This window comes from Phaethon aethereus (genome assembly GCF_964289735.1).
Source record: "Phaethon aethereus genome assembly, chromosome: W".
NCBI lineage: Eukaryota > Metazoa > Chordata > Aves > Phaethontiformes > Phaethontidae > Phaethon > Phaethon aethereus.
The window spans coordinates 36,205,808-36,457,511 of record NC_138581.1 but is presented as its reverse complement, the minus strand read 5'-3'; the positions used below and the strand labels follow the sequence as shown (position 1 = coordinate 36,457,511).

General features: G+C 44.3%; 1 protein-coding gene across 3 annotated transcripts; it reads left to right on the top strand.

Moving 5' to 3' along the window:
* Nucleotides 1-123,533: 123,533 nt before the first annotated feature.
* LOC309415089 (chromodomain-helicase-DNA-binding protein 1-like) lies at nt 123,534-243,589 on the top strand (the record flags this gene model as incomplete). 3 transcript variants are annotated; one of them, XM_082012504.1, is made up of 36 exons in its annotated part: nt 123,534-123,586; nt 164,452-164,659; nt 166,768-166,833; nt 168,210-168,277; nt 173,137-173,286; nt 173,586-173,839; nt 186,968-187,193; nt 188,134-188,234; nt 188,455-188,633; nt 189,114-189,241; nt 189,327-189,543; nt 190,144-190,233; nt 191,075-191,265; nt 192,349-192,537; nt 192,709-192,871; nt 194,582-194,734; nt 195,027-195,098; nt 208,057-208,206; nt 208,875-209,023; nt 209,298-209,394; nt 209,485-209,580; nt 210,606-210,782; nt 210,977-211,137; nt 215,083-215,124; nt 215,868-215,998; nt 216,438-216,576; nt 217,289-217,439; nt 218,420-218,542; nt 218,905-219,039; nt 224,712-224,969; nt 225,404-225,544; nt 235,499-235,677; nt 241,566-241,662; nt 241,871-241,928; nt 242,848-243,058; nt 243,244-243,589. In XM_082012504.1, the coding sequence occupies 36 exons, from the start codon at nt 123,534-123,536 to the stop codon at nt 243,587-243,589; spliced, it is 5,349 nt and encodes a 1,782-aa protein (XP_081868630.1). The 3 variants fall into 3 exon arrangements, with proteins under 3 accessions (XP_081868630.1, XP_081868629.1, XP_081868631.1); XM_082012503.1 differs by having other exon boundaries at nt 166,732-166,833; XM_082012505.1 differs by lacking the exon at nt 224,712-224,969 and having other exon boundaries at nt 166,732-166,833.
* Between the last annotated feature and the right edge of the window lie 8,115 nt (nt 243,590-251,704).

The window sequence follows — 251,704 nt, the reverse complement described above, 5'->3', positions numbered from 1 at the left end:
GTAGTATGGCACAAGAAAAATTACTTAACTCGGGGCATTTGAAACACTGAGCTTTCAAAATAGTCTAGAGCATGTGGGTTTGTCTATCAAACTGATTAGATTATCACAGTTTGAAAGAACATGGTTGACAAACAATTGAAATATGTTTTTTAAATGTATTGTCTGGTGTATTATTACAGTAGCTGCAAACAGCCAGTAGAGAAATTTCATGAACAATTTTTGAAGACTCTTGATTCTTTTCCTAGTGTGTCTGAAAAGACATGAATAGTCCCAACAGTGGTCCCAGCTGGTAAATAATTGAGACCAGTCAGAGGCAATCTGTCCTGAATGGGGCGGAGTTTCCACTTCAGTATTGCAAAGTACATAAACTTTGGACACCTTGTACACACGTTACGGAGGGTGTTTATCCTCTTATTTTATTTTAGCTTGTAACTCCTTGGGCAGCTGAGCTTGCACTGGATTGGACCTATGGGTCAGCAATGATGCTAAAACATTTTTTGATGTTGATTGCGGATAAACCAAGTGCCCATCTCCTGTGATTCAGTAACGCCTGCTCCATGTCAGTTGAATCTGCTTGCTTTTTAATCTCTAAAATGTGAAGGCAGTGTCTGGCTCCCACACTTTCAAAGAGCATTTTAGAGATGAATTAGGTGGGACTTTGCAAGAAACTTAAATTGGGCGCATGTACAACCTGGAAATGTAGTAGCCTTATCTTTTGTTTGATAAGTTTGAGTTATGCAAATACCATTACTTACATAAGCACTAAGGCAGTTGGTATCATGGCAAGCAATAAGAAAGGCAGGGTGGAGGCATTATCTTAGGTGCTCAGTTCTCTGCAGTAATTCTGGTGTATTTACAAGCTGTTTACAGTCTGTCAGATAAGTGTTCATACTCAGTGCTATTCAATACTTGAACTAGAAAAGGGTGAGCTTTGAAGGATTTTGTTATATAGTGGTTGGTTTTTCCCCTCAAGTAAGTACCAAGTAACGCATAATTACTTTCATTCCTACATTAATCAATTGGCCTGATACTCAAGTGTAGAAGGCAAAAATTAATTGTTTGAGCATAAATATAAAGCTTTTGTGTGGTCTGCAGCAACTGGGAACATCTTCAGAATCTTGAATCTGCTACTTTTTTCTTTACCTGTTCTGTGTGATTCGACTAATTCCTCTACTCTTCTGGAGTCAACCTTAATCTGTTTGTAAATTTGTTTTACACAAGATGTTTGTCAGTCATGCACAGGCACTTGCTTCAGTCAATGTCACAGATGCCCCCACTCTGACTGAGTGAACAGTACTTTGGTTCAGGCATCACCGACATGTAGGCCTGACTGAAATCAGCCCTGTTGTGCAAACCTTGAAAATTGTGTTAGGCCATATCTTTTCAGGAACTAAGGAATCTAGGCCACATGTTATCAGGAGCTAACAGTACCAGCTTGAGCTGGGACTAGACAAAACTACAACTGCTACAGCTGTGCCCCTGCACATACACCAAAGGGGGGGTTGACTACAAGTCTATCAACTTACGCTATAAATATCTGTAGCCCCCTCGAGCCCATTGAGCAGCAGCAGGCTACATGGCGATGATCTCCCTCTCGAGCAGGGACGCCTCTCAAGGTTACTCCTCGAGGCTGAGAGACCCCTTACCCGGCATCTGATATCTATAACGAGGTAAGCGACATTTTACATTAGGCTTAAAGGTATATTGTATGCTAGCGACATTTATATATCCAGCTATAGCTTAATTATTAGAAGTGTAGTAAGTAATAGTGTGTTTGATGGCTGTCTAATCACCGTCTAAATTATTGTTTAGATCGTAATTTAAATCATTGTCAGTTTAATTACCATTCAATTATTGCTTAATCACCATTTTATTACAATTTAATTTTCATTCAATCATCGATTAATTATCATTTGACCATTGTTTAATCATTAATAAAACCCTGTTAGTTAACCCCACAATGATGACTTCTCTCAATAATTCACCTGCGACAAAAATTGGCGTAGTCGACAGGATGGAGGATTCAATCACAGAATCACTAAGGTTGGAAAGGACCTTCAAGATCATCAAGTCCAACCAATCACTGACTATTTATGGAGGCACGGAGTTAACCCTTCACTGAAAGTTTCGGATGATTGGGCGCATGAAAAGCGGGATAATTGAAATAAGATAAAAGAACAGTTAAACCTTGTAAGAAGGAAACTGAGAGAGAAGAGAATAACAATATACAAGATGATGAAAAAGTATTTAGAAGTAACATGTCAGTATAAGAAATGTAAAGAAAAGGAAATGCGAATGTTAAAAGATGAGGTTGAACAAAGAAAGCGACAAGAAATGCTGTTATCGCTGCAAATAGAACAATTGCAGAAAAAACTGGGGGAGGAAAAAGAAAAATGCAGGAAAGTGGAGGATAAACTAGAACTCATGATAAATTGGGCCCCCAACCCCCCAGATCCTCTAAAAAATCATAAGCTAATCATTTCCCTGGAAGATTGGGATGGAGATATTTGGGAGGACCCCAACCAAAAACTTAGTGACGACATTGAATTAGATTAATCCGAATTTGAGGTAGCCCCTATTATTAAAACTGAGGTATCTGCCAGACCTCAAGGGGGCAACCAGATAAATACCATAAAGACGATTCCATGGGGCCCTCTTCAACCGGCCAATCTGCATGAAAAATATGGGTGGAAGCCTGGTGAAAACAAGACTGAATATCTGTGGCGTGTCTCCTTAACTGGAGGAGATCGTATTATGTTAGATCAAGGTGAAGCAGATGGCTTTTGGGGACCAGGAGTGTTCTTGAATGAGGGACCAGCCCCTAACACTGAACCACGCTCTATTACGTGCCGAGTAGCATATTGGGCAGGGGGCATAGACCCTCGGGATAGAGGGGAGCCTACTGCTATACCAATAAGATCATTAAGCGTACTTTCTACTGATGTTACAAAACCAGCCTGCCTTCAGGCTATGAACGACAGGGGTGCACATGGTGATCACCTTATCTCTGCCCCTGTCATGAGACCACTGATAAGGGGAGCCCCTGCTGTTTTAAAATCATACCTCATTGCAAAAAGGGATGAAATAAGACAGAACATAGAACATAATGCTCAGGAGGGTCAGAATGGCCAATCCCGCCTCCAACCCATCCCAACCTGGGCAGACTTGATGCATAACATCGTAAATCATAGTCGAGAAATGGGGTGGGACAAACTGACACCAGCAGGGTGATCCCGAGCTGATGCAGACAGCAGACAGATCTGTCAAGTAAGACAGACTCCCCAGAAGCCCTTGACACTTTTCCCGATCTCATAAACCCCCTGATGGAAGCTTATCAATGGGATAACCCAGACAGCCCTCACATTTATGTTCCAATCGGCCCCCAAAGAAAACTAATAAATTTTTTAATTGACAAAGGAGCTCAAATTTCAATAATTTAAAATTTGGATGCCTAAAGAATTAATGTTAAACTCGGCTGACAAAGGGTTAAAAGAACTGGATTTACCGGCAAAAGTGAAATATGCCCCATAGCTAAAGTAAACTTGTTATTGCCAGGGGAGACGAGGATATCAAGGCACCAATTGACAGTAGTTTCGGTGAAGGAAAATGTTTTGGGCTTTGATGTATTACAAGGACGAGTTTAGAAATTGCTGGACAGTAACGTTTGGTCTTTTGGCCACCCTTGGTTAGCTGAGAGAAAATTAGCAGCTACCCCTGGGCATCAGTTAACTGGTGTAGTTCGCTTGCTGTGAGCTGCACCCACACCGCCTGACTCAAAAATAACTAATGTCCCTCAGTATCCTATCTCTGTCACTGACCAGGTGGGTATTGTGGAAGTTATAGCTGGATGACTTAGAAAAAAGACACATTATCTCCCGAACACACTCCCCTTACAACTCTCCGGTGTGGCTAGTTAAAAACCCAGACGGGAGATGGCGCCTAATCATAGACTATAGAATGTTAAATGCAAACACCGCTCCTCTTACTGCTGTCGTCCCCTTCAAGCTGCCACTCACCCCTGGATGGCGGTACTGGATGTAAAAGATATATTCTTTATGGTGCCGCTGCAGGAGGAGGATAAAAGAAAATTTGCTTTTGCCTGGGATGGGATGCAATTTACTTTTAACAGATTTCCTCAAGGCTATAAGCATTCACTCGCTATAGCTCAGTGGAGCTAAACATCACATTAGTGCTAGATGGATATATCCTAGCTATTAACTAAAAGAGGTAACCAGTCCGGAGTCACCCTGTCGAGACTTGTGTTGTTTTCTCTCTTTCCAGGAATGGTACGGGGAATGATATTGGAATGCCTCCCTTGGAGATTGGATTGATCATCGGAAGAATATTCATCCTTCTTGCAGGAGCAACCATTGCCAACATAAACCAGATCTGGTTTATACCTTGACGAGCCCAATGAACAGGGTGGAGGCCCTCACTTCTTTTATTTGTGTTAATCAATATGCTAACTGTAGTACATTCTGCACCTGTGGTGGGTTGACCTTGGCTGGATGCCAGGTGCCCACCAAGCTCTTCTATCACTCCCCTCCTCAGCAGGACGGGGAGCAAGAAAATAAGATGGAAAAAAAAACTTGTGGGTCAAGATAAAGGCAGTTTAATAAAGCAAAAGCAAAGGCCACGTATGGAAGCAAAGGAAAACAAAAGATCTATTTTCTACTTTGCATCAGCAGGCCTGCATCAGAAATAGTGTGACCAGCAGGAGAAGGGAAGTGATCGTGCCCCTGTGCTTGGCACTGGTGAGGCCGCACCTCGAATCCTGTGTTCAGTTTTGGGCCCCTCACTACAAGAAGGACGTTGAGGTGCTGCAGTGTGTCCAGAGAAGGGCAACGAAGCTGGTGAGGGGCCTGGAGCACAAGTCTTATGAGGAGCGGCTGAGGGAACTGGGGTTGTTCAGCCTGGAGAAGAGGCTGAGGGGAGACTGTCACTCTCTACAACTACCTGAAAGGGGGTTGTGGTGAGGTGGGTGATGGTCTCTTCCCCCAAGTAACTAGCAACAGAACGAGTGGAAATGGCCTCAGGCTGCACCAGGGGAGTTTTAGACTAGATATTAGGAAAAACTTCTTTACTGAGAGAGTGGTCAAGCATTGGAACAGGCTGCCCAGGGAGGTGGTGGAGTCACCATCAGTGGAAGTATTCAAAAAACATGTAGACGTGGCACTTTAGGACATGGTTTAGTGGGCATGGTGGTGTTGGGTTGATGGTTGGACTTGATGATCTTGAAGGTCCTTTCCAACCTTCTGTGATTCTGTGATTCTGTGATGTCCGTCCACTTCCCAGGAAGTAGGGCTTCAGTACGCGTAGCGGTTGCCACAGTATTGACTTGTAACAATATGATTGGTGCTGCTGCAAGTGTATATAAGGAATCGGCTGGTGTCACATCTTTGCAGACTCCTTGTAGAACCACTTATGGCATTAGGGCTCTATCCAATGCATTGTTCATTAAATTGCTTTATACTTAAGTACAAACTTGTGTTTCATTTGCCTCAAGGGATACAATAAATATTCCCCAGCACATGGGTTCCTCCACCAGCTACAATCCCTTCAGAGTTATACCTCCTCCTCTCTGTTCCTGCCTGGGCAGCTCTTTTCCTTTGCTGTTTTTCCTGCTATACTGCCCTACCTGCCCTGGCACCTCACTTGTGTCTCCTGTCTAGCAGCTACCACCCTTTCTTAGATATGTTTTTGCAGAGGCGCCATAAACTCATCTGATTGGTTCTGTTTCGGCGAACAGTGGGCCTGTTTTGTCCATTGCCAAGCCATCTGGAACTGGCTGTGACTGACACAGGACAGTCCATGATCTCCTCCTACATAGATCACCCCTGCAGCCACACAAACACCCCCAAAACTGCCTGCCAATTATGCCCAATACACATATGAAAGGCCCTTTTGTCTGTTTTCCCCTGTTTAAAAAATTATTCAAGTGTATTTAAGTGGGTTGTTTGGAGGTACAAGGAGAAAGTGTCTAAAGGAATTTTGCAAAATACTTTACTGCAAGCCAGGCACACCTGAAGTCTCTGAAGTAAACATGGCAAAAGAAACCCAACATACCATTCTAGTATAGTAAAGGCTCTCATTTCTTCCATTAAGCTCTCATCACCTTCATGAATTCATTAAAAATATTTCTAACTTTTAAAGAATAATCCAAATACTTAAAATATGGAGAGCTCATATTTTGACTATGATGCAACTATTTCCATTTACCTCAACCCTTCCATGTAACACAGTGGTCAGAGGCAGGAATGGGAACCATCCATTTCAACATTCAGCTCTTAATTTTGCGTTGTATCTCATCTGCACTGTAAGTCTCTGAGTCCCTGCAGCCTTCCGACCAGAATTATTTTCCACTGACCAAGAGGAACTACTTCTCATTCACTTCTGAGTATTCATTCCAAATGGTTCAAAGCCCTTTGTGAATTTTAGGCCAAATCTTGTGAGTTCCTACCCCAGCAGTACCAGTGAAATATCAGTAGGTTCTCAACCAAGCATAGACAAGAGGGTGAGATAAACACATTAACAGTATCTTCCACACAGGCAGCAAATAAATTATACTTTAACAAAATTTTAATTACATCACAGGTTGTATTGGGTTTGCGTGGACAGGTTTAGGTAGCAGGGGGGCTACAGGGGTGGCTTCTGTGAGAAGCTGCTAGAAGCTTCCCCTATGTCCGATAGAGCCAGTGCCAGCTGGCTCCAAGATGGAACCACCGCTGGCCAAGGCCAAGCCAATCAGCAACAGTGGTAGCGCTTCTGGGATAACATATTTAAGAAGGGGAAAAGGAAAAACTGCGCAATTGCAGCTGGAGAGAGGAGTGAGAATATGTGAGTGCAACAACTCTGCAGACACTATGGTCAGTGAAGAAGGAGGGGAGGACGTGCTCCAAGCACCGGAGCAGAGATTCCCCTGCAGCCCGTGGTAAAGACCATGGTGAGGCAGGCTGTCCCCCTGCAGCCCATGGAGGTTAACGGTGGAGCAGATATCCACCTGCAGCCTGTGGAGGAACCCATGCCAGAGCAGGTGGATGTGACCAAAGGAGGCTGTGACCCCGTGGGAAGCCCGCACTGGAGCAGATTTCTGGCAGGACCTGTGGACCCATGGAGAGAGGAGCCCACGCTGGAGCAGGTTTGCTGGCAGGACTTGTGACCCCATGGGGGACCCATGCTGGAGCAGTCTGTTCCTGAAGGACTGCACCCCACAGGAGGGAACCACGCTGGAGCAGTTCGTGAAGAATTGCAGTCCGTGAGAAGGACTCATGTCGGAGAAGTTTACGGAGAACTGTCTCCTGTGGGAGGCACCCCACGCTGGAGCAGGGGAGGAGTGTGAGTCCTTCCCTTGAGGAAGAAGGAGCGTCAGAAAGCAACGTGTGATGAACTGACCGCAACCCCCATTCCCTGTCCCCCTGCACCACTCGGGGGGAGGAGGGAGAGAAATCAGAAGCAAAGTTGAGCCCGGGAAGAAAAGAGGGGTGGGGGGAAGGTGTTTTTTAAGATTTGGTCTTATTTCTCATTATCCTACTCTGATTTTGATTGTCAATAAATTAAACTAACTTCCCCAAATTGAGTCTGTATTGCCCGTGATGATAACCACTGACTGATCTCTCCCTGTCCTTATCTCAACCCATAAGCTTCTCACTATATTTTCTCTCCCCTTGTCCAGCTGCGGAAGGCAGTCATAGAGGGGCTTTAGTGGGCACCTGGCGTCCAACCAGGGTCAACCCGCCACAGAGGTCAAGGGTACCTATGTGGTTGTCCTGGTTTCAGGACAGTGGTTTAAACCCAGCCAGCAACTAAGCACCATGCAGCCGCTCGCTCACTCCCCCCACGGTGGGACGGGGGAGAGAATTGGAAGGGTAAAACTGAGAAAACGCATGGGTTGAGATAAAGACAGTTTAATAGGGAAAGCAAAAGCCACGCACGCAAGCAGGGCAAAACAAGGAATCCATTCACTACTTCCCATCGGCAGGCAGGTGTTCATCCATCTCCAGGAAAGCAGGGCTCCATCACACATGACGGTTACTTGGTGTCCTGGTTTCAGCCAGGATAGAGCTGGTTTTCTTCACAGAAGCTAGTGTGAGACTGTGTTTTGGATTTGGGATGAGGAACTGTTGATAACGTGCTGATGTTTTGGGTTGTTGCTAAGCAGTCAAGGACAGCCCAGCTTCTTGTGCTGGCCTGTTAGCAAGGAGGCTGGGGGTGCACGGGGAGCTGGGAGGGGACACAGCCGGGACAGCTGACCTGGACTGGCCAAAGAGATATTCCCTACCATATGACGTCATGCCCAATACATAAAATGGAGTTGGCCGGGGGGCGGAAATCGCTGCTCGGGGACAGGCTGTCGATCGCCAGGTGGTGAGCAATTGCTGTATTGGGCATCACTTGTTCTTGTACATTCCTTTGTTGGTATTATCATTGTTGTTTCCTTCTCTCTTTCTGTCCTATTAAACCGTGTTTATCTCAACCCACGAGGTTTTTTTCCTAATTCTCTCCCCCGTCCCACTGTGGGAGGGGGAGTGAGTGAGCGGCTGCGTGGTGCTTTGTTGCCGGCTGGGGCTAAACCATGACACTTGGGAAGACAAACATTCATCACTCTGAACATCCCCCCTGTTGGGATCACCCTGCAAGGGCTCAACCTTAAGGAGAAGGAGCTGTGGCATTGAGAAGCTGGGAAACAGCTGGATATCTGCACGGCTCGGCCTTGAGGAGAAGGAGCTGTGGTAAACAACTAAGAAGAAGCAAAGGAGTACAGGAACATCTGCAAGCAGCGAATCCTGACTGTGTGAGAGGCGCGTGGACAGCGCGTGATATTTTGTATATAGCCAATTGCAATAATGTGTGTAACAAACTGTAACCAATCATGAGTGTGTGTGCAGTGACTAAGCGAAAATTATGATATATATTGGAGTCAGGCAAGACAATAAACGGCTTCGCAATATAACTCTCATAGAGTTGTGAAGTCCATCCTTCTCCCGCACCCTCCACCCCTTCCTTCTTCTTCCCCCTGTTGAAGGCATGCAAGGAATTAAGATGGGGGTATTGTTTAGTCTCTGTGAGCAGTTAACAAGGTGCAACCTTGAGGGAAGGGACAAGATAATCACAAAAGAAACACAGCTACTCAACCTTGAGTGAACTAACCATATTCACATCTAATTAACATATAATATGCATAATAGAAACCTGCCCCTGGGCAGGGAAAGTCCCCTCCTCACAAAAGCCCCCTCCTCACAAAAGCCCCTTCCTCACTGAGCATGCCTAGGAAAAAAGAAGGATGCTGTGACTTTAAGTGGAGACGAGGCTTGCAAGAACCAATGGGAACAAGGGTAACGGAGCCAACTTTTAAAAAATACTGATAACTGTTGCTCGAAGCATATAAATTTTTTCTGTGTGTTAACTGAGACGTGCTAGCTTTGTGGGCCTACCACCTAGCACCCAATTCTGCGCAGATTTGGAATAAAAGCAAATACCTCGGCTCTGTGTGTTTTTTGGCTCTCTGCACACCGGGTGGAAGAACCCATATTTGGGACAACAGAAGTAGTTTTGAAATTTTCTTTTTCTAGACTCCAAATTTTGATTGAATAGCTATATACTAAGCTATATTTAGGGAGTTTGCACACTCGCAAGTTCAGCAGCTACAGATTTAAACGTCCAAGTCATCCAGGAAACATTTGACAAATAAATGTTTTGCAAGATCTTTATATAGACATTTGCCTGAACAATTTAACTAATATCACATACATACTTCAGAGCATTAGATCGTGTGCTGTTGCTACCTCTTGCATGACAAAAATCTTACTCCCCTGAAAAACATGTAGACTCTAATTTATAAATAAGAACCACCTCCTAAGAACTGTTCTTCATTCCTTAAATCTATTTTTCTTTAAGCATGTGGTCAAAAGAAAAGCTAGCTCTAACTGTTGGAATTCTATCTTTTGTAGAAAGTACTGTTTTGCATGTGGAAGTCTCTGAAGCACAATATAGACTAGTTTTGTGTAACCAAGACAGCTATCGCATCTACTGTATAGATACTTATTAAAACAAGACTACAATGGCATTTTCAATTAGTTTAATACATATAAATATATAAAAAAATCTCTAGGAAAAAACCTAACTCATTTCCCTTAGCTTAAACCTGAATTTGAACAAGAAACAAGAGTCCAAGAACAAGGCCAGTCCCTGCCTTATTAGGGATTTTTAAATTCAGAGTACACCTGTGACTGATTTAAATTACTATACTACTACACTGCATACTGGGATTTCTTCTAAACTGCCATCTTGTACTTGAAGCTGAAATCTCACTTTCCACTGTCAAAAAAATAAAAGCTTCTAGCTGTTAAAATTATGAAGTAAATGTCAAAAGTGTAGAGGCTAAGGAGTATCAGGGAGTGTGAGAGGGAGATAGATTGGTGGAGCCACACCCTGCCATCCCTGAGGCAAAGGCAGCAGATGGAGGCTCTGCAAGCAGCAGAGGATCCCCTACCCTCTTGCCACCAGGCAGAAGGAGGGGTCCTAAGAGACGAGGGGGAATGGAAATGGATCCCTGCTCGAGGCGGCAGGCGAGTCCTCTCCTGGCATCCCTCACGGTCCCAGCTGCCCTTACACAACAGGTATGGGACTCTGGAACTTGAGGGCCAGGCAGTTGAGGATGTAGATGAAGGTCCAGGGGGTTGCCTAGGGTGAGTCAGTCAGCCCCACGCATTACAACTACCTCTGTTAAGAAAAAAGGAGGGTAATTGTTGTAGGCGATACCCTTCTGAAGGGAACAGAGGGCCCAATACGCTGACCAGACCCAACCCACAGGGAAGTCTGCTGCCTCCCTGGGGCCCGGGTGAGAGATGTTACTAGGAAACTCCCTGGTCTTGTATGGCCCGCTGATTATTACCCACTGTTGGTTAATGAGTTTGGCAGTGATGAGGTTGCGCTAAGAAGTCTAAAAGCGATTAAAAGGGTCTTCCGAGTGCTGGGGTGACTGGTTGAAGGATCAGGAAGGAGCACAGGTAGTGTTTTCGTCAATCACTTCAGTGGCAGGGAAGAACGCTGAAAGGAATAGGAAAGCACACCTGGTTAACATGTGTCTCAGAGGCTGGTGCCATCAGCAAAATTTTGTGGTTTTTGACCATGGGGCAGTTTACACGGCACCAGGCCTGCTGGCAGCAGATGGAATTCAACTGTCTCCAAGGGGGAAAAGGATTCTCGCTTATGAGTTGGCAGGACTCATCGAGAGGGCTTTAAACTAGGTTCGAAGGGGGAAGGGGATAAAACCAGGCTCACTAGAGATGAGCCTAGGGGTGGCATGCTGATGCTTGGGGCGAAATCGATAGCCCAGCTCAAGTGCATCTACACCAATGCACGCAGCATGGGCAGCAAACAGGAGCTGGAAGCCATTGTGCAGCGGGACAGCTATGACCTAGTTGCCATCACAGAAACATGGTGGCATGACTCACATGACTGGAGTGCTGCAATGGATGGCTATAAGCTCTTCCAAAGGGATAGGCAAGGAAGGAGAGGCAGTGGGGTGGCTCTGTATGTTAGGGAATGTTTTCATTGTATAGAAATCAACGACTGTGATGACAAAGTCGATTGCTTATGGGTAAGGATGAGGGGGAAGGCCAACAAGGCAGATATCCTGCTGGGAGTCTGTTATAGACCACCCAACCAGAATGGAGAGGCAGATGAAGCATTCTACAAGCGACTGGCAGAAGTCTTACAGTCACTGGGCCTTGTTCTTGTGGGGGACTTCAACCTACCGGACATCTGCTGGAAGTATAACACGGCAGAGAGGAAACAGTCTAGGAGGTTCCTGGAGTGTGTGGAAGATAGATAACTTCCTGACACAGCCGGTAAGTGACCCTACCAGGGGAGGTGCCCCACTTGACCTGCTGTTTACAAACAGAGAAGGGCTGGTGGGAGATGTGGTGGTCGGAGGCCATCTTGGGCCTAGTGACCATGAAATGATAGAATTCTTGATTCTTGGTGAAGTAAGGAGGGGGGTCAGCAAAACCACTACCACGGACTTCCGGAGGGCAGACTTTGGCCTGTTCAGGACAGTGGTTGAGAGAGTCCCTTGGGAGACAGTCCTGAAGGGCAAAAGGGTCCAAGACGGCTGGATGTTCTTCAAGAAGGAAATCTTAAAGGCGCAGGAGCAGGCCGTCCCCATGTGCCGTAAGACGATCTGGCAGGGAAGACGACTGGCCTGGCTGAACAGGGAGATTTTGCTGGGACTCAGGGAGAAAAGGAGAGTTTATCACCTTTGGAAGAAGGGGCGGGCAACTCAAGAAGAGCATGAGGATCTCGTTAGGTCAAGTGGAGACAAAATTAGAAAGGCAAAAGCCCAGCTAGAGCTCAATCTGGCCACGGTCGTAAGGGATAACAAAATATGTTTTTACAAATATATTAACAACAAAAAGAGAGGCAAGGAGAATCTCCATCCCTTATTGGATGTGGGGGGGAACATTGTCTCCAAGGACAAGGACAAGGCTGAGGTACTTAATGCCTTCTTTGCCTCAGTCTTTAACAGCCAGACCAGATATCCGCAGGGTATTCAGCCCCCTGAGCTGGAAGAGGGGGATGGAGAGCAGAATAAACTCCCCATAATCCAGGAGGAAGCAGTTAACAACCTGCTAGGCCACCAGGATACCCACAAGTCTATGGGGCCTGATGGGATCCACCTAAGAGTACTGAGGGAGCTGGTGGAAGAGCTTGCCAAGCCCCTCTCCATCATTTATCAGCAGTCGAGGTTAACAGGGGAGGTCCCAGAAGACTGGAGGCTTGCCAATGTGACGCCCAGCTACAAGAAGGGCCCAAAGGAGGATCCTGGGAACTACAGGCCTGTCAGCCTGACGTCTGTACCGGGGAAGATAATGGAGGGGTTCATCTTGAGGGCGCTCACAGGGCATGTGCAGAACAACCAAGGGATCAGGCCCAGCTAGCATGGGTTCATGAAAGGCAGGTCCTGCTTGACCAACCTGATCTCCTTCTATGACCAGGTGACCCACCTAGTGGATGAGGGAAAGGCTGTGGATGTTGTCTACCTGGACTTTAGTAAAGCCTTTGACAGCGTCTCCCACAGCATTCTCCTGGAGAAACTGGCGGCTCGTGGCTTTGACAGGTATATTCACTGGGTAAAAAACTGTCTGGACAGCTGAGCCCAGAGAGTTGTGGTGAACAGAGTTAAATCCAGTTGGCAGCCCAGGGCTCGGTTCTGGGGCCGGTCTTGTTGAATATCTTTATCGATGATCTGGATGAGGGAATTGAGTGCTCCCTCAGTAAGTTTGCAGATGACACCAAGTTGGGCGGGAGTGTAGATGTGTTTGAGGGTAGGAAGACTCTGCAGAGGGATCTGGACAGGCTGGATCGATGGGCAGAGGTCAGCTGTATGAGGTTTAATAAGGCCAAGTGCCGGGTCTTGCACTTGGGTCACAACAACCGCATGCAATGCTACAGGCTTGGGGAGGAGTGGCTGGAGAGCTGCCCGGCAGAAAAGGACCTGGGGGTGCTGGTTGACAGCCAGCTGAACATGAGCCGGCAGTGTGCCCAGGTGGCCAAGAAGGCCAACAGCATCCTGGCCTGTATCAGGAATAGTGTGGCCAGCAGGAGTAGGGAAGTGATCGTGCCCCTGTACTCGGCCCTGGTGAGGCTGCAACTTGAATACTGTGTTCCGTTTTGGGCCCCTCACTACAAGAAGGACGTTGAGGTGTTTGAGCATGTCCAGAGAAGGGCAACGAACCTGGTGAGGGGTCTGGAGAACAAGTCTTATGAGGTGTGGCTGAGGGAACTGGGGCTGTTTAGTCTAGAGAAGAGGAGGCTGAGGGGAGGCCTTATTGCTCTCTACAACTACCTGAAAGGGGGTTGTGGCGACGAGGGTGTTGGTCTCTTCTCCCAAGTGACTAGCAATAGGACGAGAGGAAATGGCCTCAAGTTGCTGCAGGGGAGTTTTAGACTAGATATTAGGAAAAATTTCTATACTGAGAGAGTGGTCAAGCATTGGAACAGGCTGCCCAGGGTGGTGGTGGAGTCACCATCACTGGAGGTGTTCAAAAAATGTATCGATGTGGCACTGCAGGACATGTTTTAGTGGGCATGGTGGTGTTGGGTTAACGGTTGGACTTGATGATCTTAAAGGTCTTTTCCAACCTTAATGATTCTGTGATTCTGTGAAAAGAATTCTATGTATTTTAGTTGAGGCAAAAGTATTTGCTTAACTCTCAAAAAAAGCCTAAAATAAACAAGAACTGCTTAATTCATCTTAATTTGTCTCTATTCATACTATTTCAATGACTACTTCACAGTAGTTCAGACATTAATCTCACTGATTGGCTATGTTATCCCTTGCTTTGTAAGCTATTGAACAATTCCAAATACTATAGCAAAAACTATGGCTTCTGAAGATCTCTTGAATTGACTGATGCAACACTTGAGAGTATACCGCTAGATAATCCTTCCCTTACTCCTAAATCAAGTAGTGATCCAGTAAAATATCTGAGATGCAGAGAACTAAGCAAGTTGCTGAATACTTTTCAATATCAATTATAAAGAACAAAGTTTAAAAAACCCAAATCCAACACCTAAGAAACAAACAAACAAAAAACCCAAACCCATCCAACATTCCTATTTTGGATGCATACACAATCCTTCCTTAGTAACAACCTTGTTATAGGAGTCGCTTCCTAGTTCAAATGGAATCCATCGTATAGCATTAGTAAAAATCCTTAAGCCACAAGCTGTTAACTTTCACCTAGATACTGATGAACTTATACTGAACTCTGACTTCGTTACATGAGGTAAGGCCCCGAAACCGGTGTAAATTAGAAAGATAAGATAGCCACATCCATCAGCAGAAGTTGCCTCCTCGAGAAAAGAAAAAGAACGGCCCGCCTGGAGACAGTGAAAGGATCCAATGAGGAACAAGGAGACCCCAGACCCAAATACTACTATTGGACTGAGCCGTCTCGTGAGGGGAGGGGAACGTAGATTGTAAGGGTATAATTGCCCAGAGATTCTTTTATTCAGGGTCCCTCTCCGGAGGCACCCAGCTTGAGCTGTTCTTCACCGCTGTACCACTTAATAAATTCCTCTGGGATATGTTGTGTCAGAGATTCTGCTTTGGGAAACCTAGGGTCAAGCCTGAGGGAAGAGGAAGCGCCCGAGAGTGAGTGAGTGTATGTGTATGTGTATGTGTATGTGAGAGGAGTTGAAAGGGCTACCCATCAGCTCACTGGAGTCTCCTGCTGCGAAGGGACTCCGGTCCTAGCAGTTAAAGTCTTGGGTGGTGGGTGTGTGTGTGACTCCTTGATTGATGTGTGAATGCTTGGGCAGTGGCTTCTCCCTTAACAGTTTGTCAACCCAGATGGGACCCTAGGCTATCACCTTCAGATCCTCTTGCCTCCAAACATCCAACTGCCAGCAGCGGGTGAATTCACCTGGGACCTTTGGAGCAGGAGGCTCTGAAAGGTGAGTGTTAAAAATTCCCTGAGCAGACTACAGACTAGGGGCTTAGGTAGTGCGTGGCCTGATCAGCATAAACCGCACGTAAATGAGATTCTGATACGAAGAAAAAGAAAATGGGAAATGTACTCAGCATAGAAAAGGGGATGCCCTTGGCCGAGGTCTTACAGAATTGGGAGAAAATTTATGGTACAGCGGAATTATCTAAAAAGCGCACAGTTAAATTATGCCAAGATGAATGGCCATTTATTACAAGAATGGCAGGAGGGAGCCCTCTAGAGTTATGGCCAACCTGGGGAACCTTCAATCCACATAAATTAATTCAAAAAACATGTAGACGTGGCACTTCAGGACATGGTTTAGTGGGCATGGTGGTTTTGGGTTGACGGTTGGACTTGATCTTAAAGATCTTTTCCAACCTTAATGATTCTATGATAAACTGGTGCTTCCATTAAAAGGTATGATCCCTCTCAGTTCTGGCACTGCCCATTCCTACTTTCTCCTTTGTCTAGAACAAGAGTTCATCCAGCTCATCATGAACTACATGAATGAACTAATGCAGTTAGCAACATCAGCTATAGCATACCACTTGGCTGCCTTTGACTCCAGTTCATATTGGAGTTCTAGCATGTCTGATACGTCAGCACTCAACAGCACTGTGACTTCATACTGGCCATATGGGACTGTTAAAGGGTGAGCGAGTCTTGCTGATCATTCCTTGGCTCTCGAGTAGACAAACCAGCTCATGGATGGGAACCAGGGAGTCTCGGTTGGTGTGATATTACCACCAGCACACCATCATGGTTAGCAATCGGCCAGCACCTGCTGTTCTTTGACACACAGCAACTTCACAAAAGAAGGATCCTCTGAGAGGCTGGGCAAGGTAGACAGCTGTTCAGTATTCTCTGTATCCACAGTGGCTACACCAAATGCTCACCACTACCATTCTGGGTCCTTGAAGTACCCTCTCCTGAGGTAGTCTATGCCAAGGATACACAGGGCCAGGTAGGTTAGCAGATCCTCTAGTGTTAACCAGCCAAGGGGCTTCTGCTAAATTTGCATCCCGATGCTTGAATGACCCAGCGCCAGGGATTCTCAGTGTAGTCTTTAACAGTCCATTGTATCCTCAGTCTTCCCTGAGGCTGGTGCATGATAGGGGATGTGATACACCTGGTCAATGCCATGCTCCTTGGCCCAGGTGTCTATGAGGTTGTTTCAGAAATGAGTCCCATTGTCCGACTCAATTCTTTCTGGGGTGCTGCATTGCCATAAGACTTGCTTTTCAAGGCCAACGATAGTATTTTGGGCAGTGATATGGGTCACGGGGTATGTTTCTGTGCAGGTACACTTGCCCTAGGCTAAGCAATGGCTGTTGCCACCCAGAAAATAGGGTCTCCAACCAATGAGAACTAACATGACCGTATATGACCACAGGTCAGATTTGACTAGGGTATAAATGTAGCCCTGCTGGAGGGGGAGGAACCTATTCAGTCAGTCCTCCTCAGAGCAGCAGGTCTGCAGTCAGGGACTCTCCCCTTGGGTCGGGATGCCGCCCAAGGTAACTCCTCAAGGTTGAGAGCCCTCACCTTGTTAGGTGAGTGATCGTGCATTTTGGATCACCATCCAAAAACTCAAGAATTCTTAAGTCGGTTGTGTAGGAGTAGTTCCTGCCTGGCATCTTGAACCTGTGATTAACTAATGTTTGTCAGAGTGTTGAATTGTGGTTACTTGAAATAAATCCCATTGAAACATAACATCTGATTGATTTGTATTGATGAGCCTCTGCAACATTAAAGTGGCATAGTTGGCAGAATGTCAGTAGAGGTATTATTATGGAGGCACAGCTGCACCCCTTCTCCCCCAGGGATAAAATGGGCAAAAGAGAAATGGTTTGACCCGGTAGCAGTCATAGTGATACCAAAAAAGTCGGCAAGAAAACCTTCTAACACTTAGTTTGAAGTTTTAGAAGGCAGACATTCTTTATTGCAATACTGGAGACACAGGGGATAACTCCACCCAGTGTGTCTGTCTTGAGTTTCATAAGCACTTCTTTTATTGTAACAAGCTATACGTATTCATTACATTTTCTGAGAAATCTCCGCCTCCCTGCCTATCTATCTACTACATTTACATAATGCTGGCGTTGCAAAACTATACTACGCATGCACGGGGGTCTCGGGTGGTCGTCGGTGGTCGTTTGGGGAGTTAGCCCCCTACTCCTTTTTCCCTTTTATAGTCACAGGTCTCCTGAGGATAGTTTCTTCTCCTTGGATGTTTGTCCCTTCTGCTGTTCAGCCAAGCGGTTCTTTCTTAGCATCCTTCTTTGAGCACTCCTGCTAGGATGTTTCTATTCTCAAGGTTAAGATACCTTCTCTGTTCTCTTTAATCTCTCAGTCCTTGCTCTTAACTCTTCTTCATTTTGACTTCATGAGACCTCTTGGCTCTACATGCACGCATTTCCTTGTGATTAACTATTTACACGTAGCTGAAATGTTAGCCTTGAGGCAAATATAGCCTAAGGACTATGAGAGTAGGCCATTAAACATAATCACACAGTTATTAGGCTAAAGAAATCTTTAAAAGTTAAACTAATCATGCAGTCAATAACCTTCCAGAAAGTACATAAGTGTATCAATAGAGAGAATAGAGCAATTCCGCAGAAGTAGCTGGGACGGTAGAGGTAAAGGAACTATGTGTGCCATCCTGGGTGCATGCCTAATTCAGGCAGAAGATTATTATGATTCTTCTGGAAGATTAGAAAAGGGTAACTTAAAGAAACAATTAGAAATGGACTGTCTAAAGGAGGAATTGCAGAGAGAAAGAGAGCGGATGTGTCTGTTAGAGCAAAAAATCGAAATTTTGCTAGCACAAGCAAAACCCCCCCCAGTATTGTCCAAATCCAACAGTTAATCGTGGGCACAGACCCTGAGGATTGAAATGGGGACATCTGGGGAGAACCTGATGAGAATAGCTCCGAAGGAGAGGAACTGGGGGAAAGAGACGTGTGACCCCTCATTAAGACAGAAAGGTCAACGGGTCCCCAAGGTGGTAACCCCCAAACCACTGTCCGTACAATCCCATGGACAGGACCTGAACTCAGTGAGCTGCAAGCCAAGATTTCACTCAGACCAGGAGAAACAGAAACGGAATATCTGTGTAGAGTCTCCCTAAGGGGGTGGGTGTCGAATACTGTTAAGCGATAATGAGGCAGGGGGATTTGGGGGCCTAGGGGTGTTTCTGAGCAACAGGCTGGTGGGCAACCAGTCAATAACATCCCAAGTAGCCTACTGGGCTGGGGGCGCAGACCCCAAGGAGAGAGGAGAGACAGTTACTATCAAGGTTAGGGGATTGTTGGAGCTAGCAGGAGTACAAAAGGTTGCTTGTGTCCAGGCAATGAATCAAAGGGAACAGCAAGGGATACCAATGGTCACACTGATGGACCTCAGACCTCTTATCAGAGGGTTGCCAGATGCCTTAAAGATATATGTTCGATCTCTAAGGGAAAGTATTCAAAGGGCCATAGAGTGTAACCAGCAGAACCTGCAGAACCCGCAGAACCCGCAGAACTCGCCTGTGCGTGTACTAACCTGGGTGGAGATGCTGCACAACATAGTCATGTTGTGATGGGATGGACTGATCTGGGCGGTGGTGCAAATGGGAGTAGGAGGGTCTGACAAGCCAGTCAAAATCCTCACCCCAGACGGCCCCCCCAATGAGAGTCTCAACCCTCCTGCAGTAAATCAAATCGAACCTATGACCTAGGGAGGAATGACCTTTGGCAAAAAGTGTTATCATTAGGAATATCCCGAGCGATATTACATGGGCAAGCCACGGATCATATTTGGAAATTGGTGGAACTGCTGGAAGGGAAGATTAGGGGCCAGGAAGATACAAAAGCAACTGCCTCTCCTCTTAACGTCACCACCAACCTGCAAGAGGAAATTAATAGGCAAAGAAACCAGAGGCTGCAGTTTGGGGCTCAGGTGGCCCAATCCGCATGGTGACTTCCTGTCAATGGTCTGCTGATAAGGAACCTTACATACATATTCCTGTGGGTCCATGGCAGATAAATTTAGAATTTTTGACTGACACAGGGGCCCAGATTAGTGTTTTAAATGTGGCAGGCTGATGAGTTAGGAATTAAACCATCAAGGAAAAGTATAAATATAGTGGGAGTAAAAGGTGTGGCAATGTCCCTTAGCCCAAACCCAACTTTGGCTACCTGGGGAAAAGAGGATGACAGCCAGGAAATATATTAGGATTTGACATACTAGCAGGCAGACAATGGTATCTACCCAATAGCAGGATGTGGAGTTTTGGAAGCAGAGGAGCAGGTGCTGTCTATGTGAGGACTCTGCCCATTGCTCCCATGCAACCACAGTCTAAAGTAACCCATGTTTCTCAATATCCACTACCAACCGCTGCCAAACAGGGCATTTCTGAAGTGATTAATGACCTCGAGAAGAGACAGATTATGTCATACAATTCCCCAGTTTGGCCAATCCGTAAGCCTGATGGGCAATGGCGTTTGACAATTGACTATAGGGAATTAAATAGCAGTGCTCCACTCCTGACTGCTGCCATTCTGAGTATAACCTCCATAGTGACAGCAATGCAGGCTGCTGCCCACCCCTGGATGGCCACCCTAGATGTTAAGGATATGTTTTTTACGGTTCCCCTGAGCGAAGAGGACAAACTCCAGTTTGCCTTTACTTGGTAAGGGACGCAATACACCTTTAATCAACTCCCGTAAGGGTACAAACACTCCTCCACCGTTACCCACAATGCCTTAGCCAAGCTCCTTGATACTGTGGAGATGCCATCGGGCATCCATATCTACCAATATATAGATGATATCTTGGTTAGCGGAGATAACAAAGACCTGGTGGGGCAAGTATCTGGAGCCACCTGGGACCTGTTAACTAAGAATGGGCTAGATATTCCATCCTCCAAATGTCAGGGTCCCAGACAAGAAATTAAATTCCTCGGAGCCTGGTGGATAGCAGGAGCTGTTGCGGTACCTCACTATATCCTATCAGCCATTGAGAAGGACAAATTCCAGGTGACAAGGTAGAACTACAACAGTTGCTAGGTACATTGGGTTATTGGAGGAAGCATATACCAGGGTTTTCAGTGATTGTCCACCCTCTATATGACTTGCTTCGAAAGAACAGGGAATGGGATTGGACTCAGCACCATACGGAAGCCCTTAACATACTGAAGAATGAACTCGAGGCCTATCAGAGACTAGGCCCACTACATCCACAGGCTCTGTTAAGGGTGGAATGGGGATTTGCCGCCCATGCTTTGTACTGTGGTGTGTTTCAAAAGGCACCGCAGGGACCAGCTAGGCCTTTATTATTTGACATACTAGCAGACAGACAATGGTATCTACCTGTCCTGGAAGTTGGGAGGGGACACAACCAGGACAGCTGACCCAGACTGGCCAAAGAGATATTCCCTACCATACAATGTCATGCCCAATACATAAACTGGAGTTAGCCGGGGGGGTGGAAATCGCTGCTGAGGGACGGGCTGTCGATCACTGGGTGGTGAGCAATTGCTGTATTGGGCATCACTTGTTCTTGTACATTCCTTTGTCGGTATTATCATTGTTGTTTCCTTCTCTCTTTCTGTCCTATTAAACTGTGTTTATTTCAACCCACAAGTTTTTTTCCCAATTCTCTCCCCCGTCCCACTGTGGGAGGGGGGAGTGAGTGAGCGGCTGTGTGGTGCTTATTTGCCGGTTGGGGCTAAACCACGACACTACCCAATAGCAGAATGTGGAGTTTTGGAAGCAGAGGGGCAGGTGCTGTCTGTGTCAGGACTCTGCAGGCTGCTACGCATTACCACAATCTAAAGTAACCCTACAAAGGTGCGACAGAAAGGATATGTCAGTGGGAATCTACTAACTGGGAAGTAGGTTTCACAAAGGCATGGAGAACAGAGGACTGGCAACACCTCCTGACAATAGGAAGGTCCTGACCTTTAAGAGTAGGATGGGTAAAGGGTCACATGCAGGACAGAACCCCCACCACAAAATGGAACCAACAAGTAGACCACTTAGCCCACATCAGGATGGTCGCTAGTGAAAAGGAAGATTGGGATTGATTAGCTGAATGGTTGCACATTAAGCGAGGCCACTCAGGGAAAGCAGATCTCTACTAAGAAAGTCAATCTAGAGGCTGGCCAGTGCCTATGAAAACCTGTGAGACAATTCTCACAGCTTGCCCACATTGTCAGATAAGGCTTAAAGCCAACCATCCGAATCAAGCACCTGCACAGCACATAAAACTAGGCAAGGTTCTCTGGAGCACCTGGCAAATTAATTACGTCAGGCCCTTAAGGCCATCCCATTGGAAGAGATATATTCTGATAGGAGTAGAAGCAGTATCAGGACTGTCGATGGCCATGGCTGTTAGTGCCACAACCAGAGATCACAGAATCACAGAATCACAGAATCACTGGGTTGGAAAGGACCTTCAAGATCATCAAGTCCAACCATTAATCCAGCGCCACCATGTTCCCTAAACCATGTCCTGAAGCGCCACATCCACACGTTTTTTGAACACTTCCAGAGATGGTGACTCCACCACCTCCCTGGGCAGCCTGTTCCAATGCCTGACCACCCTCTCAGTGAAGAAATTTTTCCTAATATCCAATCTAAACCTCCCCTGGCGCAACTTGAGGCCATTTCCTCTCGTCCTATCGCTGGTTACTTGGGAGAAGAGGCCAACACCCACCTCACCACAACCCCCTTTCAGGTAGTTGTAGAGAGCGATAAGGCCTCCCCTCAGCCTCCTCTTCTCCAGACAAAACAACCCCAGTTCCCTCAGCCACTCCTCATAAGACTTGTGCTCCAGCCCCCTCACCAGCTTTGTTGCCCTTCTCTGGACACGCTCCAGCACCTCAGTATCCTCCTTGTAGTGAGGGGCCCAAAACGGAACACAGGATTCAAGCTGTGGCCTCACCAGTGCTGAGTACAGGGGCACAATCACTTCCCTACTCCTGCTGGCCACACTATTCCTGATACAGGCCAGGACGCTGTTGGCCTTCTTGGCCACCTGGGCACACTGCTGGCTCATGTTCAGCCGGCTGTCAACCAGCACCCCCAGGTCCTTTTCTGCTGGGCAGCTCTCCAGCGACTCCTCCCCAAGCCTGTAGCGTTGCATGGGCTTGTTGTGACCCAAGTGCAGGACCCAGCACTTGGCCTTATTAAACCTCATACAGTTGACCTCTGCCCATCGATCCAGCCTGTCCAGATCCCTCTGCAGAGCCCTCCTACCCTCCAGCAGACCAACACTCCCACCCAACTTGGTGTCATCTGCAAACTTACTGAGGGAGCACTCGATCCCCTCATCCAGATCATCTATAAAGATATTGAACAAGACCGGCCCCAGAACTGAGCCCTGGGGAACATCGCTTGTGACCGGCCGCCAGCCGGATTTAACGCCATTCACCACAACTCTCTGGGCTTCACCATCCAGCCAGTTCCTCACCCAGCGAAGAAAAAACCTATCTAATCTAAGCCACGAGCCGCCAGTTTCTCCAGGAGAATGCTGTGGGAGACGCTGTCAAAGGCTTTACTAAAGTCCAGGTAGACAACATGCACAGCCTTTCCCTCATCCACTAGGCGGGTCACCTGGTCATAGAAGGAGATCAGGTTGGTCAAGCAGGACCTGCCTTTCATGAACCCATGCTGGCTGGGCCTGATCCCTTGGTTGTCCTGCAGATGCCCTGTGAGCACTCTCAAGACGAACCGCTCCATGATCTTTCCCGGTACAGAGGTCAGGCTGACAGGCCTGTAGTTCCCAGGATCCTCCTTCCGGCCTTTCTTGTAGATGGGTGTCACATTGGCAAGCCTCCAGTCTTCTGGGACCTCCCCTGTTAACCACGACTGCTGATAAATGATGGAGAGCGGCTTGGCAAGCTGCTTCGCCAGCTCTCTCAGTACTCTCGGGTGGATTCCATCAGGCCCCATAGACTTGTGGGTGTCCAGGTGGTTTAACAGGTCCTTAACTGCTTCCTCCTGGATTATGGGCGGGTTATTGTGCTCTCCATCCCCATCTTCCAGCTCAGGGGGCTGAATACCCTGTGGATACCTGGACTGGCTATTAAAGACTGAGGCAAAGAAGGCATTAAGTACCTCAGCCTTGTCCTCGTCCTTGGAGACAATGTTCCCCGCCATATCCAGTAGGGGATGGTGATTCTCCTTGCCTCTCTTTTTGTTGTTAATATATATGTAGAAGCATTTTTTGTTATCCTTTACGACTGTGGCCAGACTGAGCTCTAGCTGGGCTTTTGCCTTTCTAATTTTGTCCCTGCTTGACCTAACGAGATCCTTGTACTCTTCGTGAGTTGCCTGCCCCTTCTTCCAGAGGTGATAAATTCTCCTCTTTTCCCTGAGTCCCAGCAAAATCTCCCTGTTCAGCCAGGCCGGTTGTCTTCTGTGGGAGAAGGATGGACTTCACAACTCTATGAGAGTTATATTCTGAAGCCCTTTATTGTCTTGTCTGGCTCCAATATATATCATAATTTTCGCTTAGTCACTGCGCACACACTCATGATTGGTTACAACTTGTTCCACACATTATTGCAATTGGCTATATACAAAATATCACGCGCTGTCCATGCGCCTCTCACACAGTCAGGATTCGCTGCCTGCAGGTGTTCCTGTTTTCCTCGCTTCTTCTTATTTGTTTACCACAGCTCCTTCTCCTCAAGGCCGAGCCGTGCAGATATCCAGCTGTTTACCAGCTTCTCAATGCCACAGCTCCTTCTCCTTAAGGTCGAGCCATGCAGGGTGATCCCAACATCTCCCCCTTTTTGTTTATCTATAAACAAAACCTGATAGATCATTTGCAACTCAAGGACTGTGAGGAAGATGGACCATCTGTACATTCTTGTATCATCCTGTGCCGTGAACTCAGCCCAGCAGTCGGTAGGTGCCAGCTTTACGTGGGCGTACCCACGGAGGCAACGGTGGCCTTGCTGTACACCAGCCCACTGCCCATTGATCTCCACACAGCCACCACAGCCCTTCTGGTAGATTGAAAAGGGATTGCCCGGGGAGGAAAGAGACAGACAGAAGGTGTCCTGTCCTGTTTGATTTGATAATGTTACCCATATATTTTCTTTTGGCTGAGGTGGCATCCAGATTGCGATGACACCTGATGGTGTCAAGATGTGTCTGACGATGACGATGGTGACTGTTCCACCCATGGTTTTATCCATTTTGCGGGTACCCAACGAGTTCCAGAATCTGTAATGACACAAGCATAACCTCGTCCCCAGGTTAGCAGTTGAAAAGGTCCTTCCCACATATTCTTTTCCAAATTTTTAACTTTCACTTGCACATTTTGTGTTAACTCACATAGGCTTCCTGTCATTCCTTTTACATGTTTTATTATGGGAGGTACTGTTTTTCCTTCTGCTAGACGCAAATAATTTAACACATATAAGGCTTTATTCAAACGTTCTTGGGGTGGTGTGGTAGCCTGTCCCCCTTTTTGTTTTTGCAATAAACACTTCAGGGAATGATTCATTCGTTCAACAATAGCTTGTCCAGTTGGGGAATGCGCTATTCCAGTAACATGCGTCACTCCCCATTGAGCAAAAAATCGTTGGGTTGACTGGGCTACATAACAAGGACCATTATCGGTTTTAATTTGTAGGGGTATACCATGGGCTGCGAACGCAGCTCGCAAATGCTTTTGTACATGCCTACTAGTTTCTCCTGTTTGTGCAGTGGCCCAAACTACTGCAGAATAGCAATCAATTGAAACATGAACATATTTAAATCTTCCAAAGTCAGCGACATGTGTCACATCCATCTGCCATAGTTGTAGCGAATGCAGTCCTCGGGGATTTACTGTAATCGCGATTCCTGGGCCTATTTGTTGACAATCAGCACAAGTCTGTATAATAGCTCTAGCGTCACCTGCACTTAGATTAAATTGTCTCGCTAAAACTTTGGCAGATTGATGGAAAAAGGCATGAGAGGCTTGTGCTTGACCTAAACGGTCCGGAGCAGGTCCAGCCCATACTGCGGCAGTCAGCCGATCGGCTCTTGCATTTCCTTCCACCAATTCCCCTGGAAGGTTGGTATGGCTGCGTATATGCATAACGTAATAAGGATGTCGTCTTTTCTGCAATAAAAACCAAAGCGTTCTAAATTGTTGATATAGCTGTTCCTGCTGTACCTGTCTGAGGATTGAACCTTCCAATCTTTGGAGTACTCCAGCTACATATAAAGAATTAGTAATTATATTCACAGGTTCTTCAGACCATAATTTAAAGGCTTCAATTACTGCCTGTAGTTCTACCTTTTGAACTGATCCTGGCACGACAAGTACCCGTTCTTTCCATTCTCCGTGCTCTCGCCATCCTATTGCTGCCTTGCCTGTTTTCCCACCACCATCCGTAAACACTGTAGCACCTTGAACAGGATATTGACTACACTTTGATTTTTCTTCTGCTTCATGGTTTTTTGTTTTTTTTTTTTTAAAAAGGTAAACATTTTGTGTGATGGATAATGAATCTGAATGTCACCCTCAAATCCTGCTAATGCAGTTTGCAAGGGAACAGAGTGCTGCAAAGCCCAAGTCAAATATTCTTGTTCTAATGGTATTAAAATCGTTTTCGGGTCCTTTGCCAATATATCAATAATTCTGTTGCGCCCTTTCATAATCAAATTTGCAGAACACTCTGCTTTCGTGGTGATGGTTTTTCTCTGCTGCTGAGGAAAAAAGACCCACTCTAAAATTCTCAATGGGTCCACTTTTGATTCTAGCTTTGTTATCCACTGTATTATAAGCGCATAGGGATGTCGCTCATGATTGATTACTGCCAAAGTGATCCCTATCGAGGGGTCTACCCTAGAACTAAATCCTTGAGTCACCTTTTCAGAAATGTTTGCTACTGCTTCCCGGGCTTCCTTGGTCAATTGCTGAGGAGAGTTTAACCTGCTATCCCCTCGCAAGAGCTGAACCAAGGGCTCCATATCTTGGTTTGTGATACCACAAATAGGTCGAATCCAATTAACGTCTCCTACCAATTTTTGTACATCATTTAATGTTTTAATCTGAATTCTGAATTCAACCCTTTGGGGGGTCACCGACATTTCAGTGATCATCCACCCCAAGTACCTCCAAGGCGCTTCAGCTTGTATCTTTTCTGGCGCCACTTGCAGCCCACTTTGTCTTAAAAGCTCAACAAGCTCCCCGATCATTTCTTCCGGTTTTAATTGATCACTGGCCAACAATATGTCATCCATATAATGATAGATGAGATATTGAGGCCACCTTTTTCTGATTGGCTGTAAAGCCCAATTTACATAACTTTGACACATCGTGGGCGAATTTTTCATGCCTTGTGGCAATACTGTCCAATGATATCATTGCATGGGTTGCGCCTTGTTTGTACTTGGGACTGAGAATGCAAAATGTTTGGCATCATCTTCATGCAGAGGGATTGTAAAAAAGCAATCTTTGAGATCTATAATCAAAAGCTTCCAATACTTCAGTATCATACAGAGAGATGGTAGCCCTGGTTGCAAGGCTCCCATGTCCACTATAACCTTATTGACTTCTCGCAAGTCATGTAATAGTCTCCATTTTCCACTTTTCTTTGGAATCACAAAAACAGGTGTGTTCCAAGGACCAGTGGTTGGCACAATATGGCCTTTTTCGTCAATGACTCCAGGGAGAACAAAAAGTCCCTGCTTTGTTGCTGAAGATCGTCCTAATAACAAAGCACTCAATCCATATCCTAATGGTCCATTCGCGTTAGTCGGGACATCATAAACCGACATGTCCCATAAGGTAACTTCTGCTGTTGGTTCCACATCCATTCCGGCGCTCCCTCTGGTTTGGGCGCTGAGGCTTGCCAAGCAGCCTGGTGGTGCTTCCCCGTTTGTGTCGTGGTGCGGGGTGCCTTCGCGCTCGGTCGCCCGTTTCCCAATTTCATACCATCCCGATGATACTTTGAACAACATTCTGAGGCTTGATGACCAAATTTTTGACATCGACCACATGGTGCTCCTGCTGGGCCTATTCCTTGCTGAAAGGGTCCTTGTTGGAAGGATTTATGACCTGTCTCAATCTGCCTAAGTCCTTTCCTTGTGGCCTTGCGCTGAGCTCTAAAATGGCCTCTTTTCCCACAATTAAAACATTTTTTCTCCCCTTTTCCATTTATAAATGGCTTAATTGCTGCTGCAAAGGCACTTGCGAGTGTCTCTGCCTGATGTGTGGCAGAGCCTACTCTGTTGCAGGCTTCTACCATTTGTACTAACGTTGCTTCTTTCGGCAAAGCTAACAAAATTCTTTTACAATCTACATTGGCATTTTCTACCGCCAAATTCAACAACACTGCTAGTTTTGCGTCTTCATTGGTATACACCTTATTCAAAGCGTCTCTCAGACGATCAACAAAAGACATATATGGTTCATCTCTCCCTTGTCTAATTTGAGTATAAGATGGTTGCCTCTTTCCCTCCTCAGGGACTGTTCGCAATGCATTCAATGCTAGTCGCCCAACTAATTGCAAGGCTTCTAAGGGAAGCCGAGCTTGCAATCTATCATCCACAAACGGTCCCTGGACTGTCATTTGTTCCATAGGAATGTTCTGAAGCGAATCGCCATCTTGACGCTCCAGGTTTCTCAGGGCTTCTTGCATACAGAGTTTATACCATCTGTCTGCCCACAATAACCTTTGGGTTGGTGTCAACAACATATCTATCATCTGCCGACAATCCCATGGTGTAAGAACCATCCCCGTGAATATGTTATCTAATAGAGCTTGCGTGAAATGTGATTGCAAGCCATAATTTTGCACTGCCTTCCGCACTTTCTTAATCAAGTCCCAATGAAATGGGTCCCAGCGATTGGGCCCGTGAGGCTGTACACTAACGGGAAATGCCATTGGTAACTCCGTTTCCTCATCTTTCATTGCTCCTAAAAAAACGTCTTTCCACTGCTCCCTAGGGTCACCTTTCATTCTAGGCTCTTGCCTCCTTATAGTCTCTACAACAGGCTCTTCTTCTTCGTTGCTGCTATCAGGCAACGGGGGTCGTAAAGGTGGCAGGGGCTCGGCTGAGGGCTTCAAAACTACGGCTTTCGATCAGTTAAGTCTGGGTGGTTTTGGGGGTGGTGAAGCCCGCCCCATCAATCTTTCACATGGGCACACAGGGGAACATTGAGTCCATTGTTCTGGGCAACTTTGTCCCGTCTTGCCCTCACATATATCATTGTAGACCTGTTTCTCTGGCTTATCTGATGCAGCCGGTTCACCCTCAGGAGGTGCAGTCGGAGTAGCTGAAGGTCCTGGACCCTCTGACTCGGTTAAGAAGGGTTTGGTTGAAGGCAGTTTAACAGCCTCCTCCATATCAGCTGCAGCTTTTCTCTCTGCCTTTAAGGCTTTTAAGGTGGTTGAAATCAACTTCCACGCCTTCACTAACTCTGCGGCGGTTTTCTCAATATGTTCCCATAACATTTTTCCTATCTCCTCCCATGTCTCTGCCTTAAACGCCACAGATGGATCGGGGGGTACCCTTTCTTTCGGCTCCAAATTAGAAGCCTTCTAAGTGTATATTCATCATATTTCAGTCCTCTCTTAGAGAGCATGTGCAGCAGGAGTCTGACTATCGCCCCTTCTTCATGCGATATGTTCTGCCCCATGCCGCCCCGGTTGCTCACCTCACCTCGCTGGGTGCTTCTCCGTTGCAACGTATTCCTTTTTCTTTTTCCTTGCGTCAGTCCCACTGACTGCAATTCTTCCAACTGGGCTTCTCCCGCAGCATCCTCTGCGCTTGACCGGTGTTCAACGATGAGATCCCAGAGATCATATCACGTCGGGGTCACCAGTTGCGGGAGAAGGATGGACTTCACAACTCTATGAGAGTTATATTCCGAAGCCCTTTATTGTCTTGTCTGACTCCAATATATATCATAATTTTCACTTAGCCACTGCACACACACACTCATGATTGGTTACAGCTTGTTACACACATTATTGCAGTTGGCTATATAGAAAATATCACGCGCTGTCCATGCGCCTCTCACACAGTCAGGATTTGCTGCTTGCAGGTGTTCCTGAGCTCCTTTGCTGCTTCTTAGTTGTTTACCACAGCTCCTTCTCCTCAAGGCTGAGCCCTGCAGGTGTCCAGCTGTTTACCAGCTTCTCAATGCCACAGCTCCTTCTCCTTAAGGTCGAGCCATGCAGGGTGATCCCAACAGCCTTCCCCGCCAGCTCTTCTTATGGCACATGGGGACTGCCTGCTCCTGCGCCTTTAAGATTTCCTTCATGAAGATTGTCCAGCCTTCCTGGACCCCTTTGTCCTTCAGGACTGTCTCCCAAGGGGCTCTCTCAACCAGTGACCTGAACAGGCCAAAGTCTGCCCTCCAGAAGTCCATGGTAGCAGTTTTGCTGACCCCTCTCCTTACTTCACTCACAACTGAGAATTCTATCATGTTGTGGTCGCTAAGCCCAAGATGGCCTCCGACCACCACATCTCTCACCAGTCCTTCTCTGTTTGTAAACAGCAGGTCCAGTAAGGCACCTCCCCTGGTGGGCTCACTCACCAGCTGCGTCAGGAAGTTATCCTCCACACACTCCAGAAACCTCCTAGACTGTTTCCTCTCTGCCATGTTATACTTCCAACAGATGTCTGGTAGATTGAAGTCCCCCATAAGAACAAGATCAAATAGTCAAGGCTTTGCAAGAATGATTCAGTGTTCTACCTATGCCCAAATGTATACAGAGTGATAACAGGTCACACTTCACAGCTACAGTAGTGCAAGATTTGGCATGAGAAGGTATTAAATGGGTGTTTCATACACCATATTATCCTCAGGCCAATGGTATTGTGGAACAGACTAATGGTCTAATTAAAAGACATGCTGATGTCTCATGCCGCAATTGGGACATAGATGACCATAAGCTGTCTTAACCATTAACAGCCACTGGGGAAGTTACGGGAATCCAAGGATCCAAGCATTTTGTCCTACAGGGCCATTAATGGGCGAAATCCCCATACCTGAAGATCAAAAGGACCAGTTCCCATTGAGAACATACATGGGCCAAGCCCATCATAGTAAAAATACCTTCTATTGGTACTGTGCCCATGACCCTGGCAAAACCTAGACACATATATGCCTGGGAAGCCCTAGACAGGAGCAGGAAAACCCACAACATTAGTGCCTGGTGGATAATCCCCGACTTACAAGGGCTAGTACCAAAGCCCAAGGCCCAGTTCTGTGTTCTCTTATAGGACAACGAAGAGGTAAATCATCTTGATACTCTTAGAATCATAGAATAGTTTGGGTTGGAAGGGACCTTTAAAGGTCATCTAGCCCAACCCCCATGCAATGATCAGGGACATCTTCAACTAGACCAGGTTGCTCAGAGCCCCGTCCAACCTGACCCTGAATGTTTCCAAGGATGGGTCATCTACCACCTCTCTGGGCAACCTGTGCCACTGTTTTACCACCCTCACTGTGAAAAATTTCTTCCTCATAGCTAGGTCTAAATCTACCCTCTTGTAGTTTACAGTCATCACCCCTTGTCCTATCGCTAGAATCCGTGCTAAAAAGTCTGTCCCCATCTTTCTTAGAAGCCCCCTTTAAGTACTGGAAGGCTGCAATAAGGTCTCCCTGGAGCCTTCTCTTCTCCAGGCTGAACAACCCCAACGTGCTCAGCCTTTCTTCATAGGAGAGGTGTTCCATCCCACTGATCATTTTTGTGGCTCTCCTGGACCCCCTCCAACAGGTCCATGTCTTTCTTGTGCTGAGGGCTCCAGAGCTGGACGCAGGACTCCAGGTGGGGACTCACCGGAGTGGAGTAGAGGGGCAGAATCACCTCCCTCAACCTCCTGGCCGTGCTGCTTTGGATGCAGCCCAGGATACGGTTGGCCTTCTGGGCTGTGAGCGCACATTGCCGGCTCATGTCCAGTTTTTCATCCACCAGTACCCCCAACTACTTCTCAGCAGGGCTATTCTCAATCCCTCCATCCCCCAGCCTGTATTGGTACTGGGGGGTTGCCTCGACCCAGGTGCAGGACCCTGCACTTGGCCTTGTTGAACCTCATATGGTTCACACAGGCCTACTCCTTGAGCTTGTTCAGGTCCCTCTGGATGGCATCCCGTCCCTCAGGCGTGTCAATTGCACCACTCAGCTTAGTGTCATCTGCAAACTTGCTGAGGGTACACTCAATCCCACTATGTCATTGATGAAGATATTAAAGAGTACTGGTCCCAGTATGGACCCCTGAGGGATACCACGGGTCACTGATCTCCATCTGGACATTGAGCCATTGACAACTACCCTCTGGATGCGACCATCTAACCAATTCCTCATCAACCCAACAGTCGACCCATTAATTCCATATCTCTCCAATTTAGAGATAGTTTAAAGCCCTGTCAATAAGTCCCACTAGATTGTGAGCAAAGACCCTCTTCCCCCTTTGCGGTTAATCCCATCTGATGCCAGCAAGCCAGGTGCTGTGCAGGCCATCCCATTATCAAAAAAACCTCAAAATTGTGGCAGTAACACCAGTCACAGAGCCGTGTATTAATAGACTGGCAGCTTCATCTCCATCCGCATAGAAGAGCAGTAGTGGGTAACAGTCTGAGGGCCATACCAGGTTAAGAAGTTTCCTAGTGATGTCATTAACCCGGGCCCCAGGGAGGCAGCAGACTTCCCTGAGAAGGGTCTGTCCAGCATATTGGACCCTCTGTTCCCCTCAGAAGGGAGTTGTCTACAACTATAACCTGTCTTTTCTTCCTCGTGGGGGTGGTCATGATACAGGGGTAGGCCTTTCTGACCTTGGCAATACCTCTGATGTAGCTGGACCATCATCCATGGACTGTCCTTCCACATCCAGAGCCTCATACCTGTCATACAGAGGTACCTGAGGAGGTGAGGTGGGCAAGGACAGGGTTCACCTGCTGCCCCAAGCATAGACTTACCTCCATTCACTCCTTTCCTTTAAGCTACTGCCTTCAGCCTGGCAGGGGGAGGGTACAGAACCCCCTTGATCCTGGTTTTTTTTTTCTGGTGGCTGTTCCTGCTTCTGTCTCAAGGAGGGTAGGGCATGGTTCCACGAGTCCATCTCTTTCTCAGACTCCCTGATGCTCCTTAACCTTTCTACTTCCTCCCATTGCTCTGCCACCAGGCTGAGCAGATCATCCTCCAGGTCACACCTCACACAACTGTTCTTGCTATTTTTATCAGTTACCAGTGAGAGGCTCTGTCACTCTCTGCAGCCTGAGACCTGGATGGCTGCATGTTTCCATGGGAGCTCTGCCTATGTTGCCACGTCCACTCTAGCAAGTGCAGAGGACAAGGCTTTCCACCGGGTAGATACAATAGCTAAGCTCCTCCTGAGAGGGTGATGACCACCAATTAAACTCACCTCTTGAGCTGGTAGGGTGACTACACCCTTCCTGCACCCTGTCGTGCAAAGTTACGTGCCACGCTCTGTTTGCTCACTCTAGATGCGGCGCTTCCCAGGCTGCTTTTTTTATAAGTGTGGGGGTGGGCAGCCGTTGCTCTGGCAATGCCCAGGCCTCACCAGTGTCTCCCACGAGAGCTGCTGGTTCCTGGTGGGTCTCTCCGCTGCCCTGGCATTTCCCTGCCTCAGGAAACCCCCTGTGCACCAAGATCTGCCACGGATCAGGCCAGCTCCGGAGCAGCTCTCCTCTTGCTGGCAGCAGCGATAGCAACCAACGTGGATGACAGAGACACAGACCAAGAGAGAAACGTAGTGGAGAAAATGATAACAGCATTCACCCAAATGGTAAACCTAACCTCGATAACGGCTTGCCTACCCATCCCTAAGTCAGCAGAAGACCCCTTTGGCAATCTTTGTACAGGATGTTAATATATCACTAGCCCTCGAGCTCATGTGGGAGCAATTATAGCTGGACCTGGGAGGGGACTGGAGAGGACGGTGATTACCTCCATGTTATCTATAGTTGGCCACCTGGCATGGTAAATGCTAGCTCAGTGTGGAGAGCAAAGTGTAATTATACTTACCTACCCATCGATGAAACCACGAGGTAGAGCCAAAATGGTACTGTACCATGCTTTAGTGTTCTGTGGGGAACTACCAAATATAGTGCTCTTCACACTGTATCGTTTTCTTGATGTAGAGGGCAACACCTCCGCCCTTCCTTCCTTGCCTGTCCCTTCTGAACAGCCTGTATCCATTGATAGTTGATGGAAATAAATCCCATTGAAACATAACGTCTGACTAATTTGTATTGATAAGCCTCTGCAACAGTTTCCCACCATCCAGTAGTCACCTCCACCACTGTAAACATGTGGTACTTGCCTTGGTGTGTTCACAGTAATGTGGTATTGAAACAAGGACCTAAAACAATTATAAGGTTTTAGCATGTGTCACTAATCAAGTGTAAGTTTTGTAAATTTTTTAATGTATGTACTTTCTGGCCTGTATCAGAAATAGTGTGGCCAGCAGGAGTAGGGAAGTGATCGTGCCCCTGTACTCAGCACTGGTGAGGCCGCAGCTTGAATACTGTGTTCAGTTTTGGGCCCCTCACTGCAAGAAGGATGCTGAGGTGCTGGAGCGTGTCCAGAGAAGGGCAACGAAGCTGGTGAGGGGGCTGGAGAACAAGTCTTATGAGGAGCGGCTGAGGGAACTGGGGTTGTTTAGTCTGGAGAAGAGGAGGCTGAGGGGAGACCTTATCGCTCTCTACAACTACCTGAAAGGGGGTTGTGGTGAGGTGGGTGTTGGCCTCTTCTCCCAAGTAACTAGTGATAGGATGAGAGGAAATGGCCTCAAGTTGCGCCAGGGGAGGTTTAGATTGGATATTAGGAAAAATTTCTTCACTGAGAGGGTGGTCAGGCATTGGAACAGACTGCCCAGGGAGGTGGTGGAGTCGCCATCTCTGGAAGTGTTCAAAAAACGTGTGGATGTGGCGCGTCAAGACATGGTTTAGGGAACATGGTGGCGCTGGATTAATGGTTGGACTTGATGATCTTGAAGGTCCTTTCCAACCCAGTGATTCTGTGATTCTGTGATTCTGGAAGGTTATTGATTACATGATTAGTTTGACTTCAGTATAGATTTCTTTAGCCTAATAACTGTGATTATGTTTAACGGCCTACTCTCATAGTCCTTAGGCTATACTTGCCTCAAGGCTAACATTTCAGCTACGTGTAAATAGTTAATCACAAGGAAAGCATGCGTGTAGAACCAAAGCATGTGTGTAGAAGTCAAAACAAAGAAGGGTTAAGAGCAAGGACAGGGAGATTAAGGGGAACAGAGAAGGTATCTTAACCTTGAGAATAGAAACATCCTAACAGGAGTGCTCAAAGAAGGATGATAAGAAAGAACCGCTTGGCTGAACAGCAGAAGGGACAAACATCCAAGGAGAAGAAACTATCCTCAGGAGACCCGTGACCATAAAAGGGAAAAAGGAGTAGGGGGCTAACTCCCCAAACGACCACCGACAACCACCCAAGACCCCCGCGCATGCATAGTGTAGTTTTGCAACGCCAGCATTACGTAAATGTAGTAGATAGGCAGGGAGGCGGAGATTTCTTGGAAAATGTGTGAATATTCATGTCTTTAAGGTATATAAAGGATGAACTTTTGTTTCAAGGCACGCATGCTAGGAGGAGATATCCCCCATGTGTCCGGTGCTGCAATAAAGATGTCTGCTTAATAACACTTTGATGTTACTGAGTTTATATTTTTTTGAATCAATATAATTGATTTAACAGGCCTCCCCCATTGATATCACAGCCACTGTCCTCCATGCCAGGGAGGCTTTACCCATTTGGCTTGCTTGCTTATGGCATGTTTCACATTCAGGGGTGACCTGAGTGATGGCCACAATAGTCAGGTTCACCCCTTGATCACGAGCCCATCTATACATTGTATCTCTTCCTAGATGTCCTGATGTGCCCTGGGCCCACCAAGCTATGAATAGCTCACCCTTACATTCCCAGTCCCAGTCCACCTGAGCCATGTCGATTCTAGCAGCCTTATCTACCTGCTCAATTGTTTCAATGTTCTTTGATGGTGTGGCTCTTGGAGATGTGAGCATCTACATGATGTACCTCTACAACAAGATTCTCTGCCTGATGTTCTGCACTGGGGGGGTGAGGTGAGAGAGAGGATACAGGGTTCTTTCTGAATCTCAATAAGAAAGGCCCAACAACAAATGGCCTAATAAGATAACTGCTTTAATAAGGTAGAATAATAAGAAGAATATAGATAGCCAGTAAATCATACATCCCTTCAGATGCTGGGCACTCTGCATTTTTGTGGCATAGGGCAGATGGATTTTTCCATGGTATGCTGCACAGAGCAGATCCTGTCCGTGGAGAGAAGCTCTCCGTTTTGGTGGTTTGAGCTAATATATATTTTTCTTACAAGAAAACAACTTTATTCCTAAATGATATTCTCATGAGAACTTCTTGCTACACTTTCAGATAAAGGCAAGACCAGGCACGTGGCGTAATCGCCAGTACCAAATTGGAACTCCCTAAACGCTCCTCTGTTACAATGAGCTGATTGAGCTCATCCTGCGGCCAAGGGATTTGTGCACCACAGAACAGGCCTGTGCCTGCTCAGGTTAACTATGTGGATCACTAGCTCCTAAACGTGCAACAATCTCCTGATCGGGATCAATACACCCAGGCAGCGATTCCTTGCCACAATTCAGCAGCCTAGATGGGTTTATCTCTGCTCTGCCAGTTGGTCTATTTCCATTCCTGTAGCCATTCCCACAGGGCATTTGCCACCATCCATGAGTCAGTATAGAGTACTGGCCTCTTTTCTTGTTTGTCAATATCTAAAGCCAGCTGGATGGCTTTGATAAATATGTAAATATGTGCTTAGGAGGGGGACATGCTAACTACATGCTAACTGCTGCAATCAAGGTTGCTGATGCAATCAAAGTTGCTGATACCTCAACAAGAGATAGAGAACAATTCCTTTGGGGCCCACAACCACCAGAGACCACCCGAGGGACCCCCCCAGGACAGCGTGGAGTATGTGGGAAAGAGAGGGAAATTATGTAAATGACTTCTGGGAACTGATTTAAAGAAATCCAAACTTAAGAAATTCAAACTTAATAACATCAAAGTGTTATTAAGCCGACATCTTTATTACAGCGCCGGACACATGGGGGATATCTCCACCTAACATGCGTGTCTTATGTTACCAGCATCCGAATTATATAGAGTATATACATTCATATTCATTATGATTGTTTGCATAGTCATAAGATTTCCGGGGAATGATCAACATATTCAAATGTCCTTAACACATGCGCTGTTAAATGAGTCGGTGGTCTCCTGGTGGTCATTTACGGCACTTAGCCCCCTTAACCCGTCTGTCCTTCAGATGAACTCTTTTCTCATTGGTCCATTCCACCTGTCTTTTGCTTATCTCAACCTTGCGCTGGTTCTTGTCAGTTGTGTGGTGAAGATTAACCACAGGATAAAAGAAGTCTTCCACGGTACAGTTATCTTACACAATCCTTATAGAAGAAAATTCTATGAAAATTCACATTTGATTAATTATGCATGTTAAAAACCTTTTCCTTGTCTCATACCTTTGTTTCAGAACTAATCAACATAAGACCACTTTTTCCAGGAAATATAATGAATATGTGAATCATGACATGTATAAAAATGCCTGCCTCTTATGAACTGGTGTGCATTTTAGGCAGAAGGATCCTCCATGCACCCAGCATCAAATAAAGAATGCCTGCTCTTTAATATTACATTGGTGTTAAGGAGTTCTTTCCCTGACTTTTCAGTAACATGACTGTCGTGGTTTAGCCCCAGCACCACACAGCCGCTCACTCACTCCCCCCTCCCACAGTGGGACGGGGGAGAGAATTAGGAAAAAAACTCGTGGGTTGAAATAAACACAGTTTAATAGGACAGAAAGAGAGAAGGAAACAACAATGATAATACCGACAAAGGAATGTACAAGAACAAGTGATGCCCAATACAGCAATTGCTCACCACCCAGCGATCGATAGCCCGTCCCCGAGCAGCGATTCCCGTCCCCCGGCCAACTCCAGTTTATGTACTGGGCATGACGTTATACAGTAGGGAATATCTCTTTGGCCAGCCTGGGTCAGCTGTCCTGGCCATGTCCCCTCCCAACTTCCTGTGCACCCCCAGCCTTCTTGCCAGCAGGCCAGCACGAGAAGCTGGACTGTCCTTGACTACTTAGCAACAACCCAAAACATCAGCACATTATCAAGAGTTTCTCATCCCAAATCCAAAACATAGTCTCACGCTAGCTTCTGTGAAGAAAACCAGCTCTATCCTGGCTGAAAACAGGACAATGACTCTGCCCAATGAATTGTTCTTTTTTTAAATATATATATATATTCAGGTATGAAGATGTGTTTAATTTGCCTCAAGGGGTGCAATAAAAATTCCCCCAAAGCTTTCACTTTTGCAAATTAACTTGATTCGCCTTTTCTTTTGATGGTTTCTGCGACTTGTCACATGGGACTCAGTACAGCAGGTTTCCACTTCCAATGGCTTCTCACAATGTGACAGGACCCATTGGTAAACAGAATATATTGCTTCTCATTTTCTGGTAATTTATTATAGAATGGAGCCTCTTGGGTGTGAGTCACCTCCTCAGGTGATGCTCTGAAATTTCTGCCTTCCGGCCATTCCATAATCTCTTCCAGGATTCCTGGGCGCTGGGGTTCCCCATTGAAGTCTATTGTGTGATCAGCGCTATCCACTTACTCCATGTAGCGTCAGTTACATGATGAGTAGTGGGGCCACTCCCTTTGAACATCCAGTACAGCACAGGCAATCACTGTGCCAAGAGGAGCTGTGACTTACTTCTGAAGCAGCTTGAATCCCTTCATATGCTGCTAGTGTCTCCTTTTCAGTCAGGGTGTAGCGGGCCTTGTATCCTCTATAACCCTGGCTCCAAAACCCTAGAGGTCAACTTTGAGTCTCTGCAGGTGCTTTCTGCCCAAGGCCTAGTGCACAAACTATCTCCTGTTTGGTCTGTTCAAAAGCTTCTCACTGCTTAGGGCTCCACTCAAAATAGTTCTTTTTCAGATCACTCGATAGAGAGTGTTTGGATCACCCTGCAAGGGCTTGACCTTGAGGAGAAGGAGCTGTGGCATTGAGAAGATGGTAAACAACTAAGAGGACACCTGCAGGGCTCAACCTTGAGGAGAAGGAGCTGTGGCATTGAAAAGATGGTAAACAACTAAGAGGAAGTAAAGGAGAGCGTGGACACCTGGAGGCAACCAATCCTGACTGTGTGAGAAGCGCATGGACTGTGTGTAGTAACCAATCAGGACGCATTTTGTGGCTCGTGAGAGAGCTGTAACAGTATAAAAAGCAAGTGCCTGTAGCAATAAACGTCTTTGGCTTGAATCCCCGCCAGAGTCCGTGCCTTAATACTCCACAAATGGCGCCCAAACAGGGACTTGAATCGTGGTAAGAGAACGACCAGTGGAGTAGCCCAGCTGAATGAAGATAGAAGCAGCAGGACAGAGAGCTGCAGTCCGGACACATAATCACCAAAGAGGTGAGCAGCTGGAGACGTGAAGTAATGGGGTCGCAAATATCCTCGGAAGAAAAAGCAATCCTTTGTATTATAGTAAAGATTTTGAAGAAGAGGGGGATTACTTATGATGAAACAACGTTACGATTATTGTTAGCATTTTTGAAGAGCCAGGGGCTAGCAGCAGACTCTGCAACAGCTTTTGAGTTATCTACTTGGGAGAAAGCAGGGGACTTGGTGTTTGACGCAGCCTCCAAAGGGGATCATATGGCTGCAAAAGTATTAACAACCTGGCGATTAGTTAACGACTCTATAAAGGCGATAAAATCAGAGTGGACAGCGGTGGCAGCAGTTGCCACTGCCACAGCCCCGGGAGAGAAGGGAGGCCGAGCTGGGGACGATGAGAACGAGCGACCCGAGCCCAGTGCCCCCCCGCTAACACAACCAATGGAGGTGGCAAGTCCTCCTTGGCCCCCGCCTCCTGACCCGGAACATGAGCGCTGGTTGCCCGTACCCCGACAGGAGGGGGCTGCCTGGGGCGATCCTTCCCCAAATCAAGATACAACCCTGCCCAACATTGGCAAAGGGATGGAGCGAAGTGGGTACCGGCCAGGTTGGTACGGCCGGTGGTAAGACCAGAAGATCCTGTCACACGTCCCATGGGCGCGGAGTCCAACTCCGATGTATCTCCAGCTGATGCTTTCGCTCTTCTGTATGGGAAATGATGGCTCGTTGACTGTCTCAGCGGCACTCCCTGGACATTCAAGAGCAGGAACTTCAATATGCCATATTTGTAAAACGGTGTTGTGGGTTTGTTCTATGTCGTTGTAATTATTGTCATAAATATATCATTTATTTTACAGGAAATCAAAGAGTATACCTGAACCAGACACTCTCCCCACGGTGTATACGGTGTAACAGAGTTGAGGGGATAGAGAATTTGGGGTATATTCGATATTTTTGTTGTAACACAGAATGATATATCAGGCAAAGATAATGGGGAGGGGTAGTAAAACCATGGTGGCGGTGTTGCTTGGACTGATAGCTGTGAGCAGTGTCCATGCGGTCTTTACAGCAAATATGTTTGTGTCACTTCTACAAAGCGCGGTTAATCACACTAATGTCACCAACTGTTGGGTTTGTGGAACCGTGGAACAAATCCAGGGCCCGTTGTTGGGCATTCCTCTGAGCAATTGGATGGAGAAGAATCCCTGTGAGCTATTTAATACAAGTTAACAGTGCAAACACCACTTTGTACCATATCAAGATCAACACTATGCTCTGATGTTAATCAATATAACAGTAGCGTATGTTAATTATACGTCTGAAAATGGTATGAGCCTGGGAAAGTTTAATCAGACTGAGGGAAACTGGACAGCCATTGCGCTGAAGGTATCTCACAGCAGCAACAGCGCTTCGAATTATTCACAGGGACGTAAGGCGCAGCAATGGGCAGACTATTTTTGGGGAAGGAGCACCACCAATAGCGGTCTTGCAATAAATGCCACCTGTAACTTACCAGAGGGGTTATGGTGGTTGTGTGGAAATCAATTGGCCAGGAAACAGCTGCCCAGAAACTCGACAGGGGAATGCACCATGGGCCTCCTGTTTCCTAATTTGCAGCTGATTAGTCATACTGAAATTAGCAGTATCATTAGGGGCACATGAAAAACCTTTAGAGCTAAGTGAAGTGCAAATCCTTTGGTAAGATATAATACTGGTTTTCATAGCTTTGTGTGGGTGCTTTTTCCATCATTAGGAACAGTACAGTTAGAAAAGGTGATAGTTAATCTGCCAGCAAAAATGGAAATTATTGCTAATCGCACTGTAGATGCAATTTTAGGCTTGCAGCAAGAGATTCAATCTCTTAGAACTATAGTATGGCAAAACCGTAAAACATTAGACATCCTCACTGCTCAAGCAGGTGGAGTCTGTACTCTGATAAACAAGACCTGTTGTGCTTATGAGGATAACGCTGGAAAAATACTCACAGACGTTAATGATATTTGGCGGCATGCCAAGGTAGTACATGCCGTGGCGTGTGACGACACCTCTTGGGTCGACAAGTTTTTGAATGGCTGGGGCATAACAGGATGGCTAGTCTTTGTGTAAAACGGCATTATTAGCATTGGCCATTTTTTGCTGTATTTTGTTAATTGTTCCATGTTTGCTTTCATGTCAGCGAATGATCCATTAGGTTTTGTTTATAGACAAACAAAAACGCGGAGATGTTGGGATCACCCTGCAAGGGCTCGACCTTGAGGAGAAGGAGCTGTGGCATTGAGAAGCTGGTAAACAAGTAAGAGGACACCTGGAAGGCTCAACGTTGAGGAGAAGGAGTGTTGGGATCACTCTGCATGGCTCGACCTTAAGGAGAAGGAGCTGTGGCATTGAGAAGCTGGTAAACAGCTGGACACCTGCAGGGCTCAGCCTTGAGGAGAAGGAGCTGTGGTAAACAACTAAGAAGCAGCAAAGGAGTGCAGGAACACCTGCAGGCAGTGAATCCTGACTGTGTGAGAGGTGCATGGACAGCGCGTGATATTTTCTATATAGCCAATTACAATAATGTGTGTAACAAGCTGTAACCAATCATGAGTGTGTGCGCAGTGACTAAGCGAAAATTATGATATATATTGGAGTCAGACAAGACAATAAACGGCTTCGGAATATAACTCTCATAGAGTTGTGAAGTCCATCCTTCTCCCGCAAGTGGTGACCCCAACGTGATATGATCTATGGGATCTCATCGTTGAACACCGGTCGAGCGCAGAGGACGCCGCGGGAGAAGCCCGGTTGGAAGAATTGCAGTCAGCGGGACTGACGCAAGGAAAAAGAAAAAGGAATACGTTGCAACGGAGAAGCAGCCAACGAGGTGAGGTGAGCAACCGGGGCGGCATGGGGCAGAACATATCGCGTGAAGAAGGGGTGATAGTCAGACTCCTGCTGCACATGCTCTCTAAGAGAGGACTGAAATATGATGAATATACACTTAGAAGGCTCCTAATTTGGAGCCGAAAGAAAGGGTACCCCCCCGATCCGTCTGTGGCGTTTAAGGCAGAGACATGGGAGGAGATAGGAAAAATGTTATGGGAACATATTGAGAAAACCGCCGCAGAGTTAGTGAAGGCGTGGAAGTTGATTTTAACCACCTTAAAAGCCTTAAAGGCAGAGAGAAAAGCTGCAGCTGATATGGAGGAGGCTGTTAAACCGCCTTCAACCAATCCCTTTTTAACCGAGTCAGAGGGTCCAGGACCTTCAGCTACTCTGACTGCACCTCCTGAGGTGCCAGATGCACCGGGTGAACCGGCCGCATTAGATAAGTCAGAGAAACAGATCTATGATGATGTATGTGAGGGCAAGACAGGACAAAGTTGCCCAGAACAATGTACTCAAATGTTCCCCTGTGTGCCCGTGTGAAAGATTGATGGGGCAGGTTTCACCACCCCCGAAAACACCCAGACTTAACCGATTGAAAGCTGTAGTTTTGAAGCCCTCAGCCGAGCCCCTGCCACCTTTACGGCCCCCGTTGCCTGATAGCAGCGATGAAGAAGAAGAGCCTGTTGTAGAGACTATAGGGAGGCAAGAGCCTAGAATGAAAGGCGACCCTAGGGAGCGGTGGAAAGACGTTTTTTTAGGATCAATGAAAGACGAGGAAACAGAGTTACCAATGGCATTTCCCATTAGTGTACAGCCTCACGGGCCCAATTGTTGGGACCCATTTCATTGGGACTTGATTAAGGAAGTGCAGAAGGCAGTGCAAAATTATGGCTTGCAATCACATTTCACGCAAGCTCTATTAGATAACATATTCATGGGAATGGTTCTTACACCATGGGATTGTCGGCAGATGATAGATATGTTGTTGACACCAACCCAAAGGTTATTGTGGGCAGACAGATGGTATAAACTCTGTATGCAAGAAGCCCTGAGAAACCTGGAGCGTCAAGATGGCGATCCGCTTCAGAACATTCCTATGGAACAAATGACAGGCCAGGGACCGTTTGTGGATGTTAGATTGCAAGCTCGGCTGCCTTTAGAAGCCTTGCAATTAGTTGGGTGACTAGCGTTGAATGCGTTGCGAACAGTCCCTGAGGAGGGAAAGAGGCAACCATCTTACACTCAAATTAGACAAGGGAGAGATGAACCATATATGTCTTTTGTTGATCGTCTGAGAGACGCTTTGAATAAGGTGTATACCAATGAAGATGCAAAACTAGCAGTGTTGTTGAATTTGGCAGTAGAAAATGCCAATGTAGATTGTAAAAGAATTTTGTTAGCCTTGCCAAAAGAAGCAACGTTAGTACAAATGGTAGAAGCCTGCAACAGAGTAGGCTCTGCCACACATCAGGCAGAGACACTCGCAAGTGCCTTTGCAGCAGCAATTAAGCCATTTATAAATGGAAAAGGGGAGAAAAAATGTTTTAATTGTGGAGAAACAGGCCATTTTAGAGCTCAGTGCAAGGCCACAAGGAAAGGACCTATGCAGATTGAGACAGGTCATAAATCCTTCCAACAAGGACCCTTTCAGCAAGGAATAGGCCCAGCAGGAGCACCATGTGGTCGATGTCAAAAATTTGGTCATCAAGCCTCAGAATGTTGTTCAAAGTATCATCGGGATGGTATGAAATTGGGAAACGGGCGACCGAGCACGAAGGCACCCCGCGCAATGACACAAATGGGGAAGCACCACCAGGCTGCTTGGCAAGCAAGCCTCAGCACCCGAACCAGAGGGAGCACCGGAGTGGACATGGAAACAACAGTAGATGTTACATTATGGGACACATCGGTTTATGCTGTCCCGACTAACGCGAATGGACCATTAGGATATGGATTGAGTGCTTTGTTATTAGGACGATCTTCAGCAACAAAGCAGGGACTTTTTGTTCTCCCTGGAGTCATCGACGCTGATTATACAGGAAGCATCAAAGTGATGTTGTCGACTCCATCTCCTCCTGTTGCGGTTCCTGCAGGCACACGTATTGCACAACTGGTGCCTTTTACTGCTTCTGTACCTCAGGCAATGCAATCAGTGAGGGGGAATGGAGGGTTTGGCTCAACAAGAAGACCACAAATCTTTCTAGCACTAGATATCAGCAGAAGAAAACCGACTTTGAAAATGAAGTTTAGGCATCCTGACCCCGCCGTGCGACCGCGACAATGGACCATCGATATGTTAGTGGATACAGGAGCTGATGTGACCATAATCAGTCAGCGAGAGTGGCCGCCAGGCTGGCTGGCTCAGTCTCCAGCTCACGGACTTGTAGGGGTTGGTGGGTTTTCTGCAACACAACAGAGCGTAACAACTCTAACCTGTGAAAATCCAGAAGGGCTAGTGTGTTCATTACGACCCTATGTAGCCGTCTTACCATTAAGTCTGCTTGGGTGGGATGTACTGAGTCAAATGAATGCATCACACTCTAGCGATCCGCAGGGTTTTCGGTAGCGGCCATTGAAACGCGACCTGTGCTCAAAATGGAGTGGAAAACCGATGATCCAGTGTGGGTAAATCAATGGCCGCTGACCGCAGAAAAGGTCGCCCACCTGGAAGATTTGGCAAAAGAACAGCTAGAAAAAGGCCATAGTGTGCCAACCACTAGTCCTTGGAACACACCTGTTTTTGTGATTCCAAAGAAAAGTGGAAAATGGAGACTATTACATGACTTGCGAGAAGTCAATAAGGTTATAGTGGACATGGGAGCCTTGCAACCAGGGCTACCATCTCCCTGTATGATACTGAAGTATTGGAAGCTTTTGATTATAGATCTCAAAGATTGCTTTTTTGCAATCCCTCTGCATGAAGACAATGCCAAACATTTTGCATTCTCAGTCCCAAGTACAAACAAGGCGCAACCCATGCAAAGATATCATTGGACAGTATTGCCACAAGGCATGAAAAATTCGCCCACGATGTGTCAAAGTTATGTAAATTGGGCTTTACAGCCAATCAGAAAAAGGTGGCCTCAATATCTCATCTATCATTATATGGATGACATACTGTTGGCCGGTGATCAATTAAATCCGGAAGAAATGATCGGGGAGCTCGTTGAGCTTTTGAGGCAAAGTGGGCTGCAAGTGGCGCCAGAAAAGATACAAGCTGAAGCGCCTTGGAGGTACTTGGGGTGGATGATCACTGAAACGTCAGTGACCCCCCAAAGGGTTGAATTCAGAATCCAGATTAAAACATAAAATGATGTACAAAAATTGGTAGGAGACGTTAATTGGATTCGACCTATTTGTGGTATCACAAACCAAGATATGGAGCCCTTGGTTCAGCTGTTGCGAGGGGATAGCAGGTTAAACTCTCCTCGGCAATTGACCAAGGAAGCCCGGGAAGCAGTAGCAAACATTTCTGAAAAGGTGACTCAAGGATTTAGTTCTAGGATAGACCCCTCGATAGGGATCCCTTTGGCAGTAATCTGTTGGGATCACTCTGCACGGCTTGACCTTAAGGAGAAGGAGCTGTGGCATTGAGATGCACGGCTCGACCTTAAGGAGAAGGAGCTGTGGCATTGAGAAGCTGGTAAACAGCTGGATATCTGCACGGCTCGGCCTTGAGGAGAAGGAGCTGTGGTAAATAACTAAGAAGAAGCAAGAAAAACAGGGACACCTGCAAGCAGCAATCCTGACTGTGTGAGGGGTGTGTGGGCAGCGCGTGATATCTTGTATATAGCCAATTGCAATAATGTGTGTAACAAGCTGTAACCAATCATGAGTGTGTGCGCAGTGACTAAGCAAAAATTATGATATATATTGGAGTCAGACAAGACAATAAACGGCACTGACCTGATCATATTGGTCGTATGCGTCGTGTCCGAGACTTCCGCGTCAGGTGGCGCCCGAACAGGGCCCCTCTCGTCGATGCTTCCCAGAGCAGAAGAGACAGCAAAGGGGGTGCGGAAGCCAGCCGTAGCAGGCACTGCCCCGGTGCCTGGAAGTCGCTAGCGCAACCGAGGAAACTGTTGGAATCTCACCCTGATCAGGTGAGCGGCTGGGGAGGAGATGGGGTCCACGCTAACAAAAGAGGAAGAAGCAGTGGTTAAGCTCCTCCAACTAATCCTCTCTAAGAAAGGTGTACAGTATGAGGAAGCCGGCCTAAAAAAATTATTGGTATGGGCGTGGCAAAAAGGACTAATCCCCTCAGTAAATGAGGCTTTTGAGATCCCTATTTGGGAAGGAATTGGTGCAGCACTGAGGAATGAAGTCAGCACAGGCAACAAAGACAGTATAAAGTTTCCGACGCTCTGGCGGTTGATCCTAGAGACATTAAAAGAACTAAAGGCAGAACGCATCGCATGAAGAAGGGGCGATGGTCAGACTCCTGCTGCATATGCTCTCTAAGAGAGGACTGAAATATGATGAATATACACTTAGAAGGCTTCTAATTTGGTGCCGAAAAGGGCACCCCCCCCGATCCGTCTGTGGCGTTTAAGGCAGAGACGTGGGAGGAGATAGGAAAAATGTTATAGGAACATATTGGGAATGGAGATAAAACTGCCACAGAGTTAGTGACGGCGTGGAAGTTGATATTAACCACATTAAAAGCCTTAAAGGCAGAGAGAAAAGCTGCAGCTGATATGGAGGAGGCTGTTAAACCGCCTTCAACCAATCCCTTTTTAACCGAGTCAGAGGGTCCAGGACCTTCAGTGACTCCAACTGCACCTCCTGAGGTGCCAGATGCACCGGGTGAACCGGCCACATTAGATAAGTCAGAGAAACAGATCTACGATGATGTATGTGAGGGCAAGACGGGACAACGTTGCCCAGAACAATGTACTCAATGTTCCTCTGTGTGCCCGTGTGAAAGATCAATGGGGCGAGTCTCGAAAGGAGATAGCAAGCAGTGGAGCTAGCAACAACGTGGCGATTGCTATTGGAGACTGTTTTGAAGAGCCAGGGGCTAGCAGCAGACTCTGCAACAGCTTTTGAGTTACCTACCTGGGAGAAAGCAGGGAAATTGGTGTTTGAGGCAGCCTCTAAAGGGGATCATACGGCTGTGAAAGTGTTAACAACCTGGCAATTAGTCAGAGACTCTATAAAGGTGATAAAATCAGAGCGGACAGCGGAGGCAGCAGCTGCCACTGCCACAGCCCCGGGAGAGAAGGGAGGCCGAGCTGGGGATGATGAGAATGAGCGACCCCCGCCCGCCCCCCCCCCATCCCTGCCCCCCGCTAACGCAACCAATGGAGATGGCGAGTCCTCCTTGGCCCCTGCCTCCTGACCCGGAACATGAGCGCTGGTCGCCTGTGCTGCAACAGGAGGGGGCTGCCTGGGATGATCCTTCACCCAAGTCAAGATATGACCCTGCCCAACATTGACGAGGCATGAGACAAGAGGTCTTGGCAGAGGGGGAGGGGACGGAGCGAAGTGGGTACCGGCCAGGTCGGTACGGCCGGCAGTAAGACCAGAAGATCCTGTCACACGTCCCACGGACGCAGTCAAGTCCGACATAACGCCAGCTGATGTTTTCACTCTTTTGTATGGGGAATGATGGCTCATTGACTGTTTCAGCGGCACTCCCTGGACGTTCAAGAGCAGGAACTTCAATATGCCCTATTTGTAAAACGGTGTTGTGGGTTTGTTCTATGTCATTGTAATTATTGTCACAAATGTATAATTTCTTTTGCAGGGAATTAAACAATATATTTCAATTGCTTTTTTACCATTCCCTTAGCAGCTGAGGATGCAGAGAAGTTTGCCTTTACGGTACCATCGGTAAATAAAGGAGAGCCAGCAAAGAGGTATCATTGGGTAGTATTACCACAAGGAATGAAAAATTCACCTTCGATGTGTCAGACACTTGTGGCATGGGCTCTAGAGCCGGTGCGGAGAAAGTATCCAGATTTAATAATGTATCATTATATGGATGATATATTAATAGCAGGGACACAATTGAATGCAGACCACATTTTACAGCACTTAGGGCATGAGTTAGAAAAACGGGGTTTAAAAATAGCGCCAGAAAAAATTCAAAAGAAGGGACCATGGCAATATTTGGGCTGGATTATTACCAGTGGAGCGGTCCGCCCACAAAAAATAAAGATTAATTCGAAAATAGAAAATCTTTCTGATGTCCAAAAATTAATGGGGGATATACAGTGGGTTCGAAATATTTGCGGAGTTACTAATGATGATCTGAGGCCGTTGATGCCGCTCCTGGGGTCTTTGGTGGAGCCTCCAGAGCGCCGTCAACTGACGAGGATCAACAGCAAGCATTGCAGAAAATTACTGAGAAGATAGCAACAGCCTATGCTCACAGATGTTCACCTACTGACAGTATCTCACTTATGATAGTTAATTCAGGAGGGGAATGGAAACATCCACTAGAACTGATTGTGCAGTTAGGAAATATGGCGGACAGTTTGAAAGTGTTGGAATGGGTTTTCCTCTTGTTTTATTACTTGTTATCTTAATAATAATGCTTATTGTACCGTGTTTATTACACTGTCTACAAGGAATGGTTCAAAAGGTAGTAAGGAATGCCTGGCTAGCTAATAATTCAAACGAGTGTCTTACACACCCAATGAATGAGCTTTGTTAGATAAACACGCTCAAAACAAAAAGGGGGAGAGGCTACCACATTACCCTAAGAACGTTTGAATAAAGCCTTATATGTGTTAAATTATTTGCGGAAGGAGAAAGGACCTTTTCAACTGCTAACCTGGGGATGAGGTTATGCTTGTGTCATTACAGATTCTGGAACTCAATAGGTACCCGCAAAATGGGTAAAACCATGGGTGAAACAGTCACCATTGTCGTCATCGGACACATCCTGACACTATCAGGTGTCATCGCAATCTGGATGCCACCTCAGCCAAAAGAAAATGTATGGGCAACATTATCAAATCAAACAGGACAGGACACCTTCTGTCTGTCTCTTTCCTCCCTGGGCAATCCCTTTTCAATCTACCAGAAGGGTTATGGTGGCTGTGTGGAGATCAATGGGCTGGGAAACAGCTGCCCGGGAACTGGTCAGGGGACTGTACCGTGGGCGTCCTAGTTCCTAATTTGCAAATAATTAATCAGACTGAAATTAGCGGTATCATTAGAGGAACATGGAAAGCTTTTAGGGCAAAGTGCTCTATAACTACAAATCCTTTGGTAAGATATAATATTGGTTTTCATAGCTTTATACAAGCACTTTTTCCATCACTAGGAGTAGTACAGCTCGAATTGTTTGCCTTGTAACATTCTGCTATTGGCTTAAGCATAGTTGATATGTGACTGCTGGATTATGGTAATATGCCACGTGAAACAAAGCCTACGAACCAATAGACGGGATGGCTGTGGCGCGTGAAGCACGTCTGGACAGCGGGCGCATACGCCATAGGCTTCCTGTGTTGAAAGGTGACAACCGAGGCATGTTCCGACACTCGCTGGCCATGTGTGTCGAAACTTGTTCCTCTGCAAATGTATAAATACCGGGATTTCCCGAAGGGCAGTGGGCCGGTGTACGGCCACCGTTGCCTCCGTGGGGACGCCCACGTAAAGCTGGCACCTACCGACTGCTGGGCTGAGTTCGCGGCACAGGACGATACAAGAATGTACAGATGGTCCATCTTCCTCACAGTCCTCAGGTTGCGAATGATCCATCAGGTTTTGTTTATACAAAAACAAAAAGGGGGAGATGTTGGGATCACCCTGCATGGCTCGACCTTAAGGAGAAGGAGCTGTGGCATTGAGAAGCTGGGAAACAGCTGGATATCTGCAGGGCTCGGCCTTGAGGAGAAGGAGCTGTGGTAAACAACTAAGAAGCAGCAAAGGAGTACAGGAACACCTGCAAGCAGCGAATCCTGACTGTGTGAGAGGCGCGTGGACAGCGCGTGATATTTTCTATATAGCCAATTACAATAATGTGTGTAACAAGCTGTAACCAATCATGAGTGTGTGCGCAGTGACTAAGCAAAAATTATGATATATATTGGAGTCAGACAAGACAATAAACGGCTTCGGAATATAACTCTCATAGAGTTGTGAAGTCCATCCTTCTCCCGCAAAGGAGCTGTGGCATTGAGAAGATGGTAAACAACTAAGAGGAAGTAAAGGAGAGTGTGGACACCTGGAGGCAACCAATCCTGACTGTGTGAGAAGCGCATGGACTGTGTGTAGGAACCAATCAGGACACATTTTGTGGCTCGTGAGGGAGCTGTAACAGTATAAAAAGCAAGTGCCTGTAGCAATAAACGTCTTTGGCTTGAATCCCCGCCAGAGTCCGTGCCTTAATACTCCACAAGAGAGGATTCACAAGCTGACTGTAACCATGAATATGCATCCTCCAGAAACCTCCAGTGCCTAAGAAAGCTTGGTTTTCTTTTTGTTAATTGGTGGGTACATAGCTGTTATTTTACTAATCACATCCATAGGGATGTGATTACAACCATCTTGTCATTTTATTTCCAAAACCTGGATCTCCTATGCAGGTCCTTTGACCTTGCTTCATTTTACGGTAAAGCCAACTTTCAGAAGAATCTAGATTATTCTTTTCCCGTTCTCAAGCACTTCCTCTACAGAGTTGCCCCACACAGTAATGTCATCAATATATTGCAGATGTTCTGGGGTTTCATGCTGTTCCAGTGCCCTCTGGATGTATATGAAAATGATAGGGCTGCGCTTCCACCCCTGGGGCAGTGGATTCCAGGTGCGTTGGACATCCCTCCACATGAAAGCAAACTGTGGCCTGCACTCTGCTGCCAAAGGGGTCGAGAAGAATGCATTGTCAATACCCCTGTAGCATACCACTTGGCAGCCTTTGGCTCCAGTTCATGTTTGAGTTCTAGAATGTCTGGTATGGCAGCACTCAATGGCAGCGTGACTTTGTTCAGGTCATGATAGTCTACTGTTAGTGTTCTTTGACAAACAGCAACCGCACAAGTAGTAGACAAATCAGCTCGTGGATGGGAACCAGGGAGTCTCAGTTGGTGCGATATTGCCGCCAGTGCACCATCACGGTAGCAGTCAGCACCTGCTGTTCTTTGACACACAGCAACTGCACAACAGAAGGATCCTCTGAGAGACTCTGTGTGTGTTGGGTTTGCATGGCAAAGTTTTGGTAGCGGTGGGGGTTGCAGGGTTGGCTCTTGCGAGAAGTTGCTAGAAGCTTCCCCTGTGTCCAATAGAGCCAGTGCCAGCCGGCTCCCAGACTGACCCACCATTTGGCCAAGGCCAAGCCAATCAGTGACAGTGGTTAATGCCTCTGTGATAACATATTTAAGAAGGGGAAAAAAACTGGCGCGTGGCATTTGCAGCCGGAGAGAGGAGTGAGAATATGTGAGAAACAACTCTGCAGACACCAAGGTCAGTGAAGAAGGAGGGGGAGAACGTGCTCCAGGCACCGGAGCAGAGATTCCCCTGCAGCCTGTGTTGAAGACCATGGTGAGGCCAGCTGTCCCTCTGCAGCCCATGGAGCTCCACGGTGGAGCAGATATCCATCTGCAGCCCGTGGAGGACCCCATGCCAGAACAGGTAGATGCCCGAAGGAGGCTGTGACCCTGTGGGAGGCCCATGCTGGAGCAAGCTCCTGGCAGGACCTGTGGAGAGAGGAGTCCACGTTGGAGCAGGTTTGCTGGCAGGACTTGTGACCCCATGCGGGACCCACACTGGAGCAGCCTGTTCCTGAAGGATTGCACCCTGTGGAAGGGACCCACACTGGTCCAGTTCTTGAAGAACTGTAGCCCCTGGGAAGGACTCACATTGGAGAAGTTCATGGAGGACTGTCTCCCATGGGAGGGACCCCACGCTGGAGCAGGGGAAGAGTGTGTGGAGTCCTCCCCCTAAGGAGGAAGGAGCAGCAGAAACAACGTGTGATGAACTGACCGCAATCCCCATTCCCTGTCCCCCTGCACCACTTGGGGGGAGGTGGTAGAGAAATCGGGAGTGAAGTTGAGCCTGGGAAGAAGGGAGAGCTGGGGGAAGGTGTTTTAAGATTTGGTTTCATTTCTCATTACCCTACTCTGATTTTGATTGTCAATAAATTAAACTAATTTCCCCAAGTTGAGTCTGTTTTGCCCATGATGGTACTTGGTGAATGATCTCTCCCTGTCCTTATCTTGACCCCCAAGCTTGTCGTTATACTTTCTCTCCCCTGTCCAGCTGAGGAGGGGGAGTGATAGAGCAGCTTGGTAGGCACCTGGCATCTAGCCAAGGTCAACCCACCACACTGGGTAAGGTTGACAGCTGTTCAGTCTTCTTTGTATCCATGACAGCTATACCAAAAGGCCACCACTACCATTCTGGGTCTTTGAAATAACCTCTCCTGAGGTAGTCTATGCCAAGGATGCATGGAGCCTCTGGGCCAGTCACAATAGGATGTTTCTGCCACTTGTCCCCTGTGAGGCTCACCTCAGCCTTCAACACAGACAGCTCTTGGGATCCCCCATCACTCCAGAAATCCAGATGGGTTCCACCCTCTTGTACTCTGATGGCATTAGGGCACACTGTGTACACCAGTGTCCACCAGAGCCTTTTACTCCCATGGGTCTAACATGCCAGGCCATTGAATGCACACAGTCCAGTAAACCTGGTTGTCCCTTTCCTCCACCTGGCCAGAGTCTGGGACCCTATATTCCGGGTCACAGCATTCATTATCTGACTCCTGTAACTGCAAACCAGAAAAGCATTCATCAGGGTCAGAAGGAGGATCGATCCTTCTGCTGTGTTTGGGGAATTGCTCAACAGCACCCAGAGCAGTAATCTTACTGAATAGACTCTTTTTGGACACTGTTTTTTCTCTCAGTACAGGTAGACAACCTTCTAGGTTTGAGGTAGGTGCATCATCATGCAGGTAGAACCACAGGGTGGCATTCATCATGTGCCCACAGTACCCTTTCCCTTGAGCAGAGAAAGGCTGACTCTTGATAGCCGAGATGCTCTCTACAGCTGAGATAGCTGAGACGCAAGCCCTGAGGCTCAGGGAGGAAGAGAGATTCTCTTCTGTGGGATCTCATCCCAGATCCAAAACATAGCCTCACACTAGCTTCTATGAAGAAAATTACCTCTATCCTGGCTGAAACCAGGACAAAGGGCAATGTAAAGCAAGAGCATGAGAGTGAGCAAGGAAGGGCTAGATTTCAAGGCAAGACAAGAGCATCAGATGGACCACAAGGAAGGGCAAGCGGTCTAAAGCAAGCACCAAGCAAGGGGAGAGAGAGGTGGGGGATTGAGTTCAGGGCAAGTCAAGTGCATGAGACAGAGCACAAGGCAAGACAAGAGCACAAGAGCATGCAAAGATAGCTAAAATATCAGGCAAGACAAGAGCATGAGAGGGAGCACAAGGAAAGAAGAGCACAAGACCAGGCAAGAAAGGACTTAATTGCAAGTCAAGATGAGAGCACAAGAGGCAAAGTGGGCTAGAGTGCAAGGCAAGGCGAGCGCACTAGAGTGAGAGAGGGCTAGAGTGCAAATCACAATGACAGCAGGAGAGCGAGTGACAGAGGGTTAGAGGACAAAGCAAGGTGAGAACACGGGAGCAAGCAAGATGACTAAATTACAAGGCAAGTCAAGAGCATGAGAGCAAGCACAAGGCAAGGCAAGAGTGTGAAAGTGAGTACAAAGTTTAGAGCATGAGAGTGAGTGAGAGAAAGTGTTAGAGCACAAGGCAAGATCACAAGAGTGAGCAAAATAGGGCTAGAGCACAAGGCAAGGAGACAACACAATAGGGAGGTGCAAGCCAAGGTAAAAGCACAAGAGCGAGTGAAAGGCAAGGCAAGAGTACTAGAGGGAGCAAATGACAGAGCAAGTGCAAGGCAAGGCATGAGTATGAGAGTGATCAGGAGAGGACAAAAGCAAGGCAAGAGCACAACAGGGAGGCAAAATGATAACATGAGAGCGAGCAAGAGAGGGCTAAAGACAGTGGATAGGAGAAAGTATGGTTCTTATGCCTTTCAAGTGTTCGGATACAACATGATTTAACCAATCACTACTTAACACACCCATACTGTTGTTTTGCAAAGCAACTATAATTCTATGGCATTATCATCCATCTGCTGCTTTCTTGATCTAGACATCCCTGGCATCGGTCTTGTTGAGGTTATTTATCTATGATGCCAGATAATGGGAGGGTTTCACAGAAGTGTTAGAGGGACTAGGATGCTGGCATTATGTCGGTAGTCCAAGGGTATCCTTTTCTTCAGGGTGGGGCTGTCCTCCTCTTCCTTGCAATGAGCTGGGGTCCTTTAGTCATGCTGGTTTAAGCATATGTATATATCTCTCTCTCTTAAGAAAGTTCATACAATTTCGTATCATAAAGACTAATTGGTACAATAGTTAGGGAACTATATTTTCCTAACAATCTATATAGTACAGTGTATTATTATTACTATTATTATTATTAGAGTTTGACTGGTGTCACTATCAGAATTTTGGGACTTTTGATCACAGGTCGGTCTACATGACACCAGGCCTGCTAGCAACAGATGGGGTACACCTGTTTCAAAGAGGAAAAGGATCTTTGCACAGAAGTTAGCAGGGCTCGTTGAAAGAGCTTTAAACTAGATTTGAAGGGGGAAAGGGATAAAACCAGGCTCACTAGAAATAAGCCTCGGAGTAGTACACCAATGTTTGAGGGATGGTGTGCTAGTGAGGTCCTTCAGTCTGCTCCACAATGTGCTGAGTACACTGGAGCACATTTGAAATGTCCCTGTACGAATGCACACAGCACCTTAGCCCGGAGATCCATGGAGATCCATGCAGTAGCAAAGACTCAAGGGTTGTAGATGTGTTAGAAACTATGGAAGCACCTGAGAACAATCACATAGGAAGTAATGCTTCTCCCCAAAAAAGGTGGCAGGATCAATAGCCCAACTGAAGTGCATCTACACCAATGCATACAGCATGGGCAACAAACAGGAGTTGGAAGCCACTGTGCAGCTGGAAAACTATGATATAGTTGCAATCATGGAAACATGATGGGATAACTCACACAACTGGAGTGCTGCAATGGATATCTATAAACTCTTCAGAAGAGATATGCAAAGGAGAGGTGGTGGGTAGCCCTGTATGTTAGGGAGTGTTTTGATTGTCTAGAGCTTAATGATGGTGATAAAAGGGACAACTGTCTATGGGTACGAATCAGGGGAAAGGCCAACAAGGCAGATATCATGGTGGGAGCCTGTTATAGACCACCCAACCAGGATGAAGAGGTAGATGAAATATTCTGTAAGTGGCTGGGAGAAGTCTCACAATCGCTAGCCCTTGTTCTCATGGGGGACTTCAACTTACCAGATGTCTGCTGGAAATACAATACAGGGGAGAGGAAGCAGTCTAGGAGGTTCCTGGAGTGTGTGGAAGATAACTTCCTGACACAGCTGGTGAGTGAGCCAACTAGGGAAGGCACCACGCTGGACCTGTTGTTTGTGAACAGAGAAGGACTTGTGGGTGATGTGATGACTGGAGGCTGTCTTGGGCACAGCAATCATGAAATGATAGAGTTTTCGATTCTTGGAGAAGTAAAGAATGTGCTGGGCAGAACTGCTACCTTGGACTTCTGGAGGGCAGACTTTGGCCTATTTAGGGGCCTGGTTGACAGAGTCCCTTGAGAGGCAGTCCTGAAGGGCAAAGGAGTCCAGGAAGGCTGGACAATCTTCAAGAAAGAAATTTAAAGGCGCAGGAGCAGACAGTCCCCATGTGCCGAAAGACGAGCCGGTGGGGAAGACGACCGGCCTGGCTGAACAGAGAGCTTTGGCTGGAATTCAGGCAAAAAAGGAGAGTTTATGACCTTTGGAAGAAGGGTCAGGCAACTCAGGAGGACTACAAGGATGTTGTGAGGTTATGCAGTGAGAAAATTAGAAGGGCCAAAGCCCAACTAGAACTTAATCTGGCTACTATCATAAAAGACAATTAAAAATGTTTCTATAAATACATTAGCAACAAAAGGAGGGCGAAGGAGAATCTCAGTCCTTTATTGGATGCGGGGGGGAAACATAGTGACAAAGGATGAGGAAAAGGCTGAGGTACTTAATGCCTTCTTTGTCTCTGTCTTTAATAGGAAGACCAGTTGTTCCTGGGGTAACCAGCCCCCTTAGTTGAATGACAGGGACAGGGAGCAGAATGAAGCCCCCATAATCCAAGGGGAAATGGTTAGCAACCTGCTACACCACTGAGACACACACAAGTCTATGGGGCCAGATGGGATCCACCCAAGAGTACTGAGGGAGCTGGCAGAAGTGGTCACCAAGTCACTTTCCATCATTTATCAGCAGTCCTGGCTAACCGGGGAGGTCCCAGTTGACTGGAGGTTAGCAAATGTGATGCCCATCTACAAGAAGGGCCGGAAGGAGGATTTGGGGTACTACAGGCCTGTCAGTCTGACCTTGGTGCCGGGGAAGATTATGGAGTAGATCATCTTGAGTGCCATCACACGGCACATACGGGACAACCAGGTGATCAGGCCCAGCCAGCATGGGTTGATGAAAGGCAGGTCCTGCTTGACCAACCTGATCTCCTTCTATGACCAGGTGACCCGCCTAGTGGATGAGGGAAAGGCAGTGGATGTTGTCTACCTGGACTTTAGTAAAGCCTTTGACACTTTCTCCCTGTCGTGGTTTAGCCTCAGCTGGCAACTAAGCACCACGCAGCCACTCGCTCACTCCCCCACAGTGGGACGGGGGAGAGAATCCAAAGAGTAAAAGTGAGGAAACTCATGGTTTGAGATAAAGACAGTTTAATACGTAAAGCAAAAGCTGTGCACGCAAGCAAAACAAGGAATTCATTCACCACTCCCCATGGGCAGGCAGGTGTTCAGCCATCTCCAGGGAAGCAAGGCTGCATCACGCGTAATGGTTTCTTGGGAAGACAGACGCCATAACTCCGAACGTCCCTCCACCCCTTCCTTCTTCTTCGTCCCAGCTTTATGTAACTGAGCATGACGTTAAATGGTATGTGACGTGCGGAAAACAGACTCCACAATCTGTAAGATTGTAAAATAGGTATGTTTATTCAGCGCTGGGCAGCACGGGGGGGTAGTCCCACCAAAAACTGTGCGCACCCCAACGCGGCACTTACTTCAAATATATACAGCAAAGTGTTGCATATACATAAAGTTTCGCAATATGCCTATACATATGCATGATCTGTCCTCGCTTTGTATTGAAATGAGTTTCAAGGCGTTATTTCCATGAACTCCTCCCATCTGCGCTTGCGCAGTGCCTTCTGGTGGTGGTCGCTGAGGGTCGTGAGGATGAAGGCCGGTGGCTCCTCTTCGTCACCACTAGTAACCCCTTGTTCTTGCGCAGACTCAGTTGCTCTTTGGTTTTCGTCCAAACCACAAGGTCAGTTTCAGCCGGTTCTTGAGGCACTCTCCTGGTTCTTATCAGGGACCGTCCTTGTGAGGAGCCACAAGTCTTCTCACTCCTGTCAGTTTATCAGGAACTGTCTTTGTAAGGAACTACAGATCTCCTGCTTTAGTTACTTTACGCAATAGCTAACAAGATTTCAAACCTTATCTATTAATTAACTGCTAAGATTCCCTTAACCCCTTCTCTCAGTATGGAATATATCTTTGGCCAGCCTGGGTCAGCTGTCCTGGCTGTGTCCCCTCCCAACTTCCTGTGCACCCCCAGCCTTCTTGCTGGCAGGCCAGCATGAGAAGCTGGACTGTCCTTGACTGCTTAGCAACAACTCAAAACCTCAGCACGTTATCAACATTTTCTCATCCCAAATCCAAAACACAGCCTCACACTAGCTTCTATGAAGAAAATCAACTCTACCCTGGCTGAAACCAAGACACTCCCAGAGCATTCTCCTGTAAAAACTGGCGGCTCATGGCTTAGACAGGTGTACTCTTCGCTGGGTAAAGAACTGGCTGGATTGCCAAACACAAAGAGTGGTGCTGAATGGAGTTAAAGCCAGTTGGCAGCCAGTCACAAGTGGTATTTCCCAGGACTCAGTATTGGGGAATACTGTTTAATATCTTTATCAATGATCTTGATGAGGGGATCGAGTGCTCCCTCAGTAAGTTTGCAGACGACACCAAGTTGGGAGGGAGTGTTGATGTGCTTGAGGGTAGGAAGGCTCTGCAGAGGGATCTGGACAGGCTGGATCGATGGGCTGAGGCCAATTGTATGAGATTCAGTAAGACGAAGTGCTGGGTCCTGCAACGCTACAGGCTTGGGGAGGAGCGATTGGAAAGCTTCCTGGCAGAAAAGGACCTGGGGGTGCTGGTTGACAGCCAGCTGAACATGAGCCAGCAGTGTGTCCAGGTGGCCAAGAAGGCCAACAGCGTCCTGGCCTGTATCAGAAATAGTGTGGCCAGCAGGAGTAGGGAAGTGATCATCTCTTTGTACTCAGCACTAGCGAGACTGCGCCTTGAATATTGTGTTTGGTTTTGGGCCCCTCACTACAGGAAAGATATTGAGTTGTTGGAGCATGTCCAAAGAAGGGCAACGAAGCTGCTGAGGGGTCTGGAGCACAAGTCTTATGAGGAGCGGCTGAGGGAACTGGGGTTGTTCAGTCTGGAGAAAAGGAGGCTGAGGGGAGACCTTATCGTTCTCTACAACTACCTGAAAGGGGGTTGTGGTGAGGTGGGTGTTGGTCTCTTCTCCCAAGTAACTAGTGATAGGATGAGAGGAAATGGCCTCAAGTTGCACCAGGGGAGGTTTAGATTGGATATTGGGAAAAATTTCTTCACTGAGAGAGTGGTCAAGCATTGGAACAGGCTGCCCAGGGAGGTGGTGGAGTCACCATCACTGGAAGTGTTCAAAAAATGTGTAGACATGGCACTTTGGGACATGGTTTAGTGGGCATGGTGGTGTTGGGTTGATGGTTGGACTTGATGATCTTAAAGGTCTTTTCCAACCTTAATGATTCTGTGATCCTGTGTGGCCTCACCAGTGCCGAGTACAGGGGCACAATTACTTCCCTACTCCTGCTGGCTACACTATTTCTGATACAGGCCCAGATGCTGTTGGCCTTCTTGGCCACCTGGGCACACTGCCGGCTCATATTCAGCCGGCTGTCAACCAGCACGACCGGTCTCTTTTCCCAAGTAACAAGTGATAGGACAAGAGGAAACGGCCTCAAGTTGCACCGGGGAGGTTTAGATTGGCTATTAGGAAAAATTTCTACACCGAAAGGGTTGTCAAGCTTTGTAACAGACTGCCCAGGGAAGTGCTTGAGTCAGTATCTCTGGAGGTGTTTAAGAAACATGTAGATGTGATGCAGTGCTTAGGGGTGTGGTTTAGTGGTGGACTTGGCAGTGTTAGGTTAATGGTTGGACTAGATGATCCTAAAGGTGTTTTCCAACCTAAAAGATGCTATGAATCTGTAGTCATATTGGAAAATAAACATTCTCACTTTCCACATATCCTTACCAATTAGTTCGACTGACCAGGTTTGTTCTTATCACTACCGGCCTTATCATTTGTCTGTCAGGTTTGTCTCTGTATGTTCTTGTTTATGGCTTCCTCCTCTACTTCTTATCCCTTTTTGCAATGAAACGGCCCTTTACAAGACACTCTTAAAGGAGCAGACACTCTCTTTCCACATGCCGTTACATCTTCCATAGGCCGCAGAGGAATCTCTGCTCTGGCACCTGGAGCACCTCCTCCCCCTCCTTCTCTGTCCTTGGTGTTCACACTGCTGTTTCTCACACTTTTTCCCCTCCCTCCTTTCCTATCCAGCATTCGTGCCCTTTCTTAAATGTCTTCACAGAGGTGCCACCAGCTTCACTGATTGGCTCCCCTTTGGCCTGAGGTGCATCTGTTTCCATCTAACACACAGCATCCCTGACCTCTTCTCACAGAGGCCACCCCTGCAGCCCCCCTCACTACCAAAACCATGACATATACACCTGTCCTGGTTTCGACTGGGATGGAGTTGGTTTTTCTCTTCCTGATAGCTGGTATCGTGCTGTGCTTTGGAGTTGGTATGAGAATAATGTTGATAACACACTGAAGTTTTAGTTGTGGCTAAGTAGTTGTAGTGCTTATACTAAGTCAAGGACTTTTCAGATTCTCATGCTCTGCCAACGAGGAGGTGCCCAAGAAGCTGGGAGAGGGCACGGCTGGGACAGCTGACCCAGACTGGCCAGAGATATTCCCTACCATACAATGTCATGCCCAGTACATAAACTGGAGTTAGCCAGGGGGCGGGAATCGCTGCTCGGGGACGGGCTATCAATCACTGGGTGGTGAGCAATTGCTGTATTGGGCATCACTTGTTCTTGTACATTCCTTTGTCGGTATTATTACTGTTGTTATCGTTGTTTCCTTCTCTCTTGCTGTTCTATTAAACTGTTTTTATCTCAACCCACAAGTTTTTCCCGATTCTCTCCCCCATCCCACTGGGGGAGGGGGAGTGAGCGAGCGGCTGTGTGGTGCTTATTTGCTGGTTGGGGCTAAACCATGACAACACCCATTACAAAATGTCAAGAAAAACTAGGGACAAAACACGTGCTATGATGGATAGGGAAGAAAATCTAATTATGGCTGTCTATACTTCATCTGAGATGGCAGTATTAACAAAGATGACAATTTTGAGTAGATAATAAAACCAAAGTATATATAATAAAGCTCATGATAGTTAACGATTTACAGGGTCCTGAGTGAGTAGGGGCACAGCTGCCAGCAGGAGTGTCTCAACCATCAGTAGCAGAGAAGACAGCTGACAGAATCTATCAAGTTGTAGCACAGTTGCAGAAGCAGATGTAACGTCCTCCTGCTATCAACGAGGCAGCACAACTTTTTAAAAACATGACAGTGAAAGCAGTAATTTTTGTCACATTTATTTTGAAACAAGGATCTAAAACAATTAGAAGGTTTTAGCATGTGTCACTAATCAACTGTAAGTTTTGCAAATTCCTTAATATATGGAAGGTTATTGATTACATGATTAGTTTGACTTTAGTATAGAATTCTTTAGCCTAATAACTATGTGATTATGTTTAACGGCCTACTCTCATAGTCCTTAGGCTGTATTTGCCTCAATGCTAACATTGTAACCAGGTGTAAATGGTTAATCAGGAGGAAAGCAGGCCTCATGAAAATTAAAACAAAGAAGAGTTAAGAGCAAGGACTGAGAGATTAAAGAGAACAGAGAAGATATCTTAACCTTGAGCATAGGGACAGACTGGCAGGAATGCTCTAACAAGGATGATAAGAAGGAACCGCTTGGCTAGACAACAGAAGGGGCAAACATCCAAGGAGAAGAAATTATCCTCAGGAGACCCGTGACCATAAAAGGGAAAAAGGAGTAGGGGCTAACTCCCCAAATGACCACCGATGACCGCCCAAGACCCCTGCGCATGCGTAGTGTAGTTTTGCAATGCCAGCATTATGTAAATGTAATAGGTAAGCAAGGAGGCGGAGATTTCTTGGAAGATGTGTGAATATTCATGTCTTTAAGGTATATAAAGGATTAACTTTTGTTTCAGCGCATGCATGTTAGGAGGAGATATCCCCCATGCATCCAGTGCTGCAATAAATATACCTGCTTTATAACTCTTTTGAGTTGTGAAGTTTGTTTCCGCACGTCAATTTCACTTTGAGACAAAATAAATCTCTGCCTATGGCCCAGAACAGTACCTATTGTCAAAAAGTCAGGGATATCCCAAACTAAACTGGTACACCAGCAACATGCAGTTAAAATCAAAGTAAATCAGCAACCCAAAATTCAATGAAACCGACCTCCAGGCTAACCAGAGAAGATCTGCACGGGAGTTTGAGTACAGTCAAGGCAGTCAAATGGGAAACAAATCTCATCAATATAGACAGGATATAGGCTATAAAGACAAATGTTTTTTAATTTCGATATGCCATAAGGGAGTCTAATAGCTAAATATACTAGCATCATCACCAGGGAATCATCCTTGCACTTAGAATGCTCCATGAATAGAAGTACAGCTAGAAGTAGAGGGAAAGAGACACATTGCAATTGAGAAGACGTGGTTAACCCCAACTTTAGATCATCTTTAAGGAAAGATACCCTTATTATTAAAAACACAAAAAAGGAGTACTATTTGAAAGATCAAGGTTCTAACCCTGTTTCCACCGTGGACTCCGTTACTTTTTAGAACCATTTTATCTATATGTTTTAATCTGTTTTCCCTTTCATAGTCAAACACTAATACTTAGCTATAGATCCTGATGAGCAGGATGAAAGGTTAAAGAATGTTATTAAAACACTTTAAGACCTTTCCAAACAAAAAGAAAGGGGGGGAGGGGTAAAGAAAGGGGCAAAACTCTTTCATTCCAGCTATTTAACAAGTGTACCACCTAGTTTGTTCATCTCCACAGGCATATTCACCTGTCATTTCAATTTCAAAATAAGTAGATACATAGGGAGGTTGACAAAAATCAAGTGAAAGGCTGCACAAGACTGTAGAGGGGTTTGAGGACCTGTTTTTTCTTTTCTTTTAAATTGAAATAGCATCTAGCATATCAGCTCAACCTTTAGAAAGCATCAGGACACTCAGTGAATAATCCAGTCGGGACCATGCACCTAAGTTAATCCATTTCTTCCAGGTACAGTTTAAAAATAATTTTGAATTATAATTTTAATGTTTTAGAATGCAGTTTCCAAACTGAATCACCTGGAAGGACCTTGCAACATCTTATTCATATATTTATTAATGTTTAAAAGCTTAGGAGCAAATGTTAGACTAAAGTTTTTAAAATATATGTATCTTAGCATACTACAACAGGCTATTAGAGTGAGTACACAATTTCTTTTTAAATACCAGTTTTACTCAACTGTGTAAAAAGGTTATTAAGCAAATGTGTATTAAAAGTTATGGTTTATACTTTTGTTTTATGTATTTTATAGTCCTAAGGAAGTTAAACCTAGAGTTATAGAATCGATGTGTATAAGTTATAATACCTGTCTCCAAACAGATTATTAGTGTTCTTCAGAAATATGAGCTACACCTGAAAGGGGTAAGTTGGTATGCCCTGCGAGCCTATTAGATTTACTTAATGAATTAATATGCAACATTAATAAAATTTTTATAACTAACAGGCTCACAGAGTGCAATAGAAATATATTTAAAAGTAGTTTCCCAAAGCTTTATGAGCTCTATACGTGAACTCAAATGCCACCTACTGATCAAACTGACAGGGAGTTATTTTTATTTTTTTAAATTAAGGGTATCATTGTTCTTTTGTATCACACACAGGAACTCAGAAAAACTTCACAAATTCTTCAGGCAATATTCCCCAAGGTGAAAAGTACTAGATTTCACTTTCAGTCATTTTGTTGTCCCGAAAGTAGGATCGTATACCCAGTGTGCAACATGCCAATATACACACAGAGTAGAAGCTTTTTATTGACAGCATATTTGCACAGATATGGGTGCTAGGTGGTATTACACAAAGCTAGCACACCACACAAAGGAATCACCACATATTTATCTTGTTACATGGTTAGCAAAAACGATAGAGAACCCACCCAAATTTACATTCATTGGCTAGTAATTACCACATTGCTTATCATTGGTCACACATATTTAAATTGTTGCACATGCCCCTAGAAAGAGTGGGGGGTAATTTGCATAGTCCCTCAATTGAGTCGGTGGTCACGATCTTCCGCTGCCACCTTTATCCTAGTTACTGTGGATTCTGCTGATCTCATGACAATTACATTTTTCAAGAGTGCAGGAACATCTCAGCCTTCATGGTTTACTGCTAAGTACAACTACTTCTCGCACAGGGCGAGAGAGGGTGCCCCAGCTTCCCCCCCCAGGCCGGCGGAGCGGGCTCCTGATGAGCGGCAGCTCTGAGCCAGCGTGAGCGGGGCCCAGAGCGGCGGCAGCCAAAGCCCCTCGCCTACAAGAGCAGCCCCGGGAGCGCGAATGACCCGGAACGCGGCGAACAGGGCGGGCAAACAGGACATGGCGCGTCAGAGAGGACGTGGCGCAGCAGTTTGCACAGGGAAGGCGTGTGGGCAGGGCACAGTCCCCCCCTCCCCGGCACTAGAGGTTCTCTGACAAGTGGCCATCGTCCTCCCAGAGGAGGCTCAGCCATGGTCGCCACTCGGCTGAAAACCGTGGCCAGAAGGAATGTGGCGACCCAGACCGAGCTCCGGCTCAAGCATGCAGCTGTCCAAGTGTCCGGCTGCAAAGAGTGCCTGAGCCTGTCGGTTGTTCCAGAGACCAACGGGTACACCACCTGCGTGCGGTGTGACCAGGTGAGCGACCTGCTCAGCCTGGTAGCAGAGCTGAAAGAGGAAGTGGAGAGGCCGAGGAGCATTAGGGAGTGTGAGAGAGAGAGAGAGATTGGTGGAGCCACACCCTGCTGTGATAAATGATTTAGTCCCAAACAGGATTCCAATTTAAGTTTACAATTTATTAAATGAATAGAGGCAAGCAAACAGCGCTGGGTGCGCCAGGAGTCTCCGCTCCACCAAGACGCACACCTTCACTTCTTACAATTCCTTCCTTTATACTTTTCTAGGCTTCGTTTCTCGCCTTTCTCCGCCTTTTTCTTGGAAGATGACTCTTTCTTTAAGTACGTCACCACTTCCCCGGTCTGCGCATGCTTCATCTTTTTCTAGGTGGTCGTCCGGTGGTCGTTGGGAGGAAGATGCTCCTCTTCGTCAGTAGAGGTAACAGGTAGTGTTTTCATCAATCCCTTCAGTGACAGGGAGGAACGCTGAAAGGAACAGGAAAGCACACCTGATCAACACATGGCTCAGGGGCTGGTGCCATCATCAGAATTTTGGGTTTTTTGACCATGGGGCGGTTTACATGGCACCGGGCCTCCTTGCAGCAGATGGAGTGCAACTGTCTCCAAGGGGCAAAAGGATTCTTGCTTATGAGCTGGCAGGCCTCACTGAGAGGGCTTTAAACTAGATTTGAAGGGGGAAGGGGATAAAACCAGGCTCACTAGAGTTGAGCCTGGGGGTGGCGTGCCAGAGTTGAAATCGATAGCCCAGCTCAGGTGCATCTACACCAATGCACGCAGCATGGGCACCAAACAGGAGGAGCTGGAAGCCATTGTGCAGCGGGACAGCTATGATGTAGTTGCCATCACAGAAACATGTGGGATGCTTCTCATGACTGGAGTGCTGCAACGGATGGCTATAAGCTCTTCCGAAGGGATAGGCAGGGAAGGAGAGGTGGTGGGGTGGCTCTGTATGTTAGGGAGTGTTTTGATTGCATAGAAATCAATGATTGTGAAGACCAAGTAGAGTGCTTATGGGTAAGGATGAGGGGAAAGGCCAATGAGGCAGATATCCTGCTGGGAGTCTGTTACAGACCACCCAACCAGGATGAAGAGACAGATGAGACATTCTATAAGCGACTGGCAGAAGTCTCGCATTCGCTGGCCCTTGTTCTTGTGGGGGACTTCAACCTACTGGACATCTGTTGGAAGTATAACATGGCAGAGAGGAAACAATCTGGGAGGTTCCTGGAGTGTGTGGAGGATAACTTCCTGACGCAGCTGGTGAGTGAGCCCACCAGGGGAGGTGCCTTGCTGGACCTGCTGTTTACAAACAGAGAAGGACTGGTGAGAGATGTGGTGGTTGGAGGCTGTCTTGGGCTTAGCGACCACGACATGATAGAATTCTCAGTTGTGAGCGGAGTAAGGAGAGGGGTCAGCAAAACTGCTACCATGGACTTCCGGAGGGCAGACTTTGGCCTGTTCAGGTCACTGGTTGAGAGAGTCCCTTGGGAGACAGCCCTGAAGGACAAAGGGGTCCAGGAAGGCTGGACAGTCTTCAAGAAGGAAATCTTAAAGGCACAGGAGCAAATGGTCCCCATGTGCTGTAAGAAGAGCTGGCGGGGAAGGTGACCGGCCTGGCTGAACAGGGAGATTTTGCTGGGACTCAGGGAAAAGAGGAGAATTTATAACCTCTGGAAGAAGGGGCAGGCAACTCGCGAAGAGTACAAGGATCTCATTAGGTCAAGCAGGGTCAAAATTAGAAAGGCAAAAGCCCAGCTAGAGCTCAGTCTGGCCACAGTCATAAAGGATAACAAAAAATGTTTTTACAAATACATTAACAACAAAAAGAGGCAAGGAGAATCTCCATCCCCTACTGGATATGGCGGGGAACATTGTCTCCAAGGACGAGGACAAGGCTGAGGTACTTAATGCCTTCTTTGCCTCAGTCTTTAATAGCCAGTCCAGGCATCCGCAGGGTATTCAGCCCCCTGAGCTGGAAGATGGGGATGGAGAGCACAATAACCAGCCCATAATCCAGGAAGAAGCAGTTAAGGACATGTTAAACCACCTGGACACCCACAAGTCTATGGGGCCTGATGGAATCCACCCGAGAGTACTGAGAGAGCTGGCAAAGGAGCTTGCCAAGCCCCTCTCCATCATTTATCAGCAGTCGTGGTTAACAGGGGAGGTCCCAGAAGACTGGAGGCTTGCTAATGTGACACCCATCTACAAGAAAGGCCAGAAGGAGGATCCTGGGAACTACAGGCCTGTCAGCCTGACCTCTGTACCGGGGAAGATTATGGAGCGGTTGGTCTTGAGAGTGCTCACAGGGCATGTGCAGGACAACCAAGGGATCAGGCCCAGCTAGCATGGGTTCATGAAAGGCAGGTCCTGCTTGACCAACCTGATCTCCTTCTATGACCAGGTGACCCGCCTAGTGGATGAGGGAAAGACTGTGGATGTTGTCTACCTGGACTTTAGTAAAGCCTTTGACAGCGTCTCCCACAGCATTCTCCTGGAGAAACTGGCGGCTCGTGGCTTTGACAGGTTTACTCTTCGCTGGGTGAGGAACTGACTGGATGGCCGAGCCTAGAGAGTTGTGGTGAATGGAGTTAAATCCGGCTGGTGGCCGGTCACAAGCAGTGTTCCCCAGGGCTCGGTTCTGGGGCCGGTCTTGTTCAATATCTTTATAGATGATCTGGATGAGGGGATCGAGTGCTCCCTCAGTAAGTTTGCAGATGACACCAAGTTGGGTGGGAGTGTTGGTCTGCTGGAGGGTAGGAGGGCTCTGCAGAGGGATCTGGACAGGCTGGATCGATGGGCAGAGGTCCACTGTATGAGGTTTAATAAGGCCAAGTGCCGGGTCCTGCACTTCGGCCACAACAACCCCATGCAACGCTACAGACTTGGGGAGGAGTGGCTGGAGAGCTGCCCGGCAGAAAGGGACCTGGGGGTGCTGGTTGTCAGGTGTCTGAACATGAGCCGGCAGTGTGCCCAGGTGGCCAAGAAGGCCAACAGCATCCTGGCCTGTATCAGGAATAGTGTGGCCAGCAGGAGTAGGGAAGCGATTGTGCCCCTGTACTCGGCACTGGTGAGGCCGCAGCTTGAATCCTGTGTTCAGTGTTGGGCCCCTCACTACAAGAAGGATGCTGAGGTGCTGGAGCGTGTCCAGAGAAGGGCAATGAAGCTGGTGAGGGGTCTGGAGCACAAGTCTTATGGGGAGCAGCTGAGGGAACTGGGATTGTTTAGTCTGGAGAAGAGGAGGCTGAGGGGAGACCTTATCGCTCTCTACAACTACCTGAAAGGGGGTTGTGGCGTCGAGGGCGCTGGTCTCTTCTCCCAAGTAACCAGCGATAGGACGAGAGGAAATGGCCTCAAGTTGCGCCAGGGGAGGTTTAGATTGGATATTAGAAAAAATTTCTTCACTGAGAGGGTGGTCAGGCATTGGAACAGGCTGCCCAGGGAGGTGGTGGAGTCACCATCTCTGGAAGTGTTCAAAAAACGTGTGGATGTGGCGCTTCAAGACATGGTTTAGGGAACATGGTGGTGCTGGATTAATGGTTGGACTTGATGATCTTGAAGGTCCTTTCCAACCTTTGTGATTCTGTGATTCTTCATCTTCTTGACCATTAAATCGAGGTTCATTAATCTTTTTTTAATTGTGTTGTCTCCTACTGACCTGCCACCTAGAATCTTTCATTTGTCTCAGACATCAATTTCACGATTAACCAAACTCCAAAGTTGGGGGGGTGTGGTATGAAGGAGAGCAGGAAACAAACCTATTTCACAGTCTTAATACCAGTTCTGAAGATATAATAAACTAATTGTACTGAACTCTAATGTTTAAGTATGATGAAATTAAACCACTATGGAAAGTCTCTAAATGAAAGCACTGAGGAAATGGTCTCACAAGCTTATCCACTCAAATTACTTATGTATTTTAGGTAATACCTACTGATCTGAAGGGTTTCTGTCTTTTTACAGGCTCTTAAGATGCTAATAGGAAGCTCTTGTGAATCTTGCTGCAGTGATTTAAAACAGTAGCTATTAATTCCTGAGATACTTAAACTATCTTTCTGCCAGGCCTTACACTTTTGTAACAGAGAAGATACAAATGTCTGTCTGCACTTCAACCATTCTAATTCACAGTTCAGGAATTTCACTAAAACATGTCAATGCTGTCCTCAAATGAATGTATGATACACACTGGGGAACATTAGCTATATATAGTCCAGAAGCTCAGCCCACTGTAGTCAGGTGTCATTTTTATGGAAATAATTGTGTTCATGCCATGTTGCATTCAGAATTGTGAAGGACCACAAAGAGTTAAATGAACACTTCTCACTGGATTTTAACATGTTTTGCCATCTAGCTCCCTTTAAATTCTCAGCCTTAACCTATTTTAGTCTCCTGGAAAAAGAAAACACACACATTACAGGCAATTTATCACAGTCTAGATGAAGGTGAAGGCATTAAATTTATTTGTGAGGGAAGGGAAATAACTTTCACTAACTGTACATGAAGACAAATCCTTACTCCCTCTGTTACTTGAGAAATTTAAGCTACACAAAATTTACTTAATGAACACATTTTACTCTTGCAACAGAGGAAAGAGAAACTTGAGTAACTGAAGAAGTCCATGATGTTATTGTTTTCTGTCCAGGATTTGAAGAAAAGAATGCAACCCAGCCTCCGAAGAGTTAGAAACAGGCTTGAAGAAGCCTATATTGGTTTTCTGGAATCATTTCAGACTTGATTTGCTGCTGGTGTTCATTTCAGATAAAAAGACTATGACTGCTCTGAGTAAGAGTGAACAAGAGATGGTTTGTGAAGACCCACAAATAAGAAGATATATTAATAACCAGGCATACTGGATCTGGCTGGGATGGAGTTAACTTTCTTCAGAGCAGCCCATATTGTGCTGTGTTTTGGATTTGTGGCTAAAACATTTTCTTGACTATATCTACACAATCAGAATATTCATACTGATGTGTGCTATGAGACTGATTTTAATTTTGACTATCACAGAATCATTAAGGTTGGAGAAGACCTTTAAGATCATCAAGTCCAACCATCAACCCAACACCACTGTGCCCACTAAACCATGTCCTGAAGTGCCACGTCTACATGTTTTTTGAATACTTCCAGTAATGGTGACTCCACCACCTCCCTGGGCAGCCTGTTCCAATGTTTGACCACTTTCTCAGTAAAGAAATTTTTCCTAATACCTAGTCGAAACCTCCCCTGGCACAACTTGAGGCCATTTCCTCTCATCCTATTGCTAGTTACTTGGGAGAAGAGACCAACACCCACCTCACCACAACCCCCTTTCAGGTAGTTGTAGAGAGCGATAAGGTCTCCCCTCAGCCTCCTCTTCTCCAGACTAAACAACCCCAGTTCCCTCAGCCACTCCTCATAAGACTTGTTCTCTAGACCCCTCACCAAACCTCATCAAATTGACCTTAGCCCATTGATCCAGCCTGTCCACATCCCTCTGCAGAGCCTTCCTGCCCTCGAGTAGATCAAAACTCCCGCCCAACTTCGTGTCAATTGCAAACTTACTGAGGGAGCACTCAATCCCCTCATCCAGATCATCAATAAAGATATTAAGCAAGACCGGCCCCAAAACTGAGACCTGGGGAACACCACTTGTGACCAGCCGCCAACTGGATTTAACTCCGTTAACCGCACCTCTCTGAGCTCGGCCGTCCAGCCAGTGTTTTACCCAGCGAAGAGTAGACCTGTCTAAGCCACGAGCTGCCAGTTTCTCCAGGAGAATGCTGTGGGAGATGCTGTCAAAGGCTTTACTAAAGTCCAGGGAGACAACATCCACAATCTTTCCCTCATCCACTAGGGGAATACTCCCGATTTTCTCTATCTCCTCCCCCTGAGTGGCACAGGGGATGGGGAATGGGGATTGTGGTCAGTTCATCACACGTTGTTTCTGCTGCTCCTTCCTCCTTAGGGGGAGGACTCCACACACTCTTCCCCTGCTCCAGCGTGGGGTCCCTCCCATGGGAGACAGTCCTCCATGAACTTCTCCAATGTGAGTCCTTCCCAGGGGCTACAGTTCTTCAAGAACTGGACCAGTGTGGGTCCCTTCCACAGGGTGCAATCCTTCAGGAACAGGCTGCTCCAGTGTGGGTCCCGCATGGGGTCACAAGTCCTGCCAGCAAACCTGCTGCAACGTGGGCTCCTCTCTCCACAGGTCCTGCCAGGAGCTTGCTCCAGCATGGGCCTCCCACAGGGTCACAGCCTCCTTCGGGCATCTACCTGTTCTGGCATGGGGTCCTCCACGGGCTGCAGATGGATATCTGCTCCACCGTGGAGCTCCATGGGCTGCAGAGGGACAGCTGGCCTCACCATGGTCTTCAACACAGGCTGCAGGGGAATCTCTGCTCCGGTGCCTGGAGCACGTTCTCCCCCTCCTTCTTCACTGACCTTGGTGTCTGCAGAGTTGTTTCTCACATATTCTCACTCCTCTCTCCCACTGCATGTTCCTGCACAGTGTTTTTTTCCCCTTCTTAAATATGTTATCACAGAGGCGTTAACCACTGTCACTGATTGGCTCAGCCTTGTCCAGCAGTAGGTCCATCTTGGAGCCATCTGGCACTGGCTCTATTGCACACAGGGGAAGCTTCTAGCAGCTTCTCACAGAAGCCACCCCTGTAGCTCCCTGCTATCAAAACCTTGCCATGCAAACCCAATACACCCTGGCAATGATGGACTGGCCAGACATTGAAGCATCAACTGTGGAGAAACTGTCCCACCAGCTCAGGCATTTCAAAGAGAATCTCCATTCCTCTATGCCCCTACAGGCCTGTGTCTCAGCTATCAAGGGTGCCGCACAGAGTCGCCACAGAGTCTGTTCAAGGGAAGGGGAACCAAGGACACATGATGCATGTGTAGTGGTGCGTTTCCACACACCCCCCCTTGCCTTGCTCCTGGGCCGCTCCACAACCTGAGGAATTCAGTTACCTGGCAAGCCTTGGACTTTGAACAAAGAGTTTGGCGGTTGAGAGCACCCCGACCGTACCAAGCACTCTTGCATAGCTGAGGTGGGGAATGGTACTGATTGTATCAGGAATGCAGTTGTCTGGCCAGGGTGAGGAATGAGAACAGGACTAACTAATTATCTCCTGACAACCCTGGAATGACCAGTACCAGTGCTACTGGAGACTTGAGAAATTACCTGTCTGGATTGTGGCCAGGATGGAAGTTCACTGATGCCTAAAGTCAATCATCTCCTGACCTTATAAACAGCGATCCCAAGTGAGGCCCTTTGAGCTCTCCTGGACCGCAGTGGGCTGCAATCAGCATCTCCCTCTGAGTGGGACGCCTCTCAGAGCTTGTGAAGTCCCAACTTCACAGTAAGTTTGGAGGACCAGCATGAACCTGAGCTGAAACCCCTGTTTGAAGCTCAACTCTTCGCCCATTGAGAAATGCAAAAGCATTAGACGTATTTCACGGAATTCTAGGGGAAACTTTTAACAGGTACCTTTGGGTGTGTATATATCTCTTTATGTATCTCCACTTACATATATATGTCTCTTACATGTTGTCCTGGTTTCAGCCAGGGTAGAGTTGATTTTCTTCATGGAAGCTAGCGTGAGGCTATGTTTTGGATTTGGGATGAGAAAATGTTGATAAGGTGCTGATGTTTTGAGTTGTTGCTAAGTACTCAAGGACAGTCCAGCTTCTCATGCTGGCCTGCAGCGAGCAGGCTGGGGGTGCACGGGAAGCTGGGAGGGGACACAGCTGGGACAGCTGACCCAGGCTGGCCAGAGAGATATTCCATACCATATGACGTCATGCTCAGTATATAAAGCTGGGACAAAGAAGAAGGAAGGGGTGGAGGGACGTTCGGAGTTATGGCGTCTGTCTTCCCAAGAAACCATTACGCGTGACGGAGCCCTGCTTCCCTGGAGATGGCTGAACACCTGCCTGCCCATGGGGAGTGGTGAACAAATTCCTTGTTTTGCTTTGCTTGCGTGTGCAGCTTTTGCTTTACTTATTAAACTGTCTTTATCTCAAACCATGAGTTTCCTCACTTTTACTCTTCCAATTCTCTCCCCCGTGCCACCATGGGGGAGTGAGCGAGCGGCTGCGTGGTGCGTAGTTGCTGGCTGGGGCTAAACCATGACACATGTATCTTTTTATATGTCTCTATCTCTATATCTACATCTGTGTGTGTGTGCAATTAGAAAATCTTATTAAGTTTTTAAGTTGTGGTGTTAAGATTTATTAGGAAATTATATAGTCTAACATTGTGATTTGCCTTAATAGTGTTAGTGAATTTTAAATTGCTGCTATTTTATATTAGTTTGTTGCCATCCCAAAGTTACACAAAGCACAAAATCATAGGCTACATCACCACACCAAGATCCCTTGCACTTAATTCCTTTAGTCATAAACCATTGACCAAGTCTGGGACTAGGAGTGGATTTAGCCGCACCTAGACTCCTCTCTGAGAAGGAGTTTAGAAAGCAAGGGTGTCCACTCTGAACCTCGTGACTCAACAGGAGAGCATCCCTCTCTTTCCCTAATCCACATATAAGTCACACCAACCCGATTTGATTTCCCTGACTCCATAAAAATAATTTTCCCCAATCCATGTGTAAATCATCCTAACACAATTCTAATTTGATTTCTCTTTGTATGCTTTTTCCATGTTTAATAAGTAATAGAGTGGACCTTGCCAATGAATTCTGTTAAGTCGTGCTTTTCACAAATTTATATTCAAATCATTTGCTTTCTAATATCTTTGGCGGTGATTCTTTAAGCAGCCTAAAACATTCATTCGCGACAGCATGACACCCTGTGGTTCCATCTGCACAAGCACCAGGACATGAAGAAGTGGGACAGTGCACCTTCCTCCAACCTGGAAGCCTGTGGGCTAACAGGGAACTTTTGGCGAAAGCATCCTGTTGTGAACAGCCTGGAGGCTCTGTGTATCCTTGGCATAAACTACCTCAGAAGGTACTTTAATGACCCAAGGGGGTACCAGTGGGGCTTTGGTGAAATCACCATGGATACAGAGAAAATTAAACAGCTGCCTACCTTGCCCAGCCTCTTAGACAATCCACCTGTTGTGGAGTGGCTAAGCATCAAACAGCAGGTGTCAATGGCTACTATGTCCTGGTTTAACCCAACCAGCAACTAAGCACCATGCAGCCGCTCACTCACTCCTGCTCTGGTGGGATGGGGGAGAGGATCAGAAGAGTAAAAGTGAGAAAACTCATGGGTTGAGATAAAGACAGTTTAATAGGTAAAGCAAAAGACATGCATGCAAGCAGAGCAAAACAAGGAATTCATTCACTATTTCCCATCAGCAGGCAGTTGTTCAGCCATCTCCAGGAAAGCAGGGCTCCATCACACCTAATGGTTATGACGTGCGGAAACAAACTTCACAACTCAAAATGAGTTATAAAGCAGACATCTTTATTACAGCGCTGGACGCATGGGGGATATCTCCTCCTAACATGCGTGCGCTGAAACAAAAGTTAATCCTTTATATACCTTAAAGACATGAATATTCACACATCTTCCAAGAAATCTCCGCCTCCTTGCTTACCTATTACATTTACATAATGCTGGCATTGCAAAACTACACTACGCATGCACGGGGGTCTCGGGCGGTCGTCGGTGGTCGTTTGGGGAGTTAGCCCCCTACTCCTTTTTCCCTTTTATGGTCATGGGTCTCCTGAGGATAGTTTCTTCTCCTTGGATGTTTGCCCCTTCTGTTGTCCAGCCAAGCGGTTCCTTCTTATCATCCTTGTTAGAGCATTCCTGCCAGTCTGTCTCTATGCTCAAGGTTAAGATATCTTCTCTGTTCTCTTTAATCTCTCAGTCCTTGCTCTTAACTCCTCTTTGTTTTAATTTTCATGAGGTCTGCTTTCCTCGTGATTAACCGTTTACACCTGGTTACAATGTTAGCATTGAGGCAAATACAGCCTAAGGACTATGAGAGTAGGCCGTTAAACATAATCACATAGTTATTAGGCTAAAGAATTCTATACTGAAGTCAAACTAATCATGTAATCAGTAACCTTCCATATATTAAGGAATTTGCAAAACTTACAGTTGATTAGTGACACATGCTAAAACCTTCTAATTGTTTTAGATCCTTGTTTCAGTTACTTTGGAAGACAGACGCCATAATTCTGAATGTGTCCCCTCCCCTTCCTTCTTCTTCCCCCATGTCCTGGTTTCAGCCAGGATAGAGTTAATTTTCTTCATAGAAGCTAGAGTGAGGCTATGTTTTGGATTTGGGATGAGAAAATGTCGATAATGTGCTGATGTTTTCAGTTGTTGCTAAGTAGTCAAAGACTGTCCAGCTTCTCATGCTGGCCTGCTAACAAGAAGGCTGGGGGTGCACGGAAAGCTGGGAGGGAGCACAGCTGGGACAGCTGACCCAGGCTGACCAAAGAGATATTCCATACCATATGACATTATGCTCAGTATATAAAGCTAGGACGAAGAAGAAGGAAGGGGTGGAGGGACATTCAGAGTTATGGCGTCTGTCTTCCCAAGAAACCGTTATGTGTGATGGAGCCCTGCTTTCCTGGAGATGGCTGAACACTTGCCTGCTGATGGGGAGTGGTGAATGAATTCCTTGTTTTGCTTTGCTTCCATGCGCAGCTTTTGCTTTACCTATTAAACTGTCTTTATCTCAAACCATGAATTTCCTCACTTTTACTGTTCTGATTCTCTCCCCCGTCCCACCGTGAGGGAGTGAGCAAGCGGCTGCGTGGTGCTTAGTTGCCGGCTGGGGCTAAACCACAACACCCCAGCTTTATGTACTGGGCATGACGTTGTATGGTAGGGAATATCTCTTTGGCCAGTCCGGGTCAGCTGTCCTGGCTGTGTCCCCTCCCAGCTTCCCGTGCACCCCTAGCCTTCTCGCTGGCAGGCCAGCATGAGAAGCTGGACAGTCCTTGACTGCTTAGCAACAACTGAAAACATCAGCACGTTATCAACATTTTCTCATCCCAAATCCAAAACATAGCCTCACACTAGCTTCTATGAAGAAAATTAACTCTATCCTGGCTGAAACCAGGACATATGACAGTGCACCGGCAGCAATATTACACCAACCAAAACTCCCTGGTTCCGATCCATAAGTTGTATTATCAATTTCAAGAGACAAAGAGTGATCAGCAAGACTCGCTCATCTTTTAATACTCCCATATGGCCAGTGTGAAAGTCTGATGCCTTTTTCTGCATTCCAGTAGATGAACGAAGCCAAACACTCTTCGCCTTTGAATGGGAGAATCCAACTACTGGAAAGAAAGGACAATTATATTGGACTGTTCTTCCCCAGGGATTTAAAAATAGTCCCACTTTGTTTGGTGAAATATTGGCTAGAGAATTAGAACAATGGCAAACTAATAATGATTATGTTACTCTTTTACAGTATGTGGACGATATCTTGGTTGGAGCTGACACTGAACAAGTTTGTACAGAAGCTACAGTAAGCCTGCTAAAGTTTCTAGGAATGGCTGGATATCGGGTCTTGAAGAAAAAGGCCCAAATTGTGAGGAAGGAAGTCCGATACCTTGGTTTTAATATATCAAAAGGATAACAAGCACTGGGGGAAGAAAGGAAGGAGGCTATATGCCGAATAGCAGTACCTAAAACAAAAAAGCAGTTACGGGGATTTCTGGGAATGGCCGGATTCTGCTGAATATGGATCCTCAATTTTGTACTCATAGCCAAACCCTTATATGCAGCCACAAAAGGCCCAGGGGAGTTGTTAGAATGGACTCCAGAGTGTCGGTGTAGTTTTGATGAAATTAAAAGGAAATTAATGGAAGTCTTAGCCTTGGGCCTCCCTGACCTGAAAAAAACTTTTCAGTTGTATGTACATGAGAGACAACAAGTGGCTTCGGGGGATGATGACTCAGATGCTTGGAAGCTGGAAAAGGCCGGTAGCCTATTTTTCAAAACAATTCAATGAAGTGAGTAAAGGATGGCCAGCTTGTCTTCGGGCTGTAGCCACCACTGCTCTGTTAATTCAAGAAGCCCGTGTCATGGTTTAGCTCCAGCCAGCAACTAAGCACCACGCAGCCACTCGCTCACTCCCCCTCCCCCAGTGGGATGGGGGAGAGAATTGGGAAAAAAACCTCGTGGGTTGAAGTAAAAACAGTTTAATAGGACAGCAAGAGAGAAAGAAACAACAATGATAACAACAATAATAATACCGACAAAGGAATGTACAAGAACAAGTGATGCCCAATACAGAAATTGCTCACCACCAGGTGATCGATAGCCCATCCCCGAGCAGCGATTTCCACTCCCCAGCTAACTCCGGTTTATGTACTGGGCATGACATTGTATGGTAGGGAATATCTCTTTGGCCAGCCTGGGTCAGCTGTCCTGGCTGTGTCCCCTCCCAGCTTCCCGTGCACCCCCAGCCTTCTTGCTTGCAGGCCAGCACGTGAAGCTGGACTGTCCTTGACTACTTAGCAACAACTCAAAACATCAGCACCTTATCAACATTTTCTCATCCCAAATCCAAAACACAGTCTCACACTAGCTTCTGTGAAGAAAACCAGCTCTATCCTGGCTGAAACCAGGATAGCCCGGAAGCTCACCTTGGGACAGCCAATAACAGTACTAGTCCTGTGGGAGAAGGATGGACTTCACAACTCTATGAGAGTTATATTCCAAAGCCGTTTATTGTCTTGTCTGACTCCAATATATATCATAATTTTTGCTTTGTCACTGCACACACACTCATGATTGGTTACAGCTTGTTACACACATTATTGCAGTTGGCTATATAGAAAATATCACACGCTGTCCATGCGCCTCTCACACAGTCAGGATTCGCTGCCTGCAGGTGTTCCTGCACTCCTTTGCTTCTTCTTAGTTGTTTACCACAGCTCCTTCTCCTCAAGGCTGAGCTGTGCAGATATCCAGCTGTTTACCAGCTTCTTAATGCCACAGCTCCTTCTCCTTAAGGTCGAGCCATGCAGGGTGATCCCAACATCATCCCACATGCGGTGGTGGCTATTTTAAAACAAAAAGGACACCACTGGATTTCTCCAAACTGACTGGACAAATTCCAAGCCGCATTAATAGATCAAGAAGATGTCACCCTAAGTGTAGTATCAACTCTAAACCCTGCCACTTTGTTGTCGATGGCAGAACAGGAACCTTTACAACATGAGCATTTAGCAACTATCGAACGTGTTTATGCCAGCAGGACAGATCTGAGAGATGAGTCATTGAAAATTGCAGATTTAGAACTATTTACAGATGGCAGCATCTTTATATGGAATGGAGAAAGAAAAGCTGGATATGCAGTGGTTACCTTATGGGAGGAAATAGAGGCTGAAGCCTTACCGCCGAATACCTTGGCACAAGAAGCTGAAATAGTTGCTCTTACAAGGGCACTAGAAATTGGAAAAAATCAAAGAATCTATATATATACAGACTGCAGGTACGCCTTTGGAGTTGTACATGCTCATGGAGCTATTTGGAAGGAATGCAGGCTATTAAATGCCCAAGGGAGTGGTATAAAATATGGACAAGAGATCTTAAATTTGGTTCAGGCCATACTAAAGACAAAAGAAGTGGCAATAGTTCACTGCAGAGCTCATCAAAAAGGACAAGGAGAAATAATTCAAGGAAACAAAAGAGCAGACTTAGCTGCAAAAAGGGCTGCCTTACATAAGCAAATAATTGGAGCTTTGATACCCAGCAGAAAGATTGATATAAAACCCCCTCAGTATTCCAAGAAAGAAGATCAACTGGCAGAAGAAAACTCCCCTGGGGAGTACTGGCAAAAAGATTTCTCTGAATTAACAAAGGAAAGGGAAAGCAACTTTTCACGCCCTTACTGTAACATTATCTTCTTCTTCAATGACACAGCTCTGGCAGTAGTATGCTTATGGGTAGATACAGGGAAAGATAATGGAAATGGACTACCCTTAAAGATCGTGCTAACACCTACTCCTAAACCTCATACTACTCCAACAGTTACCCTGACTGCCTATCAGTCTCTATCCCACCCGATTACTTATACAACCACCCAAACTATATACCCATTGAGCTCTGAAATTGGACCATATGCAATCAGATATGTAGGACAACAGCAAATGATGTTTAACCCATCATGGCCACTCAAACCAGTAGAACTATCAATGCAGATTAATATCTCTGCAGTTAAATCAACCTGTTCAGCATACGTAAGTACGTCTTATGCAGGGTGGCTAGCATGGTTACGTGAGCCTTACCCTTCAAAACAAGCAGAGAGAGATGTAACTGGTACCCTAGGGACAGGATTGGGAGTCTTAAATGCATAAATGCTGAAATACTTGCAAACAAACTTAGTACAGCCATACATGATCTAAACAAACTAGAACATCCATTACAGTCCTCCCTATCAGCTTTAGGAACTCATCAGTGGCTTTTATCTAAAGTATTACCTCAGTGGGAAAGAGTTACTGAAAAGGATTGCCAATTAACCCTGGATGCACTTGGTGTAGCTTAAAGTAATATTTCTCTAGCTCTTAGTGGCATCCAAGCTCAGCTGTGGGTGCAATCCACAATAGCAGCAATTGTAAGAAAAGGTGAAGACGGCACATTACCCACTGAAATTCAAAAATCAGTCTGGAAAAATGCAACTGAATTTGAGAAAAAATTCCAGTCGTGGTGGTATCTAGTTAATTTCACTCATGATCCTATTAATAATAAAGCCACGGCTTTTGTTTTAACCATACAGAATGCATCAGTAAAAACCATTCACCCAATCATTGTGTTAGGATTAAATCACAACAGTACTATACTCTATCCATTAGAGCATAGAGTATAGGCCCAAAGAGCTAATAACAAATGGCATAGTGTTGCCATTTGATGCATGTGTGGTATGGGAACAACAAGGATTTATTTGCAAAAATAACACCATTAAAGCTCAGGACATTTGCCTTGACATGGAGCAAAATGTTTGTCACTTTGAGATACATCCAGAAGAGATCCCTGGAACTGTACTTATATATATTCAGAAGGGGTGTGTATGTATAAGAACTCTGTAATTTTTTAGTTGTAGATAATATCACTGTTGGTATAAGTAATCACTCAAATACTTGTGTTTGTAACTTTATTAACATTATAGGATGTGATTTTAACTATTCCGCTCCTATTATGTCTTATCAACTGTTACAATACAATTATACTTTAGTTAAAAATCTATTGCCTACTCCCATTGGGATGAATCTCACACTGGTAAAAAAACTTTTACAACATAAGGATCTACACCAGTTGCTGGGATGTGCCTGAGATGATGGACAAAGGACTTGAATCACAGTTCACCATGATGCAGAAGAGATGCTTCATGTTTCGGACCAAATGAAGAAAGATGGAGAACATAGATGTTGGGAAGCCCTCCTCGGATGGGCACCCACAGCAACCCGCATTCTTAATCTCATGTTACATCCCGTTGTGACCTTGTTGTCACTAATGTGTTTATGTTTATTGCTTATAATCATATTGTACTTTAAGGTTTGGCTCATAATGAAGCAAATAGCTCTAATGCAATCACCCAGCGTATGCATGCTCACGACAGAGGAAAATAAACTCCTCAGACCTGAAAGCCTGCCTATAGAAATAGAAAATTTCCAACAAGACATATGGCAATGGGAAGAGAAGTTTTGGAAAATTCTGAAGCCTCCCAAGGATGGGGATTTTGGAATGAAAAGATCTAAGTGAGACTTATTTGAAATATTAATTATTTATCTAAGTCTCAAAGGGGGGATCTGTTGAAGGTATGCAAGGAATGAAGCTGGGGTTATTGTTTAGTCTCTGTGAGCAGTTAACAAGGTGCAACCTTGAGGGAAGGAACAAGATAATCACAAAAGAAACACAGCTACTGAACCTTGAGTGAATTATCCTAATTAACATCTAATTAACATATAATATGCATAGTAGAAACCAGCCCCTGGGCGGGGAAAGCCCCCTCCTCACAAAAGCCCCTTCCTCACTGAGCATGCCTAGGAAAAAAGAAGAAAGCTGTGACTTTAAGTGGAGACGAGGCTTGCGAGAATCAATAGGAACAAGGGTGACTGAGCCAATTTTTAAAAAATACTGATAACTGTTGCTCAAAATGTATAAATATTTTCTGTTACTAACCAAGGTGTGCTAGCTTTGTGGACCTAAAATCTAGCACCCAGCTCTGCGCAGATTTGGAATAAAAGCAAATATCTCAGCTCTGTGTGTTTTTCGGCTCTCTGTACACCGGGTGGAAGAACCCATATTTGGGACAACAATGGAGGAGGAAGGATGAGCACTCTCATCATCAGCTAGGTAACTAACTTCTTGGTTTTGCTCATAGGTGCACGATATTAAAAGTTACGGGTTATACATTATGAAACCTTATGACTTGAATGGTGAATAAATGAATTCACATGATAGACTAGTCTGGCAAAAGAGGATTGAGCTCCTGTTTGTCATGTTTGTTTATTGTGTTTCTTAATGAGCTCATGAAATAAAGTTTAAATCACAGAGTACGTTGTCCTGTAAATTGGAGAGATCAGAACAGACCGTGACAGTCTGGACAGGACAAGATGTGGGAAAGAAAAGAAAGACCCGAGTTCAACTTCTAGGGTTTTGGAGTCAGGGGTATTGAGGATCTGAGGCCCACTATACCCTGACTGAAAAGGCGATACTAGCAGTGTATGAAGGAGTTTGAGCCGCTTAAGAACTAGTCGGTACAGAAGCACAGCTTCTCTTGGCACCGTGATCTCCTGTGCTTCACTGGATGTCCAAAGGAAGGGTCCCCTCTACACATTATGCAACTGACACTATATGGAGTAAGTGGGTAGCACTAATCTTGTAATGGGCTCCCAACCACCCAGGAATCCTGGAAGAGATCATGGACTGGCCAGAAGGTGGAGATTTTGAAGCATCACTGAAGGTTTTGACTCATGCCCAAGAAGCACCACTGTATAATAAATTTCCAGAAAATGAGAAGCAATACAACCTGTTTACTGATGGGTCCTGTTGTATTGTGGGAAAACATTGGAGATGGAAAGCTGCTGTAGAGTCCCACATGGTAAGTTGCAGAAACTATCAAAGGAAAAGGAGAATCAAGTCTGTTTGCAGAAGTGAAAGCCATCTAGTTGGCCCTAGATATTGCTGAACAAGAAAAGAGGCCAGTACTCTATATTGACTCATAGATGGTGGCAAATGATCTGTGGGAGTGGCTACAACGATGGAAGCAGACCAACTGGCAGTGCAGAGGTAAACCCATCCAGGCTGCTGCACTGTGGCAAGACATCGCTGCCTGGGTAGAAAACATTGCTGTAAAGGTACGTCATGTAGATGCTCACATGCCCAAGAGCTGTGCCACCAAAGAACATTGAAACAACGAGCAGGTCAACCAGGCTGCTAGAATTGAAATGGCTCAGGTGGATCTGAACTCAGAATGTAAGTGTGAACTATTCATAGCTCGGTGGGCCCACGCAACATTGGGACATCTAGGGAGAGATACAACGTACATATGGGCTTGAGATTGAGAGGTGGATCTGACTACTGAATAGACCTGGCCTACCTACTGCATAGGTAATTCATGAATGCAAAACATGCACCATAATCAGGAGAGCCAAGTGAGTAAAGACTCTCTGGCATACAGGGTGGTAGCTGGGATATCAATATGGCAAGGCCTGGCAGATCGACAATATTTGGACCACAGCTATGAACCTGCCAAGGGAAGTGTCATGTGGTTACCATGGTGGAAGTGAATACTGGGTGTCTGGAAACATAACCTGTAAACCATGCCACCACCCAGAATACCATCCTGGGCCTTGAAAAAGTAGTTCTGTGGCAACACAGGACCCCGGAAAGAATTGAGTCAGATGACAGGACTCATTTCCAAAACAATCTCTTAGACACCGGGGGCAAGAAACATGGCACTGATTGGGTATACCACATTTCCCATCACCCACAAGCCTCTGGGAAGACTGAATGATACAATGGACTGTTAAAGACTACACCGAGAGCAATGGGTGCTGGCACATTCAAGCATTGGGATGCAAATTTAGTAGAAGCCACACGGCTGGTTAACACTAGAGGATCTGCTAACCTGGCCCTGCCCAAACGAAACCCCCACATACTCTGCAAGGAGATAAGGTCCCCATAGGAACTGGCTTGGAAAAACAGCATAGGCTACTCCTTCCTCAGGAAAAAGCAAACCTTTTTGCATGGGATTGCTTTCACTCAAGGACCTGGGTACACTTAGTGGGTAATGCAAGGGAATGGAGAAATCCCATGTGCACCTCAAGGAGTTTTAGCCTTGGGGGAAAATAACCCATGATTTGAGTTGTATGATGCCATAATTGTATATCAAAAGTACCACAGTGGAAGTCACCTGAACTGGTGGAGAATGAGCCTCATAAAGAACCAGGCAAGTGCAGCAGTGATCCAACCTGAGCTGGTTTCGGTGCCCAACAATCCAATACAACATGTTGTAACCAAGGTGATGGGGGAAATCAAACGATAATTCGAAAATAAGTTAGTAATAAGTTGTAAAAAACATAACTATAGGAACAGGTTACGCACCAGTGTTATGCACCAGCAATGCTGCTCGAGAACCCACTCAACCCTTCCCATTTTGATTTAATTATCAGGGAATTAAGTGCAACATTGTGATCATGGTACTATGTTTTGTTTTAATAGTGAGCAGTCAGAAAGAAGGAACACCTTGGTCAGTTCTACGGTTCAGTGGGTAATTATTCATTCCAAAGTCTTGTCTTAAAACAAAGGACTGTGGGGTGAATGATTGCATATTGGACCGATAGCCCGTGAAGATCTATTGAGTGTTGCCAAGCTTAAGTGAACTTTGTAGGAAAGGTAATTCCGGCAGGGGGAGATCGCGACCACCGACTCAGAGACCACCCACTCAAGAAACCCTCTGACTCAAAAGATTAAGGAAGTAAAATCCCAAGAAATTATAGTGAGCATGCGTGGTCATTTACATGGTAGGTGAGGAATACTTAACCAATCATTGTATGGATACATGATGAATATGTATTAGTCTTGTAAGCATATGCCTATAAATGTTTGATTTTTGAACTGATCGACGAACACGATTTGGGAAAACTATTCCCCGTGTTCCCGGCGTCATGAATAAAGAATGTCTGCCTTTTAACACTACATTGGTGTTACGAGGTTTATTCCCGATTTCAGTGACAATGTCATCTCTCCTGTCCTGAATGACTATCACAATAGATGAAGCCCATGTTATGAACTAAATTAACTGAATGGACCTTTGAATGAGGATGGCCCATAGACTAAGGGAATGATATCTGTATGTATGTCAAAGGATGGGGAAGAGGGTGGTAATGGTTGGTGACAATGTATTGAATACTGTAGGACCTGAGCATGACAAATGCTATTGAAAGAGGATGGAGACTGGGTGGGGGCTTAGCTGCCAGATGGGGTCAACACACCACAGTGGGTAATGCAGGAGGATGGGGAAACCCAGTGGGTACTTCAAGGAGATCACAGAATCACAGAATCACAGAATCACTAGGTTGGAAAGGACCTTCCAGATCATCAAGTCCAACCATTAATCCAGCACCACCATGTTCCCTAAACCATGTCTTGAAGCACCACATCCACACGTTTTTTGAACACTTCCAGAGATGGCGACTCCACCACCTCCCTGGGCAGCCTGTTCCAATGCCTGACCACCCTCTCAGTGAAGAAATTTTTCCTAATATCCAATCTAAACCTCCCCTGGTGCAACTTGAGGCCATTTCCTCTCGTCCTATCACTAGTTACTTGGGAGAAGAGACCAGCGCCCTCGTGGCCACAACCCCCTTTCAGGTAGTTGTAGAGAGCGATAAGGTCTCCCCTCAGCCTCCTCTTCTCCAGACTAAACAATCCCAGTTCCCTCAGCCGCTCCACATAAGACTTGTGCTCCAGCCCCCTCACCAGCTTCGTTGCCCTTCTCTGGACATTGTGCTCTCCATCCCCATCTTCCAGCTCAGGGGGGCTGAATACCCTGTGGATACCTTGGGGGAAAATAACCCATGATTTGAGTTGCATGAAAATCCTGATCTGGAGTTATTTACAGATGGAAGCAGCTTTGTGTATATACGAGGTTTATTCCCGATGTCGGTGACAGACCTGATCCCTTGGTTGTCCTGCACATGCCCTGTGAGCGCCGTCAAGATGAACCTCTCCATAATCTTCCCCGGTACCGAGGTCAGGCTGACAGGCCTGTAGTTCCCAGGATCCTCCTTCCGGCCCTTCTTGTAGATGGGCATCACATTGGCAAGCCTCCAGTCTTCTGGGACCTCCCCTGTTAACCAGGACTGCTGATAAATGATGGAGAGTGTCTTGGCAAGTTGCTCTGCCAGCTTCCTCAGTACTCTTGGGTGGATCCCATCTGGCCCCATAGACTTGTGTGCGTCTCAGTGGTGTAGCAGGTTGCTAACCATTTCCCCTTGGATTATGGGGGCTTCATTCTGCTCCCTGTCCCTGTCATTCAACTAAGGGGGCTGGGTACCCCGTGAACAATCGGTCTTACTATTAAAGACAGAGGCAAAGAAGGCATTAATTACCTCAGCCTTTTCCTCATCCTTTGTCACTATGTTTCCCCCCGCATCCAATAAAGTATTGAGAGTCTCCTTCGCCCTCCTTTTGTTGCTAATGTATTTATAGAAACATTTTTAATTGTCTTTTATGGCAGTAGCCAGATTAAGTTCTAGCTGGGCTTTGGCCCTTCTAATTTTCTCACTGCATAACCTCACGACATCCTTGTAGTCCTCCTGAGTTGCCTGACCCTTCTTCCAAAGGTCATAAACTCTCCTTTTTTGCCTGAATTCCAGCCAAAGCTCTCTGTTCAGCCAGGCCGGTCGTCTTCCCCACCGGCTCGTCTTTCGGCACATGGGGACTGTCTGCTCCTGCGCCTTTAAATTTCTTTCTTGAAGAATGTCCAGCCTTCCTGGACTCCTTTGCTCTAAATACTCACCAGAACAGCAGAAGCAAGAAAACTCTGGGTCAAGATAAATATAGTTTAAGAAGTAAAGTAAAGAAGAAAATGAAAGAAAAGAAAAAGATAAAACAAGTGATGCAAAGACAATCACTCACCACCCCTCACAAATAGATTGATGCCCAGCCAGTCTCTGAGCAATGGCTACCTCCCCCAAAACCCCCTCCCCTCAGCTGTTATTGCTGAGCATGACATCATATGGTATGGAATATCCCTTTGCTCAATTTGAGCCAGCTGTTCTGGCTGTGTCCCTTCCCAGCCTTCATGCCCACCGCCAGCCTACTTGCTGTTGGGGCCGAGTGGGAGAAAGAGAGAGACTTGATGCTGTGCAAGCATTGTTCAGCATACCCAAAATACTGGTGTGTTATCAACAGTGTTTTAGCCAGAAATCCAAAACACAGTGCCACGTGGGCTGCTACAAAGAAAATTAACTCTATCCCAGACACACCCAGTATACCTTGGTAAAGTGTTTCAGTGTTAATTACCTTAAAGTAAAATTTTCAATTTTAATTTAATTTAAAGCAGTTATTTTCATTCTGACATTCGTGAGTTTAAAGTCCATTGATCCTGTGGCATCTTTGTCTATCACAATGAAATAGCCTTCCTTAAGCTGACAGGCAAACTTAAGTGTTTCAGGAAGGAACATAGTCTAATACAGCTTTTTTGTAGGGTTTGAAGCTGTTTTCTTGTCTGAACACCTTCTTATGCATTTTTTTTTTATTCTAAGGGGGAAAAAGACATTTAGTCTTTCTGTCTTTAACTCCTGAGATTTTGAGGTGTTTTCCTATGGTGCTTGAAAGATGGGCTAGTGGAAGTGCCTCATCTAGCCTCTGCTGCTTCTGTCTGGTTCCAAAATGGAGATGGAGTTGCTGTGTGTAACACCTGATCCCAACACTTGGTGGGCTGAAGGAGCAGCCACAGGAAACCCCTGCAGCCCTGCTGAGGAGGTGGCAGGTGCCTTGGCTGCCCAGCTTTGCTCACCCTGGGGGGGCAACCATGAGATAAACCCTAGGCCAACATCTCTAGTTGACTGACTGTGGCTCAGATGATGGCTCCTGGCCATCAAGTATGAACTGATTTGACAGCTACTGTAGCCACCTTGCTCTGGTATACCCATGCAATGACTCTTCTTTCAAGCCTTTCCTTCCTTCATGAGTAAACTGTGTTTTCATGTCAATCTCAACCTTGGTTAACTCTTGCAGGGTGCTGAAGAAAATTCCAAGTGTGGTACCACATCCTGGTCAGTAATGACCCCACAATCCTCCCTAGCATGATGGAATGTAATTGCATATGTGGGAATCCAAAGGGGAGAAAGCAGGTAAATCACTTCCTCTTTTCAACACATTTGGCTGTGGGATTGTGTTATTCAGAGAGCAGTCTTTCACTCAGCAGCCACTACTTTCTTTTGCCACTCCGGGAACGTGTAGACTCCAGCAGTAGGACGATTAACATGATTATTTTTTTCTGAACATGAGCCACCTTAAACAAAGAGCTTTCTCATTATTCACTTTGAAACAACTCAAGAGTTAGATATCAAGAGGAAGAAAGGAGTGCTCTCCCTCCAGCTGGGGGATATGCCTTCATCATGGAGGCAAGTGTCCTCTGTGCAGCTGCATGCCAAGAATTCCTAAATATGCCCTAATGCCACTTGTAACAGCATAGTAATACTAAGAAATGCATATGTGTTTGTTAGGGGGCTCTGGTTTTAGACAGAAAAAAACCTGAAACAAAAAACCCCCATACTACACTTGTCACAATCGAAGTTGTTGATGTGTAAATATGTGCTTAGGATGGGGACATGCTAACTACATGCTAACTGCTGCAATCAAAGTTGCTGATACCTGAACAAGAGATAAAGAGAACAATTCCTTTGAGGCCCACAGCCACCAGAGAACACCCGAGGGACCCCCCCCAAGACAGCGTGGAGTATGTGGGAAAAGGAGGGAAATTATGTAAATGACTTCTGGGAACTAATCAACAACTAATCAAACATTCCTTTTTCCAGGAAATATAATGAATATGTGAATCATGACGTGTATAAAAATGCCTGCCTCTTATGAATTGGTGTGCATGTTAGGCGGAAGGATCCCCCATGCACCTGGCGCCAAATAAAGAATGTCTGCTCTTTAATACTATATTGGCGTTAAGGAGTTCTTTCTCTGACTTTTTGGTAACAGTTTCTGGCACCCCAGATGGGACACTGCTTCTAAATCTCAATGGATCTGTGGGATTGCAGGACCTCCAGCCGGCTCTGAGGGATTCTCGGGGAGAACCTCCGATCCCCAGAATGAAGAGCTCTGAGCAAGACCCCTGGGAAGGAAAAGGCATTCTTTTCTTTAAGGGATATTAAAGGTTAAAGGTTGCCTGCCTGTAAGGCGCGGTGGCAAAAGCCTCACAGGTTTGGGCCATAAAGGTACCTGAGAGAAGGATTTGATCCTATCGGACGAAAGTCTGTAGGATACCCGGGTTTGGAATTTGGTAGGGAGTGGGTTAGAGTCCCACTGAAAATGGTACAGGGATTCGAATCCCCAACGTCTTGTTGTCTTGTGTTTAGTCATTGCTTTTGTATTTTTGTGCTGCTTTTTGCGCTATTTTCTAATGGGTAATAAACCCTCGGTGGAAGGGAGTATTCTGAAAAAATCTCCTCTAGGATGTATATTGAAACATTAGAAAAAGGCATGGGGAAATTGATACATTTATGTACTTTCTGGAAGGTTATTGACCGCATGATTAGTTTAACTTTTAAAGATTTCTTTAGCCTAACTGTGTGATTATGTTTAATGGCCTACTCTCATAGTCCTTATGTAACCAAGGTGATGGGGAAATCAAACGATAATTAGAAAATAGGATAGTAATAAAAACGTAACTATAGGAATAGGTTACGCATTATTGTTATGCACCAGCAATGCTGCTCAAGAGTCCATTTAACCCTTTCCATCTTGATTTAATTATCAAGGAATTAAGTGTAACGTTGTGATCATGGTATTATGTTTTGTTTTAATAATGAGTAGATAGGAAGAAGGAACAACTTGGTCAGCTCTGCCTAGTTAATGGTTCGATGAAATGTAATTTTGCTGTGCTTATATCTATCCATATTTTAAAGAAAGATACAACACTGAAGAAGCATCCAGAGTGTAGTGCGGCTGGTATGCAAGGAATCCAGTCCACGGGAGTTCCCTAGGCCTCTAACTTTAGATGTTGCCACACCAGGAGAGCTTGGTGTGCTGATTCTAGGAGAAACTGTACGGAGGGGGGGGAGCGGAGTGGAGACACCGCGGCCAGGCTCTGTGAGATATAGAGAACTCGAAGGTACAATGAAACTGATAAGCTGCAGATTCACTGCTCTGAGCCAAAAGTCTGTCATGTTTTTGACAAAGCGCTGTACTTGGAGTGAACGTTGTAGGAAAGGTAATTCCGGCAGGGGGAGATCGTGACCACCGACTCAGAGACCACCCACTCAAGAAACCCTCCGACTCGAAAGATTAAGGAAGTAAAGTCCCAAGAAATTATAGTGAGCATGCGTGGTCATTTACATGGTAGGCGAGGAATACTTAACCAATCATTGTATGGATACTTGATGAATATGTATTAATTTTGTAATCATATGCCTATAAATGTTTAACTTTTGAACTGATCGGGGAACACGATTTAGGAGGAGCTATCCCCCATGTTCCCGGCGCCGTGAATAAAGAATGCCTGCCTTTTAACACTACATTGGTGTTACGAGGTTTATTCCCGATTTCAGTGACAGTTTTGGCGACCCAGATGGGACCCTGCTTGTGAATCTCGACGGATCCGTGGGATCACAGGACCTCCAGCCAGCACCGAGGGATTCTCGGGGAGAACCTCTGATCCCCGGACCGAAGAATTCTGAGCAAGTCCCCTGGAAAGGTAATAAGGCATTCTTTAAAGGATTGAAGTAACGTGGGTTCGAGTCCCACTAGCTCGCTCGTAAGGCGCGGCGAAAGCTACGCAGAGTAGGGCTGAAAGGTACCTCTGGAAAGGGTGAGGGTACGAGACCCTCACGAGGAATGCCTGCCTATAAGACGCGGTGAAAGCCTCGCAAGGTTGGGCTAGGGACCCAGGTAAGGAGGTTGGGGGATTTCTAGCAGGGGGCTAGAAGACCCAGAGGGACCCTCGAGGAGAGTAGGGGTCCCTCCGACTAGTGCCTGTGATAGTGCACAATCACACCCACTAGTCTTGGGAAAATGGGAACGTTTCCGAGTAAGAAAGCTATTCCGCAAAAGACACCTTTGGGATGTATTTTACGGCATTGGAAAGATTTGGGGGGTGATCCTATGACTCGGAAACAATTAATTGAGTACTGTAATCATTGGTGGCCAATGTATAAACTGGAAAGTGGAGAGAAATGGCCAGAAAATGGGACATTGCAATATAACACCATCTTGCAATTAATGTTGTTTTGTAAAAAGGAGGGTAAATGGGAAGAAATGGCTTATGTTGATTTGTTCTTTATGCTACGAAATCATCCAGAGTGGCAGAAACATTGTGGAATACATCCATATGATCCCATGGTAATTGTTGTACAAAAAGGGAAATGTGATGGGAATTCGGGGAAATGTTGTTCTTCTTGTAAGACCGAAAAGAATGATTGGAGGAAGGGAGGTGAGGAGGAAGATATTGAATTGATGATTGCCCCTCACCGAAAGAGGGAGAGAGAAGGAGGGGAATCTAGTCCAATTTCAAGAAGGACGAGAGGAAGGAAAGGAGAAATTGGAGCAGTTTCCCTCTAAGCCCCTCTCCGAGAAGCAGTGGGAAATGATGGTACAATATTAGTGAGAGTTCCCTTTTCAATTACTGATTTAAGATCCTGGAAAGAAACAGCAGGTGTTTATCAGGAGGATCCCGAAAAAGTAGCTAGGGTAGTTGAAACAATAATTAGAACACAGGATCCTGATTGGAATGATTTGCAAGTAATATTAGATACTTTACTTGATGAAACTGATAAAAGAATGGTATTAACTACTGCTAGGAAGCAAGCAGAAGGGGCACACGCTAATGGGGATTTACAAGGAACAGTAGATCAAAATTTCCCATCTGTAAATCCTGAATGGGACCCTAATCAGCCGGGACCCAGAGCAATGCTAAGTAGATATCAGAGATGGATTTTATATGGTGTTAGGAATGCGATGCCGAAAGCAATAAATTGGTCAAAAATTTATGAGGCGAAACAAGAATTGAATGAGTCTCCTTCAGCCTTTATGGAAAGACTGAAGACAACCGCCAGAAAATATACTAATTTAGACTTAGAAAGACCAGAAGAAGTAGTACAATTGGCCTCTATATTTATGGGACAATCGGCTCTGGATATTAGAAAAAAGCTTCAAATATTGGAAGGGCCCGAATCTAGGGATTTGGGTAAAATGCTCGAGATTGCCTGGGCTGTATATAATAATAGAGAAAAGGAAAAAGAGGTGAGACAAGCACAAAGGGACGGAAAGCTATTAGCAGTTTTGGCTGGGAATAACAGGATAAGCAGAGGGAGAGGACGAGGAATGAATATCGGAGAAAGAAAGAAGATAAGACTCCGATTGGCAGAGGATCAGTGCGCTGTTTGTAAGGAACACGGGCACTGGAAAAAAGAGTGTCCCAAGGCAGGAGAATTAGATCCGACCCTCCGAGCAATTAAATTAATGACTTTAGAAGAAGAATCATGAAGGGGACCGGGGGAATCAACCCTAGCTGAACCTCTGGTTACATTGAAGCTAGGGGATGAAGAAATAAAATTTTTGGTAGATACGGGAGCTACTTATTCGGTATTAAATTTGTGTAAAGGGAAATTTAGTCATAAATCAGTAGATGTTGTTGGTGCGACAGGGCAAAAGGAAAATTGGCCATTCTTAGAACCATTAAAGTTTAAATTGGGAAAACAATGGGTAACTCATCAATTTCTGTATATGCCTGAGTGTCTGCTGCCTTTGCTGGAACGAGATTTGCTGAGTAAATTGGAGGCACAAATAACCTTCAAAGATGGAGAAATTAAATTGTTAATACCAGAATCAAAAGCCATAGAGGCAAGGGTGTTTATATTACAGGATTCCTACAGGGAAGAACAAATCCCAGAAGAAGTGGAAAATGCAATAATTCCTTTGGTTTGGGCAAGTGGAATTCCGGGACGATCTAAATTGGCAGAGCCGGTAAAAGTGATTTTAAAACCTGGAGCCAAGCCGGTAAGACAAAAACAATATCCTATTAAGTGGGAGGCTCGAAAAGGATTAGAGGGGTTGATTATAAAATTTTTAGAATACAGACTATTGACAGAGTGTGAATCAGAATATAATACTCCCATTTTACCAGTGAAGAAATCTGGAGGCCAGGAGTATCGATTAGTCCAGGATTTAAGGGCTATAAATCAGATAGTCCAAGACATACAACCAGTAGTGGCTAACCCCTATACTTTACCGACTTCTTTGAAAGAGGAACATAAGTGGTTTACTGCACTAGATTTAAAGGATGCCTTCTTCTGCATACCTCTAGATATAGGCAGCCAAAACATATTTGCTTTTGAATGGGAAAGTCCGGCCACAGGGCGAAAGACCCAATTGACATGGACTGTACTTCCACAAGGATTTAAAAATAGCCCTACGATATTTGGGAATCAATTGGCCAAGGAATTAGAGATATGGAAGAGACAGGACCAAAGGGGAAGTGTTCTGCTACAATATGTGGATGATATCTTGATTGCAGCGGAAAGCAAAGAAAAATGTCTCGAAGTTACTATCAGTCTACTAAATTTCCTAGGCCAAGGAGGATATAGAGTCTCCAGAAATAAGGCCCAAATAGGAAAAGAAACAGCAATTAATTTGGGATTTGAAATATCCCAAGGACAGAGACAATTGGGAAATGAAAGAAAAGAAGCTATCTGTCAAATTCCTGAACCAAGTAGCCCAAAAGAATTAAGAACTTTCCTGGGGATGGTTGGGTGGTGTCGACTTTGGATTTTGAATTACGGACTTTATGTAAAACCATTATACGAAGCTTTAAAGGAATCCAAGGATCGATTTTTGACTTGGACACCTGAATGTCAGAAACGGTTTAGAGAACTGAAAAAGGCGTTAATGATGGCACCTGCTCTGGGACTACCTGAAGTGACCAAACCTTTCGAGCTGTTTGCACATGAGAGACAACATCTGACCCTTGGAGTGCTGACACAGCATTTGGGACCCTGGAAATGACCAGTGGGGTACTTCTCAAAACAACTTGACAACGTGAGTAAGGGATGGCCAGGATATTTACGTGCTGTGGCAGCAACAGTATTGCTGATCCAAGAAGCTCGAAAACTGACCATGGGTCAGAAGATGGTGGTGCATGTACCACATATGGTAATAACTGTTCTAGAGCAAAAGGGGGGTCACTGGCTATCCCCCAGCAGAATGCTGAAGTATCAGGTTGTCGTATTGGAACAAGATGATGTGGAATTGAAAACCACACCGATTGTTAATCCAGCAATATTTTTGTCAACAGAGAATCCAACAGGAAATTTAGAACATGATTGTTTGTTAACCATTGAACAAGTTTATTCCAGCAGACCAGACCTGAGAGATGAACCCCTGGAAAACCCTGATCTAGAGCTATATACAGATGGAAGCAGCTTTGTGTAAGAAGGATAACGAATGGCTGGATATGCTGTCATCACCACCTCTGAGGTATTGGAATCAAGGACACTACCTGTAAGTACCTCAGCACAGAAAGCAGAATTAGTGGCATTAAGGCGGGCTCTACAAATAGCAGAAGGAAAAAGGGTGAATATTTGGACTGATTCTAAATATGCGTTTGGTGTGATCCATGCTCATGGAGCCATCTGGAAAGAAAGAGGACTGCTGTCAGCCCAAGGAACATCAATAAAGTATAAAGAAGAAATTCTCCAACTCCTGGAAGATGTGCAGAAACCGAAAGAAGTGGCGGTAATGCATTGTAAAGCTCATCAATTTGGTCAGACGGCTGTAAATATAGGTAATCGATTGGCAGACAAAGCTGCAAGAGAGGCCGCAGAACGAGGTATCCTTGCACTAGTACCAGTAAAACAAACAAAATTATTAGATTTGAAACCGAAGTACAAAAAATTGGATGAGCAATTAACAAAACAATTAGAAGCATCAAAAAATGCAGAGGGATGGTGGGTGACATCAGAAAAACAGGTGATAGTAACCCCGCAAATTATGACAGAACTCGCAGAGGAAAAGCATGAACAAACACATTGGGGAGTAGATGCAATGGTTTCAAGTTTAAAAACATCTGTAGTATGTGTAGGAATGACAGGAATAGTTAAATCAATAATAGCTAAATGTCCAATCTGCCTTAAAAATAACCCCATGAACCAAAAGAGGCCACCTCTAGGAATGATAAAACAAGGAAATTCTCCAGGAGATTATTGGCAAATTGACTTTTCTGAGTTACCCAGACAAAATGGATACAGGTATTTATTAGTACTAATTGATACATTTTCTGGATAGCCAGAAGCTTTCCCTTGCCGCACCAACAAAGCTAGGGAGGTAGTTAAAGTGTTGCTGAAAGAAATAATACCAAGATTTGGAGTGCCAATAGGAATATCCCCTGATAGAGGACCACATTTTGTGGCAGAGGTAGTTCAACAAATTAATAAAATTTTGGGTATAACATGGGACTTACATACCCCTTGGAGGCCACAGTCGAGTGGAAAAATTGAGAGAATGAATCAAACATTAAAAAGACAAATAAGTAAGATTTGCCAGGAAACATCTTTAAAATGGCCACAGGCTTTACCACTAGCTCTCTTGAGAATCAGGATCCAACCAAGATCAAGAGATGGTATAAGTCCATATGAAGTCCTGTATGGTAAACTGTACCAGACTCCTCTAATCCCAGAGGATATGAAGGTAGCTGGGGAAACTGATTTGAAAGTGTATCTAATTTCTTTAGGAAAAGTCCTTGGAGCACTTTGGAGATACATTGTGCTGACTAGGTCACTTGCCTTGGATACGCCTGTACATCAGTATCAGCCAGGCGATCTTGTATATATCAAGACTTGGAACTCTGAACCACTGCAAGAAAAGTGGAAGGGACCATTCCAGGTACTGTTGACAACTTATACTGCAATCAAGGTTGGAGGAGTGGAACCGTGGATACACTACACCCGAGTGAAGAAAGCCCCGTCATGGAAGATCATTAGCAGGGATTCAGAGACTGCAAAGCTGACTTTAAAACGTGTTTAAGAAATTATCATTGTAAATATGGAAAAACAGGTTTTGATTTGGAAATTGATGATGTTGGGAGCATTGTTTGTGATGATAATAGACCAATTGGAAGGGAAAGTTGGAGACGAAGTAGGACAATTTATACACGTCCCAAAAAGAACCCCAGAGGAGAACTTAATGATAGGACTGATAAAGGAATTTGCTAATCTGCAAAATGTGACCCAAATAACCGCATGTCTTCCAATTCCAAGAACAGTAGGTGAATCAATTCCATGGGGAATCTTAACAACAAATTTGAGCGCAGTAAGTACAAGGGATGAACAATTATGCAAAGAAATAAGTAGAGGCCTCCCTGTACATGATCCTGAGGAAGCTGGACGTGTAGTCCATAACTGTGAAAATCAAACTAAGCGAGAGGCAGAGGTTGCATGGGATTCAGTGTGGTCTATGGCTATTTTATCTCAATTTCAATATATGGCTAATACTTCATGGTGTTTTGCCTGGGACGGAACAGTCTTTACAGTTTTTCCATCAGTTAATGACAGGGGAACCACATCCAGGGAAAAGGAGGATATAGTACCCTGGTGGAATTATAAAAAGATATATAATTGCAACACAGTTGATAGAGCAGTTCAAGAAATCCCTCCCTTGGCAGCTGCATTGAAATATGGGTGTTGGTGTAGAGGACTCAAGAACGATTTAGATTTGACTGATACATATAAAATTAGAAGGGGATCAATATTTAGTTGTAGATGGTCTACAGTTCAGAGTCCAGGACATTTAGTTTGGGCAATGAGTGATTCAACTTGGACTACCCATTTACCGGCGGATGGAAAAGTGAAACAAATTACTTTAGGAATGCCGACATTATGTCCAATCTGGAAGAAAGCTCCCTTTAGGGGAGATTCTGAAAATTTAAAGTTAATACGGACAAAAAGATCACAAATTGATGATGATGATTGGAATGAACCTTTGGCAGGAGTGAAACTTGGATGGACCTTAGAATCCTTATTGACTCCTTTGTCAAGCTATAGGAATAGAGCTTGGCTGTATAAGTTGCCAGGACAGGTGGAGAAATTGACTAATGTGACAAAAAAGGGTTCAAACAGTTAAATTTACAACTACAAGCGACTTCAAAAATGGTTTTACAGAACAGGATGGCCTTGGATATGCTCCTATTAAAAGAACATGGAGTTTGCGGATACCTGAGAGATAGGATAGATCATTGTTGCATACATATCCCAAATGTTACCCAGGATGTTGAACATGACCTGGATCTACTGGAACAGATAGAAAAAGATACCCAGAGAATACAACAGAATATGCAGGTAGATTGGTTTGATAAAATTTTCAGTGGATTAGGATGGAATCTGAGTACTTGGGTGAAGTCCTTGATTAGCACTATGTTATTGTTACTATTAATATTCTTAGGAGTGTTATTCATCTATCATTGTTTAAAAAGAGAATTCTATAGAAGAACAGCAATTGACCGTAAAATTATGCTTGCCATGACTACAGGGGGACACCAAAATTGAAATGGACTAACTGATAATGCTCCTACCATCATACAATAAATTGATTGAATGTTAATAAGGAAATTAATTTGTAATGGAAGTATTGAAAAGAGATTATTTCAAAACTTCCAAAGGGGGGAAATGTAACCAAGGTGATGGGGAAATCAAACGATAATTAGAAAATAGGATAGTAATAAAAACGTAACTATAGGAATAGGTTACGCATTATTGTTATGCACCAGCAATGCTGCTCAAGAGTCCATTTAACCCTTTCCATCTTGATTTAATTATCAAGGAATTAAGTGTAACGTTGTGATCATGGTATTATGTTTTGTTTTAATAATGAGTAGATAGGAAGAAGGAACAACTTGGTCAGCTCTGCCTAGTTAATGGTTCGATGAAATGTAATTTTGCTGTGCTTATATCTATCCATATTTTAAAGAAAGATACAACACTGAAGAAGCATCCAGAGGTGTAGTGCGGCTGGTATGCAAGGAATCCAGTCCACGGGAGTTCCCTAGGCCTCTAACTTTAGATGTTGCCACACCAGGAGAGCTTGGTGTGCTGATTCTAGGAGAAACTGTACGGAGGGGGGGGAGCGGAGTGGAGACACCGCGGCCAGGCTCTGTGAGATATAGAGAACTCGAAGGTACAATGAAACTGATAAGCTGCAGATTCACTGCTCTGAGCCAAAAGTCTGTCATGTTTTTGACAAAGCGCTGTACTTGGAGTGAACTTTGTAGGAAAGGTAATTCCGGCAGGGGGAGATCGCGACCACCGACTCAGAGACCACCCACTCAAGAAACCCTCCGACTCAAAAGATTAAGGAAGAAAAATCCCAAGAAATTATAGTGAGCATGCGTGGTCATTTATATGGTAGGCGAGGAATACTTAACCAATCATTGTATGGATACTTGATGAATATGTATTAATTTTGTAATCATAGGCCTATAAATGTTTAACTTTTGAACTGATCGACGAACACGATTTAGGAGGAGCTATCCCCCGTGTTCCCGGCACCGTGAATAAAGAATGCTTGCCTTTTAACACTACGTTGGTGTTACGAGGTTTATTCCCGATTTCGGTGACACTTAGGCTATACTTGTCTCAAGGCTAACATTTCAGCTACGTGTAAATAGTTAATCACAAGGAAATGCGTGCGTGTAGAGCCAAGAGGCCTCATGAAATTAAAAAAAAGAGTTAAAGAGTTAAGGACTGAGAGATTAATGAGTACAGAGAAGATATCTTAACCTTGAAAATAGAAACATCCTAGCAGGAGTGCTCAAACAAGGATAAGAAAGAATCACTTGGCTGTACAACAGAAGGGGCAAACATCCAAGGAGAAGAAACTATCCTCAGGAGACCCATGGCCATAAAGAGGAAAAGGAGTAGGGGGCTAACTCCCCAAATGACCACCGATGACCACCCGAGACCCCCGCATGTGTAGTGTAGTTTTGCAACGCCAGCATTATGTAAATGCAGTAGATAGGCAGGGAGGCGGAGATTTCTCAGAAAATGAATGAATATGTATAGCTTGTTACAATAAAAGAAGTGCTTATGAAACTCAAGACAGACACACTGGGCGGAGTTATCCCCTGTGTCTCCAGTACTGCAATAAAGAATGCCTGCCTTCTAAAACTTCAAACTAAGTGTTAGAGGGTTTTCTTGCTGACTTTTTCAGTAACAATATAGAGGGAAAACCAGCTTTAAAGTTATATCTGATTTCTCTAGGGAAAATTATTGCAGCTCTCCGACACATCGTTTTGACAGGACCACTCACATTAGACACTCCTGTCCACCAGTATCAACCAGGAGACTTTGTATACATAAAAACATGGAACTCTGAACCTCTGCAAGAAAAGTGAAAAGGACTCTTTGAGGTACTCCTAACAACCTACTGAAACAAAGGTCTGAGACAAGGAAGAAGGTTTTAACATGTAAAATCAATCAAATGTGAGTTTTGTAAATTTCCTTTTGTATGCGAGGATTATGTAAGATAAAATACTGTGGACAACTTCTGGACAACAACTAACCAAGCAACTGGCAGGAACCGATAAAAAACAGTACAATGTTAAAATACAAGCTAAGCAAGTGGAAAGAGCCAATAAGAAAAGAGTTCCTCTGGAGGACAGGTAAGTTAAGGGGACCAAGTACTGCAAAAAACCACCAGAGACCACCAGAGGACCACCGACTCATTTAACAGCGCATGCGTCAGGGACATTTGAGTATGTTAAACATTTCTCGGAAATGTCATGAATATGCTAACAATTGCAATGAATATGAATGTATGTCCTCTATATAATTCAGATGCTGGTAACACGAGGCATGCATGTTAGGAGGAGATATCCCCCATGCGTCCGGCGCTGTAATAAAGATGTCTGCTTAATAACTCTTTGATGTTATTAAGTTTGAATTTCTTACGTTTGGATTTCTTTGAATCATTTGGCACCCCAGATGGGACCTCCTCTGTTCGGCTGCGGGACCGGATGAGTCTGGGACTGTCTTGGGTACCCCCGGAGATCTTTTCTGGAGAGACTCCCATTCTCAGTCGGATTGTCACCAAAATCGGGAATAAACCTCGTAACACCAATGTAGTGTTAAAAGGCAGGCATTCTTTATTCACGGCGCCGGGAACATGGGGGATAGCTCCTCCTAAATCGTGTTCATCGATCAGTTCAAAAATCAAACATTTATAGGCCTATGATTACAAGATTGATACATATTCATCAAGTGTCCATACAATGATTGGTTAAGTATTCCTCGCCTACCATGTAAATGACCACGCATGCTCACTATAATTTCTTGGGATTTTACTTCCTTAATCTTTTGAGTCGGAGGGTTTTTTGAGTGGGTGGTCTCTGAGTCGGTGGTCGCGATCTCCCCCTGCCGGAATTACCTTTCCTACAAAGTTCACTTAAGCTTGGCAACACTAAATAGATCTTCACGGGCTATCGGTCCAATATGCAATCATTCACCCCACAGTCCTTTGTTTTAAGACAAGACTATAGAATGAATAATTACCTACCCACCGGACCGTAGAACTGACCAAGGTGTTCCTTCTTTCTAGCTACTTGTTATTAGAACAAAACATGATACTATGATCACAATGTTACACTTAACTCCTTGATAATTAAATCAAGATGGGAAGGGTTAGGTGGGTTCTCGAGTAGCATTGCTGGTGCATAACGTTCTTATAGTTACAACTTGCTACAAATTCACAAACCTATTTTCTAACCCTATTTTATTTTAATTCCCTACCACCTTGGTTACATTTCCTCCCTTTGGAAGTTTTGAAATAATTTCTTTTCAATACTTCCATTACAAATTAATTTCCTTATTAACATTCAATCACTTTATTGTATGATGGTAGGAGCATTATTAGTTAGTCCATTTAAATTTTGGTGTTTTGTAGTCAATGCAAGTGTAATTCTGCAATTAATGGTAGCTCTTTCTGTAAATTCCTTTTTTATTTTCCTCAATAAGTCCAAATCATATTCAACATCCTGGGTAACATTTGGGATATGTATGCAACAATGATCTATCCTATCCCTCAGGTATCCACAAACTCCATGTTCTTTTAGTAAGAGCATATCTAGAGCCATCCTATTTTGTAGGGTCATCTTCAAAGTCGCTTGTAACTGTAAATTCAGTTGTTTAAATCCTTTCCTCGTTATTTTGGCTAATCTTTTCACTTGACCTGTCAACTTATATAACCAATCCCTATTCCTGTAAGTTGCCACGGGAGTCAATAAGGATTCTAAGGCTCATCCAAGTTTCACTCCTGTCGAGGGTTCATTCCAATCATCATTATCAATTTTTGACCATATTAACTTTAAATTTTCAGAATCTCCCCTAAAGGGAGCTTTCTTTCAGATTGGACATAATGTCGGCATTCCTAAAGTAATTTGTTTTACTTTCCCATCCACCGGTAAATGGGTGGTCCAAGTTCCATTACTCATTGCCCAAACTAAATGTCCTGGGCTCTGAACTGTAGACCTTCTACAACTAAATATTGATCCCTTTCTAATTTTATATACACTAGTCAAATTTAAATCGTTTTTAAGTCCTCTGTACCAATACCCATATTTCAATGCAGCTGCTAAGGGAGGAACTTCTTGGACTGCTCTATCAACTGCACTGCAATTACATATCTTTTTACAATTCCACCAGGGTACTATGTCTTCCTTTTCCCTGGATGTGGTTCCCCTGTCATTAACTGATGGAAAAACTGTAAAGACTGTTCCATCCCAGGCAAAACACCATGAAATATTAGCCATATATTGAAATTGAGATAAAATAGCCATAGACCACACTGAATCCCATGCAACCTCTGCCTCTCGCTTAGTCTGATTTTCACAATTATGGACTACACGTCCAGCTTCCTTGGGATCATGTACAGGGAGGCCTCTACTTATTTCTTTGCATAATTGTTCATCCCTTGTGCTTACTGCACTCAAATTTGTTGTTAAGATTCCCCATGGAACTGATTCACCTACTGCTCTTGGAATTGGAAGACATGCGGTTATTTGGGTTACATTTTGTAAATTTGCAAATTCTTTTATCAATCCTACCATTAAAGTTTCTTCTGGACTTCTCCTTGGAATGTATATTAGCTGCTCTGCTTCACTCTCCCTTCCAATTGATCTATTATCATCTCAAACAATGCTCCCAACATCATCAGTTTCCAAATCAAAACCCATTTTTCCATATTTTCCAATGATAACTTCTTAAACATGTTTTAAAGTCAACTTTACAGTCTCTGAATCCCTATTGATGACCTTCCATGACGGGGCTTTCTTCACTCGGGTGTAGTGTATCCACGGTTCCACTCCTCCTACCTTGATTGCAGTATAAGTTGTCAACAGTACCTAGAATGGTCCCCTCCACTTTTCCTGCAGTGGTTCAGAGTTCCAAGTTTAAAGATCACCTCGCTGATATTGATGTACAGGCGTATCCAAGGCAGGTGACCTAGTCAGCGCAATATATCTCCGAAGTTCTCTAAGAACTTTTCCTAAAGAAATTAGATAAACTTTCAAATCAGTTTCCCCAGATACCTTCATATCCCCTGGGATTAGAGGAGTCTGGTACGGTTTACCATACAGGACTTCATATGGACTTATACCGTCTCTTGATCTTGGTTGGATCCTGATTCTCAAGAGAGCTAGTGGTAAAGCCTGTGGCCACTTCAAAGATGTTTCCTGACAAATTTTACTTATTTGTCTTTTCAACATTTGATTCAATCTCTCAATTTTTCCACTCGATTGTGGCCTCCAAGGGGTATATAAGTCCCATTTTATACCCAAAATTTTACTGATCTGTTGAACTATATCTGCCACAAAGTGTGGTCCCCTATCAGAAGACATTCCCAATGGCACTCCAAATCTTGGTATTATTTCCTTCAACAACACTTTAACTACCTCTCTAGCTTTGTTGGTGCGGTAAGGGAAGGCCTCCGGCCATCCAGAAAATGTATTAATTAGTACTAATAAATACCTGTATCCATTCTGACTGGGTAACTCAGAGAAATCAATTTGCCAATAATCTCCTGAAGAATTTCCTTGTTTTATCATTCCTAGAGCTGGCCCCTTTTGGTTCATGGGGTTATTTTTAAGGCAGATTGGACATTTAGCTATTATTGATTTAACTATTCCTGTCATTCCTACACATACTACAGATGTTTTTAAACTTGAAACCATTGCATCTACTCCCCAATGTGTTTGTTCATGCTTTTCCTCTGCGAGTTCTGTCATAATTTGCGGGGTTACTATCACCTGTTTTTCTGATGTCACCCACCATCCCTCTGCATTTTTTGATGCTTCTAATTGTTTTGTTAATTGCTCATCCAATTTTTTGTACTTCGGTTTCAAATCTAATAATTTTGTTTGTTTTACTGGTACTAGTGCAAGGATACCTCGTTCTGCGGCCTCTCTTGCAGCTTTGTCTGCCAATCGATTACCTATATTTACAGCCGTCTGACCAAATTGATGAGCTTTACAATGCATTACCGCCACTTCTTTCGGTTTCTGCACATCTTCCAGGAGTTGGAGAATTTCTTCTTTATACTTTATTGATGTTCCTTGGGCTGACAGCAGTCCTCTTTCTTTCCAGATGGCTCCATGAGCATGGATCACACCAAACGCATATTTAGAATCAGTCCAAATATTCACCCTTTTTCCTTCTGCTATTTGTAGAGCCCGCCTCAATGCCACTAATTCTGCTTTCTGTGCTGAGGTACTTACAGGTAGTGTCCTTGATTCCAATACCTCAGAGGTGGTGATGACAGCATATCCAGCCATTCGTTATCCTTCTTACACAAAGCTGCTTCCATCTGTATATAGCTCTAGATCAGGGTTTTCCAGAGGTTCATCTCTCAGGTCTGGTCTGCTGGAATAAACTTGTTCAATGGTTAACAAACAATCATGTTCTAAATTTCCTGTTGGATTCTCTGTTGACAAAAATATTGCTGGATTAACAATCGGTGTGGTTTTCAATGCCACATCATCTTGTTCCAATAGGACAACCTGATACTTCAGCATTCTGCTGGGGGATAGCCAGTGACCCCCCCCTTTTGCTCTAGAACAGTTATTACCATATGCGGTACGTATACCACCATCTTTTGACCCATGGTCAATTTTCGAGCTTCTTGGATCAGCAATACTGTTGCTGCCACAGCACGTAAACATCCTGGCCATCCTTTACTCACGTTGTCAAGTTGTTTAGAGAAGTACCTCACTGGTCGTCTCCAGGGTCCCAGCCATTGTGTCAGCACTCCAAGAGCCAGATGTTGCCTTTCATGTGCAAACAACTCAAAAGGTTTGGTCACATCAGGTAATCCCAGAGCAGGTGCCATCATTAATGCCTTTTTCAGTTCTTTGAATGATTTCTGACATTGAGGTGTCCAAGTCAGATACTGATCCTTGGATTCCTTTAAAACTTCGCATAATGGTTTTACATAAAGTCCGTAATTCAAAATCCAAAGTCAACACCACCCAACCATCCCCAGGAAAGTTCTCAATTCTTTTGGGCTACTTGGTTCAGGAATTTGACAGATAGCTTCTTTTCTTTCATTTCCCAATTGTCTCTGTCCTTGGGATATTACAAATCCCAAATTAATTACTGTTTCTTTTCCTATTTGGGCCTTATTTCTGGAGACTCTATATCCTCCTTGGCCTAGGAAATTTAGTAAACTGATAGCAGAACACTTCCCTTTTGGTCCTGTCTCTTCCATATCTCTAATTCCTTGGCCAATTGATTCCCAAATATCATAGGACTATTTTTGAATCCTTGTGGAAGTACAGTCCATGTCAGTTGGGTCTTTCGTCCTGTGGCCGGACTTTCCCACTCAAAAGCAAATATGTTTTGGCTACCTATATCTAGAGGTATGCAGAAGAAGGCATCCTTTAAATCTAGTGCAGTAAACCACTTATGTTCCTCTTTCAAAGAAGTCAGTAAAATATATGAATTAGCCACTACTGGGTGTATGTCTTGGACTATCTGATTTATAACTCTTAAATCCTGAACCGATCGGTATTCCTTACCTCCGGATTTCCTTACTGGTAATATGGGAGTGTTATATTCTGATTCACACTCTACCAATAGTCCATATTCTAAAAATTTTGTAATCAACCCCTCTAATCCTTTTCGAGCCTCCCACTTAATAGGATATTGTTTTTGTCTTACCGGTTTGGCTCCAGGTTTTAAAATCACCTTTACCGGCTCTGCCAATTTAGATCGTCCCGGAATTCCACTTGCTCAGACCAAAGGAATAACTGCATTTTCCACTTCTTCTGGAATCTGTTCTTCCCTGTAGGAATCCTGTAACATAAACACTCTTGCCTCTATGGCTTTTGATTCTGGTATTAACAATTTAATCTCTCCATCTTTGAAAGTTATTTGTGCATCTAATTTACTCAACAGATCTCGTCCCAACAAAGACAGTGGACATCCAGACATATACAGAAACTGGTGAGTTACCCATTGTTTTCCCAATTTAAACTTTAATGGTTCTAAAAATGGCCAATTTTCCTTTTGCCCTGTCACACCAACAACATCTACTGATTTGTGACTAAATTTCCCTTTACATGTATTCAATACTGAGTAAGTAGCTCCAGAAACTCTATTTCTTCATTCCCTAGCTTCAATGTAACCAGACGTTCAGCTAGGGTTGATGCCCCTGGTCCCCTTCATAGTTCTTCATCCAGAGTCATTAATTTAATTGCCCGGAGAGCCGGATCTAATTCTCCTGCCTTAGGACATTCTCTTTTCCAGTGCCCACACTCCTTGCAAACAGCACATTGAAACTCTATTGTTATATACAGCCCAAGCAATTTCAAGCATTTTACCTTAGCCACCCTTTCGGGATCCTCCCGATAGGTACCTGCAGTCTCTTTCCATGATCTTAAATCAGTAATTGAAAAAGGAACTTTCACCACCACTGAACCATCATTCCGCACCGCTTCTCAGAGAGGGGCTTGGAGGGAAGTTAGTCTTACTTCCCCCCTCCTTCCCCGTGTTCTTCCTGAAATTGGGCTAAATCCCCCTGCTTCCCCTTCCTTGGGAGCAGTAGGAGGACTATCATCCTCCAAATTTTGGACCTCTCTTCCCTTTTCCCACCTTCGGTGAGGAGCAACCATTAATTCAATATCTTCCTCCTCAATTCCATTTTTCCAACAATTTTCTTTAGTATTATAAGTAGAACAACCCCTTTTCGAGTTCTCATCACATTTTCCCTTTTTCACAATCTTTACCATGGGATCATACGGATGTATTCCACACTGTCTCTGCCATTCTGGATGATTTTGTAGTGTAAAGAATAAATCAACATAAGCCATTTCTTCCCATTTACCCTCCTTTTTACAAAACAACATTAATTGCAAAATGGTGTTATATTGCAATGTCCCATGTTCTGTCCATTTCTCCCCACTGTCCAACCTATACATTGGCCACCAATGATTGCAATATTCAATTAATTGCTTCTGAGACAGAGGAACACCTCCCAGATCTTTCCAATGCCTCAAAATACATCCCAAAGGTGTTTTTTTGTGGGATAGATCTTTTACTCGGAAATGTTCCCATCTTCCCAAGACTAGTGGGTGTGATTGTGCACTATCACAGGCACTAGTCGGAGGGACCCCTACTCTCTTCGAGGGTCCCTCTGGGTCTTCTAGCCCCCTGCTAGAAATCCCCCAACCTCCTTACCTGGGCCCCTAGCCCAACCTTGGCGAGGCTTTCACCGCGTCTTATAGGCAGGCATTCCTCGTGAGGGTCTCGTACCCTCACCCTTTCCAGAGGTACCTTTCAGCCCTACTCTGCGTAGCTTTCGCCGCGCCTTACGAGCGAGCTAGTGGGACTCGAACCCACGTTACTTCAATCCTTTAAAGAATGCCTTATTACCTTTCCAGGGGACTTGCTCAGAATTCTTCGGTCCGGGGATCAGAGGTTCTCCCCGAGAATCCCTTGGTGCCGGCTGGAGGTCCTGTGATCCCACAGATCCGTTGAGATTCACAAGCAGTGTCCCACCTGGGTCGCCAAAACTGTCACCGAAATCAGGAATAAACCTCGTAACACCAATGTAGTGTTAAAAGGCAGGCATTCTTTATTCACGGCGCCGGGAACACGGGGGATAGCTCCTCCTAAATCGTGTTCGTCGATCAGTTCAAAAATCAAACATTTATAGGCCTATGATTACAAGATTAATACATATTCATCAAGTTTCCATACAATGATTGGTTAAGTATTCCTCGCCTACCATGTAAATGACCACGCATGCTCACTATAATTTCTTGGGATTTTACTTCCTTAATCTTTTGAGTCGGAGGGTTTCTTGAGTGGGTGGTCTCTGAGTCGGTGGTCGCGATCTCCCCCTGCCGGAATTACCTTTCCTACAAAGTTCACTTAAGCTTGGCAACACTCAATAGATCTTCACGGGCTGTCGGTCCAATATGCAATCATTCACCCCACAGTCCTTTGTTTTAAGACAAGACTATAGAATGAATAATTACCTACCCACCGGACCGTAGAACTGACCAAGGTGTTCCTTCTTTCTAGCTACTTGTTATTAGAACAAAACATAATACTATGATCACAATGTTCCACTTAATTCCTTGATAATTAAATCAAGATGGGAAGGGTTAGGTGGGTTCTCGAGCAGCATTGCTGGTGCATAATGTTCTTATAGTTACAACTTGCTACAAATTCACAAACCTATTTTCTAACCCTATTTTATTTTAATTCCATACCACCTTGGTTACAGGATCACTGCGGGAACAGACAAAGACCTTCTGGTAAGAAGACATCTCTAAATCTTGAACTTGGTAAGATGATCGATCGCATTGGGGACCATCCATAAGACGTGAAGCGAATCGCGCAGGTTGGCGTATACCGGGTGGCTAGCAACCTTACAGGTATACACTTGGGGGACTTCTGTCCCATTTGGTAGGGGATTAAATTCCCCATTTGGAGGGGCTGTGTCCCCGTTTGGAAGTCTGGTTAACTATTATCTGACTTTTGGCTAATGCATTTCGGGTATTGATTATTGGTTTGTCATTTATCGGATTTTGGTTATTAATGGTAAAATTTGCATCAGATATGGGAGGGTCACAGAGTGGCAGAATTCTAAAGAGAAATCCATTAGGATGTGTTTTACAGCATTGGAAAGATCGGGGGGGAGTGCCGGGAAGTGTCGATAGAAAAACCTTAATTAAGTATTGTAATCAGTGGTGGCCTCTCTATAAATTAGATGATTGAGAAAAATGGCCCTTTAACGGGACATTAAAATATAATACATTATAAACAGCTAATGTTGTTCCTTTGGTGAGAGGGAAAATGGGACGAAGTGGTTTATGCAGATATGTTTTTCACTCTGCAAAATCACCCTGAATGGCCGAAAGAATGTGGAATCAATTTAGCACCCCAGGACCCTATGGTCCTGGCGATAGAAAAAGAAAAATAAGTGAAATGGGAAGCAAAAAAGATGTTGCTTGGCTTGTAGCATTGGACAAAGATGTTTAAAGGTTGGTTCACAGAATGAGAGATTAGAGGATTGTTTGACCGTGATTGGGAGGATGTGGATGCAATGTTGGATGTGGTGTTGAGTGAATCAGAAAAGTAGATAAAAGATAAAGCGGTATCTTTTTGTGAGAGCGGCCAGAGCCCAGGTACAGACTCTGGTTTTGGCTGGAACTCTGCTGGGAACACTGGATAATCATGTTCCGATTACCAGTCCCAGTTGGGACCCTAACCAAACGGGGGTCCGGGATTTATTAGTGCTGTACAGGGAGTGGATTGCGCGTGGAATAAGAAATGCTGTCCCAAAATCAGTCAATTGGTATTCCTGTTTTTGGGACAGTCGGCGGATGATATCAGGAGAAAGTTACTAGAAAAAGTGCAAGGAACAGATGTGAGAGATTTAGAGAAATTGCTGGAGACTGCTTGGCAAGTGTATCGGAATAGAGATAGAAAGAGTGAGTAATGGGCAAAACAATTGCCAATGCTACAGTGGCTGCTTTGCGCACCACAGGGGGCCAGGTAACCTCTGGGAACCCACCAGGAAACAACACTAATGGGAGGAGAGGAGCCATGAGAAGTAGCCCAAGTGCCCCATCTAAGGGAAATCAACCCCTCCCGAAAGATCAGTGTGCTTATTGTAAGCAAATGGGGCATTAGAAAAAGGACTGCAGGAGACTGGGCAAGTCGGTGATGATTACTGACCTGGAAGATAATTGACGGGGACCAGGGGAATCTTCCCTAACGGAACCCTTGGTAAAAGTTCAGCTAGGGAAAAAAGAGAAACTTGTAGAATTTTTAATAGATACAGGTGCCACATTTTCAGTATTAAATCAGACCTTATTACCTGTGGGTACGCAAACTGTTAATATTGTGGGAGCAACTGGACAGGCTGAGAAGGTGTTCTTTTTGAAACCACTAAAATTCAAAATTGGGAAAAGTGTAGGCATTCATAAATTCCTCTGCCTGCCTGAGACTCCTAAGCCACTTTTGGGAAGGGATTTCTTAGAACAATTGAATGCTGAAATAGGATTTAGAGATGGAGAAATTGAATTTAAAATACCAGATGAGAACCACATTGAAAATTTAAGTTTGGCTCTTATTGAACCCCAAATTGGGGAAGAAGAAATTATACAAGAAATAAAAGGCCAGGTACACACAGGAGTATGGGCCTCAGGAATACCTGGGAAGGTTAGAAATGCAGAACTGGTTGTTGTTAAACTCAAAAGAGGGAGCACGACCTGTTAGGAAAAAGCAATATCCCCTAAAAGGGGAAGATAGAGAAGGAATAAAAGGGATAATAAATGACTTTTTACAGTTCAGGTTACTGATAGAATGTGAATCTGAATATAACACTCCTATCTTGCCAGTGAAAAAAGCCAGACTGAAAAAGTTACCGTTTAGTGCAAGGTTTAAGAGCCATAAATAATGTAGTTGAGGACTTACATCCTGTGGTGGCGAATCCATATACGCTACTGACTAGGTTAAAAGAAACTCAAAACTGGTTTACTGTTTTGGATCTAAAGGATGCCTTTTTCTGTTTACTGCTTGCCAAAGAGAGCCAGAAAATTTTTTGCATTTGAATGGGAGAATCCCAATACTGGGAGAAGAACCCAGTTAACTTGGACAGTGTTACCACAAGGGTTCAAAAATAGCCCAACAATTTTTGGTAACTGTGATAAATGATTTAGTCCCAAACAGGATTCCAATTTAAGTTTACAATTTATTAAATGAATAGAGGCAAGCGAACAGCGCTGGGTGCGCCGGGAGTCTCCGCTCCACCAAGACGCACACCTTCACTTCTTACCATTCCTTCCTTTATACTTCTCTAGGCTTCGTTTCTCGCCTTTCTCCGCCTTTTTCTTGGAAGATGACTCTTTCTTTAAGTACGTCACCACTTCCCCGGTCTGCGCATGCTTCATCTTTTTCTAGGTGGTTGTCTGGTGGTCGTTGGGAGGAAGATGCTCCTCTTCGTCAGTGCACTCTACATGACCTCTCTGTTTGTGCAGGCGCTCCGTTATTCTACTTATATTATGCTACCTTATTTGGCTATACATTTTCTCGACATTTCTGCGGTTATTTACAACACTGGTTTGCACTAGTATATCAGGAACTAACTTACATATCAGGAGGCTACATAAGCTACACATATCAAGGGAGTTACCCAAACTATACTTATCAGGAAGTTACATAAAGACTACCACTCCCCTGTTTATGGTCATGCCCTACATATATTCCTTTATTTCAATATAAATGACATTTGCTTCAAGCTTATATTCACTAGATTTTCTTTACACGAATCACTCATTCCTCACAATCCCCCGTTTTCTTTTTCACCACTGTGATTTGTGTAAAATTTATTTAAAGTTTGTTTGATGGGTATTAACTCGGGTTCCTCTATATGTTTTACCAACATTAAAACACGTTTTCTCTCACTCTGTGTTGGTTCTATTGGAGTGGCTGTAAATTTCATTCCATTAATCGCAGAAGCTACAGCTTGTGAAAGACAAGGAATTAGACATGGTATTATTAACATACCTCCAAACAATCCTAACAAAACGATAATGATTTTTGTTACCCTGTTTCCTGAGAATAAATTTTCCCACGTTGTCCATAGTCCTTGGACATTTATTCCATTCCACGTTTGGACTGGCACATGGGCTACTTTTTTCATTTCTCTTACTAATTCATTGATGGCTTTTCCTTCATCATTTATCTCTAAACGACAATTTGTGAGATTAAATTTTCCACAGACGACTCCTTCCTGTGCTAGTAAATAGTCTAGCGCGAGTCTATTTTGATATAGGGCTGTATGCATTTTAGTATTTTGTTTAGCCACCAATCCTAGAGCATTACCCGTTTTATTTACAATTATTTCTACTACAGCTTGCAACCTGATTATTCTATTCAACATATAAATGGGGGTCCTATATCCCCAGGACCCATCTTCTGCCCATGTCGCTGGGTCATAATATGCTATTATTCTTTCAGGTGGCCACTCATTATCTTTCCATTTTCCTATTTGTAGCTCTCTTTTTTCCCTTCGGTTGTGAGTTTCTAATGCGTCTGTATATACCAGTACCCCTAGGCGTTCTCCTCAGTTTATAGGTAATAAGAAAAAGCTTGGCCGTATAGTTCCTAACACGCACGCTCCGGTCCAATTTTTTGGTAATCGGGTATATGCAAATTTTCCACAGATCAAATATTGCCTTTCTGGACTTGAGCACCCTTTATCAATAGTGGTTCCGTTGGTCCAATTCGCATGATTTTTACTTATTTCTTGGACAGTGCCCCATTTATCCTACTTTTGGTAAGTACTATTCCAGTTATATCCCCCTTCACATACTAAATATCTGACTGGTTTACTTCCGCCGTCATTTTGCCAACAGCTTCTTCCTATTATGCTGGTTTGTAATATCCATTGTTGTTTCCTGACCTGAGTTGATATATTCTAAACATTAGGGTCTGATATGTTGCTCTCTTGGGCCTCCCAGGGCCAATTCTCTCCTGATTAGTTCCACCACATACATAACAATTAGTTACATTTAGTGACTTAGCAATGTTCTCAGCAAGATTTACAAATAGATTTTTAGCCACTGTGGGAATTTCATATTTCGTTCCTGTTTCCATTTCATGATAAAAGGACTTAAATAACAGTCTATGCTGTACTGATTCTCTTTTCTTTCATTTCAATATTAATAACTACACCTGGGTCTTCTCCAGGTCCATATATCTTAAGTCCAATTTTGTTTTTTTTTTTTTTTCCTGTTTCCAAATTTCTAAATTTATAAGGGTTAAATTTACTAAATTACAGGTACGGGTTGTACAATTATTGTCTGTTTGTACCCTTGTGATTGAAGCTTGTAAATCCCCACATTGGCTGTCATATCCCCAGCTTGCAGTATCCTAACATACACATGACCATCCCCTTCTTCCACATAGGTGTGCTGACTGATATCTCACCGTTTGACTAGGTACATAATCAGGATTTATCTGACATTGACGTCCACCTCCACCTGGGCAAATATATTTTGGTTGATTACTATAGTACCATCTCCACTCTACACTCCCACAATTAATATCCAGATCATCATCTATAATATCGCATGCATCAAAAATTACCGATACTGATGTGCTCAAATTGGCTATAACCTTACTTATTCCAATTAATCTTCCTACTTCCGAATTTGTTTTCATTTCTACCCACTATTGATAAGGAAGTTCCTTTGGATCGTAACAAACAGTATCATTTTCCACCAAGCATTTCTTATATTGTGTTCCATTGTATATACAACTCCCGTTCTGTTTCCCTTTGCACTCATAATAGGTGTGGTACATTAATGTTTTATTACTTACTTGTCCGTGCCGGGCAGTTCTTATGCACTCGGTGCAATTTTGATTACCTGTCACCAGGTTGGTGAGTCCGAGTAAAATCAGGAGAGGCCCGGTAAGGGATCTCATGGTCGGAGGCATCAGCTGCAAGGGGTGCTCGTCCTTGACTGGCCTTACTTGGTCGCGACTGAGAATCCCTACCTGGTCTTGCCCTCTCCCCCTTCTCAAGCGGACTTCTTTATTTTGATGACAGTAATAAATCTTACCCACCAGAAATCTCCTATAGGAGTAGTCTGTCCACACTGAATGCAGAGGAAACTTCAGCTTTGAATTTGAAAACGTCCCTGTTAGCCTCTGTGGGAAATGATATATTTGTTACACAGGTTACACCTAACCCTCAATAATCATACAACATGGTTTACATAGTGGACATAAACTTAGTCCTGCCCGATAATTGCTTAATGCTATAGTCTTTAATTCGTGATCATTTCTCATACGTTCATTCCCTTTTTAATGTTATTTTTGTGGTTCCAGGTTGTAAAATAACTTTCCAGTCTTTCATGGGTCCTTTTACTCGAGTCGCATGTGTCCACCCCTTTTCCGCGGTCCGGATGGCAGTATCTGTAGTTAACAATACAACAAAGGGTCCTTCCCATGAAGGAACTAAAGTTTCTTTCTTCCAAGTTTTGATCAGTACCTTATCCCCTGGTTTGAATTGATGGATTGCAAACCCCAAAGGTAGGGTTTGTGCCATTATTCCTATATCTCTTAGTTCTTTCAACCTTTCTCCTAAAACGATAACATATTTCCGAATATTATAATCTTCCACTACATTGTTTCCCTTGGAGATAGGGCATGCCGTATAAAACCTAATATGGCGATAATCCAGTCTCACTGTGCGGTTTGATCCTTATGTTAAGAAGGGCTAGCGGTAAACATTTAGTCCATGGCATCTGTGTTTCAACCATTAGCTTCGCTAGCTGTTGCTTTATTGTTTGGTTTATTCTTTCTACTACTCCCGAACTTTGAGGATGCCATGGGGTATGATATTCCCATTTAATACCTAATGATTGGCACAAGGATTTTATAATTTTAGAAGTAAAGCAAGTGCCTTGATCAGAATCAATATATTGTATTATCCCATACCTGGGGATTAGGTGTTCTAATAAAATTTTATCACCGTCTGAGCTGTCGCTCTTGCTACAGGATAGGCTTCGACCCATCGTGTTAAATGGTCTACTATAACTAACAAATATTTCAATCTTCCTATTCTTGGTAATTCGGTAAAGTCGACTTGAATCCTTTCAAACGGTCTATAAGCTAGTTTTCTTCCTCCCATGGCCACTTGTCGAAACACGGCCTTATTTACCCTTTGACAAGTTAAACACCCTTGTGTAATTTGCCTTGCTATTTCAAAAAATTCCAATACAGCCAAACTGTTTAAGGAAATGATCACTTAACACTTTTGTACCCCAATGTGTTTGCGCGTGTAAGCGTTCTAATACTTGCCTAGCGTAAGCTTTTGGCAACATCTCTCGCTCATCAGGTAATGTCCATTTCCCTTGTTCCACTCTAGCTCCTATTTTCTCTAATTTTGCTTGTTCCTCCAGGGTAAACTTTTTCTCCTTTTCCTCTTATCCTCTTCCACTAGTGTCCTCCCTTGTTTGTGTATGATTAATTTTAACAGTTTCAATCCTCAAGGCTGCTTCCTGAGCCTCCTTATCTGCTAAATTATTTCCTCTAATTCCATAATCTAATCCCTTTTGGTGTCCCCTCACATGCACTACGGCTATTTCCTTTGGTTCTCTTAACACTTTTAAAATTTTACTATCAACTCCTGATGTATTAAGTTCTTTCCTTGAGTGTTAATCAAGCCTCTTTCCTCCCAAATTTTTCCAAAAGTATGGACTACTCCATATGCATATTTGGAATCTGTAAATATGGTCCCTCTTCTTTCTTTTAATAATTCCAGGGCCCTACATAGGGCATAAAGCTCACAAGCCTGAGCTGACCATGATGGACTCAGAGGTCCTGATTCTACAAGTTCTAAGTCCTTGTCAATTTTTGCATATCCTGATTTTCTCTTCCCTTCTATTACTCGGGAGGATCCATCTACAAACAATTTTTCTCCTCCCTCTAATTCAATATCTCTAAGATTGAGCCTTACTTTTGTCTGGGATTCTATAACTTCTAAACAATTGTGTTATAGCACTACTGCTTCTGAGGGTTCCCCAAACTGGAACTGAGCGGGGCTCTGGGCAGAGGTGACTCCTAATTCCAAATTAGGTGAATCTATCAAGATGGTTTCATATTTCAAAAGTCGACTATCTGTCAACCATTTCTCTGTCCTCTGTTGGAGGACATTCCTAACATTATGTGGCGTATATACCTTTAGAGGTGCACTAAAGGTAATTTTCCTAGCTTCCTCTATCAATAATGCCATAGCAACTAGGGCTTGGAGACATGCTGGCCACCCCCTGCTCACCGGATCTAACAATTTGGATAAATATCCCACCAGGTTTTTTTGGGTGGGTTTTTTTTTTTTTCATTCCCTTTTTAGTCTGTGGAGGTCTTAGGATTAAAATACCAGAAACCCGGTCAGGATCTGATTTCTTTTTTTTTCCTTTGCTTAACCAATGTCCCAAATATTTTACTTCTTGCTCTATAAATTGTAATTTCGAGCAGGACACTTTTAATCCCTTTTTCTCTAAAAAATTTAACAATCTAATGGTGGCTTTTCGGGTCTCCTCTTCAGTTTCTCCTGCTACCAGTAAATCATTCACATATTGTAATAATTTTCCCTCCTCGTGTACTGTAAAACCTTGTAAGATTTTCTTTAAGGTCTGTCCAAACAAATTTGGTGACTCCGTAAACCCTTGTGGTAGCACAGTCCACCTTAATTGTTGTTTTTCGTCCTGTTTCGGGGTCTTCCCATTCAAAGGTAAAATAATCTCTGAACCCCTTATCCAAAGGACAGGCCCAAAAGGCATCTTTCAAATCTATTACACTATACCAAATATGTTTAGGAGACAGGTGACTCAATAAAGTATAAGGATTTGCCACGACAGGAAATTTGGTGGTTGTTCGCCGATTCACGGCTCTCAAATCCTGTACCATCCTATATGTACCATCTGATTTCTTTACAGGGAGTAAAGGGGTATTATGGGGTGACATACATGGTTCTAAAGTCCCATTTTTTTAGTAATTTATCCACAATAGGTTTTAGACCTCCCCGGCCTTCTATAGATATAGGATATTGTTTAATTCTAATTGGCTTATGAGGGTCTGTTATTTGTACCTTGATGGGTTCCATATCTAATCTCCCAACATCTCCTTCCTTATACCATACTTGGGGGTCAATTTTTTCCTCATCAAGTTGGGTTAAGGTACATAAGTTAATATATAACCGATCTCCTTGGCTCTGAATAGTTAGGTTTAGTTTTAAAATCAAGTCCCTCCCTAATAGGTTATATTCTGCTTCTGGTAATAAAAGTAAATCATTTAAACAAATTTTTGTCTCTGTCTCAATCTCTACTTCTTCTAAGATGGGGACTTTGAAGGGTTCTCCTTTTGCACCTATTACTGACATCTGGGCTTTTCCTTTTCCTACCCCTTTTGGGAGTTTCTGAATCGTTGACCTTTCAGCTCCAGTATCTACTAAAAATAAAACTTCTTCTTTTTGGGGACCTACTAATAGTTTTATCAAGGGCTCTGTTGATGTTGAGGTCCCCAGAAGATATAGCCCCTAACACCCCTAATCCTCTTTGAACATTTTCTCATCCCGTTCCCGTTTACGGCAGTTTTTCTGAACATGTCCCTTTTTGTTACAATAGTAACAGACGGGGATTGTGGGTCTGTCTTGATGAGATTGTCCCTGGGGTGACTGTTCTGGTCTCTTATCTTTTTTCTCTCCCAGCTGAGTCTTACTCCTCTGACTTTCCCTCACTGCTGCTACAAAAATTCTTGCCTCTGCTTTTTGTTTTTCTTCGTCCCTCCTGACATAAACCTTTTGAGCTTCTCTTAGTAATTCTTCCAACCCTCTGTCTTGCCAATCCTCTATCTCCACCCAGAGGTACTTCCCGTAAAGGATACAAAGACGCTCTGGGTGCTCAGTTTGGGATCCTTCCCTTAGAGTTGAATTCAACCCCGGGGCTGTAGGGGAAGTCGTCAAATTTGGTGATGGTATTTGACGGGTAGCTGGATTATACGGGGGAGGTAAGTGATCTAGGGGGTCCCAATCCTTCTTTTCCTTTTCCATGTGTTGCTCCCCTACGGTCTTATTTTTCCCTACTCCTGTTTTAAGATTAAAAATGCCCACACAGGCCTTTATCCATAAACTAGCATACTCGCTCTCCTCTTGGCAAAACGGTTCCTTAGAATTTACATACAGGTTTAGCGCCTGACAAACCCAATCCTCAAATGACCCAAATACAGGCCAAAAAACGTGGGGTCTCAAGGGGTTCTTTGGCCATTTTACCATACAATATTTAACTAATTTCTCTTTTGTCTTCCCTTTTCCAGGGCCCTTATTATTCCAATGTTTTAACATTATTCCTAATGGACTCTCCGGAGGTATTTTTAGTAATTCGGTCCCTTTCTTCTGGTCCTGGGTTCTCGATTTCGTCTGACCCATCTAGGAATTTTTACTGTGGCAATTCCTACAGCCCTTGGTTACCAATAAGAGTGTCTTGCAGGGGGTTTCAAACTTGTCACTCACCTACGGATCCTATAAAAATCGCTTCGGTCCTTCACCGGCCAAGTCCCTCGCGGGAGATTGGAACCGCGGTTAGAAGACCTCCACAATCGCTTCGGAACGAGGTTCCATCTCAGTCACACTCTTACACACACAGGCAACCGAATCCCACCCAACCGAACGGTATACACCTTAAATACTTACAACCCCGTCGTCTTCGTTCGGATCTTCGCGTGCAGAATTACGGGCAAAATAAACTACTGCAGCCGGCAAGGGAGCTCATAAAAATTAAATTCTTTGCTTGCCCCTATTCAGGTTCAGGATGGTGTTAGTCCCGACCCGACCCGATCAGGAGCCACCAAAAGGTGGGGCGCCCCTCCTAGATCAAGTCAGAATTCAGGAACCAAGACCCTCCCGGACGAGCCCCCAATTGTGATAAATGATTTAGTCCCAAACAGGATTCCAATTTAAGTTTACAATTTATTAAACGAATAGAGGCAAGCGAACAGCGCTGGGTGCGCCGGGAGTCTCCGCTCCACCAAGACGCACACCTTCACTTCTTACCATTCCTTCCTTTATACTTCTCTAGGCTTCGTTTCTCGCCTTTCTCCGCCTTTTTCTTGGAAGATGACTCTTTCTTTAAGTACGTCACCACTTCCCCGGTCTGCGCATGCTTCATCTTTTTCTAGGTGGTTGTCTGGTGGTCGTTGGGAGGAAGATGCTCCTCTTCGTCAGTGCACTCTACATGACCTCTCTGTTTGTGCAGGCGCTCCGTTATTCTACTTATATTATGCTACCTTATTTGGCTATACATTTTCTCGACATTTCTGTGGTTATTTACAACACTGGTTTGCACTAGTATATCAGGAACTAACTTACATATCAGGAGGCTACATAAGCTACACATATCAAGGGAGTTACCCAAACTATACTTATCAGGAAGTTACATAAAGACTACCACTCCCCTGTTTATGGTCATGCCCTACATATATTCCTTTATTTCAATATAAATGACATTTGCTTCAAGCTTATATTCACTAGATTTTCTTTACACGAATCACTCATTCCTCACAGTAACCAATTAGCTCGGGAGCTTGAAGGATGGAATCCACCATCTCCAAATAGGTTGTTATTACAATATGTAGATGATTTATTAGTTGCTACGACAACTAAAGAAAGAATGTATTCAATGGACTGTTAGTTTGCTGAATTTCCTGGGACTGAGTGGTTACAGAGTATCTCAGCAGAAAGCCCAGTTGATCCAGACACAGGTAACCTACCTTGGATATAGGATCTTGAAAGGACAAGGAGAGCTAGGAACAGAGCAAAAGGAAACCATCTGCCAAACACCAAAGCCAACTACGGTAAAAGAATTGTGGACCTTCCTCAAGATGACAGGTTGGTGCAGATTATGGATTTATAATTACGGGATATTGGTGAAACCCTTGTATGATTTGTTGAAAGGAAGCCCTTCACTGTTAGCTTGGACTGGAGAAGCAGAATAAGCCTTTAAATTATTAAAAACTGAATTAATGAGAGCACCAGCCCTCGGACTTCCCAATGCGTCCAAACCATTTTGGCTCTTTTCACATGAAAAACAAGGCATTGCTTTGGGCATATTGGCACAGCGATCGGGGCCATATAAGTGGGCAGTTGCATACCTCTCTAAACAGTTAGATGAAGTAAGCCAAGGTTGGCCCAGTTGTTTGAGAGCCGTAGCAGCGATAGTGCTTAACGTTGAAGAAGCTCGCAAATTTACCATGGGCCAGAAGATAACTGTGTTGGTGTCACACACAGTTTCAACAGTGCTGGAACAGAAGGGAGCACATTGGCTATCACCCTCTCGGTTCCTGGAATATCAGGCTGAACAGGACGATGTCAATATAGTAACAACTAATATTGTGAACCCAGCATCTTTTCTCAGTGGTGAAGTTACCCAACCAGTAGTCCATGACTGTCTGGAGACAATGGAATCGGTTTACTCCAGTCGACCTGACTTAAAGGAAGAACCGCTGGAGGACGCCGAAGATAATCTGTTCACCGATGGAAGCAGTTTTGTGAGACAAGGACTTCGTAAGGCCGGTTACGCGGTAACCACTACTTGTAAGGTAATTGAAGCTAACCCTCTACCTGCAGGAACATCGGCCCAAAAGGCAGAAATTATTGCCTTAATCCGAGCACTAGAAATTTCAAAAGGAAAAAGGGTCAACATATGGACAGACTCCAAATATGCCTTTGGAGTGGTACATGCTCATGGAGCTATTTGGAAAGAAAGAGGGCTGCTGACTGCTCAAGGAAAGCAAGTGAAGCATGCTAAAGAGATCTTACAATTGTTGAATGCCGTGCAACTACCGAAGAAGGTTGCAATTACACATTGTAGGGGACACCAAAAGGGCAACACTGATCCAGAGGTTGGAAACAAATTGGCGGATTATGAGGCTAAGCTGGCGGCGGAACGGACAGAAATTGTAAAAACTTTTTCTCTGATCCCAGATGGTAAATTCAGTATAATAGAGAATGAAAAATTAGAATACTCTAAAGAGGATAAAGTTATGATAGAGGATCTAGGAGGAAAGGAATATCAGCAAACAGGAATATATTCGATACCAAATGGTAGAATAATAGTGCCTTATAATATTTTATGGAAACTCCTACGGGAAGAACATAATAAAACTCATTGGGGAGCAGATGCATTGTATAAATATTTAAATCAAAAATAGTGAGTAAAAATTTTTATATACTACAGTGAAACAAGTTACCCAGAGGTGTGAAACATGTTTGAAAAACAATCCGAATACTGCGCATAAGATACAAATTGGCAGTATTGGAAAGGGAAATGTGCCCGGACAACAATTGCAAATAGACTTTTCTGAACTCCCAAGAAAAGGGGGGTTTCGGTATTTGTTAGTATTAACAGACACCTTTTCGGGCTGGCCAGAAGCTTTTCCTTGTAGGACCAATAAGGCTAGAGAAGTAACGTGAATACTTTTAAATGAAATCATCCCTAGGTTTGGAGTTCTGGCAATAATATCTTCAGACAGAGATACCCATTTTTGTGCACAAGTAGTACAACAGGTTAGTAAAATTTTAGGAATACACTGGACAATTAATAGGAAATATTACTATTGTTTGGAACTTTTCTGATTGTTGGGTTTGTACACATTTGCCTGAGGCACTGGGAGAAGGAATCTCCTTGGTAGGGGTCCCTCTACCTACAAAGGAAACTAATAATGACAACATAGTTGATAATTGGTGGATCAAAACTTCATATTTAAATCAGAGTTCTTCAGATTTAATCTTGAAAGTCCAAATTCCCAGTCAAGATAGTGAGCCCTTCTGGTTATGTTATAAAAGGAAACTAGAGGGTGAGAAGAAAGATGGAATTTTTGTTGGAAAGTTGCCTGAAGAGAAGTGCAATCTGATGATTACTATTGAAGGAAAAATAGAAGTAGTCACTAATTTATCTAGTGGAACTTTCAAGCATACCTCCTGGCCAGTACCCAAAGGCAAAGGATGGTTTTGGTTGTGTGGGACATATGCCAGGAAAAGCCTCCCTTCTAATTGGATGGGTCTACGTACATTAGGGGCAGTTGTACCCAAGGACACAATGTTAAATCTGGATTTGAAATACTTTAACACACCTTCCCAGAAGTCTTCAAAGCCCCTTGCACAAAGGCCGAGTGCTTTTCATAGCTTTGTAAGGTGGTTCTTACCATGGTTAGGAGTCAGTGAATTAGAAAAATCAAGAGTAAACATCTCTGCTGTATTGGAAAGTATTGAGAACCGAACTATTGACGCAATTCAAGCTTTGCAAGCTGAAGTTGATAGTTTATCACAGCTAACATTACAAAATAGAATGGCATTGGATTTATTATTGGCCTCACAGGGAGGTGTTTGTACCGTCATAAACACTAGCTGTTGCATGTATGTGGATCAAAGCCGTAGGATATCTACTGATTTGGAAGAAATTTGGAAACAGACTAAGGTGTTACATGGGGTGACTTTAGATGACACCTCCTGGGGATTTGCAGAAGTTTGGAACAAATTAACCTCTTGGTTACCAAATTTTAAATGGATTAAAGAACTGTTTGTGTTTGTATTAATTGGAAGCCTATTTGTTTTGTGTACTTGTTGTATAATTCGATGTTCAATGTGGTGTTGTCAAAAGAATATGGATGATTATGCTACCTGGAGGAAAATAAGATCAAGCATGAAGTCGCAACAGGGAAGTACTTTAATTGACGGACAGATGATAATGGTATGTTATGAGGGATTGTGAAAGAATTCGCAAGGATGGTAGAAAAGGGGGGATTGAAACAAAGGTCTGAGATAAGCAAGAAGGTTTTAACATGTCTAATCAATCAGATGTGAGTTTTGTAAATTTCCTTTTGTATGTGAGGATTGTGTAAGATAAACTGCTGTGGACAACTTCTTTTATCTTAACCAAGCAACTGGCAGGAACTGATAAGAACCAATACAGTGTTAAAATACAAGCTAAGCAAGTAGATAAGAAAAGAGTTCCTCTGGATGACAGACAAGTTAAGGGGACCAAGTACTGCAAAAAAACACCAGAGAACCACCGACTCATTTAACAGCGCATGCGTCAGGGACATTAGAGTATGTTAAACATTTCTCAGAAATGTCATGAATATGCTAACAATTGCAATGAATATGAATGTATGTACTCTATATAATTCAGATGCTGGTAACATGAAGCATGCATGTTAGGAGGAGATATCCCCCATGCGTCCGGCGCTGTAATAAAGATGTCTGCTTAATAACACTTTGATGTAATTGAGTTTAAATTTCTTTGAATCAAGATCCTTTCTGGATAAAGATCCAAAAATCAATATGAGGTTCTGTGCTTTATTGTGACTCTTATTCTGTATATCAAGTTCTGGATTATGATGAAACGCTTAATGTATTTTACGTTTTATATTTACCCTTAATTACGGCAATCTAGGTGAGACTCCCAAAGAGATCTTACTTTGGAAGTCTCAAAGGGGGGAACTGTCACAATCAAAGTTGTTGATATGTAAATGTGCTTAGGAGGGGGACATACTAGCTACATGCTAACTGCTGCAATCAAAGTTGCTGTTACCTGAACAAGAGATAAAATAAAGCAATTCCTTTGGGGCCCACAGCCACCAGAGAAGACCCGAGGGACCCCCCCCAAGACAGCGTGGAGTATGTGGGAAAAGGAGGGAAATTATGTAAATGACTTCTGGGAACTAATCAACATAAGACTACTTTTTCCAGGAAATATAATGAATATATGAATCATGACGTGTATAAAAATGCCTGCCTCTTACGAATTGGTGTGCATGTTAGGCGGAAGGATCCCCCATGCACCCGGCGCCGAATAAAGAATGCCTGCTCTTTAATACTATATTGGCGTTAAGGAGTTCTTTCCCCGACTTTTCGGTAACACTAAACAGTAACGTGTGGCCTAGGCCAGGTTCCCTGCCACGCTGCGCGGGTCATGGGCACCCCTCAGGCCGCGCCGCGCCGCGCCCTGAGTCCTCACTCAGGAGCTGCAGCGGGCACCAGGAGTGGCACCAGCCCCAGCGCCCGTTCGCTGCTGTTGCGGCGGGCGCCTGCTGCCCCCGGCCCCGGCAGTATCCGGTGCGGCAAGGAGGCCGCTTTGGCTCCACCATCCCCTCCAAGCGGCCCTTCCTGCCGCCATCGCCCGGCCGTGCTGTCCCCTCCCGATTATTGCTCCTCCTCCCCGCTCTGTCCCAGGGCGCAGGACTGACATCACGCCCAGGGTTTCCATCCGACTGGGGGGGGGGGAGGGGAGGGGGAGGAGGAGGAGGTTGAGCGGAGTGGCAGCGTGATGGCGGTGGTCGGGAGGCTTTAAGAAACGGCGGCGGAGCAACACAGCACCTACTCCTCAGGCTTTTCTCTGCCCGGTTTGGGGCCCTATTGTTCAAGCCGGTAGGGGCTGCAGGCGAGCTCGTTGCGTGGGGCTGTAAGGAGCCAGCGGCCCAGGCCCTGTAGCGGCCGCAGGAGCAGCCTCCGATCCTAGGTCGCAGCACAGACTTCTTCGTGGGGTGTAGGGACGCCTCGGACCAGGGCAGCCCTAGGGAGGCCGGGCTGGGCGCACGCACGCAGGTAGGCAATGGCCCGCTATGGCTCCTTTCCCTGGTCCGGAATTGTGTGGTGGCTGTCGCTTTCGAAGATGGATGGGGAGGCGGCTGGCGTTGAGAAGAAGGGGTTGGATGCCCAGCGCGGGGCTGGGCTCTTGGGCCCACTCACTGTTTTCCGAAGAGGGAGGGAGCTGTGAGAGCTAAGGCGGGCAGCCGGGGTTGAGCCTCTTTCGCTGGCTCCTGCGGGGGGAGCCTGTGACGAACCGGCTGGGAGGCAGGAGTGCGGCCTTCGCTCTTCTCTGTCCATGTGGGGGCGCTGGGAGAAGTGAGCACGGAGGACAGCGGCTGCCTTGGCAATACTACCAGGGAGCCTTGGCCAGGAGCGGCGCCTGTGCGGGTGGCGCCACCAGCAGAGGGCCGTCTCCGGGGGCGGGAGGTAGGGGAGGCAGCTCTGGCCTGGGCTCTCCCCGGGAGCGCCTTGGGAGTGGTCGGTCACGGGAGGCCGCAAGAGCGCGGTGCGGGTGGTCGGGGAGGATCGTCGTGGAGCAGAGAGTGGGCGACAAGGAGAGAGTTTCGTGGCCACTAAAGATGTTTCCTGGGGCCCAGGAAGTGCCGGTCGCGGAGGCGGCAGGATGTTCGCACCCTGGGCGCGGGAGGGCAGACAGTGGCCGATCCGCGAGGAACCACCAAGCTGCCCGGCTCACCGCCGCGGGGGCCCCAGCCTCGCTTCGCGGCCTCTCTGGGATTATAGGGCTCTTTCCTTTCTTCCGTCATCGCCTTTCTTTGCTGGCTGGAGTGGCCCTGGTGTCTGAGCACAGGGCTTTTTCCATCCCGGAACGAGGCGGCCCCCGCCTCCATCATGAGCTGTAGGTCGGCCTGTATTAGAGGAGAGCACCTCGAGGCAGGCAACCTGCAGACGAGCGAGCCCCTAATCCCTTTCACACCACTAAATCTGTGAGAGGCGTAGCTCTTTAGCTGATTATCAGTGAGTTCATACTTGCACTCCACTTAAAGTGAGCCTACACTTTTTCTCGGCGCATCTGATGCGGTAGAGATCTGATGTTAATGTATACGAAATAACAATCACTCCTTCTGTGGGATCTTGTTAGCTTGATGTAGTTGAGCCAGTTTTTTAAAATGGGACAGTCTTTATTTTCCTGCCCAACTAGATGTAAACATTATGTCCGTGTCTGGAAATGCTTCTGATATGTCTGTTTTGTGCATGAAATAATTTTGGTAATCAGATCTTAGAGCATTAATATCTATAATTTATATTTATATATTTGGGGAGGCTGTTTTCCTTTAAAAGTTAGATCTGGTTGTTCTTAAGACAGTACTGTGGCATACCAAAAGCTATTTTTCAGTTAAAAAGATGTCAAATGTGATAGATACTCCCTTTCAGTGCTGTTGTGATAGGAAAGGTTATTCTCAGTATCTTTCAGTTGCAGCCATCAAATATTTCAAATTATGTCAACATTTTCCTTTAGGTAATTTGGGAAAAATCTTCAATATCTGCAGAGAACAGTTGAGTAAACAAGTCACCTGGAAAACAGAGTACCAAGAAATAGATTCTTGACATCCGCCTTCTAACCTGAGTGGACTTCTATTTATCTTTTAAACTTCTTAATATTTACAATGAATGGGCACAGTGATGAAGACATTGTAAGAAACAGTAGTGGAGAGTCAAGGTAAGCACTTTCAGTCCTTGGCTACATGTTCTCCTGTGTTTTGTTTATTAGAACTGGTTTATCTGGTTTATGTTTTAACTTTGTGCCAAAGCTTCCTGGTGAGCAAGTAGACCATTGTTTAGGAGGACTGGCTATGCTTTTTTACAGATGCTTAATCTGCTTGTTAGAATCAGTTAGCTTCATTTAATAACTGTAACAATCGTGTATATAGCTTACATAATACAGTTTTAATACTACTTAAGCTCTATCGGCATCCATTACTCTTTTTCCTCAAAAGTTGTCTGAAGTGTCAAAAGCTGAAAGAGATTAGATTGAAATGTTAAAGTAAAACTCGTGTCTATGAAGTGCAGGGCATGCATGCATGCATAATATGTGCTGTATAAACCCCAAACTAGGCTATCTCTAAAGTTTGAACAGTGGACTGTTAATTTTAGTGAGGCTTCCTTTTTTGTTGGAGTTGTCTAAGCAGTATAAAGGAAAGCATTAATTTCGTGTTTGTTTTCCAAAGTGAAAGCACAGTTTTCCCAGCTGTTTTCCTAATTAAAAAAAAAATCCACCCCTCTAATGTAGACTGCTGGTGTTCTAGGATGTGTAGAGGGTTTACTTGGTTGGAAAAGCCTGGTTAGAACTTCCCTGCTGCAAGATAAGGATAACAGTGAACTTGTAGGGGTGGAATTAACTTCTCATTCTAGAACACTGTTAAGTTCAACAAATATCTACTGCACTAGGAAGTTAATATTTCTAAATCTGGGAATATGATGAATGCTGCAGATTTAAGAAGGCAAGGCAAACTTACAAATAGGAGCGGTTGTGATCATGCTGTCAGTCTACCCATCTGTCTCTGTGTTTCCTCTTTCTAATCACAGCCTGTTGATTAGTTGATTCCATCAGTCAGAGGTCCTAAAGAAAACTGAGTTCTCTGGGCTTTATGAAAACAGCCAGGTGGGTAGAGGGGAGAGATCTAAATTATTGCCCCAAGAGAAGAAATCCAAGAACAACATAATTGCCAGCTGATCATTCAGCACGTGCTGGCCATTAAATTTGCATGTAGCATAGTGAGTAATGGGGTGGGAAGAAGGGGGGAGAGAAGTGTTTAGGTGATATTAGATGCAAATCTCTAGGAAACCTATGAACAGTAAAACTAAAGAAACTTTAACAACTTCTGTGGTGTTTTTTTTTTTTATGTCAAGCTTCCATGTTATACCTAGAAATATTCTAGAAAGTCAGTAAACTTTGAATCCTGTGAACAGTTTATAAGCTTTTTTGTTAGATTTCTGCTTCCAGTAAAGATGGTACTTGTCTAGTTAGCAAACAAATTTTGGATTTCTTCTAGTAAGTGGTAAAATATTCCTGATTACTTGTATTAAAAAAAAAAAAAACAAACCAAAAAAAACCCCAAACCCAAAAACACCCAAACAAAAAAACCCCAACCAAACCCAAAACAAGACTTGTCAGTTGAGTAGAGGAACATGAACAAAATAAAACAGTGTGAACAAATATAGTCTTATGAACTTTGAGAGTTAAAATAAGACCTCCAATAAACATTAACTTATCAGGGACAACTCTGATGACTTTGTATTTATGAAGTTTTTTACTACTTGAAACAAGCCACCTAGCTAAAGATAATGTAGGAATAATACTGCATATCAAACTATGACCACTTGTAAATACCAGTATATCAAAGTTATTCAAAAGCTGTAGCAATTCTTATAAGACTAAACCAACTAAATATAATAAAGTTATCTGGATGCTTTTTTTATAATATTGGGAAGATGCGAATTACTTAAAACATGATAGTTGCCTTTGCAGTGAGACTTTGTTCTGCATCTTAAATGTGCTGCTTTAAAAAAGTTTTAAATTGTTAAACTTTTTTTTTCCCCTAGGCTTGTATCAGTCATTAACCCTGTAGCCTAATTTCCGAGATCTATCTGTGAAACCTATTTGTATGCTTGCCACTTGCTATCAAGAAACTCTAATTTTGTAAATGAAGGATGAAGGATTCCAATATTAAAGAATTGAGCCCTTTTTCTGTCCAGCCTATTTTCATTATTAAAATAATTATTATGAAAGGTGTTTGATGCTTATGGGGTACCTTAGTATGACTTGCCCCTGTTGTGGTTTGTTTTAGTTTGTTGTTGTGTGTTGTTCTACCCCCTTCTTCAGGTTTTCCAGAACTCTAAATGATTTTTCTCTAGGAGGAAAATTCCTTAAGGTAGCTGTGACTGCAGACAGATATCTAACTGTAAACAGGGAAGTGAAGCTGCATTTAGTCTTCAAATGGTCTGGAAATACGAATTCTACAGAATGGAAATAAAATCAGTAATAAAATAGCTACTATTGATGGCAAATGATCATTACTAGGCTTTTAGTGATCCTGTTCCATTCGGAATGCTAGGAAGAGAAGCAGAACAAGTTGAGAAAGTAATTGAGAATTGTTGCTGGGAAGAAACTGCAGAGAAAGTCAGACTTTCAAAAGTAGGTAGAAAAGGAGAGATGAAGGCAGATAGCGACAAATCTAGGCAGCAGCATTGTTGATACAGTTGGTAATAACAACAGTGAATTTTTGAAAAGTATGTCACATTAAAAATATGACACTTTACAAATGTAGCAAGGCCATTTTTCCCTCTCTGTCTGTGTAAACTTCCATGTTTGCTCTGGGGTGACAGTCCTGATGAGTTAAACATAGCCAAATCTAGGGGAGCCACAGTTACTACTTTGGAAAGTAAAGAGAAGCAGTGGATCAGGGCTGGCTTTACAGAAATACACAGCCTCATGGATACTGCTTTATATTGTTTTAAAGAAGCTCTTGCTGTGAATTGCATAAGTTGTTGAAAGCCTGTTGTATTCTCAGCAATAAGAGGGCTGGAGAAGGGGCCAACTGGAAACCTTAGATGGTATACGCTGGCTAGCACTGTGGTAAGGAATTGTAGCTGTTGTCTATTCCCTGTGACTGGCTGTGAAGAAGCATTTCTGAAGCATGTGGGAAAGAAATGGCCAATCTGCCATGGTCCTGTGTTCCTTTCCACTGTTGAGTCTCTTCATCTGGCTGGTAGATGACCAGAAATCTTTCTGTTGCTGCAGGTGCTAAGCCTGAAGTTCTGTTTGGCCACAAGTAGAAGTGAATCTCTTGAATTTTCAGTTTAATAACTTGCTGCACTTTTTGGGCTTTCCTTGGTGTTGTGGTTTAACCTCATCTGACAACTAAGCACCACGCAGCCGCTTGCTCACTCCCCCATGGTGGGACGGGGGAGAGAATTGGAAGAGTATTGTCCTGGTTTCAGCCAGGATAGAGCTGGTTTTCCTCACAGAAGCTAGTGTGAGACTGTGTTTTGGATTTGGGATGAGGAACTGTTGATAATGTGCTGATGTTTTGGGTTGTTGCTGAGCCGTCAAGGACAGTCCAGCTTCTTGTGCTGGCCTGCCAGCGAGCAGGCTGGGGGTGCACGGGGAGCTGGGAGGGGACACAGCCGGGACAGCTGACCCAGACTGGCCAAAGAGATATTCCCTACCATACGACGTCATGCCCAGTACATAAACTGGAGTTGGCCAGGGGGGCGGAAATCGCTGCTCGGGGACGGGCTGTCGATCACGGGGTGGTGAGCAATTTCTGTATTGGGCCTCACTTGTTCTTGTACATTCCTTTGTTGGTATTATCATTATTGTTCCCTTCTTTCTTTCTGTCCTATTAAACCGTGTTTATCTCAACCCACGAGGTTTTTCCTAATTCTCTCCCCCGTCCCACTGTGGGAGGGAGAGTGAGCGAGCGGCTGCGTGGTGCTTAGTTGCCGGCTGGGGCTAAACCACGACAGTCCTTTTTGGCGCCCAACGTGGGGCCCGAGGCTTGAGATAATAACGGTTGCAGGTCACAATATCAGTTTGATTTGCATCATGCTCTCGTCTTTGCTGTACATGTTAAGGATCAGTGTTGGTTTCTGCGGGCTGCTGCACTCTGCAATGATTAGTAATGTCTCGCCTGTGAATTTTGTTTTTAGAGCACTGACCTTGAGCTTAATGTGGTATCATCTGAGCTCTGTACTAAAGCTGTTACTGTATTTTGGCTACAGTCTTGTGGAGACGATTAGCAATTATACTTCTGCCTCTGAAAGGTTTTTTATGGAGGAAATGCAGAATGGTACCTTTGCTACCCTCTATCATAACATTTCCTCCTTCATCACAAAAATTTTTCAGTATTTTGAACACCCTTGGCTGGTTAAAATACCTCTATTGCTACTTCTGGGGAACATGGTTTCGGTTTTGTCTAAGGTTGGCAAGCAATTTAAGAATATCACCCGGAGATCTGCCCCAAGGCTGGATAGTTATGAATGGCAGGGTGTGTGGAACAGCATGGGCAAATGCCTGGGGCGGTGGGCACCTCCGGTGTTTTGGAACTTCACTCCCGAACAAGTGCAGAATCCTGATAAACTAGCAGAATATCTGGAAGAAGTATGCTGTCGGCCTGGCAGCTCCAAGGAGACACAAATCATTGCCATGTGCTGGGGCCTGGCCCATGCCTACCGAACTCTATTTAACACTATGCAAAGGGGAGAGGGGCGCTCTGGGTCTGATGGCAATGTGGCAGGCACTGCCACTACTCCAACCCCTGTGGCAGGCACTGCCACTACTCCAACCCCCACGGCGGGCACTGTAGCTACTCAGACTGTTGCAGCTGAACCAGAGAACCAGCCCATCCCGGTATCAGTTGCCCCTGTACAAAAGAAGAAATCTTGGAAGCGGAAGTCAGCTCGTTTAGTAAGGGAGGAGGAAGATTCTGCTAAGAAGGAGCCAGAGGAAGAGAGTGAGGAGGCAGAGTGCTCTGAAGCAGGGCCATCACGAGGACGGAAGAGGGAAGAGAGCGAGTCATCACTTGAAGAGGAAGAACTTATAAAAGAGACGGTAACTACCCGATCTCTATCCCTGAGTGAATTGCGAGATATGCGAAAGGATTTCAGCCGTCGTCCAGGTGAGCACATTGTCACCTGGCTGCTCCGATGCTGGGATAATGGGGCCAGTAGCCTGGAATTAGAGGGTAGGGAAGCCAAGCAGCTGGGATCCCTTTCTAGGGAAGGGGGCATTGACAAAGCAATTGGAAAAGGTGCACAAGTCCTCAGCCTCTGGAGACGACTCCTATCGCGTGTGAAGGAAAGGTATCCCTTCAAGGAAGATGTTCTATGTCACCCAGGCAAGTGGACCACCATGGAGAAAGGTATCCAGTACCTGAGGGAGCTAGCGGTGCTGGAAGTGATTTATGGTGACTTGGACAATGGACAATCATCCAAAGATCCAGATGAAGTCAATTGCACGCAACCTATGTGGCGGAAGTTTGTACGGAGTGCACCATCATCATATGCCAACTCATTAGCAGTAATGGCCTGGAAGGACGGAGAGAGACCAACGGTGGATGAATTGGCTGGCCAACTCCGGCAATACGAAGAAAGTCTCTCTTCCTCCCTACGGGCCTGCGTCTCTGCTATAGAGAAACTGTCCCGAGAGTTCCGGCAATTGAAAGAGGATATGCCCTACCCTCCACCCATACGGACCAGTGTCTCATCCATTAGGAGTAAGTGCTCTTCTGTTCAAGAGAGAAGATATAGAGGATACACACCACGAGCCACCCTGTGGTTTCATTTGCGTGACTACGGAGAGGACATGAGGAGGTGGGATGGAAAACCTACCTCGACCCTAGAGGCACGAGTACGCGAGCTGCAAGGAAAAACAATTACAAAAGGGGGTTCAGGTTCCTCGAGGAAAATCGTCGCTCCACTTTCCAGTGGGCAGCTTCCCAGAAAGAATAGAAGAGCTGATCTCACCTCTGATCCTCTTGAAGGGACTTCTGATTCCTATTTACAAGAAGTGGGTAACGAGTACTATGAGCAGGATTAGAGGGGCCCTGCCTCCAGCCAGGCGGAGGAGAGGGACAACCGAGTTTATTGGACTGTGTGGATTAGATGGCCTGGCACATCAGACCCACAGGAATATAAGGCTTTAGTGGACACCGGTGCACAATGTACCCTGATGCCATCAAGCCATATAGGGGCAGAGCCCATCTGTATTTCCGGAGTGACAGGGGGATCCCAACAGCTGACTGTGCTGGAGGCCGAAGTGAGCCTAACTGGGAATGAGTGGCAGAAGCACCCCATTGTGACTGGCCCGGAGGCTCCATGCATCCTGGGCATAGACTGCCTCAGGAGAGGGTATTTCAAGGACCCAAAAGGGTACCGGTGGGCTTTTGGTATAGCTGCCTTGGAGACGGAAGAAATTAAAAAGCTGTCCACCTTGCCTGGTCTCTCAGAGGACCCTTCTGTGGTGGGGTTGCTCAGGGTCAAAGAACAACAGGTGCCGATCGCTACCACAACAGTGCACTGGCGGCAATATCGCACCAACAGAGACTCCCTGATCCCCATCCATGAGCTGATTCGTCGGCTGGAGAGCCAAGGAGTGATCAGCAAGACTCACTCACCCTTTAACAGCCCCATATGGCCAGTGCGAAAGTCTAATGGAGAGTGGAGACTGACAGTAGACTATCGTGGCCTGAATGAAGTCACGCTGCCACTGAGCGCTGCCGTGCCGGACATGCTAGAACTTCAATATGAACTGGAGTCAAAGGCAGCCAAGTGGTACGCCACCATTGATATTGCTAATGTGTTTTTCTCGATCCCTTTGGCGGCAGAGTGCAGGCCACAGTTTGCTTTCACTTGGAGGGGTGTCCAATACACCTGGAATCGACTTCCCCAGGGGTGGAAACACAGCCCTACCATTTGCCATGGGCTGATACAAACTGCACTGGAACAGGGTGAAGCTCCAGAGCATCTGCAATACATTGATGACATCATCGTATGGGGCAACACAGCAGAAGAAGTTTTCGAGAAAGGGAAGAAAATAATTCAAGTCCTTCTGAAAGCTAGTTTTGCTATAAAACAAAGTAAGGTCAAGGGACCTGCACAAGAGATCCAGTTTTTAGGAATAAAATGGCAAGATGGACGTCGACAGATCCCAACGGATGTGATCAACAAAATAACAGCTATGTCTCCACCAACTAGCAAAAAAGAAACACAAGCATTTCTGGGCGTTGTGGGTTTCTGGAGAATGCATATTCCAAATTACAGTCTGATTTTAAGCCCTCTTTATCAAGTGACCTGGAAGAAGAATGATTTTAAATGGGGCCCTGAGCAACTGACAAGCCTTCGAACAAATCAAACAGGAGATAGTTCATGCCGTAGCCCTCGGGCCAGTCCAAGCAGGACAAGATGTTAAAAATGTGCTCTACACGGCAGCCGGGGAGAATGGCCCTACCTGGAGTCTCTGGCAGAAGGCACCAGGAGAGACTCGAGGTCGACCTCTAGGGTTTTGGAGTCGAGGATATAGGGGATCTGAGTCCCGCTATACTCCAACTGAAAAGGAGATATTGGCAGCATACGAAGGAGTTCGAGCTGCCTCAGAAGTGGTTGGTACTGAAGCACAGCTCCTCCTGGCACCCCGACTGCCAGTGCTGGGCTGGATGTTCAAAGGGAGGGTCCCCTCTACACATCATGCGACTGATGCTATGTGGAGTAAGTGGGTCGCGCTTATTACACAGCGGGCTCGAATAGGAAACCTTAATCGCCCGGGAATCTTGGAAGTGATCATGGACTGGCCAGAAGGCAAAGGTTTTGGAATATCACCAGAAGAGGAGGTGGCGCGTGCTGAAGAGGCTCCACCATATAATGAACTGCCAGAGAACGAAAGGCAATATGCCCTGTTCACTGATGGGTCCTGTCGTATTGTAGGCAAACATCGAAGGTGGAAAGCTGCTGTATGGAGCCCTATATGACGAGTCGCAGAAGCTGCTGAAGGACAAGGTGAATCAAGTCAGTTTGCGGAGGTGAAAGCCATCCAGCTGGCTTTAGATATTGCCGAACGAGAAAAATGGCCAGTACTCTATCTTTATACTGACTCATGGATGGTAGCAAATGCTCTATGGGGGTGGCTGCAGCAATGGAAGCAGAGCAACTGGCAACGCAGAGGCAAGCCCATCTGGGCTGCTGAATTGTGGCAAGATATTGCTGCCCGACTAGAGAATCTCGTCATAAAAGTACGTCACGTAGATGCTCACGTACCCAAGAGTCGGGCCACTGGAAGAACATCAAAACAACCATCAGGTAGATCAGGCTGCTAAGAATGAAGTGGCTCAGGTGGATCTGGACTGGCAACATAAGGGTGAATTATTTATAGCTCGGTGGGCCCATGACACCTCAGGCCATCAGGGAAGAGATGCAACATATAGATGGGCTCGGGATCGAGGGGTGGACCTGACCATGGATGCTATTGCACAGGTTATCCATGAATGTGAAACGTGTGCTGCAATCAAACAAGCCAAGTGGTTAAAGCCTCTCTGGTATGAAGGACGATGGTTGAAATATAAATATGGGGAGGCCTGGCAGATTGACTATATCACACTTCCACAAACTCGCCAAGGCAAGCGCTATGTGCTTACCATGGTGGAAGCAACCACCGGATGGCTGGAAACATACCCTGTGCCCCATGCCACCGCCCGGAACACTATCCTGGGCCTTGAAAAGCAAGACTTATGGCGACATGGCACCCCCGAAAGAATTGAGTCAGACAATGGGACTCATTTCCGAAACAACCTCATAGACACCTGGGCCAAAGAGCACGGCACAGAGTGGGTGTATCATATCCCCTATCATGCACCAGCTTCCGGAAAAATTGAACGATACAACGGACTGTTAAAGACTACACTGAGAGCAATGGGTGATGGGACATTCAAAAATTGGGATAAACATTTAGCCAAAGCCACCTGGTTAGTCAACACTAGGGGATCTACTAATAGAGCCGGCCCTGCCCAATCAAAACTTCTACGTACTGTAGAAGGGGATAAAGTCCCTGTGGTGCATGTGAGAAACATGCTGGGGAAGACAGTCTGGGTTACTCCTGCATTAGGAAAAGGCAAACCCGTTCGTGGGATTGCCTTTGCCCAGGGACCTGGGTGCACTTGGTGGGTAATGCGGAAGGATGGGGAAGTCCGATGTGTACCTCAAGGAGACTTGATTTTGGGTGAAAACAGTCAATGATTTGAATTGTATTATGTTCATTGTTCAGTATGACATTACTACTATGGTTGCTATCTACCATATCAATGGTATTATAGTAAGAATCACCCAGACTGATGAAGAATGAGCTTCACTGAAACCAAGCAACGTGCAGCAGTGATGAAACCAGAACTGGCTTCAGCATCTTGCGCCCAACAAATCCCTCGAGATCGACATCTTCGACCTGCACATCATGGACATGGACCGTGCCAGATGACAATCCAACACCACATACCATCTCCCCTGCCCTGAGAGACTGCTATGATGGATGAAGCCCAGAGTCATGGACTGACTGAACTCCATAGACATTTTAAAGTGATGGCCCATGGACTAAGAGAGTGATATCTGTGTGTATATATTAAAAGACAGGAAGAGTAATAATGAATAAATTGGAATGTATTGAAAAGTATAGGACCTGGGCATGACGTAAATGGTATGGAATAAGGGGTGGATACTGTCCTGGTTTCAGCCAGGATAGAGCTGGTTTTCCTCACAGAAGCTAGTGTGAGACTGTGTTTTGGATTTGGGATGAGGAACTGTTGATAATGTGCTGATGTTTTGGGTTGTTGCTGAGCCGTCAAGGACAGTCCAGCTTCTTGTGCTGGCCTGCCAGCAAGGAGGCTGGGGATGCATGAGGAGCTGGGAGGGGACACAGCCGGGACAGCTGACCCAGGCTGGCCAAAGAGATATTCCCTACCATACGACGTCATGCCCAGTACATAAACTGGAGTTGGCCGGGGGGGCGGAAATCGCTGCTCGGGGACGGGCTGTCGATCACGGGGTGGTGAGCAATTTCTGTATTGGGCATCACTTGTTCTTGTCCATTCCTTTGTTGGTATTATCATTATTGTTCCCTTCTTTCTTTCTGTCCTATTAAACCGTGTTTATCTCAACCCACGAGGTTTTTCCTAATTCTCTCCCCTGTCCCACTGTGGGAGGGAGAGTGAGCGAGCGGCTGCGTGGTGCTTAGTTGCCAGCTGGGGCTAAACCACAACAAGTATAAGTGAGGAAACTCATGGTTTGAGATAATGACAGTTTAATAGGTAAAGCAAAAGCTGTGCGTGTAGGCAAAGCAAAACAAGGAATTCCTTCACTACTCCCCATGGGCAGGCAGGTGTTCAGCCATCTCCAGGAAAGCAGGGCTCCATCACATGTAATGGTTACTTGGGAAGACAAACACCATAACTCTGTATGTCCCCCCACCCCTTCCTTCGCCCCAGCTTTATATACTGAGCATGGTGTCATATGGTATGGAATATCCCTTTGGCCAGCCTGGGTCAGCTGTCCTGGCTGTGTCCCCTCCCAGCTTCCTGTGCATTCCCAGCCTTCTTGCTAGCAGGCCAGCATGAGAAGCTGGACAGTCTTTGACTGCTTAGCAACAACTAAAAACATCAGTACGTTATCAACATTTTTTCATCCCAAATCCAAAACACAGCACTATACCAGCTACTAGGAAGAAAATTAACTCTATCCTGGCTGAAACCAGGACACTTGGCCATGTTAGCAACCTCTGAAGCTATAAATCTGTGCTAGTGCCAAGTGTGGTGAAGGTTGTAGACGGAGATAAACACTATAATTAATCTTGCTGCTTGATGTTAGAATTTCTGTGTAATAATTACAGTGGAGTCTACTCTCCAGTTTTTATTTACTTAAAATCACTGCTCTGGAATGTTTTCAGTAGTTCTAGGTGAACAACCACAGATAAATGTTGTCTGCATAGCAAGTAAGTATAAGCACAAAAACTTTATAGCAATGCTCTGAGAAACTGACTATCAAGAACACCACACAAAAATACTTTTCTTGAAAGCATTCTGTTGCAAACTTGAATAGGAGTAAATACATATTAGTTGGCTAGCATTAAGAAAGCTTAATGAGCAAGGAAGGGCAGTTATAGCTGAACTGCAACACAAGCTCCAGGTAGAACAGGGAATGCAGAAGTGAAACATTGGTTCCAATTGAATAGCAATCTGGTTTCCCATCTCTCTGCTCTTCCTATGTTTCCTGTAGAACAAGACATGGAGCACTTGAGCAGACCTTACTTCTCTGTAGGTAAAAAAGGGTGTGCTCAGTAAAGCTTATCTGGAAAGTAGCTGGCTGGGGTGCATTGTACTTCCTTTTTCCAGTAAGCAGAAAGTGGCTTCTTGCACCAAGGTCCCTTACCATTGTTTATGTTCTTGAAAGCTGATGTTAATATAAGACTAATTTCTGTGGATGTAATTTGCTTTCTGGATTTAATAGTCTGTGGACCACGAAAGATAGTTAAGTAACACCAGCTCTTTGTCAGCAGGCTTGAATTTGCTGTATAAACTCATTACCTTCCACAGAAGATTAAAAAGATAAATTGAAAGCCACTATTCTAAGTTCCTGCTTTCAAGAAACCTAAGTGGGAGTTAAAGATTCCCCAAGCATAATTACAGAAGTATTCTCATCTATTGGTTTCTTTTTGGTAGAAGTAGGTAATACAAATCAGAAAAAAAAAAAGGAAAAACTGTGTGTGTATAGAAAGAGTTGTATTTGGTTTATGTGGCAAGGTTTTGGTAGTGAGGAGACTGCAGGGGTGGCCTCTGTCAGAAGAGATTAGGGGCTGCCCCTGTGTTGGACAAAGCCAGTTCCAGCTGACTCCAAAATGGACCTGCCACTGGCCAAACATGAGCCAATCAGTGAAGCTGGTGGCACCTCTGTGATAACATTTAAGAAAGGGTAAAATGCTGTGCAGCAGAGTGTGTGTGAGAGAGGGAGGAATGGGGGGGAATGCAAAACAGCTCTGCAGACATCAAGGTCAGTGAAGGAGGGAGAGGAGGTGCTGCAGGTGTAGGAGCAGAGATTCCCCTACAGCCTGAAGACCACTCCAGAGCAGATAACCACCCTGCAGCCCATGGAGGGGCCCAGCCAGAGCAGGTGGATGTGCCCTGAAGGAAGCTGCAGCCTGTACGCATGCTGGAACAGACTCCTGGCAGGAACTGTGGCCTTTGGAGAGGAGCCCACACAGGAGTAGGTTTTCTGTCAGGAACTGCAGCCCCAGGGGGACCCATGTTGGAGCAGTCCATTCTTGAAGGACTGTACCCCGTGGAGAGGACCCATGCTGGAGCAGTTCTTGAAGGACTATCCTGTGGGAGGGACCCTGTGCTGGAGCAGGCAAAAAGTATGAGGAGGAAGGAGCGGCAGATAAGCTGTTATGAACTGACTGCAACCCCCCATTCCACATTCTTCTCCCCCCCCCCCCCGGGGTGGGGGGAGGAGGTAGAAAGTTGGGAAGGAAGGAGTGAAAGTGAGCCTGGGAAGAAGGGGGTTGGGGGAAGGAAGGTGTTTTGGTTTTGTCTTTGTGTCTCACTATCCTACTTTATTTTTAATTGGCAAGAAATGAATTTGAGTTGTCACTGAAGTCAGGAAAAGGGAATCAAGGCTGTGCTTCAGAATAGATGAGGATGGGAAATAACACTTCTTGGTAGCCTGAACTTGATACTCTTTGTTCCCTTTGCTTTATATTAGTGGTGATGAATAAGATGAATCTCTTTTACACATCTAAATCAGATTGAGTAGTTCATTTTTCTTTAATAAAAAAAAAGAAAAGAAAAAAAGCCCACTTGCATTGTATTTGCCTAAATAAACTTACCTATGAACTTTCAGTTTTAAGAGTTTGGTATTTAGTGTCTGTTACTTCTATTCATTCTGGAAGGGGCTCTTCATATTCACATCCATGATCTTCCTTGGACTTATGGTTTATTTAAAATAACGGTGAACTGTCATCTCAGATGCTTCTCAAAGACCTTGCTGTCATGGTTTAGCCCCAGCCAGCAATTAAGCACCACACAGCCACTTGCTCACTCCCCTTTCCCCCAGTGGGATGAGGGGGAAGAATCGGGGGGAAAAACTCGTGGGTTGAGATAAAAACAGTTTAATAGGACAGCAAGAGAGAAGGGAACAACAATGTTAACAACAATAATAATACCGACAAAGGAATGTACAAGAATGAGTGATGCCCAGTACAGCAATTGCTCACCACCCATTGATCGATAGCCCATCCCTGAGCAGTGATTCCCACGCCCCCGGCTAACTCCAGTTTATATACTGGGCATGATGTTATGTGGTAGGGAATATCTCTTTGGCCAGCCTGGGTCAGCTGTCCTGTCTGTGTCCCCTCCCAGCTTCTTGTGCACCTCCTAACTGGCAGAGCATGAGAATCTGAAAAGTCCTTGACTGACCATAAGCACTACAACTACTTAGCCACAACTAAAACTTCAGTGTGTTATCAACATTATTCTCATACCAACTCCAAAGCACAGCACTATACCAGCTATCAGGAAGAAAAAACAACTCCATCCCAGCAGAAACCAGGACACTTGCAGAAATTAATCTTTTCTGGTTTTAATGGGTTAAACTTTTATTTTGTTCAAATTGATATTCTATTTCCTGTTGTTTTTAAATTGGTGGGTTGTTAAGGCAGTTTAATGTAATTAATGCCCTCTAAATCAGCAGTGATAAATTGTCCTCTCTTGGGTCCTTTATCAACCTAGACCTTATACAGGAGTCTAAATGCTCTAACAGTGCTTTTGCAGCATGATTTGTGTAGCTTTCTGTCTTGAAGTTTCTCTTCCTAATGCCTTGTATAAATTAGCTGACTGTTCCTAGTTGTGTGTTCTGATCAGGGGAACCTTGTTTTAAGAGGTAAGCTAGTGAAGCTAAACTTAAGACTACTGAAAAGAATAGTGACTGTGACAGAACACTTGCTTTTAATGTTTGTCAGTGATGTTTAAAAAATTAATAGGTGCAAACATGCAACAATTATCTCTGGTACTCTCAGTAAGCTATCTTGCATTTCTTGCAAAATAGTTTGAAAATAAATATTGCTTTTGTGGATCTCTTAAATTGCTCTTGAATATATTGAGAATATACAGAGACAGTGTCTATAAAATGTAATACAGACTAACTTCTTAGTCATGTCAAACTTTCATACAAATCAGATTTGACATATGTTGCTGTACAAATGCAACTATTTGACTCAAGGTGAGAAGCTTCTTTACTACATATCCTGGAAGATGCTCTTTGTAAACTTTACATTGGTTTGCCAACATACATGAAACTATACTCTTTCATGTAGAAATCCCATCCTGAGAGCATGCTATTCATTCTTAGCATATATTCCTGCATGCCTACTACTGTAGGTTAGCATTGTCAGTTAACTGTCATCATTGCAGTGATTTGTTTGCATGGTAGAGAAGTAGTCTCACTTCAGCAGGACTGAAGAGGTCATCATTATTGCTTTATCCATCGCTTTCGCTTCTTTTTTTTTCCATGGTCCTGTGATGCTCCTATAACTGTTCTGTGCAGTCTCATGCATACCTGTCTTTGTTTAGTGTTGTTGGTTTTGGGTTTGGTTGTTGTTTTGTTTGTGGGGTTTTTTCCTCCAATTGAACAAAGTACAGTGTATGTAACATATGGTTTCTTATTCAAGAATACCTTTTATCAAATAATACTGTTTTAATTTTACTGGGTTTTATATATATAACATATAAACAATAGAAAAAATTGCTTGAAGCAGGGGGAGGAAGGCTTATATGACACATTTTTGAGAGAGGGACTTACAAAAGCAGGAATATCTAGAAGAGCACAAATGCTCTTCAACAGCAACTACTGAATATTCCCTTTCTGTATCCATTATATTAACAGTATCTTTATTCTGTAGCTTAATTTGCCTTGCCCTATTGTTTTAGATCTAGAGTTCTTCCAATTATTGTCTTGATAGTGTTTATAATTTCTGTTGATGTTTGGTCTCTTCTTGGAAGCACATTCATCAGTGAAGAAGGGGGGGGGGCAAATTACACCACAGGATAGAGTTGGTTGGAAGAGGACAGCAGTGCAAGAGCAGAGCAAAGGGAGGACATAATGTGACAAGGTTGGATAGGGTAAATTGACAAATGTAGGTGAATAGTTAACTGAAAATTTAAGTTTTGTACACTGTCTCTTTCTCTCATTATATGTAAAGTATGTATGTTTTTTCTACCAGTCTCTTGAGTATATTCAGAATGGGTGAAGGAAAGACAGGAAGGTTCTAATTTAGGCTAAGGTACCTGAAGATTGCCTCCTACCTTCCAGCTTCAAGCAGACTTTTTTTGAAAGAGGGGAAAAAAGGCTGGTTGTGTTGTACACAGACCTTTTCTTTGAGGCTACTTCAGGTGTCCACAACAGGATGAGTATGGTGTCCTCTTTCACCTTTTGCTGAACTGTTTCAAATAAAAGCATATAAAGAAAAGGCACTGACCCTGGACTGTACAGGAAGAGAAGGGGGCAAGAAATAAAGCAGTTTGCCTGTCCTCTTAGGTAAGAAGAGCTCTGGAGAGCAGAGGATCAGAATTGCTGTTCCTGAGATGATATTTATGTAGCAGGTAATTATGACAGTATTCTGAGTCTTTGAAGAAATATTTGAGTTTTAATGTTCCTTGCATCCTAACACTAGAGATACAATACCAGAATCTCAGTAATTAGTAGTGCCAGTTCAAGTGATTAATCTTGTAGAGGTCAGTGGTGCTATTTTGTGTTAATAGGCATTACTCATTGTGAGAAAAGTTAGACAAATTATGGACCCTAGCTGGACAGCATCAGATAATATTTAAAGCTCTTTAGCTAGAGGAGGAATTGCTTGTATACTACGCCACAGATAATGCAGGGAAAATCAAAGCAGCCCATAGGCAAAGGAGGAAAAGAAAATGTGACAAGGATGTTAAAATATGACTACCTCACATCTATTTCCATGAATTTACATTTTAAATGCATTTATTATAGAACTTAGGTTCTGCTTCTTTTATTAAAAGGATGAAAGGAAACAGTCTTGCTATCATGAAAGTGTGTTGTATTTTGGTGGGGGTGGGTGTTTTCTCTTTCCCCTAATGGAACAACTATTTTAAAAGTCAAATTTTGGTATAGTCTGAAATGTATGCAATGATTATTTCTAGAAAATGTACCTGTTGTCTTAAAATCTTGTATCTCCTTTCCTTTTCAACCTCAAGAAAGATTAAACCACTTCTGGCATGCTGCTGATAGAAGTAAGAATGTGAACTTTTCTCAAGCTGATTATGATTGGTTTTGCCATATAATAGCTGTTACAGTATTCATTTTAGCGGATCAAGAAAATGTCATCTGAGCTGCTAGAAATGTGTATGAAACTTCTATATCTTGTATGTCTTTTCCTACAAGCTTCAAAAACTCAAACAATTAGATTTTTAAAAGTAAACACTGGAACAGGTTGCCCAGAGAGGTGGTAGATGCCCCATCCCTGGAAACATTCAAGGTCAGGTTGGATGAAGCTCTGAGCAACCTGATCTAGTTGAAGATGTCCCTGCTCATTGCAGGGGGGTTGTACTAAATGACCTTTAAAGGTCCCTTCCAACCCAAAGATTCTAAACCAAAAAAATTTATTTCCTACTTCCCATCAGCAGGCCATGTTCAGCCACTTCCCAGGAAGCAGGGCTTCAGTACACATAGCGATTGCTCTGGAAGACAAACATCGAAAAAACTAATGCCCCCCCACTCCTCCTCCTTTCTCTTAGCTTTTATTGCTGAGCATGATGTCATATGGTATGGAATATCCCTTTGGTCAGTTTGGGTCAGCTGTCCTGGCTATGTCCCCTCTTAGCCTCTTGCCCACCCTCAGCCTACTGGTGGGGGGTCGGGGAATGTTGCAGAGACAGCCTTGATGCTGTGCAAGCACTGCTCAGCAGTAGCCAAAACACTGGTGTGTTATCAATACCTTTCTAGCTATCAATACACAGCACAGCACTATGAGGCTGCTATGGGGAAAATTCACTCCATCTCAGCCAGACCCAATACAGTAGCTTACTGCAGTAGTTTTTCAGTAAGATGTAATTTTCAAAATACTGAATTTTCAATACTTCAATTTTTATTATGGGCACTGCTTGAGAGACGTGGCTAGAACACTGCAGACATTTCGGTGTGAGGGGAAAAAGTAGTTTTTTAGTCTCCTCTTTAGATAACACTTCTTCCTTTGTTCCGAGCAAGTCTTGGCATATTTTGGAGACTTTCTTGATTTTTTTGTTTGTTTGTTTGTTTATTTTTAGAAAGTTAAATAGGACTGTCATCTATATTGTTGCTGCTTCCTTACAAATATTACTTGAAAAACAAGTAAGGCGTTGCTTTATCTTGAACGTTGATTATGCAAGTTGTTAGTCTGGCCGATGCTGATCTGTTTCTTATACTACCTACATATTCTAATATGTAGGTAGTTACCTTTTAAAGATAATTGAGAAATAAATCTTAGGGTGAAAACTTCCATTCAACTTCTTTTTGAATAGGTAAGTAGTCCTGTTAGGCAAGAGACTTGTTTTGTGGTATTGATACAAAGATCTTTTCTCTCAACTGCTGCAATCTACAAATACCTTGGTTAGGGAATGGGTTCATAGAATCATAGAATACCAGGTTGCAAGGGACCTCAAGGATTATCTGGTCCAACCTTTCTTGGCAGAAGCACAGTCTAGACAAGATGGCCCAGCACCCTGTCCAACTGACTCTTAAAAGTGTCCAGTGTTGGGGAATCCACTGCTTCCCTGGGGAGATTATTCCAATGGCTGATTGTTCTCATTGTGAAAAATTTTCCTCTTGTGTCCAATCGGAATCTCCCCAGGAGTAACTTGTACCCATTACCCCTCGTCTTTTCCATGTAACTTCTTGTAAAAAGGGAGTCTCCATCTTCTTTGTAGCCACCCTTTAAATAATGGAACATGGTGATAATGTCTCCCCTAAGCCTTCTTTTCTCAAGGCTGAACGAACCCAGTTTTCTCAGCCTTTCCTCACATGGCAGGCTTCCCAGTCCTTTGATCATCTTTGTGGCCTGTCTCTGGACCCTCTCCAGACTGTCCATATCTTTTTTTTGTATAGTGGGGACCAAAACTGAACACAGTATTCCAGGTGTGGCCTGACAAGCACTCAGTAGAGTGGGATAATGATGACTTTATCTCTGCTGGTGATGCCCTTGTTGATGCAACCCAGCATCCTGTTGGCTTTCTTTGCCGCAGCAGCACACTGTTCACTCATACTGAGCTTGTTGTCCACCAGGACCCCCAGGTCCCTTTCCACAGATCTGCTCCCCAGCTGGGTAGATCCCAGCCTGTGCTGCACTCCTGGATTATGTTTTCCCAGGTGCAAGACTTTACATTTGTCCTTGTTGAACTTCATAAGGTTCTTGTTAACCTACTCTTCCAGCTTATCCAGGTCTTCCTGCAGGGTGGCTCTCCCTTCCGAAGTGTCTACTTCCCATCTTAGTTTGGTATCATTGTCAAGCTTCATCAGGGTACACTTGATCCCATCATCCAGATCACTTATGGAGATATTAAACAGTGTTGGGCCCAATATCAATCCCTGGGGGACCCCACTTGTGACAAGTTGCCAGTTTGAAAAGGAGCTATATACTACCACCCTCTGGGTGTGGCCTGTCAGCCAGTTCCCCACCCACTGCACAAACCGCTTGTCTAGACTGTAATGTATCAGTTTCTCTAGGAGGAGGCTGTGGGAAACCATATCGAAAGCCTTGGAGAAATCCAGGTAGACCATGTCCACTGCTCACCCCACATCAACCAAGCAGGTTACTTTGTCGTAGAAGGCAATCAGGTTTGTCAAGCACGATTTGCCCTTGGTGAATCTGTGCTGGCTTTTCCCAATCACATGCTTCATTTGACTTGTTATATCCCCCAGGAGGATTTGTTCCATAACTTTCCCAAGGACTGAAGTAAGACTGATGGGCCTATAATTTCCTGGATCCACCTTTAAGCCCTTCTTGTCGATGGGGATGACATTAGCCTTTTTCCAGTTTTCTGGGACATCCCCCAATCTCCATGACTCCTCAGAGATTATAGAGAGCAGCCTCACAACGATGTCAGACAGCTCTCTCAACACCCTCGGGTGGATACTGTCAGGGCCCATCAATTTGAAGGAGTCAAGCTCTTGTAATAGTTCACACACCAACTCTTCCTTCTCTGACAGTGGGTCTGTGTTTGTATCAGCCTGCATTTTTGTTCTCAAGGCCTGGGGCCCAACAGTGCTGGCAGAGACAGAAGTGAAGAAAGTGTTGAGGACCTCTGCCTTTTCAGTGTTGTTGGTGACTAATTCACCTCTCCTGTTTAACAGTGGGCCAATATTTTCCTTCTGTTTCTGCTTGTTGTTTATGTACCTGAAGAACCCTTTCTTGTAGTTTTTGACATCTCTGGCCAATTTCAATTTGAGTTGAGCTTTTGCTTTTCTAACTGCATCTCTGCACACCCTGGCAATACCCTTGTAGTTCTTGATGTATATTCATCCACTTTTCCATCTCTGGTATGCTTCTCTCTTGGTTTTGAGCTGACTCAGAAGCTCACAGTTAAGCCAAGGGGGTTTCTTGCTCCACCTACTTCCCTTACCTTTTGTGCTTCCAGGAGAGCATTCTTGAAAAACTCCCAGCACTTGCTAGCTCCTTTATCCTCCATGGAAGCTTCCCACGGAATCCCTCCCAACTGAGCTCTGAGCAAGCTGAAGTTTGCTCTTCTAAAATCTAAAACCTTTGTCTTGGTACTAACCTTCAGCAGGATCCCAAACTCTAAAATATTGTGATCACTGCAGCCAAGGTTATCACTAACTGAGATATCACAAAACAGGTTTTCTTGGTTTGTGAGTAGCAAGTCCAGCAGTGCCTCATTCCTGGTTGACACATCTAACATTTGTCTGAGGAAGCAGTCCTCTATGCATTCCAGGAACTTGATGGATGACATGTGAGCTGCTGTATTGTTCTTCCAACAAATGTCTGTGTAGTTGAAGTCACCCATAAGAACCAGGTTCTGTTGACCTGAAGCCTGCTTAAGTGTCCCAAATATTGCTTCATTGGCCTTATCGTCTTGGTTTGGAGGTCAGTAGCAGATGCCTAATTTAAGATTCCCCTTGGAGACAACCCCTCTGATCCTGACCCAGAGGCTTCCACAATTGCCGTAGTTGACTCTCATATATTCAAGGTTCTCCTTAACATAGAGTGTGACTCTTTCTCCTCTTCTTCCCTGCTTGTCTTTACGAAACAGCCTATAGCCATCCATCATGATCCTCCAGTCATGTGAGTTGTCCCACAATGTTTCCGTTACTCTTATGATATCATAACTTTCTGACTGGGCGCAGAGCTCCAGTTCCTCCTGTTTGTTTCCCAGGCTATGTGCATTGGTATACATACACTTGAGGTGGTTGGTATTCTGGTTCTCATCTTGGGAAGCAGCTAAGGAACATTTGTTGCTGCTACGGTTGGCCTGGCTTCTTCCCCAGTTGGTTGCAATGGTGTGAGCGTTGCCAATTTGGACCCCGCCCCCCAAGTCCTTCAGTTTAAAGCCTGCCTCACCAAGTTGGCCAGCTTGCTGCCAAAGATTCCTTTGCCCCTTCTAGACAGGTGGATCTCATTCCTCCCTAACAGACTATAGTCATCAAAGAATGTCCTATTGTCATAAAAGCCAAAACCCTCACGACAGCACCATCCATGAAGCCAGAAGTTGATTTGCATTATACGTCTATTTCTGGCTGCACCCTTTCCTCTAACTGGTAAAATGGAAGAAAAGATAACGGGCACCAATACTTCAATACTTTTTGCTTGCACCCCCAGAGCTTTGTAGTCTTCCCTGATTCTGCCCAGGTTCCAGCTTGCGGTGTCATTTGTGCCCACATGAAAGAGTAGCAATGGATAGTAGTTTGTGCTCTTGACAAGTTGTGGCATCCTCTCAGCAACATATCGGACCTTAGCTCCTGGAAGGCAGCATACGGTGGGAGATTTAAATGTGGTGTAACAGAAACTAGCAGTCAGTCACTGAAGGGAGCTGCTCTGGAGCCGGCCCGATCTGCAGCGGAAAGGCACATCTTGGTGCACAGGGGGTTTTCCTGAGGCAGGGAAACACCAGGGCAGCTGGCAGCTCTCACAGGAGACGCTGAGGAGGTCTGGGCGTTGCCAGAGTAATGGCAGCCTACCCCAAGCATATAAAAAGCAGCCTAGGGAGTGCTAGTGACCAGGAGCACTGCAAACAGAATGTGGCATGTCAGCCAGGGCGTGGTGCAGCAGTTTGCATAGAAGGGCGTGCAGGAAGGACATTGTTGCCCTGCCAACTTAAGAGGTGAGTTTAATTGGTGGTCATCACCCTCTCAGAAGGAGTTTAGCTATGGTAGCCACCCAGCAGAAAGCCATGTCTGCCAGAATGGATGTGGCAACCCAGACAGAGCTCCCATGAAAACATGCAGCCATCCAGGTCTCAGGCTGCAGGGAGTGACAGAGCCTCTCACTGGTAACTGATGGCAGTAGTGATAACAGCTATGTGAGGTGTGACTAGGTGGATGATCTGCTCAGCCTGGTGGCAGAGCTACAAGAGAAGGTAGAAAGGTTAAGGAGCATCAGGGAGTCTGAGAAAGAGGTGGACTCAAGGAACCATGCCCTGCCCTCCCTGAGACAGAAGCAGGAACAGCCACCAGAAAACAACCAAGATCAAGGGGGTCCTGTATCCTCCCCCTGCCAGGCTGAAGGCAGTAGCTTAAAGGGAAGGAGCGAATGGAGGCAAGTCCATGCTCAGGGTGGCAGGCGAACCCCCTCCTTGCCCACCTCGCCTCCCCAGGTGCCTCTGTACAACAGGTATGAGGCTCTGGATGTGGAAGGCCAGTCCTGGGATGATGTGGACGACAGTCCAGATGCACAGGAGGTGTTGCCAGGGTCAGAAAGGCCTACCCCCTGCATCACAACCACACCCACGAGGAAGAAAAGACAGGTTCTAGTTGTAGGCAACTCCCTTCTGAGGGGAACAGAGGGTCCAATGTGCCGGGCAGACCCTTCTCTTAGGGAAGTCTGCTGCCTCCCTGGGGCCCAGGTTAAGGACATCACTAGGAAACTTCGTAGCCTGGTATGGCCCTCGCACTATTACCCACTACTGCTCTTCCATGTGGGTGGAGATGAAGCTGTAATGCATAGTCTAAGGGCAATAAAAAGAGACTTCAGGGCCTTTGGACAGTTGGTTAGGGAATCTGGTGCACAGGTTATTTTTTCCTCTCGCATTCCAGTTGCAAGTAGTGACATAGGAAAAAACAGATGGGCCCAGTCTATTATTACATGGCTCTGTGCCTGGCATCACTGCCACAATTTTGGTTTTTTTTTTGATAATGGGATGGCCTACACAGCACCTGGCTTGCTGGCATCAGATGGGTTTAACATTTCTCAAAGGGGGAAGAGGGTCTTTGCTTGCAAGCTAGGGGGGCTTATTGACAGGGCTTTAAACTAGACAAGAAGGGGGAGGGGGATAATATCAGGCTTACCTATGACAAGCTGTGGGATGACACACCAAGGTTAGAGGGAGAGGGTGCTAGTGAGGCCCCTCAGCCTGTTGCACCAGCGAAAGACCTCAAAGGAAATAAGGGGTGTTCCTCTAAGAGAGTGACATGGCCAACAGCCCAGCTGAAGTGTCTCTACACCAATGCATGCAGCATGGGCAACAAACAGGAGGAGCTGGAAGCCACCATGCTGCTAGAAAGCTATGACCGGGTTGCCATTACTCAACCTTAGGGGGATGAATCACATGAGTGTGGCAATGGATGAACAGCCTGTAGCCGGAAGGGATAGATGAGGAAGGAAGGGCAGAGGTGTTGCCCTCTACATCAAGAAATGGATAGTGTGAGCTGTCTCTGAAGAACAGCCACAAGCAGGTTGAAAGCTTATGCGTAAGAATCAGACTGAGGCCACAAAGGGAACTTTGTGGCTGGTGTCTACTACAGGCCGCATGATCAAGGGGAGTCAACTGAATCACAGAATCATTAAGGTTGGAAAAGACCTTTAAGATCATCAAGTCCAACCGTTAACCCAATACCACCATGCCCACTAAACCATGTCCTGAAGCGCCACATCCACATGTTTTTTTGAGTACTTGCAGAGATGGTGACACCACCACCTCCCTGGGCAGCCTGTTCCAATGCTTGACCACTCTCTTGGTGAAAAAATTTTTCCTAATATCCAATCTAAACCTCCCCTGGCACAACTTGAGGCCATTTCCTCTCGTCCTATCGCTAGTCACTTGGGAGAAGAGACCAACACCCACGTCGCCACAACCCCCTTTCAGGTAGTTGTAGAGAGCAATGAGGTCTCCCCTCAGCCTCCTCTTCTCCAGACTAGACAACCCCAGTTCCCTCAGCCGCTCCTCATAAGACTTGTGCTCCAGACCCCTCACCAGCTTCGTTGTCCTTCTCTGGACACGCTCCAGCACCTCAGCATCCTTCTTGTAGTGAGGGGCCCAAAACTGAACACAGGATTCAAGCTGCGGCCTGTCGTGGTTTAGCCCCAGCCAGCAACTAAGCACCACGCAGCCGCTCGCTCACTCCCCCATGGTGGCATGGGGGAGAGAATCGGAAGAGTAAAAGTGAGGAAACTCATGGTTTGAGATAAAGACAGTTTAATAAGTAAAGCAAAAGCCGCACACGCAAGCAAAGCAAAACAAGGAATTTGTTCACCACTCCCCATGGGCAGGCAGGTGTTCATCCATCTCCAGGGAAGCAGGGCTCCGTCACGCGTAATGGTTTCTTGGGAAGACAGACGCCATAACTCCGAACGTCCCTCCACCCCTTCCTTCTTCTTTGTCCCAGCTTTATATACTGAGCATGACGTTATATGGTATGGAATATCTCTCTGGCCAGCCTGGGTCAGCTGTCCCAGCTGTGTCCCCTCCCAGCTTCCCGTGCACCCCCAGCCTGCTCGCTGCAGGCCAGCATGAGAAGCTGGACTGTCCTTGAGTACTTAGCAACAACTCAAAACATCAGCACCTTATCAACATTTTCTCATCCCAAATCCAAAACATAGCCTCACGCTAGCTTCTGTGAAGAAAATTAACTCTACCCTGGCTGAAACCAGGACAGGCCTCACCAATGCTGAGTACAGGGACACAATCACTTCCCTCCTCCTGCTGGCCACACTATTTCTGATACAGGCCAGGATGCTGTTGGCCTTTTTGGCCACCTGGGCACACTGCCGGCTCATGTTCAGCTGGCTGTCAACCAGCACCCCCAGGTCCTTTTCTGCCGGGCAGTTCTCCAGCCACTCCTCCCGAAGCCTGTAGCATTGCATGGGCTTGTTGTGACCGAAGTGCAGGACCTGGCACTTGGCCTTATTAAACCTCATACAGTGGACCTCTGCCCATCGATCCAGCCTGTCCAGATCCCTCTGCAGAGCCCTCCTACCCTCCAGCAGATCAACACTCCCACCCAACTTGGTGTCATCTGCAAACTTACTGAGGGAGCACTCAATCCCCTCATCCAGATCATCAATGAAGATATTGAACAAGACCGGTCCCAAAACTGAGCCTTGGGGAACACCGCTTGTGACCGGCCATCAACTGGATTTAATGCCATTCAGCACAACTCTCTGAGCTCGGCTGTCCAGCCAGTTCTTTACTCAGCGAAGAATATACCTGTCTAAGCCACGAGTTGCCAATTTCTCCAGGAGAATGCTGTGGGAGACTGTGTCAGAGGCCTTACTAAAGTCCAGGTAGACAACGTCCACAGCCTTTCCCTCATCCACTAGGCGAGTCACCTGGTCATAGAAGGAGATCAGGTTGGTCAAGCAGGCCTTGCCTTTCATGAACCCATGCTGGCTGGGCCTGATCCCTTGGTTGTCCTGCATGTGCCCTGTGAGTGCCCTCAAGATGAACCGTTCCATAATCTTTCCCGGAACAGAGGTCAGGCTGACAGGCCTGTAATTCCCAGGATCCTCCTTCTGGCCCTTCTTGTAGATGGGTGTCACATTGGCAAGCCTCCAGTTTTCTGGGACTTCCCCTGTTAACCAGGTCTGCTGATAAATGATGGAGAGTGGCTTGGCAAGCTCCTCCGCCATCTCCCTCAATACTCTCGGGTGGATCCCAATCAGGCCCCATAGACTTGTGGGTATCCAGGTGGCTTAGCAGGTCCTTAACTGCTTCCTCCTGGATTATGAGGAGTTTATTGTGCTCTCCATCCCCATTTTCCAGCTCAGGGGGTTGAATACCCTGAGGATACCTGGTCTGGCTATTAAAGACTGAGGCAAAGGCGGCATTAATTACCTCACAGAATCACTAGGTTGGAAAGGACCTTTAAGATCATCAAGTCCAACCATTAATCCAGCACCACCATGTCCCCTAAACCATGTCCTGAAGCGCCACATCCACACGTTTTTTGAACACTTCCAGAGATGGCGACTCCACCACCTCCCTGGGCAGCCTGTTCCAATGCCTGACCACCCTCTCGGTGAAGAAATTTTTCCTAATATCCAATCTAAACCTCCCCTGGCGCAACTTGAGGCCATTTCCTCTCGTCCTATCACTAGTTACTTGGGAGAAGAGACCAACACCCTCGTGGCCACAACCCCCTTTCAGGTAGTTGTAGAGAGCGATAAGGTCTCCCCTCAGCCTCCTCTTCTCCAGACTAAACAACCCCAGTTCCCTCAGCCGCTCCTCATAAGACTTGTGCTCCAGACCCCTCACCAGCTTCGTTGCCCTTCTCTGGACACGCTCCAGCACCTCAACATCCTTCTTGTAGTGAGGGGCCCAAAACTGAACACAGGATTCAAGGTGCAGCCTCACCAGTGCCGAGTACAGGGGCACGATCACTTCCCTACTCCTGCTGGCCACACTATTCCTGATACAGGCCAGGACGCTGTTGGCCTTCTTGGCCACCTGGGCACACTGCCGGCTCATGTTCAGCCGGCTGTCAACCAGCACCCCCAGGTCCCTTTCCGCCGGGCTGCTCTCCAGCCACTCCTCCCCAAGCCTGTAGCGTTGCATGGGGTTGTTGTGGCCGAAGTGCAGGACCCTGCACTTGGCCTTATTAAACCTCATACAGTTGGCCTCTGCCCATCGATCCAGCCTGTCCAGATCCCTCTGCAGAGCCCTCCTACCGTCCAGCAGATCAACACTCCCACCCAACTTGGTGTCATCTGCAAACTTACTGAGGGAGCACTCAATCCCTTCATCCAGATCATCAATAAAGCCTTGTCCTCGTCCTTGGAGGCAATGTTCCCCGCCATATCCAGTAAGGGATTGAGATTCTCCTTGGCTCTCTTTTTGTTGCTAATATATTTGTAAAAACAGTTTTTGTTATATTTTATGACTGCGGCCAGATTGAGCTCTAGTGGGGCTTTTGCCTTTCTAATTTTGTCTCTGCTTGACCGTCTCCCTTCCATTCTCCCTCATCTCTTAGATAGACCCCTTCTTCTGCCCGACAGCAAGATGGCAGGGGATCCCCTGCTGCTTGTGGAGCCTCCACCTGCTGCCTCTGCCTCAGGGATGGCAGGGTGTGGCTCCACCAATCTATCCCTCTCACACTCCCTGATGCTCCTCAGCCTCTCCACTTCCTCTTTCAGCTCTGCCACCAGGCTGAGCAGATGGCTCACCTGGTCGCATTGCACACAGGTGTTGTCTCCGCTGGTCTCTGGCACAAGCGACAGGCTCCAGCGCTCTTTGCAGACGGACACTTGGACAGCCACGTGCTTGAGCGGGAGCTTGGTCTGGGTCGCCACATTCTTTCTGGCCATGGTTTTCAGCTGAGTGGAGACCATGGCTGAGCCTCTTCTGGGAGGCCGATGACTTCTCGTCAGAGAGCCTCTAGTGCTGGGGGTGACTGCGCCCTGCCCGCACGCCTTCCCTGAATGTCTTCCCTGCGCAAACTGACGCGCCATGTCCTTCTGACGCGCCACAAATGAATTGATGAGCTGATGAACACAAATGAACTGATGAACACTTCTTACTCCAGCTAGAGCTGGTATCGTGCTCACAGGCTCTTGACCTGCTGCGGGATTTCAACCACCCCGACATCTGCTGGAACAGTAGCACAGCGAGCTCTAGGCAATCCAGGAGGCTCCTGGAATGCATTGAGCATAAGCCAGGTAATAGACAGCCCTACCAGAGGGGATGCCATACTGGACCTGTTGCTCACCAATGCAAGTGAGCTAATTGGTGATGTCAGGATTAGAGGCAGCCTGGGCTACAGTGATCATGCACTGGTGGAGTTCGCAGTCCTGAGGGATATGGGACAGGTGAAGAGTAAAGTTAGGACCCTGAATTTCAGGAAAGCTAACTTCTAGCGCTTCAGGGAGTTAGTCAATAGGACCCTCTGGGAAACCGCCCTCAAGGACATGGGAGCGGAACAGAGCTGGCAGACCTTTAAGGATGCTTTCCATAGAGTGCAAGATCTCTCGATCCCCAGGTGTAGGAAATCAGGAAAGTAAGGCAAGAGACCAGCATTGCTAAGTGGAGACCTGCTGGTCAAACTAAATGGCAAGAAGGACATGCACAGGTGTCGTGGCCCGAAAAGGAGTCATTTAGGACGACCTCCTTCCCCGTGAGACCAACAACCAAGTTCGTGATCCCCCTGGACTGAATTAAGGTGAAATGACACCAGCCAACCAATTTAACAATTTAATAATACAAAATGCAAGGCATGAGGTTACATAAATGACTCAATGGCAACTACTCTAACTAAATAATTCAACTAAACAAACAAGTCCCCTCCAGCACATCTTTTACACTTTGACAAAGAGAGGAGAGAGAAAGAAATAGAGAGAGAGAGAGAGAGAGAGAGAAAGGCAGCAAAGAAGATATCACCACCCGTGGATCCAGTGGCGTCCCGTTGGTCCTCTTGATGCTCCTTGGTGGTGAGGGTCCCCCTTTTTGCTTCTGATGGTGTCCTTTTTATACAGTCCGAGTCCCACAATCTCCGTCTGCATGCATATACAACAGGCTGCATGCATATGCAACAGACTGGTTCAATCAGGGAACGGCACCTCTGCAGGCCTTGGTGTCTCCTCCTGGTCATTGTGCAGGCCGATTCAATCAGGCAATGGCACCTCTTGGTGTCTCCTCCCGGTATTCAATCAGGCAATGGCACCTCTTGGTGTCTCCTCCCAGTATTCAATCAGGCAAAGGCACCCTGTCTCAGTCTTTTCTGGGGTCCACCCCGTATTGAGGCATGTTCAAGCTTTTGTACCAAGAAAAAGGTGTGAGTTCCTCGGAACCATGAAATGTTTAAGACAGAAACCGCATATTGGTCCGCCACAACAGGCAGTGGAAGCAGGGACAGGTATCCTGGGAAGAGTACAGGGACGCTGCCCGGTTGTGTAGGGATGGGGTCAAGAAGGCCAAGGTGTGGCTGGAGCTGAACTTGACAAGGGATGAAAAGAATAATAAGAAGGGCTTCTACAGGTATGTCAGCCAGAAAAGGAAGGTCAAAGAAAGTGTACCCCCCTTGATGAGCAAGACTGGCAAAGTGGCAACAACAGATGAGGAGAAGGCTGAGGTACTCAACGACTTCTTTGCCTCGGTCTTCACTGGCAGTGTCTCTTCCCACACCTCTCTAGATGATGGCCTGCAAGATGGGGACTGGAGGAGCAATGTCCCTCCCACTGTAAGAGAAGATCAGGTTCTAGACCACCTGAGGAACCTGAACATGCACAAGTCTATGAGGGCAGACAAGATGCATCCCAGAGTCCTGAGGGAATTGGCTGATGTAGTTGCCAAGCCGCTCTCCACGATATTTGAAAAGTCATGGCAGTGAGGTGGCTGGAAAAAGGGAAGTATTGGACCCATTTTAAAGAAGGATCAAAAGGAGGACCCTGGGAACTACCGACCTGTCAGCCTCACCTCTGTGCCTGGGAAGATCATGGAGCAGATCCTCCTAGAAGCTATGCTAAGGCACATGGAGGGCAGGGAAGGGATTCAAGACAGCCAGCATGTCTTCACCAAGGCCAAGTCCTGCCTGACCAACCTAGTGGCCTTCTGTGATGGAGTGACCACATCAGTGGATGAGGGAAGAGCTATGGATGTCAACTCTCTGGACTTCTGTAAGGCCTTTGACACGGTCTCCCACACCATCCTTCTCTCTAAATTGGAGAGAGATGGATTTGATGGGTGGACTGTTGGGTGGATGAGGAATTGGTTGGATGGTCACAGTCCAGATGGTAGTCAATGGCTCAATGTCCATATGGAGATCGGTGATGAGAGGTCTCCTTCAGGGGTCTGTATTGGGACCAGTACTGTTTAATATCTTCATCAATGACATGGTGGGATTGAGTGCACCCTCAGCAAGTTTGCAGATGACACCAAGCTGAGTGGTGCGGTTGACACGCCTGAGGGATGGGATGCCATCCAGAGGTACCTGGACAAGCTCAAGAAGTGGGCCCATGTGAACCTCATTGTTGTGTTGAAAGTGGGATCATATACCCGGTGTGCAAGACTCCATTATGCACACAGAGTAGACGTATTTTATTTATAGCATGAGTATGCAGATATGGTTGCTAGGTGGTATTACACAAAGCTAGCATACCACACAAAGGAATCACCACATATTTATCCTGTTACACAATTAGCAAAAACAAGAGACCCTCACAAATTTACATTCATTGTATTACCACATTGTGGTTAATTACCACATTGTTTATTATTGGTTACACATATTTAAATTATCACGCATGCTCCTAAAAAGAGTGGGGGGGTAATTTGCATAGTCCCTCAATTGTGTCTGTGGTTGCGACCTCCCCCTGCCACCTTTACCCTAGTTATTGTGGATTCTGCTGATCTCATGACAATTACATTTTTCAAGAGTGCAGGAACAAGTCAGTCTTCATGGTTTACCGCTTAAGTATGACTACTTCTTCATCTTCTTGACCATTAAATCCAGGTTCATTAATCTTTTTTTAATTGTGTTGTCTCCTACTGACCTGCTCCCTAGAATCTTTCATTTGTCTCCGACATCATTTCCCCACTTTGAGTCTATGAGATCTTCTTTTATAGATCTCATATGTCTCCTTTTTTTTTTTTTCATTAACATCGTATAGTTTCCCGTGGCAGTTTCTATAGTTAACTGTTTAACACAAATTAAGGCAATACAAACTATAATTATGACAATTATGATCACAATTCCAGTTTGAAGTAAACTTGTCCGCCATCATGTTAAGGGAGAATCCTAGTATGGATTCTCTCAAATGACTGGATGAGTTGCAAGGCTAGGTTTCCCTTACACACGGTGAACATTAAACAGATCAAAACCACTCCCAAAACTTTCATTTTTTTCAACATTAAAACAATTGTCCTTGTACACATTTAATCCCTATGTAAGCAAATCTTATTTAGAGTTTCTGGTCAGTTGAACCTTAACTTCTCCGGACAGTGTGGAGGCTCACTTTTCTTGGTCCGATTCTGGTGCCCTTGTCACCTGCGTGTAGTGTATTGTCGTGGTTTAGCCCCAGCTGGCAGCTAAGCCCCACGCAGCCGCTCGCTCACTCCCCCATGGTGGGATGGGGGAGAGAATCGGAAGAGTAAAAGTGAGGAAACTCATGGTTTGAGATAAAGACAGTTTAATGGGTAAAGCAAAAGCCGCGCACGCAAGCAAAGCAAAACAAGGAATTCATTCACCACTCCCCATGGGCAGGCAGGTGTTCAGCCATCTCCAGGTAAGTAGGGCTCCGTCACGCGTAATGGTTTCTTGGGAAGACAGATGCCATAACTCCGAACGTCCCTCCACCCCTTCCTTCTTCTTCGTCCCACCTTTATATACTGAGCATGACGTTATATGGTATGGAATCTCTCTTTGGCCAGGCTGGGTCAGCTGTCCTGGCTGTGCCCCCTCCCAGCTTCCCGTGCACCCCCAGCCTGCTCGCTGCAGGCCAGCATGAGAAGCTGGACTGTCCTTGACTACTTAGCAACAACTCAAAACATCAGCACCTTATCAACATTTTCTCATCCCAAGTCCAAAACACAGCCTCACGCTAGCTTCTATGAAGAAAATTAACTCTACCCTGGCTGAAACCAGGACATGTATCCAGGAGTCAATTCCCTCTACTTTGACTGCAGTATAAGTCTTTAACAATACAGTATAAGGTCCTTTCCACTTCTCCTTTAGTGGTTTGTCTTTCCAGGTCCGTACATAAACAATGTGTCCTGGTTGGAATGGGTGAAGTGGCGTGTCTAGCGGAAGAGAAACCCTTTGATTTAGGTACCTATGCAGTGTAGATAATGTCTGCGAAAGGGAAATCATATATTCCTTAATGCCAGCCTGTCCTTTTATATGCATTTGGTCTCCCTTGATGCTCAGAAGACTCACAGGGCATGCTTTCCCTTATAGAATCTCAAAGGGACTTACTTTTTCCTTGACCCTAGGGGTTATTTGCAAAAGAGCCAAGGGGAAGGCCTCTGTCCACTTAAGATGTGCTTCCTGACAAAGTTTAGCAACTTGTCTTTTGAGAGTCTGATTCATCCTTTCTACTTTCCCACTGGATTGTGGCCTCCAAGGTGTGTGTAACTCCCATTTGATTTGTAAAAACTTAGAAACTCCTTGCACTACTGCAATAAAATGAGGCCCATTATCAGAAGAGAGACCTTCTGGAATACCAAATCTAGGTATAATTTCTTTTAACAAAATCCTAATTACTTCTCTAGCTTTGTTGGTACAGCAAGGGAAAGCCTCTGGCCAGCCAGAGAAGGTATCTACCAATACCAATAGATACTTATATCGGTTACATCTAGGTAATTCTGAAAAGTCTATTTGCCAGTATTCCCCAGGAGTTATGCCTTGTTTCAAACTTCCTCCTATAATCTTTTTCCTAATTTTTGGATTATTGGCACAACACATTGTACATTTCTTCACTACAATGTCTGCTATACTCTGCATTTTTGGTCTAAAGAAGTTTCTCTTAGCAGTTAATATCAGCGCATCTGCTCCTGTATGCATTTCTTGGTGTAGTCTTTTAAGCAGATTTTCCGTCATTTTCTCAGGGACTAATAACTGTTCTAGTGGCATTACCCATCATCCTTGATCATTTTTGGAACAGTCTAATTGTTCTGCCATTTGGTCTTCCTTTTCAGTATATTTTGGTGGCAACAATTCCAAGCGTGACCCTGGAATTAAAGCTCCTTCTAGGTTTGACTCTTTCAGGGCTGCCTCTTTAGCTAGTTGATCTGCCTTTTTATTTGCTTTTATAATTTCACTATTTCCCTTTTGATGAGCTTTACAATGCATTATTGCAACCTCTTTTGGTTGGAGAACTGCTTGTAATAGTCTCATAATTTCTATTACATATTTTATTGGAATCCCTTGTGAATTTAATAGCCCTCTCTCTTTCCAAATCGCCCCATGTGCATGCACCACTCCAAATGCATATTTGGAATCAGCGTATATATTGACTCTCTTTCCATGACTCAGTTCCAGTGCTCGAGTCAAGGCTATTAATTCTGCCTTTTGAGTGGATGTATTATTAGGCAGTGCCTTGGTTTCTAGCGTCTGGGTGTTTGTTGGGATCACCCTACAAGAGCTCAACCTTAAGGAGAAGGAGTTGTGGCATTGAGAAGCTGGCAAACAGCTGGATATCTGCACGGCTCGGCCTTGAGGAGAAGGAGCTGTGGTAAACAACTAAGAGGAAGCAAAGGAGTGCAGGAACACCTGCAGGCAGTGAATCCTGACTGTGTGAGAGGAGCGTGGACAGCACGTGATATTTTGTATATAGCCAATTGCAATAATGTGTGTAACAAGCTGTAACCAATCATGAGTGTGTGCGCGGTGGCTAAGCAAAAATTATGATATATATTGGAGTCAGACAAGACAATAAACGGCTTCGGAATATAACTCTCATAGAGTTGTGAAGTCCATCCTTCTCCCGCAACTGGTGACCCCGACGTGATACGATCTATGGGATCTCATCGTTGAACACCGGTCGAGCCGTGCAGATCAATGCCACAGCTCCTTCTCCTTAAGGTCGAGCCCTTGCAGGGTAATCCCAACATGTCCAATGCTGACTGACCAATGAACAACATATTAAACAGTTTCATATTACTAGCATCTTATGGGTTCAAATCGGTCCACTTCAAAGCTACTTCACACAGTCATTCATAGAAAGCAGATGGGGTTTCCTTCTCTAGCTTTCTCTGAAACTGCTCTCCCTTCTTCATAAGTAAACATATCCTAAAAGGGCTTGTATATCTCCCCAATTTGGGTTGTGGGTCATCATTACAGTTTTAACAGTACTATAGACATTCCCTCCAGATTATTCTGATAAGACCCAACTGCCTGTTTCCAATTTAATAGATCAGATGTGGTAAAAGGCACATGCACATATACTGGTGTCCCTTCAGGTCCGACAGCCTGTCTAAGAGGAGCCTGAATCACTGGTCTCTGTCCTCTAGTTCTTCCAGACACAAGGCTGGTAACCTCATTTTCATCCTCACTCAAAGTTTCAGAGTCTGGTTGTTTCAGGGGGGGTTACTAGTAACTGAACATCTTTCTCCGTTTCCTCAAATTTTCCCATCCTACAGCTACCATAACATAAATTTTCTTTCTCTTTCCTTTCTTTCTCTGTCAAAGAATATATTCCATTCTGGTGTTTTGAATCCACTAAACCATACCTTTTCCTAACTTCCCAATTGTTTCTTAAATCAAAAAACAAATCTACATATGGTACTTCATCCCATTTTTCATTTATTCTGCAGAATAACATTAATTGTAAAATAGTATTATATTTCAAGGATCCATTTTCAGGCCACCTTTCACCATCGTCCAATTTATATTGTGGCCACTACTGATTACAATACCATTTCAAGTTTTCTTTTGTCAAGGGGTCCCCTCCAAACTTATTCTAATTCTTTAGGATACATACAAAGAGGAGCCTCTGTGGAAGCAGTAGAACCCGTTTAAACCAACGTTTCATACACAAATATTCCACAACGTATAGAAACAAAACCATGCTACTGCTGCATATCTTTTCTGGTGCGTCTTATGCAGAGCAATTTTCCCCAACGTTTCATACACAAAAATTCCACAATGTGTAGAAACAAACTATGCTGCTGCGTACCCCTTCTGATGCATCTTATGCAGAGCTTACACAAATAGCAACTCCAACTGCTTCCTTAAAGAGTGTTGCCCTTTTTCCCTTAAAATACCTCTTTCAGGTAGTGTTGCACCATTGTGTCGTTCACCACCCAACTGCAGGAGAGGAGCCGATGGAGTCCCTAATCAACAGGTCGGTGCACGCTGAAGTCCAGTCGGACCGCTTCTCCCCGTCGGGTACAGCGAGACGATCCAGGCAAGGCTGTCAGTGCAGTCCCATCTGGGTTGCCAGAAAGCTCTTGTCCCGAAAGTGGGATCGTATACCCGATGTGCAAGACTCCAATATACACGCAGAGTAGAGGTATTTTATTCATAGCATATTTGCACAGATATGGGTGCTAGATGGTATTCCACAAAGCTAGCACACCACACAACGGAATCACCGCATATTTATCCTGTTACACAATTAGCAATAACAGTAGAGATCCTCCCAAATTTACATTCATTGGCTAGTAATTACCACATTGTTTATTATTGGTTACACATATTTAAATTATCACGCATGCTCCTAGAAAGAGTGGGGGGGTAATTTGCATAGTCCCTCAATTGAGTTGGTGGTTGCAATCTCCCCCTGCCACCTTTATCTTTACCCTAGTTACTGTGGATTCTGTTGATCTCATGACAGTTATATTTTTCAAAAGTAAAAGAACAACTCAGTCTTCATGGTTTATTGCTTAAGTACAACTACTTCTTCATCTTCTTGTCCACTAAATCCGGGTTCATTAATCTTTTTTTAATTGTGTTCTCTCCTACTGACCTGCCCCCCTAGAATCTTTCATGTGTCTCTGTCCTGGTTTCAGCCAGGATAGAGCTGGTTTTCTTCACAGAAGCTAGTGTGAGACTGTGTTTTGGATTTGGGATGAGGAACTGTTGATAATGTGCTGATGTTTTGGGTTGTTGCTGAGCAGTCAAGGACAGTCCAGCTTCTTGTGCTGGCCTGCCAGCAAGCAGGCTGGGAGTGCACGGGGAGCTGGGAGGGGACACAGCCGGGACAGCTGACCCAGACTGGCCAAAGAGATATTCCCTACCATCCGACGTCATGCCCAGTACATAAACTGGAGTTGGCCGGGGGGTGGAAATCGCTGCTTGGGGACGGGCTGTCGATCACGGGGTGGTGAGCAATTTCTGTATTGGGCCTCACTTGTTCTTGTACATTCCTTTGTTGGTATTATCATTATTGTTCCCTTCTTTCTTTCTGTCCTATTAAACCGTGTTTATCTCAACCCACGAGGTTTTTCCTAATTCTCTCCCCCGTCCCACTGTGGGAGGGAGAGTGAGCGAGCGGCTGCGTGGTGCTTAGTTGCTGGCTGGGGCTAAACCACGACAGTCCTTTTTGGCGCCCAACGTGGGGCTACATCATCATGAGGTTCAACAAGGCCAAGTGCCGGGTCCTGCACCTGGGTCGGGGCAACCCCTGGTATCAATACAGACTGTGGGATGAAGGGATTGAGAGCAGCCCTTGCAGGAAGGACTTGGGGGTACTGATGGATGAAAAGCTGGACATGAGCCGGCAATGTGCACTCACAGCCCAGAAGGCCAACTGTATCCTGGTCCACATCAAAAGAAGCGTGGCCAGGAGGTTGAAGGAGGTGATTCTGCCCCTCTACTCCCCTCTGATGAGACCCCACCTGGAGTCCTGCATCCAGCTCTGGAGCCCTCAGCACAGGAAAGACATGGACCTGTTGGAGAGGGTCCAGAGGAGGGACACAAAAACGATGAGAGGGATGGAACACCTCTCCTATGAGGAAAGGCTGAGAGAGGTGGGGTTGTTCAGCCTGGAGAAGTGAAGGCTCCAGGCAGACCTTATAGCAGCCTTTCAGTACTTAAAGGCAGTACTTAAAGGGGGCTTCTAAGAAAGATGGGGACAGACTTTTTAGAAGGGCCTCTTGCAATAGGAGTTGTAATGGTTGTAAACTAAAAGAGGGCAGATTTAGACTTGGTACAAGGAAGAAATTTTTCATAATGAGAGTGGTGAAACACTGGCACAGGTTGCCCAGAGAGGTCGTAGATGCTCCATCCCTGGAAACATTCCAAGTCAGGTTGGACGGGGCTCTGAGCAACCTGTTCTAGTTGAAGATGTCCCTGCTCATTGCTGGGGGGTTGGACTAGATGACCTTTAAAGGTCCCTTCCAACCCAAACTATTCCATAATTTTATACTTCTCATGACTCCCTGTCAAGCCAGCAAATGGGCACCTCAGTCCCCCTTAACAGAGGGTTACCCACTATGAGCACTCATAGTTTCTTTTTGCGGTATCCACTGTGTGCTGCTGGTACAGTTTGTCTTTGCAGACCTTGCTCGTGGGTGTCTACTGCTGTCAATGCATCATATCTGGTTTTGGTTGTAATGCTAGAGGTTGGGGACTGAAGCAGAGTCCTGCTTTTGCTTATCACCAGGGTCCAAGGTGCCTCATTCTCTATGGTGTCTGCCACAGGAACATGGTTGTGAAACCACTTATCTATGTCCATCTCAGCCCCTCTTATACTGCGCAGCCTTTTAACTGTTTCCTGCAACTTGGCCACCTGATGCAACAGATCATCAACCTGTGTACGTTTTCTGCAGGTACTTATATTTTCTCCATGAGAAGGGTCTGGGCAATCATTGCAACCTACCATCTGTATTTAAGTTTCCTTCCATACCAGTTCCATCTGGTTGGAAGCGTCAGACATCTCAGGAGCCTTCTCCGTAGAAACTCTGGTTTTAACTCTGAGGCGAGTACCCACCATCCTGGCAGAGACCTAGAGCACTTCCCTGGGCTGTGGGCTTACAAGCAGGGTGCGTGGCCTTTCTCACACACCCTTCTGTGTGAACTGCTGCGCAAAATGCGATGCCCTCTTGATTCCTGTTTGCACACCCTGTTTGCAGCTTTTCATTTTATTTTTGTGTGTGTGTATGTATATGTATGTATATAAATATATATTTTTCCCCCTAGGTTTAAGGAAAAAGTTATTTCTATGAGAGAGCAGAGGTAGTGAGTTTGATGGAGGGAGTGGCTAAACTGAGTTCCTTGTTCTTAAGCCTTTTCATGACACCTATGTTAGTGTAAGATTGAATTTGGAAGATGCTAGTATTAAATTCTTATTTAAAAAAAAGTCAGTTGAACATCATAATTTGAAATATTGACATATCAGTTTTATACTTTGTGAAAAAAGGAATGTTTTAAAAAAAAATAAATTTTTTTTAAGGTTTGGCCAAAGTACAGGAAAAACAAGGACACAGTCTGCACCTAGAAATATGTGACAGCTAGTGATTTGCCATGGCATAAATTTGTTCTCTTCTGGCTCTTAGACTACCGTGATCTCAGTGTTAGAAATAAAAATATAAATTTTCTCACTGATGTTTGGAAAAGGTGGGTTGGAGGGGGTGGTCGTGTGTTTTGGGTTTTTTTTAATGCTGAAAATTAAGCATTTATCCTGTATCATTTACTGTATAGTGTGTGTTTTGCCTAGGGTTTCTCGTTACTGTTGGTTTAAATCCATGATATTTCTCAGAGGAAAGTCCTTTGATATACAGACTTGCAGCTATTTGAGCTTTAAAAGTATCGTGTCATGTAGTGCTGCTTGTATGGTCTCAGCAATCTATAGTGTATCTTTATTGCAGAATGTACTCATATATTGCCCTGCTTCCTACCTCCTTTGCAGATACAAACTTTTGTTTTTTGAGTTATAATACTGCCCTTGTAGGGGTTGTGTCTCCAAGTCAAAGTTCTACTGAAGTTTAGGGTAGAAATGGACCTACCCCCAGTGAGAACACATGATAAATTAAATATGTGCTGGTAGTCCTCAGAGTCTTCCACAGCTGGTCATCCTGTGGCCAGTGAATAGGCAAATTCTCCACACCAGTAAAAATGAAGTCACAGCTATTCATCTTGTCTGGTTTTTGTGTGTGCTGTAGCTACATCAAGATCTCTGCGAATATGTGGTACATGGTTGGACTTGATCTTAAAGGTCTTTTCCAACCTTAATGATTCTGTGATTCTGTGATTCTTTGTACAGACAGAAACTCTAGTGTAGTTTCACACACCTGCATTAATTTGGATTACTAGAGTTGAACTAAACTCTACCCAGTATGCACTAGTCTTCTGTGCTTGAACTCCCATAGGTACTTTTTACCAGTGAATTTGAAACTTTTTAAAGCATATATGAGCACTGCTATAGCATCTCAAGATTTGATAAATGTTTTAGCAAGACCTTGTTTTCAAAAAAACTTGCTGATGCTCAGTTTGCTTTTTCCCATTTTCTTGTGCTGATTTAACACTGTGGGAAAAGAGAGCTTAGTAAGACCTTGTAGATGGTAGGGCCTTTAATATTTATCTTTCTGTTTTTTTCTTTATTTTAAGTACAAATTAGCTGTTAGTCTATGGTAGTGATCCTGCATTCTTCCTCATAGAGGATTTCATTAGGGTAGCCCTGAAACAATTGCGGTGAACCTTTTTTTTTTTTCTTGTTTTGTTTATTTTCCTTTCTTCACCTCCCCATCCCTCTTGCTTCTAGCTACAAATCTGTATTATAATCTTGCATTTAATAAGAAGTCAGTTGAATACTGACTTTGAAACTTTTACTCTTTTTCAGGTGTTGCTATTAGTTGATATGCAGTCTGGTCATATTACCCTCCTCATGTCCAAATTGGGTCAATTTATTGTGAGAAGCAGGGATGATAAGATAGGTCTTATTTTGCTGATCCTGCTAAGCCCAGTGGGGAATCCATTCCCAGGCAGCCATTGTTAAGAGGCAGTGTTGCCAAGATGAGGAGTCCTATGTGTTTTGTCTGGACACTGAATATTGTATGATCCACATCTGTTGATGGATTGGTATTACTTAATAGAGAGCATAGATGATAGCTAGTTGATCTCTTCATAAAGAAAATAATTTGGAATTAGTCAAGTTCTTTACGTCTAGCTCCTGAGCAAATACCTGCAATATCTATTATACTTTTTCTTTCTATCTCACAATCCTTTTGTTTTTGAACTTGCCACTTCCTATGTTGAAAAAAATTAAACTGTTAAAATTTCCCATCAACTGTGAATCTTACTGACATGATTTTTGCTTATTTATCTAAATGTAGGATTTAGGCATTTTTGGTGGCATTTTGTCACAGGGACTTGTCTGGCAGATATTTACTTGTGTCTCAAGGTTTCTCCTTGCTGAATTTTCTTCTTTTCATGTACTATCTTCCACAGTCCCTGTGACATTTACCTATGGCACTGTGCTATGCTGAGAAATGCTATTGTTTTATAATGCTCTAATTTACCCAACACTAAAGGTAAGGTAACAGTTGTGTACAATACTATTGTATTTAAAATATTTTTGGTGAATCATGGTGGATGTTGCCCTTAATTTCTGGTAAATAGTTTGAACTCCAGTCATATTCTACAGTGGGAGCCTTGATTTTATTTTTCAAGTCAGGTCAATATGTTAGTGTTATAGCATCATGCCTCAAGTAGGCCCTTGATGACAGGAATGGGAAGTTTGGAAGCAGCCTTGTTGCTCCCCAGTTTTCTCCTCAGCAAGTGTAAGTAAACCCAGCATTCATATTTCTTCATATCCCCCACTTCAAAATAAGGAAGCTTTTTCACGGTTTGTTTCTTTGTTTCAAATCCAACAGATGCAGATGGTTAGTTGAGGTGCTGTCTACAGGAATCAGTTTGTAAATAGCTTCATTCATTTCTCTTTTTTTCCCTCACTAGTACAATTTAATTGGTATTAGCAACAGGGAGAGTAGTGGTTCTGTTTTGTGGCTTTAAATGTTGTCAAGTGTGTTCTAGTGCAGAAGATGATCAACCTACAGCTCCCCTTGCTGCCTGACAGACAGATGAATTGTGCTGGCAGTGATAGGCTTAGACTTTGATATCAGCTTTTGGATTTTTATTGTTTTGGATTTGGGTATTATCTTTACTGCAGGTTTGTTTCTTTTTAAATACTTGCAACCCAAGTGTACATAATTTTAAATTATTTTGCTTGTGTGGTGTTGTAATTCCGATGTTTTCCCTCATGATATCTCTAAAGTATGGTAGTATTTAACCTAATGAGGAATTTGATTAAAGTTTTAACTCAGTTCCTTTGTAAAATTGTTTTAGAAAATCAAATGTTTCTATGTTTTTGAATAGTCATGAAATAAATGTTTAACTTTAAATATTATTCTATTTAAATATGTTAAATCTAGTGTGAAATGAACATACAGGTGGAATAATCCAGTGGCCCAAGAATATGCTAAGGTCAAACTGACAAATTCAGAGTTTGTCTGTGTGGGGAATTTTACTGTTATTTTAACAGTATAAGACGGTCTGCATGGATTTATATTACATGTGATAACACACTTCTGGTTTTCCAGTTACTTTTATAAACACTTTATTTAATCAAGTGTTTGGTAGTATTTTGTATATAGTTGGTCCAAATCACAACGTGAAATGCAGTTTGCAAGTACTTCCTTAAAGATACTTTTTGCCCCTATTGTTTTTATGAAAAAAAAATAAAACTAAGGAAACAAAAGAGAGTTTATATTTGCTTTGAAGAAATGCATGTTCAAAAAAAAATTGTGGGGGACAACACTGCTGATCTAAAAACACTTAAAACAATTGTGTGTGTGTATACACAAAAATATGTGGTGTTTGATAGAGCTGAGTAAGGGTTTGGGTAGGTGAGAAATACCCTTGTTTGACTCCTCTGCATTAATGATTAATGTTCTGTCTCCCTCTGTCTTCTTTTAGGGTTTAGTGAAAAGTATCTGATTAAACTCTGAATTTTTTGTTCCTGATTTATTTAATCCAGTGCATTCATTTGTATGCTATCCATGTGTCTGGGCTAACCTAACAACTGATTTATAGGTGAAGCTAAAGTCTTTTTAATGTGACTTTTAAAATCCTATTTATTTAGCCATTGTGTAATATCCTGTTAACTTCTAATTGCAGCCAATCAGATGATGATTCGGGGTCAACATCAGCTTCTGGATCTGGTTCAAGCTCTGGAAGCAGTAGTGATGGAAGTAGCAGTCAATCAGGTAGCAGTGACTCTGAGTCTGGTTCAGAGTCAGGCAGTCAATCAGAATCAGAATCTGACACATCTAGAGAGAAGAAACAAGTTCAAGCTAAACCACCACCAAAAGTTGATGGATCTAAGGTAAAACAAAACATATAAAATAACCCTTTGTGGGGAAAAAAACACTGTGCAGAGTAGTTACAAGAACAGTTTTAATTTAAACAAACAATTACTTATAATTTTAACTTGATTGGGTTAGTGAATGCACAGGCTTAGCTCTCATAACAAACACTGGGCTCTTAAATTCTTATCTCTGTAAATACCTACAGTTAGATAATTACCTAAATTTTATCATGCAGAAGCACCTATTAAATTATTGCATATTTTTGAAGACAAAGCCACACATAATGTTGTTATTTCTAAAATTTTTTCAAGTTGTCTCTCTAATGCTTAGTTTCTTCGTATCAATAAAAGACTGTATGAAAATTTCAAGCTTAGATACAGCTTGTCTTCTGTATGGGAAAAAAGCCTGCCAAATTTAGAAAAACAACCCCACTCTTAAATGCAATGGATGAAAGTTACCTGAACTCTCCTCTGTTTCTCTGTGTAATACGGCCTTAATTTGGATGATCTATGATATATATGAAAGGTAATAAAATATTTCCTACTGCAAGATTCAAAAGCTGTTAAAGGATTCTTTTTTTGTTGTTGTTGTTGATGTTTTTGATACCACCTCTCACAGTATCCTTCTGGACAAAATGTCCAGCACACAGCTAGAAAAGTCCATAATATGTTGGGTGAGCAATTGGCTGACAGGATGGACTCAAAGAGTTGTAGTAAATGGGGTTACATCAGGCTGGTGGCCAGTCACCAGTGGGGTTCCCCAGGGCTCAATTTTAGGGCCAGTTCTCTTCAATGTTTTCATAAATGATCTGGATGCAGGAATGGAACGTACATTAAGTAAATTGCCGATGATACTAAATTAGGAGGATCTGTGGACTCCCTCAAGGGTAGAGAGGCCTTACAGAGAGATCTGGAGAGACTAGAGAGCTGGGCAATCACCAACCATATGAAATTTAACAAGAGCAAGTGCCGGATTCTCCACCTGGGACAGGGCAATCCTGGTTATACATACAAATTGGGGGAGAGGAGGCTGGAGAGGAGCCCCGCAGAAAGAGATCTGGGAGTTTGGGTTGATGGCAAGTGGAATATGAGTCAACAGTGTGCCCTGGCAGCCAAAAGGGCCAACCATATCCTGGGGTGTATGAAGCACAGCATAGCTAGCCGGTTGAGGGAGGTGGTTGTCCCACTCTGCACTGCGCTGGTGAAGCCCCACCTCGAGCACTGTGTGCAGTTTTGGGCACCTCACTATAAGAAGGACATCAAACTATTAGTGTGTGTCCAGAGGAGGGCGACCAAGATGGTGAAAAGTCTCAAAGGCAAGACTTCTGAGGAGCAACTGAGGTCACTTTGCTTGTTCAGCATAGAGAAGAGAAGGCTGAGGGGAAACCTCACTGCAGTCTACAACTTTCTCAAGAGGGGCAGCGGAGGTGGAGGTGCTGGTCTCCACGCTCTGGTGACCAGCGATAGGACACGAGGAAATGGGATGAAGCTGCATCAGGGGGAGTTCAGATTGGACATTAGGAAAAGGCTCTTCACTGAGAGGATGGTCAGTTACTGGAACACAGGGTCCCCAGGGAAGTGTTCATGGCACCAAGCCTGTCAGAGTTCAAGGAGCATCTGGATGATGCTCTTGGTGATATGGTTTAGTTTTAAGTATTCCTGTGAGGAGCAGGGGGTTGGACTCGATGATCCTTATGGGTCCCTTGCAACTTGAGATATTCTATGATTCTATGTACTTCAGTATTCTTATATGAAACAAAAATATATCAGCTAAGTGGCCTGAAAGGACTTATCTAGATCAGTTTAAAAATTTACTTAAAAAAAAAGTTATCTTAATAATAGAGGCCTGCACAACTATTGTTATACTTACTGTAAAAATTGTGCTGGGAATTCTCATGTAACATTTCTTTCTCCAGAAGTCTCACTACTTTAAAATGCTATCCAATATTATTAATGTATGCGTTTTTTTATAGTGAGTTTTTGAGATCCTTCTTAATAGTAATGCTGCTCATCTTAAGAAAAGTAAGTATGTGGTAAATTTTAAAGTTTCAGTAGGTTTAAATGACTCTTGTATCTGAATTCCAATTCAGTTTTGGAAGTCCAGTCCAAGTATACTTGCTGTGCAGAGATCAGCAGTGCTCAAGAAGCAACAACAGCAGAAGGCAGCCTCATCAGACAGTGGTTCAGAAGAGGTGAATAACATAGACGTTAGTAAATAAAATGTAAACATGCATGTCTCATCACCCCATATGTTGGAATAAAATTATGGAGAGCCAAGTTCTGTTCTCTTAAGTGTGTGTGCATGTTTAAAAAGTCTAGTTTTAGTCTATAAAAGTAATGTTCAAATAACTGGCATGTTTATAAGAAAACATGGGGGGGGAAATATTTAGTTGCATGTTTTCAGGTGAGTTGTGCCAAAATGATAGCAGTTTAGATTAGATTGATATTTTTAGCTAGATATTCTGTGATGTATGGACAAAATTTTCAAGTCATGTAGTATTAACTCTCATTGTATTTCTGCCTTCTGAGTTCCATAAAGACAGTTAAAAATACTAAAAGACTTTTCTACTGTTGTTTCTATATAACAGTAGCTGCTGCAGTTTTTACAAAAAACACTACATGGAGTAGAAAGCTAGATTTTTGCAACTTTTGTAACAGTTATAAAAGAATTCTTGTATTTTAAGAACCATACTTTAAAGAACCGTACTTAAAATACTTTGTTTAGAGATTTTTAAAAACTAAACCATAGGCTAAACAAAAGCTGACTTTGTGCAATAGGAATATCTTTTAAGGAAAGTAGTGATTGTGAATTAGAATTTATTTGAAAGCAGACTTTCATATTTCCTTCATTACAAAAAAAAGAGAAAGTAAGCATCGTGATCACAAGTCTTTAATCATTACTCTGGGTGTCAATTTTTTTTAATCAGATTTAGCTGTTCATCATTAAAACTAAACAAAGGAGTTAATCATATATAGTTAAAATACTATACTAATTTATAGTTGTTGCTAAGTACTCTTTTCCTGAAGACTCTTTTTCAGGATAAAAGTGATCTAAATTTAATCTCTATGAGATTGGTTTTGGGAAAATAATTTTAAAAGGGTTCATCAATTTATTTATTATTTTTTGTTTAGGAATGGAGAGAGAAGAAACATGCTATTCTCAAAATTTTCTTAGTGGTGTTTAAATGTGAGAGGATATGAAAGGTGAGAAAGCTCTCAAAGGGCAGGAGATTTTATTAGGCTTTTGATAGAACCTTCATCTTGATTTATTAACTTGCAGCAGTCTATGACTATATGTAGGCACAATGTTTATATTTTAAGACGGGTTTTTTGTAGTGTTTTATAGGGTTCTGCTGACATGGTATATTCATAGATGGAGAAATATGAAATCAATAGCAATCCTGATCTTATTCATCATCAAGTGGGTACACTGAGGGGGATGAAGAGGATAAGACATGAAGAATATGATTTGAGTTTGAAAGTGGGAGCTGAATTATCTTTTTAATACTAAAAGTCATTCATTCTTTTTGTGGTAATGAATCTTATATATTCTTTTTTTCATCTGCAGGATTCATCAAGCAGTGAAGATTCTGCAGATGACTCTTCCAGTGAAACCAAGAAGAAAAAGCATAGAGAGTAAGATGTTTTTCATAAATAATATGATTTTTTGTTATGGCAACATAATACTTATAATTACCTAGGCTTCACTTCTCTGCACTTGAAATACATAATCTTGTGCTTCTCAATTTTGATTAACATTTTGGAATATTCTAAAATAAATACTCTCACAGGAACATATATAAAACTATTCATTTTTGAGCAAAAGAGACTGTATTACCTACAGTGTTATTGAAAAACATTCATCAGCACTTTTATTTTTAAATTAGTCTTATTTGTGGCATATTTTTGAGCTGAAGGTCCTCCCTGAAAATTATTGAAGAAATAGGAAACTACTTAAAAGTAGGTTGTCTCAGATAAAATTTAAATTGGAATTCCATAGTTCATGCTAAATTTTTAAACACTTTAGAGGTAAAAACCCCCAAAATTATTACAGGTTTGACAGTAATAAACTGTCTTGACTTGTCAGTAAAGCTACATTGAAATTGAGCTGGTTTTAAGCTGTAGATCAAAAACTTGTGAAAAAGATCATACCTTCTCATTGGTAGTGACTTGTGTGTGTGTGGGGGGGTGGTTTTGTGGTTTTGGGTTTTGTGGGTTTTTTTTTTTTTTTTTTTGGGGGGGGGATGTGGGGTTTTTTGTGGAGTTGTTTTTTTTGGAACAGTGTATAGAAATTGAATCGTTCTCTCATTCCTCTTCTAGAGTTAATTGAATCATCTCAATATTCAGGGTTGCCAATATAATATCTTCAAGGAATGGTAGTGAGGGGTTGTGGATTTGCATAGGGTGGGGTTTTTGTTTTTATTTGGGGGGGCTTGTTGTTTGGGTGTTTTTTTAATTTACTGCTTGCAGAAAAAAAAAATCTTTTAAGGAGAAAGGTGATTCTATAGTTTTTCCAAGACACACAGATGTATTGACCACAATGAAAACATAACTTCTAGGACCGATGCATATTTAAGTGAAAGTAGTGTCAAAGCACTGATTCTTAGGTTTCCTGATCTGAAATTTAATGAAAAGGTCTTTGAGTAATATTCTGCCTTTGAAGGCCATTAGTACTGTTTGAGCATCTTGGTCAAAGACCCCTAAATCTGATAAAAGATGGTAGAATAAAAATTCAGCAACCTTGCAACAATGCATGCCAGACTTCTCTCCCCCCACCCCAAGCTATTAAGATTAAATTTCTCTGTTCAGAGTCTGAGGTAAGATCAGTGGGTATATCTTTCCTGTTGCAAAGTAGATCATCTCAGCTAAGTAGGAGCACAGAGATACTGCCACTGGGAGTCACAAGTGGCTTACAGTATCTTGCATAGGTGTGAAGCACTGATTTGGAAGCTCAGTGGGGGCTTCTGAGAGCCAATGCCTCTGATTGCCATGGTTCAAGTCTTCCTGTGTGTTTCTCAAATCTGATTCTGCATTATTTTTGGTTCCTGTGCTAAAGTTGCAAATTATTGATGTGAGGCACAGGGAACATAGCTATTAGAGAATTTTGGATTCTGCAAAATATGTTATGGGGTTTTATGACTTGAGCATAGGTAAGTTCCAGTAAATGTATATCTTTCCAGCTAAAGTCTTGTTAAGGACCTTAGGTTTATTGATGTCAAATTAACTAAATTATTAAAGCAGTAATTTATACAGAAATCCAGATTTTGGTTTGTTTTTTACATCTACCTCTTGATAACAGAAAACTTAATTCAGCTCCCTTTGAAGCCATTGGGTGCTAGCGAGGGCCCTCAGTCTGTTGCTCTGAGACGTGCTGGCTACACTGCAGCATGGCTGAAGTCTTACGGAGATGAGCCAGGGGCTCCCAAAGTAATAGGAGCCAACAGGGAAACACCAGTGAAAGACCTCAAAGGAATTAAGGGATGTTCGTCTAAGAAGGTGACATGGCAGACAGCCCAGCTGAAGAGCCTCTACACCAATGCATGCAGCATGGGCAACAAACAGGAGGAGTTGGAAGCCACCGTGCTGCTAGAAAGCTATGACCTAGTTGCCATTACTGAAACTTGGTGGGATGAATCCCATGACTGGGTTGTGGCTATCGATGGCTACAGGCTGTTTAGAAGGGATAGGCGAGGAACGAAGGGCAATGGTGTTGCCCTCTACATCAAGAAATGGATAGAGTTTGAAAAGCTGTCTATGAAGAATAGCCACAAGCAGGTCAAAAGCTTATGTGTAAGAATCAGGGACCAAGGCAAAAAAGGGAACCTTGTGGTTGGTGTCTACTACAGGCCGCCCGATCAAGGGGAGTCTATTGACAAAGCCTTCTTACTCCAGCTACAGGAGGCATCGCGCTTGCAGGCTCTCGTCCTGCTGAAGGACTTAAACCATCCTGACATCTGCTGGAAATAGCACAGCGAGCTCTAGGCAATCCAGGAGACTCCTGGAGTGCATGGAGTATAACTTCTCAAGCCAGGTAATAGACAGCCCTACCAGAGGGGATGCGATACTGGACCTATTGGTCACGAATGCAAGTGAGCTAATTGGTGACGTCAGGATTGGAGGCAGCCTGGGCTGCAGTGATCATGCACTAGTGGAGTTAGCAGTTGTGAGGGATATGGGACAGGTGAAGAGTAAAGTCAGGACCCTGAATTTCAGGAAAGCAAACTTCCAGCTCTTCAGTGAGTTACTCAATAGGACCCGCTGGGAAACTGCCCTCAGGGACAAGGAGCAGAACAGAGCTGGCAGATCTTTAAGGACGCTTTCCATAGAGTGCAAGAGCTCTTAATCCCAAGGTGTAAGAAATCAGGAAAGGAAGGCGAGAGACTGGCATACATAAGTGGAGATCTGCTGGTCAAACTAAATGGCAAGAAGGAAATGCACAGGCAGTGGAAGCAGGGACAGGTATCCTGGGAAGAGTACAGGTATGCTGCCCGGTTGTGTAGGGATGGGGTCAGGAAGGCCAAGGTGTGGCTGGAGCTGAACTTGGCAAGGGACGCAAAGAATAATAAGAAGGGCTTCCAGAGGTATGTCAGCCAGAAAAGGAAGGTCAAAGAAAGCGTACCCCCCTTGATGAGCAAGACTGGCAAAGTGGCAACAACAGATGAGGAGAAGGCTGAGGTACTCGACTTCTTTGCCTCGGTCTTCACTGGCAATCTCTCTTCCCACACCACTTGAGTGGATGGCCTGCAAGACGGGGACTGGAGGAGCAAAGTCTCTCCCACTGTAAGAGAAGATCAGGTTCTAGACCACCTGAAGAACCTGAACATGCACAAGTCTATGGGACCTGACGAGATGCATCCCAGAGTCCTGAGGGAATTGGCTGTTGTAGTTGCCAAGCCACTCTCCATGATATTTGAAAAGTCATGGCAGTCAGGTGAAGGGGAGAAAGGAGGACCCTGGGAACTACCGACCTGTCAGCCTCACCTCTGTGCCTGGGAAGAACATGGAGCAGATCCTCCTAGAAGCTATGCTAAGGCACATGGAGGGCAGGGAGGGGATTCGAAACAGCCAGCATGGCTTCACCAAGGGCAAGTCCTGCCTGACCAACCTTGTGGCCTTCTGTGATGGAGTGGACAAGGAAGAGCTACCAATGTCATCTCTCTGGACTTCTGTAAGGCCTTTGACACGGTCCCCCACAACATCCTTCTCTCTAAATGGGAGAGATACGGATTTGATGGGTGGACTGTTGGGTGGATGAGGAATTGGCTGGATGGTAGCATCCAGAGGGTAGTGGTCAACGCCTCAGTGTCCAGATGGAGATCAGTGACGAGTGGTGTCCCTCAGGGGTCCATATTGGGACCAGTACTGTTTAATATCTTCATCAGTGACATCGACTGTGGGATCGAGTGCACCCTCAGCAAGTTTGCAGATGACACCAAGCTGAGTGGTGCAGTTGACGCACCTGAGGGACGGGATGCCCTCCAGAGGTACCTGGACAAGCTTGAGGAATGGGCCCGTGTGAACCTCATGAGGTTCAACAAGGCCAAGTGCCGGGTCCTGCACCTGGGTCGGGGCAACCCCCAGTATCAATACAGGCTGGGGGATGGAGGGATTGAGAGCAGCCTTTGCAGGAAGGACTTGGAGGTACTGGTGGATGAAAAGTTGGACATGAGCTGGCAGTGTGTGCTCGCAGCCCAGAAGGCCAACCGTATCCTGGTCTGCATCAGAAGAAGCGTGGCCAGCAGGTCAAGGGAGGTGATTCTGCCCCTCTACTCCACTCTGGTGAGACCCCACCTGGAGTCCTGCGTCCAGCTCTGGAGCCCTCAGCACAGGAAAGACATGGACCTGTTGGAGCAGGTCCAGAGGAGGAACACAAAAACGATCAGAAGGATGGATCATCTCTCCTGTGAGGACAGACTGAGAGAGTTGGGGTTGTTCAGCCTGGAGAAGAGAAGGCTGCACGAAGACCTTGTTGCTGCCTTCCAGTACTTAAAGGGGGCTTATAAGAAAGATGGGGAGAGACTTTTTAGTAAGGCATCTTGCAATAGGACACGGGTTAATGGTTTTAAACTACAAGAGAGTAGATTTAGACTAGATATAAGGAAGAAATTTTTCACAGTGAGGGTGGTGAAACAGTGGCACAGGTTGCCCAGAGAGGTGGTAGATGCCCCATCCCTGGGAACATTCAAGGTCAGGTTGGACGCGGCTCTGAGCAACCCGATCTCATTGAAGATGTCCCTGCTCATTGCAGGGGGGTTGGACTACATGACCTTTAAAGGTCCCTTCCAACCTATTCTATGATTCTGATTTTTGCCTGTTATCCATTCATGATAATTTTCTGTCCTTCCAGCTGAAATGACTATTATAACATTTTTATTTCTCTGAAGAATGTTGAAATTAAAGTAGCAAACCTGTGGTGAATACCTAATTTAAAACAAAAGAAACAAAAAACCCAAAAATCTAATGTGAGTTACTGTTTTGTCTCTCAATATGTACAGTGAAGACTGGCAAATGTCTGGGTCAGGATCAGTATCAGGAACTGGTTCTGATTCTGAATCGGAGGAAGATACAGAGAAAAGCATTTGTGAAGATAGTGAATCTGACTATGAGCCAAAAAACACCATCAAAAGCCGGAAACCTCCAAGCAGGTAAGAAGTCTTGCATTTTAGATACTCTGTTACTATTTCTAATTCCTAATCGAGTTTTGTACTATTATACAGGCAAATTAAAACATTAATATTTTTTACAGAACTTGAAGACTTTTTTTAAGCTACAAAAGATGTTATCATACCAGTGGTTTGTGTTGAATACCTCTTTCCTGTCTGCTCCAACTCTAAGTGGTGTAACTGAGCAGTCATCAAATATATGTATTCAGAAACAAATACAGATGGCTTGTAGATGTCTGTGTTGAAACCTCACTGTTGTGTTGTATCTTATTGTCTTTAAGAACTGAGCCAAAAAGTGGCAATAAGATTGCAGAACAGAAAAAGCAGCAGCTTGTTTCATTGGATGATGATGACTATGACAAGAGAGGATCTCGTCGCCAGGCAACAGTCAATGTTAGTTACAAAGAAGCTGAAGAAACCAAGACAGATTCTGACGACTTGTTGGAAGTTTGTGGAGAAGATGTCCCGCAGCCTGAAGAAGATGAATTTGAAACTATAGAGAAGTTTATGGATAGTCGAATTGGCCGAAAAGGAGGTATTGTTTTTTATCAATGTTCTTAAGATTCTGTAGTGCATTGTGGTGCAATGTAAACAGTAATTTTTCTCAGCTATAGGTAACCTGTGATGTTTGTAAATAATAAGTTTAAAAATACCAGAAAGTAATCTTATTTTGTTTTTCATACTCATAAGGATGTTTCTTTTGTAAACCTTATAAAGTAAAACATAGAAGAACATAAGTAACTAATTAATGCAAAAAGAAAAAATGAAGTGGAATATAGCTCCATATTGCATAAATGCATACCATACTGTTGTATCACTATTTGTATAGTTTATTGATACCTGATAGGTATAAACTGTTGTCGTGGTTTAGCCCCAGCCGGCAACTAAGCACCACGCAGCCGCTCGCTCACTCCCCCTCCCACAGTGGGACGGGGGAGAGAATTAGGAAAAACCTCGTGGGTTGAGATAAACACGGTTTAATAGGACAGAAAGAAAGAAGGGAACAACAATGATAATACCAACAAAGGAATGTACAAGAACAAGTGAGGCCCAATACAGAAATTGCTCACCACCCCGTGATCGACAGCCCGTCCCCGAGCAGCGATTTCCGCCCCCCGGCCAACTCCAGTTTATGTACTGGGCATGACGTCGGATGGTAGGGAATATCTCTTTGGCCAGCCTGGGTCAGCTGTCCCGGCTGTGTCCCCTCCCACCTTCCCGTGCACCCCCAGCCTGCTTGCTGGCCGGCCAGCACAAGAAGCTGGACTGTCCTTGACGGCTCAGCAACAACCCAAAACATCAGCACATTATCAACAGTTCCTCATCCCAAATCCAAAACACAGTCTCACGCTAGCTTCTGTGAAGAAAACCAGCTCTATCCTGGCTGAAACCAGGACAGTATCCACCCCTTATTCCATACCATTTACGTCATGCCCAGGTCCTATACTTTTCCATACATTCCAATTATTCATTATTACTCTTCCTGTCTTTTAATATATACACACAGATATCACTTTCTTAGTCCATGGGCCATCACTTTAAAATGTCTATGGAGTTCAGTCAGTCCATGACTCTGGGCTTCATCCATCATAGCAGTCTCTCAGGGCAGGGGAGATGGTATGTGGTGTTGGATCGTTATCTGACACGGTCCATGTCCATGATGTGCAGGTCGAAGATGTCGATCTCGAGGAAATTGTTGGGCGCAAGCTGCTGAAGCCAGTTCTGGTTCCATCACTGCTGCATGTTGCTTAGTTTCAGTGAAGCTCATTCTTCATCAGTCTGGGTGATTCTTACTATAATACCATTGATATGGTAGATAGCAACCATAGTAGTAATGTCATACTGAACAATGAACATAATACAATTCAAATCATTGACTGTTTTCACCCAAAATCAAGTCTCCTTGAGGTACACATCGGACTTCCCCATCCTTCCGCATTACCCACCAAGTGCACCCAGGTCCCTGGGCAAAGGCAATCCCACGAACGGGTTTGCCTTTTCCTAATGCAGGAGTAACCCAGACTGTCTTCCCCAGCATGTTTCTCACATGCACCACAGGGACTTTATCCCCTTCTACAGTACGTAGAAGTTTTGATTGGGCAGGGCCGGCTCTATTAGTAGATCCCCTAGTGTTGACTAACCAGGTGGCTTTGGCTAAATGTTTATCCCAATGTTTGAATGTCCCGTCACCCATTGCTCTCAGTGTAGTCTTTTAACAGTCCGTTGTATCGTTCAATTTTTCCGGAAGCTGGTGCATGATAGGGGATATGATACACCCACTCAATGCCGTGCTCTTTGGCCCAGGCGTCTATGAGGTTGTTTCGGAAATGAGTCCCATTGTCTGACTCAATTCTTTCGGGGGTGCCATGTCGCCATAAGACTTGCTTTTCAAGGCCCAGGATAGTGTTCCGGGCGGTGGCATGGGGCACAGGGTATGTTTCCAGCCATCCGGTGGTTGCTTCCACCATGGTAAGCACATAGCGCTTGCCTTGGCGAGTTTGTGGAAGTGTGATATAGTCAATCTGCCAGGCCTCCCCATATTTATATTTCAACCATCGTCCTTCATACCAGAGGGGCTTTAACCGCTTGGCTTGTTTGATCGCAGCACACGTCTCACATTCATGGATAACCTGTGCAACAGCATCCATGGTCAGGTCCACCCCTCGATCCCGAGCCCATCTATATGTTGCATCTCTTCCCTGATGGCCTGAGGTGTCATGGGCCCACCGAGCTATAAATAATTCACCCTTATGTTGCCAGTCCAGATCCACCTGAGCCACTTCAATCTTAGCAGCCTGATCCACCTGATGGTTGTTTTGATGTTCTTCGGTGGCCCGACTCTTGGGTACGTGAGCATCTACGTGACGTACTTTTATGACGAGATTCTCTAGTCGGGCAGCAATATCTTGCCACAATTCAGCAGCCCAGATGGGCTTGCCTCTGCGTTGCCAGTTGCTCTGCTTCCATTGCTGCAGCCACCCCCATAGAGCATTTGCCACCATCCATGAGTCAGTATAAAGATAGAGTACTGGCCATTTTTCTCGTTCGGCAATATCTAAAGCCAGCTGGATGGCTTTCACCTCCGCAAACTGACTTGATTCACCTTGTCCTTCAGCCACTTCTGCAACTCGTCGTATAGGGCTCCATACAGGAGCTTTCCACCTTCGATGTTTGCCTACAATACGACAGGACCCATCAGTAAACAGGGCATATTGCCTTTCGTTCTCTGGCAGTTCATTATATGGTGGAGCCTCTTCAGCACGCGCCACCTCCTCTTCCGGTGATATTCCAAAATCTTTGCCTTCTGGCCAGTCCATGATCACTTCCAAGATTCCCGGGCGATTAAGATTTCCTATTCGAGCCCGCTGTGTAATAAGCGCGACCCACTTACTCCACGTAGCATCAGTCGCATGATGCGTAGAGGGGACCCTCCCTTTGAACATCCAGCCCAGCACCGGCAGTCGGGGTGCCAGGAGGAGCTGTGCTTCAGTACCAACCACTTCTGAGGCAGCTCGAACTCCTTCATATGCCGCCAATATCTCCTTTTCAGTTGGAGTATAGCGGGACTCAGATCCCCTATATCCTCGACTCCAAAACCCTAGAGGTCGACCTCGAGTCTCTCCTGGTGCCTTCTGCCAGAGACTCCAGGTAGGGCCATTCTCCCCGGCTGCCGTGTAGAGCACATTTTTAACATCTTGTCCTGCCCGTACTGGCCCGAGGGCTACGGCATGAACTATCTCCTGTTTGATTTGTTCGAAGGCTTGTCAGTTGCTCAGGGCCCCATTTAAAATCGTTCTTCTTCCGGGTCACTTGATAAAGAGGGCTTACAATCAGACTGTAATTTGGAATATGCATTCTCCAGAAACCCACAACACCCAGAAATGCTTGTGTTTCTTTTTTGCTAGTTGATGGAGACATAGCTGTTATTTTGTTGATCACATCCGTTGGGATCTGTCGACGTCCATCTTGCCATTTTATTCCTAAAAACTGGATCTCTTGTGCAGGTCCCTTGACTTTACTTTGTTTTATAGCAAAACCAGCTTTCAGAAGGACTTGAATTATTTTCTTCCCTTTCTCGAAAACTTCTTCTGCTGTGTTGCCCCATACGATGATGTCATCAATGTATTGCAGATGCTCTGGAGCTTCACCCTGTTCCAGTGCAGTTTGTATCAGCCCATGGCAAATGGTAGGGCTGTGTTTCCACCCCTGGGGAAGTCGATTCCAGGTGTATTGGACACCCCTCCAAGTGAAAGCAAACTGTGGCCTGCACTCTGCCGCCAAAGGGATCGAGAAAAATGCGTTAGCAATATCAATGGTGGCGTACCACTTGGCTGCCTTTGACTCCAGTTCATATTGAAGTTCTAGCATGTCCGGCACGGCAGCGCTCAATGGCGGCGTGACTTCATTCAGGCCACGATAGTCTACTGTCAGTCTCCACTCTCCATTAGACTTTCGCACTGGCCATATGGGGCTGTTAAAGGGTGAGCGAGTCTTGCTGATCACTCCTTGGCTCTCCAGCCGACGAATCAGCTCATGGATGGGGATCAGGGAGTCTCTGTTGGTGCGATATTGCCGCCGGTGCACTGTTGTGGTAGCGATCGGCACCTGTTGTTCTTTGACCCTGAGCAACCCCACCACAGAAGGGTCCTCTGAGAGACCAGGCAAGGTGGACAGCTGTTTAATTTCTTCCGTCTCCAAGGCAGCTATACCAAAAGCCCACCGGTACCCTTTTGGGTCCTTGAAATACCCTCTGCTGAGGTAGTCTATGCCCAGGATGCATGGAGCCTCCGGGCCAGTCACAATGGGGTGCTTCTGCCACTCATTCCCAGTTAGGCTCACTTCGGCCTCCAGCACAGTCAGCTGTTGGGATCCCCCTGTCACTCCGGAAATACAGATGGGTTCTGCCCCTATATGGCTTGATGGCATCAGGGTACATTGTGCACCGGTGTCCACTAAAGCCTTATATTCCTGTGGGTCTGATGTGCCAGGCCATCTAATCCACACAGTCTAATAAACTCGGTTGTCCCTCTCCTCCGCCTGGCTGGAGGCAGGGCCCCTCTAATCCTGCTCATAGTACTCGTTACCCACTTCTTGTAAATAGGAATCAGAAGTCCCTTCAAGAGGATCAGAGGTGAGATCAGCTCTTCTATTCTTTCTGGGAAGCTGCCCACTGGAAAGTGGAGCGACGATTTTCCTCGAGGAACCTGAACCCCCTTTTGTAATTGTTTTTCCTTGCAGCTCGTGTACTCGTGCCTCTAGGGTCGAGGTAGGTTTTCCATCCCACCTCCTCATGTCCTCTCCGTAGTCACGCAATTGAAACCACAGGGTGGCTCGTGGTGTGTATCCTCTGTATCTTCTCTCTTGAACAGAAGAGCACTTACTCCTAATGGCTGAGACACTGGTCCGTATGGGTGGAGGGTAGGGCATATCCTCTTTCAATTGCCGGAACTCCCGGGACAGTTTCTCTATAGCAGAGATGCAGGCCAGTAGGGAGGAAGAGAGACTTTCTTCGTATTGCCGGAGTTGGCCAGCCAATTCATCCACCGTTGGTCTCTCTCCGTCCTTCCAGGCCATTACTGCTAATGAGTTGGCATATGATGATGGTGCACTCCGTACAAACTTCCGCCACATAGGTTGCGTGCAATTGACTTCATCTGGATCTTTGGATGATTGTCCATTGTCCAAGTCACCATAAATCACTTCCAGCACCGCTAGCTCCCTCAGGTACTGGATACCTTTCTCCATGGTGGTCCACTTGCCTGGGTGACATAGAACATCTTCCTTGAAGGGATACCTTTCCTTCACACCCGACAGGAGTCGTCTCCAGAGGCTGAGGACTTGTGCACCTTTTCCAATTGCTTTGTCAATGCCCCCTTCCCTAGAAAGGGATCCCAGCTGCTTGGCTTCCCTACCCTCTAATTCCAGGCTACTGGCCCCATTATCCCAGCATCGGAGCAGCCAGGTGACAATGTGCTCACCTGGACGACGGCTGAAATCCTTTCGCATATCTCGCAATTCACTCAGGGATAGAGATCGGGTAGTTACCGTCTCTTTTATAAGTTCTTCCTCTTCAAGTGATGACTCGCTCTCTTCCCTCTTCCGTGCTTGTGATGGCCCTGCTTCAGAGCACTCTGCCTCCTCACTCTCTTCCTCTGGCTCCTTCTTAGCAGAATTTTCCTCCTCCCTTACTAAACGAACTGACTTCCGCTTCCAAGATTTCTTCTTTTGCACAGGGGCAACTGATACCGGGATGGGCTGGTTCTCTGGTTCAGCTGCAACAGTCTGAGTAGCTACAGTGCCTGCCGTGGGGGTTGGAGTAGTGGCAGTGCCCGCCGTGGGGGTTGGAGTAGTGACAGTGCCTGCCACAGGGGTTGGAGTAGTCACAGTGCCTGCCACATTGCCATCAGACCCAGAGAGCCTCTCTCCCCTTTGCATATTGTTAAATAGGGTTCTGTAGGCATGGGCCAGGCCCCAGCACATGGCAATGATTTGTGTCTCCTTGGAGCTGCCAGGCTGACAGCATACTTCTTCCAGATATTCTGCTAGTTTATCAGGATTCTGCACTTGTTCGGGAGTGAAGCTCCAAAACACCGGAGGTGCCCACCGCCCCAGGCATTTGCCCATGCTGTTCCACACACCCTGCCATTCATAACTATCCAGCCTTGGGGCAGATCTCCGGGTGATATTCTTAAATTGCTTGCCAACCTTAGACAAAACCGAAACAGTGTTCCCCAGAAGTAGCAATAGAGGTATTTTAACTACCCAAGGGTGTTCAAAATACTGAAAAATTATTGTGATGAAGGAGGAAATGTTATGATAGAGGGTAGCAAAGGTACCACTCTGCATTTCCTCCATAGAAAGCCTTTCAGAGGCATAATTGCTAATCGTCTCCACAAGACTGTAGCCAAAATACAGTAACGGCTTTAGTACAGAGCTCAGATGATACCACATTAAGCTCAAGGTCAGTGCTCTAAAAACAAAATTCACAGGCGAGACATTACTAATCATTGCAGAGTACAGCAGCCCGCAGAAACCAACACCGATCCTTAACATGTACAGCAAAGACGAGAGCATGATGCAAATCAAATAAACTGATATTGTGACCTGCAACCGTTATTATCTCAAGCCTCGGGCCCCACGTTGGGCGCCAAAAAGGACTGTCGTGGTTTAGCCCCAGCCGGCAACTAAGCACCACGCAGCCGCTCGCTCACTCCCCCTCCCACAGTGGGACGGGGGAGAGAATTAGGAAAAACCTCGTGGGTTGAGATAAACACGGTTTAATAGGACAGAAAGAAAGAAGGGAACAACAATGATAATACCAACAAAGGAATGTACAAGAACAAGTGAGGCCCAATACAGAAATTGCTCACCACCCCGTGATCGACAGCCCGTCCCCGAGCAGCGATTTCCGCCCCCCGGCCAACTCCAGTTTATGTACTGGGCATGACGTCGGATGGTAGGGAATATCTCTTTGGCCAGCCTGGGTCAGCTGTCCCGGCTGTGTCCCCTCCCACCTTCCCGTGCACCCCCAGCCTGCTTGCTGGCCGGCCAGCACAAGAAGCTGGACTGTCCTTGACGGCTCAGCAACAACCCAAAACATCAGCACATTATCAACAGTTCCTCATCCCAAATCCAAAACACAGTCTCACGCTAGCTTCTGTGAAGAAAACCAGCTCTATCCTGGCTGAAACCAGGACAACTGTATAGAGGAGGGTGGAGAAAAAGTGGACTGGATAGGACAGCTAACCAGTAGCTTGCATGCTGAAGGATGATGTTGGGAAGGCTGAACCGTTGAGATTGTGATTTTGGTTATTCCTGTATAGATAGTCCCAATACCGTGCAATGGATGGTGGAATCTAAAATTTCAGTGGTGTGCATGTGCACTTCTAAAAGTAATTTAGCAGTGTCCTGCTTATGTTGTTTGGGTTTTTTTAACCTGCAAATTATAGAAAACGGGCCTACTCATACTTCAGAACTGCCTTTCTCCATTAGTTAGAATCACAGAATCACAGAATCACTAGGTTGGAAAGGACCTTCCAGATCATCAAGTCCAACCATTAATCCAGAGCCACCATGTTCCCTAAACCATGTCTTGAAGCGCCACATCCACACATTTTTTGAACACTTCCAGAGATGGTGATTCCACCACCTCCCTGGGCAGCCTGTTCCAATGCTTGACCACCCTCTCAGTGAAGAAATTTTTCCTAATATCCAATCTAAACCTCCCCTGGTGCAACTTGAGGCCATTTCCTCTCGTCCTATCGCTAGTTACTTGGGAGAAGAGACCAACACCCACGTCGCCACAACCCCCTTTCAGGTAGTTGTAGAGAGCGATAAGGTCTCCCCTCAGCCTCCTCTTCTCCAGACTAAACAACCCCAGTTCCCTCAGCTGCTCCTCATAATACTTGTGCTCCAGACCCCTCACCAGCTTTGTTGTCCTTCTCTGGACACGCTCCAGCACCTCAGCATCCTTCTTGTAGTGAGGGGCCCAAAAGTGAACACAGGATTCAAGGTGTGGCCTCACCAGTGCCGAGTACAGGGGCACGATCACTTCCCTACTCCTGCTGGCCACACTATTTCTGATACAGGCCAGGATGCTGTTGGCCTTCTTGGCCACCTGGGCACACTGCTGGCTCATATTCAGCCGGCTGTCAACCAGCACCCCCAGGTCCCTTTCCGCCGGGCAGCTCTCCAGCCACTCCTCCCGAAGCCTGTAGCGTTGCATGGGGTTGTTGTGGCCGAAGTGCAGGACCCGGCACTTGGCCTTATTAAACCTCATACAGTTGGCCTCTGCCCATCGATCCAGCCTGTCCAGATCCCTCTGCAGAGTCCTCCTACCCTCCAGCAGATCAACACTCCCACTCAACTTGGTGTCATCTGCAAACTTACTGAGGGAGCACTCAATTCCCTCATCTAGATCATCTATAAAGATATTGAACAAGACCAACCCCAAAACTGAGCCCTGGGGAACACCGCTTGTGACCGGCCGCCAGCTGGATTTAACGCCATTCACCACAACTCTCTGGGCTCGGCCATCCAGCCAGTTCCTCACTCAGCGAAGAGTAAACCTGTCTAAGCCACGAGCCGCCAGTTTCTCCAGGAGAATGCTGTGGGAGACGCTGTCAAAGGCTTTACTAAAGTCCAGGTAGACAACATCCACAGCCTTTCCCTCATCCACTAGGCGGGTCACCTGGTCATAGAAGGAGATCAAGTTGGTCAAGCAGGACCTGCCTTTCATGAACCCATGCTGGCTGGGCCTGATCCCTTGGTTGTCCTGATCTCTAGAGTTTCTGAGCCATCTCAGAGCTTGCACTCTCTTTCCTCTCAACTTTCTTTTCCCATACTGTCCTAAATTCCAGTCTTAAAAGACTATTGAACTAGGCTTCTTATATTCTGCATGCCCAGATGTTGTTGCTGCTTGTGCTGTCCTTTGTTATTGCAACACTCTGTTGTTATATGTCCCTTGCATCTGGTTGGGTCCGCTTCTTTATTTGGCTCTCCTCACAGAAATGAGCCTGTTTTCCTGCTGCTAGTGTGCTTCAGCTGTAATACTGACTGTATTTAATTAAATAGTTTAGGAAGAAATAGTTCAAGAGCAGCCCGTCCCAATGAGCAGAAAGTCAGGCAAAAATGCCAGGAGGCCTGCGTGGATGAGCAAGGAGCTCCTGGCCAAACTCAAGCACAAAAAGGAAGCATACAGAGGGTGGAAGCAAGGAGGGGTAACCTGGGAGGAATACAGAGACATTGTCCGAGGATGCAGGGATGATGTTAGGAAAGCTAAAGCCCACATGGAATTGAACCTGTCCAGGGATGTCAAAAACATAAAGAAGGGCTTCTACAAGTACACAGAAGACAAAAGGAAGACTAGGGAAAATGTGGACATGCTGCTGAATGAGGCAGGGGACCTGGTGACACAGGACATGGAAAAGGCTGAGGTGCTGAATGCTGCCTTAGCCTCAGTTTTTACTAGCAAGACAAGCCTTTGGGAATCCCAGGAACCAGAGACCAGGGGGAAAGTCTGGAGCAAGGAAGATGTACCCTTGGTGGAAGAGAATCAGGTCAGGTAATACTTAAGCAAACTGGACATACACAAGTCCATGGGCCCAGATGGGATGCACTCATGAGTGCTGAGGGAGCTGGCAGATGTCATTGCAAGACCATTCTCAACAACCTTTGAAAGATCATGGCAACTGGGAGACGTGCCCGAGGACTGGAGGAAAGCAAATGTCATAGAATCAAAGAATGGTTTGGGTTGGAAGGGACCTTTAAAGGTCATCTAGTCCAACCCCCCTGCAATAAGCAGGGACATCTTCAACGAGATCAGGTTGCTCAGAGCCCTGTCCAAACTGACCTTGAATGTTTCCAGGGATGGGGCATCTACTACCTCTCTGGGCAACCTGTGCCAGTGTTTAACCACGCTCATTGTGAAAGGTTTCACCACCAGTTCCAATGTTTCACCACCCTCATTGTGAAAAATTTCTTCCTTGTATCAAGTCTAAATCTGTCCTCTTTTAGTTTACAACCATTACAACTCCTATTGCAAGAGGCCCTACTAAAAAGTCTGTCCCCATCTTTCTTAGAAGCCCCCTTTAAGTACTGGAAGGCTGCAATAACGTCTGCCTGGAGCCTTCTCCAGGCTGAACAACCCCAACTCACTCAGCCTTTCCTCATAGGAAAGGTGTTCCATTCCTCTGATCATTTTGGTGTCCCTCCTCTGGACCCTGTCCAACAGGTCCATGTCTTTCCTGTGCTGAGGACTCCAGAGCTGGATGCAGGACTCCAGGTGGGGTCCCACCAGAGCAGAGTAGAGGGGCAGAATCACCTCCCTTGACCTGCTGGCCACGCTGCTTTTGATGCAGCCCAGGATACGGTTGGCCTTCTGGGCTGCAAGTGCACATTGCTGGCTCATGTCCAGCTTTTCATCCACCAGTACCCCCAAGACCTTCCTGCAAAGGCTGCTCTCAATCCCTTCATCCCCCAGCCTGTATTGATACCAGGGGTTGCCTTGACCCAGGTGCAGGACCTGGCACTTGGTCTTGTTGAACCTCATGAGGTTCACACAGGCCCACTTCTTGAGCTTGTCCAGGTACCTCTGGAGGGCATCCCGTCCCTCAGGTGCGTCAACTGCACCACTCAGCTTGGTGTCATCTGCAAACTTGCTGAGGGTGCACTCGATCCCACAGTCGATGTCACTGATGAAGATATTAAACAGTACTGGTCCCAATATGGACCCCTGAGGGACACCACTCGTCACTGATCTCCATCTGGACACTGAGGTGTTGACCAACCAATTCCTCATCTACCCAACAGTCCACCCATCAAATCCATATCTCTCCCATTTAGAGAGAAGGATGTTGTGGGGGACCGTGTCAAAGGCCTTACAGAAGTCCAGAGAGATGACATTGGTAGCTCTTCCTTGTCCACTCCATCACAGAAGGCCACAAGGTTGGTCAGGCAGGACTTGCCCTTGGTGAAGCCATGCTGGCTGTTTCGAATCCCCTCCCTGCCCTCCATGTGCCTTAGCATAGCTTCTAGGAGGATCTGCTCCATGTTCTTCCCAGGCACAGAGGTGAGGCTGACAGGTCGGTAGTTCCCAGGGTCCTCCTTTCTCCCCTTCACCTGACTGCCATGACTTTTCAAATATCATGGAGAGTGGCTTGGCAACTACAACAGCCAATTCCCTCAGGACTCTGGGATGCATCTCGTCAGGTCCCATAGACTTGTGCATGTTCAGGTTCTTCAGGTGGTCTAGAACCTGATCTTCTCTTACAGTGGGAGAGACTTTGCTCCTCCAGTCCCCGTCTTGCAGTCCATCCCCTCAAGAAGTGTGGGAAGAGAGAATACCAGTGATGACTGAAGCAAAATGTTGTTGAGTACCTCAGCCTTCTCCTTGTCTATTGTTACCGGTTTGCATGTCACTCCTACCTGTAAGAGGAGGACCCAGGGAACTACTGGCTGGTTAGCCTCACCTCAGTCCCTGGGAAGGTGATGGAGCAGCTAATCCTGGAAACAATTTCCAGGCACATGAAAGACAAGGAGATCATCAGGAGTAGTCAGCATGGCTTCACTAAGGGGAAGTTATGCTTGTCCAACTTGATAACATTCTGTGATGAATTGATTGGCTTGATAGGCAAGGGGAGAGCAGTGAGTATAGTCTAACTGGATTTAAGGAAGGCCTTTGATACTCTCTCATAAGATCCTCATGGGCAAGCTGTTTATGTATGGGCTGGATGAACAGACAGTGAGGTGGATTGAAAACTGGCTGAATGGTCGGGCTCAGAGGGTTGTGATCAGTGTCACAAAGTTTAGCTGGCGGCCAGTGACTAGCGGTGTACCCCAGGTGTCCAGTCCTGTTCAACATCTTCGTTAATGGTGAGGATGATGGGGCAGAGTATACCCTCAGCATGTTTGCAGTTGACACCAAATTGGGATGAGTGGCTGGTATGCTAGAAGTTGGTGCCGCCATCTAGAGGGACCTTGACAGGCTGGAGAAATGGGCTGACAGTAGCCTTTTGATATTTAACAAGGGGAAGTGCCAAGTCCTGCACCTGGGGAGAACGGCCCCATATCAATATGTGCCAGGGGGCTGCCCAGCTGGAAAGCAGGTTTACAGAAAAGGCCCTGGGGCTCCTGATGCACACCAAGTTAAATATGAGCCAGCAAGGTTGAGGGAGGTGGTCCTTCCCCTGTGCTCAGCACTCGTGAGACTTCATCTGGAGTATTGTTTCCAGTATTTGGCTCCCTAGTACAAGAGACTGATGGCACTACTGGAGAGAGTTCAATGAAGGGCCACTTAAGATGAAGGGACTGGAGCATCTCTCCTATGGGGAAGAGCTGGGACACAGAAGAGAAGGTTCAGGGGGGATCTCATTAATGCATATAAATACCTGAAGGGAGGGTGCAAAGAAGCCAGAGCCAGACTCTTTCCATTGGTCCAGTGACAGGACAAGAGGCTATAGGCACTGAAACTGAAACACAGGAGGTTCCATCTGAATATCAGGAAAGACTTTTTTTTTTTTTTTTTTACTATGAGGATGACTGAGCACTGGAACAGGCTGTCCAGAGAGGTGGCAGAGTCTCCCTCTTTGGAGATATTCAAAAGCCATCTGGACATGATCTTGGGCAACTGGCTCTAGGTGACCTTGTTTGAGCATGGGGGTTGGACCAGATGACCTCCAGAGGTCCCGTCCAACCTCAACCATTCTTCGATTCTGTGAATTGGATTTATAGCATCCACAGTAATAATTGAATAGTAGGTTATTCAAGTCTCAAGGATGATTAAGCACAATGTCAAATATCTGTTATATTCTCAGAGCTGAGCAGGATATAGCAAAGATGACAGCAAGCAGTGTTAGTGGAGCATTCTCTGGGGATCACTAGAAAATGTAGGAATGCTAAGAAAGTTCTCATGAGATCAGATACTATAGGTTAGATGCAGAATTTTTGGTTGCTTTTCTGAATCTTGGTATACTTGTGCGTGTGTTAATATAGCTACATCATAATTCTTCAAATAAGAAGAGTGACATAAGAGTTGTAGATATAATTAGTCAAGTTACATGCTCATATAAGAGCATCAAAAATTGCTTTCTGCAGTATGTTTTTTACTGGTTAATTTATGGCAGTGCACGCTTAATCAAGCCTTATGGTGTTGTTTCTTTGTCAGCCACTGGTGCTGCAACTACCATCTATGCAGTTGAGGCAGATGGTGACCCAAATATTGGGTTTGAAAAGTCAAAGGAGCTAGGAGAAGTACAGTATCTTATTAAATGGAAAGGCTGGTCACACATCCATAATACTTGGGAAACTGAGGAAACGCTGAAGCAACAAAATGTTAAAGGAATGAAGAAACTGGACAACTATAAGAAAAAGGATCAGGAAACAAAACGCTGGTGAGTATTTTTATAACTACTTCCACGTTGCATATTTTCTGTAACAGTATAGATATTTTATTGTGTTTCTGTGAGTTCTATTGCCCCTTTGTGAAGGCATCGTTTCAAGTGCCTACAGAACAGGAAGACAAAAGGTTTAGAGTTGAGGCTTCCCTAACTAACACCTTATGATCCTGTAAGATTCTGAGCATATCAACTTTGCTTGAGCAAGTGAGAATACTCACACATCTTGTAAAATCAGGTCTTTAAGGAAGCAGCTTCTGCACCTAGATTTTAATGTGTCTGTTATAAATGAAGTTTTAACAAGATGGGTGGTGGGTTTTCTGTTTTTTGTTTTAAATCTTACCTTTTACTAATTTTGTCATTGATTGTATTTTGATCAGAGTTCTTCAGGAATTGCTGCAGAGATTAAAAAAAATCAGAAAAGCACTGAAAACACTACAGCATTTAGTTTTCTTGGCTCAAACTTCTGTTAAAGCCTCAGAACCAAGAAGTGAAAAAAATCCTTATGTTTTAGTGCTATATTTTGGTATACCATTTTATTAGTATGTTTAATATAATTTATGAATAGTGGTGGGATTTTTAGTGACTCCTACTCATAAGACAGATTCTTATAGCGAGCCATCATTGCTGTTTCATGAAAATACCATGTGAAGTACACTACTCAGTGTTGAGAACAGATATTGTAAATGATCTGCATGACTAGTACAAGCTGTAGCTGATAGTAACGACTTGATAAGCTTTCTCAGTCATCAGTGATAAGGTATCTAGGCCAGATGCAACACTTTTATAGCAGGAATTTCAGAGTTGTAGCTTCTTCAAAGAAGCTCTCTAAGTAGCGTTCCTATGGTGCTTATGTTTAGAGCTTTAAAATTGCCAGATTTTCTTAGTTTTGGAACTACACCATGTAATAAGTGCTGCAAATAAATTCCCATTTTAGGCTGAAAAATGCTTCTCCGGAAGACGTGGAATATTATAACTGCCAGCAGGAACTTACAGATGATCTACATAAACAGTATCAAATAGTGGAAAGGATAATTGGTATGTGACCAACTTCCAGATGGGAAACAGTGTTGAGAATATTACAAGTTTATTGCTTGCATGTTGAATTTATAGTTAAGAAATTTATGTTACTAATATCCCTAACAACTTACTGTCTTTGCTGTGAAACTAGTTCATGTTGTCTTATCACCTAAAATGAGTGCTTTCTTAAAATATAGAAGGAAAATATTGATCTGGTATCTCTGATGCATTTCTGCAGCTCATTCAAATCAGAAATCAGCAGCTGGTTATCCAGATTACTATTGCAAATGGCAGGGTCTGCCTTACTCAGAATGTAGCTGGGAAGACGGTGCTCTCATTGCCAAAAAATTTCAGATGTGTATTGATGAGTATTTTAGCAGAAATCAATCCAAGACCACTCCATCTAAGGATGGCAAGGTGAGCGTGTCATTTCAATGGATTTATACAGTTGCGATAATAAAAAGTTGACGTATTTTACGCATCCAAAAATAAGATGCATATTATAAAATATTTTTTGAATGTTGTCCAGAACAGTAATAATGATAGCTATATTTATATATGTAAGCAAGTATCACTACTAAGAATAGCCTTTTGTAGATATTTGTTCCCTACTTATTTTATTGCCATTCAAAGATGGAATTGTTTAGTACTTCAATTTGTTTTAAAAGTAACCTTTGTGAATGAGTTCATGTCACTTCTGTTGTGGAATTTAGATCAGCAGTCAAACTAATTTTAGCTTGCAAATGGGTTGATATTGTTATATGGCCTAGTTGTCTGTGATGAATACAGACTAGACTTGGTGACCAAACAGTTTCCTACTGCTACTTTGTTTCTATAAGACAACATTTTGGTAACTTCACTTAGTAGTAGGACTGATGCTCAATTTGCTTTTGACAGATTCTAAAACAGAGGCCGAGGTTTGTTGCGCTAAAGAAGCAACCATCTTATATTGGAGGACATGAGAGTTTAGAGTTAAGAGATTATCAGTTAAATGGACTGAACTGGCTTGCTCACTCATGGTGCAAGTAAGTATAGCCTTAAATTATTCTTGCTGTTTTTAATTTGAAAGCATTTATAAATTGTTTTGTTTTGTTTTGTTTTGTTTTCTAGAGGGAATAGTTGTATTCTTGCAGATGAAATGGGTCTGGGTAAAACAATACAAACAATTTCTTTTCTGAACTACCTGTTTCACGAACATCAACTGTATGGGCCTTTCTTGCTAGTCGTGCCACTTTCTACCTTGACATCTTGGCAAAGAGAGATTCAGACTTGGGCTCCTCAGATGAATGCTGTGGTTTACTTAGGAGATATAACTAGCAGAAATATGGTGAGTATTTCTTTGTATCATTGAAAAAGATTAGTGGTAAACAAGACTCACTTCATGTTCTTGTCTTATGCTAATCTCCAATATTTTGATTAGGAATGAGCAAATACTTATTTGAAACATTTTATGTATTTAAAATGAAAATTAAAAGCATAAATTTTGATCCAATGTAAATGTATGTGAAAGATTTCATTCCTGCTTAATAATAAAAAGGGTTAAAAATGCAACCTTGCATTTGAAAATAAATTGTCTTTTGTCATGTGTTTATTTAGGTGCATAAAATAAATATTTAAGACAGACAGACATAATCTTAATTTGTTTTCTGAAAAGAGGAATGTAAGTAACCTTATCCATTAAAGTTTAAAAAAAATCAGCCACCAAAAAACCAACCCCCCCCAAAAAATCACCAAACAAAAAACAACAAACATGCCCCCCCCACTGTTTAATAACTTAAAAAAAAAAAAAGCTTCACATGTTATGTTCCTTTTTCATGATCAGATTCTTGTATGTCATTTAACATCTATATTGCTGTAGTATCTGAAGTCATCCCGATCAATAAGACCATTTTTCTCTAGCTTATAGTTCACTTGATTCTTCTTGTAGATAAGAACTCATGAATGGATGCATCCACAGACCAAGCGATTAAAATTTAATATACTTCTAACAACTTATGAAATTTTGCTGAAGGACAAGGTAATCGCACTTATTTCTTCAGGGAGATAAAATCATTTGTAGAATGTAAAACCACTTTAGAATTGGCACATATTTGGGTTCTGGGCCATTAAATGGATGGGGAGCATGACAGCTTTACTCTTGGAAGTATGACAGTGAAGTTTTCTTTAAGCACTTTCAGATTTTATCTATGTGTGGTGAGACTTTCTGCCCCCCCCATCGAGCGAGTAAAACTTCTTTTTCTTCAGTTTGCTTGAGCTTCACATTACTGTAGTAATTTCTTCGCGTCTCAAAATCTCTACTTTCCTGTTAGACTATCATCCAGGAACTGAAAAAACAAACCAACCCCTAGCCCCAAACATCTAAAATTCACAACTCTGAAATCCCATGTTTTATCTTTGTATTTGTGTGTGCAGTATTATGTATATGTATATTACTACTCTCTTCATGATGGTAGCACATAGAGTTATTGTTAATCCTAACAGCATATGAAAATTTTAATTTAAAAAATTCTGCTTGTTGTCTTTCTCTTTCATTTGTTTGTACTTGCTGGAAAGAAGAGAGTCAACAGTGGATTTTTTAAATTTTTGTTTTGTCAATTGAAATTTTATAGATCAGCTTTTTACCCCCCCCCCCAAGTATAAACTTGGTTTATACTTTCCTTTTAAACTTGGGATGCCTGCACAGCCTTTTGTTGAATCTAGCAAACATAAAAACCATAATTGATACTAAAAACATATAGGTGCCCATTTGATATTAAACTAAAAGGAGTGATGGTGTATATATAACCTCATGTAAAATGCATAATATATTAACTTGTATAATGTCTTTCTCTCCCGCTCCCCGTCCCAATTTCTTTAAGTCATTCCTTGGTGGTCTGAATTGGGTATTTATAGGAGTTGACGAAGCTCATCGGTTAAAAAATGATGATTCCCTTCTGTACAAGACTTTAATAGACTTTAAGTCTAATCATCGTCTTCTTATTACTGGAACCCCTCTGCAAAACTCCCTCAAAGAGCTTTGGTCTTTGCTGCACTTTATCATGCCAGAAAAGTAAGGAACGTGATTTTTTTGATTGTTTGTTTTTGTGCTCAGGTTTCTTACGGTGGAATATTGTAGTGATTGGAGAATCAATAAAGTATTGCATTGTGAAATATTTTAAATGTTTTATATAAAATAGCTGCACATATTTTTCATGCTGCTCTTGATAAATTGTTTTGGTAGCAGTTGTCACTTTTTCTGTTTTAGCAGTCCACACAAAAGATGGATTGATGTATGGCTCAGAACCCTGAAAAGATGCTTCATCTTAATCTAAAAGGAAAATCACATGGATTTACTCTAGGGAAATAGAATGGGGCTAAGGATGTCTTCTTTTCTGTGTTAGTACCACGAATGAAAACGAAGATTGTACCACAATGCCCGATATCCAGTAGTTTAGTCAGGCAACCAATTTGCCCTTATGGTTTGCATAGAATAGGTTTACTGCACTGCTGTTATTCTATACTGACCTCTGTTTATATCTGGGATAAATAAGAGCACATGTTCCTTTCGGATGTCTTGTAAATACAAAGCACTGTAGCTCCAATTAGTTTCGGAGCTATGCATTGCATTGACTTCTTCAGAACCTTACAAGCAAAGCCACTAAAGTTGTTGTCTGGCACCTATTTTTCATTTGATCACAAAGTCCATTCTCTTAGTCTGTTAGCACATACCAGAGGATAATCACATTTCGGCTAGTCCATACAAGCTGCAAAAGGTATGTGAAGTGGTCTGTTTTATTGCACTTCTTCCAGCTATACAACTATTTTTTCATGCTGCTCTTGAGAATGATAATGGAATTTCTGCAACCTTCTACCTGGGTTTTCATGCAGAGAAGTAAAATGTTGGGTTTTCACTGGAGAAATTAAAATACAGTAGTTTGTTTTGAATTTTCATTCTGCAAAAGTTTGGAAAATTCCATTCTCCTATTTGCAGACAAAATATTTGGAATTTCTTGAGATGCAAATTCAGAAACTTATAAAATAAAACAGAGGGGAGTGGGGAAGAAGTCCATATGTGTTTGTGTGCATGTGGCATATTTATGGTCTTTGTTCATAGTATGTCACTATTTTACCTTTATTCTTTCTTATGTTGAAGGTTTTCTTCCTGGGAAGATTTTGAAGAGGAGCATGGCAAAGGGAGAGAGTTTGGTTATGCAAGTCTTCACAGAGAACTTGAACCATTTCTACTCAGAAGAGTTAAAAAAGATGTAGAAAAGTCTTTACCTGCTAAGGTTGAACAAATATTGAGGATGGAAATGAGTGCATTGCAGAAGCAATATTACAAGTAAGTAATGACACTTTTTAATTCCTGCTATTTTAATGATATAACTATATGAAAATTACTGAAGTGTAATAGTTCTCGTAATGCAATTTGAACTGATATTTTGAGAGCTTACGTCCTTCATATTTCCACAAATGGTTAGAAATTACTTCCATTGCACATTCTATATCATAGGTGGATTTTAACCAGGAATTATAAAGCCCTGAGTAAAGGTTCAAAAGGCAGTACCTCAGGCTTTTTGAACATCATGATGGAACTCAAGAAGTGTTGTAACCATTGCTACCTCATTAAACCACCAGATGATAATGAATTCTATAATAAACAGGAGGCCTTACAGGTAATACTTTTTCTTTTAAATTTTTTTAAATGTTTTTACATCTCTAATATGCAGACAGTAATTTTATAGTGATCTGGCAATTTATTAATTCTTATTAAAGTATATCAAGAAAGAACAAGTTCTCTGATAAATGTGCATCCTGGGTTTTACAGGTAAGTGTATTGATTATTTTTGTTTGTTTGTTTCTTAACTAGAATTGAATAATAGACAAATCAATACTAAATAAAATATCCTTGGCTTGACTTATGATCAAAATAAAAAGGAAATAGTTTGAAACAGTCTGTGTATTTTCAGACTAAATAAACTTAAGGCCTATTTTAAACCCAGATTAAAATAAAGCAGTTAAATAAACAGGTAAATTGCATATAAATGCAAATGCATGTGACTGGCAGTGGTACACCAACAATCCATGTGATAGCAGAAAGTAATCTGCAAAATCTCTTTTAGCTTTTTTGTAATCAAGCACTGTTCTCTGCATGCCTTCGAACAACCAAAGCAAAAGGAAATAAAAGTAATAAACATCCAAAGCTTAGTCTGGTTGTTTTGTTGTTATAAATGAAAGCAATTATAGCATCACTACCAAAGATGGTTTGTGACTGTTGTGGGTTTATAGGGGGTTTTTTTTTTTGTAAAGGTTAACTAATCTTTGTACTAAAACTGTTGAGAACCACAGCAACAAATAAAAGGACTGTTATAACTGATGCAGTTTATAACAGCATAAATGTTTCTGAAGATCAGGGTTTTTTTTTCTGTAAGCTTTGAAGTTCATAATTTAAATACTTTCCCAAAACGACTAGATTGAAATCACAAGCTGTCACTGCACAAGCTATTTTATTTTATAAAGTGCTTATGAAAGCTAAAGGATGTTTCATTTGCAACTTGGCACACTAACTGCTTAAATTTATAATTAAACTCATTAGAACTGTTCAGCCATTATTACTAATAATTACATACTTGTAACAATGATTTCCTTGGCTCATCTGAATAAGCTTTTTTAGTTCTAATGATGAATGATACATCCTTCTCATTTCTGGCATAAAGAATAAAAGCACCTAACTCTAAATTTTTTATTCCCCTAAATTCTATCCTGAGCCTCTTCAGCTAAAGAGGCCTAATGTTTTATGTTAAATTCAGTATGCACCTGAGTTTCTATTCTAGTTGTTCCCACTGGAGCTGAGAAGGCTTAACATTGTAACCTAGCTAAAGCCTGTTGACCTCTACAAACGAGATTCCTCTCACTTATCTTGCCTGAGAAACTTGACTGATTAGGCATCATTTTAAAAATACTTAGAGGATCGAGTAGCAATGCTTATTTCTGTTCAAAAGACAGAAAGTGAGGAGCAAGTAGTACTGAGGTAGTCAGGTAGTCTGTTGTTGTTTATTTGGTAGAAAAGAACTTGAGTCTATGCTGTAACTGCTCTAACTCATAGCATGGTATATTGACTTAATATTTTAATGAAATGTTAAGATGCATGTTTATGAGCCAGAGCTGAGAAATGCATTTATTTGAAAAGCATGCTAGTCAGTACTCCTGTTGATTTCCGTTAAAGTGCTTAATGCTTTTATAATGAATTTTTACAAGATCAGGACTGACTAAATGCTTATTAAACTTGTTATAAACATGTTCAGTTAATGAATGTCTAACTATCTGCAGTGTATATTAGTGCTGAGGTGAACTTATTTTGCAATACACATTTTCTTGTTTTGTAGCATTTAATACGTAACAGTGGGAAACTAATCCTTCTTGACAAGCTACTGATTCGTCTACGAGAGCGTGGTAACAGAGTACTGATTTTCTCTCAGATGGTGAGGATGCTAGACATCCTAGCAGAGTATTTGAAGTATCGTCAGTTTCCCTTTCAGGTAAGAATTTTGCTGGTAGTAGCCAAGAAGCCTTGATCTCTACCACTTGATCTTAAGAAGTGTCCTTTTTATAGAAAGATTTATGAAAGTTTAATCTTATGTACAGGAAAAAATTAGCAATTACTGTATGCTAAATAGTATTTTGAAATGAAACTCATGAATTAGAAAGATGAAGTGTTACATTACTCTTACCCCCTTCCCCCCCTAGTTGTTTTGGCAATTGAGAATTCAAGTTGCTCCAATTAGAATATAGTACAAGTTTCTTTTTAACTGTATTATTCAATCTCTTTAGAGACTTGATGGATCAATAAAAGGGGAATTGAGGAAACAAGCACTGGATCATTTTAATGCAGAAGGATCAGAGGTATGGTATCAGTGGGTGGTAGTTTTTTTTAATCTACTTCGCTTTATTTCCTCCATGCTACCCCCCCCCCCCCAAATATAATAAATTTTACATAAAAACTGAAGATAGAATAAAGTGACGGATGTATTATGTTGAAATTCCCTTGCTATTGCCTAGACTATAAGGTTTACAAGTATTTTTTTAACAAACAAAGAAAAAAACCCCACACAACAAGAAAAAAAATTCCCCAAAACCACACACATACAAAAACCCCCCAAAAACCCTAAGAGGAGGTTAAGTAGGAAACACAGCATTTATTAAAATGGTGTTTAAGTAATATAACTGTATAGTTCTATTTGTAGTTTTTTGTCAGTGCTCTTTATCAAAGTAATTTTAAGTACTGTATAAAAACTGAAGAACTGATTTTGCTGTGTAGGACTTAAACCTTCAATTTTACAGGAGTACTGAACTTTTACACAAGCTTTTGACATTGAAAACCTACTTAGGCAATGGGCAGAACTGAGTTGTGTGTATCCTTGCATGAAGAAAAACTATATTTAATAGCTTTAAATCTGGCTTCCATTATCTTCATTTTTTTGCCTCTTATTTCCTCGCCTTGGAAGAAACTGAAGAACTGATTTCTAGCCATTGTTTGTGTACCACTTAAGATTCCTGGTTTATTTAGGTTTCCTACTATGGAAGCCATTCCATACCTTTGATAATCTTAGGTCTTTTGTCCTACGCTTACAGGGCTTTTAGTAATAGAAGCATTGCATTTGTCAGTTGCTGCTGAGCTTGTTTCTGCTATGGTTGAGGAGGAAGGACTTAATTTCATAACACTGTTGTGGTTTAACCCCAGACGGCAACTAAGCACCACACAACCTCTCACTCATTCCTCCCTGGTGGGAAGGGGGAGAGAATCGGAAGGGTAAAAGTGAGAAAACTCGTGGGTTGAGATAAAGACAGTTTAATAGGTAAAGCAAAAGCCGTGCACGCAAGCAAAGCAAAGCAAGGAATTCATTCACTACTTCCCATCGTCAGGCAGGTGTTTAGCCATCTCCAGGAAAGCAGGGCTCCATCATGTGTAATGCTTTCTTGGGAAGACAGACACCATAACTCGGAACATCCCGCCCTTCCTTCTTCCCCCATCTTTATATACTGAGCATGACATCATATGGTATGGAATATCCCTTTGGTCAGTTGGGGTCAGCTGTCCCGGCTGTGTCCCCTCCCAACTTCTTGTGCACCCTCAGCCTACTTGCTGGTGGGGTGGTGTCATGACGTCATATGGTATGGAATATCCCTTTGGTCAGTTGGGGTCAGCTGTCCCGGCTTGTGTCCCCTCCCAACTTCTTGTGCACCCTCAGCCTACTTGCTGGTGGGGTGGTGTCATGACGTCATATGGTATGGAATATCCCTTTGGTCAGTTGGGGTCAGCTGTCCCGGCTGTGTCCCCTCCCAACTTCTTGTGCACCCTCAGCCTACTTGCTGGTGGGGTGGTGTGAGAAGCAGAGAAAAGGCCTTAACTCTGTGTAAGCACTGCTCGGCAATAACTAAAACATCCCTGTATTATCAACACTGTTTCCAGCACAAATCCAAAACATAGCCCCATACTAGCTACTGTGAAGAAAAATAACTCTACCCCAGCCAAAACCAGCACACTTGGCAACAGTGATCATGAAATGGTTGAGTTGAAAATTTTCAGTGTAATGAGAAAAAAGGACAGCAGAGTTGCTACCCTGGACTTCAGGAGAGCAGACTTTAAGCCTCTCAGGGAGCTACTTAGCAGAGTCCCCTGGGAATCTTCTTTTGAGGGCTTAGGAGTCCATGAGTGCTGCTCAATCTTTAATCACAGAATCACAGAATCATTAAGGTTGGAAAGGACCTTTGAGATCATCAAGTCCAACCGTTAACCCAACACCACCATGCCCCCTAAACCATGTCCTGAAGTGCCACATCCACATGTTTTTTGAATACTTCCAGTGATGGTGACTCCACCACCTCCCTGGACAGCCTGGTCCTGTTAAGAACCACCTTTTAGAAGCACAGGAGCAGGCAATTCCAGTGTGTTGAAACTCAAGCAGGTGGGGCAGAAGACCAGCTTGGCTGAACAGGGAACTCCTTGTGGAGCTTAAGAGGAAAAGGAAATTGTGTGATCTCTGGAAGCAAGGTCAGGCTTCGTAGGAAGATTACAGAGCCATGGTTTGTATATGCAGGGAGAAGACACAAAAGGTGAAAGCTCAATTAGAGTTGAAACTGGCCAGTGTTGTTTCAGATAACAAGGAGGGCTTTTTTAAAGTACCTTAATAGCAAGAGGAGGTCTAAAGAAAACGTTGGATTGATACTTGTTGAAGATGGTCATCTGACTAATAGGGAAGAAGAAAAAGCAAAGGCATTCAATGCTTTTTTTGCCTCAGTCTTTAATAATACTGATAGACCTTGGGCTGCCCAGTCCCCTGAGTCGGAGGACCATGAGTGTGGGAACAGTGACTTTCCATTTGCGGACGCTGAAATTGCAAGGGACCAGCTGTATCAGCTGAATGTTCACGAGTCCATGGGGCCAGATGGGATTCATCCCAGTGTACTGAAGGAGCTAGCGAATGTTATGGCAGGACCCCTCTGGATCATCTACCAAAGGTCTTGGGAGTCTGGGGAGGTCCCTGTTGACTGGAAGCTATCTATTGTTATTCCAATTTACAAGAAGGGTGTGAGGGAAGACCCAGGTATGACAGTGAGAGAGCCTTCACTGCGAGGTTAAAATTAGACTTCACTGTAAGGTTCAAATTAACAATTTATTTGAACTTCACTCACAGGCCCAATACGCCACTATTGCAGGTTTTTATGAATACAACAGAGGAATGTACTATTGCAATTCTAAACCACAGGCACGCTAGATATTAATACCTTAAAAAGAGTGTACTAATCACAATCTTAAAGCATGCCAAATACCATATGTATGTTTCTTAATCACTTACCCTCTCTCAGGTAAAGGCTTCTTAATCCCTGGGAAGTTACCTTGTACAGCGTCCTGGACAAGGGGGGAGAGAATCTCCTACAGTCCAGCTGTATCTTTGGAAAGACTGCCCCATTTCTGCCCAAACCTTATGGTTTTTATCTCCTGATTTGATGGGTGGGGGCAGGACTCGTCTGAGTGGATAATTTTGTTTAGTCTGGTGGTGTGATGGCCCATTAGTCTACATATTGACACAAAGTTACTGAATAGTGGTGGAATGGTGCTCAGGGCATTTGTTAAGGGATTACTGAAGGCGCATTCAGGCCTTGGTTCTTACCATGGTGCAGTGTTCAGGCAACCCCGGGCTGAGCCGTTTTTACAGCTCCCCCCAAGTCATCTGCATAGATAAGGATCTGTTAAGGTGAGACGAAGCTGAGTCGATTCACAACTCCCTGCATCTCGCCTTTGTGCTCTGAAACAGGTCTAGCCGGGTGATCCCTTACAGTTGGACATCCCTTACATTCCACCCCATGACCTGAGTCACAATTCCACCACTGAGGACATCATCAGCCAATGTATAATTTTCATCCAAGTCTTTAAGTAGAGCCAGATATTTCCCAGTTTCTAGGTGGACCTTTACCTGAGAAATAGATTTTACAATTCTTTTAACACAACTAATGGTAATGCATGCTACAATAATACAAATGATGATAACAATCAATGTTTGCAACAGATTAGCAATCCCTCCAGTACATACCCGTCCTATTTTACCAAAGTTATTTCTCAACCAGGTGGACTTTATTTGGTCCTGCAGCTATGTGTAACTTCAGCTATCTTCTTCATAACACAGCATTCTTCTTGTTCATGGCTTGCCTTTAAGTATCCACACACCCCTTGTTCTTTGAGTAATATCATATATAGCATGAATCGGTTTTGAATTGAGACTGTTTGCTCTTGCGTATTGAGCAATTCAAAATTGTCCTTAGTAAGGCCTGCTAACGTTTCCACCTGTGCAGTTACCTATTCCCTTACTGCTAATTTCTGAGATCCAGTCCAATCGGTAACATCCATACTTCGTTTGGTATGGGGATGCCACAGTCCTTGCAGAGTAATAAGAAGGACATAATGATGGTATTCCCAAAGTACATTGCAGGCCAGGATGAATAGGGTTTAGCATATCTGTAATAGTCCCGTCTGAGCATATCCAATTGACGTGGAGTATATATAGGTGAGTCATCGCAATTGTCCATGGTTCGAGGGATCTGACAGGAAGATTTCTTAGGATATTTTAAGTCCTTATAGCTTCGACTGTCAGGGATAGCAATCCTTCCTGTCATCTCTTCTCTCCTCATGGATATGAGACCATAAACAATCATCAGGTGATCCCTGCTTTACACTGAACCACGTACATGTGGGAGGAATCTCAGAGCACCACTGAGTGTTTACCGGTTCCACATATCTCAGGACTAAACGTTTTCCCCAATACAGCTTATCCCCATACCGTGTATTTGCCCAAGGGTGTTTGGAACACGGCTGTTGGAAAATTGTGGTTGTTTGCCTCTACATCCCACAGTCTTATTGTCCCTACAAAGGGGAGCATAGGAACAATTTAGACCCCAAATGGAAGTTCAATTTAATGTATTGTTAAATGGATTTTGATTCCAGAGCCAATATAAATTCTTATCTATATCCACAGCAAGAGCTGTTATGGGGATCCCCTGAGCAGGGTATGTAGTAGAGGCAAACAGGTCATCACATGAGAAGAATTAAGCATGCGAGCAAAACCTTGTGTCATCTTATAGATCACATTGTCTGGTTCAGTGTGATTTATAATCGGGGAACCATCAACATGTTGTTCAAAGGCCCGAGGCTGTCTATTCCATAAAACTTAGTTAACAAACAATTATCCTTATCAAACAAACATCGAATTTCAATATTAAAACAAACAAATGAAAAACTTCTGGTCCACATTCAAATTCTGCAGCTTATCCATTCCATTTAGGTACAGTTCGTACTTCAGGTTGACGCTTCTTAGGTCTCCACCCCGTCATACTCCTCGTCTCTCCTTTTGTTGGGGCATACCTGCAAGTAAATGGAAAAGTGCTGCTCGACTGTATATACGATCGACAATCACAGAATCACAGAATTACTAGGTTGGAAAGGACCTTCAAGATCATCAAGGCCAATCATTAATCCAGCGCCACCATGTCCCCTAAACCATGTCCTGAAGTGCCACATCCACATGTTTTTTGAACACTTCCAGAGATGGTGACTCCACCACCTCCCTGGGCAGCCTGTTCCAATGCCTGACCACTCTCTCGGTGAAGAAATTTTTCCTAATATCCAATCTAAACCTCCCCTGGCGCAACTTGAGGCCATTTCCTCTCGTCCTATCACTGGTTACTTGGGAGAAGAGACCAGCGCCCTCGTCGCCACAACCCCCTTTCAGGTAGTTGTAGAGAGCGATAAGGTCTCCCCTCAGCCTCCTCTTCTCCAGACTAAACAACCCCAGTTCCCTCAGCCGCTCCTCATAAGACTTGTGCTCCAGACCCCTCACCAGCTTCGTTGCCCTTCTCTGGACACGCTCCAGCACCTCAACATCCTTCTTGTAGTGAGGGGCCCAAAACGGAACACAGTATTCAAGGTGCGGCCTCACCAGTGCCGAGTACAAGGGCACGATCACTTCCCTTCTCCTGCTGGCCACACTATTTCTGATACAGGCCAGGACGCTGTTGGCCTTCTTGGCCACCTGGGCACACTGCCGGCTCATGTTCAGCTGGCTGTCAACCAGCACCCCCAGGTCCCTTTCTGCCGGGCTACTCTCTAGCCACTCCTCCCCAAGCCTGTAGCGTTGCATGGGGTTGTTGTGGCCAAAGTGCAGGACCCTGCACTTGGCCTTATTAAACCTCATACAGTTAATAAGTTAATAATAAGTTACATACTTATTCAATGTGTGCGGTCAGAGTTATCTTTGGCTTCCCATGCATATGTTCCTCTTGGACTGGTCAATATTGGGGTACGATTCCAATTTGAGGTAATTTGACCATTGCTGGTTGACCAGAATGCAATTGTATGGGGAATTTGCCAATTTTATGTGGTTCCTTGGAGATTAAATCTCCAGTAGGACAAAACACTTTTATCTTTGCATCTCCATTTTCACCCCATCTATTATTAACAATATATACTGCTTCAGATAGTCTCAGGTTCCAATTGGATGCATGGACCTTTGCAAATCTTTTAATTAATCCATTGATTCATTCTACTATTCCATTTGCTTGAGGATACTAAAGGGGTATGGAAGGTCCAATCAATACCTTCTCCCCTTGCCCATTCCTGGATGATAGCTGCTGTAAAGTGTGAGCCATTATCACTTTGGATGACAGAAGGCATAGGGAAAGTACAAAACCATTCCTTTAGCACTCGAACGGTCCATTCTCCAGATGCTGTCGTCGTTGCGGTGGCTTGGGTCAATCCGGACACCACCTCTACACCTACTAGGATATATCTATAGCGATTAGATGATTTAAATGGCCCAATGTAATCAATTTGCCAAGTTTGCCAGAGTGTTTTCTCTGCCCTAATATGTAAAGACAGGGCTTGGTTCGGATGATTCATTTTTAATCATAGGTGACACTGTGGACAGCGTGTTACTGTCTTTTCACAGTCAGCCAGTGTAGCAGGCCACCCTCTAGCTTGGCATTCCTTATACAGATCAGCTTTCCCAGTGTGGCCATGCCTCTCATATAGCCATTCCCTTAATCTCACCCACTCCTGTGCATCTGTACTCTTGTATGCCTCTAATGTACATATGCGGGTGAGGTAGTCAACTTTATTGTTCCAGTGAGCAACCTCAGTTATGGCTTTATCATGTGCCTTTACCCATCCTATTTGTAATGTCTTTTCCTTTCCCACTTCCAATAGCTGCTTCCAGTCCTCTGTTCTCCACACTGGGACCTGATTGACTTGCCAATCATTAGTTTCCCAATGTCCTATCCTTTCCGTTGCCCCTTTGAACACTGCATAAGAGTCAGTATATATAGTTTGAGCTCCATGTTTCACAGCCAGTAACACAGACTGTAGCTCCCCTGTTTGGGCACTACCTTCTTCTTTCTCAATCTCGGTTCTTCCTTTTTTTATCTCTAGAGCTACCGCTGTATATTGCCAAATCCGTTCTTTCCGAACTGCAGAAGCATCTGTAAACCATATTCCTGACTGGTCTGATTCAGCTGTAAAAGGGGGTACTTCTAAAATAGGTGATGGTTTGTTAGGTTTGACTAACATAGAAAGGTCTGCATTAATATCCTTTTGTAATTTAGATATTTTTACTGGCCCTTCAGTAATAGTAACTAACTGGCTAATACCTTCCAAGTAAGAATACCATTTCTGGACAGTGGGTTTTTGGGCAATTCCCTCAGGGGGAGGAGTCCCTTTTCTGACTAATTCCAGGAGAAGGAAAGGACCCTGGACAATCATATCTTGGTTTGTGTGAATCCGCTCAGCCTTTTTTATTGCCCAAACTAGTGATAACATACCTTTTTCCCAATCAGTATATCTCTGCTCAGTATCATTGAATGAATGCGAAGAGAATTCCAAGGGTCTATCAGGGCCTTCTGGTCCCCATTGATATGAATTACAATGGGAACCATGTTCACTGAATCCCCACTCAATCTGTATGGGATCTGTCTGGTGTATAGGGCCTAAAGTCTGGTATATGCGAAGCTCATGAATCAGTAAATTCAAGGATTCCTCATGCTGAAGGGTCCACTGCCACCGGGCATTTTTCTTAACCAAATTATACAGGGGCTTAGCAATTATAGAAAATCCAGGGACATGTTTCCGCCAATAACCTAAAGTCCCAAGTTGTTGTAGCTCAGATGTTGTAGCTCCCTTTTGTTCTCTGGAGTTTTACCATCTTCTATTTTATCCAGGATATCGGCTGGTATAGCCAAGGCTCCTCCTGACCACCAAACTCCTAAAAATTTAACCTCTTGACTCGGTCCTTGACATTTAGTGGGAGGGATTTCTAATTCTAATGAAGTCAGTGTGTCCCAAACCTGACTAGATACTTCCATCTACAAGAAAGGCCGGAAGGAGGATCCTGGGAACTACAGGCCTGTCAGCCTGACCTCCGTACCGGGGAAGATCATGGAGCAGTTCGTCTTGAGAGTGCTCACAGGGCATGTGCAGGACAACCAAGGGATCAGGCCCAGCCAGCATGGGTTCATGAAAGGCAGGTCCTGCTTGACCAACCTAATTTCCTTCTATGACCAGGTGACCCGCCTAGTGGATGAGGGAAAGACTGTGGACGTTGTCTACCTGGACTTTAGTAAAGCCTTTGACAGCGTCTCCCACAGCATTCTCCTGGAGAAACTGGCGGCTCGTGGCTTAGACAGGTGTAGTCTTTGCTGGGTAAAGAACTGGCTGGACGGCCGAGCCCAGAGAGTTGTGGTGAATGGCGTTAAATCCGGCTGGCGGCTGGTCACAAGCGGTGTTCCCCAGGGCTCAGTTCTGGGGCCGGTCTTGTTCAATATCTTTATTGATGATCTGGATGAGGGGATTGAGTGCTCCCTCAGTAAGTTTGCAGACGACACCAAGTTGGGTGGGAGTGTTGATCTGCTGGAGGGTAGGAGGGCTCTGCAGAGGGATCTGGACAGGCTGGATCGATGGGCAGAGGTCAACTGTATGAGGTTTAACAAGGCCAAGTGCCGGGTCCTGCACTTCAGTCACAACAACCCCATGCAAGGCTACAGGCTTGGGGAAGAGTGGCTGGAGAGCTGCCCGGCGGAAAGGGACCTGGGGGTGCTGGTTGACAGCCGGCTGAATGTGAGCCAGCAGTGTGCCCAGGTGGCCAAGAAGGCCAACAGCGTCCTGTCCTGTATCAGAAATAGTGTGGCCAGCAGGTGTAGGGAAGTGATCGTGCCCTTGTACTCGGCACTGGTGAGGCCGCACCTTGAATACTGTGTTCCGTTTTGGGCCCCTCACTACAAGAAGGATGCTGAGGTGCTCGAGCGTGTCCAGAGAAGGGTAACGAAGCTGGTGAGGGGTCTGGAGCACAAGTCTTCTGAGGAGCAGCTGAGGGAACTGGGGTTGTTTAGTCTGGAGAAAAGGAGGCTGAGGGGAGGCCTCATCGCTCTCTACAACTACCTGAAAGGGGGTTGTGGTGACGAGGGTGTTGGTCTCTTCTCCCAAGTAACCAGCGATAGGATGAGAGGAAATGGCCTCAAGATGCACCATGGGAGGTTTAGATTGGGTATTAGGAAAAATTTCTTCACCGAGAAAGTGGACAAGCATTGGAACCGGCTGCCCAGGGAGGTGGTGGAGTCGCCATCTCTGGAAGTGTTCAAAAAACATGTGGATGTGGTGCTTCAGGACATGGTTTAGGGGACATGGTGGCGCTGGATTAATGGTTGGATTTGATGATCTTGAAGGTCCTTTCCAACCTTAGTGTTTCTGTGATTCTGTGATTCTCTCACTGCCTCTTCATTATCTCCACCTATCAGGATGTCATCAATGTATTGGTACATGCTTACCCCATCTGGTACTTTTATCTCCTTCGATATTTTTGCTAGTGCATTATGGGCAATAGTGGGAGAATGTCTGTATCCTTGTGGGAGACGATTAAGGGTATATTGCAGTCCCTCCCACGTGAATGCAAGTTGGGGTTTATCTTCCTCCTGAAGAGGAATCATAAAAAACATATTCTTAACATCTAATGTGGACATCCATGTATAATGTTTAGCTTGAATCCTGGTGACCAGGTCAGCAATGTTAGGTACAGTGGCTGTGAGTGGCATGGTGTTGTTATTAAGCCTCCTGTGGTCAACTGTGAGTCGCCATCTACCATCCGTTTTACGTACTGGCCATACTGGAGAATTATAGGGTGAGTGTGTCTGGGTTATAATACCACGGGCTTCCAGGTCTTTAATTACTTCCCTGATCCCCGTTTTGGCTGCGGCTGGTAGAGGATATCGACTAACATTCGTTTCCCGGGAAGGAGGCAGTCTGACAGTTGTCTCCAGTACCCGGACCTCATGTGGCGGAGCTCCAAAGCTCCACACCATCCCATCTGGCAATCTCCAGACTTTGTTTGCTAATACATCAAATCCCAAAATGTTATTTTGATAAGGACCAATGACTACTCTTATCTTAGTCATTCGGTTTTCTCCTGGAAGCCAAACACACACTGTACCAATTGGTCTGATTTCAGGGACTCTGGTCATTCCTATTACATTAATTTTCTTCTGGGTGGGGACTAATCCTAACCTTTTTGCTGTTTTTTCTGTGATAACGCTTCTTTGAGCTCCAGTGTCGATTAGAAAATTTACAGGTATTCGTCTGGGGCCCGTAGCTAAAATAATATGTGGGTCACTGACATGGTGTCGTGGTTTAGCACCAGCCAGCAACTAAGCCCCACGCAGCCACTCGCTCACTCCCCCACAGTGGGATGGGGGAGAGAATCAGAAGAGTAAAAGTGAGGAAATTCATGGTTTGAGATAAAGACAGTTTAATAAGTAAAGCAAAAGCCGCGCACGCAAGCAAAGCAAAACAAGGAATTCATTCACTACTCCCCATGGTCAGGCAGGTGTTCAGCCATCTCCAGGGAAGCAAGACTGCATCACGTGTAATGGTTTCTTGGGAAGACAGATGCCATAACTCCGAACGTCCCTCCACTCCTTCCTTCTTCTTCGTCCCAGCTTTATATACTGAGCATGACGTCATTTGGTATGGAATATCTCTTTGGCCAGCCTGGGTCAGCTGTCCTGGCTGTGTCCCCTCCCAGCTTCCCGTGCACCCCCAGCCTTCTTGCTGGCAGGCCAGCATGAGAAGCTGGACTGTCCTTGAGTACTTAGCAACAACTCAAAACATCAGCATGTTATCAATGTTTTCTCATCCCAAATCCAAAACATAGCCTCACACCAGCTTCTGTGAAGAAAACTAACTCTACCCTGACTGAAACCAGGACATATGGTTAGGCCATTCTAGGTTAGATATTACGTGGGTGGGTCGGCCTGAAATACCCCCTGTGCTTTCTAGTTTTTTAGATCTATCAACCCCTTCCTCAAGTCCCAGAAAGGATTCACAGGAGCAGAGGGTTTATCTTTCTGTGTTTTAACAGCATCAGTGCGTTCTGTAGCTTTGCTAATAGGCTACTCTACCAGGTTTACCATTACACGAATATTCTCTGTGGACTGCCCATGGAACATTGATCGGGGTATTCCTAAGGCTAATGCCTTTCTCCACAATTCGTTACGCTGAGTGTCACAACGAGAATTGGTTTGTCGAGGAGGGCGGGGATTATTCTGCCCGACAAACCATGCCTGCCGGACCCGGCGCTGTAAATTTGAACCTTCCTCTAACCAACCCATCTCTCTGCCATAAATCATTATTTCTTGTAATAGTTCCCCCCATGTTAAAAAGGGCTGCCGTCACTGATGGGGGTTGCAAGTGTTATGATCAATTGCCTGTGCAATCTTTTCCTTTAGGTTTTGCACGTGCTTTTTCACAAATTCAGGGAGACCTGTAATCAGTGGTTTAAGGTGGACCGGGTCCACCGGAGCGGCAAGGGGAATGTCCTGCTCACCACGCTCATACATGGCTTGTACACAGGCAGCCTTCTGCACTGATTCAGCCAGCCCAGATAACCCAGCAGTTTTAATAGTCAGTGGTTCGCCTCGCTCTCTAGAATCCATCCCGCCTGCCCAGTGGGCGACTCTAAGTGTTAAAGGTTGGTCCCCCCACAGGACCCTTATCAAGGAACACACCAGGACCCCAATAACCCCTAGCTTCCTCCTCACTCAGCAAGATCCGATCTCCTCCTTTTAACGAAACATTCCATAAATATTCAGTTGCACTTTCCCCTGGCTTGCATGAGAATTTTTCTTGCATTTGCGCAAGTTCGGGTCCGGACCACGGGGTGATATGTGTTGTGGTATATCTTCAGTTATTTCTATCATTTGACTGCACCTCCATTTTAATGAGGGGTCAAATTTCAATATTACTTTCCCGCTCGTGCTCGTCATCTGGGTCACCCCAGATATCCCTGTCCCAAGTATCAGGATCGGCACACATAACTAAATTCCTGACTTGGGCGGGAGAGAGAGTCGGAGCATTTGACAATAACAGATCTAATTTTTCCTGTAACCTCCGATTCCTTTCTCTTTCAGCAATTAATTCATCTTTCAAAAACATATTTTCAACTTCCAGTTGTCCTTCATGAGCCCTTAAGACCTCTTTTGCCTCTAAAGCAACTTTGGTAGCTTCTGCTTCAGTTTGCAGTTCACAGAGTTTTTTCCTACAGTCAACTAATGCAGCTTCCTCCGAGGCAGCTATACCCATTTTCTTAGCCGACTTGGATTTGCACACTTTAACCTGTGCACAGGTTAAACATACTCCAAAAACAGCACACAAGAGACAAACCACAAGTGCACTAGTACAACCATTTTTCTGCAATAGTTCTTCCATTGTATCCTGCCAACTACACCAATAAATGTGACGGTGAGAGAGACTTCACTGTAAGGTTAAAATTAAAATTAATAAGACAGGTGCTGATCTCTTCTCCTTGTGTGACAGGACGTGTGGGAATGGTTCAAGGCTGCATTAGGGGATGTTCAGACTGGACATTAGGAAGCATTTCTTTACTGAGAGGGTGGTCAAACACTGGAATGGGCTTACTAGAGAGGTGGTTGATTCCCCATGCCTTTCAGTGTTTAAGAGGCCTTTGGACAATGCCCTTAATAATATGCTTTAACTTTTGGTCAGCCCTGAAGAGGTCAGGCAGTTGGACTAGATGATCGTTGTAGGTCCCTTCCAACTGAAATAGTCTAGTCTAGTCTATTCTAATAGCGATCTACTGGCTCTAGCCATGACAAGCACCTTATTGTATTAGAAGTCTAACATATATTTAAGATATACTTAAAGAAGTGTATGAGTTCATAGTCTGCTCCACAAAGCATATAAAGAAATGTCATATTGGTTCCTTGAAGAATATAGCTGATACATATAAAGCTTGCTCTTCTATAATTTCAGGACTTCTGCTTTTTGCTGTCTACCAGAGCTGGAGGATTAGGTATAAACTTGGCATCTGCTGACACTGTAGTTATATTTGATTCTGACTGGAATCCACAGAATGATCTGCAAGCGCAGGCTAGAGCTCATAGGATTGGACAGAAGAAACAGGTAAGCACACTTGTCTTTTAAGGTCCAAACCTGAAGGAGGGTTTCATATGGTAGCCATAAGCTGTCTGTTTGGGCCATCGCAGTCCTCATGTATTTTGAGAATAACTAATACTTGCCAAGAATGTCTAAAAATGTTGATAATGCTAATTTGCCTTTTAAAAAAAAAATTAAAATCTCCCTATGCAGAGAGATTGCACGGTGGCTGTAGTATATGCATGGGTAAGGAGAAGAGTTGTGGACTTGTCCCACGTTCATTGGCATCATGTCATTCTAGAAAGTAACTGCTGTACCTCAGGTGCATCCATTTTAAGTTAAATACTTTGTAGTTCTCTTTGGGTTTCTTTCTTGCAGAAGACTTCAAGTAGCAATCAGATATAACACTTTTCCTTGTGGCCATGCTTGTGCCTAATCACAGAATTTTAAAGAGGAGAGGTCTAAGAATTTCTTTCTTAGAAAGAAATTTCTTTTAATTTATGTAGAAACTATGTTAACATGATTGACTAGTTTCATAGATATAATACTAGTTCAATAAGATTTAGAAGATTTGTAATTGCGACTAACATTTCTCCCTGTTGTTGCTCAAGGGTTTTTTGTTAACTTCATCTGAATATTGTTTTCATGTGTAATTTATGAGAATGTAAATAAAGCCTTTTTTATAATATGCATAGGTTAATATTTATCGGTTAGTCACAAAAGGATCAGTAGAAGAAGATATTCTTGAAAGAGCCAAGAAAAAGATGGTGTTAGATCACTTAGTAATTCAGAGAATGGACACTACAGGGAAAACTGTACTACATACAGGCTCTACTCCTTCCAGGTATATTTGGTTTTTTTTTCATATCAACTTATGCTTAAGTATACTTGACTATTTGAGTAAAAATGTAAGTCATTTCACTTGGTTAATAAAAGGCAAACAATATGTGGTAAGGTGTTATGTAAGTAAAGACTGCAAAGTATATTGGTTTTGCACTTTTTTTCCCCACATATTAAATATTGCTTTTATTTAAGTCAAAAGGAAGTTTGACTCACGGTTATAGTAATTTGAAAAAATTCACTAAGATAAAGTATTTGTCTGAAACTCTGTATTTCAGCTCAACACCTTTTAATAAGGAAGAGTTATCAGCAATTTTGAAGTTCGGTGCTGAGGAACTTTTTAAAGAACCTGAAGGGGAAGAAGAGGAGCCTCAGGTAAATGGAACAGTGCATCTACACTTGATGGACAGAGAAACTAAAAATGCATATGAATTGTTTTGTTGTAAAGAGAAACTTCTGTTTCAGGAAATGGATATAGATGAAATCCTGAAGAGGGCTGAAACTCGAGAAAATGAGCCAGGCCCACTAACTGTAGGAGAGGAGTTGCTTTCACAGTTTAAGGTATTGCTCTGTTCCCTCCCTCCTCCCTTAATTATACTTTCTTTTATAAATGCTACTTTTTCTTTTGTGCACCTATTCATCTTTTCTTCATTCTTATGAAACAGGTGCAACAGTAAGTCAACTCTTTGGCACAGAATGTCTTTTCACCTATACAGGGTAATTACTGCCAGTGCGAACATTAAAAAATACATAATGTATTTTGCTGACAAAATAAGGAAGAGATTTACAAATACATTAGTCTTTGATTTAATTATTAGAATACTGGGGAGGGCTGTTTTTCATTTAATGCTTTATACTGTTAAGCACATGTGGTACTTCTAAAAACAGAGAATGAAGTTTGGATTTCGTAGTTGATGACTTCTACAAATTCCTTTCAGCCCCCCTGTAAACGTGAATGCCAGATATGCTTAACTGGATAACACTTAAAATATTAAGTGGGTCCAAATTGTGTATGATGGTTTGGGGTTTTTTTCTGTGTGGATCTTTTTGTTGTTGTTTAGGTTTGGTGTGTGTGGTGTGGTTTTGCTTGTTTTTTTCTTTGAAGCAGGACAGGACGTTTTTAGATCAGTAGAGTACTAAATCACTTTCCTGCTAATCATTCATTTGCAGCATATTGTGATTTCTACAGTTTATTAATGTTTGGTTAGTTCTACATTATTATTGTTTCATATTAAATCAGGCATTCAGTTAGACTTTTCTGCTTTGAAGGAAATTAAACAACAATCACAGCTATTAGGGAGGTATTTCATAGTGTTTCTATATTACTCAACTTGTAAAAGAAATAACAAGATTCTCATCTTTATATTCAGCCATGTTGCATGGAGTGTGTACGTTTCATATATGAAAATACTTTCATTAGAGACAGTGCTTCACAAAGCATTCTATATGTGTACATTTTGTGTCTATATAAATAAATAAAATATGCCATTCTGAACTTAGTTTTCCTAAAATATTAATTACTGACTCTTTGTTTGAATAAAATAATGTATTGATTTTGTGAAAATACTTATGTTCCAATACATAAGGTGGCTAACTTTTCCAATATGGATGAAGATGACATTGAGTTGGAACCAGAAAAAAATTTAAGAAACTGGGAAGAAATCATTCCAGAAGTCCAGCGGCGACGAATAGAAGAAGAGGAAAGACAAAAAGAGCTTGAAGAAATATATATGCTCCCAAGGATGAGAAACTGTGCAAAACAGGTAGCTCTGGGATTTGACTTTGATTTTTTGTCGTTTGTTTATTTTTTCACTACTGTTGTTTTGGCCTGTATTTTTTGGTTGGGTGGTTTTCACACATGGCGTGCCTCCCCCCTCCCCATTTTTGACAGGCTAGATAACACATTAATAAAATGTTTTAGTCCTATAGCTTTTGACTACTTAATCTGAAATTCCAGATCAGCTTTAATGGAAGTGAAGGGAAACGTAGTAGGAGCAGAAGATATTCTGAATCTGATAGTGACTCCATCTCAGAAAGAAAACGACCAAAAAAACGTGGACGACCACGAACTATTCCTCGAGAAAATATTAAAGGATTTAGCGATGCAGAGATTAGACGGTAAGATGTGGGGGGACATGCATGTTTAAAGGGACAAAACATATTTTTTTTATCATTTTAGAGTTTGAAAATATGGAAAACAGTTTGTTTTTCCTGATCTGAGTGGAAAATTTTTATTCTAGGCATTTAAGGCTTGACTCTGTGTACTTTGGGGTGATGACATAAGGAACTGCCCTCGGGGACAAGGGAGCAAAACAGAGCTGACAGAGCTGGCAGATCTTTAAGGACGCTTTCCACAGAGCGCAAGAGCTCTCGATCCCCAAATGTAAGAAATCAGGAAAGGAAGGCAAGAGACTGGCATAGCTAAGTGGAGACCTGCTGGGCAAAATAAAGGTCAAGAAGGAAATGCACAGGCAGTCGAATCAGGGACAGGTATCCTGGGAAGAGTACAGGTACGCTGCCCGGTTGTGTAGGGATGGGGTCCAAGGCATGGCTGGAGCTGAACTTGGCAAGGCATGCAAAGAATAATAAGAAGGGCTTCTACAGGTATGTCAGCCAGAAAAGGAAGGTCAAAGAAAGTGTACCCCCCTTGATGAGCAAGACTGGCAGACTGGTAACAATGGATGAGGAGAAGGCTGAGGTACTCAACAAGGTCTTTTGCCTTAGTCTTCATTGGCAATCCCTCTTCGCACACCTCTCGAGGGGATGGCCTGCAAGACAGGGACTGGAGGATCAAAGTCTCTCCCACTGTAAGAGAAGATCAGGTTCGAGACCACCTGAGGAACCTGAACATGCACACGTCTGTGAGACCTGATGAGATGCATCCCAGAGTCCTGAGGGAATTGGCTGTTGTAGTTGCCAATCCACTCTGCATGATATTTGAAAAGTCATGGCAGTCAGGTGAAGTCCCCGGTAACTGGAAAAAGGGAACCATTGCGCCCATTTTTAAAAAAAGGAGATAGGAGGACCCTGGGAACTACCGACTTGTCAGCCTCACCTCTGTGCCTGGGAAGATCATGGAGCAGATCCTCCTAGAAGCTATGCTAAGGCACATGGAGGACAGGGAGGTGATTAGAGACAGCCAGCATGGCTTCACCAAGGGCAAGTCCTGCCTGACCAACCTAGTGGCCTTCTGTGATGCAGTGACCACATCAGTGGACAAGGGAAAAGCTACCGACGTCATCTCTCTGGACTTCTGTAAGGGCTTTGACATGGTCCCCCACAACATCCTTATCTCTAAATTGGAGAGAGATGGATTTGATGGGTGGACTGTTGGGTGGATGAGGAATTGGTTGGATGGTCGCACCCAGAGGGTAGTTGTCAATGGCTCCATGTCCAGATGGAGATCGGTGACGAGTGGTGTCCCTCAGGGGTCCTTATTGGGACAAATACTCTTTAATATCTTCATCAATGACATAGTGGGATCAAGTGCACCCTCAGCAAGTTTGCAGATGACACCAAGCTGAGTGGTGCGATTGACACGCCTGAGGGACCGGATGCCCTCCAGAGGGAACTGGACAAGCTCGAGAAGTGGGCCTGTGTGAACCTCATGCGGTTCAACAAAGCCAAGTGCAGGGTCCTGCACCTGGGTCGGGGCAACCCCCAGTATCAATACAGGCTGGGGGATGAAGGGATTGAGAGCAGCCCTGCCGAGAAGGACTTGGGGGTACTGGTGGATGAAAAGCTGGACGTGAGCTGACAATGTGCTCTCGCAGCCCAGAAGGACAACCACATCCTGGGCTGCATCCAAAGCAGCGTGGCCAGCACGTCGAGGGAGGTGATTCTGCCCCTCTACTCCGTCCTGGTGAGACCCCACCTGGAGTCCTGCGTCCAGCTCTGGAGCCCTCAGCACAGGAAAGACATGGACCTGTTGGAGAGGGTCCAGAGGAGGGCCACAAAAATGATCAGAGGGATGGAACACCTCTCCCATGAAGAAAGGCTGAGAGAGTTGGGGTTGTTCAGCCTGGAGAAGAGAAGACTCCAGGGAGACCTTATTGCAGCCTTCCAGTACCTAAAGTTGGTTTATAAGAAAAACGGGGACAGACTTTTTATCAGGGCCTGTAGCGATAGGACAAGGGGTAATGGTTTTAACCTAAAAGAGGGTAGATTTAGACCTAGATACAAGGAAGAAGTTATTCACAATGAGGGTGGTGAAACACTGGCACAGGTTGCCCAGAGAGGTGGTAGATGCCCCATCCCTGGAAACGTTCAAGGTCAGGTTGGACGGGGCTCTGAGCAACCTGGTCTAATTGAAGATGTCCCTGCTCATTGCAAAGGAGTTGGGCTAGATGACCTTTAAAGGTTCCTTCCAACCCAAACTGTTCGATGATTCTGTGTCCAGAATTTGAACCTCTTTTGATGAGAAATAACATTGGGTTTGAAAAATGTTCTTAATTGTTTTACAATCTTTAATATGTATTATTCTTCCGGCATCGCCTGAAGATAGTGAGATAGTGATTTCAAAAAACATTTTCTAAAACGAGTGAGCTGCTTTTTTTTTTAACCCCACAAACAAAATATTCTACTTCCCATCATTTAACCTAAAAACTGTAGTTGAAGAAACAATATGCACATTTTTGTGGAAGTACCTACAAAAGGTTCGGTGAGTTTCATTTTTTTTAAATTTCTTGCCTTTGTAATTGAATTAATGTTATATGGTGCTTTTTAAAACTAAAAAAAAACCCAAAACACACACACACAGTCCGTTTTTATAAGTTGGTGTGGTTTAACCTTGGTAAGCAGCTAAGCACCACACAGATGCTTGCTCAGTCTCCCCCAGAGGGATTGGTGAGAGAATCAGAAGGGTAAAAATGAGAAAACTCTTTGGTTAAGATAAAGACAGTTTAATAGGCAAAGCAAAAGGTTGCATGTGCAAGCAAAGCAAAACAAGGAATTCATACACTACTTCCCATTAGCAGGCAGGTATTTACCTATTTCCTGGAAAGTGGGGCTTCATCATGCAAAACAGTTTCTTAGGAAGACCGATGCCATAACACTGAATGTCCCGTCTCCCTTCTTCTTCCTTGCAGTTTTTATTGTGGAGCATGATGTCATATGGTACTGAATATCCCTTTGGTCAGTTAGGGTCAGCTGTCCTAGCTGTGTCCCCTCCCAACTTTTTGTGCACCCCCAGCCTACTCGCTGGTGGGGTGGGGTGACAAGCAGAAAAGGCCTTGACACTGTGTAAGCACAGCTCAGCAATAACTAAAGCATCCCTGAATTATCAACATCGTTTTGGTCACAAATCCAAAACATATTAGCAGGTATGGTGCTCTGAAGAAAATTAAATTTATTTCAGCAAAAACCAATACATAAGTGAATCTGTACAGCTGGTCCCATCAATATTTGGTGCTAAAAATACTTCTTCGGTAGAAGGAGGAGAAATTGTTTTGCTTTACTTTGATTGGTTTGTGAAATGCTACTTTGCTTCTGTAATTTAAGTATTCATGTTTCTGTAAAATACTGTAAAGCTTATAAAATATTTTTGATTATATAAATAACATGAAGATCCTTGTTTCCTTTCCATTTCATCTAACATATAATGGTTTGCTGCTTTTGTCAAGAGTATTCTTGTGCTTGCATTCCTTTATCTTTCATGTTATGTTTTCCTAAGTCTTAAAATCACCTTAAAATTGCAGCTAGCCCCTCTTTATTATGAGACCTAACATAATGTCTGAATTATCTATGTACTATAAATACACATTTGATTTTTATGAGTAGACACATCACATTGCCGAACCCGTTGTCTTGTGAAACTAATTAGTTAAGTAATTTTTCCAATAAATTGTATCTTCTATTGTTTTCTTTACATCAGTTATTAAACCAAATAGATGTCTGGTTTTATATGTGGGTTATCTTGAGATACTAAGCTATCCTAGTCTCTCTAGTTTGTATTTTCTTTGCATTGTCCACATAGCCTTGTAGTAAGGCTTTACAAATATGTTTTTAAAGCCAGTGTAGTTAAGCATACATTTTTTTAACTCCAGAATTATTTTCTATTACTAGGTTTATCAAGAGTTACAAGAAATTTGGTGGCCCACTTGAAAGGTAAACTTATTTGATTATATTTGTATAGCAACTTGGAACCTTGTTTTCATTAAAATTGGAACAATACACCAAGAAACCTTAGGTTGAAGAGAAAAAAGTGTGCCTAATCTTTTGCTTTGACTATAACATGAATTTAATTTTTTTTCCTTTCTTCATATATGGTATGTATACAGACAGCCAGTTCGACAAATCTTTAAATTTTGCAAAACTGCTTGTTTTTCTTTATACTTTACCTACTGTCTTGTTTAATCTGCATTAGTGACAATCAGTCAGTTTTCTTGTTTGATAGAGTGGATAAAGCCATAGGCTTTCAACAGACTAACTGCCAGTTTTGCATTTTTCTCATTTTCAGTTCTTATTTTAAGCTTTCTGTATTACTCTGTATTTTGAGAATAATTTGCCACCTGCATTTTCTTTAATAGCATTTATAGTCTATATGGACTTATTATATATAATAGTTCCTTTTCTATTTAAAAGAATGTGTAAGAATGTAACTCAAAACTGTATAGTTAGGGTCCTTTATAGTTCCTGTTGTATCGTCCTCTATGTGAAACACCCCTTTTTATAGTTTCTGTATTCTTTTCTTATAGCTGCTTTTAACTGCATGGATCAAAATTGTACACAGCATAGCAAGCGTGGGTGAATGATAACTTACGTGATCACTTCTCTAGTTTCAAAATTTGAAGGAGTCATTCATAATACTAAAGTTTTAGAGCTGTAAAAACATATTTGTTTTCTTACAGGTTAGATGCTATAGCTAGAGATGCTGAGCTAGTTGATAAATCTGAGACAGACCTTAGACGTCTGGGAGAACTTGTACATAATGGATGCATTAAGGCTTTAAAGGACAATTCCTTTGGACAAGAAAGAGCAGGTAAAATCCGTTTGGGGGTGGGGGAAAGGAATAAAAAGTGTCAAGATCTGAATAATTCTTGCACTCTGATTATAGCAAAACAATTGTGTTAGGGGAAAACATTAACAAAATGTTAGCATGGTATGTGATTTACAAAAAAGGTTTATAGTAAGACGACTTTTTGGGTTTGAGTTTTTTCCCCCTTTCCCTGAGTGAGTTGTCGCAGTAGAATGCAGCATGTTTTTGCTTTACCGTAAAATTTAGAATTAATTTAATAAAATATTATTATCTGGAAGACCTTGAGATTCTGGAGTTTAATTAAAGCGTTTGGTTAAGAAAAAGTCATTTGCTATAATTGAATGTCTGCTGCTATAGCATCAAACTTTCTTTTTTCTTTATGTTTGTCTATAATATACACATAAAGGCTAAATATTTTAATAATTTGGTCCTTTATTTTAAGGTGGTAGACTTGGGAAAGTTAAAGGCCCAACATTCCGAATATCAGGAGTGCAGGTGAATGCAAAACTAGTCATCTCTCATGAAGAAGAGTTGGCACCATTGCACAAATCCATTCCTTCAGATCCAGAAGAAAGGAAAAGGTATTTTTTTCTTTTCCTAAAGGAAGCCATAATACAGAAAGTTATTCAAGGCTTTTAGGCATATATTTAAGCAATCCAGACTCTAAGCACACTGGGACACCAATGTCGCTCCATTCCCTCTAAGAACTGGCAGCAGCAATCTGTTCCACATCCTTTCTTTTTTCTTTCTTCTCTCTCCTTAGAAGCTGGTATTTGCTTTGGCTTCTGAACTGATTTGGGACTGGGTTCAGTTACTCTTAATTATTCCAGACTAGAAATTAGGCTTGTTGAGGAGCTGCTTAGTGTCACCTCTGCCTGAGAGAAAGCAATATTTGTCAAAGTGGAGCAGATGGTAATTGTTGGTAGTTGTTTAGCCCTCTGAACTTTTTAGCTTGCTACCTTGTGTATCATAGTCCCTAGACTATCTGCTTATTCAGTTAGCAGTTACACTTGAGTAATATTTTAAGCTTATCTTCATGGTTAGCCAGTTGTGACTCAATCCATGGCCACAGATAGATATCTGTTGTTCTTTATATCTTAATATTGATCTGCTTTAAAACATGTTTCAGTACTGATTTCAATAAATAATTTATAGAAATTGTAAGAAAACCTGATAGATATCTGGATTACTTACCTAAATATACCAGGATCTTAGTGATGTGTGGCATGTTCCCCTCTCCCTTGCTAAGTTTGAGAAGATCGCTTATTTATGTTTCTAATTTATTTCTACTAGATATGTCATCCCATGCCACACCAAGGCAGCTCATTTTGATATAGATTGGGGTAAGGAAGATGATTCCAATCTGTTAATAGGTATCTATGAATATGGCTATGGCAGCTGGGAAATGATAAAAATGGATCCTGATCTCAGTTTGACACAGAAGGTATGTCATCTACAGAATTTCATCAAGGACTTTTTTTGTTTAGGTAATAATGCTAATAAGAACAGTTACTGAAAGAGCTTATTTTATTATAACTGAAATTGCACAGAAGTTAGGTCAGTTGTACTCCTTTGTATCCTTCTGGTAAATTATTAGATTTCAAGATTTTGTGTATTCAGTTGAAGTAGACCTTCTAAGAGTTTGTTATGTTTCTGTATTTCTATGTATTTGGAACTCTGTCGCTTAAATTCTTTCTCTTCACCTTTTGCTTCCCTAGTCTAAATGCTCTAGTTGTGTTAATTTTATTCTTGATCTTTTGGAGGGAAGGTTGTTTTGGGGTTTTGGTTTGGTTTTCCTATCCCTGGTTTCTTTGCTTGAAACTGTCTTTCATTCGCAACATGAGAATAGCTATACTCATCAGATTAGAAGTAGTGCAATGGCTGCTTACAAGTAATGAGAAACATTTAGGGAAAGACCAGAGTGAAGCAAACTCAATGACATCACCAACAACCTGTAGCTTTGGGATTTGATGAGCCAGGGTTGTATACAAATCCTGCCCCTGTCTTCCATTAATTTGCTTGTTTTATGAAACCACTCATTTATATTTTTGGCTTCTGAAATATCCTGTGGTAATAAGTTAATGCATTTAGAAGCACAAGGAAGAACTAAGAGATATGTGGATGACAGTGGAACAGGAGCTCTGAATTTTTTAGATAAACTATGAGAGTGGAAACAGAAATCTGAGGCTGTTTGCTGTAAACTTTGTGAGACCATTTCCAAGACTACATTAGTTGTGTGTTTGGGGAAAAATAAAGAAATTCTCCATTCCTTGAAGCATGCTGGCATATTGGTCAGGTATAGTTGGAGCAGATTGTTTTTTACCTTTTTCTTAATTCAGCTTTTCTGTTCCCAGTGCTCCAGACTAGCAGCTTCCTAATTTGATAATGTGTACTTGTAGTTGATACTACCATTGCTCTCCTCAGATTTTACCTGATGATCCAGATAAGAAACCCCAGGCCAAGCAGTTACAGACACGTGCAGATTACCTCATTAAATTACTGAATAAAGACCTTGCAAGAAAAGAAGCGCACAGACTTACTGGTGCAGTAAGTAAACTTGATATTCAGTAGCGAGATAACATAATATGCTTACGGGCATGTCAGCAGATACTTGTTTTATTCTTAGTTCCACTTTGCTTTGTGTAATTTTTCTCTGTATTGCTAATCATATTATATGAAACTAACTCAAGGAATGAATTGCAAGTTTAATATTGTTTTATTCTCTCTTATTTGTATATATTCTCTGCTGTTGCATTAGGCTTGGTCTCCAGTCCTGAGAAAAGTGGTGGTCATTAGTGGCAATAAATAAAATGAATGCTTTCTTTAACATAAAAAACAAACCTTTTTCTGCAACTGTCGTGCAAAGACACTTGTCGGTTGACATAATAAAAGTACTAATTTGCATTCAGGGCAATTCAAAGAGGAGGAAAACAAGAACTAAGAAGTATAGAGCAACAAAAGCTGCAAAAATTAAAGAAGAAATAAAAAGTGACTCCTCATCACCACCCTCAGAAAAATCTGATGAAGATGATGAGGATAATGAGGTAAACATCATTCGTATGGTAAAGACGGCTATTCAATTGTTTCTATTAGAAATGCTTTCTATTTGATCTTCTGTTTGACTTCATAAAATTGAAGCACTTGAATGGCATCCTCCTCCTGTGGCAGTTAATATCGCATCAATATAATCACATGGAAGACTATATCTATTTTATTTAACGATAAGCTTGTAGCTCAGACATTATGATTAGTTTTCCAAATTATAATATTATAAAATACTGTTGTTGCCCAATAACAAGTGACATTGTGCGATTTCAATGTTCTTTAAAGACTTGAGCATTGTATCTGCTAGAAATGCAATTTTAATATAATATCTGAATATAAAATTAATTGTGGTGGGTTGACCCTGGCTAGATGCCAGGTGCCCACCAAAGCCGCTCTATCACTTCCCTTCTCAGCTGGACAGGGGAGAGAAAATGTAACAAGAAGCTTGTGGGTCAAGATAAGAACAGGGAGAGATCATTCAGCAATTACCATCAAGGGCAAAACAGACTCGACTTGGGGAAAGTAATTTAATTTATTACTAATCAAATCACAGTAGGGTAATGAGAACTAAAACAAAATCTTAAAACACCTTCCCCCTACCCCTCCCTTCTTCCTGGGCTCACCTTCACTCCTGATTTTCTCTACCTCCTCCCCCGAGCAGCACAGACGGATGGGGAATGAGGGTTGTGGTCAGTTCATCACATGTTGTCTCTGCCACTCCTTCCTCCTCAGGGGGAGGACTCCTCACACTCTCCCATGGGGTCCCTCCCATGGGAGACAGTCCTCCACAAACTTCTCTCACGTTGGAAGGACTCACGTTGGTTCTCCACAAACTGCTCCAGCCTGGATCCCTTCAATGGGGTGCAGTCCTTCAGGAACAGACTGCTCTAGCGTGAGTCCCCCATGGGGTCACAAGTCCTGCCAACATGTGGAGTATTAGGGCACGGACTCTGGCGGGGATTCAGGCCAAAGACCTTTATTGTTAGCAAAGCTTGCTTTTTATACAAATACAGCCCGTTCACGTGCCTAAAAGTGCTACCCGGTTGGCTATTGCTTTAAGTCCACGTGACTGTCACAGAGGCAGGACTGGTCGCCTCTGTATGTCCATGCGCTCCTTTGCTTCCTCTTAGTTGTTTACCACAGCTCCTTCTCCTCAAGGTTGAGCCCTTGCAGGGTGATCCCAACATCTCCCCCTTTTTGTTTATCTATAAACAAAACCTGATGGATCATTCGCAACCCAAGGACTGTGAGAAAGATGGACCATCTGTACATTCTTGTATCGTCCTGTGCCGCGAACTCAGCCCAGCAGTCGGTAGGTGCCAGCTTTACGTGGGCGTCCCCACGGAGGCAACGGTGGCCGTACACCGGCCCACTGCCCTTCGGGAAATCCCGGTATTTATACATTTGCAGAGGAACGAGTTTCGACACACGTGGCCAGCGAGTGTCGGAACATGCCTTGGTTGTCACCTTTCAACACAGGGAGCCTATGGCGTATGCGCCTGCTGGCCAGACGTGCTGCACACGCCACAGCCATCCCGTCTATTGGTTCGTAGGCTTTGTTCACGCGGCATGTTACCATAATCCAGCAGTCACATATCAACTATGCTTAAGCCAATAGCAGAATGTTACAAGGCAAACAAAATTGTGAATTGTGCTTTATATTCCTCCGTTACTGCACGTCTTCCACATCCTCCCCTAACCTTGATCAACTTTCTTATCTCTGTGGGCTGTTTTCTCTCACCCAGCATAGTATCTATTTCTCACCCAGCCATCCGTTTCCTCCTAATTGCTAATTGCAGTTTTCTCACAGGCCAAAATTCCATCTGTTAACCCCTCCATATACAGCTGCAAGCCTAAAATCGCGTCTACAGTGCGATTAGCAATAATTTCCATTTCTGCCAACAAGTTAACTATTGCTTTTTCTAGCTGTACTACTCCTAGCGATGGAAAAAGCGCCCGTACAAAGCTATGATAACCTTTATTATATCTCACCAAAGGATTTGTAGTTATAGAGCGCTTTGCCCTAAAAGCTTTCCATGTTCCTCTAATGATACTGCTAATTTCAGTCTGATTAATTATCTGCAAATTAGGAACTAGGACGCCCATGGTACAGTCCCCTGACCAGTTCCTGGGCAGCTGTTTCCTAGCCAATTGATCGCCACACAGCCACCATAACCCTTCTGGCAGATTGCAAGTGGTATTTATCCTTTTGCTGTTGTTGGTGGTGCTTCGTCCCCAGAAATAGTCCGCCCATGGCTGCACCCTTACCATGAACTTACTGCCTCCCTCCATCATCATTGCCTGATATATCATTCTATATTACAACAGAAATATCGAATATACCCAAAATTCGCTATCCCCCCAACTCTGTTACACCATATACACTGTGGGGAGAGTGTCTTATTCAAATATACTCTTTGATTCCCTGCAAAAGAAATGATACATTTGTGACAATAATTACAACGACATAGAACAAACCCACAACACCGTTTTATAAATATGGCATATTGAAGTTCCTGCTCTTGAATGTCCAGGGAGTGCCACTGAGATGGTCAACGAGCCGTCATTTCCCATACAGAAGAGCGAAAGCGTCAGCTGGCGATACGTCGGAGTCGGACTCCGTGTCTGTGGGATGTGTGACAGGATCTTCTGGTCTTACCGCAGGCCGTACCAACCTGGCCGGTACCCACTTCGCTCCGTCCTCTCCCCCTCTGCCAAGGCCTCTTGTCTCATGCCTTGCCAATGTTGGGCAGGGTCATATCTTGACTTGGGGGAAGGATCGCCTCAGGCAGCCCCCTCCTGTTGGGGTACGGGCAACCAGTGCTCATGTTCCAGGTCAGGAGGCAGGGGCCATCCAGGCGGCCATCTCGCTGGAGCTGAGCAGCGACGTGGTCACCAGCTTCGACGTGGCGGTGGAGGGGCTGAACGGGCAGCTGCCCAACCTCGACCTCCTCAACCTCTTCCACGCCTTCTGCCAGAAGAACGGGCTGCTCTGCACCATCCAGGGCAAGCTGCAGCACTCGGACTGGGTCTCGCTGCCCGCCTATGCCCACAGCCTGCAGACACTGCTGCTGATGGTGCTGGCTCAGGCATCGGGGCAGCCCCGGGGCGACCACGGCCTCTTCCTCCGCTACCACATCGAGGCCATCACCCTCCGTGGCATCAACAGCTTCCAACAGTTCAAGATGCTGGAGGCGATGTTTCGGAAGCTCAACAACCTTCTGGAGCGGCTGCACCAATCCTACTTCTTCTACCTGCTGCCCTCCCTGTCCCGCTTCGTCTCCATCGACGTCTACATGCCAGCCTTCGGCTTCCTCATCCTCGTCCTTGTCCTCAAGGCTCTGGGCCTCTGGATGAAGCTGAGCAAGTGCGAGGCGGGCAGCACTGAGCGGCTCTGGGACAGCGACCACGTGGCTGGGGAGGAGTCCCGGCCCGGGCTGCTGGCGCTGGTACCGCCGCTGCTCATCTGCCACGCCGCCGGCCTCGCCCTCTACTTCTTGCCGGTGCTGGGGCAGCGTGTGGCCACCCAGCACTTCCCCATCTCCGAGTCGGAGGCCGTGGTGCTCACCGTCATCGCCATCTACGTGGCCGGCATGGCTCTGCCCCACAACACCCACAGGGTGCTGGCGGGCGGCAGCAGCGACCGGGGCTGTGGCAGCGGCAGCTGCTGCCGCTGCTGTCCGCCCTGATTTTATCGCCTTTATAGAGTCGTTAACTAATCGCCAGGTTGTTAATACTTTCGCAGCTGTATGATCCCCTTTAGAGGCTGCCTCAAACACCAATTTCCCTGCTTTGTCCCAAGTATCTAGCTCAAAAGCTGTTGCAGAGTCTGCTGCTAGCCCCTGGCTCTTCAAAAATGCTAACAATAATTGCAAAGTTTGTTCATCATAAGTAATCCCCCTTTTCTTCAAAATTTTTACTATAATACAAAGGATTGCTTTTTCTTCTGAAGATATTTGCGACCCCATTACTTAACGTCCCCAGCTGCTCACCTCTTTGGTGATTATTCGTCCGGACTGCAGCTCTCTGTCCCTCTAAAAGTGCTGCCCAGTTGGCTATTGCTTTAAGTCCACGCGACTCTCACAGAGGCAGGATTGGTCGCCTCTGTATGTCCACGTGCTCCTTTGCTTCCTCTTAGTTGTTTACCACAGCTCCTTCTCCTCAAGGTTGAGCCCTGCAGGTGTCCAACTGTTTACCAGCTTCTCAATGCCACAACTCCTTCTCCTTAAGGTCAAGCCCTTGCAGGGTGATCCCAACACCAACAAACCTGCTCCAACCTGGGCTTCTCTCTCCACGGGTCCACAGGTCCTGCCAGGAGCCTGCTCCTGCACAGGCTTCCCACAGGGTCACAGCCTCCTTTGGGCATTCACCTGCTCTGGCATGGGGTCCTCCACGGGCTGCAGATGGATATCTGCTCCACCGTGGAGCTCCATGTGCTGCAGGGGGACAGCCAGCCTCACCATGGTCTTCACCACGGGCTGCAGGGGAATCTCTGCTCTGGTGCCTGGAGCACCTCCTCCCTCTCCTTCTTCATTGACCTTGGTGTCTGCAGAGTTGTTTCTCTTACATGTTCTCACTTCTCTCTCCAGCTGCAGTTCCTGTGCCCTTTTTTTTTCCCCTTCTTAAATATGGTATCACAGAGGCACTACCACCGTTGCTGATATATGCTCGGCCTTGGCCAGCAGCAGGTCCGTCTTGGAGCCGGCTGGCATTGACTATGTCGGACATGGGGGAAGCTTCTAGCAGCTTCTCACAGAAGCCACCCCTGCAGCCCCCTGCTACCAAAACCTTGCCACGCAAACCCAATACACTAATGTTTCTGACTAATCCTTTATTACTACTGATAATGATTCTTCAGGTAGCAAATTTTGTTCTGGCTCAGGAAAAAAAAAATCAAGCTTGAATAGGAAGAACAGCATGAATAAATGTTTTGAGACATGCAAGTGAATGCTTCTGTGTATGTCAGAGCTTTCATTATTCTAATAGACTACTCAGCTTTGTTATGTTTTTATTACTTCTGATGTATTACTTTAGGCCTCTATTTTTGTTATGTCATTTATTTAAATTTATCACACAGCAGAAAACACTAGAGAGAGAAAAAAAAAAAGCAACAGATGAAGTTTAGGGGCCATGTTGCACCTAATTTTGTGACTTTGGAGGTAGCTGAAAGAACACCAGATTCTTGAGAATAGCTCTGGAAAAGAAAAAGTTGGAACTCCATTCCCTTCTCCTGTGACTGTGAATGTTTAAGTTGTGGTCATTAAAAAGTTACTGGAACAAATCTAACCAGAACAGAGGTCTTTTATCATCACCATGCCCTGAAAAATCAGCTCAGTCTTGTGATGCCTACTTCCTTATTGTTTTTAGCTCTTTGCAGCTTTACTACCTTTTACAGGGGCAGATTTCTTTGGGGATATGAAAGTTAAATGGACTTAATCTCTCACCCCTCCCATTACCCCTGCCCAATCAGTACTTGTTTTGCGTCACATCAAGGAAATGAGTGAGTAGTCCTCATTTTGTTTTGCAACTGCATCCAGCTCCATTTGATAGGTGTTAAACCTAAGTCTAAAGAAATCACACATAGATAAAAAGTACATTTTAATCTGATGGTTACAAAACTTGTGTAGTTAGGAACTCAATTTGATGTGACATATATGCTTGTGTATTGCAGGATGAGATTGTTTCAGTGAAACATCCACATAAAAAAATAAAAGCAGAAGAAGAAAATGAAGAAAAGCCTGAGCCGGATATTGGTATAAAGAAGGAAGCTGAAGAAAACAGAGAGACAAAAGAAAAAGAAAATAAGAGGGATTTGAAAAGGGAGAAAAAAGATAAAGAGGATAAGAAAGAATTAAAAAATATTAAAGAAAAGAGAGAAAACAAAGTAAAAGAATCCACACAGAAAGAAAAAGAAGTAAAGGAAGAAAAGGTAACTAGGTTTATTTTTCTTATATAGCACTAGAAAAGGCCACCAGGTTTTTGTGAATGATTTTGAGTTGAAAAGGTATTTTGGATCATTTACTTTACAGTTGTCATTTCATTGAAATCTTTTGCATCATTTGAAGTTTTATTTTTACCACTTGTAACTACAAGGACAGGCATATGAAATGGGAAATTACCTCTTTAAAGATGCATAGCTTAGTGGGACTGAGAGTGCGAGTGGTGCAAGAAATTTGTCCATTCTCCTTCTCCATCCCTTGGAGAGAAAAAAAAAGGTACTGTCATTGAATGTCAGAATTATTTTTTTTTCTTGTTATTATTTAAGAGAATGCAGTAATTACAGTGATTGCCTAAATACAGTATAATTCCAAAAACCAAAAATAAGGTTTGCTTATAAGATACATTTTCATATTTTGTTCTTAGGTGAACGAAATCCAATCTGAAAATAAAGAAAAAAATAAAAAAGTTTCGTTGTTGGGTATTCCAATTCATATTACTGCAACTAGTGAACCAGTTCCTATATCTGAAGAATCTGAAGAACTGGATCAGAAGACATTCAGTGTGGTAAGTCCCTTGTTGATAACTTAGTGTTTACACATGATATTCTAAATGAACACAGTTTCTGATGTTCTTGATTCTGCTATTAGGCATTATAACACATATATCTATTGCCAGTAAAATCTTAGATCAGTGAAGGGTTATCGACACTATACTAAAGTCAGTTTTGTTTTCAGGCCAGCAGTTTTATTTTATTGCATTTATGCAGTATAGTGAAGAGTATTTGTCTAGTCCTCTGTGTGCTGAATAGTTTTAAAATACAGACTCTGAAAATCCATCCTCAAGAATAATTCACGGATATTGCTTCTTAAAGGACAGAAACAAATTAATTTTAATGCAACTGCTGTAAGTCTCTGGCTTGGCCTTATCAAATACCCCTTTGTTCTTTGTAAGCTAACAAGAGAAATTAAGTTTCAAAGTTGCTCTTGAAGTATTACAGACTTACTGCATTAGACAGAGGAAGGAACAAATCCTAAAGTCCTTAGAAATATCTTGCCAGAGTAATATCTCTGATACCGAAAGAATTTCAGTTATGTCACTCCTTTTGACCACAACAGAATCAATACTGGAAGAAAAAAAGGTAGGCAAACTCAAGCTATGTAAAATTTTATAGGTCGATAGGGGCCTTTGGAAAGATGCTAAGGAGTTACTTTGAGCAGCTACTTTTCTGCTGTGGAAGTTCTGTCATTCAGGTCTCAACAGTTGTCTGTTATTGCCAGACAGGTTTACTGGATCTACTGTGGTGCTGGCTGTGAGAAGCAAATTATCTTGTTTTCTCATCAGTATGGTATTGACCAGTTTATGTATGTGGGGTTTTTTGTTTTGTGTTTTCTTTTTATCTAAATGTTATAAGTGCCTCATCCATAATTTCCAGGATATCTTGCGTGTGGCTAGGTGACTGAAAATCACTTGATTCCCATGTACAATTACATATCTCTGTTCACCTCTACACTTAACTTCAGCAGTGTACTTTGTAAACTGTCTTTTTAAAGGTTGCTTTAAGCTGTGGTTAGTGCAATATGTGATGTAGCTGCTTAATTACTTAATGGCATGAACTGGTAATGGAACAGCTTCACTGATTTTTGAGTTGTCCCTAGATGTTGACACAGTGATGGTGATGTTCTCCAAAACCCCTCATATTTTTGATTCTGGATATACAGACTTGCCTCTTGTCCTGATTTCGGCTGGGATAGAGTTATTTTTCTTTCTGATAGCTGGTATAGTGCTATGTTTTGGATTTGGGTTGAAAATAATGTTGATAACATACTGATGTTTTTAGTTGTTGGTAAGCAGTCAAGGACTGTCCAGCTTCTCATGCTGGCCTGCCAGGGAGAAGGCAGGAGGTGCATGGGAAGCTGGGAGGGGACACAGCCAGGACACTTGACCCAAACTGACCAAAGGGATATTCCATACCATATGACGTCATGCTCAGTATATCAACTGGGGGAGTTGGCCGGGGAGGCGCCATGGCTCAGGAACTAACTGGGCATTGGTCAGCGGGTGGTGAGCAATTGTGCTGTGTATCACTCGTTTTGTATATTCTTATACCATTATTATTATCATTATTATTCTTTTTTGGGGTTTTTTTTTTGTCCTATTAAACTGTCTTTATCTCAACCCATGAGTTCTACCTTTTTTTCTGATTTTCTCCCCTATCCCGCTGGGGTGGGGAGTGGGTATGAATGGCTGTATGGTTGTTTTGGCTACCTGCTGGGTTAAACCACAACAGTAATTTCTAACGCCCAACGTGGGGCTTGACAAGTTGATATAATGACAAATCTGACTAGAGCGTGTTAGAACAAATTTGTTATAAGCATTCATTATATTAGTTTGATAATCACTGCTCACAATCTTGATTTACTTGCTCTCAAAGTTGTTGTGCTTGTTCTCAGGGTTGCGTTTTGTGATACCTTACTTGCTGTATATGTTTCCCGTTGTGCTGTTTATCATCTCTGGGAACTGGGTCAAGGTTATCATTATTCTGTACTTTGTAACACTGGCTTATGATATGATAAAATGGCTGGTCATGACACTAATCTGGTATTTGTATACAGCATTGCCATCATCTCTGTACTTTGGGAGCCATCTCTTGGAAACTATTAATAATTATACTGTTTACCTTTTCTCCTTGGAGAGCCAATTTACAGGGGAGACACCTTCCTTCACCTTCCCTATTCCTCCAGGCTGGTTACAATAGCTCTTGAGACTTTTGAATATCCTTGGGATGTTCAAACCAACACATTCCTGTTGCTCCTACTCCTGAATGTTTTTCAGGTCTTGTTTAAAGTTAAACAATTATTTTAAAATACCATCCCCACGACAGGCACTGTGGCTACTCCAATGCCTGCGATGGGTACTGTGGCCACTCAAACCTTGGCAACAGGCACTGTGGCTACTCAAACCCTGGTGAGAGACACTGCAGATGAACCAGAGAACCAACTCATGCCAGTATCAGTTGCCCCTATACACAAGAAGAAATGGACACGAAAGTCAGCTCGTTTAGTAAAGGATGATGAAGAAAGGCCATCTTCATCAGGAACAGGAGGAGGAAGAGGCAGAACCAGAGAAAACCACCTGATCCCTGTCCCTGAGTGAGCTGCAAGATATGCGAAAAGACTTCAGCCGTCGTCCAGGCGAGCACATTGTCACCTGGCTGCTCCAATACTGGGATAACAGGACCAGTAGCCAGGAATTAGAGGGTAGGGAGGCCAAGCAGCTGGAGTCCCTGTCTAGGGAAGGGGGCATCGACAAAGTGATTAGAAAAGGGGCACAAGCCCTCAGCCTCTGGAGGCAACTCCTGTCAGGTGTGAAGGAAAGGTATCCCTTTAAGGAAGATGTTCTATGACGCCCAGGAAAGTGGACCACCATGGAGAGAGGTATCCAGTACTTGAGGGAATTAGCCGTGGTGGAGGTGATTTATAACAACCCAGACAACACAGATCCAGATGAAGTCCAGTGCACACGACCCATGTGGCAGAAGCTTGTACAGAGCGCACCATCATCGTATGCCAATTCATCGGCAATAATGACCTGGAAAGACGAAGAGGGACCAATGGTGATTGAATTGGTTGACCAACTCCAGCAATACGAAGAAAATCTCTCCTCCTCCCTAGGGGCCTGCATCTTGGCTGTGGAGAAACTGTCCCGGGAGTTCCAGTGATTCAAAGAGAATATGGTCTACTCCCCACCTCTATGGACCAGTACCTCAGCTGTTAGGAGTAACTGTTCCTCTGCTCAAGGGAGAGGATATAGGGGGTACACACCTCAGGTCACCCTGTGGTTTTATCTGTGTGACCACAGAGAGGACATGAGCAAGAGGGATGGAAAATCTACCTCGACCCTAGAGGCACAGGTACATGAGTTGCAAGGAGAAACAATCACAAAAGGGAGTTCTTCCAAGAAAATTGCTGCTCCAGTCTCCAGTGAGTAGTTACCCAGACAGAGTAGAAGGGCTGGTCTGACTTAAGATCTTAATAGAGGGACTTCTGATTTGTATCTACAAGAAGTGAGTAACGGATACTTTGACCAGAATTAGAGGGGCCCTGCCTCCAGCCAGGTGGAGGAGAGGGATAACAGAGTTTATTGGACTGTGTGGATTCGATGGCCTGGCACGTCAGGCCCACAGGAGTATAAGGCTCTAGTGGACACCGGTGCACAGTGTACCCTAACGCCATCAAGCCATATAGGGGCAGAACCCATCTGTATTTCTGGAGTGACAGGGGGATCCCAACAGCTGACTGTATTGAAGGCCGAAGTGAGCCTAACTGGGAATGAGTGGCAGAAGCACCCCCTTGTGACTGGCCCAGAGGCTCCGTGCATCCTGGGCATAGACTGCCTCAGGAGAGGGTATTTCAAGGACCCAAAAGGGTACCGGTGGGCTTTTGGTATAGCTGCCTTGGAGACGGAGGAAATTAAACAGCTGTCCACCTTGCCTGGTCTCTCAGAGTACCCTTCTGTTGTGGGGCTGCTGAGGGTCAAAGAACAACAGGTGCTGATCACTGCCACAGTGGTGCACCAGCGGCACTATCACGCCAACCGAGACTCCCTGATTCCCATCCATAAGCTGATTCGATGACTGGAGAGTCAAGCCCTTTAACAGTCCTATATGGCCATTGTGAAAGTCTAATGGAGAGTGGAGACTGACAGTAGACTATCGTGGCCTGAATGAAGTCACGCCGCCACTGAGCGCTGCCATGCCGGACATGCTGGAACTTCAATATGAACTGGAGTCAAAGGCAGCCAAGTGGTACGCCACCATTGATATTGCTAACGCGTTTTTCTCGATCCCTTTGGCGGCAGAATGCAGGCCACAGTTTGCTTTCACTTGGAGGGGTGTCCAATACACCTGGAATCGACTGCCCCAGGGGTGGAAACACAGCCCTACCATTTGCCATGGGCTGATACAAACTGCACTGGAACAGGGTGAAGCTCCGGGACACCTGCAGGGCATCACAGCAGAAAATGTCTTTGAGAAAGGGAAGAAAATAATTCAAATCCTTCTGAAAGCTGGTTTTGCCATAAAACAAAGTAAGGTCAAGGGACCTGCACAGGAGATCCAGTTTTTAGGAATAAAATGGCAAGATGGATGCCGTCAGATCCCAATGGATGTGATCAACAAAGTAAAAGATATGTCTCCACCAACTAGCAAAAAGGAAAAACAAGCTTTCATAGACATTGTGGGTTTTTTGAGAATGCATTTTCCAGGTTACAGTCTGATCATAAGCCCTCTCTCTCAAGTAACCCAGAAGAAGGATTTTAAATGGGGCCCTGAGCAACGACAAGCCTTCGAACAAATTAAACAGGAGATAGTTCATGCAGTAGCCCTTGGGCCAGTCCGGGCAGGACAAGATGTTAAACATGTGCTCTACACGGCAGCCGGGGAGAATGGCCCTCCCTGGAGCCTCTGGCAGAAAGCACCAGGAGAGACCCGAGGTCAGCCCCTAGGGTTTTGGAGTCAGGGATACAGAAGATCCAAGGCCTGCTATACTCCAACTGAAAAAGAAACATTGGTAGCATATGAAGGGGTTCAAGCTGCTTTGGAAATGGTTGGCACTGAAGCACAGCTCCTCCTGGCACCCCGACTGCCGGTGCTGGGCTGGATGTTCAAAGGGAGGGTCCCCTCTACACATCATGCAACTGATACTACGTGGAGTAAGTGGGTCGCACTGATCGCACGGCAGGCTCGAATAGGAAACCCCAATCACCCAGGAATCTTGGAAGTGATCATGGACTGGCCAGAAGGCAAAGATTTCAGAATATTGACAGAGGAGGTGGCACGTGCTCAAGATGCCCCACCATATAATAAACTACCAGAAAATGAAAAGCAATATGCCCTGTTTACTGATGGGTCCTGTCGTATTGTAGGCAAACATCAAAGGTGGAAAGCTGCTGTATGGAGTCCTATACGACGAGTCGCAGAAGCTGCTGAAGGACAAGGTGAGTCAAGTCAGTTTGCAGAGGTGAAAGCCATCCAGCTGGCTTTAGATATTGCTGAACGAGAAAAATGGCCAATACTCTATACTGACTCATGGATGGTGGCAAATGCTCTGTGGGGGTGGTTACAGCAATGGAAGCAGAGCAACTGGCAGTGCAGAGGCAAACCCATCTGGGCTGCCACACTGTGGCAAGATATTGCTGCCCGACTAGAGAACCCGGTTGTAAAAATACGTCACGCTCACGTACCCAAGAGTCGGGCCACTGAAGAACATCAAAACAACCATCAGGTGGATCAGGCTGCTAAGACTGAATTGGCTCAGGTGGATCTGGACTGGCAACAAAAGTATGAGTTATTTTTAGCTCGGTGGGCCCGTGACACCTCAGGCCATCAGGGAAGAGATGCAACGTATAGATGGGCTTGTGATCAAGGGGTAGACTTGACCATGGACGCTATTGCACAGGTTATCCATGAATGTGAAATGTGCGCTGCGATCAAGCGAGCCAAGGGTTTAAAGCCTCTCTGGTATGGAGGACGATGGCTGAAATATTAACATGGGGTGGCCTGGCAGAGAGATTATATCACACTCCCATAAACCTGCCAAGGCAAGTGCCACATGCTCACAGTGGTGGAAGCAACCACTGTATAGCTGGAAACTTATCCTATTCCCCATGCCACTGCCTGGAACACTATCCTGGGCCTTGAAAAGCAAGTCTTATGGTGACGTGGCACCCCAGAAAGAATTGAGTCAGACAATGGGACTCATTTCCTAAACAACCTCATAGACACCTGGGCCAAAGAGCACGGCATTGAGTGGGTGTATCACATCCCCTATCATGCACCAGCTTCCGGAAAAATTGAACGATACAACGGACTGTTAAAGACTACCCTGAGAGCAATGGGTGATGGGACCTTCAAACACTGGGATAAACATTTAGTAAAGGCCACCTGGTTAGTCAACACTAGGGGCTCTGCCAATCCGTCTGGCCCTGCCCGATCAAAACTCTTACATACTGTAGAAGGTGATAAAGTCCCTGTAGTGCACATAAAATTATGCTGGGGCAGACAGTCTGGGTTATTCCTGCCTCAGGCAAAGGCAAATCCATTCGTGGGATTGCCTTTGCCAAGGGACCTGGGTGCACTTGGTGGATAATCACAGAATCACAGAATCACTAGGTTGGAAAGGACCTTTAAGATCATCAAGTCCAACCATTAATCCAGCGCCACCATGTCCCCTAAACCATGTCCTGAAGCGCCACATCCACATGGTTTTTGAACACTTCCAGAGATGGCGACTCCACCACCTCCCTGGGCAGCCTGTTCCAATGCCTGACCACCCTCTCAGTGAAGAAATTTTTCCTAATATCCAATCTAAACCTCCCCTGGCGCAACTTGAGGCCATTTCCTCTCGTCCTATCACTAGTTACTTGGGAGAAGAGACCAACACCCTCATCGCCACAACCCCCTTTCAGGTAGTTGTAGAGAGCGATAAGGTCTCCCCTCAGCCTCCTCTTCTCCAGACTAAACAACCCCAGTTCCCTCAGCCGCTCCTCATAAGACTTGTGCTCCAGACCCCTCACCAGCTTTGTTGCCCTTCTCTGGACAGGCTCCAGCACCTCAACATCCTTCTTGTAGTGAGGGGCCCAAAACTGAACACAGGATTCAAGGTGCGGCCTCACCAGTGCCGAGTACAGGGGCACAATCACTTCCCTACTCCTGCTGGCCACACTATTCCTGATACAGGCCAGGACGCTGTTGGCCTTCTTGGCCACCTGGGCACACTGCCGGCTCATGTTCAGCCGGCTGTCAACCAGCACCCCCAGGTCCTTTTCCGCCGGGCAGCTCTCTAGCCACTCCTCCCCAAGCCTGTAGCGTTGCATGGGGTTGTTGTGGCCGAAGTGCAGGACCCTGCACTTGGCCTTATTAAACCTCATACAGTTGACTTCTGCCCATTGATCCAGCCTGTCCAGATCCCTCTGCAGAGCCCTCCTACCCTCCAGCAGATCAACACTCCCACCCAGCTTGGTGTCATCTGCAAACTTACTGAGGGAGCACTCAATTCCCTCATCCAGATAGATCATCAATAAAGATATGTGGAAGGATGGGGAAGTCCGATGTGTACCTCAAGGGGATTTGATTTTGGGTGAGAATAGCCAATAAATTAAATTGCATGATGTTGACTGCTATATAACATTGTATGTCATCATTTCTATGGTGGCTATATGTCATATCAATGGTATTACAGTAAAAAACCCAGATTAATTAAGAACGAACTTTGATGAAAACCAAGCAAAGCACAGAGATAATGGAACCAGAACTGGCTTCAGCATGCAACAATCCAACCACCACACACCATCTCTCCTGCCTTGAAGGACTGTTATGACAGATGGAGCCCAAAGTCATGGACTAAATGAATTCAATGGACATGTTATAGGGATGTCCCATAGACTAAGGGAATGATATCTGTGTGCGTGTATATATATCAAAAGACTGGAGAAGTGGTGGTGATTAATTGAATGTATTGGATAGGGTAGGACCTGGGCATGACGTAGATGGTATAGAATAAGGGGTGGATATTGTCCTGGTTTCGGCTGGGATAGAGTTAATTTTCTTACTAGTAGCTGGTACAGTGCTGTGTTTTAGATTTATTATGAGGATAACAATGTGGATGTCAATAACACACTGATGTTTTAGTTGTTGCTAAGTAGTGTTTACACTAGTCAAGGATTTTTCAGCTTCTCATGGCCTGCCGGCAAGAAGCTGGGAGCGGGCACAGCCAGGGCAGCTAACCCAAACTAACCAAAGGGATATTCCATACTATATGACGTCATGCTCAATGTATAAACTCTGGGGAGTTGGCCAGGGGCACTGCGGCTCAGGAACTAGCTGTGCATCAGTCAGCAGATGGTGAGCAATCATCACTTGTTTTGTGTATTCTTTAATTATTATTGTTTTTGTTATTGTTATTATTTTATTCCCTTCCTTTTCTGTCCTATTAAACTGTCTTTAACTCAACCCACAAGTTTTACTTTTTTTTTTTTCCAATTTGTGTTCCCCATCCCGCTAGGGAGGGGGAGGAGTGAGCGAGCGGCTGTGTGGTGCTTAGTTGCCATCTGGGGTTAAACCACAACACATGCTCTGCCAGCGGGGAGGTGCACAAGAAGCTGGGAGGGTGCATAGCCAGGACAGCTGACCCAGACTGGCCAAAAGGATACCCCCCACCATATAACATCATGCTCAGTATATAAAACTGGAGTTGGCCAGGGGGTGGGTATCGCTGCTCAGGGACGGGCTATCGATCACCATGTGGTGAGCAATTGTTGCATTGTGCATCACTTGTTTTTGTATATTCCTTTATTATTGTTGTTGTTGTTGTTGTTATTGTTATTATTTCCTCTTCTTTTGCTGTTCTATTAAACTGTGTTTATCTCAACCCATGAGGTTTTTTTTCCGAGTCTCTCCCCCATCCCACCTTGGGGGGTGAGGTGAGTGAGTGGCTGCATGGTGCTTAATTGCTGGCTGGGGCTAAACCATGAAACCTCATTTCCTTAGTGGGAGCAATTCTAGGTTGGGTTTGAGTATAGAACATTTTTTTGGCCAGGCCCTCTGTTCTGGAAGGCATACTCATCATTATGCCATGGTCAGATGCAATGTAATTAGCATTTTTGCCTTTTCAAATGGAAATTACTGCTGTGGGTTTTTGAGGCTAACTCATTTGACTTCTTGTCTACCTTGTGACAGGTAAAAATATGCATTTCATCTGTCTACCTTGCCATTGTAATTGAATAGTATTTCCAAGCAAGTGTCTATAATTTAAAACATGCTAACTGGTTTATCTGCATTTACTATTAACACATTTGAATTAGTGTGAAAATTCAAGAATGCACATATGAAATGTATCTATGGGTACATCTGTGTTGTCATCACTGTTACTAATTTAGGCACACCTAAACTAGCTTTATCCTAGATAGTTCAGTTTCTGTCAATATCTGCATAGAACTCAGGCTTAAAAACTGCTCGGAGAAGGAATGCTAATCCTCTGTTGAATGCCAAGTTTAATTTTTGCAGAAAGTATCTACTTAAAATATATTAAACATTCTCATACTTAATCTTGACACTGAGTTTGTATAGCTTTCAAGGTCCTAAAAAGTAAAATAGATCTTGTCCTATATACTTGTGCTGAAAGTTAAACCCATGATTGTAAAACCTAGTTATAATTATTCCTTTCCCTCAGAAAATCTTTTATATTAAATTAGTGCTTATTTATATCTTTAATATTTGTTACATACAATCTAATGCTTTCATATAGGAGTAAATTTTCAACTGGATTTAAAATACTACTTTTTCCAAATGAAACCTTATATTAAAACTAAAAGAGCTGTGAGCAAAACTTGTTTTTCATTTGGCTTACAACAGTACTGTCTTTGCCTATATAAATAGCACATTAAGGGTGGGTCATGTTTTACAATTTTTATTATCTTTTTATTTTCCTTTCAATTGATGTCTTCCTTTTTTACATTTTATAGTGCAAAGAAAGAATGAGGCCTGTCAAAGCAGCATTGAAACAACTGGATAGACCAGAGAAAGGCCTTTCTGAAAGGGAACAGCTGGAGCATACTAGACAGTGCCTGATCAAAATTGGGGACCACATTACTGAATGTCTAAAGGAGTACACAAATCCTGAACAAATTAAACAGTGGAGAAAGTAAGTTATTCTGCATGATTTTTCTTGAAAAAGGAAAATCCATAATAGCTTCTATTAAGCAGATTAGTTTTTAATTATTTCTCTTGTTTCTTATTCTCCCTTTCTTGTATTTTTCTGCTGTATTAAATAAGGACTTGATTTTGATTATAAATAGCTCCAGCTTTTAATGGATTCACTTTTTCATATTTGCATAGCAATGCATTTTGTCCAGTAGGTGGAGTCACCTTACTTCTTAAAAACAAAAGCAAACAGAAAGTAACTGTATTTAGAGTATATTTAATGTTTAGTGGAAAAGAGTTCTTACCATTAAAGAATTTGGCTTTTTCAACTTTGAAGGTTTGGTTTTTTTTATTCATGCTAAAAATAGGCTGTTATAAATTTGTGTGTTGAAGTTTGAATGATTTTGAGTTGCAAAATCCTTTATTGTTTTTAAAAATATACTCTAAAATGAAATCAGATATTAACTATGACTTTATAAAAAACATTTATCATAACATACTCAGGGGTGTATTTCAAAATGAAAGAAGAGTTTTAAGTGTTCTTATGCATCTGTGAGGTGATAACTTCGGAAAAAATAAGAAAAATGTTGGTTTATAAACTTGTTATATTTTGTTGCTAAGTTCTTAATACAATTTGAGTTAGTTTTATCATAATGTGCACTTTAATCCTTTATGGTTGCAAATCTATCCTGCACTTCCATATACGACACTCAGTCAAGTGTTTCATTTCCTTGCAGACTGTTGTTAACGTAGAATATTTCTGCTGTTTGTACTTGCTTTACTTCAAAATATTAGGGTGAACTGAAATACAAAAACAATATCCATGTCTTAAAGACACCTTGGTAAATGTTATATTTCTTTCAGTGGAAATTCATAGTAGAGCTACTATAATATTAATTCATAATAATGCTACAGTACCATACATAGATTATTAAAATATGTATTTCATCTGTCTTTAAAAAGACATAGAATTCAGTAAAGGTATTCATTCTATATTTCTTATACAGATGTCATTGGACACACCATTGGCTGGCTGCATCTACTTTCGCAAACCTCTAGGCCAAAACTATAATGTTTAAAACATCACAGTGAAAGAGCGGATAGATGCTTCTTGAGCCTACATACTTGAGATGTTTCTGAACTAAACACTAATTAGAACAGTAGTATTCTGTAGTCTTTTAAGCACTCCACCTGTAAACTTCGCTAAAAGAATTCTAGACTTCAGTTCTGATGTCTGTGATTGTAGAAGCAAATGTTGTCTTTAAGGTTTTGGCTTCTTGACACCAGAAGAGTTGATTTGTTTTCCTTTCTTCTTTCATAGCATAGATTAGGATCAAAGTTTTTGCCATGCTACTTCCATCCTCTTTCAGATTTCTCATTTGGTTTCAAAAGCTTTGACCAGGCTTTGGAATTATGTGGAAAAATCTTGTCCCTGATACCTGTAGGAAATGAGGCGTGTAGGTCAAATTTCTTACACTGCAAGAAATTTCAAGTTTGGAAGAATCTTTACCGAGTAGTAAATACTTAAGTTTTCTGACATATTTCAAACAATCTTTCAGAAGACTTGCACAGCAAATGGAAAACTACTTTTTTATGCAATTGCACAAATCAATTCTATTAACAGAATTACCATTAATACTACTTTTCATGCACTTCGCATTCTGCAGTCATTATGATAAATATTACAAAATGACATCTTATTAAAGGAATTTGTCATGGTTTAGCCTCAGCTGGCGACTAAGCCCCACGCAGCCACTCGCTCACTCCCCCATGGTGGGATGGGGGAGAGAATCGGAAGAGTAAAAGTGAGGAAATTCATGGTTTGAGATAAGGACAGTTTAATAAGTAAAACAAAAGCCGCACACGCAAGCAAAGCAAAACAAGGAATTCATTCACCACTCCCCATGGGCAGGGAGTTCAGCCGTCTCCAGGGAAGCAGGGCTCCATCACGCGTAATAGTTTCATGGGAAGGCAGACGCCATAACTCTGAACGTCCCTCCACCCCCTTCCTTCTTCTTCGTCCCAGCTTTATATACTGAGCATGACGTTATATGGTATGGAATATCTCTCTGGCCAGCCTGGGTCAGCTGTCCTGGCTGTGTCCCCTCCCAGCTTCCTGTGCACCCCCAGCCTTCTTGCTAGCAGGCCAGCACGAGAAGCTGGACTGTCCTTGAGTACTTAGCAACAACTCAAAACCTCAGCACTTTATCAACATTTTCTCATCCCAAATCCAAAACACAGCCTCACACTAGCTTCTGTCAAGAAAAATAACTCTACCTTGGCTGAAACCAGGACATTATCCACTCCTTATTCCATACCATTTACGTTATGCTCAGGTACCACACTATCCAACACAACCTCATTAACCACCACCCCCTTTCCCATCCTTTAATATAATACACAGATTATTGTCCCCTTAGTCCATAGACCTCCCTCCAAAATGTCCCTGAAATGTCCATTGAGTTCATTTAGTCCATGACTTTCGGCTCCATCCCTTATGGTGGTCACTCAGGACAGGCAAGGTGGGGTGTTGCATGGAGTTACTGGGCACCAAAGCCAGCTCAGGTCAGGTCACTGCCGCACTGGCACTGCTTCTTGTAAGGCTTGTCCTCCATTGGTTCAGGTGGTTCCTGCTATAGTAATTCCTATAACATGCAACTCAAATCATGGGTTACAACAATTTAAAGGTATTTCCATTACAGTCTCCACCCCTGGGCCCTTTAGACTGGACCATAGGGTTTAACATTGCAATGAACTCCTCCCCTTGCCCCTGCTCCGGCTTGGACTTATCCACAGACTGCAGTCCCTTCCATGAGCCACAGTCTCTCCAGAGGTATATCTGCTGCAGTATAGACTTATCTACAGTTGCAGTCACTTCGAGGTGCACCTGCTCCAAAACGACCGCCTCCATGGACCACAATACCTCCAGAGATAAATCTGCTCCAGCGTGGCCTTACCCATAGTTCCAGTCCCTCCAGGAATGTACCTGCACTGTCGAGGGCTTCTCCATGGCCACACACTTTGAGGTGCTCCAGCATGACCTCATGCACAACCACTAATGCTTCAAGGTGTACCTGCTGCAACGTGGATTTATCCACAGCCACAGACGCTTCGAGATGTACCTTCTCCAGCGTGGACTTATCCTTGTACCACAATCCCATCAGAGGTATACCTGCTGTGGCACAGACATAAACATGGCCACAGATGCTTCGAGATATACCTGCTCTGGCATGGGCTTATGCACGGCCACAGACGCTTCGGGATGTCCTGCTCCCACATGGACTCATCCACAGGTCACAGTCCCTCCGACTCGAGTTCACAGTGGAGTTCCAGCCTGTCCAGTACAGCAGGACAGAAAAAACAGCGATGTCCCGGCCATCTGCCAGCCCAGGCGCATCGCTATTGCTGTTATCAAAATCTTCCCAGGCACAGCAGGGTCAGACGATAAGCAGTACAGCAGCACGGCAGCAGTGAAAGCAAAAAGCAGCCACTAACGAGCACTAGACTCTAATATACACAAGGAAAGCAAACCCATGGCAAGCACAGGGGCCTGGCAATTAATAGCTAAACAGCAATAACAGCTATAAATTCTATCATCTAGCACATTCCAATCAAACTTGTCATTATCTCAAACCCTTTGTGCCCCACGTTGGGCGCCAAAAAGGACTGTCGTGGTTTAGCCCCAGCCGGCGACTAAGCCCCACGCAGCCGCTCGCTCACTCCCCCACGGTGGGACGGGGGAGAGAATCGGAAGAGTAAAAGTGAGGAAATTCATGGTTTGAGATAAGTACAGTTTAATAAGTAAAGCAAAAGCCGCGCACGCAAGCAAAGCAAAACAAGGAATTCATTCACCACTCCCCATGGGCAGGGAGTTCAGCCATCTCCAGGGAAGCAGGGCTCCGTCACGCGTAATGGTTTCATGGGAAGGCAGACGCCATAACTCTGAACGTCCCTCCACCCCTTCCTTCTTCTTTGTCCCAGCTTTATATACTGAGCATGACGTTATATGGTATGGAATATCTCTCTGGCCAGCCTGGGTCAGCTGTCCTGGCTGTGTCCCCTCCCAGCTTCCCGTGCACCCCCAGCCTTCTTGCTAGCAGGCCAGCACGAGAAGCTGGACTGTCCTTGAGTACTTAGCAACAACTCAAAACCTCAGCACTTTATCAACATTTTCTCATCCCAAATCCAAAACACAGCCTCACACTAGCTTCTGTCAAGAAAAATAACTCTACCTTGGCTGAAACCAGGACATTATCCACCCCTTATTCCATACCATTTACGTTATGCTCAGGTACCACACTATCCAACACAACCTCATTAACCACCACCCCCCTTCCCATCCTTTAATATAATACACAGATTATTGTCCCCTTAGTCCATAGACCTCCCTCCAAAATGTCCCTGAAATGTCCACTGAGTTCATTTAGTCCATGACTTTGGGCTCCATCCCTTACGGTGGTCACTCAGGACAGGCGAGGTGGGGTGTTGCATGGAGTTACTGGGCACCAAAGCCAGCTCAGGTCAGGTCACTGCTGCACTTGCACTGCTTCTTGTAAGGCTTGTCCTCCATTGGTTCAGGCGGTTCCTGCTATAGTAATTCCTATAACATTCAACTCAAATCATGGGCTACAACAATTTAAAGGTATTTCCATTACAATCTCCACCCCTGGGCCCTTTAGACTGGACCATAGGGTTTAACATTGCAATGAACTCCTCCCCTTGCCCCTGCTCCGGCTTGGACTTATCCACAGACTGCAGTCCCTTCCATGAGCCACAGTCTCTCCAGAGGTATATCTGCTGCAGTATAGACTTATCTACAGTTGCAGTCACTTCGAGGTGCATCTGCTCCAAAACGACCGCCTCCATGGGCCACAATACCTCCAGAGATAAATCTGCTCCAGCGTGGCCTTACCCATAGTTCCAGTCCCTCCAGGAATATACCTGCACTATCGAGGGCTTCTCCATGGCCACACACTTTGAGGTGCTCCAGCATGACCTCATGCACAACCACTAATGCTTCAAGGTGTACCTGCTGCAACGTGGATTTATCCACAGCCACAGATGCTTCGAGATGTACCTTCTCCAGCATGGACTTATCCGTGTGCCACAATCCCATCAGAGGTATACCTGCTGTGGCACAGACATAACCATAGCCACAGATGCTTCAAGATACACCTGAGAGAATCAGAAGAGTAAAAGTGAGGAAATTCATGGTTTGAGATAAGGACAGTTTAATAAGTAAAGCAAAAGCCGCGCACGCAAGCAAAGCAAAACAAGGAATTCATTCACCACTCCCCATGGGCAGGGAGTTCAGCCATCTCCAGGGAAGCAGGGCTCCGTCACTCGTAATGGTTTCATGGGAAGACAGACGCCATAACTCCGAACGTCCCTCCACCCCTTCCTTCTTCTTCGTCCCAGCTTTATATACTGAGCATGACGTTATATGGTATGGAATGTCTCTCTGGCCAGCCTGGGTCAGCTGTCCTGGCTGTGTCCCCTCCCAGCTTCCTGTGCACCCCCAGCCTTCTTGTTAGCAGGCCAGCACGAGAAGCTGGACTGTCCTTGAGTACTTAGCAACAACTCAAAACCTCAGTACGTTATCAACATTTTCTCATCCCAAATCCAAAACACAGCCTCAGACTAGCTTCTGTGAAGAAAATTAACTCTACCCTGGCTGAAACCAGGACAGAATTAATTTCTCAAATGTTTGAAATACAGCTAAGTAATGTTTGCTGTGCAGCTAGGTAATATTCTGTGTAACAGACTTTACAATTATTTCAGTTTACTGAAGTGTTGTTGAAATAATTTCATTTAAGTCCATGTTCTGTTGTATGATACAATAGAAACTAATATATGGAAGAATTATAACCTCTCTCTCTTTTTCCTCAGAAACTTGTGGATTTTTGTCTCTAAGTTTACCGAATTTGATGCCAGAAAGTTGCACAAGCTGTATAAACACGCAATCAAAAAACGTCAAGAATCTCAAGTAATACTTTCAGACTCTCTGAATATACAATTATATATTCTAAGTTTTATAACTGTTTTATTAAGTAACAGTTGAGTACATGCAATACATTTGAAGCGTATGTTACTGTTCATAGTAAACTAGTCTGTTTTCTTAGGATATTTTCTGAAGAATTCAGATGCAACTTTGGGATTTATCAATGACAACTTTTGTACTTGTCTCTTTTTAGCAACCCAGTGACCAGAATATTAGCAGTAACGTGAATACACATGTAATTAGAAATCCAGGTAAGAAATCTTGAGCATATTATTGTGCTGGATATCTTAAATGACAGTATGTAAAATGAAATAAGCTTAAAATTGTCTCCTAGAACTCCCATACTGCTGGATATCATAGGGATAGGCTGACTTAGCGTAACTTCACTAGTTTGCTGATGAAATTCAACTGAGCACGGACTGAACTTGGTACTTACTGATTTTAGTATTTAGTATACACTTTTTTGTATTTAATTTTGAGGAGGGGGAGAGGCCAACTCAACACTTGTAAACTTCTTGGAGGCTCTATACCTGTTTGTAGCAGTTGTAATGTCACCATATCATAAGAAAGATATTCCCTGAAGTCATGGTTAGCAATCAGTTATATGGGATGTATTTTATTGTTAACTGTTTTTCTATGCCCCCACACTTGCCTTCTTGTAATACTTGGTTTTATATCATGTTATATAAAACCTTGAGTATGTTATCATCGGTTTAAAATGAGTATAATGTATTTTAGGAATACTACTATAAACGTTTCATTAACAAGGTGTACCTCTAAAACTGATGTTCATGCTAGGGATATCTCTCCTTAGAGAGGAACTTCCTACCATTCTGTTTAAAATTGCTCTACTGAAGGCACCTTGTCTCTACTCACTGCTCATTTGGACCGCACTGATCCTCTCCATTCGGTCTTTAAGGTGGAAAATTTTAGTTTCTCAGCCCTACATATCTACATTTCTAGCTTGCTTGCCTTCTGTTTACTTCTAAGGTTTCTCTCAGTTCACTCACATTAGTGTGTTTGTCTTTCAATTATTCAGATCTGGTTTCTGTCAAATTATAATGCCACTTTCACATTGTTTTAAATCTGACAGGTATAAGTGCTGTTTGAATTGAAGAAAAAAATGTATGTTGTATGAGACTTCCTTATAACCTCTGCTTTATTAAACAGATGTTGAAAAACTGAAAGAGAATACAAACCATGATGACAGTAGCAGGGACAGTTATTCTTCTGATAGACATTTGTCACAATACCATGATCATCATAAGGACAGGCATCAGAGAGATGCTTATAAGAAAAGTGACTCTAGGAAAAGGTCCTATTCAGCCTTCAGCAATGGAAAAGACCACAGAGACTGGGATCACTATAAACAAGACAGCAGGTAAATTGCCTCAGTAATTGTAAAATCTGTTAAGAATTCCCTTCCTGGTTTTGTAGTAAGCACCAAAGTACCTTTTCTGAGTTTCAAAATTGCAAAGTAATTTTTCTAATGCAGTTTTGTTGAATTGACATAACTGTAGTTCTTACTATGTGTTCAGTAATACTAATATAAGTAAATCTTTTCAGATACTATAGTGATAGTAAACATAGAAAGTTGGATGACCACAGGAGCAGAGGTCACAGGTCAAACCTGGAAGGAAGTTTAAAAGACAGTCGGCCTCATTCTGATCACCGTTCCCATTCAGACCACAGGATACATTCAGATCACCGTTCCACTACAGAGTACAGCCATCATAAATCTTCAAGAGATTATAGGTACCACTCAGATTGGCAAATGGACCACAGAGCTTCTGGTAGTGGCCCAAGGTCGCCAATAGATCAGAGATCTCCTTTAGGACACAGATCTCCATTTGAACACTCATCAGATCACAAAAGTACACCTGAACATACATGGAGTAGCCGGAAAACATAACAAAGACTGACACTTTCTGGACCTTCTTTTAGCCATATACAGTAAGCTAACACAGTAATTGCCTTATGTGACTTGAAAGATATGGACTGGATATTCTGTCAGTAGCAGTATTGTTACTTCTTTCCAGGATGCAAGGTCTATTATCCCAACAATAGAAAAATATTTTTGTATTTAAAGTTTATGCTGCACTGTGCTGCAAATGTTGTGGCACTCTCCCCCCCTCCCTCCCCCCCCACTTTAAGAAATGGAAAATGTTTACTTTTACAGGGACCTCAACACTGCCCCATACAGACTGGATCTCATAAAACTGTTTTTAGGCTGAATACAGTTTAAATTATGTTTCCAAATGAATTTTTAAACACTGACCTGTGATCATGTTTCAGGAAGGAATGAGGAGTTTGTTTTGTTTTCTTAGTAAAGAATTCTCAAGGACTTTTGTTCACTTTCCAAAGCTATTTGTTTACATTTTACACTGCAAACACCTTGCCGCTTTTCATCACAAGCTTGAATATTTAAGTTCTGTACCTATAACTGTAAAATAGCCAGGATTTCTCCTGTTTGTGTTCAGTTGTAATAACACCTTTTTACAAAATAAAATAAATGGCTGAAAATTATTGCAAACAAATTAAATGATCTTTCTTTTTTTTTTTTTTTGCTTGTTCCTTTCCCCACCAACTCAGGCCTTGTCACAAATATGAAACAAAGTCAGTATACTAACACTTTTTAATAAAATATCTTTATGAAATCACTGTTCAGAATGCAAAAATGGGGAAAGGGAACATTTTTATTCCATTTAGTGCCCCCTTTTTATTGGATGCTTCAGATACATGTTTTGTTATTGTTTTTCTATTAAACTGTCAATATTGTGATTTGTTATAGGTGTGTAACACCTTCCCTAATGAAATGGTGGGAAATATTCAGATAAACTGTGATCTGGAAAGTTTTTTCCAGTCCATTGGTTTTAAAGAAGGAGTGTTCAATATCCGAACACTTCTGAATCCAAATCAGCCAGAATTTATTGGAAATATATTTGTTTGCTCTCTTAAAATGGGCAATAATGTCAAATGTGCTATGCAGACAGTTAATATTTTAGATTTGAATGGCTTTCTATTAATAGAATTATTACAATGCACACTGATTGTACATAGATAACTTCTGACAAATTCATTTTAAAAGGATATATGGGCTCTTGTTTTCTGCTGGTATTTTTCTATAGCATACCTTTCTCATTTAACCATAAAAATATTAAACTGTAAGTACTAAATTTTAATATACAACATAATTAGGGAAGATAAATGTCTACCCTGGCATCATGTGGTTGGAGCTAATATGTTGCTCCAATTTTTCTCATCTTGCAATATGTTGAGCATTTTTTTCCATTTAACCAGGTTTACATGAAAGCATTAAAATTGAACCAAAACCTCTTCAGAGTACCTGTCATGATCTCACTGTAGGCACAGCTGATGCATATTCTAAGTTAATATCATTTAGCCAATTACATTTAAGCTAATTTTATGTAGGCTGCAACTCAGATAATTAATGCTTCTTCATTTCTTAGCTCTTCATCTTCCCAGGGTTGGGAGGGTTTTGAACTCTGCTTTTGAGCTTAATTGCTGAAGCAGTGTCTAGCTAGTGGTTCCTAGTAAGGTTGTGCATGTGTGCTATGCATCTTCCTCTTCCAATGGTGAAAATCTAGAAGTTGGAGCATCCACAACCACTGTCTAGTTCTTACAGTTTGGATAGTGAGCTGGAATTTTGGATACGCTATGATAACACATCAATAGAACAGTCCCACTAAGTCTGCTTCACCATCAGTGTAGCTATATTAGCATAGCATTGTGGCTGATCAGGTCTATGTAACATGATTAATCTGCATCCACTTTTGTCAAAGGCATCTTGGGTCTTTCAGAGATAAGCAAAACAGAATGTACTTGGTGGCTTTGGTTAGAACCTTTGCTAACTAGTATATTTAGGTTGTGTTAACTTTATTCATATTATAGCTGTTTAAGACTTAACTGAATGCAGAGGGGATTGAAGTTTGATGGTAGAGGTATTCTCCATGGCTTATGAGATTGACTGTTATGGGATTCTCCTAAATAGTAAGATATGCGCTGCAAATAAGCCATTTATAATTCATTTTTCCATGCATGCGGATTTGATCTTTATTTTGTTCTTTTATAATGGTAAGTTGTTGAGGAGTGTGTCCAGTTCTGAAGTATCCATTTGACAAGAAGCCTCTTGTTTCAGATCTTAGTGTTGTTCTCTACAAGAAGTTTTAGGAAGTAAGAATTCTGGCGCTCCAAGAGAACTCATGCTGCTGATAAAGATTCAGTTGTTTCATCTACCATGCATAGAATCATTAAGGTTGGAAAAGACCCTTAAGATCATCAAAGTCCAACCATTAACCTAACACTGCCAAGTCCACCACTAAACCATGTCCCTAAGCGCCCTGTATACAGATCTTTTAAATACCTCCATGGATGGTAACTCAACCACTTCCCTGGGCAGCCTGTTCCAATGCTTGACAACCCTTTCAGTGAAGAAATTTTTCCTAATATCCAATCTAAACTTCCCCTGGCACAACTTGAGGCCATTTCTTCTCGTCTTATCGCTTGTTACCTGGGAGAAGAGACCGACATCCACCTCGTTACAACCCCCTTTCAGGTAGTTGTAGAGAGCGATAAGGTCTCCCCTCAGCCTCCTCTTCTCCAGACTAAACAACCCCAGTTCCCTCAGCCACTCCTCATAAGACTTGTTCTCTAGACCCTTCACCAGCTTTGTTGCTCTTTGGACATGGACGTCTAAGACTTCCATCTTAATCCTGTTAAATATTTCTAGTCTGCCATCCCCAGTACTATCTAAAAAGAGCAGGTTGTGGTCTGTCTGCAAAAGCACGTTAAAAAAATGGCATCACCTGTTCAGTTACTCAGTGTTTTCCCCATTTTGATCTTCAGTGTGGATGCCCTGGTATCTGAGTTAGTTACTTAAAGATCCTCTGGTTTCCGAGAGACTCTCAGTACTGTCAAGTAAGTACAGGACCTGCAGATGATTTGAGCACCAATGACCTGCAATCAAGTGAGGAGGCAGTGGCCTGGGTTGGCAAGCAAAAGATGCAGGGTGATGTGGACAAAAGACACCTTGACACCAAAACAGGACAGAAGGATGCTGACCTGTACAAATAAGGACATGGTGAGAGGACAGCATGATGGGGGAAGCTCACACCCTTTCTGGGAAAATCAGCATGAGTGTGGGCCTCTGAAGCATCTGTACACTAATGCACACAGTATAGGAAACAAGCAGGAAGAATTAGAGACCTGTATGCACTTGCAGGTGTATAATCTCATTGGAATCACAGAGAGATGGTGGGATAGCTCACAGGACTGGAGTGCTGCAATGGCTGGATACTGGCTCTTCAGGAAGGATAGGCTGGGAAGGCAAGGAGTGAGAGTTGTGAGGGAGGAGCAGGGTTGCCTGGAGCTCTGCCTAGGGATAGATGACAAAACCTTTTGGATCAGGATTAGTGGGCAGACCAACATGTGTGACATTGGGGTGGGTATTGGCTACAGACTGCCTGATCAGGAAGTAGTAGTAGATGAGGCCTTCCTCAGACAAAGGGAAGAAGCCTCATGTTTGCAAGCCTTTGATATCTGCTGGAAGGGCACCACAGCAGGTCACAAGCAATTCACATTTCTGGAGTGCACTGATAATGACTTGCTCATCTTAGGAGGTTATAATTATCTTCTAGCTATATTTAGTTAACTTTATTAGCATTATCCACTATGGAATTAGGCACTTCAGAACAGATACAAAGACAACCCATGCCTGTGTAAGATGCAAAATAAAAAAAACTTCTGTTTTGATACATTGTTTTCTAGTACTTTCTACAAAACAGCTTGTCTCTTTTCATACTGTTGTTTTTATTAATACCAATGAAATTCAATGTTAAATGAATTAATAAACATCAAGGATGATTTTTTGCTTTTCAGTTTCTGTAGTGATCCTGGTGGGAAGACCTCAAGGAGCTAGTAATTCACATAACAACCTGAGTAGGCCCAGGTCTGTGCTATGTTGTGCTGTGTGTACAGCTTGACCTTCTGGCCTGTGTTGTGTGGCACGGATCCCTTGGCTGCAGGATAACCTCAGCCAGCTCATTGCAACAGAGGAGCCTGCAAGCAGCTCCCACTTGGTACCAGGCTTTGCCTTTATCTAAAGCTGCAGCAACAAGTTTTCACGTGAACATTCTTTTGTTGGGCAGTAGAAATGATGAATAGAGTTGTTTTCTTGTAAGAAAATTGTCGTGCTTTAGCCACAGCTGGCAACTAAGCCCCACGCAGCCACTCGCTCACTCCCCCCTCCCCCAGTGGGATGGGGGAGAGAACTGGGAAAAAAATTAATGGGTTGAGTTAAAAACAGTTTCATAGGACAGCAAGAGAGAAGGAAACAACGATAACAACAATAATAATACCAACAAAGGAATGTACAAGAACAAGTGATGCCCAATACAGCAATTGCTCACCACCCGGCGATCGATAGCCCGTCCCCGAGCAGCGATTCCCGCCCCCCAGCTAACTCCAGTTTATGTACTGGGTATGACGTTGTATGGTAGGGAATATCTCTTTGGCCAGCCTGGTCAGCTGTCCCGGTCGTGCACTCTCCCAGCTTCCCGTGCACCTCCTCACTGGCAGAGCATGAGAATCTGAAAAGTCCTTGACTGACTATAAGCACTAAAACTACTTAGCCACAACTAAAACTTCAGTGTATCAACATCATTCTCATACCAACTCCAAAGCACAGCACTATGCCAGCTATCAGGAAAAAAAAACAACTCCATCCCAGGACAAAAATCCGATAAGAGCTCAGAGGAGCAAAACAGGGAACTTTTGCACAGATCCAAACTAGATTTGGAGGGGGGAGAGGATAAAACCGGGCTCACTAGAGTTGAACCTAGGGGTAGGTTCAACGTGCCAGAGTTGAAATCGATAGCCCAGCTCAGGTGCATCTACACCAATGCACGCAGCATGGGCACCAAACAGGAGGAGCTGGAAGCCATTGTGCAGCGGGACAGCTATGATGTAGTTGCCATCACAGAAACATGGTGGGATGCTTCTCATGACTGGAGTGCTGCAATGGATGGCTATAAGCTCTTCCGAAGGGATAGGCAGGGAAGGAGAGGCGGTGGGGTGGCTCTGTATGTTAGGGAGTGTTTTGATTGCATAGAAATCAATGATTGTGAAGACCAAGTAGAGTGCTTGTGGGTAAGGATGAGGGGGAAGGCCAATGAGGCAGATATCCTGCTGGGAGTCTGTTACAGACCACCCAACCAGGATGAAGAGACAGATGAGACATTCTATAAGCGACTGGCGGAGGTCTCGCATTCGCTGGCCCTTGTTCTTGTGGGGGACTTCAACCTACTGGACATCTGCTGGAAGTATAATATGGCAGAGAGGAAACAGTCTGGGAGGTTCCTGGAGTGTGTGGAAGATAACTTCCTGACGCAGCTGGTGAGTGAGCCCACCAGGGGAGGTGCCTTACTGGACCTGCTGTTTACAAACAGAGAAGGACTGGTGAGAGATGTGGTGGTTGGAGGCCGTCTTGGGCTTAGCGACCACGACATGATAGAATTCTCAGTTGTGAGCAAAGTAAGGAGAGGGATCAGCAAAACTGCTACCATGGACTTCTGGAGGGCAGACTTTGGCCTGTTCAGGTCACTGGTTGAGAGGGTCCCTTGGGAGACAGTCCTGAAGGACAAAGGGGTCCAGGAAGGCTGGACAGTCTTCAGGAAGGAAATCTTAAAGGCGCAGGAGCAGGCGGTCCCCATGTGCCGTAAGAAGAGCTGGCGGGGAAGGCGACCGGCCTGTCTGAACAGGGAGATTTTGCTGGGACTCAGGGAAAAGAGGAGAGTTTATCATCACCTCTGGAAGAAGGGGCAGGCAACTCACGAAGAGTACAAGGATCTCGTTAGGTCAAGCAGGGTCAAAATTAGAAAGGCAAAAGCCCAGCTAGAGCTCAGTCTGGCTACAGTCGTAAAGGATAATAAAAAATGTTTTTACAAATATATTAACAACAAAAAGAGAGGCAAGGAGAATCTCCATCCCCTACTGGATATGGCGGGGAACATTGTCTCCAAGGACGAGGGCAAGGCTGAGGTACTTAATGCCTTCTTTGCCTCAGTCTTTAATAGCCAGTCCAGGTATCCACAGGGTATTCAGCCCCCTGAGCTGGAAGATGGGGATGGAGAGCACAATGTACACCTCATAATCCAGGAGGAAGCAGTCAAGGACATGCTAAACCACCTGGACACCCACAATCTATGAGGCCTAATGGGATCCACCTGAGAGTACTGAGAGAGCTGGCGGAGGAGCTTGGCAAGCCACTCTCCATCATTTATCAGCAGTCCTGGTTAACAGGAGAGGTCCCAGAAGACTGGAGGCTTGCCAATGTGACGCCCGTCTACAAGAAAGGCTGGAAGGAGGATCCTGGGAACTACAGGCCTGTCAGCCTGACCTCCGTACCGGGGAAGATTATGGAGCAGTTGGTCTTGAGAGTGCTCACAGGGCATCTGCAGGACAACCAAGGGATCAGGCCCAGCCAGCATGGGTTCATGAAAGGCAGGTCCTGCTTGACCAACCTGATCTCCTTCTATGACCAGGTGACCCGCCTAGTGGATGAGGGAAAGGCTGTGGACGTTGTCTCCCTGGACTTTAGTAAAGCCTTTGACAGCGTCTCCCACAGCATTCTCCTGGAGAAACTGGCGGCTCGTGGCTTAGACGGGTTTACTCTTCGCTGGGTGAGGAACTGGCTGGATGGCCGAGCCCAGAGAGTTGTGGTGAACGGCGTTAAATCCGGCTGGCGGCCGGTCACAAGCGGTGTTCCCCAGGGCTCGGTTCTGGGGCCAGTCTTATTCAATATCTTTATTGACGATCTGGATGAGGGAATTGAGTGCTCCCTCAGTAAGTTTGCAGATGACACCAAGTTAGGCAGGAGTGTTGATCTGCTGGAGGGTAGGAGGGCTCTGCAGAGGGATCTGGACAGGCTGGATCGATGGGCAGAGGCCAACTGTATGAGGTTTAATAAGGCCAAGTGCCGGGGCCTGCACTTCGGCCACAACAACCCCATGCAATGCTACAGGCTTGGGGAGGAGTGGCTGGAGAGCAGCCCGGCGGAAAGGGACCTGGGGGTGCTGGTTGACAGCCGGCTGAACATGAGCCAGCAGTGTGCCCAGGTGGCCAAGAAGGCCAACAGCGTCCTGGCCTGTATCAGGAATAGTGTGCCCAGCAGGAGTAGGGAAGTGATCGTGCCCCTGTACTCGGCACTGGTGAGGCCGCACCTTGAATACTGTGTTCCGTTTTGGGCCCCTCACTACAAGAAGGATGTTGAGGTGCTGGAGCGTGTCCAGAGAAGGGTAACGAAGCTGGTGAGGGGTCTGGAGCACAAGTCTTATGAGGAGCGGCTGAGGGAACTGGGGTTGTTCAGTCTGGAGAAGAGGAGGCTGAGAGGAGACCTTGTCGCTCTCTACAACTACCTGAAAGGGGGTTGTGGCGATGAGGGTGTTGGTCTCTTCTCCCAAGTAACTAGTGATAGGACGAGAGGAAATGGCCTCAAGTTGCGCCAGGGGAGGTTTAGATTGGATATTAGGAAAAATTTCTTCACTGAGAGGGTGGTCAGGCATTGGAACAGGCTGCCCAGGGAGGTGGTGGAGTCGCCATCTCTGGAAGTGTTCAAAAAACGTGTGGATGTGGCGCTTTGGGACATGGTTTAGTGAGCATGGTGGTGTTGGGTTAACAGTTGGACTTGATGATCTCGAAGGTCCTTTCCAACCTTAATGATTCTGTGATTCTGTGGCTGAGATGGAGTTAATTTTCCCCATAGCAGCCCTCATTGTGCTGTGCTTTGTACCTGTAGCTAGAACAGTGTTGATAACACACCAGTGTTTAGGCTACTGCTGGGCAGTGCTCACACAGCATCAAGGCTGTCTTCTCCAGAACTGGGATTGTTTAGTCTGGAGAAGAGGAGGCTGAGGGAAGACCTTATCGCTCTCTACAACGACCTGATGGGAAGTAGAGAGTAAATCTTTTGTTTTCTTTTGCTTCCACGCATGGCCTTTGCTTTCTGCTT